Source organism: Cryptomeria japonica, chromosome 11 (genome assembly GCF_030272615.1).
Source record: "Cryptomeria japonica chromosome 11, Sugi_1.0, whole genome shotgun sequence".
Taxonomy (NCBI): Eukaryota; Viridiplantae; Streptophyta; class Pinopsida; order Cupressales; family Cupressaceae; genus Cryptomeria; species Cryptomeria japonica.
In genome coordinates this window covers 384,408,142-384,696,499 of record NC_081415.1, presented here as the reverse complement: position 1 = coordinate 384,696,499, position 288,358 = coordinate 384,408,142, and the positions used below count along the sequence as shown (strand labels likewise).

Sequence of the window (288,358 nt, the reverse complement as noted above, 5' to 3'; positions counted from 1 at the left end):
CTAGATATAATTGTTGATGAGCCCAATAGTAATATTAAGGTTTCAAATCCTCATATGTTGATATAGCAAGAACCAAGAAGGCAGTGAGTTTGTAGAGAAAATGCAAAAGAGATGTTGATCCATGAACAAAGTCTTTGGATTGTCAATGTTTGAAAGAGAAGATACCATAATAGTATGTCTCAATCATAAAGACTTTTCATTCATGGTGGAAAGTAGCAGTTTTTGTGGCCCGTAGAGCAACATCTACAACAAAAGAACATTAGCAGTCCATGACATAATAGTAAAAAGTCAAGTTCATTTAGGCCAAACATCAATGAAAGACTGTGACAATTTTTAGAAGGCATAATAAAGAGATAAAGTAACAAAATTTAAATGCCAAAGGATCCAAAGTCACAAATCAGTCATCAAAGTGCAAATGACAAAAAAGTACAAAGACCAGTGATAATGCAGCCAGTTAAGCAAGATCTCCGAGGTTTTTGATACAGCTAAAAGCATTGTAATGAAGATGTATGGGTTGGGTGAAGGAATTGATTTCTATTTTCAAAGGACTATCTATGGGTTATGACAATCAAAGATAGAATCCTATTCAAATGTACTATTCAATTCACAAAGAGGAAAAAACCTATCAAAAGAACAGTGACCTCTAAGTATCATGTCTAATTTTATGGCAGTCTCAAGACCTACAAAGACAACAGGGTACAGTCATCTTCACAATACTCAAAGCACAATTACCTGCATTCCTTCATCAACAATCACTTTTAGAAGTTTATAATCTACAAAATGAAGTTGATAATAGAGACAGTCCTTAAAATTTGGATAGTTCTATAATATGATGAATGCAGATATAAGATACCTAGATATCACAATATCCTTGATAATAATTGATTTTCATATCTTCATGACTAGATGCAATGCAATAATCAGATATAATATACCATGTGACACTTTGTGATATCCAAGATTTAGTTAAAATGCAAGGAGGATTTTGAGAAAACAATGCTATAGTCAGAGGCCTGAAAAGAGGGACTTTTGACATTCTTGAGCAGTTATGTCCAATTTTGAGACCCCACATGGGTCACATATGAGTCAAGCTAGATTTTCAAGTAGCTTACTCTTAGTTTCAAGAAACTTAAACTCTTTATTTCAAGGATTTTCCTTTAAATTTGACCAAGGGGAAATCAATCGTGCAAATTTGAAGAAAGAAGTGAGGTGGAAACAATCAGTTCAAGCCAAATTCTAAGAAGAAGAAGCAATTCATCATAAGTTTGATCCTTCAGTTGCTTTTAGGGCTTCTTTTCTATAAGTCTCCTCTTCTTCTTCTATTTTCTCTAGTTCTTTTTTCTCTCTGCCTTTTGCTATCAGTAGCAAGGCATGAAGATATTGTAGCTCATGTTGAAGCATTTTCAGATTAGTAACAGCAATTCCTTCTATATTTCAATAAAAACAATAGTTTTCCTTCTTAATACTTCATGAGTTAAAATGAATGAATGATTTGATGAATTTTCTATGATTCATGCTTTGAATCCTTTGATTTTGTCTCTTTCAAGTAGTTTTCATTCAAGAAGATGCTAGATTAATGTAGGTCAAAGATTATGTAAGTTAATTTTGATAGTTTGAAGTTGAGAAGACAACTTGTTTTCCTTCATATAAGCTTTGAGATTAGTCCCTTTTTATGAAAAATTGATGTATTACTTTCTTAGTTGAGTTGTGATGAATGGGTTTTCTTTGTTGAGATGTATTGTGAGTTAGTGCAACTGATTATATTTCTCAGATATTTGGTGTATCACCTCCTTATAGGATATGTTTTTCAATTCAAGCATAATTCCTATCCCTTTTCCCATCAGAAAGTCATTTGCAGGAGATTCATCAAATAGAACCAACCCTTCATTTGGAGATTGATCCTCAAGATAGGCAACCCATAGGCTTGAGGATCATTCCATGTTTCACAAGATTATTGAGCTTTCAGCTTAAGCATCACGGGTGCAATCTGTTGGCATTATTGTAATTGATGTCAACAAAGGCTGCAGGGATGCCAAGATGATACAAAGAAACAAGTCTTACAGTAAGCATAACACACAAGTTATACTGTAGAAAAATAGATCGGGATAACTCAGATTAACTATGTTGATGCCATGTTGTGTGCAGGAAATTGCTATCGGCATAAGTCAAGCCGATGTCGGGTCATGTGCAAAATATCGAGATAGCAATACCGATCATGGAGTTTGTGCTTCACATCCAAATAACTGACAAAGCTGGCATAACGAGTTTGTGTTATGCCAACAGAGAAAACTACTCCGACATCATTGTGTTGGAATGGCTATGCCAACTAGGAGATCAAGGGTGTGTTTCAAAATAGCTACACTGATGGTTTCTCAGGTTGATTCAATGAAATATGGTTGTATTGATGGGATAGAGTTCAAATGTTAATCTGATAGTGTTAACTATTCTGATGGGTATGCGCTTTGGGATACCTTATGCCAATGTTTGTCACCACGAACTTGAGCTTCTGGGATAGCTATGTTGATAAAGGGAGTTTGATTGTGTCTCATCGATATAACTTATTCGATCGATATAGCATATTTTCCCTATGTCGATAGAGGAAAAAGAAGAGTTGAACCTTTGGTAAGATCATTGGTATAAACTATGTCGATGGGGTTTGTCATTGTGGAGTTGTGAGTTCAGAATACCTATGCTGATACTGAGAAGATAACAGTATGTCTTTGGTATAACTTGTTATGTCGATTTAGCATGTTCTCCCTATGCCAATAGTGTTGACTATTTCGATGATGGTCGTTTTGCACGATGATTTGTGATCGGGGTATCTTATGTCGATAAGGTGTGTCAACATGGAGATTATATTTCAGGATAGCTTATGGTGATAACTAAATTCAAAGGTGAAGGAGTTCATTGAGATAGGTTGTGAAGGCGGAGTAAGTGATAGTTGTCTGTCCGATAGATATTGTTATGCCAGAAGGGACAAGGTAATTGATCAATATAGTCAACCTAGTACTTCAACATAACATGAAGGTTAGCAACATCATGGAGATCAGTCAATTTGGGGGGCTCGACAGCCCACGTGGATGTTTGACCAAGTGACCTAGATGCAGATTGAGGATAATTTGAGGATACATTGCATGCTGACAAACATAGGGATGATGTGGCACATGGAACCGCCACGATGGTGATTATGATCAAGTCAATCTTGTTAAGTCTTACAAATCAATGACTTAGATTCAAAGTGGCTCATGAACACAGGTTGGCGCATCTGGAAACTTGAACTATTTACTATCCAAATACAAACTGACTATGTGTACGATTTGCAAGCTGCATTGGAAATTGTACATATCGTGGTGCATGATAATGAGGAAGAAAAACAGTTGTCTTGTGTGTGATGAGTTATGGTCCAGCCGACTTTTTAGAGGTGATGAGTGCTTTATGAACTCAGCAATCGACATAGTGGTTGCAGTTGTTAAAAAAAAGCAGAGAGAAAAATCAGAGGAGAAAACTTACAAAAGAGAGAAACGGGAATTGAGTAGAAACATAAGGCTATTTTGAAAAGACAAGAAGGTTCAAACAAAGAGACAAAGATTAAGTATCATTACAGTACATCTTTTAGAGCAACAAATAGGTGTTACAAAACTCATTTGTAACAAGGTTTTAGTAATTGTAATAAACTGTTCATTGAATTACTGTGTATCTCTAAATGGGTACTCAAAGAAGGGGTAGGTGCTCCTTGAGTTGGTGCTCAAAATTGTAGGGGTTGGTGCTCCTTGGTTTGGTTCTCTAAATCATATTGTAATTGTGATTTACTTGTGAGGCGGGATTGGAGTAGTAGACTCCAGCAACTATTCTCACCGAGTTTTTTCCCACATTGGGTTTTCCTCGTAATTATTGGTGCTATGTGGTGTGTCCTTATGTGTGTATGATTCTGGTTTTGTTTTACTTACACACACACTAGATTGAAGTTTTATATTATCACGGATTCATCCCCCCTCTCAGTGTTAAATTGTGTTCATCACAATCTTGGTGACAACACTTTCAATATCATATTTATGTGCACTTTGAAGAGGATTCCTAAGGGTTTAAGATCGAATGATTCTCAAGATCTATGTATCTATTTGGGTTCTTTCAATATTTATATGAGTTACACAATAAGAATGGAGGATCTAGTGAACTTGCATCAAGCACTAGAGACTACCATGAACATAGATAAATTTGTAAGGTTTGGGATGAGTAGAAGCTTCAAACCTAAAGTTGTCAGGTGTTCAAGTGGTTACGAGCTTGTTGATCTAGTTAAAACCTTTGATTGTGTACTTGAAATTAATATTCTAAATGGTTGTATATCTATTATCCCATTACAAGAATTGCTCTATATAAAAGATCAAAGTGCATCTCAATCATCTTATCAACAAGGTATTCCTAATTGGGTATGCATAGTTGAAGATGTTGAAGTTCAACATGGTCATAATAGTTACATAAACTCTAGTAAAGTTAATAAGGACCTTGCCAGTATGGAACACATCCAAGATTGTTCATCTCATAAAGCCAGTAAGGATAATGATCATTCTGAGTTTATAAATGATGATACTAGTTCTAAATTTTATTTTCTTAGTGAGGATGACATTGAGATTAATATTGTAAATGATTTTAGTGAGACCTCTAATGCATTGTTTAATGATGAAATGGATATAGAATAGGTGGTGCTTTGCCATAATGCATTTCAAGATGGATTCAATGAATTAGTTAATCCATTATATGAAGAAGTAACTAAACTTTCTAAAGTTACATTCACTACATCAATTTGTACAGTGAATGATCATGATGAGCAAGATGTTATATCTGATTCAGTGTCACTCTATGAAGATTAATTTTCTTGTGAGATTGATTGTGATGATGTTGTTGAGTATGGATCATGTATTGTTGAGCATGATTTGCATAATGAAGGATTCCTTGATGTTGATCAAGAGGATTTGCATGAAGCATGTACAATTGTCACTAAGGCTGATCATGTGATAAGGTTGAGTGGTGGTCTAAGAAATGAGCCAGCTATGAAGTCAGAGGTACTTATGCATAACAGACCCCCTCAATTTTTACATGGTGTGCACAAGTATGAATATGATAATTTTCTCCTTAACATACAAACATATGTTAAATTAAAGTTAGATGACCTCAGCTATATGGTTGAACTTGAGTGTATTAGGTTTTTAGATCAGTTGGTTGTATTTTGTGTTGACTGTGGTAATTTTGTTGATAATGAAGGATGTCACATTATGTGCAAGTACCCACTATGTTGTTAATGTGAGAAATATATTTTTGATTATGATGTGTTTTAGTGTATTCATAATTACATGGTACCATTGAATGTCAAGTGGGTGGATGAGATTAAGAATGGAAAAATGTTGAATGATGTCAGCTATGGTGTGTATGATCAAGTATTGTTCAGTGATGTTTTTAGAATGATCATGCTACTCTTTGATGAGAATCAGACTTTTGATAGAGGTAAATTCTAGTTCTACATTTTTTGTGGCATGTACAGATGTCAAAATCATGGTTGTCATTTTAGAGGGAAAATTTGTCTTTTACACATTTCTAGATGTAGAAATAGAAGAAAGGACCAGCTTGCACAAATCGATGTAATATTTGAAATGAACTCAAATGTGTAAACCTGACAATTAGCTATCACCACTACACAATTTGAAGAATATTACTGATCAAATATTTCTTCCCAACAAAGACGTGATATTAAAAATGAGTTGTATTACAGAGTTGTGAGAGATATATCCATAGCAATAGACATTTTTTGTTGCAAGGAGTTATTTCCTTATTAGCAGAGGGCTAAAATATGAAGTGCATAAAAGGTGTGGCTGATGTAGAGGATCAAACAACACAACACACTAGGGATATCTTTCTCCCAACTCACCTACTCAAATAGGTGAGTACTCCTCACAAACTCTCAAGAACCCTCACAAGGTTAATAGGTGCTCACAAGGCTTCAACACCCCAAAAGTGATTTCATGTCTCCCAAACCTCATCCAATAATTGAAACTCATTATTCTAGGACCATTTAACTTGATCAAGGCCAAATTGAGTCTCTCCAACAACTAGACCACACAAAACCCTCAAACGCCTACTCTCACAAGCTTGTCTCCAACTAGGACTCCAAATTGTCCATAGTCACAATACATAATGCCAAGTAGATATGAACCAACCTAAGGTACTTCAAGAAACCCTTGAAGAGACTCTTAAACATGGAAAAATAACCATCCATCACCCTCCCATCCACCCTAAATACCATAAAGAAAACTTCTTGTTATATCACTGGTTCACTGTGGCAGCCACAACTTTGTTCAGGACAGTCATAATAATTTGAGTCAAATCCTCTCACCAATGATTCCTTTACCTTAAAAGGTTACTAAGGACCCACACAAACCTTTACCAAGTTTTATCCACTCACCAAACCCTTTCTTTTCATCATATTCACAAAATCTCAAGTTGCTAGTTCATTAGGACAACAACATACCCAGTTTTAGGACAGTAATAAAAATAGTGAGTATTTTGACGAATCAAGGGCCAAAAACACTTGATAAGGGTCTTAAATAACCCCTCACACCTCTCATGTACTTCACCCAACCTTTGGGAGCCAAATCCTTCACTTATATCAACCCGCACGTCACCAACTTGCTGGCATTTTTAGTCTAAGACACAAAAATCAGATTTTTTGTCACACTTAGCACGTGCCAACTTGTGCATTGAACCCTACATCAAAAGGAAAGAAAAAATACACATTTGAAAGGGGAATCCCATCCATTGGCATGGTTTTTTTATTATGGGATGACCAAAAATTACATTATTCAAGTCACTGGTTACCCTAGCAAGGGTTTGTGATAGTTTTCACCAAAACTTTAATAACTTGCTCAAAACAAAGTGAAAATGAATGAAACCAAATCCCAAAATTCAAGGATTAATTTATATTTCATTCCTAATAGGTTTCCTAAGAAAATGAATAATATTACACATTGAAAAGTGCAGCAGATCAGACTGTTACATCTAAGAAAATTGTGAAAGTGCAGGGAAAACTTTAACTTTTTATTGATTATGCTTCAATACATTGTCCAACCAGAACTTGGTCGTGGAAATGAAGATATTTAAAGGATTTTACAGCCCTAAAACATTAATAACCACCCTTTGAACACAAACTACCAACAAACCACTTCCTAATGCACTTTTTTACAACAAATTTTGCATTGACAACATTGTAAATTTTGACAATTTTTGTGCAACTTGACTATAAACCCAAAATGAGACCTATATGATTTCAAAGAATAATGAATACATCCAATTAGGCCCAAATATCCTTCATACATGATAAAATACCTCATTTGATTCCTTGGACACACTTCAACCCTATAAGGACAATTTTGACAATATTTCCCAATATGACTTTTTAAAGACTTAAAACACCACCTAATGACCTCAAGGGCCTTGATTACATAAATAATGGTCAATTTTTTATCTTATTACATATTTAAATTCAAATTGACTCAATCATGGCCAAAAAGGAACATATGGCTAACTAGGTGCCCCTTCACCATACACCCCCCCTAAGGGAAAAATTGTGTCCCATGAGTACCATCCAACTTCATGTTGTTGTTGAACTCCTTGGAAACCTGCAGAAAATGGATATAAACCAAAATACATAGAAATATAAGATATTATAGGGTTAAAAATCATTTCCATCCTTGGTTCACACCTAGAGGTGTCAATTGGTGCTTGCACTTGCACTCTTTCCATTGCATCTTCAGTCTTTTCCCTATAAGCCAGACCTGCTACACCTGCAATCTTTGTTTCTTGATTGATTTTGTCCTCCACAACTAGATACATGACTGTCCCAATCAACATTCCATCAAACAACCCAAATGTCTCAGTGTTTTCAAGCCTTAAAATGGCTTCAACCTCCCCATACCTTACAGGTTCCTTCTTGCCAAACATCGCAATTTTTGTTTTACCTTTCACCTTCTCATCTTCCTGCAAATAAGTTACTCTAAATGCTTTTCCATCCTTCTTGATTAGGTAGGTATTGTGTCTGCCATCATACATTGACTGCCTATCAAATTTTCAAGGTCTTCCCAATAACAAATGACAACAATCCATATGTAAGACATCACACAAAACCCTATCCTTGTACTCACCAAACTGAAACTCTACATAAGCTTGTTCATTTACTAACAATTACTGACTATCATTTACCCAAGAGACTTGATAAGGTGCTCCATGTGGTATTCTATCTAGGTTCAACTTATCTACCATCTCCCTAGATACCATGTTATCTTGTGAACTAGAATCAATAACAACTTTGCATACCTTACCTCTGCACTTACATGTAGTTCTTATTCACAGAATCTCAAGTTACCAGTTTATTAGGACAACAACATACCCAGTTTTAGGACAATCATAAAAATAGTGAGTATTTTGACCAATCAAGGGTCACAAACACTTGATTAGGGTCTTCACTAACCCCTCACACCTCTCCAAACCTTCACCCAACCTCTAGGAGCCCAATCTTGCACTTATATCAACCCACATGTCACCAACTTGCTGTCATTTTCAGTCTAAGACACAAAAATCAGATTTTGTGTCACACTTACCATATGCCAACTTATGCATTGAACCCTACATCAAAAGGAAAGCAAAAATATACAATTACAAGTGTCATCCCATCCATTGGCATGGGTTTTTTTTAATTATGGGATGACCAAAAATTACATTATTCAAGTCACCGGTTACCCTAGCAAGGGTTTGTTGGCAATTTGGAGGAATTGCTTATGTGTTGCATTGATGTTTGTCATTGATGTCAACACTAGTTGTTTTGTTATCTACCGGCTTCCGATAGAGTGGTTGGTCTTTGATGTTGATCTAGATATCCTTTCCGATATGTTTCGGCTATTGGAATTGGTTTGGATTGGTTATTCATGTTTTCCCGATGCGTATCATATTCAATTGGTTTGGGATTTGATGATCAGGATGCTATCATATATTCTAGTAAGCCTTTTGGTTACCGGTAATGGTTTTACCGGCAGTGCTTTGTTAAAGATCTTTTGGTGAATCCGATAAGTAGTGTTGGTGCGGCTTCTAGAAGGTTATCAGGATGTTGATGGTTATCTTGTTTATGTTCCAGTTGTTCATGGTGTTTCATTTGGCTTATGGCAACCTATTTTGGGTGAGGTGTTATTATGCTAGGTTATGGATGGATTTATGTAGCGTGTTGGTTGATGCTCCTAATGCGTCACCGATTGGATTTATTGTTTGGGTTATGTTGTTTTGGTCTTAGGCCAACTTGGTTTATCATTGGTTTGTGGGATTATGTAACAGAACTATTGTATTATCTTTTAGGTGGCTGACCTAATTGTTTAGGTCTCAAGTTGGTATAAATATAATGTAAGATCTCTTTGTAGATCATGGAATGGGATTAAGGTTATGGAATTATCTGTGTGTGAATAAAGTTGTAATCATATGCAGAGGTTTCGGTCGATCATAGGTGATCGAATTGGGTTTACGAAAGAGGTTTAAGACCTTCGGTATTGAGCTTAATTGGAACTGTACTCAAGCATAGGAGATGTTATTCTAGCTGCTCATTCATCTTTCCAGATTGTAGTCTGGATTTATTTTGTAGTCAATAAGGCTCCTTTTGTGATGAGCAATGCGCTCTAGGTTGTTGTTCTTCCTGCATGTGTAGGTCCCTCTTATTGTAATCACATACTTGTTGCAGAAGTATTATCTAACTGTGGGTAGGCTTCCCACTGTGGTTTTTCCCTTTACCAGATTTTCCACGTACAAATCTCGGTGTTATGTGTTATGGATGGTTGGTAATTGTTTTGTGATTTATGTTTGTGCTTAATTGTTATATCTACTATTCCGGTATTTGGTTTATGCATTCCAGTAAAAGGTTTTTTGTCCTTAAAGTTTTATAATATGTTGACAACTAATTCACCCTCCCTCTCAGTTTTCCACCGGTTATCCTAAATACCAATTGTTAGGATAACCAGTGGAAAATTGAGAGGGGGGGAAAGTTCGTTGTCAATAGATTATAAAACTTTAAGCATACAAAACCTTTTACCAGAATGCATAAACCAAATACCAGAATAGCAGATATAATAATTAAGCACAAACATAAATCACAGAACAATTACCAACCATCCATAACACATAACACCATGATTTGTACGTGGAAAACCTGGTAAAGGGAAAAACCATGGTGGGAAGCCTACCCACAATAAGATAATACTTCTGTAGCAAGTATGCCATAATAATAAGAGGGGCCTACACATGTAGGAAGGCCAATAGCCTAGAGCGCACTACTCATTACAAAAGGAGCCTCACTGACTACAAAATAAATCCAGACTACAATCCGGAAAGATGAATGAACTGCAAGAATAGCATCTCCTATGCCTGAGTACAGTTTCAATTAAGCTCAATACCATAGGTCTTAAACCTCTGAAACAAAACCAATTTGATCACCTATGATCGACCAAAATCTTTGCATATGATTACAACTTTATTCGCACACATATAATCCCATAACCCATACCATATCATGATCTACAAAGAGATCTTACATCATATTTATACCAACCCGAGACCTAAACAATTAGGTCAGCCACCTAAAAGATAATACAATAGATATGTTACATAATCCCACAAACCAGTGATAAACTAAGTCGGCCTAAGACCGAAACAACATAAACCAAATAATAAATCCAACTGATGACACATCGAGAGCATCAACTAACACGTTACATATATCGGTCCATAACCTAGCAGAATAACACCAAACCCAAAATAAATTGCCATAAGCCAAATGAAACACCATGAACAACTAGAACATGAACATGATAACCATCAGCATCCTGATAACCTTCTACAAGATGCACCAATACCTTTATCGGATTCACCAAGAGATTTTCAACAAAGCACTACCGATAAAACCCTTACCGGTAACCAAAAGGCTTACTAGAACATATGATAGCATCTGGATCATCAAATCTCGAACCACCTGAATATGATAGGCATTAGGAACACATGAATAACCAATCCAAACCAATTCCAATAGTCAGAACATACCAAAAAGGATCTCCAGATCAACATCAAAGACCAAGCACTCTACCAGAAGTTGGTAGACAACAAAACAGCTAGTGTTGACATCAATGCAACACATAATCAATTCCTCCAAATTGTCAACAATCTCTCCCTTTGGCATTGATGACAACACTAGATGTGAAAAACATCCAAGTGCCAAGAAATGCCAAACAAATCTCCCCCAAAGGAAGACATCCAACAATCTCCCCAAAATGATATGACAATGAAGTTCTGAACCAACAGACCAAACTCCCCCTGTGAATGATATCCTTGCTAAGATCAGTTTTTCACATAAATATATCTCCCCCTTTGACATCAATGCCAGAAATATGATATAAACATCAAAGAAAAGTCATAAAACCTCTTAACCACGCAGTTGACTACTCACCCTGAGTAGTAGCACCAACACATCAATCTGGAATGAATGATAGTTTTGATAATGCCTGTTGGACTGATGCCAATCAGCATCACTCAAGTCTCTACCAGAGGGGAAAAAACTCCCAATCTGTCTCTTAAGTACTCAAATGATTCCTTAGGCAAAGGTTTAGTGAAGATATCTACAATATTCTCTTTAGTGATCACATAAAGCAGTCTGACTTCATTTGCTTCCACCTTCTCCTTCTGAAAATTATACTTGATAGAAATGTGCTTAGTCTTAGAATGAAATACCGGATTCTTTGATATGTCAATAGTAGCGGAGTTATCATGGTGAATAACTACCATTTCATTACAATCTACCCTTATATCCTTCAACATTTTCTTAATCCATAGAACTTTTGTACAGTTAGTAGCAGCAACAACATACTCAACTTCAGCAGTAGATAAAGAAGTACATGACTATTTCTTGTTGATCCATGAAACAAGTTTCTTTCAAAGAAAGAAATCTCCACCAGATGTGCTCTTCCAGTCATCAACATCTCCAGCCCAGTTCACATTTGTATACATGCATAGTGTAAAGTCATCATTTTTAGGATACCACAAACCATACTCACTTGTTCCTTGCAAATACCTGAAAATCCTTTTCACCGCACTCTCATGATTCTCACAATAACTGTTAAATTCACCAGATGTGAATTCACCACCCTGATCTGACCTTAAGCATTTAATCTTCAGCCCTGTAATTTTTTGTCTCAAGCTTAGGGGTTTCTCTCCGGAAAACAAAATATGATATGCCTAAAGGGGGAGATTGTTGGCAATTTGGAGAAATTGATTATGTGTTGTATTGATGTTTGTCATTGATGTCAACACTAGCTATTTTTCTATCTATCAGCTTCCGGTAGAGTGGTTTGTCTTTGATGTTGATCTGGAGATCCTTTTTGGTATGTTTCGGCTATTGGAATTGGTTTGGATTAGTTATTCATGTGTTCCTGATGTGTATCATATTTAGTTTGTTTGAGATTTGATGATCTGGATGCTATCATATGTTCTAGTAAGCCTTTTGGTTACCGGTAAGGGTTTTACCGGCAACGCTTTGTTGAAGATCTCTTGGTGAATCTGATAATTGGTGTTGGTGCGGCTTCTAGAAGGTTATTAGGATGTTGATGGTTATCATGTTTGTGTTCCAGATGTTTGTAGTGTTTAAGGTCGGATCGGGGTGGTGAATTCACATCCGGTGAATTTAACAGTTATTGTGAAAAGTATGGGATAAGGAGACAATTGTCTGCACCCCGAACACCTCAGCAGAATGGTGCGGTGAAAAGGATTTTCAGGTATTTACAAGGAACAAGTGAGTATGGTTTGTGGTATCCTAAAAATGATGACTTTACACTATGTGCATATACAGATGCAGACTAGGCTAGAGATGTTGATGACCGGAATAGCACATCCGGTGGAGCTTTCTTTCTTGGAAAGAAACTTGTTTCATGGATCAGCAAGAAATAGTTATGTACTTCTTTATCTACTGTTGAAGTTGAGTATGTTGTTGTTGCTACTAACTATACACAAGTTCTATGGATGAATAAAATGTTGAAGGATATAAGGGTAGATTGAACTGAGTCGGTAGTTATTCACTGTGATAACTCTGCTGCTATTGACATATCAAAGAATCTGGTATTTCATTCTAAGACAAAGCACATTTCTATCAAGTATAATTTTTTGAAGGAGAAGGTGGAAGAAAATGAAGTCAGACTAGTTTATGCAAACACTAAAGAGCAGATTACAGATATCTTCACTAAACCTTTCCCTAAGGAATCATTTGAGTACTTCAAAGATAGATTGGGAGTTTCTACTCCTCTGGTAGAAACTTGAGTGATGTTGATTGGCATCAGTCTCAAATGCATTATCAAAACTATCACTCACTCTGGATTGATGTGTTGGTGCTACTACTCAGAGGGAGTAGTCGGTTGTGTGGTTCAGAGGTTTTATGAATTTTTTTTATGTTTATGTCAGATTTATGGCATTGATGTCAAAGGGGAAGAGATATTTATGTGAAAAACAGAGCTTAACAGGGATATGAATCATATGGGGAGTTTGGTCTGTTGGTTCAGAACTTCATTGCTATATCGTCTTGGAGAGTTTCTTGGATGTCTTCCATTGGGGAAGACTTGTTTGGCACTTCTTGGCACTTGGATGTTTTTCACATCTAGTGTTGTCATTAATGCCAAAGGGGGAGATTGTTGGCAATTTGGAGGAATTGATTATGTGTTGCATTCGTGTTTGTTATTGATGTCAACACTAGTTGTTTTGTTGTCTACCAGCTTCTAGTAGAGTGGTTGGTATTTGATGTTGATCTGGAGATCCTTTCTGGTATGTTCCGACTGTTGAAATTGGTTTGGATTGGTTATTCATGTGTTTCTGATGCATATCATATTTAGTTGGTTCAGGATTTGATGATTCAGATGCTATCATATGTTCTAGTAAGCCTTTTGGTTATCGATAAGGGTTTTACTGGCAACGCTTTGTTGAAGATCTTTTAATGAATCCAATTAGTGGTGTTGGTGCGGCTTCTAGAAGATTATCAAGATGTTGATTGTTATCTTGTTTGTGTTCCAGTTGTTCTTGGTGTTTCATTTGGCTTATGGAGACCTATTTTGGGTCCGGTGTTATTCTACTAGGTTATGGACTGGTTTATCTAATGTGTTGGTTGATGCTCCCAATGCGTCACCTGTTGGATTTAGTGTTCGGATTCTATTGTTTTGGTCTTAGGATGAATTGCTTTATCATTGGTTTGTGGGATTATGTAACGGATCTATTGTATTATATTTTAGGTGGCCGACCTAATTGTTTAGGTCCTTTGTTGGTATAAATATGATGTAAGATCTCTTTGTAGATTGTGGAATGGGATTAAGGTTATGGGATTATCTGTGTGTGAATAAAGTTGTAATCATATGCAGAGGTTTTGTCCAATCATAGGTGATCTAATTAGGTTTGTGAAAGAGGTTTAAGAACTCCAGTATTGAGCTTAACTGGAACTGTACTCAAGCATAGGAGATCTTATTCTTGCAATTCATTCATCTTTCCAGATTGTAGTCTGGATTTGTTTTGTAGTCACTGAGGCTCATTTTATGATGAGCAGTGCGCTCTAGGATATTGGACTTCCTGCATGTGTAGGCCCCTCTTATTGTAATCACATACTTGTTGTAGAAGTATTATCTGACTGTGGGTAGGCTTCCCACCGTGGGTTTTCCCTTTAGCGGGTTTTCCATGTACAAATCTCGGTGTTGTGTTATGGATGGTTGGTAATTGTTTTGTGATTTATGTTTGTGCTTAGTTATCATATTTTCTATTCTGGTAAAAGGTTTTGTGTGCTAAATTTTTATAATATGTTGACAACTAATTCAACCCCCTCCCTTCTTAGTTGTCCACCAGTTATCCTAACAGGATTTGTGACAGTTTTCACCAAAACTTTAATAACTTGCTTAGAACAAAGTGACAATGAATGAAACCAAAACCCAAAATTAAAGGATGAATTTCTCTTTCATCCCCAATAGGTTTCTAGAGAAAATGGATAAGATTACACGTTGAAAAGTGCAGCAAATCAAACTATTACGTCTGAGAAAACTGTGAAAGTGAAGGGAAAACTTTAAGTTTTTATTGGTTATGCTTCAATACATTGTCCATCCAACACTTGGACGTGGAAATGAATATATTTAAAGGCTTTTACAATACTCCAACATTCATAACCACCCTTTGAACACCAACTACCAACAAACCACTTCCTAATGCACTTTTTTACAACAAATTTTGCATTGACAACATTGACGATTTTAACAATTTTTGTGCAACTTGACTATAAACCCAAAATGAGACCTATATGACTTCACAGCATCGTGAATACATCCATTTAGGCCCAAATATCCTTCATACATGATAAGATACCTCATTTGATGCCTTGGACACACTTCAACCCTATAAGGACAATTTTAACAATATTTGCCAACATGACTTTTTAAAGACTCAAAACACCACCTAATGACCCCAAGGGCCTTGATTACATAAATAATATTCACTTTTTTACCTTATTACATATTGAAATTAAAAATGACTCAATCATGAACAAAAAGGAACATATGACCAACTAGGTGCTCCTACACCATAAGCTAAGTTCTAGCATAAGGAAATATGGCTTTCTTTTGCAGAAGTCTTGAAGAAAAGCATATTGATGCCTTACCTTGTAGCCATAGGGGTATTGAAATTTACAAGGGTAATGAGAGGGATATTGAAAGGCATGAGTGCAACTATAGGCTTTATTTGTGTCTTGCAATTAATTCCAATCTCTCTGGTTACTAATAAATCTCCTTCCAATAAGTGGAATGAGAAAGTTGGGTGAAGACACAAAAGATATGGGTTTGGAGTCACACATTCCTACTTGATCAAAATTCTCAAAGCTCTCCCCTACCAAGAAATACAATGAGAACCTTTTGTCCTGGTTTTCTCTGCATCAATAACCACAAATGTGTGGTAGTGGCAAGGCTCATAAGGTGCTTAGTTTCCATGGAAGCACTATAACCTTGGCACCAAAGCTTTCATGTATCTCTTCAAACTAACCTGTAGTTTCACTACAAGACAATACTGGCGCAACCAGTTTATTTGGGATTTTATTTCCTTGAAAATGGGCTAATAGTGGGTAAAATTGGAAACATGTAAATAACGGATAGCTTGTCAAATTACTTATAGTTATAAAATGAATACCAAATTTGTAAACAAAGGCTCTAAAAAATTTATCTCTGAGGGGGCAAGTAGAAATAGGGCATTTTTAGTCCTTGGTATGGGGTATTTTGTGAAGAAAGAATGTATAATCTTTTTGTATATTTCAATTAGTTCATGAATTAAATGATATTTTGTTGTGAAAATTATCTCCATGTATCTTTTCAAATTGTACATAAATCATAATATCAAGTGTATTTTGATTTGTCTTGACAATTTCCTTGTCAATGTGTGACTGTGCATATGGGTTTCCTTCAAAGAAGGAATTAAAGTCTATTTGTAGGTTACAGTAGGTTTGGAATTATGTTATGGATCTATAAGAATAAATTTGATCAAAAGAACAAGGAGTTGGGTTAACATAATGCGTTAATGCATAAAAGGCACACTAAGTAGAGATAAATTGTCGTATGGGTTTGCATTCTTGATCTTAGATTTGACTTTGTGTCCTAGATGTATGCATTGGTCTTTTGAAAGTTGTTTAGGACTTGTTTCAGAAATGTATCAACCGATTAAAACCTCATCTCTTTCTCTATTATTTTCTTTATTAATTTATTTTAAAGGGATGCACCTCTAAGGATATTAAAATGGGTCTTTGAAGATAAGGTTGAAAACATATTTTCATCTTTATTCCATATATTTATGAGATACATATTTCATTTATTCTTAGTTGAATGCAAAAAGATAATTTGATTAAGACCAAGTGTGAGACAATTTGTAATGTCCCTACATGCCTGAGAATTATCTGTCATTTATGAAGTTGTACCTTCTGGATTGTCATAAAATTGGCAAGCATGCTTTTAAGAAATAGGAATACCCTCATGAGTTCGCTAAAGGTCAAAGTGAAGAGCGCTTGTATAAGCCTTGTTGTGTTATGTTTTCTTGTCCTCAACCTATAGATAGGTTTTATAAATTAACCTAAGTATCATGTCCTAGGGTTTAGGTTTCGTGATTTTCCTTAAGGGTGACAATAGCAAAAAAAATCTCTAACACTATCTTCCACTGCTCAATTTCTTCATTTCCATCATCCCACGTAGCCATGCATCATGTAGGGTCCACCCCTGACTTGACTTGTTTGACTAGAGTTGACCTTTAATTCATGCGTGATAGACACTATTGGGCATAGGCTATTTCAAATGATTTATAGGATGCTGATACTATCATTAATGATCATGTGATTTATTAGACACTATATGCTTATTATGTGATTGACTATCGAAAGATTATATTGATCATGTGATTTGATGAGCATAATTGTTGATGGATTTTACATGCCTTACTATAATTGTGAATTATACTAATCATGCTCTTGATGATGTTTTTATGTACTAACCATATTTAATGATTATCTATGATGAGTTGATCTTATGGTGTGTTTGATTGTTGTATGACTGTCTTCGGGATAGAGACAATTCCACATCACTCATTGCAAGCGGGATGTGTCGTTGCAATTCTCTAACCCTTTTCTGTTATAATATATATATATATATATATATATATATATATATATATATATATATATATATGTCGTATCGTTGCTTTGTGGATGCAGGATTTGCAGGTACCACACATCAACTCCACCTGGCTCCACAGGTCTGAGCGTGTCTTTAAATCCCAATGGTATGTGGTTCGGAGTTGGCACAATGTCCCCTCACATACTCTAGGTCTAAGTTGTTCACTGTGAGTCGTCAGTGTCTTGGCACAAATCGTCATGATAGTTAGTAAGCTAGGTTTCTTCTGTGTTGTGAGTATGCTAGTATTGGCCGATTATTCCTTTTATGTTGAGATTGACTATTTGATTATTGATGCGAGATTAAATAATTAATGATGTTTATTTTAATTATTTGGATTAATAACGATTTGATTATTTGGTTATCTAATGTTTAATTTAATTTATTGGATTCTTGCCTTTTTGGTTATTTGATTATTTGATATTTAAATGTTTATTTATTTTAATGACGATTTAATATTTATTTAATTTTTATTGTTTAGCTTATGATGTGTTTTATATTTATTTGTGATTTGACCTTTATTGGAATTTATTTATTTATTTAATCGCCTATGGTTTAATATTTATTTAGCTTTTTAATGTTTATCTGGTTCATTAATTCATTTATGAGCCTTTGGCTTATTTAATTTAATTTTCCCATTTGATTTATTTAATTGTGGCTCATGTTTTATTTATTAGTTTGACTTTTATATTAAGTGGGTTGTATAAATAATAAAATGATAAAACATTCCCACCAAATTGTAAAAGCATGATTTATATTTACCTTACCTACCCTCTTCTCTTATTGGTTGAATTTTAAAAAGGGAGGTAAAATTATATTATATGGTGGGGTTGATAAAATATATTTTAGATTGGAATGTTTTGATTGGCTGAGATTGAGGCTAGGGTTTTTAGTTAATGTTTATCTTTTTATTTTCTTTTCCATGAAGTTTTCGGGGGTTGGTTCCTTTCTGGAAAATTTTCTCCAGCAAGTTTTCTTCTTGGTTTTGGTTTTTCTTCTCTCTTGGATTTTGGAATCTCTTCTTCAGCTTCTTCCATAACACGGGTTGCAAGTTGGAGATGTATTCTACCTTTTTATATTTTATTTTACAGTTTTCCTGTATGCTCCGTGTCTGTAGATTGAATGTGTGAGCTTGGGGAAATGAATCTAAAATTTGTATAGTGAGGAAAGAAATATATGAAGGCATAAATTTGTTGTAAGGTTTTATTCTATAGTTTGTGGGAAATATTTGTATTTTTGGGTTTGTTGAAAGCCTTCTGTGTCTTTCTGAGTCTGTGTCGTGCATGGAGTTTTGATTTAATATTGACTTTCAAGTGTTTGTTATTTATTTAATGTTGAAGTGAATTTTATTTATTGGGTAATATTATTTTACCCATTAAGTAATTAAAAGGGGGGTAATTTGTATTCTTTTATTTAAAAGTTATTTTCACCCCCAGGTCAATGGTTTAATTTTATTTTACCTACCCTTGGATTTGATTGGCTGGAAGTTTATGGTAGGTAGAAAATATATTTTATTTTCTTGAACTTTGGGAAGGTAGGTATGGAATATAATATTTTTGAAATATTTTAATTGGAGCATGGTTTTGTTTGGTTTTGTTTTTGTTTTGTTTTATTTTGATAAATAGGCCATCCTATGCATTCACGGGGGTTGGCATCTTTGGTGAATGAATTTCTGAAATTAATTTGGAGATTTCTGGTGGTTGGATTTAAATTGGTTTAAAGGCTTGGACTGGTGTTTTTTTGGATTTTCAAAAATCAGATTTGGAAGGGATTATTTTATTCTTCTTGTTTTTGAGAAATCAAGTTAGAATGTGAGAAATGGTTTCCTGTGGTTTTTCCCTGTAATTTTTCCTGTAGTTTTTCCTGCAATTTTTCCTGTAGTTTTTCCTGTAGGTTAACTTGCTATTTGTTTGCTTGTGTGGTACTTTCCGGATTAATTTTTGTACCATAGGCTTTATTTGAGGGCTGTTATATTTTCCATATTTGGCTTTTATCAGTTTCGATGTATTTGGATGGTCTCATGTATATTTGCTCCTCTACACCATTGTGGACATTATAGACTCTCTTCCATGTGAATAGGCCATGAATGATTGAGATGAATATATATGCTATTCTGGACCAGCAAGTGAGTAGGCCTTGTTGTGATGTTATCTTCTATTTGATGGCAGCATTTGATGGCTTGATATGCCTTTGTTTATTACTAGCCAAGAGGCTCATTTTGTTATATTGATGTTGATGTAGCCTTGCATATGTTGTGAGAGTATGTGTGGAAGTTATTGGCTGCATTGAGTATTATTTTAATGTATTTATGTTGGTAGAGCCTCTTGTGATATGTTGTTGGGCCATGTTAGGAGGAGTGGGCTTCCTTGTGATGACCGGGGTCACGAGAGATAGGCTTGCATGAGGTTCCTTGTAAGGATGCATGAAGTCTAGACCACCAGGGCACATTGGAGTTTTCCATGATTTGTAAACAAGTGATAACATTGATAATGAATTTATTGGGATGGGAAAATTATAACTCATTTAAATAAGATAATGAATAGTTTTGAGCCTCGTGACTTATGTCCTAGGGAGGATGTTTTAGGATAAGCATGAGAAGGTCATGAAGACGGTAAGCTAATCTCCCTTGGTCATAGGTTGAGATGGCTCCACATGTCCATCAGGCTAGTGCCTTGTGTTATTATGTTATGAGGATGGCATGTGATGACACTCCACTCCTGCATGTGTTCCCCCTTTATGATTTATGATTATGCTTATTGGATGCATTTATGTCCTGATGAGTTTTATGCCTCTGGGAGTTTATTCTTGTGGCTCTGAATGAGTTCTTGCTTGAGAGTCATTGTTGGTTAGTCTCTTTGGTTTTGAGTGTCAGCCTAGATGTAGAGTGTGTGTTGGGACCTTGTGTCATCTCCTAGCATGGGGGGTGGTTCCTTTGGTTCCACATGGTCAGGTGGTTGGTGCTTTAAAACCATTGGGATGTTCTTGTCTTTGGATTCTTCTTGCGTGGATGAGGATGCTTCTTAGATTATTCATGGATAATAATTACAGAAAGAATGTAAATGATGATGTGACCTATGTAATGAAATTCTTATGTAATGGTTGTAAAAGAGATCATGTTTATGAGGAATGACTATGTTGTTCTAGATATAGTGATAGATTTTAATTATGATGTATGATTGTAATGATGAACCTTGATTTGTGTTGTAAAACATTTATATTAAATGAAATGGATGCATGAGATGTGGATAAGTATGGTGGTTTAGAATTTAATGATGCATTTCGTGTTCTTGATAAGCCATGTTAAAAGAAAATGGTGTAAATGTTATGACAATGGTATTAGATCTGAAATGACGTCTTTAACTAATGATTTAAGTAGAAGAAATGTTATGTCTTGATAGGATGTATGAGTTTGAGTAATGTTGGAAGATATTTTAGGACATGTTTATGAGTTGTGATTAAATAATTTGAAATTATATTATCATACTTCGTAGACAGTGATATAATGATTGAATCGAAATCCTATAATGCTTGGGATGTAATTGAAGGTTCCTTATGAAATATTGTATGGATGATCTTAGTGAATGAATTGCTAATCTTATTAATGGAAATTACTAGTAAGTGTATGGGAAGATGATTAAATGAGTTCTTGTCTTTTAGGAAAGGATTAGAATGTATCATGTGTTATAGTTTAAGAATTATATCTCCATTTGGTGGATGCTATTAGTGGTTATGGAATTAGGATATTGTATCATAGTTTGTGTTGAGATGAATTCATGTAGTTACCTAATTTGTAATGAGATGATTGTTGGTTAATTGATATAGTGTAAGATATTTTATGAGTATTAAACGAGCTATGGGTCAAATGATTAAGGATACTTTGTGAGTATTGCATTATGTGCTTCTGGAATCATGATGAAGTAATAAGTATGCTAGGAGCATAGAATTATAAGTGACTATGTAGGAGTTAATTGTAAATTGAAATTATGTTAATGCAATGAAAGGGTTAAACTTGATATATGGATGGTGATGTCCATAGTCGAAGGTTGGCTAAAGGTAATAGGAACATTTGGACTTGGCACATAAAATGAATCTAAGTGAAAAGGGAAATAGATGTGCATTGAAAGATAGAATCTCATGTTAAATGAAAGATTAAGTAGATTGCATATCATGAGTGTTAGGTATTGCTATGATGCACCTATGTGTGTATAATGACTAAGATTATGAGGTATTGATCTGGATGAAAGTAAATGTTTATTGCTTATGTAGGTAGATTAAGTAATGGCATTCAGATACCCTAGGGAGTTGGTAGTAATGATTTATTGTATTCCGCTTGTGTAATTGTTTGAATAGCTTGAGTGAATTATTCTATGTTCATAACACTTAAATGTTGTTGTGTGCTCACTGCATTGCTTAAGTGATGTTATGTGTTGTATTGTTTTAAAAAAAAATTAAATTAGCATGTTTTTAGCTATATTTCTCTAGGGTATTTTGGCAGGCATTACACATCATCTCACTAAGTATAATAACACACCAAAAAAAAAATCATGCATCATATCTAGTATCACGACATAATTAGTCCTACATATTATCATTATCTTATAATCATGCATATGCATCCCGCATACATTAGGTTAGTACATAATAATCATAAACACATTCGTGCATCACATAATATCAACATAGCATCATCGTATGGTACATACATCATAATCATACTAGGGGTATACAAAAATCACGTCACATTAAATATCACATAAATTGTTGGGAAAATGGTGTCTCAACCTTGCATTTACATGACGTTACTATTTATAGAAAGTTTTCATTTCAGCACGAAAATGGTGCGAAAATCTCCCCAAAGCTTCTAGTAGGCTAGATAAGCATTCCGAAAAAGTTTTGTCACAAGATCACAGCTAGTTTTGAAGATATTAAAGTTTTCATTTTGGAGGGGTCCAATGAAAGGTTTAAACTTAATTTTGAGGACTTTAGAGGACCTCAAATGCCTTGAAAAGTAGGTTCAAATGGCATAGTGGTTTACGAGGTGATAGAGCACTTTGCGATTTTTTTTGCACTTCAAACGATTCATCAATCGAACACAGGGTTCGCAAGTTATGGCCTCTGGAAGATTGTACTCCTGAAATAGGAAATATAATTTGTATTGAACACATAAATGAGTTGTAAAAGGGAGGGGCACATGTTGATGTGTGTTTTAACATGTCATAGGGCATCTAGATTAATGATAAGGTCGGCTATAATTTATTGGGTGGTTTCAGCCCATCGTTTTGTAATATTGTTTGACGGTTTCTTGTATTGTATCTCCTATATATGAGGTGCATGAGATAGAGGTTGTGTAAGAGTCTTATGGCTATTGACTTACCTTTGAATCTCTGATTAGTGGTACTCCTGCAAAATGATTTCTCTGCAAGTATATTATAATTATTTTTTGATTGTTGAATAATATATTGGGTGACTTTTGGAGTGTGGGGTTTTTCTCCTGAAAGGATTTTCCCCACATAAATCACTGTGTTGTGCTATGGATGTTATTTATGAGTATTTATGTTAAGTTTATGTAACTGTTTTGATGATCTATAAAAGTTTTTTCATTACCCTCCTCTCAAGGATAGTGTAGGAAGTTGTTCCGCTACTTAACTTCCTCAAATAAGTGCATCATAAGCATTCCATCATTGCATTGCATAAACATCACTATCTAGAGTCACACATAAGTCATGTTGTATCATGCATCCATCATAAGTATGCATACATCATATAGATCAACATGTATAACTACATCATAAAAACCATCTCATCATAACAAGTACATAATTGCATCATGGCATCACATAGACTAACTGCATTATCATGATAGAACATCATAAACATCACATGCATATAGAATCATAATGTGAATTAAAAAATCATACATAATTGTACATCATCATATAAACATGTACAGAATAGGCACCATGAATAGGTGTCATCTCATATATATCAAAAAATAATACGTTTCATGATATAATGATGTCAAAATCTCAAAAATGCCTATAAAATCACCTGTAGGTGTCTACATCATCATACAAAATTGAATACTGATACAAAAATGGATTTGAAAGGAGCTAAAAGGAACTCTCACCCTCTGACCCTAATGGTCTAGGCAGACACTAATCTCTTGAAAAGTCCAACCCATCTTATACCTATGGAAATCCCTACTCTCGGTGGCCCCATAACCCCTGTGCTATTAGATCTATGTCATTGCCCTCAACTCCTAGCCTCTGGCATCATAGAAAAATAATTGTCTCTCTGGCTAGCTGGTACTATAGACTCATATAGGCTCCACCAACAATCTATCTCTTGTGTTTCCTTAAACATATAGTTCATCCTTGAGGCCACATCTCCCTAGCCTATAGTCCTAGCACTCTCTATAGGTGCCACCACTCCGTAATACTGCTCTATTATTGCATCCTTCTTAGATGTAACCATTTGCACCTTCTCTCACAAAAAACTAATTTGACTAGCCTATAGCTGCACTTGGTCCTCTAAAATCCTAATCCGGGATTTCAAGGCCCCAAAATCAGGTTTCTCCTCCCATCCCCATCCATCTTCTCCTCTAGATTTCTTGAATCTACCCTCCTAGTCCCATCCCTATCCACCAACATCCCTAGCTTGTCCTCCCTCCCCCTCAGCCTAGGGAGGTGCACCATGTACTTGTAGCTATGGTATCTACACCTGTTTTGGTATGTCATATCCCTATACCTATGCATTGGGTACTTATACATGTACTTGCCTTTGTCCTTGACCCTCTCTCCCTCGTAGTGGCCCCAGTAGTCATCCACCTCTCCCTCATTGTCACCCTCTAATATGTTCCCCATCCCTTTTCTCCTCCATTGCTTGGCTAGTCCCTCCCCATCGGTATCATCCTCTGACTAGGGCATGGACTCTCCAACTCCTATCAATTGCGAGAAGGGATGTGCTCTAAAATAGGCCTCATAATTAGGCATCACTCCCAAATCTGCAACATACAATCTCAAGTCCCAGGGTACTAGTGTTAGTGCTTAAAACTTTGCTACATCAACCTCATAGGACAATCATGGGCCCTAACGAGGTATCTCCCGCTATGTACTCACAAGCTTAGCAAATTCCAGTGATTGTGCCTACACCCTCTCAAACTATCTTGACACACTATCTAGTAGGTGTCTCTCAATGTTGTATGTAATCTGGCCAATCAAGCACCTAGTCTAATAGCAGTAAGGTAGATCCCACTCATCATCCTCCTAAGACTTGCAATCTAAGTAGGGCCTCTAAATGATTGTGTCAGGGTCATCAATAACTCTCTTCTAGTAGTCCATCTTTTCAAGCTGAGGTTGGGTGACTATCATGCTATACATATGGACATATGGTTGTCCTACTACACAATTTTGTAACAAACTGGCTTGGTCATCATAATATTCTCAAAGGCCCATATATGAAGCAGTGTAATACCTGTTGATATCCCACAACCTATGAGGTACACACTAATGGAGATCATGGTATAGGTGAGCTAACATGTGAGGCCCCTAAAAAAACCGTATACCCTATGTGAGCATCATCTTCATGGCCCTACCCCATTTAATGGACATGCCATGAGTCATGTGATCTAGACATATATAACCACTAATGACTCCACCTAGAATAGCAATGAGTTGATCTCACTAAGCCAACCTCGTACATCCCATCCCAATTGATGTGGTTGTCGCAAGCCTCCAACTCCTCACAATAAAAAACATGGTGTAGAGAATCTATATCCCCCCTCCTAGTATACAACCATCTCTCCAAAGATGAGAATGCATATAATTTTACAGACATCCTCCAACGTGACACACATCTTCCCTGTCGGTAAGTGGAATGTGCAATTCTCCCTATACCACTGCTCAACTAATATAGACAATAAATTGAGATTCATCTAAATCTCAAGCATGAATGTGGCATGGCATAATCCTAGCATAGACAATGTCAAGTTATCATCCTTAACAAATTATGGTCTCAACCACTACGTTCTCAAAAATCTCTCACATGAATCTATATAGGCTAAATCAGCTTGGAATCAAAAATACAATCACATCAGCATCAAAATCTTGTTAGCTTCAACTGAGCTTTATCAACTCTATCTCATGACTTCATCAACTTTATCAGCTTCATCAGTTGCTCTGCAACCTATCTTGATGGGACAATCACAATATTTCATCAATCCAATTGTCTATCCCACCGGTCATTTTTGTTTATCATAGTGACAACTTGTTTTGCCCCTATTTTGACCCTATATGTGTCATTGTTTGACAGATACACATCAAGAATCCAAAAAAACACTTATATGTGCCATATATGTATAAAGACCAAAAATATGCCAACATTCAATGCATATGCGGTAGGATTTACTTTATACAGGTTTTTACCATAGACATACTTTGATGGACCACATACACAATTTTATAGACCCTAAATGCATTTTTAACATAAACATGTTGCAAATGACCCCAAATGTGCTAAGAACTGACATATACGCGTTTTAAGTATTTTTACTAGTGCCACATTTTTTTGGTAACCTACATTCTAACCCTATCAATAACGCAATAAATGCATGAAATCAAAACAAAGACATGGTACATACTGATGAATAATGATGAACAATAGATACCCCAACCGGTACTGAGAGGGGGAGGGGGGGTGAATCAGTACAGGCAAAAACTTTCTCTACAACTTATCTGGTTAAAGCAATACCAACTGGTTGTCACCATCAATGAACTTAACCACGACAATACCGGTTAAACACAGTAAGACATCAGACACCATAAACTGATAAGTCTGAACACTTCAAATACGATCAATACTTGATATCAACTTCACCCATAAACATATGCATGTGGTATACCAGTAATACCATAACCTATTAATTTTTTATGTATAATTATTCAACCAAATAATACATAATCATCACATGAAAAATGCATAACACATAACACAAATTTTTCACATGGAAACCCAAATGGGAAAAACCACGGTGGGAATGAATACCCACAAGCTTGTTTTTCAACTCTTTTGAAGCTCGCTCTATTAGGAGCCTAGTCCAGTTAAAGACTATACAATAAGGTTTTGTTAATAATCGATCCTGTTAGAGATCACCCCGGTTAAGAGATGGCTATATACCCTCTTAAAGGTTGAAACCCTGTTAAAGGTTACCTCGCTAGAGGATTTGAAGAACTCAATGATCTTGAGTCACCTTGTTAAAGGTTTTACAATAAGCCTGTTAAAGCTACCCGGTAAAGGGATTTTCCAACTATTGAAATTATTAGAAGACAACAGGTAAAACTTCTGATCTGATAACAACACTACATGCCAAGGCAGATCCTTTTCATTTCCTCTACTCTGCAATCACACTCTATAGTTTTCCTCTTACTGGTCTGGCAAGTATCTCATCACTCGGATACACACACAACATTTTCCAGAAACTTTACAATAACAAACATCATCAACCTTATAGACATTAGTTAGGTCGGTAGCATAAACCCCAAACCCTAAGCATCTTAGGTTTACAATATAGGCGGTCCAATCCTGACTATCCAAACACATTGCATATAGTATTACGATTTCAAACATATCACAAGACAATCTACATCATTCATTCTTCACCACACATGGGAATCAGTAACCCATCACGCTATCTTCTCATACCGCCAAGAAGAATGATCATTCCCGAGGTAGACATCAAACGCAGTCGATATTCTCATGCAAGATCCTCAAGGAAATCCTTCACGCACACAAAGCTGACGTGGCACCTCGATCTCATTCATATCTCTTAGCTAACTCATCACAGAGTATCACCGGTTGCATCGTACAGGCTGTATCGCCAAACCAATAACCCTAGAGCTGAGACTGCCAACCGGTAGTCACACTTAGTGAAACCCTGACACCGGTTCACTGCATCTCCTCATACCTCTTCATACCGGTTCACTTGAACCTATTGACATCAATGACAACATATATTATCATCATATCAACATGTTGGTTCATCATATGCCAATAATATCCAACACATACTGGCTCTTTGTACTCCTTAGGCTACTCGTGTTGTCAGACATGCTAAAATCGATGGAATCATTCTGCCATAGCTTTGCTAGTCTACTCTTAAGCTCTCCTTTGTTATGTGTTGTGAACAATGAAAGCGATGGATGCAAATGAGATGGTCCCTATCCATAACTCCTATTTATAGGAGTGGTAACCCTAGATGCTTGTGGTGACCCCCCATGGTCGTCGAGATCCCCCGAGACCCCGTTTTCGCCTATCCTCAACCTTTTTCACTTGCTTTTTCTTTTAGCTTAGCCTTTTTATTTTTCAAGAGATTGTTCAACTTTTTCAAAAAAAATTCACCCAATATCTCGAGGGTGTATGTCGCCTTCCTTACCAGGGGTAACTTATCATATCAGTGTTTTAGTTTTCTTTGAAACAACGCGACAAGCTATATTGTCTTGAAGAGGGGCAAAATGTAGACACCTAAAATTGTCCTAGCCTAATTAAATAATTATATTATTTATTTAATTATTATGTCCTAAGACTTCTATTAATTAAATAGATTTTTATTTATTTAATTAATTCATTAATCCTCTTCTATCCTTTTCCCATTTAAATAAATATTTTTATTTATTTAAATTATTCTTTCCATTAATTAAATAAATATTTTATTTATTTAATTGGCCCCACCTCTTTTATTAATTAAATAAATATTTATTTATTTAATTAATTCATTAGTTTTTTCCCTCCATGACACTTGTCATTCATCTCTTAATCCACTTTTAACCACCTCCCTAATATTTTTGTATTTCCTATACCTACCCTCTAATCTCGACTGATTATTTATCCTTCCACCTCTTAATCTTAGCCCACCATTTCTAGGGTGTTCTCTATAAAAGAGACCTCTTCCCTATCCTTTCATATAGAATTCAAGAATAAGCAACTACACTCTATCGAATTGCAACTGCAACTCATTCTCCATTGAACTCTAGTGCACATACAAATTTGAGAGCAACCATAATCAACAAGCAAGATCATAGGAAATAGGAAAATAATGGAGATCAAACCCTGAGAACATGTGAAGGTATAATCTTTCTATTTTGTTGTTTGCATGGTTTTAGGTTCTTCATTGGTGTATGTTGGATTCATTGTAGAACTATCTTTTTAGGTGGTTGAATCAATTATGTTTTACAATATTATATTTCCAATTCCAACATATACAGTACTTTTTGGTCATTTTCTGGTAGGTGCTAGGAAGGTCAAAATTGTGTGCAGCATAAGCATGCATTTTTCACGCATTTTTGTTTCTTTTAATGCATTTGTAAGGAGAAACTTATATTTGTTATTGTAATGTGTGAAAAATTAGGGTTTCACCCATTAATATAGTAAAACCACTATTTTTTGCTTAGTGACCATTACATTAGGGATAGATGGAATTTTATACATCTAAGTCTAAAAGACCAAGATTTTTTATCAGATTCCAGGGGTTTTATATATGCCTCTTCTTTATCTTTAAATTGAATTGATTTAATTAATGATGTTGAAATTAGAATAAATGTGTGTAAATTGAAGCAATTTGATCCATAAATAGTGAGCTACAGTTGTCAAACGGAGCCACAAACATGGATCTGAGTAATATGTGAATGTTTGGATATGTTCCCAGAAGGTCGACCTAAATTGTCAGGATCAGGGTGTCGGTCGCCTTGGTCCTCTGAACTTTTCACCATCCAAAAGGGAACCTATTCATCTCTATGAATAATGCCGATCCTAAAAATTACAATTTTGTACCAATTCTTGCACACAATAGAGAAGGGAAAATGTTTGGGAATAGGGGTTTTCCTCAGGTCAAACCCTGATTTTGGAATTAACCATGAAATAGAATTGAAATGTAAATGAAGTATTGTAATAGAAATTCTTTCCTTTTGAGGGAAAGGCTAAAAATGTTTGAAACACTAATGTTATACCTCTTTATGAAGTTTTATTTATCTTCACAAGGAATTAGGGTTTCATGTAGGTAGTCTTCATTAAACATAAAACATGAATGGCATCTCCAATGCTTGAGTGAAGATTGATTTCTTGCTCACTTGAATTCAAATTATGAATGTTTATTTGATTGATATATTTCTTGATTCCAAAATGAGAGGGATAGACCTCCTTTTATACATGCTAGTCAAAAAACAAATTAATTTTTTGACATGAACCAATACGGGATCTAGGTTCCCGCTCAAATCATGTTACCATTATGAGGCCCCAAAATGGGCCCTTTTGAAGAGGGCCAAGGTGTTGTGTGCCCTGGTCCTTGAGGATCATGGCGCCCAATGCCCTGGTCATAGACATCAGGGTCCCAAGATCTTGGGGAAGGAAATGCAGAATATGAAAATTTGAGCTTGATACATGGTGTCAACAGAATCAAGGAATCAATCAAGCCATAGGGGATGAATGTCGAGGTGAGGTCCCAAGTGAGGAAAAAATTGTAAGGGAGTGCAATTTAGGATGCTACATTTAGCCCTCTCTTTAGTGGGAATATTAAACTAAGCATACTCTCAATAAAGTACAAAGGTTTGCATTAAAAAATTTTATCAAGATATCAAAGAGACAAGACACACTAATCCCCCAAGGGACTTTTGGATCTCACTACTTCAACATCAAGATAAAAGGGGCATCATAAGAAAGAGGAAAGAGAGGTATAATCATGATTGCTAGCCTAGTAGGGTTCACTTACTATGAGTCGTGAAAATAAAAAATACCAAATTACAAAGAAAAAACCTCAATTAATTTGTAAAGTAACTTGAGTATCGATACATGTGATAGTGTGTGTTGGTATTTTGAGGATGATTAGTTGTGATTGTCGTTGATGGACACACACTTATTTGATGTATGAGTTATTCTCAACCGGTAGTTGTTCCAACCAGTATTGTATGTCATTAAATGTATAGTCTTTGTTTGTTGAAGACTATCGGTGTTTTGCAGAAGATGCTTACCGGTCAAAGCATGACCAAAGACCCCAAGTGGTATGAAGATATCAAAGCAGAACGAAGACCCCGAGCGGCAGTTAATCTTTTGATCGGAACACTATGTTCCAATTTTCCAGTCTTCACTTGTCAACCGATAATCGGTATACTTTGTTAACCAGTATAATTGTAATGTGTGATGAATTATCATCTACCAATACTTTGGCGATATTTCTGTGTCGTGTTACCAAATGTGTCTAGATGCACTGTACCTAGGAAATTGTAGTCTAATCTTATTGGACCGACATGAAATCAGGTTCCTATATGAGGACATCATGTCTAGGGTTTTAAGGTAGTTGTTGTGTGCGAACGAAGATAAGGTTTGTGCGAGAAAAGGTCTCTCACAACAAAGATAGAGAGTGAAATATAGAAGGCTAAAGTAATATTGGAATGCATTAACAAGGAGCTGCCAAGGATCTAATCAAGAATTATGTGCTACTGTCTAGATCATTCACTTGTTGATTACTAATATCTTCGACAAGTCTGAAACCCTTAACCGGGTAGGCCCAGCCAAGCCTATTGAAAATCCTCTAACAAGGTGGTTCACAATTGTTGATCTAAAATCCTCTAACAAGGTAGTCTTTAGCAGGACTTATCTCCTAACAAAGATCTGGATTCCTAACAGGATCTGTTTTGGTGAAGAACGGTGTAAGGCTTTAACCGGTCTGGTTACTATTCTGCAAATAGTTGACGTGTGAGTTTTACTCACCGTGGTTTTTCCCATTTGGGTTTCCACGTCAAAACATCTTGTGTTATGGTGATTGTGTTTCTATGGGTGAATGCTTTATTTTCTATTTGGCTTGTTTATGTTTTAACCTATTTATTGTTTAATCTGCTACACCGGTCTGCAGTTAAACTGCTTAAGAGTTTGTATAAGTGTTTGGGTATACTAATTCATCCCCCCTCTTAGTATTCATCAGTGTGTTCATAAAGTGAAACATTAAACAGAGTGTATGCCCCCACATTAAAGTGATTGCATGTGCCTTATCGGAAGCAATTTCTTTAAGGTAGTATGCATCCAAAAGATATGCATGTTACAACAATGATATGCCCCCAAAAAGGGCAAATCAAAGGATAATGATCACAAAACATAAAACACATAAAGGATCCATTAACTCTAGGGTCAATATGCTCTTATGATAAATAATGTATATCATGAAATATTTATATTGAATTGACCTCATCCCCCAAAGGTAGTGGAACCACAAACACAATGAAAGAAGAGCACGTGTCTTTTGAGTCAACATGGAAGAGACCAAAATATATCTTAATGCTTTGCATCATCCTAGAGTAGACAACACAAGGGACAACAAATAGAAGAATTGAGAAAGAAATAGAAGAATGTCACAATAGATTCGGCCTCTTTATTACCTTGCACCAATAGAGTGTCAAGGGTAATCCAAAGAGTACCTAACATAAAAGAAAAAAATATTACGAGGGAAACACATTATGAACAAACAAGAGAGGAGAGAGAATATATGGCATGAATGAAGCTAATCAAGCAAATAATCCACCTCCAAATCTTGTTTAACATTGTTTTGTGAAGGTGGACAAGATACAAGAGGAGAAACTTCGAGCATGGTAGATGGAGCTACCACAAGTTCCAAACAAGGACCATGCTCTAATGATGAGTCACTTTATCTGTCACTAGGAGCTAGGATTAATGCTTTTGAGAATTGTTCACATAAATCATTGTTAACGTCAACAAGTTCATACATATCATTAGAATCATTAGAATCAGCATTGCTATCATGAACACCATTACCATTCATTTCCTCATCAAGATTAATAACAATAGGTTCGCTAGTACGAATAGAACATGAACCATCATATTTCTTAAGAATTTTGAATCTAGTTGGTTGAACTTCTTCCCTAGGGTTAGGCAAAGGCTAGACAAATGGGACTAAGTCAACATTTAGTGTCTCTGAGGAGGAACTGGGTTGAGAAGAAAGTTCATGAGCCTTGGCGTGACATCTCCATTCGCATTCTCTCGCACAAATTTTTATTTTAGTTTTAGCCAAGGGTTGTGAAGGTTTAGGATCAATGGACATAGGATTCTTCTCTTCCTTTAAAGGAGGAGGAATGGGAGAAGGTCTACTAGGTTGAAAAATAAGAGATGTTGAGTGCTTCCCTTTGTAAGATGTAGGAGGTTGAATTATAGCATATATGGGAGGAATAGGTGGTGTATGAAGAATACCACGTCCATCATGAAGAGGGGGGAATAGCTATAGGATCTCCAGGCTTACTCAAAGATAAGATCATCTCATTCTTCCATTTTTTATAAGATTAAAAGAGAATATCACTTTGAGGCTTAAGAGGCTCAAATTGTTTAGGCCAAAAGTAATCAAGGGTTATATCTCCATGCCTCGTCGTGGGTTGGTACATGCTATGATTGATTGTTATTATTTTATCATTATGAGGAAATTCAAGACATTTATGAATAGTAGAAAGGATCGCTTTCATGGAAGAGATCCAAGGATATCACAACTTCCCACAAAATTGATTCGATGTAGGAATGATAGAAAAAATGACATCTAAGAACTTAGTACCAACCTCAATAGAAAGATTAATAGAACCAATAGTAGGACAAGAAAAAGCAATATACACCTTGACCACTGCATCATATTTATCATAAGTTACTTGGTGCCATTGTAAAGTATAAAGATATTCTTAAATGATCACATTCACCATACATGTTGGATCAATGAGCACCCCATTGGTGTTTCCAACTAATATCTCCAAATATCCTCTATGAGAAGCCAACCTCAATGTTCAGGGATTTGGATTTGTGGCCAAATAACAATATAATAACTAGGAGGAGCTAGTTATATCCACTAGACTTCAGGCTCTATTACAGCTAGGTGGGTATCCCTTTGACAGTACTTTAATAATACGAATTCTCTTTTTCTAGTATTACACCATATATACTCTCAATATACTAAGTGAATTAGAGAGATTCTTAACTTTACTGGTTATGGCTTTTATCCTTAACTTATGTATTTAGTCAGTGTGAGAGTCAATTCATACTATTACTTAAAACTTAAACTCAAAAGAAAACAAAAACTAAATGTAAATATTGATGGATTTTCTTGATTTCAAGTGTCAAGGTTAGCAATACAGTCTTATGAACAGTGCCTATCCATTGGGCTAGATGAGCATTATTACAATATAAAATATGCATGTACTGCAACATCTTGTGCCTTATACAACTAACACCTGGTATTAATCATAACATAAAATGAAAATTATAGTTACATCTCGACCAAATATGATCTCTACAAAATCCTCTTGAATGAACAAAGCAATTTAATCTCCTACTTTAGAAAAAGCTCATATTCATACAAATTCAACAACACAGTGCAAAAGTAAAATAAAAAACCCTTGATTTATTGATTAAAAAAGATTTTGGAGGACAAGTGATGAGAACAACTTGGAAACCATTGAATTTGATTTTAAGATGTTTTTGTAAGTACAAAGTACTTCACATATCCATTGCAAAAATACTACAAATAGGACATGAATTTGGAAATAGTACTATATTGCAGAACCTATGGACTTTCTATGTACAGATTCACTCTTAGTGAAAAAGCTTTTACAATGCTTGAATAATATTTCTAATCTGAACCTAGAGACTCAGCAAAAGGCCTTGAATATCCTTTTATGGAAAATAAGGATACAACAAGCTTCGAGCCTTTTACAATTTCAAAAAGTATTAGGTGACAACCTGATAGAATAGGACAAACAACTTTTTAGATCTTTTGACAAGGAAAGACATTCTCCTTCCTTGCTTTGCAGGTGATAGTTGTTGTAGATAATCTGGAATTATTCTTTCTTCACACAAGCTCTCTTATCAAACTATAGGATTAGATAACCCTACAAACCTATTAAATACACATGAACAAAGAGCAGCTTACCATATATTTACAAAAGATATTCATTAAATAGAGATGTAATTTAAAATTCTCTGAAAATATCATAGACAAGACACCTAATTACAATTAATATGCTTTTTCATATATACAAGTCGATAGAACAAGGAAAGACAAAAATTGAAAAAAGGCGGGAAATACTATATTCAAAAATTCAAAATTGGAGAAACTGAGAGAGAAGAGAATCAGAAAGCTCCCAATCCATATTGCTTGTATTGTTGAAATCTTCCAATGTGCTACTAGTAATCTTCACTATCTATTGTAGTCCTAGCTACTTCAACTTTAGTCATTCCCCTTCCAAGCCTTGATAATATATCAAAGTGTATGCTCAACTTCCTTAATATCTATGTTTCATCAGCAAAAATATCAATCAACATGGGATGCAAAGTAGTCTTGATCTCTGCTTTCTATTTTGATTTTGATCTCAAGAACTCTTCTCCCTTCAAGATTACTTATTTCCCTATCAAATAGAATAGGCATATAACTAGTGACAAGACACTAGTAACCTGATAATTCGGACTTGATCTTCTAAGTGTACATCCTGTGAGTGATGAAAACTCATTTCATCACATCAAACCCTGATATGAAATCCATCATGATGTCATGTAGATGAGAAGGGAGAGGTCTAACCAAAGCAATTTCCAACATTGTGATAATCTTGCTCAAATGAGATAGAGAGAAATAAATCTTTGCCCCCTCAAATGCTCCTAGTAAAACCCTAGGAGCTCCCTGTAATCATCCCATGCTACATTTGCATGATCAAGAATTGCATTAAACTTTACTTCCAGCAAGGGTTGTGTCAACTTTGTGACAGCCTTCTTCTCCATTCTTGAGGCATCCACATTTAACAAGTCAATTTCATTATTCATCCTTGTAATATCCAACCTAGCCGAAGTTAAATCTCTTCTCAATCCAACACCTTCTTCAGAAGGATATTCTTGGAGAGAAGGAGGCTTGTATGTTGGCCTTGAATATAATTGTTCAATTTGTTTGATCTATATCTTAAATGTGAACCTCCTCATCAGCCTTCATTGCTACTTTGTGGGTAAATCTTGCCATATGCATAGTCATATCTGTGGAAAAAGTATTTCTCTCACTCTTGACAATCAAACTTCCAAAAAGTTGATCCATCTCTTTATTTAATGTTGGTCTTCATGTAACTAGATGTAAGCACCAAATAACCAGTTGATCTAAGTGATCATCAAAAACAATACCAGAGAGCAACTTATGCCTCTGAATTTCCAACACTGTGATTGTCTTTCTCAAATGAGATAGAGAGAAAGAAAGAAATCTCTACCACCTCAAGTGCTCCTAGTAAAACCCTAAGAGCTCCCTATGTTCATCCCATGTTGCATTTGCATGACCAAGAATTGCATTAAACTTTTCTTGTAGAAAGGCTTGTGCCATATTTGTGACTACCTTATTCTCCATTCTTGAGGCATCCAACTTTAGTAAGTCAATTTCATTATTCATCCTTGAAATATCCAACCTAGCCTGATCTAAATATCTTCTCAATCCAATATCTTCTTCAGAAGGATATTCTTGCAAAGCGGGAGGATTATATGTTGGCCTTGAATACAATTGTTCTTCAAGTTGTTTTTGACTCTATCTCTTAGGATGTGAACCTCCTCATCGGTCTTCATTGCTACTTTGTGGGTAAATCTTTCCATATGCATAGTTATGTCTGTGGCCTCTGTGGCAAAAGTATCTGTCACCCTCTTGAGAATCAAACTTCCAAAAAATTGATCAATCTCATGATTTAATGTTGGTCTTCGTGTAACTAGATGTAAGCACCAAATAACCAATTAATCCAATTGATCATCAAATATAGTACCAAATAGCAACTTATGCCTCAATTATGGATCCATAGTCTCTAGGTCAATATGACGATATTGTGGATAGCAACTTATTGATTCAAGTTATATCTTTTCAACATAGCATCCAAAATATCATAAGTTTTTCTATTTGTAAAGTGATACATTCTACGAATAGAAAACCTTATGATATTTTGGATGCTATTCTACGCTAAACAAATACAACCTTTGATAGCAACTTATGCCTTTGTTCTAAATCCTTAATTGGGGCAGCTCATAAGAAGGGTTCACTCCTCCCATCTCAAGTTATTGTGGGAATCTATCACTTTACAAATAGTAAATCTTATGATATTTTGGATGCTATGCTCATATTTTGGATAGAAACTTATTGATTCAAGTGATCCTTGTTAGGAATTGTATGCCTAAAATATCAATTATATGTAAATAAATATTAAACATAGGAATAAAAAACACATAAATAATAACAACGAAGAGACAATATTTAACGTGGTTCACCCAATCTCGTGCTACGTCCACCAAACAGAGAGTCCAATATTATTATCCTCTAAATCAAAACTGATTACAACCAGCAATCCCCTTGCAACTCAATACCGCTGCAAAAATGCTACAAAATTCTCTACGGAAAACCCTAACCCTTAGTCTTTTTATCAAGATTTATGTCGGTTACAAAATTAGGGTTACAGCATGTCAGCTAATAGAAAAATAACACCTGACACCTTTATAAAATAAAAACTTTTTGGCCTCACGGAGCGTTGCCCCTCGACCCCGCTCTGTATTGCGGCAGGGAGCACTCAAGGGGTGCTACCCCTGGACCTCGCAAAGGGTGTTGCCCCCAAACCCTCGTCGAAAAATATGGGGGGAAACCACGCCAATATAAGTAGGGAAAATTTAAACTTTGAGTTTGATTAGGCTCCATATAACAACAATCCTAGGACAAATAAGAAATTAAAATTAGTGTCTATCCATGGGTAACAAAGTTGAATTGCATAATTCTTGCATCATATCATGGTGTACATTCACATATAACTCTCTAATTCAACATTTTATGCTTTACATATAATATTGCTAAAACAAACAGTCAAACTCTTCTTGAAAATCACAATGCAAGTGCATTACTATGAATAAGATGCAGAATTTAGCCCTTTCATTAAAAGAGACCCACAACTCAATCTAAGCATTCTCTATTAGAGAATACAAAACCAATATATCATTGATACGATGATTCATACAATGCAAACACAAAGCTAGAGAAAATCTAAACTGTTTCTTTTCATTGATTCAAAATAATGTGTACACTTAATCAAAATGAAAACAATATGACTACAAAACTTCTCTCTATCACTAGATATCTACAACCTATGCATTATACTTTCTCTTAAATTTCTAGAATCCTTTACTACTGGCCCTGATTTCCCTTTAATAACAGAAGGGATTAAAAAGCAAGCTTCAAACCAGTAGTACAACTGCCAAAAATAGATTTCATTACAACAGAAGATGCCTAAAGGCATCTTTACAAGCACAAGACAAAAATCACTTCAAAGAGAAGAGAAGGAAACTAAGATAACAATTTCTTGGGATTGGAGCCACAGGTTGGTGTGTATGGTGTTGAAGTGTCTACATTTTCAAGCATATGTCCCTTTCTGGAGCTCAAAATTTAGGTGTTGAAGTTGGTGTTGTCCTATGTTGGCAATTGACACTCAATTGTTTGGTTTCACTATGTTGTCATTGATGGCAACATGGAAATTTATTATGGCTTCATATTTTGGGTTAGTTGTGTACCGGTAGAAACTTCACCGGCACCGGTAGGTTGGAAGGAATTCTCAGGTTACTAACAATGCAAACCGACATGGTTTGGAATAAGGTTATCGGTATTGGAAGCCGAAATATTTTGGATCCAGCATCGGCAATTATTTTTTATATTCATGTATTTATGTTATCTAGCCGACGTGTGTTCATAATGTAATTATCTATTATAAGCCAACATAAGGCATGATGATTTGTAAAGGGTATATAGGTCAATTGGTTAGATCATTTTGATATATGATAAGATCATGCTTTAGGAAGGAAATAATGAAAGAGATGCGAAATATATCAAAGAGATCATGTATGTGAGGATATTTATGTAAGGGTTATTCCGGTAAAGAGTTTAGGGTTTCAGACCGGAACAGACAGAGCTTAACCGGAATTGTATTCAGGCATAGAAGATGTTATCTTTGCAATTCAATCATTTCTCCAGATTGTAGTCTAGATTTGTATGTAGTCAATGATGCTCCTTTTGTGATTGAGCAGTGTGCTCTAGGCTGTAAACCTTCCTACAAGTGCAGGCCCCTATATTTTGTAATATCTCTTCATATGGCTAGTGAATTGATATTGTGGGTCACAAATCTCACCGTGGTTTTTCCTCTTTGAGGTTTTCCACGTATAATTATGTGTGTTATGGTATACATTTATGTGATTGGCTTATTGGTTGTTTTACTTCTTTTAATTCTATATGTATCGGTATACCGGTTGGTGTATGCATGTTTTAATGGTTATAAATTTAATGGTAGATGTTTTGTTTGTAATAAATTTGGTCACAAAACTAGGCAATGTAGAAACAGAGAAAATCAGAACCCTGATTTTGCTCACGGTCAATGTTCTAAATGTAATAAGTATGGTCATAAGATAGAAGATTGCAGAATGAATGTTAAGTGTTATGCATGTGGAAAATTTGGACATATGGCTAATCAGTGCAAGTCAAGCAATTATATCGGTTTTAGCAAAGCAATTCAAAAGAACAATGTTACATGTTATGCATGTAATGAGGTTGGACATATTGCTAAATTCTGTAGAAGTAGAAATCCACCGGTTGGTAATGGAGGATCAAATGAGAAAGGGAAAGAAAATGTTAATGAAATATGGCAAGGTCATACCCAGAGATGGGTTAGGAAGACTAGAGAACAATCAGCAGATGGTAATGCACCGGTTACTTATCTAGCAGAGGAGGTTGTTCCTGCACTGGCAGGAAGCTCAACTAGTAACTAAGGCAAATGCCTTAGAGGTAGGAAAAATTCATGAAGATGCTACATATGCCCCGAGAAGAGGTTTTGGAAGATGTTCCAGACATTGGAGATGCTTATCCGGCATGGACATGTTTGTTCAAGATCAGGTATCTTCCACCGGTAGTCATTGATGTCAATGAAAGATTAGGGTTTTTCTTCATGGATAAAAGATCGAATTCACTTCATTTTTTATCACATTGCATTCAGAGAGATTAAGGGTGATTCAGTGCAATTAGATATCTTCTTGAGCGATTTCGGATTAGAAGAGGTCTTTAGGGTTTTTCACCTGCAGCGATTCACGGGTATTTATCTTCAATCATGGAAGCGGGATCTATTGGCAATTGACACTCTATTGGTTGGTTTCTCTATGTTGTCATTTATGGCAACATGATTTTGTGTTCTGGCTTCACGTTTTGATTCTATGGTGTACCGGTAGACACTTCACGGATTCTACACCGGCATCGACACCGGTAGGACAGATGATTTCTTTGGTCACCAACAATGCAGGCTGACATGGTATAGTAAAGGTTATCGGTATTGGAGGCCAACATATCTTGGATCCAACATCGACAATTTGTTTTAATGTTTATACATTTATGTTATCTGGACGATATGTATTCTGATATTGTATATATCTTTGTAAGCCGACATAAGGCATAAAATTTGTATAAGGTATATAGGTCAGTTAAGATTAGATCATTTTGATATAGACATATAGAGATGAGATAGGAGATGATAGATATGTGAATGTAATATAATGCGAAATTATTCACAGAGATTATGTATGTGAGGAATTAGTAAGGGTTATTCCAGTAAAGGGGTTTAAAGTTTCTAACCGGAATAGACAGAGCTTAAACCGAAACTGTATTCTAGCATAGAAGATTATATCTTAGCAGTTCACACTTCTCTAGATTGTAGTCTGGAATTTTATGTAGTTAGTGAGGCTCCTATTGTGATTGAGCGGTGTGCTCTAGGCTGTAAGCCTTCCTGCAAGTGCAGGCCCCTCATATTTTGTAATATCTCTTCATATGGCCAATGGATTGAAATTGTGGGTCACAAATCCCACCGTGGTTTTTCCTCTTTGAGGTTTTCCACATATAAATCTGTGTTATGATTCTCATTTATGTGTTTGACTTATTGGTTGTTTTACTTCTTTACAATCTGTATGTACCAGTATACCGGTTGGTGTATGCATGTTTTAGTAAGGCTAAAATCTACTATTTCGGTATAAAACTGATTCACCCCCCCCTCTCCGTGTTATTGGTTTCCAACAATTGGTATCAGAGCCTTGTGCCTCAGAGGAAGTTTAACAACTTGAGGAAGATCTTGAAACCGAAATCCATGAACATGGCTTTAGAGAAGTAGCTTGAGATGGCACTTGAAGATTATGATGTTGAAAGGATGAAAAACTTAAAGTAACAAGATGAGTTGAATTCTGCTTAGGAATTCATCCTTGTCCTACAAGAGAGGCTATGATTTGTTCAAGCTAGAAGGAAGGAACTTTTGCAAAATCAGGATGATGAAAAGAAAGATGCACTTAAGGAACAATGTTAGAAATTGAGTCAGGAGAACATGGTTATGAAGAATGAAATGCAAGTTATAACTATGAGGATGTCTAAGGAGATTGAGGACAGAAACAAAAAGGAAGAAAATCTTGTTGCATCCCTGAAGAACAAACTTGAAGAATGTGGTAGGTTGGTTCATGAAAATGATATGTTGAGAACTGATTTGGTACAATCCCAAAGTAATGAGCAAGAGCTTGAGAGACAAATGGTAATACTAAGAGAAGATTTAACTACTGCAAGTGAGTACAAAGAAAAATTTAAGATCAGCTCAGCACAGCTTGATGAGTTATTGAAGAGACAGAGACAGATTGGAGATTCTAGTGGACTTGGATTTGAGCAAGGACAAAGTTCTGGTACTGTTAATGAAGATCAAAACCATAAGGCACCGATAAGACAATTCAATGCTTATAAATTCAATGGCAGATGTTTTGTTTGCAATAGATTTGGTCACATGGCTAGGCAATGTAGAAACGGAGAAAATCAGAACCCTGAATCTGCTCCTGGTAAATGTTCTAAATGCAATAAGGTTGGTCATAAAACAAAAGATTGCAGAATGAATGTTAAATGTTATGCTTGTGGAAAATTTGGACATATGGCTAATCAGCGCAGGTCAAGCAATTTCACCGGTTTTAGCAAAGCAATTCAAAAGAACAATGTTACATGTTATGCATGCAATGAAGTTGGACATGTTGCTAAGTTCTGTAGAAGCAGAAATGCACCGGTTACTAATGGAGGATCAAATGAAAAAAGAAAAGAGAAGGTTAGTGAAATCCGACAAGATCATACACAGAGATGGGTTAGAAAGACTGAAGAACAATCATCAGATGCAAATGTCCCGGTTACTTATCCGGCATAAGAGGTTGCTCCTGCATCGACACGGAGCTCATCCAGTAACTAAGGTAGATGCCTTAGGGGTAGGCAAAATTCATGAAGATGATGCATATGCCCCAGAAAGAGGTTCTGGAAGATGTTCCAGATATTGGAGAGGATTATCCAGCATGGATATGTTCTGAGCGAGATTCGATATCTTTCACCTACAGTCATTTATGTCAATGGAAGATTAGGGTTTTTTCTCGAAGGATAAAAGGTCGAATACACTTCATTGTTAATCACCCTGCATTCAGAGCGATTTCAAAGCGATTCAGAGCAACTAAGTGTGATCAGAGGCAATTCAAGGCAATCTGATTTCTTCTTGAGCGATTTCACTGGCGTTTGGAAGAATTTGTTGAAGGTTTTCATCGAGAACAATCAATCAGTATTTTTCTTTAAACATCGAAGCGGGATCATCTTTTGTTCCTGTTTTTGTTGCAAACCCAACTATCGTAGAGGTCAAGGACTGCCCTAGGCCAATTTTCAAGCGATATCCACATGTGGCTACCCTAGAAGACTTGGTTGGAGCGTTTTCTCACATTCTGGAGGGAGTTGTGTATGTAGAGGATTTTAGGGCATACAATCACTGTCATATCGAGGACTTAGGAACATCAGAGATTAAGGGCATGTATATGAGTGAGCTAATGGGAGAATCTAGAAAGATCAAACCAACATATCAACATATTGAAAAACTAGGGTTTACAGACATTTTGGATATTCCAGAGTTTGAGGATGAGATAATCAAATATGTACTGAGCAGAGTACATGGGGAATTCATATGGTTGAAGAGACCTTACAAAATCCCAAGGAAGCCATCCGAGCAATCACCGGTTTGCCATCAGTAGGGCAACATCCAAACAAGAAAGTTTCAAACGACTTCGTGAGGAAGATCACCGGCGCTACATTTGACAAAAGATCCATGAAAGTGAGCACTATCACCGACCTAGACATCAAATTTGGTAGCATGATTATCGGATATAAGGTAACTCAGTCAAACCAACTGAATTTTGTTTCCAGTTCATGCATTTTGGTTGCATACAAAATGATGAGAAATAATGTAAAGTTAGATCTATGCGGTTGGATACTTGATGAGTTGTTAATCAACTTAGGAAAGATTAAGGGTGAGAAGAAGGGCACTTTCCGGTATGGGAACTTGATAGTTTGCCTAATGTTATATTTTATGAATAATACACCCGGTTCTAGTAAGAGGCAATGGGATTTTGATATTCTAGTAGGAAGACAACTGAAACAGTCAATTGCTGCATTAGGAAGCCAAAGAGATGATAAGATATGGGGGTATTTTAAGGCATTTCAAAAATATATGAGGTCTAAGGTAAGGGTACCTGAAAATATTATAGAAAAATATTCTACCGACATATGCTTCATGGTAAAGAAGGATGAGATTCTCATGGAAGCAGTTAAGCCTTGAAGGATCTGGATTGGAGAAATGGGCTATGAGGTAGATGCACAGATTCTTGATGCTTACGCAAAAAAGATAATTGATGCACCAATAGATGAGGCAGAGAAGCCTTGTGGTACTACACAACAAAAGACTCAGGAGGTTGAAACGGAGTTCAACCAGAAGAAAAGGGAGAAACAAGAAGGAAAAGAAAGTAAGTTTGTGCAGAAGGTCTCAAAGGACATCAAGGCACTAATTGATGTTGTCCCAGAGAAAGGCGGAAAGATGAAGGATCTGTAAGTTCATATTGAGCTCGTTATTGCAGAATCTGAATCAGAGGATGACACATCGTTAGCATTTAAGAGGGTTGTTAGGAAGAAACCAGAGGAAACAAAGGCAAAAGCAAAGAAGAAACCAATTAGGAAAGTCAATATCAAGCTACCGGTACAGAAGCAAGCACCTAAAGCTACACCTGCAACTACATCTGGTACTTCCAAGAGGAAGAAGAAGAGTGACATTGACTTAGCAAATGAAACTGGTAATGTAACTATCATACCACCTAAAACTTGTGCAGAATTGGTAGATCAAATCACTAAAGATGGCATGTTGAAGAATGTTAAATTTTGTTATGAAAACTTAGAGGATGATGAACAGAAAGAGGTAGAAGAAGCATTCCTATTATACTTGGATATTTATAAGAAAGCCTTAATAGAGATAGAAAATCAAATACCGGATGAGTTATATAACATGTTAGATGCTAGAAGATTATCTGCTATGCAAGAAGATAAACACATTAAAATTCAAGAACTATTATCTATATGTATTACTATAGCTCCAGATGAAATGGAAAAGACACTTGAGGCGACAGACAAAAAAGTTTTCAATAGCAAACATAGGATAACTAATCTGATGCTAGGGAGAGTGAATGAAGTAATAAACAAAACTAAAAAAGCATGGATTAAATTTTTGGGAGAAAACAGAGGATTCTTTACTTCACCGAAAACCAAGACAAACACTGTAGATACTCGGTTGAAGGAAAAGGAAAGGGGATTATGGGCACTTCACCATCAGTTTTGAAAAATATTAAGATAGTGGAAATTGATCCACCGGTAAATACAGATGTACAGACAAACACAGAGATACCGGTTAATATTGAGAATGGACAAGCTAACATTGTACAAGATACTAATATTGAGGACAACTGTCCTTCGGATACAAATGTATAGGTTGAGGATACTGTTCCTATAGAGGAACCGACAGTTACATAGACTGCACCAAGTGGCGAAGCCATCGGTGCAAGTGAAGTTATAAAGGATAAAACATCAAAGGAGAAAATAGGGGAATCCACCAGGGAACCAGTTGTTGGTCCATCATTATTATCAATTGACACTTCTCAGGTAGAAAAGAAAACCATCACAGAGATGAGTCCCACTGAAGTGATGATGATGGCTGGTCAAAAACTGATGAAGGAGGGATCCACATACAAGGGGATTATAGATCAATCAATCAATGTTCTACACAGATTGGTCCTGAAGTGTAAGATTGAAAATGAAGCGAGCCCTTTCGGCAAGCTTAAGGTAATCACTGAGCACATATCAAAAGACTTTCAATCCTTATAGCAAATATCAAACCAGCAAGCACTAGAAAGATTTACTCAGGTTAAGAGAGATACTTTTGATTAGGTAATTGAAGCAGAGAAGAAAAAGATTGACGAGAAGTTAATCCTAATACAAAATTCTTTGAAACAATGTACAAATATATATAGGGTATGTTGTAACACTGAAATACTTACAGCAAATGTAGATAAAAAGATAAAGGAGATTCAGGAGAAAATTGCAAGTATTGCTAAATCTTTTGACGGACTGATTTCATTGACTACAACAATTGATGGTCAAATTTTGAATTTGGAGAACCAAATTTCTGCTCTTGAGAAGGAAAGGGACAAAATAATTCGAAGACCTAGAAGTCTGAGAGGCCTGGTGAGTCCACAATTGGATTCACTTTGTGTACATAAGAAAGAATGCATGGATATGGTGGGAAAGCCCACACCGGCAGAGGTAAATAAGAAAGAGTCTTTTGCACATTTATTGAGTGGACTTGTATCTATTTCCAGCACATTCAAAAATGGTTGGGATACTTATGTGGAGTTACTAGAGAAGGCTTATCCAGAAATTTTGAAGTTGGTCAAGCATTGAGCACATATCATTGGAGAAGGGTTATCCGATATAGATGTGAAAAATGGCAAGCTTTAGGTAATCACTGAGCACATATTATTGGAGAAGGCTTATCCGGTAAAGAGTTTAGGGTTTCAGACCGGAACAGACAAAGCTTAACGGGAATTGTATTTAGGCATAGAAGATGTTATCTTTGCAATTTAATCATTTCTCCAGATTGTAGTCTAGATTTGTATGTAGTCAATGATTCTCCTTTTGTCATTGAGCAGTGTGCTCTAGGCTATAAACCTTCCTGCAAGTGTAGGCCCCTCATATATTGTAATACCTCTTCATATGGCCAGTGGATTGATATTGTGGGTCACAAATCCCACCGTGGTTTTTCCTCTTTGATGTTTTCCACGTATAAATTTGTGTGCTATGATTCTCATTTATGTGTTTGGCTTATTGGTTGCTTTACTTCTTTCTATTTCGTATGTACCGGTATACCAGTTAGTGTATGCATGTTTTAATAAGGCTAAAATCTACTATTTCGGTATAACACTGATTCACCCCCCCCCCCCTCTCATTGTTATTGGTTTCCAACAGGATCATCATATGTACCTATCTTTGTTGCAAATCCGACTGTAGTTGACGTCAAGGACCGTCCCAAGCAAATTTTCAAGCGATATCTGCATGTTGCTACCTTGGACGATTCAATTGGCGCTTTTTCCCATGTCCCGGAAGGAGTTGTGTATGTCAAAGATGTAAGAGCCTACATCCACTGTCATATTGAGGATTTGGGAACAGCTGATATCAAGAGCATGTACATGAAAGAGTTAATGGGAGATTCTGGAAAGATTAAACCTAAATACCAACATATTGTTCATTTAGGGTTTACCGACATTCTAGATATTCCGGAATTCGAAGATAAAATTGTTAGGTATGTTTTGAGCAGAGTGCATGGAGAATTTATCTGGTTGGATAGACCATATAAGATTACAAAGGAGGCCATCAGGGCAATCACCAGTTTACCACAGATTGGACAACGTCTGGAAAAGAAAATTTCAAATGATCAAGTTAACAAGATTATCGGCGCAACATCAGATAGGCAGTCAATGAGAATCAGTACTATCATCGATACAGACATCAAATTCAGAAGCATGGTCATCGGTTACAAGGTAACAATCAAACCGACTGAATTCTTTTTCTAGCTCCGACATTTATGCAGCTTATAAAATGATGAGGGAGAATGAGAAGATAGATCTATGTGGTTGGATGTAACGATGAACTGTTGATAAACCTAGGAAAGATCAAAGGAGAAAAGAAAGGGACCTTCTGGTATGGTAACCTAATTGTCTGTTTAATGTTATTTTTCATCAATGAGACTCTCGGTTTTGGGAAGAGACAATGGGCATTTGATATCCTGGTAGGGAGGCAACTAAAACAGTCTATTACTACATTGGGCAGTCAAAGAGATGACAAAGTATGGGGATATTTTTAAGCATTTCAAAAGGCTATGAATTCTAGGATGAGGGTTCCTAAGCGCATTGTTGAGAAATACTCAACTGACATATGCTTCATGGTTAAGAAAGATGAAACTCATGGAAGCGGTCAAACCCCGGAAGATCTCGATTGAGGAGATGGGTTATGAAGTTGATGCACGGATTCTTGATGCTTATGCACAGATGCTAATTGATGCACCAGTAGATGAAACTGTCAAAACTTTTGGCACTGTTAAGTAGAAGACACAAGAGGTTGAAACTGAGTTCAACAAGAAGAAGAGAGAGAAGCAGGAAGGAAAGGCAAGTTTGTTGAAAAGGTTTCTCAGGACACAAAAGCATTGATTGATGTTGTCTCGCAGAAAGGGAGGAAGAGAAAAGAACCAGAAGTATTCATTCAACCTATTGTTGTTGAATGTGAATCTGTAGATGACACACCCTTGGCATTCAAAAGGGTAATAAGGAAGAAAATTGAAGAAACCAAGGTAGAGGCTAAGAAGCAACCGGTTAGGAAAGTAACTATCAGGGTATCGACACAGAAGAAAGCACCAAAGGAGACGCCTTCAGCCCCATCCGGTACCGAAAGAAGGAAGGAGGAGGATGACATTGATCTGGCAATTGAATCTGGTAATGTAACTATCATTCCACCAACGACTTCTCAAAGTTAGTTGATGATATTACTAAAGATGGTATGTTAAAGAATGTACAGTTTTATTATCAACATTTAGAGAATGATGATCAAAGAGAAGTAGAGGAAGCAGTTTTGCTATATTTGGATATTTATAAGAAAGCCTTGATAGAAATTGAAAACGAAATACCAACATAGTTGTATGATATGTTAGATGCTAGAAGACTATCAGCAATGCAAGAAGACAAGCATACAAAGATACAAGAGTTGTTATATGTTTGTGTTTCTATTGCTCCAGAGGAGATGGATAAGACACTTGAGGTGGCAGATAGGAAAATCTTTAACAGCAAACATAGAATAATCAATCTTATGTTAGGAAGGATAAATGAGATAATCAAGGAGACCCACAAGGCATGGGTTAAGTTTTTTGAAGAGAATCGTGGATTTTATACTTCACCAGAATCTAAGACAGATACTGTAAACATCCCGATTGAAGGAAAAGGAAAGGGTATTATGAGTACTTCACCCTCAATTTAAAAAAATATTAAGATAGTAGAAATTAAGCCCCCGGTAGATACAAATGTACAGAAAAATGTTGAGATACCGGCAAACATAGAGAGTGTAAAGGTTGATAATGTATAGGATACTAATGTTGAGGACAACAGTCCTCTGGATACAGATATACAGGATGAGGTTACAGTTCTTAGGGAGGAACCGACAGTTACTAAGATTGCACCAAGTGGCGAAGCCACCGGTGCAAGTGAGGAAGCTATAAAGGATAAATCATCAGAGGAGAAGAAAGAGGAATCTGATAGGGAACCAGTAGTGAGTCCATCATTGTTGTCAATTGACACCTTGCAGGTTGAAAAGAAAAGCATAACTGAGATGATTCCTACTGAACTCATGATGATGGTTGCACAGAAAATGTTGAAGGAAGGATCTATGGATAAAGGTATTATTGATCAGTCTATCACTGTTTTGCATAGACTAGTCCCGGAGTGCAAGTTTGGCAATGAAGCAAGCCCATCTAGCAAGCTTAAGATAATCACTGAACATATTTTAAAGGATTTTCAGTCCTTAAAACAGATTTCAAACCGACAAGCACTGGAGAAGTTCACACAGGCAAAGAGAGATACATTTGATCAAATGATTGAGTCTGAAAGGAAGGAAATTAATGATAAGTTGAAACTGATAGATAATTCTTTAAACCAGCGTACAAATATTTACAGAGTATGTTGTAACACAAATTTTCTTACAGTTAATTTGGATAAGAGGATTAAGGAATCTCAGGAGAAAATTGCAGGTATAGCCAATTCTTTTGATGGATTGAATTCATTGACTACATCCATTGATGGTCAGATTTTGGTTTTGGAAGCCCAAGTTTATGCTCTTGAGAAAGAAAAAGACAAAATCATAAGAAGAGCCAGAAGTCTTAGAGGTTTGGTGAGTCTCCGATTGGATTCATTTAGTGTACATAAAAAGGAGTGTATAGATATGGTTGGTAAGCCCACACCGGTAGAGTTAAATGAAAAAGAGTCATTTGCCCATATGCTAAATGGACTTGTATCTATTTCCGACACTTTCAAATCTAGTTGGGATACTTATCTAGAGCTTTTCGATAAGTCCAATCCGGATATTTTCAAATATATTAAGCTCTGGTAAGGTATTTTTGGGATATTCATTCTACAATCTTTCATTCTTCGTCCCAGTTTTGGATTTTTGGTATTCTTTTTGGAAATTTTGATGGCATTGATGTCAAAGGGGGAGTGATATAGATGTGAAAAAGTGAAAAAGAAAAAAGGGAGTTGTATACATTGGGGGAGCTATGGAGATATGGAATATTTTTTATTATGATCATAGATGAATATTCAGCTCAGGGGGAGCAAGTTCAACATGAAACCAACAGATGGAAACCACATGACTATTTTTCACACGAGTGTTGCCATCAATGCCAAAAGGAGAGATTGTTGGCAATTGACACTCAATTGGTTGGTTTCACTATGTTGTCATTGATGGCAACATGGCAATTTATTTTGGTTTCATATTTTGGGTTAGTTGTGTACTGACAGACACTTCACTAGCACCGGCACCTGCAGGTTGGAAGGAATTCTCAAGTTATCGGCAATGTAGGATGACATGGTTTGGAATAAGGTTATCGGTATTGGAGGCCCACATCTTTTGGATCTGACATCGATAATTATTTTTGATATTCATGTATTTATGTTATCTAGCCGGCATGTATGTTCATAATGTAATTATCTATTGTAAGCCAACATAAGGCATGATGATTTGTAAAGGGTATATAGGTCAGTTAGTTAGGTCATTTTGATATATGATAAGATAGCACTTTAGGAAGGAAATAATGAAAGAGATGCGAAATATATCAGAGAGATCATCTATGTGAGGATATTTATTTAAGGGTTATTCTGGTAAAAGGTTTAGGGTTTCAGACTGGAACTGTATTCAGGCATAGAAAATGGTATCTTTGCAGTTCAATCATTTCTCTGTATTGTAGTTTGGATTTATATGTAGTCAGTGAGGCTCCTTTTGTGATTGAGTAGTGTACTCTAGGCTGTAAGCCTTCCTGCAAGTGCAGGCCCCTATATTTTGTAATATCTCTTCATATGGCCAGTGAATTGATATTGTGAGTCACAAATCCCACCATGGTTTTTCCTCTTTGAGATTTTCCACGTATAATTATGTGTGTTATGGTATCCATTTATGTGACTTATTGGTTGTTTTACTTCTTTCAATTCTATAAGTACCGGTATATCGATTGGTGTATGCATGTTTTAATAAAGTTAAAATTGATCATTCTGGTAGAACACTAATTCACCACCCCCCTCTCAGTGTTCTTGGATTCCAACATCCTCAAAAGGTACATGCTAAATGTGAAGCAAAAGTTTTGGCCTACAAAAAGGAACCTACAAAAAAGGATTATGGCAAACAAAAATGATAGAGATAATTACTCATCCTTTGGTTGCTCTTCCTCAAGCGTGCAGTGCTCTTTATGTCAGCTTTCAACTTGTGCAATGGTAGGCCAACTGAAGACTCTAGGCTCTTGCAATTTATTTATTACCTCCCTAATTTTGGTATTCATTTTATTTTTGACTTCAACAATAAACTTTTGATCTCCCCATACAAGATGATATATTTGTGTAGGATGAAAATGGAATCAAATAAACTAAGACCTAATCCCACTCTCATTCACACATTGGAATACGAAAGTTCTTAAGGAGATGATTCACTTTAACTTCCTGTTATGAAAGAGAGTCAAGGTGTTCGATTGGTTGAAGGACTAGAATACTAAGATGGGGGTAAATCAGTATTCCCATAGATCTTAAAACTTTTACCAAACTTAAACCTTATGTTGATAAAATCAAATTCATCAATTATGCAATACACACATGAAATAGAAAATGCAAAGTAAACATGAAAACATAGCCACACAAGGAACACCAGATTTATACATGGAAAACCCATATGGGAAAAACCACATAGAGGGTTAACTCTCAGGAGAATATAACTAGTTATATAGTGTTTTACAAGTCAGGTAGCTCACTGCCTAAATAAAAAAACAACTCACTCCTAGAATACTCACTGCAAAGATACAAAAATCGCTTACTACCAAAATGCTCACGGCAATAGGAAAGATTGAACTGAAAAGGATTGCATCTCCAAATGCATGAGATCAGTTCCAAGGTTAAGCTCAGATCACAATTTACAAACCTTACAACAGATCTGACAAAAGATCTTTGTACAACTATCCTTAAGTACTTGCAACAAATCCAGTAAAGGACTACTGCAACATTGTAATACTATCTGCACTCTGATTTTGTACCAACTATCTTCCCTGTCTGCAACTCACACTTCACACTTTGCTTATCTATTATCTTTGGTGATACTCACTCACTCGCACACACACATACATCTTCTCATATATTCACCTATACATCAGACACACATATATATACCAGAGGACATATACACCAGGATAATGTGTCGGCCTAGCTCAACACGTTATCCAATAAAGCTCTAAGCATAAACAACCATGGCAGCCTCTGCAAGACCTTTACATGCTTCCTTTTTCACAATTTATTTTTCGATGCATATACTGAGATTACCGGAATGGGACAGGGTCATCCGAGCCCATAGAAACTGACCCATTATCACAAAACTCAAGCACAACATCTCCAAACTCCAAAGATACAGATTTCATGCATACCAAGAATACCACAACACAAAACTTGAAGAGATACAACTAATATGACCAAAATAGTTGATACCGGAACATGTAACTGATACCAGGACCAATGTGAACACAACTTGGAATTTTGAAACACATAACTGACAAAGAACTTCCATAAATCACTCCATTAGATCAACTATACCTCGCTACATCACATCCAATGGCTATACAAGAACACGAATCACCTGCTTATATCAAAAATTGCACATACTGATTGCATACAACATCTGGACCAAACCGAGTAACAATGAACTACATATGTTGTCCAGTCCAAACCGAATAACCAGTTTGACATCAATGACAACAATATTCACACAAGTCTAACAATCTCCCCCTTTGTCATTGATGGCAAAACATGTCCAAAACATATTTGTATATAACTCAACTACCCCTAACTCATACATCCCCAAAAAACTTCAATTATTTCTCCACGTTTGACGTCAAGGACAAAGGATACCTTTGATGAAAAAGAAATGAAAGAAAACATAGCATATACACAACTGAATAAACAAATGTCAAAAATTGAATACCAAACCAGATAGAACCTTCAGCTGCTCTTCTTCGGAAACATAAGCTTGTATTGCTCCTTCAATTCTGGTAGAACTTCCCAAGACTTTATGGCCAATTTAATGCTTACTAAAAGGCTTTTGCATTCCTCTAACAAATCAACAATATGATAGATATTGTTCGGAGCAAATGGACTCTACTCATACTCAACTACATTGCCAAGTAATGATGAAAATTGCTTCAATTTTGCTCCAACGATCTCTTTCACTTTCCAAAACATACTTATAAAGTCTTCTCTTTGCCTTTGCAAGAATAAGAGTTCATCTTGAAGAGTTTATTCTTTTCCTCTGCTCACCATTCTTGTCATCTAGAAAATCAAAAAGATTTACTTAAAGTATTTAGTTCATCTTCAATACCATCAAATTTGGCTTTGTGCTTCACTATTGTTATCGGCAAAGAGATACAGTACCTATAGACTCTGTTGGCACTGTAGATACAATCTCTCAATTCCTTAAGAACCTCCAGAACTAGAAACAGGGGATACCGGGCCAAAACTCCACATGTCCAGAAAATATTTGAAATAAGCATCACAAGCTTTCTCTTTACTATTCAAAATGTTCAAATATCTGAATATCTGCCTTGCAACTGGGACACCAAATTCCCATATAACATCTTTTCGCAGAAGGGATCCCATACAATAAATGACTAAACACACTAGCAATGAACCAAACCGGAACAAAAAATTCTACTCTTTTGACATTTTAACATTTTCAAGAAATAATTCTCTCAACAATTCACACAAGTTGAATGATTTGTTTTTCATTACAAACATATGTGTCATATATACTGCAGTTGTCGAAGTGACACCTTCCATATTCCTGAAGTAGATCTTATAAGAAATGTCGTAGGCAACATACCTCACCATAGGGTTGATAATTGTGTCGCAGGGCTCGCTAATCATCCTTTACGCTGATTAGGACTTCCACTTCTCTGTTTTTAATTGACTTTTTAGCCGGAACAACTCCACTATCACACAAACCGGTGACCACTGAGATAGCCTCCTTCATGATTGGATAGGGTTTATCCAACACGATGTTGTCATCCCGCATACGACTAAGGATCACTCTGATAACCTCTGCATTATCAAACCAAGGGAATTTTGTCCATGGATTCAAACCTTTACTCTCCAATTCCTTAACTCTTTGCAACACTTATTAGCAAATAGAGCAATTTCCTCCAAAGTGTGATGAAATAAATTATGAGCTCATTATCATCCTATTTTATACTTTCACCATCTTATTTATATCAAATGTTGTGACAAACTCACCCACGTGCTGCCAAAAAGAATGAAGGGATGTTTAGGAAGATAGTAGTACCAATCCAAAGCTATCCCTTGTTGGAAACTTGAGTTATTGTGTTATGTTATCATTGATGCCAACATGTCTAATATTGTCATTGATGTCACTACATAGTGCAGAGGGCCCGGGAATGTATGTTTGATGTTATTGTGTGGTCTATTGGTGATATTGAGTAAGGTTGAGGTATTTTCAAAATGTTGGTGTAGTGGAAGTTTCAATATGCTGGAGACAATATTTATGCAAAAAAGAGTTTTTAACGTCTCAGTGGAAGAATGTTTTGCATTCCTCCGGTTTGTGAAATTATGGAGTATGGTTCTAGATATGATAGTCATGATCTGTGTATATTGTACTATCAATTTTACAAGTCCTTTGTTGCTCAAATGGTGGAGTTAGTTGTTGTTATTTCTAACAATGGTTGTTTGTCAAAATTGGTCAAGAGAATGCTTGGCGGTTCTCTAATTTGTGGATTCAAGTGTTCTGGCTATGAGGACATGTTTATTTGGTTTGTGCAATGTTCCAGTTCAATTTTATGGTGATTATTTAACTAGCAAGTAAAGTTATGGTGTTCTGAGTTTTGTGTTGTTAGTTGGTTTGGTTCTGGTTCACTGCAATGAAGTGTCATATCTGGATCATGCCTTTTCAATCTGGATATGCTTTGGTGCTTGTGAATGAATGTTGATATGGGTCTCACTATGACGTGTGTAGATCCGCTTAAGTTTTGTGTATGGGAAGATTGTTTTTGGCTGACTGGTTGGCACACTACATTGTTTTTCTACATGCTACATTTGGTGTCAACCTTGGAGGATGTGTTAGCGTATGTGGTTCATTAGAATTGTGTGGGAAGGATGTGTTGTGATGTGTTTGGGTACCCTTTATCTCTTGCAATGGAGCCGAATGGATGTTATAGATCTGGGTGATCGACTTTATGTAATTTTGTATATTGTGTCTGTGACCGACCTAGTTTAAGGTTTCAATGAATTATCTTGTATATATATAGGAGTGTGCATGTATGAGTTGAGCATAGGATGTATGTGAATTGATGTGAAGCGGATTTGAATAATGCACAAGTACATTTGGTATAACAAAAAAGTGAAAAACAATTGTGAAGAGCATTGAGATAGAGTTTTGAAGTCAAATATGTTCGCCATGACATTGGTTGCTTAACACAATGGTTCAAGGACAATTTCATGATTAGATCTTAAATCATTTCAATTCATTTGATCCTCTGCACCTACTAGAAGGTGTGTTCCTTCTGGCAACTTGTGCACATTTGTATCTTGCCCTAAGACAATGAGTCTCAGTATTACAAGTCCTTTGCATCTTGCCATGAGACAATGAGTCCCAGTATTACAAGTCCTTTGCATCTTGCCCTAAGGTTGTGTCTTAGTATTGCAAGTCCTTTCAGGTGCATTGAGTTGCTTTGCCTCATGCCTAAACTTTGTAATCAAGTACTCATATCGTGAGTTTGATTCTCATTGTGGTTTTTCTCTGTTTAGAGTTTTCCACGTAAATCTAGTGTTCACGTGTATGTTGTGCTTTGTGCTTTCATGTTTCATAATTACAGTAACTAGTTGAGTGTGGTTTGAAGTTTAATTAATCAGAAGCAAGTGTTTATGAGGTCTAGACTATTCAACCCCACCCTCCCTTTAGTTATGTGACATTTTCAACATCCCTTCCACAATCTTCACAAAATATTATGGCCACCACTCCATCCTAAGAGAAAAATCCATTACTATTGTTGTGTACACTTTCATGTACAAGTTGGACTCTTCATTCCCTTTAAAATTACACAAATCTCAGAGGGGATGTAGCAATAAGACATTGTCGTAGTTTATTGAAGATAAGTCCACATAAAGGCACATTGCATGATAAGTGCTACTCTTATGAACATAAGCTTTAGAATAAGGACTTTCTAACTTTTGGGGGCCTAAACCTGAACATTGATTTGAAACCCAAGTATGAAGATTATTGTTGAGATCTTGGCATTGCCTAAAGTTACATAAAATAGAGTAAAATAGGATAAGGTCAAACATAGCTAGGAATGTTTCAAAGTCAAGGTCACCTCATAAAAAACACTCTCATAGATAGTATAGACTAATTAAACATTATTCATGAAGCAAGAAATGCAAATCATAAACTACTACAATAAGACACACCAAAAGGAGCAGATGAAGTGATGTTACTAGTAGATAAATCCTTTATTAGGTTTAGGCACTCACTAATTAAACTTTACTAGTCGACTTAGCAGCATGAGCTAGGTTTTATATTGAAGAAAAGTGTGGATATATGTAATTAGAACCAATGTGTTTGATTTAGAGGTTGAAATACAAATGCCAAACTAGGAATTGAAGGTAAAAGGAACACGTAAGTATATCAATTCTACAAGTATAGACAATACCTTGGTTGCATAAAGGTCTATCATGTTATAAATCCATCTACCATACACAAGAATTTATTTTATGTTTTGATTATTTTATGTTGTCCAGTGACCTAGGTTCCTAATAAAATATATATAATGATAATATAGGGAAATACTAAGATACTATAGAACATACAAAAACATATAAAAGGAATAAAATGAAAGAGAAAATAATATAAATAAGAAACTAAGAGTCAGTAATTTGATCGAAAATGACAAAACCATATAAAAACTTAAAATCTAGATCAAAAAAATGGTTAAGGCTACATAAGAGCCTAGCAATATGGTTAGGCCACTATATATCATTATGGATTCAACAAGTACTCGATAAAATTATGTTTGTACTAAGTATTATTCAATCTAAGGCAAAAAGCTAAACTTAACTATATGTAATGACAATAATTATATAAATAAAGTCTACAAAAATATCATTTTTTTATTGTGTATATAAGAAAATAAGGAGCTATATTATCTTCATGTACCAGGCAAGTGATATAGAACAATGGTGATAAAATGAATGGAAATGATCTTATTTCACTTGTAAATAGATAAAGAACTATTCTAATATCCAAATAAAAACTACAAATATTAGCATCACTAGAAATATCTAGCAAATAACCAAAATGAATAAAGGGCAAGCTACTAAAATCATCCTAAGGGAAAATATTTCTAAAATAAATCCAATAAGAGGGAAAAAATTGTTGTAGCTTTAAGACTGCAACTCAAGTACTAAAAGAATGTTCTAAGAGACCTTGCAAAATACCCAAAGATACAGAACAATCTCTAATTGAAGGTTCACATAAGATGCCAAAAATCTTAGTGTGTTAAGTGTTGTTGAAAAATATCAAAGTTGTGCAATAGCATGTGTAGAGTATTTTTAGAATAGTAAAGAATGTAGAAGAATATGGAATATGTATCTCACAACGTAAAATCTCAAAAGTTGGATACGCTTACATGGTTGTTTTGACCATTCACCAACTAAAACAATTTTGTCTTAGCCATTTGAAGCTAACTATGTGGCTTTGGTATATTCAAGATGTTGTCATACCCAAATGGACACCTACATATCCACTATATAGTCCAAACACAACTAACAAAAATATTAGATGCTAATAAGAATGCAACATATGATTAAGTAAAAGCACATAAATAAATATAAACTTGGCACTTGAATCAAGAAAAGTGGCTAAGGTTATGGATAAACCAACTCCTAAATATAGTACAAGGATGAACTATAAAACAAGTGTAATTTAAAGAGTTGAAATTACAATTTCTAACTCTACAACTGGATCTTAGATTCACTATAATATAATTCACAAAAATAGATTAAGCACTTGATAATAGACGAACCACAAATTAAAGAAAGTTGTGACAAAATTTCTTGATTGTTTGAGACCAAATAAGTTTATCTTGATGGTTTAATATTGTGGCGTCTATGATACAAAGATGACTTATTTATTGAAAGATAAGAACCCAATAAGGGAATTTTATCAACTAGTAAGCACCATTTAGGTTAATGAAAAGGATTCCAATAAAATTCAAGATAGGTGATAAAGAATTCAACAGTCAAGCAATCAAGCCTCCAACTACATATGGTAAAATAAACAAGATAACAAGTTGTCTAAAATAACTTAACTACAAAATGGTGATAAATAAAAATGATCTTCCACCAAACAATATCAAACCTACTAGACAAAAAAGATAGTTGAAATTTTTCGTAAACTTCATAATATTAACTAGAAGAATGCAAACCTATTTACACTGGAAGTAATTCTGATTAAAGAGACTATCCATAAACCCCATAATAAAGAAATACCTAATCCCTTAAGTGGAGTGATGCTTGCTAGTGTGAAGCATGTTAAATGCCTCATACACCTATGTTTTGTTCCATTTCCCTTGTGATAAGTGAAAATTAAAAGGACTATAAAGAATGTGAGGATGATGAATAATTTAAGGGATATGAAGAAGAGTATGATGATGAACATAGAGTTAGTAAGACATGTGCATTAAAATATATATGTATCAAAGCAGACTTGTTTGATGAGGTATTGATGAACATCTTGAACATGAATAATTGTCATAAGGTTAGTGATATATGTTAAATACATTGTCACCCATTATAGGTCCCTTAAATGAGAGTGACTCATGCAAATTTATCTAAATAGGTTCCTAAGGGTAGAATTATTTGCATTCTTTCAACTAGTACTGAAATTATAAGATGGAATGACCATCATAGAAGTAAAGAAGCAAACATTCTAAATGAACATCTACATAGAGGAACCCTATTGTTTCCATTCTAAAACAAAATAGTCAAGAGACCTCCAAATGAATTATCTAAGATATTCTATATGCTAGCATTGTCACACTTGACCCTTCTACTCCATTGTACAAGTATCACATTTTTGGCATAGCTTAAATGTTCAACAAGATTAAGTTTTATATACCTACAATTAAATTAATCAAATTTCTAAACATAGAAATATGATTACAAGTTGGTTTGTTTAGGGACGACCCTAATCAAGAATGAAACTCATGTAGACCTCTTTTATGTGTGCTTATTCATAAATGGATATCTAACTCATAATTATATACTAGATTTAGGGACCTTTACAAGCATAAGGCCATAAGAAGTTATGAATATATTGGATTTGTAAATATCAAAGTACTTTGGGAAATGTTTTCCAACAAATTCTAGAGAAGTTCCTATCATAAGGTTTGTGAATGGTGTACAATTATGGTTGGCTACATAGCATGATAAGTCTTATCGCATGGATATCATAATGGTGAGAATTATATATATGGAATTTTCAAAAGAAACTATTGCCCTTTATCAAAGAGTTGTAAAAATGCTAAGAGAAAGAAAGATGCTTCATTATGTAAAGAATGCAATATAGGCATCAACTAAAGTAATAAATATTCATGGGATAACTGAAGAATTACTTGTTCTATCAGTTCTTTCATGTCATCCCTTTCCTCCTGAGTTCTGGATGGAGTGGTTGTGTTCTGCAGATAGACCGGGTGTGATGGTGGGGCCTATGACATTGGAGCCGCTGGGTGCGCCACTAACTGATTCGCTGGTGTGGGAACTGGGTTAATGGCAGGGAGATAATTTGTTCCGCCAACTTGTGGATTATAAGGCATTGTTCCTGCTGCAGTCACCGGTGATCGTAGGCTAATCTTGAAAGCTTCATCATAGGCCGTCTTCAAATCAGCGGGGTTAGTTTGCTGGACAAACATAGAGGTGAAATAGTCCAATGCCGCATAGTATATATTTTGGGTGGCTTCATCATTCACATTGTAAGGGAAGCGAAGCCTGGAGTAGGCTCTTTGGAATCTGTTATTAAAGGCGCCAATTGGCTCCCACTCTTGTCTCCTTTCTTCGATAAATTGTCGATACACTTCTGCTGGGGAGACAGGCAATCCGAATTTGGCCAAGAATGTGTCTTTCATTTGTTGCCAATTTCCAATAGAGTCCACCGGCAAGTTGATGTACCAATAGAACGCCTCTTTGCCCAAAGAATATGGAAATAGCCCACAAGCGACATCCTCATGCCAGATATCTCGATTCTGGAGAGTGTCTTCAAATACTTTAATATGTTCTTCAGCAGTGCGATTGACATCATTAATGTAGAACTTGGTGCAGAAGTGTTTCGAATTCTTTGGCATGTCGTGATATGATGCGAAAGAAGCGAGTGGTAAGCCATTCACAAGGGCGCCAATTCAGCCCTGGGGCTTGCTGTTGTTGCTGGTGTGGCTGTTGATGTTGTTGTTGTTGGTGTGCCATTGCAACTATCGACTGCTGCTGAACAATTGGTTGCATTGGTGCTTGAGTGAACCTCTGTTGAATACCTGTAGTAGCTACTCTTGTTATTGAACGTTGTGATGATGGAGTCTGGAACAAATGGGTAAGATCTTCGACACTTGGTGAACCTTCACTTGAGGATGTGATTTCCTTCTTCCCACGTCTTGGCTGGAATGTAAGCTCTTGGAATTTCTTTGCTCCTGGGGTAGATCGCAGAATACTTTGATGTCTTTTTGGTGAGAATGAATTAATACACTCCAGCTTCTTGGATCACCGACGGCGGGGAGCACGTGGAGCAAGTGGAAACCTTTGGTTGAGCAAATCTCTTTCAATCTCAACAGCGATCTCAATAGCCTTCTCTCATTCTCCTTGCAACACCAGCCGAATTTCGTTGTACTGTTCTTCGCTTCTACTTATCTTCTGAGCAAAATTAGCTAAGTCAGCAATGATATCCTCCTGATGATCGTGAAATCCCAAACTAGGTTGTAGAACAGGAGGTGAACTTCTAGTGCCAGGTAGCACCATCCTGAGTCATAATTTCCTCTTTGAACAATCCAAATTTCTTCTTCAGATGAAAACAGCCCTCCTTCTAGCGCCAATTCTGTTGACGTGTTTTTTATGACGGCGTCCAACACAGAATAAAGTTGCCCAATGGTCACTTCACTCTCTCTTGATCAAAGTACGATTGCATGCTGATATAATAGGAGAATTAGACAACCGACTCCAAGGTTCCTTTTATGCTGTGGATGTGACTTAGTTGGCTGATGTGATTGCTGGTAATCCAAGGGGGCCTTACGTATGTCGAAGAAATTTGTTCAAGCTTAAGAATTTATTGATGCGGATGATTTGCAATGAAGCTCTAAGTTTTAGATTTTTTGGACTTTGAAATATGCAAAAAGTAAATAGGAGCAGGGTAGAGGGGAACTAAACTAAAGGTAATCTAATCCTAGGAACAAGGAGACGGGACAAACTTGTGCAAAATCCAACCACGCTTCGCTTCGCCAGCAAAGCACAACTTACACGAAGGCGGTGCAATCTTCAGGGGGAGTGCTAAAGATTTTCAAATCGTCAAAAGAAACCATCAGATTGAACAATAACAATCGAAGTTGAACATACACTTATAGCGAGGCTCAGACTAACTTTGCACGGTGTGCAACAATCAGCTGCACACCAAAAGTATGAGCACGAATTTGGCAACAAGCGATCCTATCAAATCCAGTTCATTTAATTGCATGAAAACAAATCTAATCTATGAAGAGAACGAGACCATGCGAGTTCCAAAACAACACAAAAACACACCAACAATTGAACAATATATTAAGTGTTTGCTTCAAAACTCTTAGCAACAATCTCTGACGATAGTCTCTCCTCCTTACAAATGAGGGGGTCACCCCCTTATATAGGCCTCAAGCCCAGATTACATGCAAAACTCTAATTAGGGTTTGCCCAAAAGATTCTCCACACATGATGCAACAAGGTGGGAATTTGCATTAAATAACCCACTATGCCCACTTACAATAAATTTAAAAGGGCCTAAAATAGCGCCCATAATGATGATCATGCCCGGAATATAACCGACGTCATCATAAATACCCATCACTCTTCAAGCGATGGTGACATGCAAAAAGAATCCATCATAAAACCATTATGAGGGGACAACATGCAAGAATATTCCCTTATCCTGTGGTGGCATGCGTTGACCGGTCCCGCGCCTAGTCAAAGTTCTCTTCAGCCATAAATAGGCCATCATGGTTCAGTCAAAAGACTTTCGCCAAAACCGGACTACCATTATCTCGCTCATTAATGGTGTAATTAATGAACCTATCGACGACGGCTTCCAATTCTCCGATGGAGACACTTGGCACATTCTTGATGTTGAATTCCATCAAGGCAATCTCCTCTTCGCTTCTGGAAAAGAAACTTTCCCAATCCGCCATGGCTTCCTGTGTTTTCTTCATCATATCGGAGAATGAAGAAACATTTGCAAAATGTTCCTTGGGAAACGAACCGACGAAGAAGAAATCATGCAACTGGGATTTCAAAGAATTCACTGTTATTCCCCCATCGCTGAGTTTCCTTGAAAATAAAGCTTCCATGGCACTGAGGATTTCTTCCTGTATCCCTCTGATAGATTCCTTCAAGGTGACAGAATCAATGTTGAATTTATCAAGGGTGTTCTTCCCTAAACAGATGGCGTAGAACCATCGAGGAAAATCATAGGCTTCATTCTCCTAGATTACTTTCCCGCCTACCAGTGTTTGCCTTGGGGTCCTCATCAGAGCCCTGAGTCGAGAAATGGTTAGGTCTTGGTAGACATCAACATCTTCCCATAGTCCTTCTGCCGTTTCCAACCTACTTAGGAGGGCCACGAATCTTGAATGGAGTTGAGCTAGATCTTCTACAAATTTCCCTACCTCAGCATAAACATCTTCTACCCATTCTCGAGAATTTTGTGCCATTGCCTTTGTAAGTTCTGCATCATCAATTACTTCCTTGGGAAGGAAGGGAGGGGGAGTGGATGAAGGACCTGCTTCCCTGAGGGGTTTCTTGAAACTCCTGACATACTCGCATAGAAGTCCGTTTTCCTCCTTCAGCCACTTACATTTTGCTTTTGACTTCAGCAATTTCTCCTTCATGGCAAAGGAAGAATCGTCGAAATCTCCCATTACTTGACCGGTGGAAGCATGGCCAAGATCCACCTGTCTAATGACGTAATCTTCTTGCCTAATCTCACTCCTATCCTTGTCCACAGCAGGTTCAGCAATGTGCAAGGTCCGGGCTCCGAATTCTTCTCTGACTACTTTGGAAAACTTTCGGGGGGCTTTTCTTTCCGGTGGCTGATCCATCCTTTTCAATAATTCTTCTAATTCCTGAGCAGGATTGGGCTCCCCTCCTGCTTCATTTCCCAATCTGCCTATCAACCAATCCGGCACAGGGATGGAATGGTTGTAATCCTTTGCATGCTCTTGTTCTTGAGATTCCTCTTCCATTTCGCCAAGGATAGTCTCTATGAAATTATCCTGGAGAACTTCTTCCAAGTGCGGGGAAACCTCTTGCCTCTGACTTCTTGGCTGATGACGGCCCTGTGAAACATTGATGCTGAGTATATCAGGTGTTGGAACGTTTCCTGGAAGTGGGCCTGCGGGATGTGGGAACATTACTACTTATTGTACGCTCGCAGAGCTGACTGGTGAATGTTCCCTTCCCGTCCTCGTTTTCTTTTATGGAGGCTCCTCCTGTTGGGCTTCCTGTTGAACCTCGCGCGGGATTTCCTATTGGGCATCCTTCGTCGTTGTTATCCTTGGCCTCTTTGGGGCACTTTTTCCTTTGTCTATCTGGGCCTCTCTTCTTGCCTGACCCTGTGAAGAGTCTTCAGTTGCCTCACTGTGAGAATCCAAATTTCCCATCAACTGGTATGTCAGAGGGACATGGTTTTTAACCAACTTTCTTGTCTGCATGTCAATCCAGTGCTTAGTGAATTTTAGCACTGGCCTAGCCAAAATGTTCAAATCATCTACTCCAAGCTCCAACCAATCTGGCAACAGGATAGGTTGATCTTTTATCCTTTTGAATTCAGGTTGCATCAAATCTAAGTCTTCCTTCACCTGGTCTGGCACCTGATGGACCTCACTTATTCTGATGGTGTCAAGGGGTAGTCTGGAGTGCATTCTTCTCCGGACCTCAAAGTCATCCTCGACACCGGCCCAGTAATCCTCCAAGTGAAATCTATGTATGAATTTGACACCGGCAACCTTCCTGATATGGCTGTAAGGATCATATTGGGCCCTGGAAGTGTAAAATGGTAGTCGGTAGAATGCCAACTCGCTTGTTGCACTTTCAGCGGCTTCCAATCCTGGGCATATCTCCATGAAATCCCCCAAGACAACTGGAAATTCAATAGATTGCTTCTTCTTCTTCTGCAGCTGATCGTAGGCAGTCAATTGCCTCGTGAGCTCGAGCAATATAAGCTTAGCTGACGGATATCTAGGCAATTTGTAAGATTGGAAGGAGAAACCCTGTGTCCTGATGTAGGTGAACTTGGGAAACTGTAGGAACGCAGCGCCATACTTCTGGACCAAGGCACTTGCTTGCGGAGACAACCTCATGTGCAACTTATTTTGCATAAGTTGTGTCAGGTACATGGTGAAGGTGTCATTCGCCAACTTGTAAGAATTCACGTTGTGGAGATGTAGCTGAGGATAGCATTCATGCACCTTTAGCTGAGCTAGCCCGCAGCCCATGATTCCTCTTGTTGGCAGCCCATCGAATCCACCCCTTCGTGCCAGCATATAGAATAGGTAGGAACTCATGAAAAAGGATTGAGACTTTTTCTCCTACAGGTTCTTCAATTGTTCGTGCAAGTAGTGGCTAATCAATCTAGCCCAGTCAATCAATGTATTAGAATTCATGATCTCGCCAATGTAGAAGAACATCCAAGGCTCGAAGTTTACCGTGTGCGAGCATCCCATTACTCTGCTCAGCATTTTTATCATGTCCACATATTCCTGCTTGAACTCGAAGATTGTGAGAGTTTTGGGCATCTTGGACACGTGTACTCTAGGTTTCAGCAACCATTGCTTGTTGATCAAATCAGCACACCTAGTGGGGCCTGCTTCATAGACTGCTTGGGCTCTGCTGCTGGTCATGTATGTCATGGAGTAATGTGAAGGGATTCCGAAGGCTTCACCGATCACCTTTGGAGTTAATGTTGCCAGTAACTTGCCGTCTGGCGTTGAGATCGTCTTTCACTCCAGATTGTAAAGTGTTGCACATTCCAAGACTAGATATGGGCATTGAATGGCGGGAGGAAAACCAACTGCTGCAACTATTCCACTTCTCACAATCTTGACAGTTGTCGGAGATGGATTATGTCCTGCAGTTCCGAACATTCTTATCTTGAATGCAGCCCAGTTGAACGTGTCGAAGGTGGTATCACTGATCTCTTCCCATCTTGAATTCAACCGAGAATGGGGAAGAAAACCCTTCGTCTCTGCTTTGATCATTGCCTGCCTGAAGATAGTAGTTGTCTTGCTAGGTTCCGCCATCTTGGGAATACTTCAAAATGATGAAATAGAGACTAAGTATAAAAAACTTTTCACTTCTTCACTCTTTCTTTCCTGAATCTCGCACGTGAAAAATGAAATGTTTTTTCCAACTTATATACAATTCCCGAGAGGTATCAAATCAGTAATTGCATTTAGAACCTTCCTTAAATGCTCCCAATCATGCATCATGCTTTGGAAGATTCCTCCTGCCAACTCGTTGATTCCATACTTTCCAATTTTGGAGGGAGATTGCAGGATCTTTCTCGGGATTTGCTCAATTCCACTCTGACTTGTCATCTTGTGTCGTCGAAGGAACTTTCCCGACTTTTCTCCATATCCCTATTTTTTAGGTATCTTCCTAAATTTTAGGAGTCAGGTTCATTGGATGGGGAATCTCATCTCGATTCAAAATCCATAAAAATTTCCATATTTGACTGGGATTTGATGCCTAAAAATAGCATAACTGAAAATTCGTACAAGGGGAATTTCTGCTTTTTACTCTTTCCTGACTCCTTGGATTTCGTGCCTTAGGCAAAATTTCAAGTTTTTCTTCTTGGGTGAAATTTTACCATGCCAGAGATTCATGAACTCTCCACTTGTGAATGCCTTCATGATTTCAGCGCCCCAGACCAGACCTGGGTGCATTTTTGCTCTGTCCATGGAGAGGCGGAAAATTGTACTTATGAATGCTTTCTTGATTTCAATGCCCCGGGCCTGACCTGGGCACATTTTTGCCATGTCCATGGAGAGGCAGAAAATTGTGCTTGTGAATGACTTCTTGATTTCAGCGCCCCACGCCTGACCTGGGCGCATTTTTGCCATGTCCATGGAGAGGCAGCAAATCGTAGTTGTGAATGCTTTCTTGGTTTTAGCGCCCCAAGCTCGACCTGGGCGCATTTTCACCCTGTCCATGGAGAGGCAGAATATTGTGCTTGTGAATGACTTCTTGATTTCAGGTCAGGGCGCATTTTCACCCTGTCCATGGAGAGGCGGAATATTGTGCTTGTGAATGACTTCTTGATTTCAGCGCCCTAGGCCTAACCTGGGCGCATTTTCACCCTGTCCATGGAGAGGCGGAATTTCCCGCTTGTGAATGACTTCCAAAGTTAGAATATTTTGACCTTCCACTTCAGGGATGATTCTTCAGATTTAGCCATTTTTAGACCCCTGCCTTTCTACTTTCAACTTTCCAGATTTAGAAGTGATTGTGCATGTTGACTCTCCGTTGTCTGCTAGCCTGATCCTGCCACAAATAGACTTTCCCGAAATAGAAACTTTCGAAAATGTCAGAGTTAGAGCCCAAGACAGGGTGCAAGATGACTTACTAAAAATAAAAATTTACTAGAAATAGAAATTACTAAAAATAGTAAGTTTGATTTTTGGCAAAATGGCAAGATTCTGGGACTCGAAAAAATCCCTAAAAAATAGGGACTTTCTAAAAATAGAAAGTTACTCCGTTTGGGCTCAAATTTTGCTGGGAGGTCCCCTGAAGGGTCCCGACTCCAGCCATATGCTTAGTTTTTTCAAAACCCTAACAGGAACCCCTAAAACCTAGGACAGAAGGCAAAACCCTAGAAAAAGGACAAAACAGGCCCTAGACTTCACAGAATTTGCTTGACAGAGAAGCAGATTAACCCCAACTGACTCCCAAACACCCGTAACGCGGAGAGATTGAAGAGATTGCCACTAACACACAAAAACGAAAGCCAAACGACCAAAAGGGCCTAAAAGCAAAGGGGGGGTCCCTATCTGGGATGGGGTGATGTGTGATTAGGTCACAACAAGATGTACCATAAAGAATCCAATAAGGAATAACCTTCAGAAATTCCATGTGTTATGTAAAGCCTAAATCCTATTGCTGGGCAAAACATATCGAGAACAATCACTGACAACAAATTAAAGAGAAGAGCAATCAAAATGTGACGGTGATATTAGAAATTATTTTGTTCTTAATCTCTGCAATCGAAGCATTGATGAGAATGACAAACAATTAAACGTGGCATTTGGTTCTCAACTGTGCTATTAAACATTAATTTTGAAATAAAAAAATCATAGGTGCTCGTAAGTTATGCATAAAAATCCTAAATTATATTCCAAAACCTCCCGAGCTGGCATCTTGATGGCTAAAACTGTTGTCCACTATTGTCTTGCCTACAAGACTACCATACGACCACAATATTGCCATTTGAAACAAGTAGAAATGCCATCACACATATCCTGCACCTTAGAGAAGGAATCAGAATAAGTACCCATGTTAGAACTGTCACTGCATAGAATACTTCCACGTCTTGCAAAAATACCTGGCATTCTAATTAATCATATTACCTGTTCCGTCAGATGCTCTTGAGCACTCTTATTACAATTTTGTATATCAGTTTGATCCTCACTCAACTCTTTACATCAGACGTGCCAACAGGGACTTGTAAACAATCTACACTGTTTTAACTTCTACACATTTGCCAAGTTGTTTCAGAAAACCTTAGACAATAAAGGCAGTTGAGTTCTACAAACCAAATGCAATTCGTTGTAAGTAATCAGCACGTCTCTTGCTAGGCATTCGCACAAGTCCCACAAATTGAAGCTCTGTGATTGCTTTTGAAAACCTTGCCCTAAAAGCATATGTTAAGGAGTGTCTGGGAAATTTACAGGATAATGATACTGAGGAGGAGACATAGATAACAAGTCTCAAAAGGAATGTTAGAAGAGAAAATCTAAGAAAGTAGACACAGATAAATATTAACTATTATGTGACAAATTTAAGAAGGTACGAAGTGTCATAGCCTCAAAAGATTCAGACATATGGGAAATGAAAAGAGAAAAGTAAATTATACGCAATTACCATAAATGATAACCTTGTCAACTCAAATGCAGTGCCTATTGCATTCCATGCAAAACAGATATTCAAAAGTAGTAAGTAAATCCTTTTCAATGGTATGCATAACACAATACAATGACAAGGGTTGAATCTAACCACCTAAAATAAGGATACTGAATGGAAGCTTTATCTGCCTGTGGAAGCCCATTCATAGCCCTCTGCCTTTTCTGAGAAGAGGCTTCGCTTCCCCTATAACCATTGCTTTGGTCTGGAATGAAAGCTATGGCTCCAAATGACTGATACCAATCATGTACATTTATCACATCGCCATGTTCTTGAGCCAAATGATATCTGCGGGATATTGAAAAAATAAGAGATTAACACAAGCATATTAAATAGCTAAACGACATCATCATATAAGATTTAATGGCTTGAGGTAGCTCACTCAAAACATTGCATTATAAACAATTAATGCAGTTAGCCAGAAGTACTGAGCTAAAAACATTATTATGTAAATTTACAGTGTTTAAACTTATTACGCAAGAGATGTCTCATTCATTGATGGAGACAATACAGCCACTCCTGTACAGCAGCTGCACTGGAGAGACAGTTGAGAATTAAGAAGATCATTCTGAACTGTTCTTCGAGTGTCTACCATGAGGGCCTGCAAATAGAAACCATGACAACAATGAAAAAAATTAAATTAAGAAAAATGCAAATTCTCTTCTTAACCTCTATGCTCATAACATCATTCCAATAACTTTGGTGGATTTGAATAAAGTCGTAACTTTCAGAGAAGTGAGTATGATGATTAAAATAACAAAATGAAATTACAAAGCTTTTTGCCATATTTTCACAGCTGGAAGAATGGAAAGTGTAAAGACTGCAATTATTTAGAGGAAAATTAAAGAAAAAGAAATCACAAAAATTTAAAAAGTTGGACATTCAAACAAGACTTTCTTCCACAAATTGTTACAAAACAAGCAACGCTAAATGATGAATGCAAACTAAAACATCTGGATGGACATGTTCTCAAAAGAACTCACGACCTATGTGACCAAATATTCTAGTAAGCAGTTAGGAAATGCAATGGTTGAACCAAGCTCGGGAAAAGCTCCTAAAATACATTTCAAAAGTCAAAGAAGCGAAGGATAATGATTCCATTCCAAAAAAATTCAACAAGGATAAATCATCACGCCCAGATAGATTCTCCTAATTATTCTGCCAGATTTTTTGGAATTTCATCAAGGAAGAATTATAAGAGATAGTAAAAGAATCTTGAAGAAACAATAGAATGCACACTCAGACAAATGCCACAAAACTGCTACTGATATCAAAAACTGAAAAAGAGGCATCTTTATATCAGTGTTCTATAATAGTAATCTGTAATATGGTCTATAAAACTTTGCCATGATGATAGTTAGTAGACAGAAAAGCTTTCTTACACAAATAATTCAAGGAAACCATACAGCATTTGTCCCAGGAAGACGGATCACTGACAATGTAATTGCTGTCGATGAGCTGATACACAGCAAATACTCCAAAAAGGCCAGGTGTAATTATGAAACTGGTTATTTCTAAAGCCTTTAACAGGGACAGCTTGTCACTAATATATAAAATGCTGAAAACGTATAACTTCAGTTACAAAGTCATTGAATGGATATGTACTTGTATCTCAGCTCCCACATTCATCATCTCAATAAATGTATATCAAAGAAAAACTCTTCTCAAAATCTCAGACAAGGTGACCCACTAAATCCTAATCTCTTCATTAAAATTAGCAAAAAACCTTCTACAAATTCTTTGAGGAAAAAAGTGTTAGAAAATATACATGGGCTGTCAGCTGTTGGAGAAAAAGGTATGCAAGCTGTGAATTACCCAATGAAGAAGATTAAAACAGATACAACACATCATTGGATTCAAAAAAGAAGAGTCGCCTATAACCTGTCCTGGCTTCCCTGTTTATCCTAAATACAGAATGTATCTATCAGAGAACATCAGTGCTGCTGTGAGCATCTATAAGGTGCTCTAGTGTATCACAGACCACTGAAATACCTGAATACTCTAACACCCCTTACTCTTTTCTCTACACAAGCAAACACAACGGTAGTAGAGAGACATCAGGTTTTAAGTTTAACCATTTCTTCCCTACCATCATGGTAGTAAAATAAGAGTACTGACACACCTACAGAAATCAAGAAAACAGAAAACTAGGACACTAACGCAATGGTGTGGACTCCAGCAAAATTGTCAGGTCTCCAACAAAATTAATACGAGACTAGCATAAAAGTCCATTTACTCACAAAATATATGGAATCTTACCAAATTGAAATTTTAGCACCATTGACAACTCTATGGTGCAAAAGAACCACTGAAAGCATAAAAAAGACAGAGAGATGCACAATCAACTCCAAGAGAAGGATTTAATGGAAAGAACGTCAACAAAACTGAATTTTGAGTATATCTATATTGATAAGAAATGAATTGGAAACTTCACTATAGGCCATTCAATCATAAATTCGTCCAATCACAAGCACAAAGTTTCAGATATTGAGGACAAGCATTTTGAATATGATATTACATAATCATTCATACAAATGTCCGTAACATTATGATTTACCATTTCCTTTTAAGTAAAATAGATAAAGGAGGATTACAAGCTTATTCTTCTACATTTAAGAACATAAATGAAATGAATTTTACAAATGGTTATCAAATGCTAACATGGAGGATCTTCAAAACACCAAAAATGAACTCCAATGCAAGAACCCATCAAAAGGCCAACAGAAGAGAGCTACCTCCTAACTTACATCATCAAGAACCAAGAATACTCTAGTCAACCACCAAGCTTAAGGAGAAAAATCATGCATCCACAAAACACACATGTTTACAACTCAAGAATCACGAGACATGATGTATCACACAAAGATCTCTCCCCCATTTGATTCTCATTTGATAGACCTCATTTTGAATATGTTCTTGACGTGTTTCAATATGCCATTTTACTAGCTTTTGTTCTCATCATCAGCAACAATGCTAATTCAGCCCTCATAAGCTATGACAGGTATTAGACAGTAAGCGAACTAGAAAATATCGTTCCTAGGATGACATTATGTTAATGGTAGTTGATTCACTGTGTTGAATGAGCTCATTTGATTCTCATGAAATCATTCTATTGGGTGATAAAGTTGTAGTAGTCATATTATTCAGTCAGTGCATACTCGCTTGGTGTAATTGTTAATAAGGCAGAGTGGGCTTCTCAAGTTGCTCTTAACAATTCAAGACCTCATTCACATGTAAATGGTGAGAAATTATACTATTGAATCGATGATCTATAGAGTTACCCGGGGACGCGTCCCCGACCTGAAAACCCCCGTCCCCGTCTCGGGGACGTTTCGGGGACTTGGGGACGGCCAGGGGACGTTTCCCCCCGTCCCCAAATTGCCCTATATTTTTAGGGGACGTCCCCGAAACGGGGGGACGCCTGCCCTAGCCTTGGGGGACGTCCGTACGTCCCGGGGACGGCTGGGGACGGCTGGGACGTCCCCAATCCGTCCCGGGGACGGCTAGACGTCCCCCTTATCTAAGGCCATTAATAAATATTAAAAAACTAAAAAAAGTTGTATTTTCAAATTTTTTTAAAATTTTTCTAATATAGGCCCCTTATTAATTCAAATTGTTAGTAAAAATAAAAAAATTAAAAGATAACATTAATTTAATTTATAATTTTGACAATGAAACTATATGGCAGCAGTGTAGCCTTTGGGCATTTTGACACAGAGATTAGAAAATCGCCCAAAAATCGCCAAACTCGGCGAGTTAATAGAAAAATAACACCCAACACCTTTATGAAAGAATAAGTTTTTTTGGCCTCGCGGGGCGCTGCCCCTCGACCCCCGCCCTGTATCGCGACAGGGAGCGCGCAAGGGGCGCTGCCCCTTGACCCCGCAAGGGGCGATACCCCTTGACCCCACCTTGGGGGCGCTGCCCCCAAACCCCCGTTGAAAAATATGGGGGGAAACCGCGTCGATAGAAGTAGGGAAAATTTAACCTCTTTGTTTTGACATTTTGTATGTTATTTCTTTAATATCTATTATGATATGCATATTGACAATGTGAATGAATTGAAATTCTGATTTATGAATGCATAATTGCATATTGTCTATTGAGTATTAACAATGTTGTATGTTCAGAATTTACATTCTAAAATGTCTTCAACTTTTCATAGTATCATACACATGCCATTTCCATGTTTTATTGTTTTCATATGAATATAATGTATGTATGCATGCTTTATCCATGTTTTCATATGAACATTTAGAATTTTGAAATTTTCCTATATATTTTAAATATTTCCTATATTTTAATAGCCGTCCCCTTTGCCGTCCCCCGCTGTCCCCAAATTTGGCAAAAAAATTTGCTGTCCCGGAAACGCGTCCCGCCGTCCCCTGCCGTCCCCGTCCCGGAAACTCGGGGTAACTTTGATGATCTAAATTGATAGCAAATTAGTGTTTCATAATTAAGAACAAGACCTAGATTGTTGAATAACCACAACATTTTTTATTAATTGCTTCAAATCAAAGCTATATGGAACCTTTTTGGGTAAGAGATGCACAAAAATGTAGATACAACAAGATGCTAAGAGCGGACTTTCAGTCGACCTCCATAGACCTAAAATGTTTGAAAACGCTTCACAAAAGGAAGAAATAACTAAACACCGTGATATTTGCAAAGGAAGTGAGAGCACACATATACAATCAAAAGGGACGGCAAGCAATGTGCCAATTGCACTAATCTAGGTTGCACAAGTATAGTGAAAATGCACATCAGCCTTCGTACTATGGTCACCTAATAATTTGTGAAGATGGATGATTGAACATTGATGTTCCAGTTCCTAAAGCAGCCTAACAAATTTAAAATATGAATCATAAACTTTTAAAATGTAATGATTTAGAATGGCCACATGGCACCATGGCACATTCTTCATTTGGAATTTTGGATTGAACAATAAGTGACAAGCTAATTTACAATGCACTGAAGGTGGATATCTGAAGTTTATTCATGACACTCAAAACAACACTTTGGGGTTTGATAAAAAAACAATTTGGGGTTGCGTTCATTTTGGGTTCGTCGTTACAAAAACATATAAAAATTATACATACATACATGTTAACACCCCTCTTGTCGTCACTCTATCATCATCACTCGGAACTATCACTTCTATCTTGCATCATTTACGAACACGACTAAAACTAAAGGCTGCTGAGGACTTTTGTCGAGAAGGATACAAGATAAAAACATTAAGATAGGGGATGCTGATTCCTTGGCCCTTTGAAATGATTAATGGAGGGAAGCAGCCACACCCCATAATACAGTCACAAATTTTGAATTTAATGGATTAAGATTGATGGAACCTACTATAGAATGAAAAAAAAAATGTAAAAATTTGCCACAAGTTTGTTCGAGACGAACCCACAAGTCAAATAGCGAGACTCGGCCACACCCACAAAGGATAGAATCCAAACCTCAAACACAGGTCGGACTGGACTGGAAGCTGAGTCTTCTAGGGGGTAGAGAGGTAACTTAACATTTAAAGACCTAAGAACCATATGGAGTAAAAGCATTGGTAGAGAGAGTCTAATTCACAAGGTTGAAACTCAAGTTCAAGTTAGACAATAATAAGTTTGGTAAGGGTAAAATATTTGAAAAAAACAAATTGGCATTTAATTCACCTTATATTTTAAAATACAAGTGATATATCCAATAAATTATCAAAATACTTTAACATTACTAAATAGATTTGAGATCATTATAAAAGATGACACATTTATCAAATGTAAACCATAAGAAACAAGTGAAATCATAATTGTGGAGATGTTTTTTTCGTCAAAAAGGTTCAATCAAAAGTCGAGACTTTAGAACTTCAAAAAACCTCCAAGTCATAAAGATCACTTGGCTAAGACAGTGAGCATCATCATCAATATCACTACCCAATTCATCATCAAAAAAGTCAATCTTATCTGCAATTGGCATTGGTATGCCTTCTAAAATTTGTTGTTGTGAAGATGTGGAGTCATTTGGTCATGAACAATTTTAAATTGCAGCCAATGTAGACAAGATCTCCCAACTTTCTAGACATCAAATTGTTCCTCTTTTTGGAATGGATGTGGTCAAAGCAACTCGAATTCTTCTCACAAATTGATGAATTTTCTCTTTGACTCTTCGAATGGCAACGCGTTGTAGTTCAAGAGTTTGAACTCCATAGTTCATCCACCATCTATAGCCAAATACCTTAGCTCATGACATATCATATTTGCTTGTTGCCATCCCAAACAACCCTTCCACTCAATTGTATTTCCAACAGTGGTCTTTGATTAGAGCTATAGTTGTTGGATCTAGTTGAAACATGCTAATAGCTTCAAAAATCCCTATCGTAATTTCACAATCACCTTGTCTATCAATATGAAATAGCTTAGGCTCCAAATAGCAAGTTGTTGCATGTAAAAATGTGTGCATCATTTTCCACCTAGAATCAACTATCTCCAAGGGTACAGGGGGATGTGTACCTAGGGATTTTAGCCCTTTTCCTCGCTTCGTGGATGGAGGATGCCTTGGGGACATTTCCAAGTCATCCCCCAAAAAACATTTGCAAGCAAAATGTCCCTGATCGGTAGGGATGTCTAGAAAATGCAATGGGTCGGCTAGTCATCCCTGGGACACATTGGGGGCGTCTTGGGGATGACCAACCATCCCCATTTTCCAGTGCTCAAAAAACATTAAACTCAACTTCAAAAAAAAAACATTTTTGAATGATATTTGTGGCCCCCATGCCCCTCTAACCCTAACATGACTACACATAAAACGCATTCCTACGTCCCAAAAACTTGGTGGAACATAGACGATCTCCCATATCTCCATGTATTGTACTTCTACATTATTTAGTGCTATATGAATAGATTCTTTACAAGGGTCCATGCTTTCATAAAGCATGTCGAGGCAACGAGTGTCACCATCAACCATTAGAAGCACATCAACAGTTGGCTCACATATATTCAAAACCTTTGCTCCACACTGTTTAAATGAATTGTGCTATGTTCTTCCGCCTAGCACTTTTAGAAGGCACTGATTTTTCCCACTCATTGGAACAAATAACAAATCTCAAAGCTGCTTTCTCTTCAACCACTCTTTTCAAAGTGATATAAAACGATGCGAACCTCGTGTCACAAGGCCTCAACAACTCCCTAGATGCATGTTGATTTCTTATGAAAGTTGCAACTTCTCTCCCTCTATGAATTGCTACATATATCCATATGAATTTAGCCAAGTCATGAAGCAACAAATCCAAACAATGGACTGAACATGGGCTCCAATATATTCGTGGATACTTCTCTACAATCAACTTCCCAAGTCCCACACAATTTGTTACACTGTCAATTACCACTTGAACCACATTTTCCTCCCCTACTTCAAGAATGGCTTCCTCTAATATATGAAAAATATATATTGGGGTCCTCTTTTGGTTCATGGTGTCGGTCACTTTCAAGAACACAACACCTCCAGGGCAAGCCATCAAAACATTATCAATGGCATCTAACATATACTTGAACATCCATCACTCAATATAGTGCAACTTGTTGTCTTCCAAGAGGCTTTGACCTCGGCCATTTTTTATCACTTTCTTTGACATCTACACAAGAGTTGTCCTAAAATCCTATAAAGATGGAAGTGTGTACCCTTTGCCAAAATCTACAACTTTCTAAATTGCATTATGAAAAGATTTCTTGCTACATTGAAAGGAATAGCACTTGAATAAAACAAATCAGCTAATGCATCATCCACTTGTTCTTTCTCTGCTGGTTTCCGAAAGCTATTCAATGTTCCACTTTCTTTTGATACACATATCGCCTTGGGCAACCTAGAAGAAGAGGACATAATAGATGTTGTAAATCTAGACACATTCTCTTCAATTCTTTGTTTTTTTCTATTATTCATCTTTCCTACTGTTGACGTGTATTTTGTACACTATTAAACATAGAATAAAATACCTAAAGGTACCTTATCCTCTCTTGAATAAAGCCTCTGATTGCTGAAGATGTCGCGAAAAAGGATCAATCAGGATGACTCCAAGGTTCTTTGATGTAGGGTCTCTACATGTGGATAAGCTCTTTGTGGTATGATGTGATTTGCTGGAATCACAAGGGGACTTACACTTGATGCCTGAACTTCTGATCTGCTTTGAATATTGCTGGAACACAGGATCTTACTAGCTTTGACTTGAAAAAAGGAAAAAAGATGAGGGCGAGGAAAAGATCTAATCTTAACACTAAGAATGTAAGAGCAATGAATGATCTTTGATGAAATTCTAACTAAGTCTTGTTTTGACATCGCAGGACCATCTCCACAAGGTTAGTGCGATCTTCGAAGGAAAGCTTTATGATGTTCAAATCATCACTGCAGGCATAGACACCATCAAGTTGATGCATATCAATGAAGAAGCGATAATTGAAGTTAGGCTTAAGCTGAACGATTCCAGTTGACTACGCAAGGCAAGTCTGCAATCAACAAACTGCTAGTAGTATGGATATACGAATTTCACCATCAATCAAGCACATTTCTTCCACTCACCTAATAACATGAAATCAAATATGAAAAGTATAAAGACCATGCAAATTGTCGAATCGACCCATAAATTTCACCATTTCTTCAATGAAGTTACAAGTCTTTTACAACAACATCTTGGCAACAATCTTTGCCTTCTCTCTCTACTCTACTCTAATTGCTATTCTATCAACTAGCTAATCACCTTCTAACTACTCTCTATCTATCTTCTAATTGCTTCCAGCTATATTCTAACTGCTCTTTACAAAATGAAATGCCAGGGCTTATATAGTGCCCTCAATACAATTCGATGGTTTAGATCAATTCGAGATCAATGGCCAAGATTCAATAATGAAAACCCTAATTAGGGTTTGTTACAACCATTACATAACATTTAATGCTTGACCAATGATAAAATTGTATTGCTTGGACACATGTCCTCTCTAGAAAATTCCACCAATGGATAGTTGGGGTAGGTACATCGGAGTTTGTGCCACCTTCCATGAGTTAGGTACATTGAATCTGGACATGCTGAGGTGGACCATACTGACTGGAGAAGTGATGACTAGGATGCCACCTCGTCTGACACTTGTTACTTGGTAGATATTCAATTTGATGTTGTTGAGCAGCTAGCTTTAATTAATTCATCTCGAACTATCTGCTTCTTCAACGAACCCTTTGTTCTGACTTCTTGTGTCCTTGATTTGCAGGATGATTGATGTACCTCGCCTTGGAATACTGGATTGGAAAAGTCGCCCTCGATGACGTTAGTCCAAAGAAGGCCGTCCTTGTCGATGCTAGGCTGGAGGAGGTCGCCCTTGTCCTTGCTTGATCATCCTTGGAGGAGAGTCTTCCGACTTGTAGATCTTTCGAGCTTGGGAGTCGCCATCTTGATACCTACACAACATTTCAAAATTAGTAATATATCTTGAAATCTAAAAATTAAACTTTAAAAGGAAGACTCAAGATTTTAATTAGGAAACTTTATGATAAATCTTGAGTTATCATTTCCTAATTAACCATGTAATACTTAGATTTTTCCAAAAAATGTCTAAAAAAAATCAAACCTTGAATAAGGGTGTCAAGATGATTTTGCCATACCTCCTCTTGAGAATTAACTCAAAGAAATGATGTAAAAATAGATAAATTTTGCTAGGCAAAGTGTAGATCAAAGCTCTCCCTTGGATAAAATGCACCTCCTTTAGCTTGCAAAAGAACTCCACCTTCCTCTTCAAAAATCTGGAAATTCGCCTTCAAATACCTTCAAAACATCTGGAATTTATCCTCCAATCTAGCAAGAAATACGCCTCTCCAATAGCCTTCAAGATGAATTTCGCCTTCCTTAGTCTCCACACTTGGTAGAAATTCGCTCCACACAAGCTAGATTTCGCACCTCCTTCCTTGCTTCTCCAAATCACACTTGAAACAATGAGTGAATGATTTGAATAATGAAAAACACACCCCAAATATATAGAGCGCTCACCATTTCACCTCCTTCTAGGCCGACTTGATGAAAATAGGCCAAAAAATAAATAAAACTAAAAAAGGAAGAGGCCGACTTAATTAGGCAATAAAAAATGATACCTCAAGCGCTCTTCTTTTAAATTTTAAATTAATAATAATTAATTTCGAAATGCCTCAATTTATTAAAAAAAACGATTTTCCAAGGCTCAAAATTAATTATTAAATGCTATGCGCTTTTCATTAAATGCCAATTTAATTAGAATTTTTAAAAATATTTCGAAGTTTTTAGCGAACTTGGCATCTAATGCGATTTGGAGGATATTAACGCCCAAGCATGGTAAAAAATAACGAATGTCAATAACCTCGCTTTGGTCCCTTGGAGAGGGACAGGAGCGCCTTCTCATTTTTGTCCTCAATCCTTCATTTTTTTTACGTTCAAAACTTCATCCTTGACGTCCAAAATGGCATTTTATCTGGAACTTTAAGTTCAATTCATGTGATCTTTGGAAGGAGCTTGCCTTAAAGCATTTTCGCCCTGGTCCCTTGGTGAGGGATAGGAGCGATTTTGCAAATCCAAGCTTATCTGTCCTTTGTCAGCCTTCCAAATTATATTCAATGGATAAATCATGTTTTCCTTGGTCTCTTCAAATCATAAAATTGTCTTGATCCTACAAGAACAGTGCAAATTTGAAATTCAAGCTCCGGTCCTTCAGTGAGGGACAGGAGCGAATTTTGTCTTCTAGGCCAAAATGCTTCACTTTTCACCATGAAATGTCTTGGCTAGGGAAGATTTCATCTTGTTACACGCCATGAATAAGAGTTCAAGTCTAAGAAAGGTCTAAAAATGTGTATATAAAGAAAATCGCTCTGGTCCCTCAGTGAGGGACAGGAGCGAATTTGACCTTCTAGGCAAAAACTTCATCATTTCATTGTTTTTAATCAAATCTGGATGCTCTATCACGTTCATTTCGTCCTCCACCATGCCTTTGATGTTCCAATTTGACCAAACAAGGTCAGGAATGACTCAAATAAGCCTTTTCGCTCTGGACCCTTGGTGAGGGACAGGAGCGCTTCGTCTTGGTCCGTTGGAGAGGGACAGGAGCGAAATTCGCTCTGGATCCTCAGTGAAGGACGGGAGCGAAATTTGACTTTTTGAACTCTCTATCAGGATAATTTTTATGGAATATAACATTTAAGTATAAGTGAATATACTTTAAGTTATATTCCATATATACTTTCAGGGTGTTTGAGAGTGGTTTCAGACCTCCAGGAGTTATATTGCAAAATCTAGTTTTTTGAGGTTTTTCAGTTTCCAGACTTAGCCAAATTTCAGGATCAGGACTTTCAGACTTAGCCAAATTTCAGGATCAGGACTTTCAGACTTAGCCAAACTTGCTATCCTATTGATCTCCCCGACAGCACTCAAAATGCAAAGGCTAACTAACAAAACCCTAAAAGACCTAAAAAAAACAAACCCTAAAAAGCAAAAAAAAGGGGTCCCCATTTGCAATGGGGCGATGTGTGAAAACGTCACAACACCTACAATGGAAGAGGATTGTTATTTCTTTAAAGCAACTCTCAAATCTGGAGTCACACCTAGACATGCACTAAGACTTGCTAGACACCCAACAACATCAAATAAGTGGTCCATTGCCCTTAATAAACTTCCAATAAAAGGTTTTGCACACTAGTTAAATTTGAGATTAGCGCCATTGTAGGTCACATATTTCCAGGACTCTACAGTTTCTTTTTTTTTTAAGCCATTACAATCTACATGTTTCAAAAGAAAAAGGATATTTCAAATTTAAAACATTAAAACAAATGCCATCTTACTAAATAAATAAAAAACATTAAAACAAAATATACATAATTTTTATTTTTAACTCTAAAAAATAAATAATAAATTCTATTTTAATAAACATGAAAACAAAATTTAATATGTTTTTATTTTTAATTTTTAAAAACAAAAATAAAACCCACTAAACTTTATTTTTAAAAATAAAATTAAAAAATACTTAGTTGTATTTTAAAAATCATTATTAATACTAGATTTTATTTAGATAGTACTTTTTTATTCTCGCCATTAAAATAATTATATTAAAAAAGCTACTAAATTTTAATTTTAAAAAAATATTAAAAAATATATATATATATATATTTTTTTAACTCTAAAAAATAAATTAAAAATACTATTTCTATTTTTCAAAAATTAACTTTAAAACAAATTAAAAACACTAAACTTTATTTTTTTAAACTAAAATAAAAATATATTAATTTTTTATTTTAACTTTAAAAAATATATATATTAAATTTTATTTTATTTGATACATTAATAAGTAAATTAAAATAATAATTAATTCAAATATATTTAATATTAATAAATACATTGAAAAAATTAATATGAAAAACTTAAAACCCACAAAAAACCTGCAACAACAAAAATATATAACCTAAAGCAAGTGGCGTGGGTTTCTAATGGTGCTGAATGTCTCTTTCCTTTGTTGTCGCGACTCAGATCTTCTCCCCATGAAATGCCTCTCTGGTTGACAAGTTTTTCAATCACGAAATGACTCTTTCCTTTGTTGTCACAACTCAGATCTGTGCGAAATACTTTTAGACTTTTGCGAATTCAGTGTCCCTAACCGTCAACAACAAAAAATGTGTCTTCAACAAACTGATACTCTTTCAACGAAGTTGTGGCATCATTTATTTTAAAACTATCAAAAAAACTCTTGAAAATGCTTTATTAAAAGTATTTTTAGAAAGTGTATACCCTTTTAGCCGTATGAATTTTAACAAATTTTATTAATTTTTTACAAGTTTGACAAAATTTGAACACGAAGCCAAAATATTCGCCAAACCTTGTGACAGATAGGAGTTATGGCATGTATTTTGTAAAATATCTTCAGCCATTCGATCATGCTGTTTTTGAAAGGAAACATGGAACAATTTTCTACTTAATCCTATGATAGAGTCGCATGTTATCTGATCTATAAAATTCCAGCAACATTCTGACATTGTAACTTACACTAAAGAAAAAGAATAGAATATATATAGATAGATAGATAGATAGATAGATAGAGAGAGAGAGAGAGAGAGAGAGAGAGAGAGAGAGAGAGAGAGAGAGAGAGAGAGAGAGAGAGAGAGAGAGAGAGAGAGAGAGAGAGAACATTTTGGAAAAAACACAACCTCCAAAGCACCAAAACCATTGTATTATCAGCAACAAATTTATTTATATGCAATATCATTAGTTAGGAAACCATGCAAAATATGGCCTTCTTCAATAAAAGTCAGTAACCATCATCGCATTCCTCATGAGATCAATCCAAGATCCCACTTCATGCTACTCGTGATCTCTCAACAAACAATTCAAGCCTCCCAAGTGCATACAATGAGCATGCAAAAGATTATGATCAGTCAAAAATTGATGTTTAAACTCCATCACAAGCCTTCTATTTATAGGCAAGACAGCGACAAGAGTGAAAAAACTTACTAAATTTGTTCACACCCCCCCCCCCCCCCCAGCCCACTCAAGCACCAATAATCAATCCACCCAAGTACATCTTAGACATGGGCATCCAAGTTTGACTCTAGGACCAAGAGTCATTACAACCTCCAAGACTGTAATGACCACCCCTTCTTTTTTGTCTTTTTAAAATTTGTCCCAAGGTAAGTCACAACTGAAAAAAGCAATGAATATGCAAAATAGAGACTTTTCTGCTATAACAGATTCTGATATAATTTACAATATGTTTATTTCTGCTGTTACAAGTCTGATATCATAAAATCAACATTCAACTTTCTTCTTACACGAAATTAATGTTGGATAAGCATTTAAATATGTGATTACATGAAACAGAGGGTCATACAACACTCCATATGAGGAATATCTTTCATATGATGATGAAGTTATATGACACAGGTCTGAAACAGAAAATAGAAATTGTAGCATATCTGTAGCTCACTTCTCACAGGTCTAGGCAGCCCCCAAACCACCCCATTTATGTCACCCAACATGTGAAATACCTCAAAAAAGACCCAGAACGGCAAAGCAAATACCTACCAGCCTTAAAACAACTCACCCCAAAATTGTAACAGATGTGAAAATAGAAATTGTCTTCAATCACCCGATGTGTCACTCCTATGACCTTCAACAACTCAGGAAAGTATGAGTATCAGTTTGAAAAGGAAATCTGAAAGGTGACTGGGGCTGTAACACCCCTGTTGCAGAGCATACCAGCAATTAAAGACACCTTCCGAACCCTCCAAACTTACCAAAGTCTACCACAAAGGGCTATTTTGACTAAACACAATAGTTCCATGGAGTTTCCTGACAAAAGAACGGGGGGTCAGGTTTCCCAGACGGGGGACCAAGGCCTAAGTTTGGGGATGCCAAAGCAGGGGCCGCGAGAGGGTGGTGCAAAAACATATGGTACTAGAAAAAATAATTATAAAAAGATGTATAATGAATAAGTATAGGAATAGCGAATGAAACTGTCATATTTGTAAAGATTAAACTAATTAAAATTAAAAAGACGACAATGATTGCATTGAACATTAACAATTTTAGGCAGACTTTTGGGAACTTTAGGAGCAAATCAAGAGAATGAATAAGGAATTGCAAATGAAACTTTGGCATTCTAAGTGAAGTTTAAACTAATAAACACAAAAAACAGGGCAATGATTGCACTAACAATAACAAGGGTGAGTGGAAGTTTAGGGTCAAAGAGCAATGCCCCTTGCGGGGGTTTGGTTCAGAGCCTCCAACAGGATCAAGGGCAGAAAAACCTCACAAACTTTCATGACAAATGTCAATTTCACAATTTTATCACTGTTCTTTGTTTTCACTTGGAGTTTCTGACTAGGGACTGCAAGACACACCTGGATGTCCCTAGGACGGTCATGGGACTCCTGAAAGTCCCCCGGACGTCCCAACATCTCCAACGTCCCCAAGGTCCCAAAGGAAATGGCGGTATAGCAGAGGAACTTTTCCCCCACATCCTAATTCCCAAGGATTTTAGGGTGAAGGAGGGGTGCGGTCGCTTCCCCATGGTTCACCACTAAACATCAATTTCCAAGCTTAGATAAGCCTCCAAAGGCCAACTGACCTATATACATCACACCAAGTTTGGAAATCATACTACACCAGGTTAATGAAGACCACACAGCCCTTGTTTCTCTTCCAATCTCAAACGTTCCACCATCAACAAGTTCTCAATGGGCTTTAGATGGCAAAGGCAAACCCTTTTAGCCAAAGAAAAACCTCTGAAGAGCAACACTAGGGAATTGGGTTCTCGTGCATCAGCACTTTAATTATATTTTATGATTTGAAGGTTATTGTCAGAAGTTTATTTACTGATGCAAAATATAATAAAAGAAAGCAATTTTTGAGAAGAAAAGGATAGATAAAAATGAATGAACAAATAACTAGCACAAATTATAGATGTTGTACTTTATTAAAAAAATGGAGCACGTTCATAGGAGCAACCCAAGTTCAACCCCAATACATAACATAAATATAGTAAATGGCCTGAGTTTACTCAAAAGACTTCATAATTGAGACTATATTGATTATTGAGTGTGCAATTCTTGGAAATGAAAGAAAAAACCCTGAAATAAAATAGATCAAAAACAATAATAATTAAAAAGTATCTAAAACGAAAGAAGAAATGAAAACCAGAAAACAAGTATATTTGAATACTAAAATTTACAAATCAGAGTGAGATTATGCCAAGCCTAAAAAGAGGAAATTTTTTGAGAAAAATGGATATAGCAAAAATTCAAATAGAACCAAATATGAACACGTATTTGTATGGGTCAAATAGAACTTTGTACAAACTTAAACAAAGAATAGCTTGTTAATAATTATTTTTGAGCAAATATTTTGTTCACTGTTTCCATAAAACTAAACAAGGACAAGTTGTTAATGATAATTTTATTTCAGTGTTTATACGAAAGAAATTAGTAATATGGTTTATAAATTCAATAGTATGCATGTTTTTAAAGCATATTTGTTAAAACTAGTGTAGTTTTTAATGTTCGATAAATTTGCCAAGATATTCCCTGATTTTTTTTCAAATTTTGGGTCTGCCAAGTAATTGCCAAATCTGAGTTTTTAAACTTCGGATATAATATGTATATATATCTACATATGTAAAAAATAAAAAATGAATGTGTTTACCACTTAGAAAAATCAACATTTCTTCATATTCAAGTAACAACTTTATAATATTACAAGAAGACCTCAAGGTTTCGCAATGCACCTATACTTTAAAACTGTGTTACCAATTCGTCCCTAGGCAACCCCAAGTCCCAATCCAGTCTGAACCGGCTTTGTGGTCCGGCTCCAATCCCTTGTGGGTTCAGCCAGGGTCCTGCCCATAGCCTATGGGTTAGACCTGGACAAACCCAAGCAAAATTTCACCTCTAGACGTGTCAATCCAGTGAAGTTGGGTGTCCTTTGGACTTCTTTTACTCCAAAAAGTGTCATTCGTGCCGCTAACCCTGAAATGTGACATACAAAACATCCAAAAGGCAAATGCAAACTCCTTTTTCATATTATGAATGAAAAGCAAAAACATTTTCCTCCATTGACAAATTTATTTTCTTGCTTGCCATTGCACATATAGAGTTCAAGATTGATTGTTGAACACTCAAAGCTGATTTTTTTGCTTTTTCTACACATTTGCAAGTGTTTCTTTGTTGTCAAGGAGATTGTGTAGCAAAATTTCTTCAGAAGAGTTACATTTTTTTAAGTTTTTGGTTCTTTTTTCCTACATTTTTTTTAACAAATGAACTCTCTTGTTTTTCAAACGTTATTTGTTTCAATTCTCCGAATGTGTTGTTTATTGGACTTGTTGTCTTAGAAATACCACTGGCAACTATTTCTAGCTTTGGGAGCTAATCCCACTTCAAAAGAAACCCAAACTCTCCCCCTCGGAAATATGTTGAAATGATACAACTTCCAGGTGGTTGAGATTATGTTTGGATTTGTGGTCATTGTCTAGTTAGATAATTGAGCTCATACAATCAAGTGAGGCCATTCATACATGATCCCTCAACTAGGCATCAGATTTTGTCTAGATGCAGATGGTAATGGAATTCCTAAAATACAAGTCTTGGCATTTATTGCAGTGTGAGAAAAAGCAAACCAAGAATTAGGACATAAATAAAATCATCCTTTCATAAGGAAAGGATCTTGAGGGATGAAGCCCCCTCCACCGCCTTCTCATTTTCAACCTACAAAGAGCCAACCATTCTTGTCCATACCTGAAGAACAACATGCGATCTCTACACATAAGAGATCAAGAGACCATTGGAAATAGAATTTCAGATCGAGTTTAGAGAGATTGTCGATTAAGACATACCAAGATGTGTCTATGCAAATGGATTGGCATCCGTTGTTCATTCACTATATTGAGAAAAAATGGTGAAATCAATTAATGACGCTCCGAAAGGGCACAAGGGCCCGAATTTTGAGAAGGTGCATTATACCTTAATGGATAAAGAGGTGAAACTTGTAGAGAAGAGAACTTGAATTCAATAAAAGAATCGTGGGTGGAAACAAGGTTGTCCACTTCTGATGGAAAGAAAGAGGCAAAAAATTGCCCATTGACCAATTTTGTTGCACTGTCCACTAAATGGGCAATGTTTTTGATATTAGTGGATTGTACAGGAGAGATGAAGGATGGTGCATTTATCGCTAACATCCTTTGTCAAGCCATTGACAAAGTGGGCCCTCTAAATGGTGTGCAAGTTATAACAACCAATGCCAAAAATTTAGGTATGTTGTGTTATTGGTTGAGAAGCATCATTCACACATTTTTTGGACACCTTGTGTTGCCCACTCCCTCAACCTAATGCTACAAAAAAATGGCACCAAAATTGATTGGATCAAACATTTGCGTTGAGGTCAAAGAGATCCAAATGTTTGTCACCAACCACCATATGTCACAAGGCATATTTAGAACATTATCAAAATTGAAGTTTTTCAAGGCAAGTTCAATAATAAATATGTTTCAATTTAGTAGACTTTTTAATTTTCATTTTTGTAAACTCAATTTTAGATTATTTTATTTTTAAACAAGTTTTTAAAATCTGTTTTGCCTCTAACACAATTGTTTAATGTCCATGAGTCACTTTCTAACATGGTCATAAGCCCAAAGTTATCCATATGGAGGCAATCTAGCACTACAACGGCAACAAAGTTTAAGCAAATGATCCTAGATGACATTTAACGTGATGAATGCATATTATGGCAACCCTCAAGGCCTCTTTTAGACAAAAAGGGGTATTAGACAAGGAGATCTGATTTCCCCCTACCTCTCCATTATTATGAAAGAGGCATTAGGGAGAAGTGTCACTAGTGAATGTGTCAAAGGAAATTGAAAAGGAATTAAGGTAGCTACTGTTTTGTAGGCGATCACACATCAGCAATTTATTGATGATATGATGTTGTTTGGAGTGGCTAATAGGAGGGAAGCGGGAATAATGTAGAAAATGCTAGATAACTATTTTAAGGGTTTCAAACAAAGAACTAATTGGCACAAGTCACACATTTTTCTTGTTTAACATAGATTTAAGAATGCAAAGAGAGATAGCAAGGATCCCAGATATTATAATTGGTAAGTTGCCTAGCAAATGTTTGGGTCTTCCAATGTATACTAGGGCAAACAAAATTACTTTGTGTGAGAGTAATATTACTAAATGCAACAATAAATTGGAATCTTAGAAAGGGAAATGGCTCACCTCTGTAGGCACAATTATGATGTTAAAAAATGTGATTTCAGCTATTTCAATTAACTCGATGTCGTGCATGGAGATCCAACAGAAAGTCTATCGCCTTGTAGAACAGAAAATGGGGAAGTTTTTTTGGAATGGTAGCATAGAGCAGAATAATTTACCTTTAATTGCTTGGGGCAAAATTTGCTACTCAAAAGAGGTTCGGGGAGTGAGTCTCAGGAAATGGTCAATATTGAATGAGGCATTAGGTGCGAAGCTAGTGTGGAGTATGTATAGTAAGGCCCATCAAAAATGGGTAAGAATACTACAAAATAAATATTTAGATACGTCTAATAGGGCCAGAGTTTTCTACAATCGAAAATCCTCCACATGGATCAGCAATCTGGAATTTTATCATGAAGTGTAGAACAACCGTTAGAGAACATGTTACATGGGACATTAGAAATTGCCAACATGCTTCCTTCTAGAATGATTCTTGGGACATTCACAAGGTGATGGCAAACAATAGAGACTTGGATCAAATCAACGACACTCTAGTGAGGAATTGGGGAGATAAGGTAGTAAATTCCGTGGAGAAGAAAGTCGAGAATGGAATGGAGGTATGGCTATGGAGGTCTCTTCATGAGATGTGGTTAAATTATGCATGGCGTAAAGCAGTAGTGGAAATGTTTGAAAAGGGGATATTGATAATTTTTGAAGGAGAAGATGAAGTAAAATGGTGCAGATCAAAACTTGGGAGTTACTCTATTAAACTAGGGTACAAACTGTTAGAGCAAGCTATTGCGCGGGAAGGTTGGCCAGTGCAATTATATTGGAATAAGGATTGTCTTCCCAAGGTTAGAGGATTCACATGGGCTGCTATTCAAAAAAGGATCCTAATAGGGGATGAGTTGAAGAAGCTAGGATTTCAAGGTCCCTTTCATGGCCCTTTATGTAGAAAGGAAGAAGAAACTAGAGTATATTATAGAGGTGGGTGAATGGGATCCACTAGTCTAATCATGTAAACTAGGAATCATACACATTTACACCTCAATACATTAAGGAGATTCAATTTCAATAGGCCCTACTTCAAACCTACTGAAAAGGAGTTGGGCCCTATCGATTCTCCTTGTTTGAATTGAATTGATTATGAAAATGATGTGAACTAGGGGTAATGATGCAAAATTCAGAGTAATCAACATAAACAGAAAGTTTCAAAACAGATATGTAGGCTTTGAGTACATATCTGGAAATGGAAGTCAAAGAGGAAACTGTCTAAAATTTCAACTCGGAAATGCCAAAACTATGGGGCTACGCAACCTAGCCCTGAAGGTGTCAGATTCGGCTATTGAAAATAGTTTTGGGATCAAAATGTTGCTCAAAATATCCTCTTGAAATTTTCTCAAAAAAGTGTCAGACAGTGTTCACCGATTGCCACTATCCACGTTTTTTTGGTTCTTCAAAATCTGGTTCAATTTGTCTCAGTCTATACTTTCTGGATCTGTATTCCTTCTCTTGAATTTGTCACCAGCACACACAAAAAGGAAAAACCGGTGTTGGGTTCATAGGGTTTTGCCTCAATCAACCCCCAGGATGGAAATAACCCTTTAATGAAAATAGATGAAAGGAAAGCTCTGAACTAAAATGTTGGATCCACAATATTATACCTCAAGCTTGATATTGTTGATGATGAAGATAATGCAATGCTATGTTCTTTGGATGGGACTCACAAATGTTAATGGAATAACATGACAAGGCATAAAAGATTCAATCTTAAAAAAGCCACTTGCCTGAAGATTGTTGTAACTTGCTGCTCCATAATACTCAGATCTGAAGAAATTTGCTCATAATACTTGCTCTAGGAAATACTTAAATGTGGATGGATACTTGTGGGATGCTTAGGATGAAAATGAATCAGGAAAGATGCTCTTATATAGGTTTCCCAAGGTATTTCATAAATTAGGGTGACCTCCAATGATCATATTAAAATATTGGGATTGGGAATCAACTAGTAGGAATCGATACATCGACATATTTAAAAATGGGCCCAAACTGGAAGGACTATGGCACCTAGTGCGCTAGTCCACCCAAAAAGCGATGAAACAAAGGTAGCACAAGTGTAGTCAGATTCAAAATAGGGATTCAGATCACCATATCATCATATGACATCAATTTTGTAGTGCAAAGCCAAAAATAGGCTTGGAAAAGAGCTAGGCGGAGACACACTAAGACAAGGGCACAAGGAGTGTGAAACTGTAAGGGGTTACAATTTACGACACTACACATGTTGTTGCATTGTGATTATTCATACTTTTGTTGGAAATATATTATGAATAAATTGAACTAGAAGGCACATGTACCATTTTTACTAGAGATGTTCCACGGATGGTCGTGGAAGCAGAAGAAGTTTTCTTTCTCTAGCTTGTGGACGATCTGCCACTCCAAGATAATTTGGGAAGTTTGGAAAGAAAGAAACTAGAGGATCTTCCAAAATAAGGAAATGAGTGTGAAAAGCCTAGCAAATAAAATTGAGATAGTCATTCCAATTGTAAGTAATGTGGCAAGAAATCAAACTTGAAGAATAATGTGTTCACATCCCAAGATGAAAGGATAAGGAGCAATTGGAGGTGTTAGATTTAATTGAAACAAAGGGATAATGATGTTGGAGGACTATAATTTACACTAAGAAGCTGAATAAAATGCAAAGGAATGATGACATTGGCAGCTTACACATGCCAATCTTTAATGTGCACCTATCATGGGGAGCTTTATGCATTAAAAGGTGATATTAGTGCATTAAGTTGGTGTGGAGAGGAAGCTAGGCAGCAATAAAAGCAACTTTTGTTGTCCAGGTGAAAGCTCGATGAGTCAGTTCTACAGCAAGATCTCAAATGGTATGCTGCTAAATAGCTTCCAATGTCAATCATCCATGGAATTGCAGGCTCTAAAGATGTTATTGTGCAATAAATACCTAGGATTTGATGGGAAGTATAGAACAAATGCGGAAGTAGTGTCTCTCTTTATGGCATGGGTGGTTACTTTCAAGGAGAAGGAAACAACGAAGAAAATTTGGTTAAAGTGTGTCAAAACCAAGTGGAGGGTGGACATGGAGCAATATATGGCAATGGCAGTGAACCAGGGTGGTTTCAGAACTCATTGACTCTACTGGTCGAGAATTAACCAGAGGTATACTTTTGATGAGGTCCACCGAAATGCATAGGCAGAGGCAAGCTTAGGTTTCCTAAAGGATGAGAAGGGCCTTGAAGCGATAGAGGACAAGTAGTAGCTTCTTTTGATAGACGAGTAGTATGGGTACTCAAGTCATGAGTAAGAGGGACTTGTCATAGATAGTCCGCAACGTTTTGGGTAATTGTGTCTTAATAGTAGTAGGAAGATTTGTTGAGGAGGATATTTCTGTATTTTTGTAACTGCTAATTTTCATGATATGGGCACATTTAATGTATCTAGAGTGACACCGTTTCCCACATTTACATATCAAATATCTATAATAATATAGTCAATATATAATTTAATAATATATAGAGTATTAACAATATATTACTATGTCTTCAAGGGGTTGAGATTAACTGGTTAAAACACTGGGTTCTCACTGTGGAGACCCAAGTTCAACTCTCAATAGGGACATCTGAAGTGGAATTCTAAGTTGTGACTCTTGGCCTTCCATAGGATGGGGAAGGTCTTGGGGTCAATCTAATCAAACATAATAATAATAATAATTCAAAGATATGTAATGGGGATGGGGGCCCCTACTGTGTCCCCACTGGTTCATAGCTCCAGTCAAAAGCTATTCAAGCTTTGGCCAATTACCGATCAAAAAAATAAAATAATAATAATATATTACTATGTTATTATTATATTATATTATATTATATTATATTATATAAACATATTATAATACAATATATTAATAAATAATAATTACTATATAGTAATATTTTATATGGACATGGGGTCACTCCCATATATAAAAAAGTCAAAAGTCACACTCTGCATCAACCCTCAAACAGGGGTGCTCGAAAATTATAAGCAAAAAGCACTAAAATGTCTCAACCCATAGATGGGTTAGTAACATATTTCCACATTCCTTTTGATTTTTGTTGTTTACTTGCTGATCTTAAGATCATTTGGTGCTTAGATTTTGACATTGACGGTTTCTTTCTCTTTACTTTTGTCCATGTATGTTCTAAAACCGCAAGGGAATCGTGATTAAACTTAGGATAGGCCTCAGTATGTGAAGACATCGAAGAAACCAAAGGAGATGAGGAAGATTTGGAATTTGTAGAATTTGTGATTGCAGTGGCAGCAAAGTCTCCCGCAAATGAATCAACTGCAAGAACACTCATGTAAGTAGACATTTGAGAGCCATTAAGAGGGGCCTCTTTTGACAATACGTTATCTTTTGGAAATAAAGGGAAACGAACTTTTTCATCTTGTGTGTTCTTTGAAGTGACTGGAGATGGAATTTTTTTCACTCTGAGAGCTAGGTGGAATAACATAGTGTTGGGACTCCACCCCAATCCACTAGGTTGGAGTACTGCTCAAAACCAGATTATTGTGCTTATGGGAATGCAATTTTTGGCATTCAGATGTGTAATTAATAAATTATCTATTGAAAAGCATTTTCTACATCTAAAAGCTATTTTTTCATAATCCACTGGCTGCTTCCGATGGCATTCACCAATCTTCAATGAAATCTCTACAAGAATGCCTTTGGAGAGCTCCATCTCCACACAAATTTGCATTCACGTGGAGCATTGATAATTGATTGTTTCCAAAGTTACCCCAAGTTTCCGGGACGGGGACGGCGGGGGACGGCGGGACGCGTTTCCGGGACGGCAAATTTTTTTGCCAAATTTGGGGACGGCGGGGGACAGCAAAGGGGACGGCTATATAAAATATAGGAAAAATTTAAAATATATAAGAAAATTTCAAAATTCTAAATGTTCATATGAAAACATGGATAAAGCATGCATACATACATTATATTCATATGAAAACAATAAAACATGGATATAGCATGTGTATGATACTATGAAAAGTTGAAAACATTTTAGAATGTAAATTCTGAACATACAACATTGTTAATACTCAATAGACAATATGCAATTATGCATTCATAAATCAGAATTTCAATTCATTCACATTGTCAATATGCATATCAATAGACTCGGAGGTTAAATTTTCCCTACTTCTATCAACGCAATTTCCCCCCATATTTTTCAACGGGGGTTTGGGGGCAGCGCCCCCAAGGTGGGGTCAAGGGGCAGCGCCCCTTGTGCGCTCCCTATCGCGATACAGGGTGGGGTCCAAGGGCAGCGCCCCGCGAGGCCAAAAAAACTTATTCTTTAATAAAGGTGTTGGGTGTTATTTTTCTATTGACTCGCCGAGTTTGGAGATTTTCTAATCTCCGTGTCAAAATGCCCAAAGGCTACATTGCTGCCATATAGTTTCATTGTCAAAATTATGAATTAAATTAATAAATTTAAAATTTAATTAATGTTATCTTTAAATTTTTTTTATTTTTAATAACAATTTGAATTAATAAGGGGCCTCTATTAGAAAATTTAAATAAAAAATTAAAAATACAACTTTTTAAATTTTTTTAATATTTTTTAAGGGCCTTAGAATGGGGGACGTCTGGCCGTCCCCGGGACGGATTGGGGACGTCCCAGCCGTCCCCAGCCGTCCCTGGGACGTACGGACGTCCCCCAGAGCTAGGGCAGGCGTCCCCCCCGTTTCGGGGACGTCCCCTCAAAAAACAGGGCAATTTGGGTACGGGGGAAAACGTCCCCTGGCCGTCCCCAAGTCCCCGAAACGTCCCCGAGACGGGGATGGGGGTTTTCAAGTCGGGGACACATCCCCGGGTAACTCTGGTTGTTTCATCTGAGGTGCAATGATACTTTTCCCAAGCCAATGCCTATGGCCCACAAGCAATCCAATTCTCAAAACTGGAAAGGAAGATTGTTGGTGTTGGAAATAAGCCACACCCAAACCGACAATGGACTGGTCCAAGAGGGGCCAGTAGCTCAGTGGTAGAGCACTCCAGCAGCGTATGGAAGGTCCTAGGTTTGAGTCCTAGCTGGTCCATGTCTCAAAATGGTATCAGAGCCAAGTCCAGGCTGAAGCCCCAAGCACACAAGAAGTGTGGCTTAAGGGGGGGTGTTGGTGTTGGAAATAAGCCACACCCGGACCGACGATGGACTAGTCCAAGAGTGGCCAGTAGCTTAGTGGTAGAGCACTCCAGCAACGTATGGAAGGTCCTAGGTTCGAGTCCTAGCTGGTCCATGTCTCAACAAAGATAGGGTAAACACACCCAAAGAAACTCTAATGAGAACATTTTGATTCGTGGATCGAATGAGGGGTACTAGGGTTCCATACACAAGAAGTCCACTTGGAGAACCTAGGGACCATTTCCCAACACCCATTTCTTATCAACAAGGGCTTCAAATACCAAAATGAAAAACCCTCTATTACAGATGAATATGCAAATTTCTTCCTTCAGAGATTTCTTCCAATTTTCAAAAATCCAGGCATGCAAGTAACTCAACTTCAGCCACAGCTTTGTGAAACTGCAGATCAGGGCATGATTCCACAGGAAATCCTCCCCATCACAAAGCAAACCATCCAAATAAACTTTTGGAACAGATAGAGATTGACAAATTCGGACAGCAAAGCCATGGGGAGTAGATTCGCTAGACCCAGCAGGGGTATTTGACAGAAAAGTTGGGGGAGACAGACCCAACATGCCAAAACACTTATCATCATAGTCCTGAGAGAGCCTGGAGTGCCAAGGGCAAGGAGAATGATGTAAAACAAGGGGCGCAGGAGAAATCACCAGGTCTACCACTGGTGCGCAGCGCATTGAAGAAGTAAAACCTGCTGCCAAAGACAAGCAGCATGTTGAGAAATTGTTATTGATGTCATGGAGATTTGATGTCAGAAATATATCTTAAAGATAAACTCTAAATGCAGACCGAGTATTTTACATTCTAGTTGAAGAAAAATAATTGAAGATAAATAAATCTGCAAGACCAAGAAAATTGTTTATAATGCTGTGACTTCATAAGTAATCATGCTGAAGGAATAATGCTGGCCAACCAGGCATCAAATAAGAAAAAGCCGACCTGATGATTCGTATGAAATTACTTGATGCGTCAACTCCACAAGAGAAGCACCACATTTTCTTATAAAGGCCAAGTCTAATAATAGAGTGTGATTTGGTGATAAAGAATAAAGAACAACAATTTATATTATGCAGAAAAGACAATTCACTTTGTCTTATTCAAAGTCAAAGCATCGATTTACATAAGGAAAGACCGAAGGGTGCGAGTTGTAAGAAGTGTGTTTTGTTGTTTAAACTAATGCGAGAGGTGTGATTTCAGTTTCGATAAATATTAAAATTAATTTAATTTGTTTATGAAGAATTATGTCTTATGATAAGATGTGTCTTATTCAAGGGAGGTCTTAGTTCAAAGAAATGCATCCCCTCATGAAGAAGTATATAAAAGATATATATAGAGATTAAATTTGAAGAAGAGGAGTGTGTTGTGGAAAGAAAGAGAAGAAAATACATCAGATGCACCAGCACTTGAAGAGCAAAATTTGAGGAGATAATCTACTGACTTATGAAGAGTAAGTTGTGAAGATTATTGGGAGATTATGGAAAAAAATTGTGAGAAGGTCTATGACAACTTTGTAATCAGAATTTTGCCTAGGATTGAAATCAGTTTTTGTGGCAGATTTAAGGACAAATTATGACAGATTTGAAAAAGAATTTATTCTAGATCAAGAAGAGGATTATAACTCTTGTATCTACATTTTTGAATGAGGAGTTGGTGCCTCTAAGTGAATGAGGGGTCGGTGCCTCTAGTGGGAAAGTTCTCACAAACTGAGTGAGGGGCTGGTGCCTCTAGTGATAAGTGTTCACAAATCGAATGAGGGGTTGGTGCCTCTAAATTTGTAAAGGAATAATTATATAATGCAACTAATTTCCCATGGTTTTCTCCCATAAGGGTTTCCGCATAAATATTGTGTTATTGTGTTCTTTGCATGTGTATGATTGTTGTAATTGTGGTTAATAAAGTTTAAACTGTTGAAAGTGACTATTATACTAATTCACTCCCCCACCCCCCCCACCCCTCTCAGTCCATGTGCTCAACACAGTGAACCATTGCAGAAAGAGGCACGATCACTAGACAACCCCGCATGCAAAAAACCATTGCAACAATCCAAGAGACAATGGCCCAAGTGAGACACGGTGAGTGAAGAAACAAAAGCGGAGCAGAACATTGCAAAGCAGAGGAAGCTCTCTACTATATAATAATATATAGTATTAATATAATAGCAGATATTTTATTATATTTAAATATATTATTATATGAATATATTATGATATATTAATATACTCATATAATAACATATTTAAATATAATATAATATATACAATAATATATTATTATATTACATTATAGTTAGAATATAAATTAAAAGAAAAGAATGAAAACAAAACCTAAAAAAAAGATATAATAATATATTCATATAATAACATATTTAAATATAATAAAATATATACAATAATATATTATTATATTACATTATAGTTAGAATATAAATTAAAAGAATAGAATGAAAACAAAACCTAAAAAGAAAAGTGACAGTGTCAATGCCCTGTCATACATGCCTAGGTGAGGGCTCAGCTCCATGGACGACAGATGTCCCAAAACAAAATTTTGGTAATCATCATTGTCGGGTTTCTAAACCCTAGTCCAACAAAATTTCTTAAAACCGACAAGTTTTTTTTGCCTGATTTTTTCCAAGTTTTAATCCGCTTACACGCCAAAACCTCTTTGAAAATCATGGATCAGCAATTTTATTAAAAAATGTGATTTCATGAGAAAAAATTGTTTGGCCTCGTGATTTCAGATTTTTAGGATTAATTTTGATTTTTTCATGATTTCCCCACTCATGGTAAATGTGTTTCCAACGTTACAACCACCAGCTAGGGAAAATAATGCACCCCAAAATGTGGCACTCCATTTTGAGATGGACTATAACTTTACAAAATATTCAATATCCCTATGTGCAAGGTATACAACACATTGCCAACGATTTTGGAAGAGGATCCATGATGGATGTTATTTGGCAAAGCTTTTAGACCTCGGGGTCTCTTAAATTTATGCAAAGGATCAAATATATCTCATTTTTCCTTTCCATTGAAAGACAGGCCCAACAGTAACCTTCATAATTGATGATGTGCTATTCTTTCCTAGAGGATCTCTTATTCCACATTGCTGGATTTGGTGTCAATCAAAGGTGGCCAGGACATGGGAGTGGTGTTAGAGCCTTTCTTTCTTGGGAACACTAGGAGAGTGACATGATGGCAGAGTCTTTGTATAAGGCATAGCTACCTTACAAATATTGTAGACCATTGGATTGAAGATCTACAATGAGAATTTTTATGGGGCCTCCAAATCAAACTCAACCACGAAAAAGTCTGCAGACTAAATTTTAAAGCTGAGCCTTAAGATTTTACTGTTAAAGGCTGCAACTTACAATTAGTGTTCGGACATTACACTAATATATTACACATGTCATCAAAAAGAGCAAAACTACTATCAGGAAACAGTAAATCAATATATTTAGCTTATTTATGTTCATTCTCTATTTGCCCCTTTCCAATATATTTTCTCACAAAGCAGTTATTTACAAATATGTATGACTGATTGTTTGTCATTCTTTGCTAGAGAAGAGATCCATATAAGCCAACCAAAATTCATTTCACAGAATCAAATGAACAAAATTAATAGAGAAAAAACGATGTGGGGTGCGTGATGTAAGATAAAATTTGAGTACACACCAATTTATAAGAAAAAAGAACATGTGAGAGAAAACCTTATTAAACTCGAATGTGCTAAATAGAACAACATGGAAGCGGAAAAATAAAAAGCATGTGTGTGCATGGAACCCTTACCGACTGTAATGCATCAATATGTTTGTAGCATAATATTTCATGGAAAGGCATGGCCTCTATCGGCTTCAAGTAATCTCTGCAATATTGGCACAGATATATAGGTAAATATATAGTTGATAAATTCTTCTTAACAAGGTCTAAGCTTAAGATCACAAGTAAAAATGCAAAATGTTACTAAATTCTTCTTAACAAGATCTAAGCTTAAACATCCTAATCTCATACATATAGCCATGGATCAAAGTAGCAAAACATTGAAATGTACAACAAGAATTTTATTCTTACTTTTCAGGTTAGTCTTTAGAACATAAGCCTTTAAATTATTATACAGATGCCTACTTATTCTGTGAGTGTCTTTTCTTGTCACTAGTTACAATGTATGCATGAAATGTCCACAAAAATATCACAATGCATAAGAATCAAACCCTTTCAGTAGTGTGCAAGAATATCTTAAAGTTCCTTGCAACAATTAACTGTTCCAAAATTCCCTGAAAACAAATTTAAAAAATTGCACCCTTACTCATCTCACTGTCGATCATCAGTCTCATTGTGTTTTAAGAAAACAATCAACATATCATCCCATGCATCCTAAAATATAAAACTATTATATTCCAACCATTTATTAGTAGCTACTATATCACTGCCATGATTGAGAAAAATGTGTCAACCATCCCCTATTATCATAAGAAAATTGGATGTAACTTAATGTTAGGGTTGATTTAGCTTCACTTAGTCTTTATTTTTGTTTGTTAGTCATATGCATTGAATTTAAATTCTTTTTTTAAATTTTTATTGATACATAACAAAAAGAATTTTTCTTTATCGAGATGCTTAAAGTTTAATGGTTCACGAAGGGAAAGTAACTAAAAAAGTAGCTTTAAGCTACTAACATAAACAAAGTAAATATTTCACAAGGGGAAAACTCATCAAAAATTAAGAGCTCTATATTGTAGTAGTTACGCCTTTTGGAAGGAGACTCTTGTTGCACAGGTTCATTTGGCCAATGCAGTGTCAATTTAATACTGTATTTGACCCAAGTTGACATCCAGACATCTTGAGAAATTAACATTCTCAGATTCTCTAGTACATAAAATGTTCAATTCATTTTCCAACAAACATAATGTTCTGTTTCTTAGTAATTTTTGAAATCTGAAGATTAAAGTGTTCTATAGTTCAGCAGATCGATTTTTTCTCGGTTTTTTTTTGCAACATCTTCAGAATTCCAATTTATACAATTAACATTTTTTCCGCAAATTCATCGTAGAATTTTAATTTTGACTATTTATTCATAAACATAATATTTTTTTGGTATATTATATATCCTGACATTCTGTGATTTACTCCAATATGAACTTAAATTCATACAATATGGAGAATAGTGACATGCCATATTCTACACAATTTTTGTCCCATTAGGGAGATTGCTTGTTGTGAGGAATACTGGAGTCACAGATGATATGTCAATTGATGAGTTGAGACATTAGCATCTTTTTATTCCCAGAACTCATAATTTTTTCTCATATTTTGATTTATATGATGGGATGGTGATGATGTATTAAAAGTTGACTATATGGATTTCAGATGTTAAGCTGAACCTATTAAATCATGTTTTGTCTTTGCCAGTTGTTCCTGCAGCCATGTGATTCATTCCTGTTGCCATGCAGATTGTCTTAAGCAATATCATGTGTGAAATTAATAGATGTTTTGATTAATTAAAATAGATGTGTATGTGCTTGCATGTTCTTTCTTTTGATTTGCAGGAATAATTATGATGCTGCGGTGAAAGCTCTCCTATCACGCCAATTGCAGTAAGAGATATTCAAGGAGGTGACTGAAAGACCAAATCAGCAGAGAAGATGATGAGTGTAAGGAACGACAGAGGAGAAGTAGGAGCGCAATACTCATTGATGTCTGACTCAAGTGGGCATTAGTATTGTAAATACCGCCACGCTATGTTATGGCTGTGGTTTGGTTTAGATCCACATTATCAATGGCTTAACTCTGACTGTTTCCCTTCATGAATATTATCCGCCTCTTCTCATCGGCATGATCTGTGTTGTAGGATGTAGTTGTTTTCTTTTAAATAAGAATCTTTGTCTCTTTTCAGAGGTTAGAGAGAAAAGAGAAGAAAACGAGCAGAAAAATTAAAAATAAAGTGACAGAACGTTTTGAGTTTCTTTTGATTCTGAATAATGTATTGATTTTTTAGGAACAATGAATAAAGAATAGTTATTCTGAGCACTTAGATTTATTTTTGGAAGCCTGGAAGCACTCATCCAAGGGGGCCCACTTGGTGAGTGTTCCTGTGCCTTTGTTAAAATTAGTTTTCTTCTTTAGCTGCAGTAGACGTTCTTGTATTGACTGTTCCTGCAGCCACTAGAAACAGATCCATTGACTGTTCCTGCAGCCAAAGCAAACAAAGTAATTCCTGTTTGTCGGCTTTGGACTTACTTAGTATTTCTTGAATGAAATTTATGTCAATGCAAAGTTTTTCCTGTAGCCATTCAGTTGTTTCAATTCTTGCTTACCTTTCCCGCATAGATGTTAGTTGCTGCAATAATGCAGGGTAGCTATCGCAGGAACTTAGTGCATATATAGTGCAGACCCATTTCAACTATTATGTCCCTAGGTTGACAATCAAATGAACACCAGCTATGGAAATAGTAACTTCACAGAGTGAATGTCTAAACTTCGGGTTGAGACTTTAACTATAGTTATTATTCTTATTGTTGGGCTGAACATCAATCATTTGTCACTTTGCACACACTTTTCTATCAAAGGTTAACTAAGGCTATGTTTGGAGTTAATTTGTAAATTCTTTTGCATTCTCCAATCTAATTTAAGTGTCCATCCATCTCTTCCTCTTAAGGCTTGCAGATCTTCCCTTTACAGTATCCTTCTATGGCTTCTACATATTTTAATATTTTACCTCTTTATCTTATTCTCTCCTAGAGAAGTCTGATGCATACTGTGAGAGATTTGTACTTGTGTTGCCAGTTTTAGCAGCATCTGGGACTGTCTTCAATTGCATCAATTTTCATTTTACAAATTTTCTGTCTAAACATTTCCATGCCCTGCTCTTTATGAAAACTTATGAATTTATTGCTTATTGATTGTATAACTAAAGTGACCTCCCAAGAAGCCCTGATAATTCACCATTGTGAGCATCATCTAGACACAATGAGTGCTAAGTGAGAAAAGGGTACTTGTGAAACACTGGCAATGAAATAGGGTTCAATAAAGATTGACTAGGGAACCATGTAGCTTAATCCTGCTAAAACATCATATAATTTGATACCATATGAAACACCTCCTAAAACATATACAAATTTAGCAGTTATCCTGGAAAAATATCTACCATAGTATCACAATACTGCAACAAAAATTAGAGTCTGTAGATCCCTCGGAAGAGAAACTATCGATTACTATTATCAGGGCCTGTTTTTCAACAACACTTTCCAGAATTCAAAATTTTCCAATGTACTCACAGAATATTTAAGATTTAAAATAAAATTTTACTTATTTTTCATCATTCCACTCTAACGTGTTTTTCTATTTATATTAAAGAACTCATAGGCTTCTATATTCTTGCATTAGAGCTTTTGACATACTTTTAGCTTTTTATATTTTTTTAAGAGTAATCAGATTATTAGTAAAAATTTGTGAGAGGAATCACATTTCAAATCCCATCCAAAGCATATTTTTTAAAGCTCTTTATCTGTCATTACTGTTACTGTTAGCACATTCTTTAACAGTATCCATATAATCTTAATGTCACATATCTTAGAACTCTTAAGTGGCCATTGGTGTTGAATTGTGTCATTGATGTGAATACTTTGGACAGATGATCGACTCCTTCTGGACTTCTTTAGTTCCATTTGTGACATATGTTTTTGTTTGTCACTCTTGTGATCAGGCTAACTGCTATTCAGTTTAGCTCTTGCATCTCAGCAAGTAATGGCCATGTGGCTCAATCTGAGCCAGGTTCGATTTCTCTGATTTTCTTCAGACAATCTCATCTAAGTTGGACTGAATTAAAAATGATCTTTCTGGAAGCTTCTGAAATTCTGTGCATTTTTTTTGGGTGTCTGGTATCGAACCTCAGGGTTGGTGTTCGATACAGCAATTTTCAATTGCCTTCTTCAGTTATTTGGTTTTCTCTCCGTGCTGTGTACATTTGGCGGTGAAGTTTGTTGGGCTGGCCAGATTGGCTGTTTCAGCCTGTATCGTTGATTCAATCAGAGATAAAAGTTTATGAGATGCCATAAATACCAAGCGTTATAAAACTATTCCATTGAAGAATTTTGTTCTTTTTGAACTCCTTTGGAATATCTTCAGTTATGTTGGAAGCGGTTTTCATCATGTCTCTTCAAACTTTGTATTCAAAAGTTTCAGTTTGCAGTATACGTAAGTCCTCTGTGCCACTATTATGTCTTTGGCAGAGATGCTTGTATTCTGATTTTCGAATATGTTATCACATTTCTCTGATGTTATCACATTTTATTGGGGATCCAACATTCTGCAGCAATTTCACAACCTCAGCCCCCACAGCTCATAATAGGACAATTTCCTTAATTTTCTGTCCTTTATAATAGTTCTTCTGTGCAGTTACATTTTCAAGGCTTCTTCAGCATTTTCTCTTATTCTTTGAATTCTTTGCCTGAGCCAAATCTTCTTTGGCACTGATTTTTGGGCCCTCCTTATCACTGCCCAATACTTTCTCATATCAGAGTTGACAATGGAAAATTTGTAATATGGGCTTCCAAATGTGCATGTTTTTACCTTTAAAATCAGCCTTATTTCATCATAATAAGTTACTAGAAATTTCATGTTTATGCATTACTTCAATCAAATTAAGTTTTATTTTATGCAATGAATTTGAATATTTAACCCATTTTATGATAAAATATGGGCTTCAAATGGAAGATTGAATCAACTTTGGTTAGAGTTATATTATTCACTCTTGCAGGTCTCCAACAACCAGTAAAAAATTTTCCATGCCAAAAAGAAATAGATAGGGCATTTTAGTCTTTTTAAATGTATGTTTTCGTATTTTGGAATTTTGGAAAGTTGTTTCTAATTCCCAGTTGCTCTAATGTTATGGAGGCATAAACAGATTAACTTGTAAAGTATTAATCCACTTGTTTACTTAAATTAAATGTCTTCAAGCAATTTCAATTGCTGGAGTATCTTTTAATTTGACTAAGTTAAATTTTAAAAGCAGTTCATTTAATTTGTAAAGTTTTTCAATTCACCTTAATATGTGGCTACTGAAAATTGTAAGCAACAATATATATCCAATGATGATGAAATAACTCCTCTTAAATGTTAACTTGAACATAAAACAAATATTGTACTCTACGCAGTTGTCAGTCCTTGCAGAGATGTCTAACAGTTGCAGCCTAAGCGAACATCTATCTTGCTCTTACCAGTCCTAGATGGTGGCTGTGACCTGTACAGATGTCTGCTTATGATCTGAAAAGCAACTCAGGTTTTCTATGATGTTTGCAATGTTTCCTCTCAGCTCCAATAATTCAGACCAATTTTATAATGTTGGCATTTACTTGAGATTTTCTGTAAGGCTCTGATGCCAATTGTTATGATAAGGAAATAGAAGATATAGGCAAACAAGGAATGTGTGTGCAAGCTTATTTGTTGGGAGGTAATTACATTTGCTGTAATTTATATTATTAAGCATAATTAATCTACAATGTATGATAAAAGATTGATAGCAGCTTATACATACAGTCTATGTCACAGTGTTCGGCGAATTTGATCTATAAAATTTGAAATCTGTCGAATTTTTAGAAAACCCAAAAAATTCGTTTCAGTTCGCCCTAAAATTCGTTCAGTATAATGGGTTAGACTCTAGAGTTTTTTTAATCAAAAATATATTTTGAAAAGACATTTTCCACAGAGATTGTGATGAACCCTTGCTGGTTCAATTCTTCAACCTGCTGTAATTTATTATTATTTTTGTGTTTTTTGATTATTAGAGATGGTCTTTCAGAAATAGACAGAAGTTGCAAAAAGGGTTTCTTTAATTTTCAACACATATTGACAGAATACATGAAATTAATCAGCTGAAACAATAAATTGGAGAATTTAGAAGCATACCCGTAGGTCCTTAGCCAATTTATTGAATTAAAAAGATTCAATCAGCAACTTACAAAGTTCTGATTTTTTTTATTCTGGAAACAATTCAGAATTGCTCTTATTAAGAAACTAGACACCCAAACAGCATGAAAGATGGCACCAAAATGAGCAAATTGTGAGTCTTGGAAAAGAGACACCCAACAAAGAAACAGCAACAACAAAGAATTAAATTGCTATCACCGATCTGCCTGAAGAAGTCAGATCTGCCTGCAATAATCACCAATTTGACTTCTGAATGAAGCAAACCACAGCTGCAACAATTCAACTGATCTTTCACAGTCTCACCATTACCATGCATGTCATGTCCCCTAATAAGTGATTATGAATATATGGAATATTAATTATCTTATATAAAGTTCCATTCACTTATATAAATAATTAATATTTATAAAACATACGTTGCAATAATATTAATATTTATAAGACATGTTGCGAATAGTTTAGTTGTAATTAATCTTAACCATTACGGGAATTCAACCAACTCTTGTCAAATAAAGAATGGGCTCACGATAGGAGGAGGGGCGGATTTTATAAAATCGAAAAGCGTGGAAGAAATATTTGAATCTGCATGTGTGACACTTAGAACCTAAGTCACAGAGTTCGCCGAACTTCTGGCTTGGAGTTCGAAATTCGGCGAACCCATAAACGCTGCCAAAAAATCGTAAAAATACACCTAAAGTTCGTCCCGGTTTTCGAAGCATTTTTTTGTGGGTGCTTTTTAGGGTTTACGTCATTTTTTTTTAATAAATATGATCGCGCAGCGCGGAATAGGGTTTTTTGTTTGTTTTTCCGCTCGTGTCGTGCTTGTGCGTCGCGTGTTCGTGCCTGTGCGTGCCGTGTTCGTGCCTGACCGTGCCTGACCCTGCGTGTTTGTGCCTGTGTGTGCCGTGTTCGCGCCTATTGTTGGCGCCTGTGTGTTCGCAGTTCGCACCCTGCGTGATCTCCATTTGGGCGCCTGTGTGTTCGCGTCGTGATCTCCATTCGAGCGCCTGTGTGTTCGCACCTGCTGTTCGCACCGTGATCTCCATCACCCTGCATGATCTCCATTCGGGCCTACGTGTTCAAGTAGGCCATTATTTCTTCCCACCTTTTTTTTTAATATTTTATAATAATTTTTTAGATATTATTAATATTTTATATTTATATAGATTATTATTTATTAATATTTAAATGTTTTTATATTTTATATTTATATTAAGATATTAAGATGTTTTATATTTATATTAAGATATTTTATATTTATATTTAAATGTTTTTATATTTTATATTTATTAGATATTAAGATATTCTCCAATCTTTTATATAAATGTTTTTATATTTTTATGTTTTATTAAATATTAAGATAAATTTTATATTTTATAATAATATTTGTATTTTAGATAAATTTTATGTTTTCTAATTTATATTTTAAATAGATGTTTCTATATTTTATATGTTTTATATTTTATGTTTTATGTTTTACATAAAAAGATAAAACATGTTTTAGAAGATATATTCAGATTTTATAATAAGAATTGATATATTTTTGTTTTATGCTTATTGAAATATAATTTAATATTACTTTTCCTTTTCAGAGTCAAAAGTAAAAATTTCATATATTTAGTTTTGATGTTTTTTAAATAGAATGTAAATAATTTAAATACTAAATATTGTTTTTCTTTTGAAACATTACAGATTGTAACAAAATGCCTCCTAAAAAATCAGATTCTCTAGTATGGAAATATGTGACACGTGATGGTAATGAGCTCTTTTGTAAGGAATGTAAGAAACCTTTCAAAGGAAGTTTAACAAGGGCAAGAGACCACTTACTTGGAATCAGTGGGGGTAAAGGAGGAGGTGTCAGTGTATGTCCAAAAGTGACTGCAGAAATGAGAGCTGGTTTAGAAAGAGAACAATCCTCTTCGATTGTAGGAATGCTCAAGACAACACAAAAAAAACAAAGAATTCAAGAGGATGTGTCCAGGTTCACATCGATCTCTTCCTCTTCCAATTTACCCAATGCCTCTTCCAGTTTACCCAAGGCCACAGGTGCATCAAGAGAAAGTGGAACATTGAAAAGCTTTTGGAAACCGGTAGAGAAACAACAAGTGGATGATGCATTGGCTGATTTGTTTTATACAAGTGCCATTCCATTCAACGTGGCAAGAAATCCTCATTTCCGTAATGCAATTCAAAAAGTTGCAGAGTTTGGCAGAGGGTACACACCTCCAACTTCAAAGGCTTTCAGAACAACTCTTTTAGAGAGGTCAAAAGATAGAGTGACAGAAAAGTTAGCTGAGATCAAAGCTTCTTGGAAAGTAACAGGTTGCACCATATTGAGTGATGGATGGTCAGATATATGTCAAAGGCCATTGATTAATGTTTTAGTAGCTTGCCCTGAAGGTGTTGTCTTCTTGAAAGTGATTGACACCATGAACCAGAAGAAAACTTCAAAATATATTTTTCAGATACTAGATGAAGCCATTCTTGAAGTAGGGGTGGAAAATGTGGTTCAGGTGGTTACTGGTAGTGCAGCGAATTGTGTGGGTGCTGGGAAGCTGATTGTAGAGAAGTACCCACAGATATATTGGAGCCCATGTGCAGCCCATTGTCTAGATTTGCTACTTCATGACTTGGCAAAATTCCCATGAATACATGAAGCAATCCATAGAGGAAGAGCAGTGGCAAATTTCATTAGAAACCACCGTCTCACATTGAGTCTATACAAGCAACATGCATCTAGGGAGTTGTTGAAGCCTTGTGACACAAGGTTTGCTTCATTTTATATCACTTTGAAAAGAGTGATTGAAGAGAAAGCAGCTTTGAGATTGGTTGTTTGTTCCAATGAGTGGGAAAGTTCAGCACTTTCTAAAAGTGCTAAGGGGAAGAACATAGAGCAAATCATTTTGAGCAGCAACTTTTGGGAGAGTCGAGCAAAAGTTTTGAATATATGTGGACCAATTGTTGATGTTCTTCGTATGGTGGATGGTGACACTCCTTGCCTTGGCATGCTTTATGAAAGCATGGACCGTTGTAAGGAATCTATTCAGCGAGCACTAAATAATGTAGAAGCAGAGTACATGGAGATTTGGGAGACAGTTGATTCCAGATGGAAGATGATGCACACACCTTTGCATGCAGCAGCATGCTATTTGGAGCCTAAGTTATTTCATATTGATAGACAAGCTGATCCTGAAATCATGCCAGGGTTTTATGAAGCCATTAGCAGGTTTGAACAAGATAGAACAATTGCAGGTCTAATTAGAGACCAAAGTTGGAAATACAGGAGAGCAAAAGGGTTGTTTGGAATAGAAGCAGCCCGAGATGATATGACACGAGATGAGGTACCTGGCTATAGACGGTGGATGAGCTATGGAGCACAAAATCCTGAACTACAACGCTTTGCCATTTGAATATTGAGTCAAGGAGCCAGTTCATCAGCTTGTGAGAGGAATTGGAGTTGCTTTGACCACATCCATTCCAAAAAGAGGAACAAGTTGCTGTCCGGAAAGTTGGGAGATGTTGTTTACATTCGGAGCAATTTAAAATTGTTCATGAATAGATCAGCAAATGACTCCACATCTTCTTCACAACAACGAATTTCAGAAGGCATGGTAACTGGAGTTGCAGATGAGCCTGAGGATGACTTTGTGGATGATGAATTGGGCAGTGATACTGATGATGATGATGCTACAGCAGCAACTCAGTCATGTGCTCTTGACGACCTGGAGCTTTTTTGAAGCTCTATAGTCTTGAATTTTGATTATACCTTTTTGACTAAAAACATCTTCGCAGTCTTGATGACTTGTAGGCTTGTAGCTTTTTTGAAGTTCTAAAGTCTCGACGTTTGATTGTATCTTTTTGATAAAAAAAAACTTGACAATCATGATATCACATGTTTCCTATGGTTTATATTAAGAATGTTGCATCTTTCTATAATGATTTTGAATCTATTCTGCAATCTTAAGTATATTGATAATTTGTTGCATATATTACTAATTTAAAAAAAAATTATATAAGGTGAATTTGATGCCGAATTTTTTTTCCGAACTTTTTGCCCTTGCTGAACTTCATCTGAACTCCATAGCTGCCGAACTCGAACTCGAACTCGAACCTTGTGACTTAGCTCAGAACCATATTGCCTTTCGTCAGTTTTCAACTAGCTTATTGGTTTCACGATTCTGGAAGAGAATCGATTTGCTAGAATGAAGTGAACCTTGCCGGGGGTTCCAGGTTGCCACGGGAGTGTATGTTATAGAGCAGAGTCATCGGAAGAATAACCCAGCGCCACACGGGAAGACCAATATTGCACGGCATGTGTGTGCAGCGGAATCGCAGGGGAAGGAAACCCAACTCTATCCTTTTTGCAGTCGGCGGTGACTCCAAGTTGCCACGACATGTGTTGAATAGCGGAAATCATAGATAAAGCAATACACTCGCACTGCAGAAACCGAAGTCTTGACCTCTGTAAAAGACGACACAACAGTATAGTAGCAACTTCGGGTTGTAACGTGGAAGGAATTGATCATCACGGAAGAGGCATCGTGGTGTATATACGGACTGCAAAGTACCAGACCCATCAATTTATAGACATTGGAAATTCTGATGAATCGATGCGAAGTTAACCAACAGAAGCCCATCCAGGTGCATTATGATACAAAACTTATCTCTGTTACTTGAAAGAATTAATTGATTCTATGTTTACAGTGTCTGCTCTAGTTGTATATTTAGTGGTGATTACTTAAATAAAATTCGAATCAATGCAAAAAAGGAAGACACCTAACTAAGAGTTATTGTATGAGAGGTTATTTCCACCATTAGTTATATTGCACAAACAATCCTCTGCAATGTTTTGGTTATAAAACTGATTGGTATCAAATCCAGAGCTTTTGCTTCCTGCCAACCTGTAGGGTATTGAAATTTCATGAAAATTTAAGGCAAAATCAAGTATGCACCAGGGAAATTATAATTTCCGAAGTACTAGGGGCCGTCAAAACAGATTTCCAAACTCTCCTTTAGCACAAAATAGTTCATCTATTCCATTTGAAATTGAGGATAGCCACACAGAAACAGACGAGGAATTTATTTTTGAAACCAACATGGGAGACCCGAATAACAATAGAGATCTATTGGCTGCACTGATCAGAAGTCAGCAAGATATGCAGGATAATGTTAACAGAATGACCAACTTGATGACCCAGTTTATGGCTAATAATATTAATCAGCACCAAAATAATGGAAGAAAGAATAATCAACATCAAAATAATGGGGGAAACAATGGCGGTAGAGATGAACAGTCAGTTAATAATCAGCCAAAAAGAACAGGAACAACAAGACCATTTATGCCTACATTTACTGCTAGAAACCAGCCACCTGAAAATGAACCTACAATAAGAGAAATTCGGGAAGAAATACATCAAGACTGGTTAGGTTCCGGTGAAGAATTCAGATCATCAATGACATTTAGAGAATATTTAGATGTCTGAATGAAGCATAGGCCAAGAGGACAGCGAGGAAATAACAGTGAATTACAAAGAAAAATTGGAAAGATGTGCATTCCTTATTTTGATGGTTCAAGTAAGACAACTGCTCGGGCTTGGGTGCAAAAACTAGATACATATTTCCAATTAAACCCTATGATCGAAGAAGAAGCAATTAAATATGTTGCATTACATCTTGACGGTGTAGCACATGAATGGTGGCATCATGGACAAATAACCTTTGGTCATAATTTGATAGGTACTTATGTTGAGTTCACTGAGAAACTTATTGATAGGATTGATTCTAAAGATCCTGAATTACATCTTAAAGAATTGACTCAGCTTAAGCAAACTGGAACTGCTGAACAATATATTTCCGAATTTGAAAAATTGGCTATATTAGTGACTGAAATTTCAAAAAGACACAAGATTGTGATATTTATAGATGGATTGTCTGATTCCCTCAAAGGGTGGGTTAAGTCCTTAAACCCCCTTACTTTACAAACAGCTGTCAAAAGAGCAAGAGAATTGGAACCATCTTCAAAAGGAAAATATTTTAACAAAGGACCACCTTCTAAACCAGAAAAAGACAAACAACCTTTCAACAAAGATGATTTCCCTAAAAACAGGCTAGATAAAGAGGAAAGAGAAGAACTCAGAAGGAAAAAACTATGTTTCAATTGCAGAGAGCATGGCAGCCTGGACACAGATGTTTAGGGAAGGGAAAAATTCATTATATTGAGGTTATGTCTGACAGTGAGGATGACGAGAATGTTGACCCTAACATAGAACGAGCACCATAGAACACTGAATCAGAAACAACTACCAAACAAAGAGAAGGAGTAATAGCATCCATGACAGGAACCCCACATTATAATATTTTCAGAGTTAGAGGAGTTTTGAATGGACAGCGTGTAATAGTTATGCTTGATAGTGGTTCTACACATAATTTTATAGACGCAGCACTTGTGGAAAAACGTGGTTTCCACACTGAAAAACATGAAGGATTTGATGTTAGAGTAGCTGGTGGAACTAATTTGTCTAGCACTCATAAAGTTCCTAAATTGAATATTACTCTTGGCAATTACACTGTTACTGATGATTTCTACGTGATTGATTTGGCTGACACTAATCTTGTCTTGGGCTTACAATGGATGGAAACATTAGATGAATATACACAGAGCTTTAAAAGAATGGAATTCTCTTTTAAAATTGATGATAAGAAGGTAGTCCTTCATGGTATGTCTAACAGTGGCCCCAGGATCATCAGTGCAAAAAGAATGGAAGCTATTTTCAGACATGGAGATGTAGCATGGTCAGCACAATGTTTAGTCTCCAACAAGGTATCAGGTTTTGAATCTAAATCTTATCAAGCTGATTTGTTAACAGTATTAGATTCACATTATTTGGTTTTTAATGATATTCCTCCTCTAGGAGTCCCACTTGATAGAGGTTTTGAGCACACTATTGAATTAGAAGGAGGTGTTAAACCAGTGATTACTACTCCTTATAGACACCCTAAAACATTCAGGGATGAAATAGAAAAGGCAATTAAGGAGTTATTGGATATGGGACATATCAGACCTAGTTCTAGTCCATTTGCTTCATCTATAGTATTGGTCAAAAAGGACGGAACTCTTCGAATGTGTATTGATTACAGAGCTCTTAACAAGAAAACAATCAAAAACAGGCATTCAATTCCTCGAATTGATGAATTGTTAGATGAGTTGCATGGTGCTATTTACTTTTCTAAAATTGATTTGAGATCAAGGTATCATCAGATTAAATTAAGAGAACAAGATATTCATAAAACTGCTTTCTGTTGTCATTATGGTCATTATGAATTCTTGGTTATGCCGTTTGGTCTAACAAATGCTCCAGCAACATTTCAGTCCTATATGAATCATATTTTTAACAAACAGTTAAGGAAATTTTTGCTTGTATTCTTTGATGATATATTGATTTATAGCAAAACTTGGGAAGAGCATTTGAAACATATTGACATAATTCTTGGTATTATGGAATCACAATCATTGTATGCAAAGGCATCTAAATGTGAATTTGGAATGACTGAAATTTTGTATTTAGGGCATATGATCAGTGCCACAGGGGTACAGGTTCATCAAGAGAAGATAAGAGCCATTTTGGAGTGGCCACCACCACGAAATCTTACAGAGTTAAGGCGATTCTTTGGTTTATGCAGTTATTACAGGAGGTTTGTCAAAGGTTTTTCACAACTTGGGGCACCCTTGACAGATCTTACCAAAAAGGGGGCTTTCAGATGGACTGAGGAAGCTCAACAGGTATTTGAGAAACTTAAAAAGGTAATGAGTTCTTGTCTAGTACTTGCTCTTCCAGATTTTACTCAGCCTTTTGTGTTGGAATGTGATGCTTCTGGCGATGGAATAGGGGCAGTTTTAATGCAAAGCAAACATCCTATAGTTTATGAAAGCAGGAAATTTAATAAACTTGAGAAACTATATTCCATCTATGATAAAGAAATGTTGGCCATCATGCATGCATTGACAAAATTTAGACAGTATTTGGTTGGTAGCAGATTTGTGGTAAAAACTGACCATAATAGTCTAAGATATTTCTTGGGTCAAAAAGAATTAAATGACAGGCAACAAAAGTGGATCAGTAAAATTCAAGCTTATGACTTTGAGATTGAATATGTAAAAGGTAAAAATAATGTTGTTGTCGATGCTTTATTTAGAAGGCCTGAAATCAACGCATTATTTGTCGTAACAGCTGATTGGAAATCTTTATTGTTGGTCGAGTATTCAAAGGATTCTTTTGCATGTGATTTGCTAGATGGAAATATACAGGATGATAAATATAAAATTGTTAATAATGTTATCTATTACAGGGACAAAATTTATTTAACTCTAGAATCAAAGTTAAAAGAAAAAATTCTTCCATCTATGCATGATATTCCTCTAGCAAGGCATCCTGAATACTTCAAAACTTATCGTCAAGTAAGAGAAAGGTTCACTTGGAAAGGCTTAAAAAATGATGTCCTACGCTATGTCAAGGAATGTACCACCTGCAAGCAAAATAAAGCAAAACAAACGTATCCTACTGGTTTACTACAACCACTACCTATACCAGATCAGAAATGGGAAAGTATATCCATGGATTTCATCACAGGTTTACCGAAATCCCAAGGTAAAGATTGTATATTTGTTGTGGTTGATAGAATAACTAAATTTGCACACTTCTTTTCTATCACTACAAAATTTACAGCAGTTCAGATTGCAGAGTTATTCTTCAGAGAGGTTTTTAGATTACATGGTTTACCTAAGACTATAATCAGTGATAGAGATAGCAGATTTTTGAGCATATTTTGGGGGGAGCTTTTCAGATTAACAGGTACAGAGTTGAATCATAGCACCAGTTATCATCCGCAAACTGATGGGCAGACGGAAATAGCGAACAAGTGGATTGAAGGTTATCTTCGTAACTGTGTAGCCGGTCATCAGAAGGCTTGGGTTCGTTGGTTATATTTGGATGAATATTGTTATAATACTACCTTTCATATGTCAATTGGAATGTCTCCTTTCAAAGCATTATATGGCTATGATGTACTTTCTTTTCTTGACCTTGCTTTTGAGCAGAGCAATGTACCTAGAACTCGTGATTGGCTTCAAGAAAGTCAAGACATTCTGTCAACTCTTAAGGAGAATTTGCAAGGTGCTCAGAATCAACAAAAAATCTATGCAGATAAAAAGCGAATTGAACGCCATTTTGAAGTGGGAGATTTGGTATTTCTCAGGCTGCAACCTTATCAGCAATCTTCTCTCAAACGTAGTGGATCCGAAAAACTTAAGCCTCGGTTTTATGGTCCCTATCAGGTGGTACGGAAGGTTGGCTTAGTTGCGTATGAACTTGATTTACCAGTAGATAGCAAAATACATAATGTATTTCATGTATCTTGTCTCAAGAAAGCTCTGGGGCAGCAGGTGTCAGTATCCGAGCACTTACCTCCCTTGACTAACGAAGGGAAACTTGAAATGATACCAGAAGTAATTTTGGAGACACCGGACAGGATACTGCGGAACAGGACCATCAGGGAATATCTCATCAAATAGAAAAATCTGCCTCAGGATGACGCCACTTGGGAAAATGAAAGAGTTCTAGAGTTGCTTGAGGGCAAGCAACAACAGGCAAGGGAGACTGTCATGTCCCCTAATAAGTGATTATGAATATCTGGAATATTAATTATCTTATATAAAGTTCCATTCACTTATATAAATAATTAATATTTATAAAACATACGTTGCAATTATATTAATATTTATAAGACATATGTTGCAAATAGTTTAGCCATAATTAATCTTAACAATTACGGGAATTCAACCAACTCTTGTCAAATAAAGAATGGGCTCACGATAGGAGGAGGGGCGGATTTTATAAAATCGAAAAGCATGGAAGAAATATTTGAATCTGCGTGTGTGACACTCAGAAACATATTGCCTTTCGTCAGTTTTCAACTGGCCTATTGGTTTCACGATTTTGGAAGAGAATCGATTTGCTAGAATGAAGTGAACCTTGTCGAGGGTTCCAAGTTGCCATGAGAGTGTATATTATAGAGCAGAGTCACCGGAAGAATAACCCGGCGCCACATGGGAAGACCAATATTGCACGGCATGTGTGCAGCAGAATCGCAGGGGAAGGAAACCCAACTCTATCCTTTTTGCAGTCGGCGGTGACTCCAAGTTGCCACGACATGTGTTGAATAGCGGAAATCATAGATAAAGCAATACACTCGCACTGCAGAAACCGAAGTCTTGACCTCTGTAAAAGACGACACAGCAGTATAGTAGCAACTTCGGGTTGTAACGTGGAAGGAATTGATCATCACGAAAGAGGCATCGTGGTGTATATACGGACTGCAGAGTACCAGACCCATCAATTTATAGACATTGGAAATTCTGATGAATCGATGCGAAGTTAACCAACAGAAGCCCATCCAAGTGCATTATGATACAAAACTTATCTCTGTTACTTGAAAGAATTAATTGATTCCATGTTTACAGTGTCTGCTCTAGTTGTATATTTAGTGGTGATTACTTAAATAAAATTCGAATCAATGCAAAAAAGGAAGACACCTAACTAAGAGTTATTGTATAAGAGGTTATTTCCACCATTAGTTATATTGCACAAACAATCCTCTGCAATGTTTTGGTTATAAAACTGATTGGTATCAAATCCTAGTTAGGGAATTTTACAATGCACTGAAGAATGGACATTCTCCAATGAAGAATCTAGTCTGAAACCCTCAAGCTCCAAAACCCAGAAAGAAATGAGATATCAAGTATTCAACAATAATGAAATTAATTCCTCAAAAGGGGCAGCTTTATGCAAAAATACACGATTTGCAATTAGGGTTGCTTTTAGGGTTATAAAAAATTTAAAAAGTGTTAAAACACTTTTCAATATGGGTGCCCAACTATAGAGAAAATAAATAAGCCACTTAAATAAATTTAAGTGAAATATTTTATTAAAAAGTCAATGCGACTTTATAATAAACGTCATTAATTATATATAACTTGTAGTTCACTGAAAAATTATTATCTCTCTCAATATGACTTCAAAAGATGAACCGTCAGAAGCTGGAGATAAAGCTCACAAAACCCATGTGACCAAGGGCCTGTCTAAAAATAGCCAACTTCCCATCTATAAATAGCCAAAATGCTATAAATAGAAAATCCCTCAAACGGAGTCAGAAACTGCTCAAACGAAGCCTGAACTGAACCCAACACTAAATTGAAGAACATCATCCTCCATCCATTGTCTCCATGACCCTCTGTCCATACCCTGTTAGCCTACGAGGGTCCAAGAAATAAGCTAACTCATCAACTCTAAAGCCCGGACTAGGATGGGGACATCACAGAGATTATGTTGTATTTGGTCATTGATGTCAATATTGGTTGTGTCAAATTAAATTGCGTGCATTGTCATATGTTTTGCTAAGCTGGTTACATGTAGCTGATATTACATCCAGCTTTATGGTTGATCTCCTGTATGGCAGAGTTGTTTTCTGCTTGCCAAGTGGAGTAATATTAGGTTCGCTGTCTGTAAGATCTGTGAGTTGATCCTCTGCTTTCCAAATTTGTCAGCATCAGTTTGCAAGCTTTGGGCATACATCTGTCTGTAACTGCAATTTCTGCACATATGCGTGTTATGCAGATTATTCCTTGTAACTGAAATTTCTGGGCATATGCGTGTTATGCAGATTATTCCTTGTAACTGAAATTTCTGAACATATGCATGTTATGCAGATTATTCTTTGTAACTGAAATTTCTGGAGAATCTACAGTGCACGTTGATGTGAAGCTACAGGCAGGAATTTGCATTGGGTGAATTTGTTTTTGAGGAGGTCGCATTTTGTATTTTCGGTGCTGTTTACTCAATGGGTTTAGATGATGATTCTCATTTCAAAAAGAAAGTCGTTTTTTTTTTCTGCTGAGTCGGTATATGGTGGACGTGGCAGCTGTGGTGAGTGTCTTTTAAAAGAAGTAAGGTCATTTTTATGCTGAGTGGTGTTCGTATTAAATCTGATGGGGCCGATTTTACTTTACCATCAGAAATATACTACTGGACAGGCGATTTGTTAAAAACAAAGGTTATTTTTATCAAGCTATGTAATGAATGTTTGTAATGCAGCTAGGAAATCTCTTTTATAGAACCATGATAGGTGTTTTGTCAGGTTTTTATCATTTCTAAAAAAATGGGATTCTGTTTCGGATTAATAAGATATATTCGAAAATTTCAGAAGAGGTGGTGTGTTGAAATAACAGTGTGACGAGTGGCTGTAGACCATCCGTCAGAAAGAAAAAAAAGGGACGTGTTCTATAAAATGTTGAATATTCAGTTCGTGGAAATTGAAGTCTGGTGAAGCATTCTCCTTTTTGGGAGTTATGCATTTTCTGAGAGATTTTTTTTCAGTTCATAAAAAATCGTATTAAGGACATGAATGAGTGCGTAAGCTACTGTGGAATGATAAAGAGGATCATATACTGCTGAAGCAGTGTTCTCTGACAGTGAAGACCATCTCAGTTTTAATGTGAAGTTTTTTTTAAAGAAAAAATATTTGAAGATCATTTTGAAAGCCTGGTTATTCTGTGTGCAATAAACCACTTTGATTTGGAGTTTCCTCAGTCAACCCAATCAGAGAACTTTTGCCGAACTTGAAAGATGCTGAATCATAATATTCTTTAAGTAACTTTACATTGGTTATTAGGGGTTTACTCATTTCTGAGTAATATACAGAGCTTACTGGTTCTTTAAAATTTCTTATCCTGTACCTTGTGTGCCTGGGAATGTGCCTTTTAAGGTTGGAGCCTTTGTAATGAGTTGGTGCTCATCAAGGAGTTGGTGCTCCTATTTGTAACTGGGTCGGTGCCCACTTTGGTTATAATAATCTTTGTAATACGTGGTTTTTTACCCCAAAGGGTTTTCCACAGGAAATTATGTGTTCTTGTGCATTTGCTGTCTTTTGAATCTTTATTAATCAGTGAAAAATTCAATTTTTTCCGTCAATACTGATTCACCCTCTCCCCCTCTCAGTATTGACTGCATGTTTTCAGATTATTCACAGGAAAAAATGCGACCTTCATTTCTATGAATCTTTCCTATAGAACAACGTTGACCGACTCTTTTCTGTGGGTTTTCCATCGCCAACGGATTTTTCTGTTCGTCTTTCCTGCAGATAACTGTTCACCAACGGATTAAGGAACTCCTTGACGATGCATGGGATGGGATGGGATGCACAGGAGGGTTTCCATTTTTTTTTTCATTTGTTTCATTATTTTTAACTTCCTTCTTTCTCATTTGTTTTAGTTTTTATGATTGTAATATAATATAATTTTCTACAGCTACTTGAAATTAATAATAATCTTTATTAAGTTGTAATTATTGTGTTAATTATTTACTATACTTTAATATTTTAAAGTATTTAATTTGGATGATTAATTATAAATATATTAAATTGAATATATTTAGTATTTATAATATTTCAATTTAACATATTTATATTTAATATTTTTTTATTTATATAACACAAATTTAATCACATCTAGTGTTTTGAATTTTTTCTCTTGCTGAACTTCATCCGAATTTTATTGTTGCTGAACATGAATTCAAACTCGAACTTTGTGACATAGCATCTAATAGAAAATTGTCAAAAAAATACAACAGAAATAATTATTAGAAGTTCCACCATCCACCATAGCTTGTTAGTATGGAAACCTGGAAACATGGAACAGTTGGCTAAAGTAGCACCAAAAATTTGCAATCACCTTCTTAACCTATTCATGGGCATTCTTCCTCCATCCTATCCTCCCCAAAGTGAGAATAAAGAATTACTATACTACAAGGTGAGAATAAAGAATTAATGTTTCCTCTACTCGAGCTTGAAGCATGTGTTGTAGGTGTTCACTTAGACTCATCGAAAAACTCTTGTGCACTAGCTACCTCATGCAAAAGATTGCACTTAGCCTGTATGGAATTAGAAGCCACTTTTTGTCCCCATTCTTGCCTTTTTTGTCTTGCCACCAAAAATTTTCTACAGAGCTCATTTTGCTTGATATGTGACATCTACAAGGTAGGCCAGGCAAGCAATGGTGACATATCCTACCTCCTTAGCCAAATGCCATTTGAAGTGATAAATGCCACCACTGGCATCATTCAAACACTAATTGTATTAACCTTGGTTGTACTCAAGACTTACATTCAATGTGTAAAATCTCTCAAACCTAGCATTATGATCAAATCTGCAAAAGCATTTGAAATCGGTCTTTCAACATACCAAATCTACAAAATATATTTTTCAACTAATTATATATGAGCCGGACCACCTTGCAAACATTACAATGAAATCAAGTTGAGCTGCACAAGTTCCAAAGACAAAAATTTGATGGGAAAAAATTACTTTTCTTTTCAAAATCAATGTTGAAAATTGATTCAATGTTATTGGGGTTGTAGAGTGCAATGATGAAATGACACATCCATGGCTTCTGATAAGTCGAGTTTCTTAAGGAATGTTAAATATCCAAGTTATATTAGTAATCTTTAACACAAAATCTAGAGACTGCAAAGTATGGTGATTATTTACTAGAGATCATGGTGATTATTTACATATACAAAATTTTGCATGGATCAACATGCTGTTGGTTTTCATGTTTGTTCAATGTGTATGCAGCCCAGTTCAAAGCTCAATTACAAAGAATTTCTTCAGCAGTGGATAAATACTAGTTGACTGATCAAGATGCACAAAGATCCCAATGACCCAAGGTATTGCACATAGTTGTAGGAGGAATAACCCCAACCATGCAACATATAAAAACTCAAGGCCACCCTTTTTTATGCTCATAAAGGTTCACCAACACCCTGGTTGGGCCTTGGTTAAAGTTCTCGTCTCAAATCTACATCCCTAGGAAGGCTTTACTGCATTCCTTCTTTTATTAAGGATGTAATTATCTCAAATAAAGAAAGAACATTTAATCACATTCATCTTTTAACCTTCATGAAAGTGATTAAATATTCTAGTTTTTGATTGAGACAATTACATTACAGCAACAAAAAACTAAGTGCAAACTATAAAGATTGCTTTGATTAAAAATCCACATTCCATATCTAACCATAATTTGTTTCCATCAACACTAGATCCTCGAGAGGACGAATTACTAAATTTGCATACATTATAATCATTATACATCATCATAGAGAGAAGCTTGCAATCATAGCAGAAAGCTAAGATACCGGATTCTTTGCTGGACCCCCAGAATCGGAGCTGGCAACAAGCCTGTTCCGGGTTCGAGCCTGGTCCGCCCCTGGGGTCTCCCCGTGTGACCTAGGCGGCTGGGTCCTCTATGGGTCCAGATCATAGAGGACCCAGCCGCCTGGGTCGCATCAAGGTAGAACCCAAGGCGAACCCAGGAGAACCCAGGCCTGTGGATTCCCAAAAAACGGGGCCCACAAGTCTCTTTTTTCATTTAAAAACAGTTTTTTAATTTTTATTTTATTGCTTCCAACCCTAATTTCCCCCTTATTGTGCATTTTTTCCCTTTATACACTCATTCTTCTCATTTTATTTGCATCTTTCAATTTTTTTCTCTCCAAGCAGGTTTTGAAGCTGATTGCATTTTTCTTCGACAGTGAAGGCTACAGAGGTGTGAGACACACATCAAAGGCGTAGGAATCATTGGAGAAGGAAGATTTGGTCATCAAAGGTGAGTGAATCTGAATTTTTTTTAAGTTTTCAAGAATTTTTTCAACATTTTTTCAAGTTTATTTTAAAAAAATTAAAGTTTTATAAAAAAAATTAGAGAAGTATTGTATATTTTTTACACTTTATATGCATAATATGGGGTTATAATGCCGAATTTTTTTCAATTTTTTCCAATAATGTTGAGTTTTCCATTTTTATTTTAGGTGCACTATTCCTATAATCATACATAATGGCTCATAGACTGGAAGTGCACATGCAAGCTCTAGTTCAATTGCCCAAGCCCGAACTCAACACAATCCCTTTAAAATTGATGTCGATTCACCACTTTGGCATTATAAAACAATGATCAAGCAAATGTATGGTGGTAGAGTTTTCTTTGGTGACGTAACCATTGAGGCATTGAGTACACCAGCTCATATTATCGAGTGAAAGGTCACCTTTGCTTCATCCTTGGACATGGAATAAATTTTGTAAGGGGTCAAATGGCAATGGGCTGCCAAAAGCTCTAGTTATGGAATATATTAGAGAACAATAGGAAACTGATAGGAGAAGCAACAAACCAAAGATTGATCATCCTCTTGCCAAGGCAAGCTCGAAGAGGCCTTCTAGTAGTAGTGGCTCCACAAGACCGGCTAACCCACATTCTTTCTTGCCAATAACACCACCTTCTGCACCAGAGAATGTTGCGGTTACACGGAAAAGAGGCCCATTGGATAGTGCCTTCAAAAATGAAATGAGCGAGGTTGCAAATCAGAGTATTCGTCGTTGCATTTATGGCAATGGGCTTCCTTTCAACATGTTTAGATCACTTTACTTTTGGGACATGGTGCATACCCTTTGCAACACACGTCCTAATTATATTTGTCCAAGGTATGACAAGGTGCGAACCACCTTATTGGCAAAAGACAAAGCTTCCGTAGAGACACAATTGAAAGCCATCAAAGATACATGGCCGAAAACAGGTGTGTCCATCATTTCCGATGGATGGAAAGAATGTAAAATTAGACCATTGATCAATGTTAAAGCAGTGTGCCTCAAAGGGGCAATGTTTTTGAAAGTGGTGGATCGTGAGGGCCAACTGAAAGATGCAAGTTTCATTGCCAATATCCTCACAGAATCCATTGACATGGTGGCGCCTAAAAATGTTGTCCAAGTCATAATGGACAATGCTAAAAATTGTAGGGCAGTTGGGTCTATAGTGGAGGCTACATATGGTCACATCTTTTGGACACCATGTGCAGTCAACTCACTCAATTTAATCATGCAAAAGATAGGCACACAAATTGAATGGGTGAAACAAATGTACATGGAGGGCGAGTAGATTCAAATGTTTGTGACTAATCATCATGTCACAAGCCATCTTCAGGAGCAACTCCAAGTTGGAGTTGTTCAAGGTAATTACTAATTTAAATTTTATTTTTTATAGTTGGTATATGTCGTGTATTTTTTTATATCATGTTAGGTTGCTGAAACACGATTTGCATGTCACATGCTCATCTTGACACGACTTGTGAAGGTGTGAGAGGCCTTGAGTTCTATTGTCATCAACAGATTCAACACCTTGTGGAGTGTATGGAAGCAATCCAACACAGAAAGAGCGTATAAAGTAAGAGCATTGATCCTTGATGAGAAATGGTGGGAGAAGTTGGAATATGAATTGAATTTCACCGAGTCCATCATGATCAGATTAGGTATGCTGATACTGATCGCCCATTTTTGGGTGAAATTTATGATGTCATGGATTGCATGGTGAAGAAAATGAGAGAAGTAATACGAAAAAAGGAAAATGATCCAACGGAAACATTTTTCAAAGTTGTGCAACAAATTGTTGTTGACCGTTGGAACAAGATGACCACCCCCTTATATCTCTTAGCATTTGCTTTGATGCCAAAATTTTATAGTGTGGAGATGCTTGCAACACCAAGGAGGGTGCCACCATATAGAGATGTTAAGGTTGCTATTGGCCATAGGGCTGCCTTTAAAAAGATATATAAAGATGAAGAGACAAGAAATATTGTCTTGAGGGAGTTTGACTAACTAGTATCTACAAAATATCATGATGTTGTAGTTCTTCAAGCCAGATATGGGATGGATGTTGATGAGTGGTGTTATGTACATGGCTGAGGTTCCATTTTCTTGCAGCCTCTTGCAATTAAAATTCTCTCCCTAGTATCATCTTTTTATTTTTTATTTTTATAGTTTTCCAATTCTATTCGATGCTATCACATTAAAATATTTTTATTTTATAATTTCTAATTATGTTTTAACCAAAGAAACGGAACTCGGACTCAGCTCAGACTCGGCAAGGCCGACTCGGACTCGTACTCGGGTCTCGGACTCGGACTCAGCTTCAAACTCAACTGGACTCGATAAAGTGAAAAACTCGAGAAATTTAGAGATTTTTAAAGATTTAAAACTTATTTCATGCACCCTTCATTGAATACACCTTAAAGACACAATAAGATCATCAAACTCGACTCATTTGATTATATACACAAGTATACATCAATCACATAAGCATAAACGCAAATTGTAGCTGAAGGAAATAACAAACATAGATATATAAATATTGTAAAATGTATGCAATATTACAAAACTCATGGAATTAAAAATCCATGTCATCATATGATCATCACGTTCCACACAAATACCAAAGGTAAATACAACTAAAAGCCTATGGCTCAGAGGAGCGTGCACCCTCTGGCCCCGGCCCCCTGCGAAGGCGTCTAAGGTATGTCCTGGATGATTCAACAGCCATAGCCTCTCCCTATGACACCATGCCATGCTCACCAACATCAGGAACATCTGTGTCACTATCAGTATCTGCCTCTGAATCTCCTATCTATGCTTGTGCTCTTCGCTCCTCCTCTGCCATGGCTACAGCCTCAGCCTCTATATCTACCTAGTCGATCCAATCAGTATCATCATCACTAAAGACAGCCGCAGGATCTATCTCAGTGGCCCACTCTGCATCAGGATCAACCTCATCTAGAATGATACGAGAGATGTCAGCTAATGCATTCTTTCTCATTCTCAGGCGGAGGTTGTAGTGAACAAAGACGAGATCATTCATCTTCTCCATAGATAATCTATTGTGCCTCTTGGAGTGTATGTGCTCAAACATACTCCAATTGCGCTCACAACCAGATGTGCTGCATGGTTGGCTCAAGATGCGAATGGCCAACTTCTGAATATTTGGTGTCATTGGACCAAAAAAGATCCACCAATTATCTGAGTTTGAAATGAGAAAAATAAATAAAATCATAAACTCATTTAACAATATACAATAAAACTAAAATTAAGCCTTACAATTTATTTTTACTTGGCATCATAGTTGTCCTACCGTCTTTGGCGATAGGACGAGAGAAGGTCTCCCCTTGTGCATTTGAGAACAACTGTAGCTCTCGAATAAGCTTTGTCTAAGTAGTACCAACAAGTGCCATCTTCTCCATGATCGAGTATAACCCATCAAGGACCTCCACATCAGCCTTGAAAGAAGGGATAAAATGGAATGTCGGATTCAGATAATAGGCTGCTGCATGGATGAGCCTATGAAGTTGATGATGCCATCTTCTATCAATGATCTCCCAAATGGGACCATACTTGCTCTCATCTCCTTCATAGACAGATTTGATGCACTCCTTCGCCCTATCCATGCCATCATATATGTAGCCCATTGAAGGCTTTTCTCCATCCGCAACGCGCAACAAAACCACCAAGGGCTTAACAAACTGCAAAATTGAAAATATTGTGTAATTTAGAAAAATGAGCAAATAAAAGAATATGATGAATAAGTTATAAAACAAAAAGTTAAATTGTAGAATTTATAAAAAATTTACCTTCACTATCTCATCACAAGGGACCCAAAAGTCTCGCTCATCAAAAATGCAGTCTACCATATCTTTCCCTGCAAGGGTGGTAGCATAGGATGAGGAAGACCACTCCTCACCAACAATCATACGTCTCAAGGCCGACTTACAAAGAAGCATGGACTGCAATGTGATGAAATTTGTGGCAAATCTTGTGATTCCTGGACGAGCTAACTCCTTATGCTCTGTGTATTGTCTCATAAGAGCCAACACCCATGAATGATTATATACAAATTTGCACACACTTCTCGCCCTTTCTACACATCTCTTGACCCATGGGAGTTTTCCAATATCCTCCAACATGAGGTCAATGCAATGGGCAGCACATGGAGTCCAAACTATAGATGGGTGCCTCTCCATTAATAGTGTACCTGCAGCAACATAATTTGTTGCATTATAATTAATGAAGTTACAAAATAGTAATTAATTTGCAAACAAAATTAGTTTGTAATCAAAAGTTTACCTGCAGCAACATAATTTGTTGCATTGTCGGTCACCACCTGTACGACGTTCTCCTCACCCACCTCATCAATCACCTCCTCTATCAGCTCACATAGGTAGGTGGCATTCTTGCAATGGGCGGAGGCATCAATGGACTTGATGAAAATGGTGCCCCTTGAAATAAAAAAATAAAGCAAGATGAATGATCATTCAATAAATCATTAAATAAAAAATTAAAAATTAAAGACTAAATCAAACTAAAATTAATCAATCACCTGCGGAAGAAACAAGAAAATTAATTAGAGTTCTATTTCTCCTATCCGCCCAACCATCAGTCATGATGGTGCAACCTTTCGTGCTCCATATCTAGCGTTGTTCACCTAATTCCTTCTTCACATCATTCACCAATTGAGTCAAAATGGGTCCCCTCAAATCAAACTCAGAAGGGGCTTTGAACCCCGCCCCGCATATGGTAAGGGCATCAACCATTTCTTGCCAATAAGGAAACCTGTCACAAATAAATTCAATGAGATAAGTATGTACTATGTAGTATGTACGAGAAAAAATAAAACAAAGAATCAAAGTATAAAAATTAAAACAATCAAACATAAAACATTCACCTAGTTGTAAAGAATGGAACGCTGTCGTAGACCCAAAACCTGCCAACTCCCATTTTAGCGGCATCATGGACCTCCTTGTTCCAACCCATTCTCTCAAGCGACTATTGGGACCAAGAGTAGTGTGAGGCACAAAGAAGGTATCCAACCTAGATTTACGAATCCTAGGTCCAATGCTAACACTCCCACTACAACTACTAGTGCTAGGAACATGAGAAGTGGCAGTGGCACTACCACTTACAGAAGTAGAAGCGAAAGCACCAACACCAACGTAGCAAACTAAGTGGGACGATATGGAGGTAAGGAAGAAGGGCCTCCAACACAACCTAACTGTGTCCCTCTTCCTAAAGTTGCCTCTCTCAAAATGGTTGCTCGATCCTCCTTTTGCTTCTTTTTCCTTTCAATTTCCTCAACCATTACATAACAATCACATACGGCCTCATGGAGTTCCTTTAGGCATGGTTCGGCATCATGTCCACGCACACCAAAAATATGGTATTTCGGTCTATATATACTTCCATGGAATATTGTTTTGTAAAATGTACATTTTGTTTGCCCCTTTCCTTGCCTTGGAAAATCCTCATGATATTTCCAAGCAGGGTCCTTTCTAATGGGGGGTTTAGAAGCTGAAGTAGACATTGTAGGATAGTTTTGTAAAACTTGAAGTTGAGCCAAATAAGAAAGTGAAGTTTGCTGCAATAAAACATTACAAATACAAAATGAAATTAATACATACATTCAAAAAAACTAAGGTAGGGTTTGTAAATTTTTTTTTTTAAATTGTAGGGTTTGTCAAACCCTACTCTTGAAAAAAATAAATTTACAAACCCTACATACAACCCTACATAGTACAACTACATACTACATACTACATACAAACATACAAAAGATTTTGGAAGAAAATGTAAAACTTTCAAAATAAATGAATAGAAAATAGAATTTTGCATACAAGAAACAAAAAAATCTTCCAAAAAACAATCTTACCTCTTACAACAAGCTTGAAATGAGCTGCAAACTCTTCCTATCAACCTCTTGATGCACTAAATCCAAACACAATGCAGCCCCAATGTGATAAATTGAAGAAAACTTGAGCTTCCTCCTTGCTAGTTTTTCTTCTATGCATCCTTGTTTTCTTCCCAACTCACTTTACTCGTATTTTTGCAAGCGAATGAAATGAAGTTCACTTTTAGGGGTAGGAGATAATTAACCAAAAAAAACGGACTTGAAAAATCTTTTAAAAATGTTTTTTTTTGGGTCTTTTCTGAAGCTAGACGCCGGTCGAGTTTGAGGCTCGGGACTCACCGAGTTTGGCGAGTTTATGCCAAACTCGCCAACTCGGCAAGTCTGGCGAGTTTGCTCACCAGACTCAGCCGAGCCCGAGTCCAAGCTCTAGAGACTCGGCGAGCATGTCTCGGGCTCGGACTCGCTGAGTTTGGCGAGTCTATGGCGATTTTCTAATCTCTAGTTTTAACTTTTAACAAGTTGCAAGTTCTTCTTCAGCTGAGCGGAATTGGAGTACATACTCCTTCACCCTCTCAATCAAAAGTAATCGTTTGGGTGCAAAGAAAGCAAAAGATTTGATCTACATACACTCCAACCTTCATCTATTGTCACATAAGAAACCTGAATATAATGCAAGTGCAACAAAGAATTGGGATCTAGCCCCTGAGTGTGCTGGTTCAGATGCTACAGTTGCACAACTTGCCCAAGTCTCTATAGATGAGGCAGCTATGGAACTTGAGGGAGACATAGCTACTAGGAGTGGCATTCCAATGGATTGTGGTTCAAATGATGCTGAATTTGAACCAACTGATGACCTTGGGCTTGGACTTGGGCTTGGGTTTGATGCTTTAGATGAAGATGAATATGGAGATTAAATTCAATAGGCCATATGGCTTGTAATTTGAATTTTCATTGTTGCGTGACATATTGAGACTTGAAAGTTAAATATTATCATTTTTACAAATTATGAATATGATATTACATTTACCATATATGAATATTTAATGGCAATTATGGATTTATCATTTATGTATGGGAAAGTTACATTGTATAAATTGAATCATTGTAATAATGGTACTGATAGTTTATGTTTTATAAATTTGATGTTTGAACATATATAATATATGTATATATATAAAATTAATATATATGTGTGTGTGTGGACGTACCTGTACCCGTACCCAAGAAAAAAAAAATTGTTGATTCCTCGATTCCATATCTGTACCTGTACATGAATCGATAACTTGGGTGGAAACGGACCATTATTAAATAAAAAGGGGAAGTATTGTGACCTAATTCACACATTGCCCCATCACAAATGGGGACCCCTTGTTTTTGCTTTTTTTTAGGTTTTGTCCTAGCTCTGCATTTTCATAAATCTTCATTTTTCAGAGAGTTAGAGTTAGAATTTTGAGGTCATTCTGGGCCACATTTAGAATTTATGCTCAGAATTGAATTTGAGTATTGTCAAAGTGTTCAGAAGGTTCGAAGGAAGAGGATCGCAATTGCTTTGAGTCATTTCTGATAACCTGCTATTTTTAGAATTTTTTGCTTTTCTGCTTTTTTGATAGTGACGTCTGGGTTTTGTTCTTTAAGCTATTTTATTACTACCCATTTTGTCGAAATTTGAAAATCTCGCCTCTAGGTATAAAAAGGAGGGCTTCAAAAATTTTGTTTTCTTTAGAGATTAGGGTTTTGTTCTTTAGGTTATTTTGATCCTGCCCATGTCTTCAGATTCAAAAAAATTTGCTTCTTAAGTGTAAAAAGCAAGGGTTTGAAAATTTTTGCTTTTTTCCGAGATTAGGGTTTCAATCCTCATGCCAAATTATTCCTACCCATGTTAGTTTTAACACTTTCATATTAATATAAACTCAGAAAATCAGAATTTGTTTCTAACTAAATTGATTAGATTAGAGATTTATAGTTTTCCAGATTTAGGCATAGCAAAGAAAGAGAATAAATAAGAACAAGACGCAATTACCCTGGGAAAACCCCTAGGAGGAAAAACCCAGCCAAAAAAGATCCTCAGATCTGATTATGGATTAGATTCATATGATGATTACACACTTATCAAGAGTACAGATGTTGTTGTCATAAAAAGGATGGCAGATTTGAGGTTGCAGTCTACAAGATTAGCTCACTGTCACAGAGGTGATGATTGCTGCCACTTGGATGATTTTCGCTGCACCTTTAAACTAGTTCGCAGTCCTTCAAGAGGGTTTGTTGAGCCTTCAAGGGAATTCGTTGTGCATCTACAAGGGTTTGCTGACTTCTAATGATGATTTGTTGCCTTCTAAGTATAATTCGCTAAATAGATATGCTTGTTGTAGGATACCGATATATAACTGTAATCGCTACTTCAACCTTCACATTGAGCAGATATATATTTCGCATGGAGAGATATGGTGAGTGAATAATGAATGTGAAGTTGACATTCATTTATATGTGGAGCAAGGTTGTTTATTTAGGTCGGCCTTGCTTTTATAATTAACCTTTTATTATTAATTTCCCTTTTATCAAAATGACTTAATAGGATAGGGTAGGCCCTATTTTGTGGGTGCACTTTAGAATGTGGCGTGAGGTTTAGTATGTGACGTGATAGAGGGCCCAGCCCTACATGCTAAAGAAGGGACCAAACCTTTAGGCGGATTCCAATGTTGCCTAAGTGTTGACGTGTATTTTGTACACAATCATACACAGAATAAAATACCTAAAGGCATCTTATCCTCTCTTGAGAAAATAGTCTCTAACTGCTGAAGATTCGCGTAAAGGATCAGTTAGGTAGACTCCAAGGTTCTTTTAGTGGGGTCTCCACGTGTGGACAAGCTCCAGTGGTATGATGTGATTTGCTGGAATCACAAGGGGACTTACATTGAACTTCCGATCTGCTTTGCTGGACACAGGCTCTTACTAACTTAGATTAAAAAAATGGAAAAAGGATAAGGGCGAAGAGAGGATCTAATCCTAATACTAAGAATGTAGGAGCAATGATTTGATTTTTGATGAAACTCTAACTAGGTCTTGTTTTGACATCAATGGAACATCTACACAAGACTAGTGCGATCTTCTATGGGAAGCTTTATGATGTTCAAGTCATCACCGCAGGCATAGATACCATCCAAGTTGATGCATATCAATGAAGAAGCGACAAATTGAAATTGAGCTTAGGCTGAACGATTCCAGTTGACTACACAAGGCAAGTCTGCAATCAACAAACTGCTAGTAGTATGGATGTACGAATTCCACCATTAATCAATCACATTTCCTCCATTCATCTAATCATCTACCATCTAAGATTGAAGACTCAACAAGAAACCATGCAAATTGCAAGAAAACGACATATTTCACCATTACTTCAATGAAAATGGAGTTTGTTTACAATCAATGGCAACAATTTCTTGCCTTGTCCTCCTATTCTACTCTAATTGCTATTCTATCAATTATTTACAACTCTCTCTAATTCTATCTAAAAATCTCTCTCACAAAATGAAATGCCTGGGCTTATATAGTGCCCACAATACAATTTGATGGCTTAGATCAATTCAAGATCAATGGCCAAGATTTTACAATGAAAACCCTAATTAGGGTTTGTTACAACCATTACATAACATTTAATGCTTGACCAATGATAAAATTGTATTGCTTGGACACATGTCCCTTTTAGAAAAATCGACCAATGGATAGCCGGGGTAGGTACATCGGAGTTTGTGCCACCTTCCATGAGTTAAGTACATTGAATCTGGACATGCTGAGATGGACTTCACTGATTGGAGAAATGATGACTAGGACACCACCTCATTTGACACTTGGAACTCGGTGGATATTCATCTTGATATTGTTGAGAAACTTGCTTTAATTAATTCCTCTGGATCTATTTTGCTTCTTGATGTGCAGGATGACGATGTACCTCGCCTTGGAACGCTGGATTGAAAGAGGTCGCCCATGTCTTGGCTTGATCGTCCTGGCGAAGACCGTCCTTGATCCGGCTTGATTTTCCTTGAAGAGACCTCCATTTGATGCCTACACAACATTTCAAAATTAGTACCATGATTTTGCAATACATAACATAAATTAGAGAGCAATTTTTTAGGAAACTTAATGATAAGTCCTTTATTAATCATTTCCTAAAAAAGACTGAGCTAAGGAAAAACAAAATAACAAAATTAAGGCAATGACAATCAAAATTTGAAATTAAAACAAGAGATCTTGCCATACCTTACTTGAGAGCTTAACTCTAAAATGCAAAATGAATAAAATTGCCTAGGCGAAATTTGAAATAAGATGGTCTTGATGTGATCTTCAAAAGAACGTTCCTCTTATCAACTTCGCCACCCTTCAAGTCTTGGACGTGATTTCCTCTTCAAGTTAGCAATTTCGCCATCTTTGATATGTCTTTGACGTCCTAGGCAACTTCGCTCAAATGGAAACTTCAAGTTCGCCTCTCCTTTGGATAGTAGTTTCGCACCACCTTTGATTGAATTCGCTCCTCTTCTTGAATGATAATTTCGCCCTTCCTTTGTATGAAATTCGCTCCTCTTTTGCCTTCTCCAAGTTGCATATGAGAGATGATAAATGATGATGTGAAAATGAAATAAACACCTTCCTTTATAGGCGCTCACCTTCATATTGACCTTAGGCCGACTTTTTGCAAAATATAGCAATTAAAACGATTTTTAAATAAATAATAAAGGCCGACCTTGACAAAATAAACCCAAGCGCTCCCTTTTGATTTTTATTAAATTAATAATTAATTATTAAATGCCTTTATTTTTAATTAATAAATTTCGATTTTTTACAAAGGCAAAAAATAATTAATAAATACATACCATGCGCTATTTAAATGCTTTTAATTAAATATCGATTTTTTTCTAGCATTTAAATAAATTTAAAAAATGTTTGTTTAGCGCCCAAAAATGAAAAAGTGGGAAGATACGTACCTCATCGCCCTGGTCCCTGACTGAGGGACAGGAGCGATTTTGCTCTTGTGGGCCTCATTTCACTTCATCACCTTCGAAAATTATATTCAACGGATTCGCAATGCCTCCTTTCATTCATTCATGCCTTGAGATCGGTTGAAATTTGGCGAGAAAATCATCTACAACAAAAATCGCTCTGGTCCCTTCCTGAGGGACAGGAGCGAACTTAAGCATTTTGGTCCTTTGTTGACGTTTGATAATCTTCAATTTGTCTTCAACGGGTTCGATTGACCTCCTTTCTTGCCTTCGAACATAAAATTTGCTTGATCTTTGCCCAGATCGTACCTTATGAAGAACTTCGCTCTGGTCCTTCAGTGAGGGACAGGAGCGAATTTGACCCTCTAGGCAAAACTTCATCATTTCATTGTTTTTTGATCAAGTCTGGATGTTCTATCATGCTCATTTCGTCCTTCACCATGCCTTTGATGTCTCGATTCGTCCAAACAAGGTCAGGAATGGCTCAACTAAGCATTTTCGCTCTGGTCCCTTGGTGAGGGACACGAGCGATTCGCCTTGGTCCCTTGGAGAGGGACAGGAGCGCTTTTCGCTCTGGACCCTTGGAGAAGGACACGAGCGAAATTTGACTTTTCGCACTCTTTATCAGGATAATTTTAATGGAATATAACATTTAAGTATAAGTGACATTTCCTTCTATGTTTCTTCTTTCTTATACTTTAAGTTATATTCCATATATACTTTCAGGATGTTTGAGAGTGGTTTCAGACCTCCAGGAGTTATATTGCAAAATCTAGTTTTTGGAGGTTTTTCAGTTTCCAGACTTAGTCAAATTTCAGGATCAGGACATTCCAGACTTAGCCAAATTTCAGGATCAGGACCTCACTCAAGCCGGACTTGCTACCCTGTTGATCTCCCCGACAGCACTTCAAGTTATATTCATTTGATAAAATGTACCTCTTTGGACCTTCTCACATCGTCAAGACGTTAAAATCTTGCAAGGACAAAGCAAAATTGGATTTGTAGCTCCGGTCCTTCACTGAGGGACAGGAGCGATTTAGGCAATTAGCACTGTTATGGACGTCCCAAAAATCTTCAATTTATATTCAACGCATTTATCTCATGTTTTTCCTTGTTTTTGAACGTAAACTTGCCTTGACCTTTGTCTGGATTTTGCATAATGAAGGAAATCGCTCTGGTCCCTGGGAGGGGGACGAGAGCTACAAGGTACCTCGCCCTGGTCCCTTGGAGAGGGACAGGAGCGATTTGGTCAATATAGGTCATTCTCCTTCGTTTTTGCATATCAAATTATATTCATTTGGCAAAGTATCTTCCTTCGGACGTCCTCAAATCATTAAACTTTCAAAATCTTGCAAGGACAAGACGAAATTTGAATTGTAGCTCCGGTCCTTCACTGAGGGACAGGAGCGATTTTCCTCCTGGAGGCATTTCTGTGCTCATGAAAATCTTCAATTTATATTCAATGGAAAGATCTCGCCGTTCTCCATCACTTCAAACGTAAAATTTGTCTGGACTCTGCAAGAATGATGAGATATTTGAGATTGAGCTCCTGTCCTTCACTGAGGGACAGGAGCGATTTTGCTCCTACAGGCCAAAATAACAAGATTTTTCACATTTTATCACTTCACAAGGCGAAAACAAATCATTTGAAATGCCTAGGATCAAAATTCAAAAAAGTCAAAATTTGGTCAAAAATATTCAATTGGACAAAAATTCACATTTCATCTTCAACACTTAGACAAATTTAAGCTCTGCATCAACATTCCAATTGAAGATTAGACCATTCTGGCAAATTCATTGCATTCAAAATTTGCATTCTAGAAAAGGAAACTCAAAAGCCCCAAAACTGACTGGATTTTGGTCCGAAAAGACGGTAATTAGAACCCTAAGGCTTGACCCTAAATCCAGACAACTAACAAACTAACAAAACCCTAGAAAAAGCAAAGCGAAAACGAACAAAATGAGCAAAAAAACATGGGTCCCCATTTGCAATGGGGCGATGTGTGAAAACGTCACAACATCTAGCGCCACCTTGAATAAATGTTGAAAAACATTTCAGAGATGAAGACTCAATCGACACCTAGAACCTCCGGAAAATTCATCCTAGCTCATCAAGAGATTAGAGAATGCACTCAAAGTAGGAGGAGAATCTTTAACCAAATCTAGACACTTAGTCTTTGATTACCCAAGTGTGTGCAAGTGTATTTATTCCTCTCGACAAGACAACTATGACTTTCAGGTTCCCCTGTGATTAGCTACGTAGTTTATCTGAACTTCAAAAGCATCCTGGATAGAGCCTCGCTGCCAGTCAGACGTCCATAGTCCCGACGAGGTTATCGCCGCAAGCTCACGAATATTGCTCCATTGCCAGTCAGGCGTCTATAGCCCCGATGGAGTTACTCGCATATTCCCTTTAGCCAATTTTGATATTTCATTTCATTTCATTTTTCTCCTCATTTTTCTTTTTCGTTTTCTCTTTTTTCTCATTTTTTCCTTTTGATATTGCTTTTTCTCTTCGTCAATTCCTTTGGCTCGTAAGCAGTGAAGCTTACTAGGGTTTGAGAATTGCGGTGGCGCTGAAGCCAGATTTTAGATTTTTCACCAATCACAGCTTTGCCTGAAAACCATAATGACTCGGAGTCTATTAATGTGTGAAGATATAGTAATCAACAGATGTCGGCATCAAGACACAGAAAATGATTCCCTTCCAAGTCAAATACAGGTCCTGATCAGATGATAAAGCTAAAGAGGAACAACCTCGGATTCCGAGCACTTCATGAATAGATATCTAAGAAATGAGTCTAACATAAGATCCAGGATATTGCCAGCGTGCGGGCAACAACACAAACGCCTTTCTCACAAAATGGAGGCTCCCACTCAAGACACCTAAACTAAAGCAAACCGACCGACAGACCGACCCAAAGCAAACTAAACTAAAACGCACACCAAAAGCAAACTAAAGAAAGCAAACAACTAAACTACCTGAGCCACACTAGATCATGAGTCAAATGACTCAAGGCAAATCAAGAACAAGGCTCAAAAGACCTCTAATCTAAAAACACAAAAAGAAAACCTACTCTAAACCTATATACAAGATTCCTAGACTCGACACGACTCAAAGAAGCAAAATATACACATAACTTTACATGATTTCTCAGGTTGTGCAACAGGAGTATGGCAAACGTGATGGTTCTCAATCGGGCAAATTCATCCTTAAATACAGAAAGGCAAACTCTCACCATGCATCTCTCATACTCAAGCAAATTTTCACTCAAAATGATCAACTGGGGTAATTCATTAGGACCATGATCAATCCAGATGCAAGTTGATTTCCCAAAATCCCCATAATCAAAATCATAATAACTTTCAAGGCTAGGATTAAGGAAAGAGACGACCTGACATATTTCAGGCTCAGACGACACTGTATTGTCGGAAGCGAGGTCACCAGCTTCTTCAGGAGGTCGCCATTGGTGATGAACCATTCCACGAGCATCCACAACATGTTGATCTAGATTAGGAAGTTCTTCTTGAAATAAACTCAGCGCCCCCTCGAATAGCTCAAGATTCTTTGTTTTCACTGAGATATCTTGCATAAACCAGGCATCTTCATGAAATATTGTTAGCATATCTTCAAAAATGAGAGTCTCCTTGATGGATTGAGCTTCAAACATCTCCTCTAGTGGATCAAAGATAATCTCAGGTGACCTTTCTTCTTCAAGTATAGTCTCGGGAGGTCGGAGCTGATGGTGGATCATATCACTCCCAGTAACTTGCTTATCTAGAAAAAATTTTGGCAGTGATTCCATTTGTGTTTCCTCTACAAGATCCTTCAATGCTTCCTCAAATAGTATAATGGTGATGAAATCTTCAAGCGCCCCTTTGAATTGTTCTTCATACCTGGGCTCACTTGTGATGATCTGCATCTCTTTGTTTAACATCTCAACTTGATTGTCGTCTTCGATGAGACCATTTGAAACCTCCTGCAATTCAATCTCAAGGATCTCCTTTTGTAGCATAAGTGAGAATTCTTCAAGGAATGAGTCATCTTCTCCTTTGATTGCTTGTTCAACTCCTGGATCTTCCTTTATCATTGTTTGAGTATTTTCAATTGCTTCTTTAACTTTTGTTTCATGGTATTCTTTTTCAGGTGCAAGGCATGGCGGGCTATCCATTGTAATACATTGATCATCAGGTGCATTTGTATTGTTAACGTACACTTGATCCTTCTCACATTTAGATGCGGGAACGATGTCCTGTTCATAGGTTCTCCTGAATTCGGCTGCGAGATGTGCACCCCAAGATCGATTCATGATGCGTTCTTCCTTGGACAAAGTTGGCATTCCAAACTGGTTTCTGACTTGATTGATAGCCATTTCACATACTGAGCAAGTAAATTCAGAGTGAGGTGAGTTGTGAATTCTACACCACAATGGTAGCAATATGTTTTCTAAATGCATTTCACCATCCAAAATGAGTTGACTCTCGATCATCCACATGAAGCTTAGAAGAGGATCTTTAGTTTCTGGGACACTGAAATTGCCTTCTTCCGTTTCTGGCCTAGGGACATCCCAAAAGAAGATTTTTCCCTGTGCTGCCGATTCCATCCTTGATAAGTACTTCAAGCAATGCATCTCATCATGTTCCTCTGTCTCGTGAACTCGACACTGCCCTGGTCTTGCAAACTCGGACAATCTACGTGGATAAAGTTGTGTATCTAATCTCCACCAAAGTTCAGGAAAATCAACTTGTTGCTCCTCGTGAAACTGTTGTTGCTCCATTGAGAAATCTTTCTTTTTTGATTTTTTGATTTTTTGATTTTTTTTTTTGGATTTTCTATTTTTCACTTTTTTTTTTGGATTTTCTATTTTTCGCTTTTTTTTGGATTTTTTGGAATAAGAGAGATCTTGAATATCTCGGATTTAACTTGAACGTTCAACTGGTTCCAGCTTGATTCCTTCTCGCGTAAGTCCAACTGACGACCCAACGGTCACCTTCCTTCGAGTGTTTGAGAAAAAGCTTTCCACTGATCTTCCTTGGATTCAAGAGTTCGTGTTCACTGTCAAGCGCTTCTCAGGATCTGACGTTCAAATGCTCTGCCCTCCTTCTAGCGCCAATTCTGTTGACGTGGGAGGAGGGACAAAAGCTCTTGAGATAACCTCCGTAAATTTGAAGTGATAGAATCTGGAGTTCACGTACAAGCCCTCCTTCTAGCGCCAATTCTGTTGACGTGGGAGGAGGGACAAAAGGTTCTTGACAAGATCGGACTTTCAAATGCTCAGCCCTCCTTCTAGCGCCAATTCTGTTGTGCGCGGGAGGAGGGACAAAAGCTCTTGAGATAACCTCCGTAAATTTGAAGTGATAGAATTTGGAGTTCACGTACAAGCCCTCCTTCTAGCGCCAATTCTGTTGACGTGGGAGGAGGGACAAAAGGTTCTTGACAAGATCGGACTTTCAAATGCTCAGCCCTCCTTCTAGCGCCAATTCTGTTGACGTGTATTTTGTACACAATCATACACAGAATAAAATACCTAAAGGCATCTTATCCTCTCTTGAGAAAATAGTCTCTAACTGCTGAAGATTCGCGTAAAGGATCAGTTAGGTAGACTCCAAGGTTCTTTTAGTGGGGTCTCCACGTGTGGACAAGCTCCAGTGGTATGATGTGATTTGCTGGAATCACAAGGGGACTTACATTGAACTTCCGATCTGCTTTGCTGGACACAGGCTCTTACTAACTTAGATTAAAAAAATGGAAAAAGGATAAGGGCGAAGAGAGGATCTAATCCTAATACTAAGAATGTAGGAGCAATGATTTGATTTTTGATGAAACTCTAACTAGGTCTTGTTTTGACATCAATGGAACATCTACACAAGACTAGTGCGATCTTCTATGGGAAGCTTTATGATGTTCAAGTCATCACCGCAGGCATAGATACCATCCAAGTTGATGCATATCAATGAAGAAGCGACAAATTGAAATTGAGCTTAGGCTGAACGATTCCAGTTGACTACACAAGGCAAGTCTGCAATCAACAAACTGCTAGTAGTATGGATGTACGAATTCCACCATTAATCAATCACATTTCCTCCATTCATCTAATCATCTACCATCTAAGATTGAAGACTCAACAAGAAACCATGCAAATTGCAAGAAAACGACATATTTCACCATTACTTCAATGAAAATGGAGTTTGTTTACAATCAATGGCAACAATTTCTTGCCTTGTCCTCCTATTCTACTCTAATTGCTATTCTATCAATTATTTACAACTCTCTCTAATTCTATCTAAAAATCTCTCTCACAAAATGAAATGCCTGGGCTTATATAGTGCCCACAATACAATTTGATGGCTTAGATCAATTCAAGATCAATGGCCAAGATTTTACAATGAAAACCCTAATTAGGGTTTGTTACAACCATTACATAACATTTAATGCTTGACCAATGATAAAATTGTATTGCTTGGACACATGTCCCTTTTAGAAAAATCGACCAATGGATAGCCGGGGTAGGTACATCGGAGTTTGTGCCACCTTCCATGAGTTAAGTACATTGAATCTGGACATGCTGAGATGGACTTCACTGATTGGAGAAATGATGACTAGGACACCACCTCATTTGACACTTGGAACTCGGTGGATATTCATCTTGATATTGTTGAGAAACTTGCTTTAATTAATTCCTCTGGATCTATTTTGCTTCTTGATGTGCAGGATGACGATGTACCTCGCCTTGGAACGCTGGATTGAAAGAGGTCGCCCATGTCTTGGCTTGATCGTCCTGGCGAAGACCGTCCTTGATCCGGCTTGATTTTCCTTGAAGAGACCTCCATTTGATGCCTACACAACATTTCAAAATTAGTACCATGATTTTGCAATACATAACATAAATTAGAGAGCAATTTTTTAGGAAACTTAATGATAAGTCCTTTATTAATCATTTCCTAAAAAAGACTGAGCTAAGGAAAAACAAAATAACAAAATTAAGGCAATGACAATCAAAATTTGAAATTAAAACAAGAGATCTTGCCATACCTTACTTGAGAGCTTAACTCTAAAATGCAAAATGAATAAAATTGCCTAGGCGAAATTTGAAATAAGATGGTCTTGATGTGATCTTCAAAAGAACGTTCCTCTTATCAACTTCGCCACCCTTCAAGTCTTGGACGTGATTTCCTCTTCAAGTTAGCAATTTCGCCATCTTTGATATGTCTTTGACGTCCTAGGCAACTTCGCTCAAATGGAAACTTCAAGTTCGCCTCTCCTTTGGATAGTAGTTTCGCACCACCTTTGATTGAATTCGCTCCTCTTCTTGAATGATAATTTCGCCCTTCCTTTGTATGAAATTCGCTCCTCTTTTGCCTTCTCCAAGTTGCATATGAGAGATGATAAATGATGATGTGAAAATGAAATAAACACCTTCCTTTATAGGCGCTCACCTTCATATTGACCTTAGGCCGACTTTTTGCAAAATATAGCAATTAAAACGATTTTTAAATAAATAATAAAGGCCGACCTTGACAAAATAAACCCAAGCGCTCCCTTTTGATTTTTATTAAATTAATAATTAATTATTAAATGCCTTTATTTTTAATTAATAAATTTCGATTTTTTACAAAGGCAAAAAATAATTAATAAATACATACCATGCGCTATTTAAATGCTTTTAATTAAATATCGATTTTTTTCTAGCATTTAAATAAATTTAAAAAATGTTTGTTTAGCGCCCAAAAATGAAAAAGTGGGAAGATACGTACCTCATCGCCCTGGTCCCTGACTGAGGGACAGGAGCGATTTTGCTCTTGTGGGCCTCATTTCACTTCATCACCTTCGAAAATTATATTCAACGGATTCGCAATGCCTCCTTTCATTCATTCATGCCTTGAGATCGGTTGAAATTTGGCGAGAAAATCATCTACAACAAAAATCGCTCTGGTCCCTTCCTGAGGGACAGGAGCGAACTTAAGCATTTTGGTCCTTTGTTGACGTTTGATAATCTTCAATTTGTCTTCAACGGGTTCGATTGACCTCCTTTCTTGCCTTCGAACATAAAATTTGCTTGATCTTTGCCCAGATCGTACCTTATGAAGAACTTCGCTCTGGTCCTTCAGTGAGGGACAGGAGCGAATTTGACCCTCTAGGCAAAACTTCATCATTTCATTGTTTTTTGATCAAGTCTGGATGTTCTATCATGCTCATTTCGTCCTTCACCATGCCTTTGATGTCTCGATTCGTCCAAACAAGGTCAGGAATGGCTCAACTAAGCATTTTCGCTCTGGTCCCTTGGTGAGGGACACGAGCGATTCGCCTTGGTCCCTTGGAGAGGGACAGGAGCGCTTTTCGCTCTGGACCCTTGGAGAAGGACACGAGCGAAATTTGACTTTTCGCACTCTTTATCAGGATAATTTTAATGGAATATAACATTTAAGTATAAGTGACATTTCCTTCTATGTTTCTTCTTTCTTATACTTTAAGTTATATTCCATATATACTTTCAGGATGTTTGAGAGTGGTTTCAGACCTCCAGGAGTTATATTGCAAAATCTAGTTTTTGGAGGTTTTTCAGTTTCCAGACTTAGTCAAATTTCAGGATCAGGACATTCCAGACTTAGCCAAATTTCAGGATCAGGACCTCACTCAAGCCGGACTTGCTACCCTGTTGATCTCCCCGACAGCACTTCAAGTTATATTCATTTGATAAAATGTACCTCTTTGGACCTTCTCACATCGTCAAGACGTTAAAATCTTGCAAGGACAAAGCAAAATTGGATTTGTAGCTCCGGTCCTTCACTGAGGGACAGGAGCGATTTAGGCAATTAGCACTGTTATGGACGTCCCAAAAATCTTCAATTTATATTCAACGCATTTATCTCATGTTTTTCCTTGTTTTTGAACGTAAACTTGCCTTGACCTTTGTCTGGATTTTGCATAATGAAGGAAATCGCTCTGGTCCCTGGGAGGGGGACGAGAGCTACAAGGTACCTCGCCCTGGTCCCTTGGAGAGGGACAGGAGCGATTTGGTCAATATAGGTCATTCTCCTTCGTTTTTGCATATCAAATTATATTCATTTGGCAAAGTATCTTCCTTCGGACGTCCTCAAATCATTAAACTTTCAAAATCTTGCAAGGACAAGACGAAATTTGAATTGTAGCTCCGGTCCTTCACTGAGGGACAGGAGCGATTTTCCTCCTGGAGGCATTTCTGTGCTCATGAAAATCTTCAATTTATATTCAATGGAAAGATCTCGCCGTTCTCCATCACTTCAAACGTAAAATTTGTCTGGACTCTGCAAGAATGATGAGATATTTGAGATTGAGCTCCTGTCCTTCACTGAGGGACAGGAGCGATTTTGCTCCTACAGGCCAAAATAACAAGATTTTTCACATTTTATCACTTCACAAGGCGAAAACAAATCATTTGAAATGCCTAGGATCAAAATTCAAAAAAGTCAAAATTTGGTCAAAAATATTCAATTGGACAAAAATTCACATTTCATCTTCAACACTTAGACAAATTTAAGCTCTGCATCAACATTCCAATTGAAGATTAGACCATTCTGGCAAATTCATTGCATTCAAAATTTGCATTCTAGAAAAGGAAACTCAAAAGCCCCAAAACTGACTGGATTTTGGTCCGAAAAGACGGTAATTAGAACCCTAAGGCTTGACCCTAAATCCAGACAACTAACAAACTAACAAAACCCTAGAAAAAGCAAAGCGAAAACGAACAAAATGAGCAAAAAAACATGGGTCCCCATTTGCAATGGGGCGATGTGTGAAAACGTCACAACACTAAGGCAATTGGAATCCGCCATCCTTAATTACAATTAACACTCCCTCTTAATTAGGGAGGAGAATCATAACCATAATCTTCCATCTTGCACACAAGCAAAGAATGGATTACATAATCAGAACATTGTAGTCTTCCATCTTGCACACAAGCATATAATGGAACTAAATAATATAATCTTCCAGCTCGCACACAAGCATAGACTGGATCCACCTTACATTGCCCGCAGAGGGTGGAGCGGATCTTTTCTACCATCTTACATTGCCCGCAGAGGATGGTTAACAATTACACTTCTCCCTGAGAAGATTACAATACCACCTTACATTGCCCACAGAGGGTGGTTTGATGCAACACAATGTATCACAGAGGTTGAGACTCCCTCTCAATCAGGGTTTCATTTTCCAAAACACTGGATTGATAGACATTTTGGTACAACTCTGATTATCACAATGAATAACTGTAGGATCCCAAGGTTGACCAAACAACCCAGCAAGAAGCTTACGAAGCCATACAGCTTCTCTAGAAGCTACACTTGTTGCAATATACTCAGCTTCAGCAGTAGTTAGTGCCACTGAGGATTGTTTTCTGCAAGCCCAAGAGATCACTGTAGATCCTAAGCTGAAACAAATCCCGGAAGTGTTTTTCCTGTCTTTGACGCTTCCAGCCCAATCTGCATCTGAATAACCTTCCAAGGTTATTGAAGTGGTAAGTGGATACTTCAGCCCATAACCAAATGTGCCTCGCAAATATCTTACGATATGCTTGGCTGCAACAAGATGAACATGTTTGGGCATGCTCATGAACTGGCTGAGAGCATTCACTGCAAAGCATATGTCTGGTCTAGTGTTAACTAGATACATCAGTGATCCAATCAACTGCCTGTACTCCGATGGATCTGCAAAATCAGAGTTAGCTGCAGAAACACTTAACTTCTTTAAGTTAGATTCCATAGGAGTAGACATAGGTTTACAATCCATCATTCTAAATCTTTTCAAAATATCAATGGTATACTTCCCTTGACTTAGAAAATTTTCATTAGATATTTGTCATACTTCTAAACCTAGAAAATAATGCATTAGACCTAAGTCTTTCATTTCAAATTTTGAAGCTAGTTCTTTCTTACATCTAATGATAAGTTCATCTTTACCAGTAAGAAATAAATCATCCACATATAGAACTAGAATTAGCATTTCATCATTGGATAACTTAAAATAAATGTTAGAGTTAGCATCATTTTTACAAAAGCCTAAACTCAACAAGTATTTATCAATTATTTCATACCAAGCACGGGGAGCTTGTTTGAGGCCATACAGGGCCTTCTTCAATCTGCACACATGAATCATTATATCATGAATCTCATAACCCTCAGGTTGTTTAATATAGACTTCTTTCTCAATGACACCATTAAGGAAGGCAGTCTTAACATCCATCTGATGCAGCTTCCAACCTCTAGCAGCAGCAATAGCTATTATAGTTCTAATAGAAGTATATCTAGCAACAGGAGCAAATGTTTCTTCATAGTCTATGCCTTCCTTTTGAGAAAAACCACGAGCTACAAATTTAGCCTTATATTTTTCAATACTACCATCAGCATTATGTTTAATTTTAAATAACCATTTAGAGGAAACAACAGATTTACCTTTAGGTCTGGGCACAATATCCCAAACATCATTCTTGATGATTGACTGATACTCTTCATCCATAGCAAGCTTCCAGGCATGATGGTTCAAGGCTTCTTCAACATTGCAAGGTTCAAATTCAATGAGATTGCACATCAATGCAACGTAGTTGGAGAATAGTTGAGGTCTCTTGGTTTCACGGAAGGTGCCACTAGGAGCAGCAAATCTTTCGGCTTCTTGAATGGTGTTTCTTACCCAAAGTGGCATTTTTTTGGTAACAACAATGTCACTAGGAATGTGAGTGGGATTCATGGGCTCTGGTGGATCATTATGTTCTTCTTGAGGTAGAGGTTCAACAGGCTCCCTCTGAATCTCAGGGTTAGTATCAACATTCATATCTTGATTGTCATTAGCTTCATCAATAACTGAAGAACCTTTTGATTTCTTAAAAGCAATTTCTTCAAAAGTAACATACATACTTACCTCAACATACCTTTAACTAGGAATATAGATCCTGAAGGCCTTGGAGGATTCACTGTATACAACTAGCATGCCTTTCTTCCCGGAGGGTTCCAACTTGGTTCCCTTTTCCTTGGGCACATGAACATAAACAGGACTTCCAAAAATTCTGAGGTGACTGATGTCCGGTTTGGATCCTGTGAAGGCTTCTTCAGGGGTCATGTTCTTTAGAACACGGTGAGGACATCTATTCTGAATATATACGGTTGTTCTAAAAGCCTCAGCCCATAGAAAGGACTGCAAATCTTGATCATGAATCATAGCCTTTGCAGCCTCAACAATAGTTCAATTCTTCCTTTCAGCAACTCCGTTTTGTTTAGGATTGTAAGGAACACAAAACTCCCTCTTAATTCCTAACTCAACACAAAAATCATAAAAGCTACCGGAGGTGTACTCACCTCCATTGTCAGATCTTAAACATTTAATTCTTTTACCAAAAGAGTTTTCAGTTAATGCCTTAAACTCTTCAAATTTACTTAAGACTTCATCAGATTTTTTAGATTTTGAGAAGTAGATCCAAGTTTTCCTAGAAAAATCATCTATGAAGATTACGTAATAAAGAAATCCACTAAGAGATGCTATAGACATAGGACCACATAAATCAGAGTGAACAAGTTCTAGTTTGTCTTTAGCTCTATTTTCACTTTTACGAAAAGGACTTTTAACATTTTTACCTATAGCACAACCTTTGCAAGTATTATCATGAATTTGACTGAGTTTAGGCATACATTTGACTAACTTTTCAAGAGAGGGAAGTGCTTGATAGTGTAAGTGTCCAAGTCTTCTATGCCATAGCTCACAGAATTAAGGAGCCTCATTAATGAGGGCTTGAACAGGGTTAGTAGAGAGCTTATAAAGACTATCATATCTATTACCAATTACACAAACAGATTTAAAACTACATTTCTTAGGCCAAGCAAGTACTTTTCCTTCTGAAAATGCAATTTGATAACCTTTATCTTCTAGAGCAAAAATGGAAATTAAGTTTCTTTTTATTCCAGGAACAAACAAGATGTCACTAAGGTGAAGTGAAATACCAGAGTCTAAATTTAAAGTAGTGTCAGAACCTCTTACTGAATATCGAGCATCATCACCAATTACCACGTGTAAGCTGGTATCCTTTTCTACTAAGTCTGAAAGATGATCACGGTAGCCTGTGATGTGTCTAGAAGCACCACTGTCAATCAGCCACGTATTACTGTCTGTAGGTATGGTTCTTGACAGAGCAGAGATGAATAAAAAGTCATCATTTTGTTTTGAGACTTCATTTAGGTTGGCTTCTCTTTGAGTAGGATCATTCTGACATTCTTTAGCATAGTGACCAAATTTGTCACATCTGAAACATCGAACACGAGAGATATCTCTTGGTTTCTTCCAAGAGTGTTGAGAACTCGATGGTCTGAATTCTCTATTTCTCTTTGGATAATGTTTCTTCCAATTTATGTGTTGATCATCTACATGAGGACTTTTGGTTTGCCCTCTTGTGATAAGGTGAGACTCTTCTTGAATGCAATCATTCTTAAGACAATCAAGGGTAGGTAACTCAGTTCTACCACTTATGGTTTGAATGAAAGACTCCCATGAGTGAGGTAAACTATTTAGGGCAATCATGACAAGATCCTTGTCCTCCATGTTATGTCCAATTGAACCTAGCTGATTCTTTAATTCTGAAATTCTCATAAAATAATCTTTTTTTGACATTTTGATATTAAGTAGTTGTTGTCTTAAAGTACTTGTCCTACTGAGATTGTTAATTTCATAGATACCTTGTAGATGGTTGAACATTTCCCTTGTAGTAGTGAATGAGGTAATGGAGGTGACTAGGTGGTTTTTAACTGAATCAATGAGAAGCTTACGGGCCTTGACAGCATCTTTTTTGAATTGTTTTAGCTCAGTTGCATCCGTAGGTTCAGTTAGCTCTTTCGCTTCTATGAACTGAAGAAGATCTTCTTCCTCTAAGGCCAACATGATTCGAACTTTCCATGCAGCAAAATTAAGATTTCCATCAAGCCTGTCTTCAACTTTCAGCCCCATTGACCTGTCCTGTGAATGAGACAACAATCTGGAAATAAAGAAGTACTAAATTCTGAAATCTGAAAGTAGATCTCGCCTACAGCTCTGATACCATGTCAGTTTTAACACTTTTAGATTAATATAAAATCAGAAAATCAGAATTTGTTTCTAACTAAATTGATTAGATTAGAGATTTATAGTTTTCCAAATTTAGGCATAGCAAAGAAAGAGAATAAATAAGAACAAGACGCAGTTACCCTAGGAAAACCTCCTAGGAGGAAAAACCCAGCCAGAAAAGATCCTCAAATCTGATTATGGATTAGATTCATATGATGATTACACACTTATCTGGAGTACAGATGTTGCTGTCACAAGAAGGATGGCAGATTGGAGGTTGCAGTCTACAAGATTAGCTCACTGTCACAGAGATGATGATTGCTTCCACTTGGATGATTTTCGCTACACCTTTAAACTAGTTCGCAATCCTTCAAGAGGGTTTGCTGAGCCTTCAAGGGAATTCGTTGTGCATCTACAAGGGTTCGCTGACTTCTAATGATGATTTGTTGCCTTCTAAGTATAATTCGCTAAACAGATATGCTTGTTGTAGGATACCGATATATAATTGTAATGGCTACTTCAACCTTCACATTGAGCAGATATATATTTCGCATGGAGAGATATGGTGAGTGAATAATGAATGTGAAGTTGGCATTCATTTATATGTGGAGCAAGGTTGTTTAGTTAGCTCGGCCTTGCTTTTATAATTAACCTTTTATTATTAATTTCCCTTTTATCGAAATGCCTTAATAGGATAGGGTAGGCCCTATTTTGTGGGTGCACTTTAGAATGTGGCGTGAGGTTTAGTATGTGATGTGAGAGAGGGCCCAGCCCTACACGCTAAAGAAGGGACCAGACCTTTAGGTGGATTCCAATGTTGCCTAAGGCAATTGGAATCCACCATCCCTAATTACAATCAACAACCCATGTTCTCAGATTTTGAAAATTATGTCTTTGAGGATAAAAAGCAAAATGCAAACCTTAATTTGGGTTTTGTTCCAGAAGATTTAGCCATTTTATCGGTACCCATATTCTCAGATTTCGAAAACAAGGTCTCCAAGTACAAAAAGCAAAATGGAAATCCAAATTAGGGTTTTTGTTAAGATGAACCAGCAAGGTATGAGCATGGCATGAACACTATTGACCAAGTCAAAAGGAAGGCAAATGGAATGGCACATTGAAGATTCCGCCTAAGTTGAAGAAGTAAAAATGGCAGACAAATTCGACAAGGCTCAAGGTTAAACAAGAGGAATGGCAGATGATCAATCAAAAAAATCTAAGGATGTCAAGCATGGAAGATGTTTTAGCAAAAATCAATGTCTACAAAGGCATAGGAGAATTGTCCAAATAAAATTGTCCGACAAATGTTAAACTCCTACCAAGGGTTGACTACTCCATGGCAAAAGTTACTCAAACTCCTACCTAGGGTTAAGCTTTTTCGTACACAAAATTGTCTGACAAATTCTCCAAGTGTACCTCATAGTCAAGCTAAAATTGTCCAACAGATGGCAAACTCCTACCGAGGGTTAACTAACTCATGGCCAAAGTTAACAAACCCTTGCTCAAGGTTAAGCAAATAAGAAGCCAAGGCGTAAACATGGTTAAGTATATGCAATTATGTCCAATACTTTCAAAGTCCATTATGGCATGAAATAAAGATGGCAAAGATTCATCCAAGGCACAAACAAACATGTCAAGAAATTTTCAAAGTCTGCGTTGTCCATCATACCTTCAAAATACGCCTAGGCAAGGTTGACCATGGCACAAGGAATTTGGACAAAATTCGCCAAAGCTTGAGAAAGAATGGCAATGAAAGGCCCACTCAAATGAAGTTGAAGATGGCATGGCAGTAAAAGATGACATGGCATTCCAAAAGGATTGAAGATGATGACTTGGCAAATAAGGCAATAAAGCAATGTGACATATCTTCCTAAAATTCAAACTTCTAAAAGGAGATTTAAAGCAAATAAAACTTTCTAAAATATAATAGAAGCCTCCATGTCAAGTTCGAACTTCTTAGAGGAAGGGATAAAGCATTAAAACTTTCTAAATCTGCAAAGTCCCTTCTAGAAGAAACCATGAAGAGTTTGAACTTCTTAAAGGGACACAAAAAGCAATAAAACATTCCTAAAATTACTTCCTTGTGTGACAAGCAAAAGGTTAAGATAAAGCTTCTAGAAGTCTCCAAGAAAACTATAAGACAAGGTTTTATTTCATTAAAGACATCATTATTTGCCTAGCAAGGAGAAGTTTGAACTTCTAGAAGAGAGGATAAAGCTTCTAGAAACCATCAAAGAAGCTATAAAAGAAGGTTTCATCCCATTAACAATTCTTTCTTCAAAGCAAGATCAAATTCTTCCTCAAATTCGCCAAAGGGAGCAGCTCCAAAGATTGATTAAGTTATCAAATTTGCAGCAGGGTTAGCAAAATTCAACTTTGGATAACAGTTTGAAGGTATAGATTCAAGGGTTTGAATGAAATAAGTTTGATATCCTCTTCAAATTCGCCATTGATAGCAGTTTGAAGGTGTAAATTCTGCTTTGATCATCTCTAGAAGGAAGAATAAAGCAGGTTCAAGGGTTTGAAAGGGACATTCAAAAGGTTCAAGTTCGCCATCACCAAGGTTTGTTGATTAAATTTTGAGTTCACCATTAATCATCCTTGAGTCTACCTTGGGAGAAAGAATCCAAATCTGCACATAGACTCCTCAGAAATCTTTCAAATTGGAGGAAGATGCATATCAAAAACTCATCCAAGATCATTCAAGACAGCAAATTGAAAGTGGATTTGCCTACCCGTCTTGGAAGAGAAAGATTGTTCACATTTGATATACATGTGATAACCTTCCAAGTTTGAAATAAAGCATGAATTAAAATCTGTCCAAAGATGTGGAAAGTCTGCCCTTCATATCCAAGGAAGAAAGCCTTCCAAAAATTCGCTGAAGATTTTGTCCAAAGAAACTAAGCACAAATCTGTCGAATAAATTGAGAACTTCGCCTTGTCAAGAGGAAGACATTCAAGCACGAAAAACTTTTCATAGAAATTTGACATATTCTCACACGAAAATGATGACAGAGATGAAGACAAATTGTCTAATCCATCTTGAAATTCACCATGGACAGCAAGCACAACTCCTCCCAAAATTCACTAAGTATAAGAAAAATAGTTCATGACAAAAGAGACGCGTGATTGTCCAAGCTCACCAAGGCATGATGGATGAAGATTCACCTAAAGATGACTGTCCAAAAGTTCTTCCAAGAATCGATCTAAGATAAGAAGACATGTAATTGTCCGAACTTTCAAAACCTAAGGCATGAACAAATTGTCCAAACTCCAAGCCCTTGCAAGTTTGTCAAACACAAGTTCAAATCCATTCCAATTGTCCATGCATAAATGGAATACATGAAGATGCCTAATCAGGGACTTGAAATTGAAAACAAAATTGCCATGCCAAAAGGATACAATTCTTATCACAACTCACATGAAATCAGACCAGCAAGTTGGAAAACAATTTTTATTTTCCAAAATTTTCAGAAATTACTCAACACTTAAAAAAAAAATTTAAAAATTCTAGAAATAAATTTAAAAAATTCAAAATTTCTAGAAAGTTCTAGAAGATTCTTGGATAAAATCATTTTTTTGAGAGAGGAAATAAAACTTTCCATTTTGGAAAGATTAAAACAAAATTAAAAAAACAATGAAACAAATCAAAAACTTCTAAATTTAAGAACCCTAAACTCTATATATTTTCAACCCATTCACTTTCACAATTCATTATTCAGGTTGAAAATTTTGGAGAGCATTTGAAAGAAGTTTTCTCGCAAATTTTGGATTTTGAAGAAGAATTCTTGGATAAAATCAAATTTTTGAGAGAGGAAATAAAACTTTCCATTTTGGAAAGATTAAAACAAAATAAAAAAAAACAATGAAACAAATCAAAAAAATCTAAATTTAAGAACCCTAAACTCTATATATTTTCAACCCATTCACTTTCACAATTCATTATTCAGGTTGAAAATTTTGGAGAGCATTTGAAAGAAGTTTTCTCTCAAATTTTGGATTTTGAAGAAGAATTGTCTATATATTTTCAACCCATTCACTTTCACAATTCATTATTCAGGTTGAAAATTTTGGAGAGCATTTGAAAGAAGTTTTCTCTCAAATTTTGGATTTTGAAGAAGAATTGTCCAAAAGAACATTCTTCTAAGTGTCCAGGGTCTAGAAATTAAGCACTTTTCTCTGATTTTAAGGCAGATTTTCAGAATCAGAGGTAAATTTCAGTCATAAAGAGGATTTAAAAACTCAACTTGACTGAATTTCCTCATCTTTTTGTCTTATTTTTCATTAATTTCTTGACCAAATCCTCAAAAGACTTTATCTTTAACAGGCTGAAAGTAAAATTTTCAGAAAAGAATTTAAAATCAGAGTTAGAATCAGAAAATAACATGGGGTTTCTATGTGTTTTTACAGGTGATAATGAAGTTCGTCAGCAAGGAAGCACAGTTGAAGTCCAAACTCAAGTCCAAGTGGAAGAATATCACTGACACAGATCTTGGACATGTTGATATGCAGGAATTCAAGAAAAGAATGTATGGAAGTGAAAGAAACATTCCTACACCTATTGCCCGCAAAATGATGCACAATGGAATTGTTCAATGGCATTGTTCAATGGAATTGTTCAAGCAGCTGGATTCCCACCAGCCAAAGAATGTGTGGAGTTGATAGTTGAATGTGCTTTACACTATAAAGCACAATCGAGAGAAATCATAGCACCAGATGGGAGAGTCCTAGGAAATCTTTCAGAAATGTCCATTCAAGAGACATTTGGTATACAAAAGCACAGTAAAACCACCTATAAGACTAAAGAGCAGGCCCGGAGGGTTAATGATAGTCAATCTGAACTTTGTGCTGCAAATGTAAACAAATCTTGGCTTGAGAAGAAAAGACCTCACGGAAAGGTGTCGAAGTATTTGTTGTGTCCATTCTTCAAGGAAGAATATGGTGATTTCATCCTACTATTGAATAGAATAATGGGCAGCTCTAAGGGTGGATTTCAGGCATGGATGTACTATTTCATGGATGAAATCACCTCAGGAACCAAGATATTCAATTGGTCCCGCATAATCAGTGATAACCTTCATGAGCAGTTGATGAACTTGGAAAAGACAAAGACATTCCATATGAGTTCCTACATAATTTATTTGCTGCCAACCACTTACAAATATTCAGAACTGATTTGTAGAGGCACAGTAGGAGGTGGTGAGAATGAATTCATGTTATATGATTGTCATCCTCAATTGCAGCTCAAGGAGAAAAAAATTTGAGGCCATGACACATTCCTGATGTACATAACAAGAACACTGCAAGGTGGCACTCATAACCGACTTTCCCATGAATCTAAATGTTTGATCAGCCGATATGGATCCTGGTTTATCCAGTTTCCGAAGTTCACCTATATCAAAATTCAAGGTTTCACTGGCTGCCCTTACCGATTGCCAATCTACCCAACCAAGAGGATGGTCCTGCTAGAAGTTCTCAAACAATTGGAGACATATCAGAGTTTCAAAAGAATAAGGCAGAAGGCAGCCATATCTTTTCCATTCTTCATTGGAAACGTGGATGAATCTTGTTCAACTGCGCAAGCAATTGAGGGTGCCAAACTTGAAATGCAGTGGTATCCTTTTACCTTCTACCAATTATGATCCTCACAATAACATCAGATTAGTAAAGGAAGAAAGATTAAGGCATAAAGTAGATATAGAAGATTTCTAGGCAAATGTTGTTGATGAGTATGAAATCAAGAAAAGGTTACATTCCAAGCTATCTATGAATTTCCTTAGAGAAACTCAATCTTTTCTCATAACAAATCAGTTAGAAGATAATGGAGAGCACACTCAACCTGGTTTTGATGAGCATGCACCTCTTCCTCCTATCAAGCGGTCACAGCCAGATCATGCAGACTTAGCCACCCTAATGTGGCTAGTCATGACATATACTAGATGGTGGATTAATCAACAATGTCACAGGCTGAAGCAGAAGAATATAACTTTGACATATAATCTGATGGGAGTAGCAAGAGGATATTCTTCAAATGAAGAAGCAACACAAAATGCCAGACCAAACGAGAATGCTAAAAGGAAGGGGAAGGCAATTGAGAATGAAGAACCTGTTCAAAAAAGGCAGAGGATAAAACCATCTCATTCTGCCACATCAAGGAATGGAAAATACATATTGAATATTGATGAACCTTTGGTTGGAATAGAAATTCCTTCTTCAGTTTATGAAGAAAATGTAGAATTAGTACATCAAGAAGATGAACGGCCACCATCACCTACTAGCACAGAAATCCTAGAATCAGAGCATGACACAGATATTGAAGAGGAAGAGTTCCAAGAAGGGATGATTTCTGCTCTCAGGGGGATTGCACCTGACATAGAAACAAAGAATGACCAAGAGGTAGAAGGCATTGAGCAGCCCACTATTCCTGAATGGTTGAAGGAGAGATTAAAGATGAATACACCAGTAGTAGAAAAACAAGAAGAAGATGACATGGCAGACTTATTGGCCAAGTTAGAGCAGACTGTTGTGAAGAAGCCAGCCAGAAGATATTCTACCATCCAGAGAGATCAGACAAGCAACCGCACAATGCTAATAGTTGTGCGTAAGGTGGACAAAGCAAAGGGAAACATCACTCCTCATGAATTTGAGATCACCACTTTTGACGTAGGCCCAATCACAAAAACCCAAGTCAAAGATGACTTAGATAATTCAGTCGCTTACATAAAGGCAAAACTGGATGAGGAGACAAAAAAGAAGAATGAACATAAGAGAGAAGTAGAGCGCCCGAAAGAGTATATTCGACAATAGACCACTATGCCACTTGATCAAGCCAATCCAGAAGCTCTCTTACTTTTGGATTCACAGCAGGTAGTCAACAATTCTGAAGAAGATACAATGACAGCCAGAGAAACCAGGGATTCGATGGAAAGTACAAAAGAAGAGGCAGCCAAGTTCATAGAAGAAATATCATCAGCATATGAGCAAACTTCTTCTTTGCTTTCCAAGATTGAGAACATGGCAGAATTGTGGGCAGGCTTTCAAGATGTCCAGGAAAGAATCATTTCGTGCCTTCGAGAACTCAAAGGAATCTCATTCCAAGAGTTGGTTAATCATAATATAGTTGAAGCAGGAGCAGCTTATTATTTCCACAATTGGCTCTGGACATTGGTTGCACGAAATGAAGTCTTGGAAAAGGTGCAGATTGATGTTGATTAAATAGAGGAGCAAATAAGGACCATTCGAGATAAGACTTTCCTTATAGTTGCAGAAATACTTGAGAAAGAAACAATCCGAGAAAGGGATATGCAGTTGGAGAATCTGAAGATTAAAATACAAGACACTTTCTTTGCCATCTGGACTAGTCTTGAAGAACCATCTGGCAAAAATATCGAACCTCCTTTCCATCAAGGATGCCTTTCGGAAGCAGCAACTAGACTGGGAATTCACCCTTGCTCTTTGTGCAGTCTGACTTAGAAGGATTGGAATTCAAGGTCAACCTATTGCCACTTGTCACAATGGAGGAAGTGGACCGAATTGTGTCCAAGTTCAATGAATATCAAAAGAACGAGATACAATCCTAAAAAATAGCATCTGTGACACTTGTCTCCTTTGTAATTGATCTTTGATATTATTTTGGGAAACTCTATCTAGGGTTGGGTTGTTTAGATCTCAGCCATTGATCTTCGACCAATCTTGGCCATTCATTTTTCTTTCAAAACTCTATATAAACCCCCATTCTCTTATTTCATTGTGTTGTGGAGAGTTTTATGAAATTGTTGCACAAAACTATTTGAGTAATAAAATATTCATTATCAGTATAGTTTTGAAATCTTTTTATTGCTCAATGGTTGCATTGTTACATACTCCCTTCAACAATTAGATTAGATTTGCTTAAGCAATTAGTTTTCAAGTTGTTCAATGAATGATAGATTTGATAGTCTTGATTGGTGAAATCTTGCTCATACTTTTGTTGGATGGATGATTTCCTTTCAATGTGCAAAGTTAGTCTGAGTTGTTTTAAATATGGATGTTTAACTTCTACCTGGAATGATATTGTTCAATTGTTGGTATCCTTCCTAAGTGTGAAAACCTTAAGCATAACCTTAGAAGATTGCACCCGCTTTGCGTAGTTGTCCGAGTGTGGCGATATAGAGTGTCGTTTCCGGTTTCACCGAGTCATTACCATCTCTTGAATTCATAGGAATAGCTTAGGAGTAGTATAGAATCTCTAAACCTTCATCATTTTTATCTTTTTGAAGTCTTAAATCAAAAAACCTAAAAACATAGAGCATAAATTGTCAAATCTCCCTAAGTACAGTTTGTGAATAATTTGAGTTCGCACGTAAGTCCCCCTTGAGATTTTCAGCACACACTACCCAAGCAGCTATCCCACTAAAGTCGATCGTTCGCACATATAGACCTTGGAGTCGCCTTGTGGTCTTCTCGCAATCTTGGCACAAGTAGTGATTTTGTGAGGATAGGATATCGTTGTGGTAATTTATTCTAAGTGTTCGGTAGATGATAAAACGTCCACCAACATAAATTGGCACTAGAAGGAGGGCTCAATTATTGTTTCACACGCAAATTGGTAATTGTTATTCACAGATTGAAATAGTAGGCATGAAGCAATATGGTGTTGCCACATGAGTTTCCTTTTGACATACCTTTTGAGCAACCAGAACCTAGACTATACCAGACAAACATCACTGATCAATTGCGTTCGCTTGCTTGGAAGTTAGCAACAAACCACATTCAATTCAGACAAGCAAGTCGAGTTATTGTTGAAGAAGAAGAGAAAGGCCGGAAAATTGAAGCAAAAATCGAGAAAGATTTGAAGGAACAAATATTTTTGGCCCTTCAACAACAAATTCACAGAGATATACAACGATTTTCCTTGAAATCAGCTGCTCAGTTAGAGAAATGATGAAAAATGGGACTTCCAATCGTTCCTCCTTCACCTGATAGAGATCTCGATACTGTTGTACAACCGAACCTGACTCTCAACGACGAGCAAGAAAACGTAATTACAAAATTGTATACTTCAGCGTAGTAAACAAAATGAGGCTACGTTGATTACCGTCGAATGTGCTTTATTCTTGAGGAAGAACAAGAAATTGCTGATCGTATTGACACCAAAATACAAAGAGAACGACGTCAATTACCGCCACAAGCCGTCGAGCCAACCCCTCAACCTGATCCTGCACCACCTCGACAAGATTAAGTAAAGTCACACTGGATCGTGCAAGTTCCCCTTCGCCAGACAAGTTCCAAAGAGTCATGAGGTCAGCTCCGAGTTCATCTAAGAAGTTTCTAGAGTTAGAATCCTCCACTAGAATCAAGCAAAGAAAAAGAGCAGTTGTGACAAGTGAAGAAGGTTCGTCAAGAGAAGAAATACCTGTTGAAGAAGATATTTCCAATTTGTTCCATATTTCTAGTTTGTTTCAAACTCCTACCGCAGAGGTTTCAATTCCAAGAGATACCCAAGAAGTCCCAGTGTTAGAAATCCCACTTCCGAAAGTTAACACATCTCCAATGCAAGTCAAACCAATTCAAGAAGTACCCCACCAGCATCCCCACCTCCAGTTGTTCAGCAAATTCAAGCAGGAGTACATCAGATAAACGTTACAATGGTGTGGCGTATGGCAAATGCATCACCTATGTCCTTTACAGTTTATCATAATATGCCAAAGAACCCGGAACAGTTTTGTTACAAATTCCCCAATAATGACCCAAGCCGATCTACAGAGGAACATATTAACATTTTTTAAGATATCCTCCATAACAGAGATATCCAAGAAGAGGATGCCACCTGTAGATTGTTCCCTTACACTTTTGATGAAGAAGCCTCTCATTGGTATATCCATCTGTCGGCTGAATCTATCCGCAACTGGCAAGAAATGAAGGATGCTTTCCTAGAGAAATTCAGGGCACCAATTTCACCGACAGATCTATATAGACAATTTGTGGAAGTGAAGAGACAACCACATGAACCGATCAGCACGTTTCGGTTCAACAGTAGATTCCACAAGGCTTACACAAGGTTGCGAGATCCTTAAAACCTAGATAATGTTGCAGCATTGAAAGTATACTACGCAGCTTTAGACCGTCTTACTGCTATGTTTATAAAATCAAAGACTGCAACTCCAGCAAATTTAAAGGAAGCATATGCTGCAGCAGTTACAATTAGCAACAAATTGGGAGTAGGTACTACCTTAGGACCACTCAATTATTTGGGAATTCCTGCTGCCCAAGATCAAATTCAAGAAATCAATCGAGCATTGGCTCAGCATACTCCTGTGATGAATCTAGTTCCTACTCTGAATAATCAATTAGTTCTCCATCCAAGAGGACCTATTTCTCAGGGACCACCCCAACAACCAGTATATCTTCAAAAAGCCACAACTTCAATCCGAACTCAAGAAGAGAAAGAAGAAATGAAAGAATTGATCGACCAGGTCAAGAAATTATCAACTGAGATCACATATTTAAGGAATCAAAACAATCAAATACAAAACATGCAAAGAAATTATCAGTCAACTCAGGGGAATTATCAAGGTCAAAGTTCTTCTAGATACCAAAGGGATCATCAAAATTTCCAAAGAGACAATCAGAATTATCAAGGGAATAACCAAGGATTCTGGAACAACAATCAAGGATTCCAAAAGAAAACATGGAATACTAGACCCGACAATGGTATTGTACCATCGCCCTTAGATAATCAACCTGCCACCGATAATCGTCCTACAGACAAAGTATTCTTGGACGAAGCAGCATTATCAGGATGGTGTAGACTACACAACACCGATCAGCATTCTGAATTGAATTGTCACGAGTTCCAAGTAGCAGCGGAAATCTTTAGGAATGAGAAAAGACATACAAAAGATCCTCCCGTGACAGGATATGAGTTGGTCCCCGCACCAAGGTACGACCAAGCCCTTGTTTTTTTAAATGTCAAAGAATATGCTCCATATCAGCCTGATACAAGATTCCCACCTGCATCTACGAATGGCCCAGTGGAGACGCCACAATACCAAGCTAGGTTGGAAACACAAGTTTCACCAGACCAACCAGCTGTGATTAACGGTTATAGTTTTCCCACATTAAACAATAGCGTACTAGTGGAAGGTACTAGAAAAGTTCAAGCATTACAACAGACGTCAGGAAACTCTCTCAAGGTGTACCAGAGGAATGTTCGCCAAAGTGATCCTTTAACCACATCCATTCTTCCGAATAATTTCTAGACTCCACCAAATCCAAATGCTACAAATGTGCCATCTCTTCCAAGAGATTCACCTAAATATCGTCAACAAAATATCCAAGCAAATGGGACGAAACAAGTTATGGCACCACTAGTTGAACAAAGACAACAAACAGCCCCTCAGGATGGGCAGTCACAAACTCAAGCACAAGACTGTCCCAGGGAAGAGTTGAAGAGATTAGGTACATATGTACTACAAGAATTCAAGAAAATGAAGGTCAGCTTGCCCTTGATTGAGCTGATGAAAATTCCAGAGATTCAAGAAACACTCTTGAATAGTTTAACCGAAGTTGTCGCTCCAAGGAGCACTTCACCGAATATGCCAAATAGGAATATACATAATGCTCCAGCAAATACAAATGTTATCCAGGATACACAAGAAATGTCAATTGATGCTCTGCAACAACAACCTCCTAATTTTGTGGGAATGGTCCAAACATCGTCAAGAAGCTCAAAACAAGAAGAAATCATACCAGTAGTTCTTGGGGACACGGATATATTTCAAGAAGAAATTTTGACAAATGAGCTACCGCTGGCTTCACAGAAGAAAGGAAAAGGTCAAAGTAAAAACAATCAAATAAAACATCCAATGATCCTTTACCAAGGGAAAGATGAGCCTCCTCTGTTCTTACTATCAATCAAAATATTTAGGAAACTTGTACATAATTGTTTGGTAGACTCTGGTGCTTCCAGCAACGTGATGCCTCTAGTTATGTGCGAAAAACTAGGAGTAATACCTACATGGACCAACAAAAAGGTCACTAAGTTGGACAAAACCGAAGTTCCTATGATCGGAGAATTGAATAATATTCATATGCAACTAGCGGCAGATCCTAGAGTACAGAGTTGTATCGAAATTTCTATCTTCGATATCCCAAATGGTTATGGAATGCTGCTGAGTAGGGATTGGTCAAGAAAATTGAAAGGATATATTTCCACCGACTTCTCTCATATGTGGTTGTCGTGGAAAGGAGTTCCAAATCAGATAAAGATTGACTGTACACCAAAACTCAACTTAATGATCATTGAATATGGGGAAAACAATGAAATGTTGTTTCTCGAGACAGACCTAGGTTCTTATAAACCTAAGGTGGGAGAAATTTTGACATTACACGAATCATCCAAGAAGAAGAAAGCTAAAAAGGGATCAAAACCGGAACCAGCAGTGGTCGCACCTAATGACCAAAACAAAGATGAAAGGTTATTTGAAAGCTTTAAGGACTTCATTTGGACAAATGTAGGCCAAAAAGTAATTGAAGAATAGGATTCACGAGCTATTGATGACCAATTGGTGTCGCATCCATGACACGTCCCGTTCAAAATTCACCTGCAAAATGTGCCAAAAGGCTATAAAAGAAGCTCATCAGAAGCTTCAACAAATTGAAGATCCTGAAGAAAGTGAAGAAAATAAAATTGAGAATAAAGAAGAAGATTCTCAAGAAGAATCCAAAGAACCAGAGATCGAAGATAATGAAATAGATCGACTACAAGATCGTCGTAATCGCTCTTTTGAAATACAAGCTTCAACATCTTATCAATTAATAGAACAGGAAGTTGAATATATCGAAGTAAACCAATTACAAAGTGGATATGAATACGACACTATTGATGCACTAGCTCAATCACCTCCTGAATCAATAGAACAAATTTGGACACTAAGGTTCAATGGATCTAGATCAAAGAAAGGAGCTGGAGCTGGTTTCGAATTGATCAGTCCACAAGGAGAAATATACCTTGGACTCACAAGCTAGAGTTTCCATGCATAAACAATGTTGCAAAATATGAATCATTAGCTCACGGATTACTCTTAGCCCTAAAAAAAGGAGCCAAAATTTTACGAGCTTTTGGACATTCATAAGTAGTTATAAAGCAAGTGAGAAAACAATATGTTTCCCATGATAAGAGATTAACTCGTTACCGCAACAGAGTGCGGGATCTTGTTGAAAGTTTTGATGCTTTCAATATTCAGCATATAAATAGGTCAGACAATAAAATGACCAATTCTTTAGCACAAGCAGCCAGTTCTTTGGAGCCACTTGCCATGAATAGCATAAGCCACTTATCAATAGAGTTATCCCCGATACCATCAGTTCTAGATAATGTTACAAATTTCCAAGTGTTCTATGTTGACAACCATATCCGCGAGTTTTAAACAAGCTCTGATGTCTTTGCAACAGAGATCATTGATGGAGACGAAGGAACAGAAGAGACTGAATTTGACGACGATGGTGTGTTGAATTTAAAGACAAATATCATTCCCAGAGGGATGATACAATTGGAAAGAATATTTGACCAAGATCAGATCAATGGAGAAAAGAGACAAAAGATAGAAGGGGACCAATATGAAAAAATAAATTTGGGAACCGAAGAGGAAGTCAAGAATGTATGCATAGGCAAAGCTTGTACACCAGAAGAAAGAACCGGTATAATCCAGAACATGAGACAGTTTGCCAGTGTCATAGCTTGGAGTTATGAAGATCTGAAGACCTATGATACTTCCATCATTACGCATACAATTCCTCTCAAGACAAGAAGTAAACCATTCAAACAACGCCAGAGGCCAGTTAACCCAATACTGGAACCCCTTATCCAACAAGAAGTAAAAAAATTACTATCAGCAAAAATTATTTTTCTAGTGCGCCACTCGACGTGGGTCGCCAACCTTGTTCCTGTCAAAAAGAAAAACAAAGATATCAGATTATGTGTTGATTTCCGAAATCTGAACCGAGCTTCAGATAAGGATAACTATCCTTTACCATCACTTGATGAGGTCTTGCAAATCATCAATGGATCCCAGATGATGTCCTTTTTGGATGGGTATTCCAGATACAACCAAGTGTTGGTGGAGTATGAAGATAGGCTAAAAACAGCATTTACTACAAAATGGGGAACCTTTGCTTATAAAAGAATGCCCTTTGGGCAGATCAATGCATGGGCCACATTTCAAAGAGCCATGGACATCGCTTTCAGAGACTTGATTGGAAAGTGCATAATCATCTACATGGGTGATTTAACAGTATTTTCAAAGAAAAGAGAAGATCATATAGAAAACTTGAGAAAGGTATTTCAGAGGTGCCAAAGATATGGGATTTCCTTAAATCCGAAAGAGTATATTAGGGGTCATCGAAGGCAAGTTGTTGGGACACCTGATCGCAGAGAAAGGAATCCTGATTGATCCTGAGCATGTAGAAGCTATCTCAAGGATTAGTTTGCCAACCAGTCAGAAAGAGTTGAGATCTTTCTTCGGGAAGATCAATTTTGTTAGAAAATTTATCACAGGCTTCGCTGAAATAGTAAAACCATTAAATGAGATGCTAAAGAAAAATACTAAGATGGAATGGAGGCCACCGGCAAGGAAAGCCTATGAAGAAATCAAGCAAGCTATAGTTGATGCTCCTGTCTTGGTTAGCCCAAACTATACGGAGCTCTTTTACCTGTATTCTTTTGCATTAGAACATTCATGTGCTGCAATGCTCACTCAGCGAACGGAAGAAAAAGATGAACATCCAATAGCTTTCATGAGTTCACCCATAAAAGATGCACAACTGAGGTATCTAGTATTGAAAAAACAAGCCTATGCCTTGGTCAAAGCTATCAAAAATTTAGACATTATATTCTGAGAAGTAAATTTTATGCCATCGATCACGATGCCTCTGTCAAAACGCTCCTAATGCAAAATGAGCTTGGAGAAAGAAGAGGAAAGTGGGTCGCCACTATCCAAGAATATGATATTGAATTACAGCCAATTAAGCTAGTCCGCGGACAAGCTTTAACTCAAACTATGGCTATTGAAGGACCTAGCCTTGTGCAAGTAACGTATGTTCTCACCGACACATCCCCAGAAGAGTGGTATCAAGACATCATCTCTTACTTGTCAAATCACACCTATCCTAAACAAATGAACCCTGCACAAAAGCGAGCTTTCAGACTTAAATGCCAGCACTACATGCTTCAGGGATCAATACTCTATAGAAGGAATCATGAAGGAATTTATCTAAGGTGTGTAGGAAATGATGAAGCTAGAAGAATCATAGAACATTTCCACTCTAAATTTGGCACAGGCCATTAAGGAAGTCAGGCGACAGCATACCAAATCTTGAGGGCAGGATACTATTGGCCCTTTGTTTTCAACGATGCATATGAGCATGTCAAAACTTGTCATACCTGCCAGATTACTGCAACTCAGGAAAAGAATCCTGCAATGCCACTACAACCTATCTCTAAGAAAAACCATTCGCAATGTGGGGCCTAGACTTTATTGGCAATATAAATCCACCCTCATCAGCGCAACATAAGTATATTTTGACTGCGAATGACTATTGTACAAGATGGTCTGAAGCCCAAGCGCTAAAGAATTGCATGACAGATGCAGTTATCAAATTTTTAGAAGAACATATTATCACAAGATTTGGATGCCCCAATGCTCTAGTGTGCGACAATGGTTCCGCATTCACTTCCTTGAAGTTTTCTAACTAGGCGTTTGACTATGGGATCACCCTAAAGTTTTCATCGAATTATTACCCCCAAGGTAATGGGTTGGCAGAGTCCACAAACAAAAATTTGCTCAGTGTCATCAAAAAGTTACAAGAAAAAAACCCACGAGATTGGCATACCCAGCTCAGGTTTGCTCTATGGGCAGACAGAACTAGAGCAAAGAAGTCTTTGGGAACTTCTTATCACCTAGTTTATGGACAAGATCCTGTTTTCCCAATCCAGTTGAGGATTCCAACACTGAAACTTATGCAAGAATACCTAGACCCAGAAGAGAGAGTTCAAATTCGCGTATCGCAGCTCTTGTTACTAGAAGAATTGAGGGATCAAGCTCTTGAGAACTTTGCAAAACACCAAGGGGTTGTCAAACGATGGTTCGATAGGCGGGCCACAATAAAAGCTTTCAGAATTTCCGATTTGGTCCTTTATTGGGATAAAGCTCGCGAGAAAAAAGGAGATCATGACAAATTTGACAACTTGTGGATAGGGACCTTACCAAATTTCTGAGATACTTGGGAAAAATGCATTCAAATTGAGAACCCTAACTAGAGAAGACATCTTGTTGCCCGTCAACGGGCAACATCTGAAACATTACTTCAAACCTTGAGTTCCCTGATAGGACTCATTTGTACATAGTTAGAATAGTTTCTTTTGAGTTTTAGTTTAGTTGTTTTTGCTTTGTTAGTTTAGTTTGTTTTCGCTTTCTTAGATTAATTTTCTTGGTTGTTTTGCTTTCGTTTGCTTAGTTCAGTTTTCAATAAGTGGGATTCTCATTTGTGAGAAAGGTGATGTTGCATACGAACACACTTTTGACGTACACTACTACATTACGTCGTAGTATTCCTTTGATAAACATTTATGGAGAATCTTAAGAATCATAGATTAATGGTTTCTAAAGTATCTTAAAGTTAAGATTAGTACTTGACTAGGAAGGGAATCATCTATTGTATCTCGACACTGAGTCTTCCAATTATTATATCTTTTACACAAAAACAAATTCTCCGAGTCAATTTGGTCTCCCAAGTGAAGTCATGGCAAATAAAAAAAGAAAAAACACCAAAAATCTTACTTCAGCGCAATTATAATACTCAAGCCCATGCGAGCTTCATTGCATGCGAGCCTAAGTGTGGAAATATATGAAAAAAAAAGAAGATCAAAAAGAGAAATGAAAAAGGAAAAATGAAAAATTAAAACACTTGGCTTTGGGTGTGTGGGAATCTCTACGAGTGTACCCTTAATAACAAAGAAAGAAATTAAATCGCCTCAATAGCCTCCCCCGGGACTTGAAACTGAAAAATCAGAATCTTTGTCATGTCCTATACAATCAACTGCCTTAAGAAGGTATGTGCCCTCCGCACATGTAACAATGATATTGATCAGTGGACGATGGCTAATGTTTATCCACCCATTCATGACTATGTTGCATCTAATCTACACCCAACATTACTTCATCTTCTCCATCAAAACATTCATCTTCAAATAGTTCTTATCCAAGATTGTGGACCTCAATTTGGTCTCACCTAGTGGCACATATGATGGTCCTCCCCTTGCCACAATCAATATCATCTCCTTATAATAAAAAGATCAAGCTACACGAAATGGCATGCCATTTGCAAAGAAGAACTTGCCAATGGCATCAAATATCTCACCCTCTAGCTGCACATTGAACAATTCAGCTATGGGGCTACTTTGTATCTTGTGATTCCCCTTACCCTCTCCTGCATGGGGCATGGCACTGCAATTGGAAGGTCCTAACCCCACTCCTACTCTCATCCGCAAAGTATGACTAGAAGTTTGTGGCTAGCTCTGCTGAACATGTGTCCTATGAGACAAAGTAGTAGGAATTGGAACTGTAGTATCATCAGGAACACCACAAAGCTTGTTGATCGCTTGTTGATCTAAACTCTATACGTAATTTATGTAATTCTCATGCTCTTTTATTCTCCTTCTTTAATAAGATTTTTTCGTTGTTTATTAATTTATGTAATTTTCAACTTGATTTATTTTCCTTTTTATCCTTGTGTTCTTTTGGATCTATTAATTGTTTTTTGTGTTCTATTGTTTGCTTCACTTGGTAATTCCTTTTGTTTTGTTTTTATTTTCTCTCTCTTCTAAACTTTTTGGTTCTTAATTTATTTCCTTGCTTTTTTGTCTTAGTTTATTTTTAGTTTTCTCTTTGTTATTCATTCCCCTTCTTTTTGTTATCTTGTCTCATTTTTTAGTAAGCTTATTAATTAATTTATATAATCAATTTAATATGCTGCATGAATTTTATTTTTTGTTCCATTATCTTGTTTCTATTTATTTTACTATTATTGCTTTCCCTTTCTCTTAAGATACTTGATATATCCAGTTTCTCTTTTCTTAATTCTCTTGTTCTTCTCTTTTGTTTTTATGGACTAATTATTTTATAATTTTTCTTGGAGTCATCCATGTTTGCTTTTGTTGTGATTGGTTTCCCAACTCTTCTCCTCCTTCCTCCCTTTCTTCCTACCTATTTATTTTCTCCTTAGCTCTGCAACAATTCAATTTTTTCTACTCCTGAGCTCTCTTACATCCTAACGATGGATCAAAGAATGTGATCCGAAACATTGATGCAAATACAAACGCAGCAGCATTATGGATTGTGGAAAACTGATATCACAAATAATAAAAATATTATTAATAAATTATACTTAAAACTAACATTTTTAAACAAGTTTTTATTTAAATTATCAATAATAAATCTATGCTACCCGGGGACGCATCGCTGGGCCTAAATCCCTCATCCCCGTCCCGAGGACGTTTCAGGGATGCAGGGACGGCCAAGGGACATCCCCCCGCCATCCCCAAAATTGCAAAAATTCAGGGAAATGGCCCGAATACTTGGGGACAGCAGTGATTCTCAAAGGGGACGTCCCCCTGCCCTCAATATGGTTGGGGACGTCTGTGACATCCCCAAACTGTCCCAGGGATGGCCAGTCGTCACCCTTTTCCCTGCACATCGAAAAAAAAGACTCAAATGCTCTAAAAAATATTTTTTTATTTTATTATAGGTCTGTAAAACTGGATTTTCACTAATGTGACGGGTAAACATGTCTGAATCACTTCCGAAAGCACTTAGAAATAATGAGCAGCAGCCTGGTAATATATTTCACAAACACTCAAAACTCGATAGTGCGTAAAAAAGCGGTTGTAGGCCTGCAATATTGGACTTTTCACTGATATGAAAGGTAAACAGGTCTGAATCATAGCCAAAAGAACTCAGAAATGTAAATAACAGCTTAGCAATGAGTTTCACAAAAACCCAAAACTTAGTAGTGCATAAAGAAGAGATTGTAGGTCATAATACTACTGGAATACTATCAAAATATCCCCCAACCAGAAAGAAACAATGAACTACATGCAAACAAGTGCTGGCATATTCACAATGAATTTTCAATTATGAATGCATATTGAGTATTGACAATGAATTCTGAATTATGAATGCATATTGAATATTGACAATGAATTCTGAACACAAATGTGGTATGCTACAGTTCTATAATGTACATAAATATGCTTTATTCATGTTTTCGTATGAATATAATGTATATATACATGCTTTATCTATTTTTCATATGAACATTTAAAATTTCCTTATATAGGTTAAATTTTCCCTATATTTTTTATAGCTGTCCCCCCGCCGTCCCTAAAATTGGCAAAAAGATTTGTCGTCCCAAAAACTTAGGGTAACATAGTAATAAATTATTAATTAATATTTAAAATTAAAATCTGTACACAAATTAACACTTAACAATCCAACATTTTTTACTTCAACAACGTACCTGTGACTTGGCCATAAATTGATCATTTCAAAATTTGACAAACAATTTGACACAACAAATGATGATTTGATAATGACATTTCAATGATTTCATGCATCACAATCTAGTTAACGATCCGGTACAACAAGGTATTCTTGCAGCCATCATGCATTGTGCAACAATCATACGCAAGCACACAAATGAATCATAGTTGAAAACATCGAACTTGGCAAAAAAATTTCAAAAACTCACTGATTAAAAACATAATTAATTTTTTAATATTCAAAAACGAATAAATTTGTAAAAATATTCTTCGAGAACATGCATACTATTTAATTTAGAGAACATATCACTAATTGCCTTCATTTATAGATAAAAAATTAGTGTTCAATACACATCAACTTCATGTTTCAATATAAATAAATTGCAGATTAGAAAACACATTTAAAAAATGATGTAAAATGAAATTTTTATGTATACCAAAGATTTATGCAGACCAGTCCAGTTTTTCTTCTGATTTTGTAAGATTTTGGCATGTGTTTGTGTGTCTGTGTCTGTCTGTCTGTCTGTCTATCTGTTTGTGTTTGTCTGTATGTCAGTGTGTGCACGTGTGGGTTGAAGGACATGTGAATTGAAACTAGCATATGATGTGATTACCTCTAAAACATTGTAACAAAATTTGCTCTAGAAAGTAGCCAAAATAGTAATTAACTAATCTAATAGAGCCTACCTTCAAACACAAGAAACTTTATCCATTATCAGTATTGGACTAAAACTTTGCACTCTACAGAACAAATATATCCAAATTCAGAATGAAAATACATCTTTCAAGTCAACCAATGTCCAATTATTGATCTCAAGTTATCAGTTTATCGTAAATCCAGCACAGTGCCTGGACATTTTTCAAAATATATTCACTCGTTTCATATTTTTAGAGTATCTTTGTCATCATATCAAATGTCTAAAACTCCTGTTATTGTAAAGAAGAGCATTGTCTTCATGTATGCCAAAAACAATCTTAGGTAGAAAGAAAGTAACTGAATGTCAACAAATGTGCAAAAATAGGTCAATGGGACTCAAGAATACACCAATTGACAGTAGAAAGACCTAGAATTTGAGAAAATCAACTAGAGTACTATTTCACATTTCCAGCCAGTTGTAAGTTTTACATAGAAGACTCACCTAATTATGCGCTCAAGAAAATCCACTGCCATTTCATTTGCAGATTTACAATCACCTCTCCATCTTGTTGAACAAAGATTAATATTAGACCTGACATAAAACAATAATTTTGTTTCCATAAATGCTTATTTGTCCAATTTCACCCCTAAAAAAGCCACACATGCTATTTTGGAACCCATATTAGCTAGCAACAAAAAAAAACAGGTGCATGTCAGTTCAAACTCATCATTTTTAGTTGATGTACAAGAAATTGGTACACTTCTATGATTTGCTTAAAATGATTGAAACAAAAGAACATTGTGTAGAGAGAAATAGCTTAGAATGTGCAGTAAAACATTAGCAGTAAAACATTAGATAGAAAATTGAATATTTATACAGGAAGCTGGCAAATCTTATTTTGGAAGAAGGAAACATCAAATTGCCTGCTTCTCTATGCCTGCTGTATCTGAATTTGTGGGTGCTAATCCAGAATTAGCATCTCAGACGTTTGCATTGAAAAATCAGTTCCTCACTCCCGAAAGGTCTAATTTGAAATCCACGAGATGATTAACAAGAAACAAAATTTTGGGAATTTGTCATGACAGACCTACCACAAGGGAAGGAGTCAAATATAAGGAAAATTAGTGATTCACCATTGAAAAACTTGTACACAAAATGATCAGATATATGTCTGATGATTGACTCTTGCCCTTCCTTATTGATTTCGTAATACCTGACATTGTACTTGAAATCCAATTCAACTACTTCTGGCATTTGTATGCATTCATATAACGTGTCTTTCTTTCTACAACAAGGAGATTGGCTGTATTTTGCATGTTCTAGGTGCTTAAATACTAAATTCTTGTAAAAGTCAAAGGTGCCAAAACTGACAATTATAAAATGAATAGATTTTCCAGCCTTCAGCAAATAGCATGATGAGAAAAGGCATAATGCAAGTTTTGCATCAAACCAATGAGTTGGGAGATGAACAGTTTGAAATAAGCCATCCAACAAAGCTGGAATGTCTAAGAAGAGCTACAAAACTAATTTTGAAGTTCCTTTGATTATGTTTCATCCCACGGGCCATTACCACAGTTCCAATAACCTGTCAAGTCAATAAATGTTAGACCTTTTGACAATGAATTACTTTATATTAGTGTTTTGGTATCCATCAAATGCATTTTTTAAGGGAATGGAAATGGCCTCCTTATTTCTTGTTACAATTCCTTAGTTCTTGTTATAATTTCGAATATGTTATGCATTTTAACTGGAGCATTATGTCAATTCTTTACAAGTGGTAAATGACTCTTAATCTTCTGCTTACTGAATGCTTGTTGAACTTAAGACTTGTGACTATCAAAAGAACTAATACTATTAGAATTTACTAATCTTCTGAGGTTTAGAAACAATAGCGGGGAAAACAAGATTTTACTTTGTTGTTTTGCATAAAACACAATGATGAAATGGTATAATGCAACATTTGAATCAAACTAAGTACTTGGGAGATGAAAAGTCTGATATGTTGTCCTACAATAAAGATCCCATGTTGTAATGTCCCCATTCTTAACCCAGTCATACTAAAGCAGTTAAGTATTTTTGTGATCAAGGAGTGGCAGTCCTTGAACACTAATAGCTAATAAAAGTTAGAAGGAATAGTTAGAAGTAGCTAGGCTTATATGTTAGCAGAAGAATATGATACTAGCAAACCGCGAAGTCTTATAAATAAGACAGTTTCCTAGGAGATATAAGGGTTAATCCCAGTTGATGATTCCCTTCAAGAAGAATGATGAACAATATACATCTTCATCAGTCAACCATTGATAAGTACAGTCAGCATTGTTAATGCATGGTAGCTTATGCAAGATAAGATCTTCCTAAACCTTCCTTGTTCTGTTATTTACATGCTTCATGTCAGATTTATATTGCATATGATTATCGGATTGTACAAACATCACTTATCATTATGCTATCGGGCTAACAACCCGATAGCATATTAATGTCAATTATTAATTGGCATTAATATACTATCGGGGTATTAACCCGATAGCATATTAAATGCTATAAGTCATCGGGTTATTAGCCGATACATACTTGCTATCGGGTGCATAACCATTGGCACCGGTTCACATCTGTTATCAGGCGTAATTATATCGGGCATATTTGTTATCGGGTTTAATGAATACACCGCTTCATTTGGAATTAACATTAGTTAACAACTGCACCGGTTGGATTACATACATCGTGCACTTTGAATCATCGGTGTTTACATGAACCGATTCATTACATTGATCAGTCATTATATTATGATATTACAATATGCTATCGGGTGTTTTGAACCGATAATCAGCATTGTGTTAATGGTATAATTACAAAGGCACCGATCAATGGGTGCATTGATCGGTCATGCCTAAAAGGCATGACCGGTCAATACACCAATTGACCGGTTGCCTAAATGATATATATGCCAATTGAATTCATTTGGAGTAGACATAGAAAATATTAAATGTGCTCTCTCCTTCAGACCTGCAGATAAAATCAGAATTATCAGACATTGACATAATTCCTCATATCCATTTATAGCATACATAGTTCATAACTTGTTCTTTAATTGAAATTGAAATAACTTTACATGGTATCAGAGCCAAGGTAATCGAACCTAAGGCTATTCAATTTTGATAAAATTCAAGGACTAAGTTACAAACTACATCACATTTCCATAATGGCCAACGCTATCAGATTCGAAGATAGACTCGGAGGTAGCGAAGATTTTTCAGCTTGGAAGTTTAGAATCAAAATGATTTTAAGAGAAAACAAAGTTGATTCATATGTCCAAACTGAAAGTGCACAACCAGAAGATGAAACCGAGAAATCCACATGGATCGAGGGAAATGATAAGGCCATTAAAATAATAGTGGATGGGGTAAGAAATAATATAATGCCCACCATTAGAAAGCAGGAGACGGCTTATAAAATGTTCAAGGCACTTGAAAAGACATTTGAGATATCAAATGCAAGTCGTACTCTAGCACTAAAACGAGAAATAAATCATATCACCATGAACAAAGGGGAGACAATCAACGCCTACTTCATGCGGATATCGGTTCTAAAAGATGAACTTGCAACTCTGGACTACGAGATCCGAGGCAAAGAACTAACACTCATTGCTTTAGATGGGTTGCCTAGTGGATGGAGCACATTCGTCCAAGGCATCAGTGCAAGGTCTAAATATCCTAAGTTTGAGAGACTAAGAGATGACTGTCTACAAGAAGAATCCCGATTGAACAAGGTAGGAATAAAACAGAAGAATATAGATGAAGACTTGCAAGTCCTAAATACAAACATCAATAAAAAATACAAAAAGAAGCAATTCAGGAAAAGAAAAGCTAAACAAGGCAAGAACACTTCTAAGAAAGACCTATCACATGTTCAATGTTATAGGTGTGACAAATTCGGACACTATGTTGCAAACTGTCCGGAGAAAGGGAAGCAAGCCACATTTGCAAAAAGTGAAGAAATCTAGAAAAGAAAATGACTCCGAGAACTATGTCCTCTACTCAGCACTTACAAGCCATACTTCAAACAAATCTAACTCATGGGTGATCGACAGTGGTTCATCCAGACACATCACCGGCTTTAGAGAAATACTAGACTCCATGATAGAGAAAGATGATGAGGAAGTAACCATCGGAGACGATTCTTCACATCCAGTCAGAGGAATTGGAACCTGCACCATCAAACTGAAGTCAGGCATGTCACTACAACTTGAAGAAGTACTATATGTTCCAGGCATCAAAAGAAATCTAATCTCCATATCAGCACTAGAAGATCAAGGATACAGAGTGACCTTCATGGAAAACAAGGTGTTGGCTTGGCCAAAGAGATCCTCCATCAAAGACGCTAAGATCATTGGTCGAAGACAAGGTTATTTGTATGAGCTATGTATAGAGCCCAATCTAGCATTGATCCATGAAGCAACTAATGCAAATGAAGTATGGCACAGGAGATTAGGTCATCTGAATTATAGAGCTTTGTCAACCATGGGAAACCTTGTCACAGGTCTACCTAAGTTGAAGCAATATCATTCAGAGGCATGCAAAGGGTGTGCCTTAGGTAAAAATACCAAAAATACATTTCAGAATAGTACTAGGAAAACTAGCAAAGTTTTGGAGTTAATTCATTCTGATGTATGTGGACCTATGTCCGTACCCTCGCTAGGGGGATTTTTGTACTATGTAATTTTTGTTGATGACTACTCTAGGAAGACATGGATCTACTTTCTGAAATATAAAGAATCAGAAGAGATCCTAAGTAGATTCAAAGAGTTTAAAACATTAACAGAAAATCTCTCTGAAAACAAAATTAAATCCTTAAGAACTGACAATGGGGGGGAATACACATCAGAACTATTTAAAGACTTTTGTAAAAATTCTGGGATTAAGAGGGAGTTGACAATACCTTATAATCCACAACAAAATGGAGTAGCTGAAAGGAAAAATAGGACCATAGTAGAAGCTGCCAAAGCCATGATACTAGATCAAAATCTAAATTTGAACCTTTGGGCAGAAGCAACTAACACTGTTGTGTACATACAAAATAGATGTCCTCATTCACACCTTGAAGATAAAACTCCTGAGGAAGTCTTTACCAAGACAAAACCAGATATCAGCCATCTTAGGATATTTGGGTGTCCGGTCTATATTCATGTACCTAAAGAGAAAAGACTAAAACTAGAACCCTCTGGAAAAAGGGGAATACTTGTAGGATACAGTGAAACTTCTAAAGCCTACAGAATCTATGTACAAGGACAGAGAAATATTGAACTCAGTAGGGATGTAATCTTCGAAGAAGATTTAGCCTTCAAAAGGGCCCAAAATACAATAGAACCTGAAATTCATAATCCTACTCCTAACCTAGAAGAAGAACCTACTCCTGAGCTTCAGAGGGAGTATCTTGAGGAAACTAGAAGTGAAACACAAGACCCACCTATAGATAATCGCAAGAAAAGACCACTATGGGCCACCAAAACTATAGTAGAAGCTCAGAAGTTCGCTGCTCCTTCAGGAACCTTCAGGGAAAGCAAGAGGCCTAATAAATTCATCAACTATGTTGCACTTATGAATGATCTATCTAAAGCTGAACCTAACAATGTTTCAGATGCACTCAAACATCAAGTATGGATAGATGCCATGACTGAAGAATATCAGTCCATTATGAAGAATGATGTTTGGGATATTGTTCCTAGGCCAACCAAGAAGTCTGTCGTGTCTTCTAAATGGTTGTTTAAAATCAAGCATGCTGCAGATGGCAGTATTGAAAAACACAAGGCCAGATTTGTAACTAGAGGGTTCTCACAGAAGGAAGGAATAGATTACGAAGAAACATTTGCACCTGTTGCCAGGTACACATCAGTAAGAGCTGTCCTAGCCATTGCAGCAGCAAAGGGGTGGAAGGTACATCAGATGGATGTTAAGACAGCATTCCTAAATGGCGAGATCGTGGAAGAAGTCTACTTAGAGCAACCTGAAGGGTTTGAAATTCATGATGCAAAGTCTCATGTGTGTAGACTCAAGAAAGCTCTTTATGGGCTCAAACAGGCTCCCAGAGTTTGGTATGAAAGAATTGACACCTATCTCTCAAAGCTGGGTTTCTCTAAGAATGATGCAGATCCTAATCTCTATCTCAAAAGAAATAAAGGTGATATGTTAATATTAATTTTATATGTTGATGACTTATTAATTACAGGAGATAATCACCTAATAGATCAATGCAAGAAAGATCTATCCACAGAATTTGATATGAAAGACTTGGGGCTTCTTCATTACTTCCTAGGATTGGAAGTATGGCAGAATTATGATAATATTGTACTGAACCAAGGGAAGTACACCTTGGACATATTGACAAGATTTAGAATGCTAAACTGCAGACCCATGACCTCTCCTATGGAAACCAACTTCCATAAACTTAAAGAAGCAGCAACAGAATCAAGACCTACTGACCCCACTCAATACAGGCAGATGATTGGGTCCCTGATGTATCTAGTAAATACAAGGCCAGATATCTGCTATGCTGTTAATGCCTTAAGTCAGTTCATGTGTGAACCTAAGGAGATACACCTGGTTGCAGTAAAGCATATAATGAGATATCTACAAGGTACCCTAAAGCTTGGTCTTAAATATGAAAAGGTTGACATAGATCTACATGGATTTACAGATTCAGATTGGGCTGGCAGTGTGACTGACAGAAAGAGCACTTCAGGGTGCTACTTCAGTTTAGGGTCAGCCATGATATCCTGGATCAGCAGAAAACAATCTTCAGTAGCTCAGAGTTCCACAGAGGCTGAATATATTGCAGCTTCAATGGCTGCCCGAGAAGCAGTATGGCTAAGGAAATTGCTCGTGGGATTATTTGGAGAACCTATGAAACCTACAGTCATTCAGTGTGATAATCAAAGCTATATAAAACTTTCTATAAATCCAGTATTTCATGACAGGTCCAAACATATTGAGATCCCATATCACTATGTACGAGATATGGTTGACAGGAATGTGATAAAGTTAGAATATGTGTGTACAGGAGATCAGACTGCAGATATTCTAACTAAACCACTTTCCAGAGTGAAGGTTGATCACTTCAGAAAGGGTTTAGGTATGATAGAAAGGTAATCTGCTTTGTAATCTATACTTACATATATTTAAGATGTTTAATGTGTAAACTTCTTTGTCATGTCTGGACTATCTCTTGGCTTCTTGCCACCTGTGTTCATATCTAAGAGGTGACGATCTCTTAGACACTGAACACTTGTATATAGACATCATAAGGTGACGATCCTATGATAGTCAAACCAGTAATCATGTTGGATCACTGGTAAGTCATGGATGTGTCATGACTATGTTGTGATACAACATTTGTACAAATGTTATTGCATTATCACAATTTGGATATAATGAGAACTTAAACACTTCTCATATGGTTATCCTTGTATTGCGTGTTAAGCAATACTGATATCACGTGTAGGTGATATCTCAACCATTGATCATGATTGGATCTCTGGTAAGTCATGGATTTGCCATGACTATGTCGTGATAAACATTTATAAATGTTATTGCACTTATCACAACTTGGATATGATGAGAAACTAACCTTTCTCATAGACTTATCCTTAAGTATTGCGTGTTAGGCAATACTAATGTCACGTGTTAGGTGATATCTTGATGAATCTTACAGATCACATGTTTTGATGATTTCTCACATGATCAGGTGATGATTCTCTTACTTTTATCACATGTTAAAATAATACTTTATGTCACATGCTCAGGTGATGTTCTTCTATTTTGTATCATATGTCTTGATGGTACTTCTCATGTATAAATGATTTTTTGCTGACTGACATTATCTTAGTTATGAAAAGGAAATGTGATGCAGGTTGCCTTATCTATCTTCCAAAGCTAAGAGGGAGTGTTAATGCATGGTAGCTTATGCAAGATAAGATCTTCCTAAACCTTCCTTGTTCTGTTATTTACATGCTTCATGTCAGATTTATATTGCATATGATTATCGGATTGTACAAACATCACTTATCATTATGCTATCGGGCTAACAACCCGATAGCATATTAATGTCAATTATTAATTGGCATTAATATGCTATCGGGGTATTAACCCGATAGCATATTAAATGCTATAAGTCATCGGGTTATTAGCCGATACATACTTGCTATCGGGTTCATAACCATTGGCACCGGTTCACATCTGTTATCAGACGTAATTATATCGGGCATATTTGTTATCGGGTTTAATGAATACACCGCTTCATTTGGAATTAACATTAGTTAACAACTGCACCGGTTGGATTACATACATCGTGCACTTTGAATCATCGGTGTTTATATGAATCGATTCATTACATTGATCAGTCATTATATTATGATATTACAATATGCTATCGGGTGTTTTGAACCGATAATCAGCATTGTGTTAATGGTATAATTACAAAGGCACCGATCAATGGGTGCATTGATCGGTCATGCCTAAAAGGCATGACCGGTCAATACACCAATTGACCGGTTGCCTAAATGATATATATGCCAATTGAATTCATTTGGAGTAGACATAGAAAATATTAAATGATCTCTCTCCTTCAGACCTGCAGATAAAATCAGAATTATCAGACATTGACATAATTCCTCATATCCATTTATAGCATACATAGTTCATAACTTGTTCTTTAATTGAAATTGAAATAACTTTACAAGCATGACATCCTCAAGTTAGCCATCAAGCAAAGCAATAAACGTATAAAGATAAATGGCAAAGGATCTTCAAGCACAAAAACTATCATCCATGTACAATGACCATATCTACGATGCAATTACAACACAGTATCATTAATCAGGTCCAAGAAGCTATCAATAATACCAAGTAGTATGTGTATTTTAGGTGATGAATAAGGTAATCGATATTGCCATACAAGGACTACTCACTGAAAACTCAACGACTTTTCAAAAACTTGTGTGTTTTTGGCTAAGGCGAGTAATTTCGCCATTGACTCGTCACAAAAACTCGCAGAGTTTTTGGCGATTTTTTCACAAAAACTCGGTGTGTCCCTGGCAAAAACTCGGCTGCATAAAAAAAAAGAGGCCCAAACACATCAAAAAATTTCTCTTCATCAAAATTAATACAGGAAATATAACATTTAAGTATACTTTAAGTTATATTTCATGTATATATTGGCAGGATGTTTGAGAGTGGTTTTAGATCTCTAGGAGTTATAATGCAAATTCTAGGTTTTAGTAGATCTTCTATATTTTCAGACTTAGTCAAATTTTGGCAATCAGTAGGCTCCTATCAACATTCTCTTGCTCTCTCTATCTCACTTTCTCTACCCCGAATTCTAGACCTATCTATCTCCCTATCACTTTTCCTCTATCTCCTCTCTCTACCACTCTATCTCACTCTCTCCTCTCTCCCCCAAGATCTAGGCCTATATCTCTACCCCTCTCTCTCTTGAAATGCTGGACCTCAGCAAGGTACTTCAAATGCTGGACTGGAAGAGGTTGTCCTTGATGATGCTAGAGCAAAAATTTCACCAAGGGCATGTACCTTCCAAAGGTCACAGAGCGATGGAAGAGGTCGTCCTTGAAATGTTGGACTGGAAGAGGTCGTCCTTGATGATGTTGGATCGGAGAAAGTCGTTCTTGCCCTGGCCTGGTCTTCTTTCATCTGCAAAACAAACCAAAAGATGATTAAGGACATATAACGAATTCATTTCAACATAGCATTTTCTACCTTAAATCATCAACAAGAAGACATCAAAATAAAGTTTGCTCAAAATTCTTCCCAAGGACAGGCCCTATAAGAATTTCGCCCTGGACCCTCTGGAAGGGTCAGGAGCGGAATTTGCATTCCTGGCCAATTTAGACCTCTTTTCAACATTACCTCACAACCAGCACTTTGCCTTGCCCAAACAAGGTGAAAAATAGTAGTTTCAAAGGATCTCGCCCTGGACACTCTGGAAGGGTCAAGAGCGAATTTTACATTTTTGGACAAATTCCATCATGTCTCTACTCCAAAATGCCTTCCAAGGCAAGCATACGCTATCCTTCTCACCAAAGGCTAGGAATCCACAACTTGACCTTCCTCATGGGCAAACTAGGTGATTTTGGGAATTTCGCTCTGGACCCTTTGGAAGGGTCAGGAGCGAAATCCACTCTTTAGCTCAAAATCCTTACCTCTTGGACTCAAAACCTATTGAAACACATGCCTACGGCCATCTTTAGGTCCAATCTGCCTTGATCATCATCTTGGCTTAGCTCAAACTTGAAGGAAAAAGGATATTTTGTGAATTTCGCCCTCGACCCTTTGGAAGGGTCAGGAGCGATTTTAATCATTTGGCTCAATTCCTTCAAACTTGATAATTATTGGCAATTTGAAGTCATTCCTAAGGCCTCCTTTGATCTTAATCCACACTAGATTTGGCATAAAATTGAGGGAAAAGATAGGTTTTGCACAATTTTCCCCTGGACCCTTTGGAAGGGTCAGGAGCGAATTTCTTCCTCTAGCCCAAAATCATCATTTTTGGAGACAACAAACAATTCAAGGGCAATCTCAAGGGCATCCCTCACCTTAGTCTAGGCATGGCTTGGCACAAATTTTGGAAAAAATGATGGGTTTTAGGATTTTCGCTATGTACCCTTTGGAAGGGTCAGGAGCGAAAATCTTGTTTAGGCTTATTCCTCCATCATTTCAGCTTGAATCCACCTTAAAACGCAAGAAAACACTTCTCCTCACCCATCCAAGCTACAAAAACCCAAGTTTAACTTGACTTTGCTAGGAAAATAAGGGATTTTAGGAATTTCGCTCTAGACCCTTTGGAAGGGTCAGGAGCGAATTTCCTATTTTGAGCTTGTTTTGACTACTCCATTACCTCAATCCAATATTCAAAGCCAAGAACACATCAAAGTCTTTCTAACCATGCCATAAAACTCAAGAATTTGACCATCTCCAAGAAGAAAATATGAGTTTCCAAGAATTTCGCTCTGGACCCTTTGGAAGGGTCAAGAGCGAAATTCACCCTCTTGACTAAAATCCTTCATTTTTCAACGCTTTCAAACAGTTCCAAAGGCCAAACATGTCCACTCTTCCTTTCAAGATACCTTGCAAGTCAAAATTTGGTCAAACAAGGAAGGGAATGAGGTCTAAGAAGATTTTCGCTCTGGACCCTTTGGAAGGGTCAGGAGCGAAAATGATGATTTGGGCTTGTTTGTTCAATTTTCAAACTTTCAATCTCATTTGGGAGAAACATAGATCATTCTTCATCTAAGGAGCAAGGTTTCAAGCTAAAACAAGGGAGCAAATGAAGTATATAATGAATTTCGCTCTGGATCCTTTGGAAGGGTCAGGAGCGAAATTCATCTCCTAGGCAAAAACTTGATTTTCTAAAGCATCCCACTCCCTCTCAGGGCAAGAACATACTAATTCCTCCTTCATCATGCCAACGCCTAGCCAAAACAAGGAAGAAAACAAGAGATATAAGGATTTTCGCTCTGGACCCTTTGGAAGGGTCAGGAGCGAAAATCATGTTTTGACCTTGACTCTTGATTTTTCAAACTCTAATCTTCCTTGGGAGGCAAACATAGACTACTTTCCTTTCATTTCCACCTTGGTCCTGACTTTGGCTAAAGGAAAAATGAGTGTTTTCAAGAATTTCGCTCTGGACCTTAATTTCGCTCTGGACCCTTTGGAAGGGTCAGGAGCGAAATTCACCCTTTAGGCTAGAATCCTTCATTCTTTTCACCTTTACTCATCTCCTAAGGCTAGAACATGTCAAAACACCTCTATACATGCCTAAGGAACTATGAATTTGGTCTTGACAAGTGAGAAATTTAGGTGTATAAGGATTTTCGCTCTGGACCCTCTGGAAGGGTCAGGAGCGAAATTCCTAATCTTGGCCAAAATCCTTCACATTTTCACATCCCATCACCTCAAAACTAGAACGTTGGTCTAAACAAGGGAGAAAATGAGATTTTCAAGAATTTTGCTCTGGACCCTTTGGAAGGGTCAGGAGCGAAATTCCTACTTTAGGCTAATTTCCATCATTTTGTCACCTCAAATCTCCTCTCAAAGACAAATGTGCATCAAAACCTTCCCATCACGCCCCAGAAGTCAACAAACTTGGTCATGTCAAAGAGCAAAGTGGAGAAAAATGAATTTCGCTCTGGACCCTTTGGAAGGGTCAGGAGCGAAAATCATTCTTGGGCTCAAATCATAACTTCATTTTCACATTTCCTCATTCAAACAAGCGTTTTTACCTTCATTCAAGCCTAGGAATGCGTTAGTTCTAGGTTTTGGTCAAAGTAGAATGTCTTATGGAGAAATTCGCTTTGGACCCTTTGGGAGGGTCAGGAGCGAAATTTGACATTTTGGTCTCTCCGTCAGGATCATTTTATGGAATATAACATTTAAGTATAAGAAAGAGGAATCGTCACTTATACTTTAAGTTATATTCCATATATACTATCAAGATGTTTGAGAGTGGTTTCGGACCTCCAGGAGTTATATTGCAAAATCTAGTTTTTGGAGGATTCTTCAGTTTTCCAGACTTAGTGAAATTTCAGGATCAGGACATTCCAGACAGCGCCAAATTTTAGGGCATTTGAAGATCAAGATGACATTCCAAACTCCATCACTCACCAACTTGACCTAGCTCGGACATTCAAGAATGATACTCATTCACCAAGCAAGACACAATTAGCAACAAGAGCAAAACCAGGCCCTAAGGAAGACTTTCAAAGAAACCCTAACCTAGAGCATCTACTGACTCAACCTAGCTCAAGCAGAGCCTGCTATCCAATGATCCCCTTGACAGCACTCATCATGCAAAGGCTAACAGACAAAACCCTAAAAGACCCAGAAAACAAACCCTAGAATGAAAAAAGCAAGGGTCCCCATTTGCAATGGGGCGATGTGTGAATACATCACAACAGGTCCCCATCTTGATGGGGCGATGTGTGATGTGGTCACAACACTAATCAACCTCATTATGGAAAGGTACGATTAACAAAGGATATGAGGGACAAGACAGATCTCATTCATTGCAACTCTTCATTCATGAAAGACGATATAAGAAGACAATCCAAAATCATTAAAGGCAATCGTGAGTTTATATCTTATTTCTTTTCCAATTTGAATCACTCTTTAGAGCAAATGTCGTGGGCACATTGTCAAGAGTATAAGCAAATCGATTTCACATCTAAGACAGCCCGACTCCGGTGGCATGTATATAAGTTACCAACAGAAAAGGCAACATATCACCCATTGTTGAACTACCCACCAAAACCAAAAACTCACCAAGGCCCGAAAAAAAACCTAGAGAAAAACTCTGCAAAAAACTCGATAACTTTAAAAATTGCTTAAATTTAATTAGAAATGCATTTTGTTTGCAAATTTCAATGAGAAGATGCATCCAATGAGTCAATAAATGGGAGCACAAAAGAAACAAGTTGAGTCTAGATATATTTAATTGGTTTAAATGCAAAGTGGGTACAGAATCGCATCCTCATGAGGAATGTTGATGGCTGGAAGCAAAATAGTAAATAGTTTTTGTAAAACTAAAAGTAAATACATCAATACAATTACATCTTCCTCTTCCCAGCTCTAGAAAAAACTAGGAGAGCGGTACAACTAGAGGGTCTAGTCCTAGAAGTCTGTTGTGAGAGTGATTGTGCCTCCTCGCTCGGTATGACTAGCTCAAGTTGTGGCTCGTCCTCCATCTTGGATGTAGCTCTGCCTCTAGCTAATCTTGGCACTGGCAATGACTCCTCATCCTCCTCAATGTCCTCTAGTGTGAAACCAAATCAACCCCCTCCTCCTCCATGGCCTGCCTCCCCAAATCATTGATGTCATCCTTTGCAAACAATGGAGGTTGCTCCTACGATGTCCAATCACTGTAAGGATCTATATCATCCGAATCAATTGGACCAGTTGGTGCTTCCTCTACCTTCCTTATTTCCACCCCAACTTTGCCACCAAGCATCTGCAAAATTAAATATTGACAAGTTAGAAAGCAAAGTGAAAAGTGAAAACATTTTTTATCAATTACTTTAGACCCCAAAATCCAAATGGCAAATAATATACCTGGGGTTTGAGTGGTTCTTCCTCTCTTGGTTGATCCTAAGAAGATCAAGGCTATTGTTGAGTGGCCCACTCCTATGAATCTCACTTAGCTTAAGGGATTCTTTGGTATGTGAAGTTTCTAAAGGAGGCTTGTTAAGGGTGAAGAGCACACAAACTATTACTTTTTAAAACTTGAATAGAAACAATAGCAGTACTTCACAAAGTTTAATCAGCCACACATGCAAGATCTAGCAAGTAAGAACACAAGATTTACGTGGAAAACCTAATAGGAGAAAACCACAACAAATTAATGCCTTTATAAATTCTTATCTTACAATTTTGTAGGCATCAAACTACTAGAGGCATCAACCCCTACTATCAGAGGCACCAACCTAACCAATTTGAAGCACCAACTTCACCAATATGAGGTACCAACTTCACCAATAGATTCTGACATATTGATGATCATAAAACTGCCACAAAACTGATTACATTATCCTCTTTAGAATCTGCTACAAACTGCTCATAATCTTCTCCCCAATTCTGAAATAACATTCTCACGTATAGTCCTCTCTAAATCTGGTGTGTGTGTATATATATACTTAATTGTTTTCACACAACACTCACATTTCAATCAACTCTTGCCTTATGATTATATATCGTTCACATACCCCTTCACAAGAGGTACAAAATACTTTCATAAATAGTCACCACCTTACAAGAGATTACACCTCTTCATAACCAATATTATTTATGCATTAGAATCGCACCCTCCAATTGCTGTTTGCTTGATATTAATTACTTAACAAACACTTATGAGCACCACTTTAATATGAATCGCTGCCATCACATCTTTTATTTCAGATATAAATCAAATTCATTAGTTGTATCTTATAATAATTAATCCCAACTTTTAAGAATAAACTATTAATCAAATCACTCATTTATTTGCGATCCCTTGTCTTTATTTCTGACAGCTGCTTTTTCTTTTGTCTTATTCATCTTTTTGTCATTTTTGTGCTATTTTGTCCTTTCCTGGTTTTTTTTCTTTCATTGTTTGCTGTAGGATATTTGTTTTGCTGATTCACCTTTTTATTTTTAACAAAACAAATTTTCCGACTTGGGATTTCAAAAAAAAAAGGATAAAAAGGATATGTGTTTAGGAATTCTCACTCCCGCTAAGCTATTCCTATGAACTCAAGAGACGGTAAAGACTGGGTGAAACTAATAACGACACTTTCTTTCGCCACACTTGGACAACTATGCAAAGCGGGTGCAATCTTCTTGGATTGTGCTTAAGATTTTCACACTTATGAATAATACCAACAATTGAACAATATTATTCAAAGTAGAAGTTAAGCATCCACATCAAAAGCTAAGACTAACTTTACACATTGAATGAAAATCATCCATCCAACAAAAGTATGAGCAAAATTTCACCAAATCTAAACTATCAATCCTTCATTCAACTAACAACTTGAAAGTAAATTACTTAAAGAAAATCTATTCAAAGTGTTGAAGAAAATATGCAACCATGCAACCACTTGATAACAATAAGACTTCAAAACAATACTGATAATGAACTTTTTATTATCCAAGTAGTTCTATGCAACAATTTCATAAATCTCTCCACACTAAATGAAATGAGAGAATGAGCTTATATAGAGTTTCTGAAAACAAATGAATGATCGAGATCAATCTAAGATCACCGATCGAGATTAAAATAACCTAACCCTAATTAGGTTTCCCAAAATTAAATGAATATCTAATGCATGCAAGACAAATGGCACAAGGTGCTATTTTTTAGGATTGCACCCCCTTCTCCTGTTGAGAGGCAGAAAGTTCAATGAACTTGCACACAATCTGATCAACCTCTTCCATCGTGACATGTGGCAGCACACTGACTCTGAATTCTAATCCTTCCAAATCATTTGCACATACAGCAAAAGTGATTTCCCAATCTAATTCCTGTTTTTAGAAAGCATCTCTGATGGACAGGAGGCTCGATGCCTTAGCCAGATTCTGCTTCAGGACTGGTCCAATGGAGAAGATTTCCTGTGTCTTGGTCTTTAGATTTTCCAACTGCATATCCTTCTCTCAAATAGTTTCCTTCTCAAGTACCTCTGCAACTACAAGGTAAACCTTGTCTTGAATTTCTTTTATCTACTCCTCAGCTCTGTCAGCATTTACATTTACTTTCTCCAAGACTTCACTGCGTGCAACAAATGTCCAGTGCCAAGTGTTGAAGTCATATGCAGTTCCTGCTTCTATTACACTCCCATCAATTAGTTCTTGCTCCGAAACTCCTTTCAATTCTCTAAGGCATGGAATAATTCTTTCTTGGATGTCCTAAATGTCGTCCCATGCTTCTACCATATTTGCAATCTTGGAGAGTAAACAAGAGGTTTGTCCATATGTTAGTGCTAACCTTTCCACAAATGTGGCTGCCTCTTTACTTGTGATTTCCATCCATGCCTTGGTCTCTCTGGTTGTTATTGCTTCTTCCACAAAACTTCTGACTGTTTCTTGTGGATTCAAGAGTGGAGGAGCTTCTAGATTGGCTTGGTTAAGTGGCTTAGTCAAGTGCTAAATGTATTTCCTCAGGCGCTCAACTTCTTTCTTATACTCCTTATTTTCTACTTCCTTGTCCACTCTTGCCTTCATGAAAGCAACTGAATTATCCAGGTCTTCAACTTCCTGTTTCTTGGAAGTTGGTCCTAAACTAATGGCAGTGACTTCATATTCATGGAGACCAATATCTCCCTCCGCATTGTCCACTTTTGGCACAGCAATTTGCACTATCCTACAGTCGGTGTCATCTCTCTGGATGGTGGAAAACCTTCTGGCTGGCTTCTTTGTGGCAACCTGTTCTAATCTGGCCAAGAAATCTGCCATATCATCCTCTTCTTGAACTTCTATTTCTTGTGTTTCCACTTTCAATCTTTCCTTCAACCAATCAGGAACAGTTCCCGATTGCTTTTTTCACAAATGATATCCCAAAGAGCGGAAATCATTCTTATCGAAATTCACCTTCCTCAACATCCACTTCATTGTCTGATTCCAATACTTTTGTGCCAGTAGGAGACGGAGGCTATTCATCTTCTTGATGGATTGACTCTATGTTCTCTCCATGAATTCGGTAAGGAATTTCCTGTTCTGGAACTGACTTATCAATGGCCAATATGTCATTTATGTTTGTTGATGCGGCAGAACGAGATGGTTCTAGCCTTTGCTTCTTTTGAGCAAGTCGTTCATTCACAACTGCCTTCCGTTTCTTTTTAGCACTCTCAATTGGCTTCGCACTTTGAGATGCCTCTGCATTTGAAGAACATTCTTCTACTTCACCCATCAGGTCATAAGTCAAGGTTAAATTTCTCCGTCTTAATCATGACTCTACTGATCGATCTAACACCTGGAATATTTCATAAACTAGCCGCATCAAGGTGGTCAAGTATACTATCACATCCCCTCCTATATACTCTTATTTTGATACTTAGTTGTGTTGGTGCCTTAGATGGATACTTTAATGTTATTATAAAAAATATATATATTCTAAGAAGTCTTTTTTAATCTCTCTTGGACCTTATTACGTTCTTTTAAAATCCAATTTTATTAAATATTAGTGCCTTCTCGATTAAATGTTTTATCTTCTTACCCTTTTTGAGATATATTTATATTTTTGAATAGATTATTATAGGGTGCTATGAGGCTTTTTAAAAATTTAATTTTCTCATCAGACGTGATTCCGCCTCCCAGAGCCACGACGAAGGATGGCGAAATCATAGTGAACTTCGCCGTAAAATATTAGGGTGGCGGAGCATACAAAGAGTGGAACGATTCTGGTCTTGGTTATTATTCTCTTCTTCTTCGGCAGCTCTTGTTTTCATTTTCTTTGATGGACGAGAGAACCAACGAATGGAGTGAAGGCACCATGTTTCCTAATTCTTCTGCAGTGTAAGGAAGTGCAGCCAGCCACCGTAGTTGCCAGGACTTCTCTGTTAGCCACGTTGTTCGATACTCTTGCTGTTTCAATCCTTTTCACATTCCAGGCACGTGGACTCTCTGATATCTTTCTTTTTTTTTCAGTAGAGAGCATATATATTGTTGCAAATGAAGCATTAGCTTAAGACTACAGAGAGGTCTTTAGTTAAAAGTGTTGTATCCTCCTAAGAAATCTAGCTAGATAATTTTCCTTAGTAACTCAACAAAAGCTTCTTCATTTGTTCTTTCCTTTCTATTTCTGCGTTGTTGTTCCTAAAGGAGTCTTCTGTAAATACAAGTATTGGCTTTCTTTATATATTCATTTACTGTTCAGTAGGAACCTCTGCCTCAGCAAGAAATTAATGAGAATTTAATTAATGAATGGTAAATTTAAAATAAGGGTTTACACCCAGTCGGAAGAAGATTAACCTGTAAGTGTGAGTTAAAAGTATTAACCTCACAAGTACAATAAGAAAAATTCTGGTGAAATCCCTGTTTCTTATTTTTGCTAATAAATTAGAAGTGCAAGTTGGATAGGGTGGAACTGAGCCTCATAAAAACATGTAGACAAATCCTTGGCCAAGGTGCACTAGCTACATGTAGTGCTTGTCAGTTCTAAGAATCCAGATACAGTCCTAGTTAGGAAATTATACCAGTTAGCAAGCAGCTATAGGGTGTAATTGATTAAGATTGTAGGGTCTTACACCAGTTCCAGCATGACTTGACGTAACCATTCTCCTTACCCTTGCGGAGGGTCGGGCCACTTCAGTTAGAAGTGAGCAAGGGGGATCGGAAAAGATCTAAGGATGGGTGGATAAACACCCTAGTGGTATCTTTTTCCCCTCCAAGATTCCAAAACAATTTAAAGATGAGCAAGTCTGCGAGAAAATGATTGAAAAGTACAATCTAAACCCTTCATCTATTTCTCTATATAGAATTTAGTTGCAAGAGTATTTTTTGTTCATGTTTCCAAAGAACTAGTGTTTAATTTGTTCAATGAAGAATATTTTTCTTCCTACACTGTAAAAAAAGAAAATTGTTGTAAACGATGCATATGATAATGCCATCAACTTTTCATGTTCATTATTTTCTTTAAGAAAAAGAGAAAAAAAAGTTAAACTAGCCGTTACTTTCTTCTTGTTATTTAATGTTCATAAACTAGCCATTTAAATGTTTGCGTTTTTATGTATGTTACATATGGTCGGAGAGCTACCAGGTTCAGCACTGGACCCGGGCTCATCAACACTTGAACAAAAACAAAACTGATCAAGGCATTTTGGTTCTTGTCAGGATGTCAATGATGATCCACACTAAAACGATTATTCTCAATGTGCACCCTTGGGCAATCATGAAACCCTTGCAATAGCTTGGGAGAGGATCAAACAGCAAAGGCGCAAATGGACGCTCGAGATAAGGGCTGAAGTTAAAGCAGCCCTCCTAGCAGAACACAGACACCTAACTAAAACAAATACAGAACAGCAAAACCCCAAAAACATAAAAGAAACTGTTCAGACTTCAAGTAAAACAGAAGAACCAATCTTGCTTACCACCACAGTAGCTGAGCCAGTTCATGTTCCTGTTGTAACTAAACCAGATCCACCAGTTGTTCAACGAGAGCCCACTCCAGGCTACAGACTTCTACCCTATATTGAACTTCCTGATCAGGAGGAGCCCATTACGGGCAGTGGGTGCAGTGAAGACAATGAGAACAACTCTTAGATAGGATGTTATATATCAATGTAAATACAACTTTGGTTTGAACTTGTTAAATCCAATGTAAAATTTATTATCGGTCAAAGAAAGCAAACACGCAGCCCAAGGCACTTCTGCCAGAATGAACATAATTTTGGAATGAATAAAAAAAAAAATTGTTGTGTAATCTTTTTGGCAATTTCTGAATGTTTGTACTGTAAATTATCGATATTTTACCTTATGTTGCTAATACTTTAAAAAATAAATATATAATTAAATCAAAACTTTCCAATAGGTACTAAAATTTATCAAAATGGAAGACAGAAGGAATGGTGACCCAGTTGTAATACCTAGATCTCCAACAGAAAAGTTAGACAGACTCTTGTCGATGATGCAAGAAACCTAGAACCGAATATGGAATTTGGAACAAAGGGTCCAGTTTTTGGATGAAACTGAGGGTAGGGAAACTGAAAATCATCTAGGGAGAGAGATAGCAGGCATGAATACTTTAGTGAGCACAGGGAGGAATATTCTCATATCAGAACTCGAAGTTCAAAAAAGATTTATGGAATTGGCATCATATCAGAGGATATGAAGAAGGTCAAACCTCCTCAATTTAAAGGAACTGTGACCGTGGATGCCGCTGAAGCATGGCTAACCGGTATGGAAAAATATTATGACATTAGGGACTACACTGAAACCCAAAAGGCCGTATGGGGTTCCTATCAGCTAACGGCGGAAGTTGTCGAATGGTGGGAGAGTAAGAAAGCTTAACTAAAACTAAAACCATCTAGTTTGACTTGGACCAAATTTGTGGAGTTGTTCAAGCAAAGGTGGCTGCCACAGCTCTTCTATGAACAAAAACTATCAAATTTCCAAGATCTCTAACAAGGAGAATTATCAGTTAATGAGTACACAGAGAAATTTAATCGGTTACTCAAATATGTTCCGCAGTTGCAATCAGATGAAACATTTCACCTGAAGAAGTATATTATGGGACTTAATAACAGAATTGGAGGACCGGTAGATGTCCTAGCTCCCTCGACTACTGTTGAAGCCTATGAAAAGGCTGTCTGTCAAGAATTGACACTCAAGAAGGATGACTCCATTAGAGATAAAAGTCGAAAAAGAGGAAAAGGGTTTCAGTCTTTTCAGTCCTTCAGGAAGAGAACTGACAAAGAGGAAACTATCGTCAAGGGGGGAAAGAAGTTCAAAGGTCATTGTCAGGATTCTCATGGAAACAAAAAGCCCGCTTCTAATAATAACAGAGACAATGATCCACGTAGTAAGACAACTGAAAAAAAAAGGGCCCCCACGAGGATATTTTACATGTGGAGGAGAACACTATGCAAACCAGTGTCCCACTAGGACACAAGGGGGACAAGCTCAGAGGAACCCTCTCCCTAACCAGCAAACAGCCTTCCAGCAAAGAATCCATGCAGCAGTAGATAACATGCAAGCAGACTCTCAAATCACTCCCATCGAGATGACAGGTATGCTCTATGGTAATCCAGTATCCATTTTAATAGACACGGGAGCCACAGAGAATTTTATTTCACCTAGGATACTTAGTAGATTTCCAAAAAGGACTGGGTATATGGCTAATGCATGGACAATTGAATATGCGAATTAGTCTAGAGCCCGGGTAGAGAAATGTTTGTTTGAGGCCAAGGTTGAACTACCAAGCTTCACAACAGGGGTTAGCCTGTTTGTAGCACCCTTAGGATCGTATGACATCATCTTAGGAATGAAGTGGTTGTGGCAACATCATGCAAGGGTGGATTGTTTCTATAAAATTGTGGAATGTTTGGATGAATTAGGCAATGCAGTATCTTTACAGGGTATCAAGAAGGAAGTTAAGTTGAGACAACTCTCTGCATCTCAGCTGAGGCGCAGTAAAAAAAAGAGATGTCAACTGTTTGTCGTCAAGATGGAAGAAATGGATGGTAACGGAGAACGGAAGGAGTCCTTTGAAGATAAATACCCTTATCTTTGTGACTTTCGTGATGTGTTTCTTGAGGAGTTGCCAGGATTACCCCCAAAAAGAGTCTTTGACTTTTCTATAGATCTCGTACCTAGTGCCGCTCCCATATCTAAAGCACCCTATAGAATGACGACAATAGAGCTGGCGGAATTGAAAGTGCAGTTACAAGAGTTGCTTGATAAAGGTCTAATTCGACCTAGCGTGTCTCCATTGGGGAGCACCAGTCATTTTTGTCAAAAAGAAAGATGGAACTCTCTGATTATGTATAAATTATAGGATGCTCAATAAAATAACAATCAGAAATAACTACCCCTTACCCCGTATCGATGATCTATTTGACCAAATGCACGGGGCACCGTATTTTCTAAAATCGACTTGCGGTCTGGGTATCATAAGTTGAGACTCAAGGAAGAAGACATACCTAAAACGACCTTCCGAACTCGTTATGGGCACTACGAGTTCATGGTCCTACCATTTGGACTAACTAACGCACCAGCTGCATTTATGAACCTTATGAACAACGTGTTCCATGAATGTTTGGATTGATTCGTTCTAGTTTTTCTGGACGATATCCTTACATATTCCAAGAATGAAAAAAAAAAACATTTGAAACATCTTCGCTTAGTATTGCAGCGATTACGAGAACATCAATTGTATGGAAATTTGTCCAAATGCACCTTCTTTCAGAAGGAAGTACAGTATCTTGGGCACATCATTTCTGCAAAAGGTATTGCAGTAGATCTAGCTAAAATCAAAACCATTTCCGAGTGGCCGGTTCCTAGAAATGTTCAAGAAGTCAGAAGTTTTATGGGCCTAGCAGGGTACAACAGGAAGTTCGTCCTGGGATTTTCTCGAATCGCTCATCCCATCACTTCCCTCCAAAGAAAAGGAAAACGATTTCAATGGACAAAAAAGTGTCAACAAGCCTTTGAACTCCTTAAGGACAAGCTAACCTCAGCACCGATCTTGAAAGGGCCAGACCCCAAAGGACAATTTTTAGTAGTAACCGATGCTTCAGAAGAAGGCTTAGGGGGAGTGTTAATGCAAGACGGGCAAGTAGTTGCATATGAGTCTCGGAAACTCAAGAATTATTAAATGAACTACGCACCCCATGATCTGGAACTAGCTGCTATAGTTCATGCTTTACAAAGATGGCGTCATTACCTAGTGGGAAACCCTTTTGAGTTACGATCAGACAATCAAGGATTAAAGTATATATTTACGCAATCTAATTTGAATGCCCGCCAAAGAAGATGGCTGGAATTAATTTCCGACTTCGACTTTGAAATCAATTTCATCAAAGGAAAGGAAAACCGTGTGGCGGATGCCCTGAGTCATAGACGACATATATCGGCTATAACTTCAATCCAAACGAGCTTTAGACAGTAGGCCCTTCAAAGTTCAGGAAATGACAAATTCTATCTCCAAGTAAAAGAAGCTCTCCAAAATAACCCACAGGATCATAGGTACGACGGATTTAAATTTGAACCCGACGGGTTGTTACGATTTGAGGGCAGAATGTATATTCCAGAATCTTCGGAACTAAGGAAATTACTGTGGAAGGAAATGCATACTGCTCCGTATTCAGGTCATCCCAAAGTTACCAAGCTTTTAGCAAATGTTAGACCTTTGTATTTTTGGAAAGATGTGAAAAGGGATGCAGCCAAATTTGTAGCCAGCTATCTCGAATGACAAAAAGTCAAGGCAGAGCACCTGCACCCAGCAGGATTACTCCATCAACATGCCATACCAGAATGGAAGTGGCAAGTAATCAGTATGGACTTTGTTCAAGGTTTACCCATGTCACGGAATAAGCACAATACCATTCTTGTGGTAGTAGATAAACTTACAAAAGTGGCCCACTTTATACCGGGAAACCTCACAGACGGAGCACCCACATTAGCCCGCAAGTTTGTGCAGGAAATTTTTAGACTTCACGGAGTTCCAAAGAAGATTATATCAGATAGAGATGCAAGAATAACGTCCAAATTTTGGCAGACACTTTTTGCAGCATTGGGCACTCAATTAAATATTAGCTCAACCTACCATCCGGAAACTGATGGTCAAACAGAGCGAGTCAATCAAATATTGGAAGACCTACTTCGAATGTACTGTATGGACCAGCAATACAAGTGGGAGGACTATTTACCTTTAGTAGAATTTGCCTATAACAACACTTATCAATCATCTATCAAAATGGCTACATTAGAAGCTTTGTATGGAAGGAGGAGCAAAACTCCTATCAGCTGGGATAAGTTGGAAGATAGGATAGTCCTCGGTCCAGAGATGCTTTCAGAAATGGAAGGGAAAGTTAAACTGATCCGACAGAGGTTAGTAGAATCTAACAATCGGCAAAAAATTTATGCAGATGCAAAATGAATGCTCAGACATTTTGAGGTGGGAGAGAAACTGCTCCTCTGAGTCAAACTTCGAAAAAGTGCCATCACCTTTGGAAAATCCTCCATACTAGCTCCCAGATATGTAGGACCTTTTGAGGTTCTGGAAGTCATCAACCCAATCGCTTACAGGATTGCTCCACCTTCGGCTCTTGCTCGGATGCATAATGTTTTTCATGTATCATATCTTCAGAAATATGTAACGGATTTTGACCATATAATTCATTGGAATTCCTTGTAGGTGTAGGACCTAGGAGTGGTCGTGATCGAGCCCGTTGGGGTGCTCGAGACACGTAAGCTCCGCCTACAAAACAAAGAGGTTAGACAATGCAAGGTCCAGTGAGACCAATACTCTGAAGACAATGCTACTTGGGAAGACTATGATGAGATACATCACAAATTTCCTTACTTGTTTAATGCTTATAATCAGTTAATTTAGCCTACCAATATTTTGTTGTGGTAAATATTGTAAATAAGTTGGAAACTTCAATCATCGAGGACGATGATTCACAAGGGGGAGGATATGTCACATCCCCTCCTAGATACTCTTATTTTGATACTTAGTTGTGTTGGTGCCTTAGATGGATACTGGTTACTGAAACAATGATTGTGATGCCCTACAAGATTTTGGTTTTGCTAACAGTGGTATTCGGTTTAACAATGATGCCCTAAATGGTATTGAATGCTAGAAACAGTGGTTTAGCCTAAATGATGCCCTAGTTGAAATTGCTTTATATCTTATTTTTGAATATTATAAATATATGAAATGTTGTGATGTTTCATTTGCGTAAAGTAATGTTATAACTCATCTGTTGATTTAACGAATATAAACATTAAGGTTGAATTGTCAAGATGTCGGACTAACTACTCTAGTTTGGACAAGTGGATGCAGGAATGACTTGGCCTCCAAGAAGAAGGGGAAAAAGATATCACCGTGAAAGAGGCAAGCTAAATGGTTATCGTCAATGATTGTACGGAATATAACCTAGTATGTACCACCTAACGTCAGCTAGTGCGACCTTGTCAACCTAGTTTCCCTATTAGGACCATGGAAATTATGTCTGTTAATATCTTCGACTTGCTCTGCCTTGTTTGTTGAACCATTGTTCTTGCGTTGCGAAATCATTATTATGTATCTTCTTATATCGTCTTCATTAATACCTTTATTAAACATGTTTTTGACTTGAGGAAGTTGACTCCGTATATATTTACGTTAAAAAAATATATACTTTGATCAATTGTAAAATAATTCTAAGAAAGGTATATTGTTATTAAATTTTAATTGTTTTAACAGATAGAGAAATATTTATTAACTTTATTAGTTAATTTAACGTTATTATAAAAAAATATATATTCTAAGACTTAGTCTTTTTTAATCTCTCTTGGACCTTATTACGTTCTTTTAAAATCCAATTTTATTAAATATTAGTGCCTTCTAGATTAAATGTTTTATCTTCTTACCCTTATTGAGATATATTTATATTTTTGAATAGATTATTATAGGGTGCTATGAGGCTTTTTAAAAATTTAATTTTCTCATCAGACGTGATTCCGCCTCCCAGAGCCACGACGGAGGATGGCGAAATCATAGTGAACTTCCCCGTAAAATATTAGGGTGGCGGAGCATACAAGGAGTTGAACGATTCTGGTCTTGGTTATTTTTCTCTTCTTCTTCGGCAGCTCTTGTTTTCATGTTTCCTAATTTTTCTGCAGTGTAAGGAAGTGCAGCCAACCACCGTAGTTGCCAAGACTTCTCTATTAGCCACGTTGTTCGATACTCTTGTTGTTTCAATCCTTTTCACATTCCAGGCACGTGGACTCTCTGATATCTTTCTTTTTTTTTCTGTAGAGAGCATATATACTGTTGCAAATGAAGCATTAGCTTAAGACTACGAAGAGGTCTTTAGTAAAAAGTGTTGTATCCTCCTGAGAAATCTAGCTACATAATTTTCCTTAGTAGCTCAGCATAAGCTTCTTTATTTGTTCTTTCCTTCCTATTTCTGCGTTGTTGTTCCTGAAGGAGTCTTTTGTAAATACAAGTCTTGGCTTTCTTTATATATTCATTTACTGTTCAGTAGGAACCTCTGCCTCAGCAAGAAATTAATGAGAATTTAATTAATGAATGGTAAATTTAAAATAAGCGTTTACACCCAGTCAATAGAAGATTAACCTGTAGGTGTGAGTTAAAATTATTAACCTCACAAGTACAATAAGAAAAATTCTAGTGAAATCCATGTTTCTTATTTTTGCTAATAAATTAGAAGTGCAAGTTGGATAGGGTGGAACTGAGCCTCATAAAAACATGTAGACAAATCCTTGGCCAAGGTGCACTAGCTGCATGTAGTGCTTGTTAGTTCTAAGAAACCAAATACAGTCCTAGTCAGGAAATTATACCAGTTAGCAGGCAGCTATAGGGTGTAATTGATTACGACTGTAAGGACTTACTCCAGTTCTAGCATGACTTGACGTAACCATTCTCCTTACCCTTGCGGAGGGTCGGGTCACTTCAGTTAGAAGTGAGCAAGGGGGATCGGAAACGATCTAAAGATGGGTGGAAAAACGCCCTGGTTATATCTTTTTCCCCTCCAAGATTTCGAAAGAATTTAAAGATGAGCAAGTCTACCAGAAAATTATTGAAAAGTACATTCTAAACCCTTCATCTATTTCTTTATATAGGATTTAGTTGCGAACGTATTTTTTGTTCATGTTTCCAAAGAACTAGTGTTTAATTTGTTCAATGAAGAATATTTTTCTTCCTGCACTGTAAAAAAAAAATTGTTGTAAAAGATGCATATGATAAACTAGCTGTTACTTTCTTTTTGTTATTTAATTTTCATAAACTAGTTGTTTAAATGTTTGAGATTTTATGTATGTTACATATGGTATGAGAGCTACCAGGTTCAGCACTGGACCCGGGCTCATTCTAATCAAACTTACTGGCAATCTGGACCATACTCTTTTCGTGATGTCAAATTCATCTGCAACATTTGCCCAATAATCCTCTATGTCCACTCTATGTTTGAACCTTTCTCCATTTATTGATCCAATATTGTTGTAAGGATCCTAATTAGCTCAGGATTGGTAGAATGTAAAGGGATACCACTACATTTCTAGCCTGGCACTTTCAGCTACTTGTGTCGTCGGACAAGACACTTGAATATTTCCAATAAAGAATGGAAAGGTAATTGTTGCCTTTTGTCTTATTCTTTTGAAGCTCTGATATGTTTCCAATTGTCTGAGAACTTCAAGTAGAATCATCCTGTTGGTTGGAAGTCGGTAAGGATAACCGTCAAAACCTTGAACTCTTATGTATGTAAATTTTGGAAACCGGATAAACCAGGATCCATACTTGCTGATTAAACTTTTGGCTTCAAGAGATAAGCTTTGGTGAGTTCCTCCTTGTAATGTCCTTGTGATATACATCAAGAATGCATCATCGACTCGCTTGAAATGGCTCTTCTCCTTGAGTTGTAGCTGCGAGTAACAGTCATAAGACTTGAATTCATTTTCTCCATTACCAACTACGCCTTTGCAAATCAGTTCGGAATATCTAAAATTTCTGGCCAATGAGTAGATAATGTAGAAGCTCATGTAAAATTATTGTCTTCTCCAAATTTATCAACTGTTCATGAAGATTGTTTCCGATTATGAGGGACCAATTGAACATCTTGATTCCCGAGGTAATTTCATCTATTAAGTAGTACATCCACGTCTCAAATGGCACAACCTGAGAGCTTCCCATTACTCCATTCAGTAGCAGGATGATATCGCCATATTCGTCTTTGAAGTATGGGTGCAATAGAATCTTTGGTACTTTCCCTTGGGGTATTTTCTTTTCCAACCATGACTTGTTAATATTTGCTGCACAAAATTCAGATTGGTTATCATAGATCCTCTTGGTATCTTCTTTGGTTTTGTAGGAGGTTTTATTGTAGTTTGGAATTCCAAACGTCTATTGAATGGCTAACTCTAAAAGATTAGCTAAAACTCTTCCATCAAGTGCAACGATCTCTCTTGATTGTGCATTGTAGTGAATAGCACACTCAACCATCAGCTCAGCACATTGTTTAATCGGAGGAAATCCAGTCGCTTGGATGATGCCATTCCTCATCATCCAGCAAGCAATGGGTGTCGGTAGGTGTCCATCATGCCCGTACATTCTCTTTTTGAATTCTTCAATGTCCACATGTCCAAAGTCAATGTTTGTGACATTTTTCCATTTTGATTTAATCTTGAATTCTGGTTGTACTCCTTTACTGGCAAACTTCATTGGTGATTTTCTGGAAGGTGCTCCTTTGGTGGTCATTAACCTGTGAAACGCGTGAAAATTCAATATTATTTCTAAGGTTTTAATTCCGATTTTTTATCCTTTTTATTGGAATTTTCACTTTCAGCCTGTTAAAGGGTAAATTTCTGCGAAAAAGCAGACTGAAACTGTAGAATTTAGTCAAGAATTTCATAAAATTTGAGAGAAATAAGACAGGATAATAGAAAAAATTAGTCAATTTCAGATTTTTTGTCTTAGAAATTGATCTTTGTGACTGAAACTCACCTTCAATTCTGAAAATTGTCTGAAAATCAGAAAAAAGCACTTAATTTCTTGACTTCCAACACTACGAAGAATTATAATTCTTCAAAATTTCTCTTCAAGAAATTAATTTTCACAAAATTTGAGAGAAAACTTCTTCTCAATTGCTCTCCAGATTCTCAACCTGAATAATGATTTTGAAAGTGACTGGTTGAAAATATATAGAGTTTAAGGTTTTTAAACTTAGAAGCTTCTTCTTTGTGTTTTTTTTGTTTTGTTTTTTTAATTTTTTATTATTATTTTTTGTGTTTTTATGTTTTAAATCTTTCCAAAATGGAAAGTTTTATTTCTCTCTCAAAATTCCATCCTTAGCTAAGGAATCTTCTAGAACTTTCTTTCAAATTGAATTTTCTTGAATTTTTGGAAATATTTCAAGTGTTGAAATTATTTTTCTTTTGAAAACAATTTTTAGTGTTGGAAAATATTAAAAATATTTGTGTCAAAAATTTATTTTCCAACATGTTCGTTTAATGACCCTTGATTTCATGTGCAATTTTTCTCAAATTTGTATTTCCTTTAACCATTTTTCTCTCTTCGTTATGGCAAGTTGATTGTCTTTGTGTCCAAATCATGGCCGAATTTTTTCATGCCTTGTTCAAGTATCTTCACATATTCCATTTATGCCTAGGCAAATTTAGAATGTCAAGTCTTGCCAATTTGTGTGTTTGAGTGAACTTCCAACGCGTTTGGGCAGTTTATTTTGGCAAAATTTTATTTTTTCTTCCCTTTTAATTTCGCCTTGTTATCTTAATCCCATCATGGGCGGACTTTGGAGGTGTCTAGCCAAGGGCGGATTTGAATGTTTCCTAGAAATGTGAGAAGAGGGCGGACTTCAAGTGCGCTTGGACATACTTACTTTCACCTTGCTTCCTTATCAAAATTGTTATTCCTCTTATCCATTTTTCTCTCCTTCATAGCGAACTTGAGCATATATATCTTATACTCCACCTTGGCGGACTTGGAGAGTCTTTAGACATGGCGGACTTTAACTTTCTTGTGCCATCCTTGGGTGGGGCGGAGTTTGAAGATGCTTTGCCATCTTGTTTTGATCATACTTTATTTTTCTTTTATCCTTCTCTTAGAGGGCGGACTTGAGGAGCTTCATGCCAAGTCTTGCTTTGTCATGTGTTTCCAAGGGCAGAATTGGAATGTGCTTTGCCATCCATCCTACGTGCTAGGCTCACTTCTTACTTGTCTTGCCATGTTTCTATGGCTTGGGCGGACTTCTTATCTTGTTTGCCAGCTTTCTTTGTGGAGGGCGGACTTCATGAATCTCTAGCCAACTTCAAAATTTGGTTAACTTTTCCTTGCGCTTGCTTTATGCTAATTGTGTTTGCTTTTCTAGATGGAGGACTTCATAGCTTACAAGCCAAGGCAGACTTGGCTCCCCTTATGCCATCTTCCTTTTGGTGGACTTGGACAAATCTCTTTCCAACTTTTGCCTTGCTCTTCCCTAGGTGGACTTGAAAGACCTTGTGCCATGCTTTATTTCGTTTCTTGTCTTTCTCCTAGAGGGGGGACTTTGAGACCTCTTTGCCAACTTAATCTCATCATGTGTATAGGGCAGTCTTTGGAGGTGTCTAGCCATTTTATGTTTCTTTAATCTGCCTCCTAGAGGGCGGACTTTGGAGGTGTCTAGCCATTTTATGTTTCTTTAATCTTCCTCCTAGAGGGTGGACTTTGACAATCCCTTTCCACACTAGCAAGGGCGGACTTTGTACTTCCTTAGACAATCCAAGGGCAAACTTTATCTTCCTTGTGCCATGTTTTGTCCAAGGCGGACTTTAGCTTGTACTTGCCTTAAACAAGCGCGGACTTGGATCATCTCATGCCATTCATCCAAGGCGGACTTTAGCTTGTGCTTGCCTTAGACAAGGGTTGACTTGGATCATTTCATGCTATTCATCCAAGGCGGACTTTATCAACCCCTTGCCACTTTATCATGGGCGGACTTGAGAGTGCATTAGCCAAGGGCGAACTTTAGAGTTTGGTTGCCATCTTTGTTTCTTGACCTTAACCAAAGGTAGGAGTTTGATTAACCTCTGCCATGAGTTGGCTAACTAAAGGTAGGAGTTTGCCATGGGCATGCCAACTTTGCTTCTTGCCTTAGGCAGACTTGACAAGAGGTTGGACATCCAAATTGGTGTGCCATCTTCCATGCTTCTAGACAAGGCAGACTTCAACCTTTGTCTACCATTCCTCTCCTTGGGCGAGTTTGTCCTTTATACCATGAATTTTGATCTTACATGCTGCTGTTATAACCTGCCATGTTTTACCTGGACTATCTGGAACAAAACCCTAATTACGGTTTTAATTTGCTTTTTGCACTTAAAGACGTAATTTTTCAATTCTAAGGACATGGGTACTGGTCATATGGTCTAAGCCTTAAGGAGTGATCTTTTGGAACAAAACCCTAATTAGGGCTTCTAGTAGCTTTTTACATCTAGATACCAAATTTTTTAGTTCTAACAACATAGGCAGTAATGGTATGGCTTGAGGATCAAAACGCTAATCTCGTAAAAAAACACAGAAAAACCATAACCCTGCTTTTTATACGAGGCAAAAAAAATTCAATCTGAAGACATGGGCACTGACCAAATGACCTAAGGAACAAAACCCAGGTTCTACTTTCTAAAAAGCAGAAAAAAGCAAAAAGCGAAAAAAAAGCAATAAGCAAGCCAAAAAAGATGCTTCCCGAAATATGCCCAAAGTGCCAAAAACAAAACTTTATATTTTTAGAAAAAAAAAGCAAAAAGGCAGAAATTCCTAAAAATAGAAAGATGTCAGAACTGACCCAAAGCAACTGCGATCCTCGTCCTTCAGACCTTCTAAGCACTTTGACAATGTCCAAACATGATTTTAAGCATGATTTCTCTATTTGGCTCGAGATGACTTCAAAACTCTCAAAGAAAATGGATTTATGAAACTGCAAAGCTAGGACAGAACCCTAAAAAGCAAAAACAGGGGGGTCCCCATCTGCGATGGGGTGATGTGTGAAAAAGGTCACAACAGGTCCCAGAGCTAAGATTTACCCAAAAGATCAGTAAGAGCATAAACATTAGTAAACAAACAGACTTCTCATGAAACCAAACTATAGATCTCTAAAATTGTCCTTTCATGATTAAATAAATATTTTTAGTTATTTAATTATTTTATCCTAAGCCTTCTATTAATTAAATAGATTTTTATTTATTTAATTAATTCATTTATCCTCTTCTAGCCTTTTCCCTATTTAAATAAATATTTTTATTTATTTAAATTATTCTTTTCCCTAATTATTTAATTTATTGGTCCCTCTTCCTCTATTAATTAAATAGTTCTTTATTTATTTATTTATTTATTATTTATTTAATCAATGGGTTTCACTAAACCAGAATCAACCAATGTATCCCCAATAATTTTCACCTTCTCTTGGTCGGTCTTCCTTCCACTCCTTGAAGGTTTCTTCGAAGGCCCCTTTTTGAAGGGCTTTTGTTGTAGTCCTAAAGTTGAAGAAGTCTTATTGCTCTTTCCTGATTCCAAGGTCTCCTTAACTGTAGAGGGAGTGGAAACTGTCAAAGCTGCATCATCTTTCAAAGCCACAGTCCCAATAGATTCAGATGCATCTGGAATCCTAGGAGGTAAATCTGTATCCATCTACCCATCCTGCTGCTCCACTATAAATAGGTTTTGATTCTCATTCCCTTTATCCTCTTCCAATGTCACTCACGAAAGTTTAGCTCCCAAGGATAATTCAATTGGAATTCCCTCTTCCAAAACCAAGTCATCTAAAACCTCAAACCGATTAAAATTCCCATCATTCTATCTATCCATCAGAGTTCTCTTTTGGCCCCTTCCCTTATTGCAGGGTTTAACAGGAATGAAGACCTCCTTATTAGAAGCCCCATCAAATAAACGACCCTTCCCCTTATCCACTTCAGGGTCATAATTGGAAGGGACATTAGAAGTTGAAGAGGATGGCTTATATCTAGGGCATCTCGTTTGAAAATGTCCATACTCATGACAAATTCTGCATCTGAAAGGCAATGTCTCATAATCCAATTGTTGAATCCAAGAGGAAGATCCAAGACATATTTCTACAGAATCTGGTAACTTGTTATATAAATCAACTTCAACATAGATGTGAGCATAAGAAATTACCATTTTGTCTTGAGTTTGAGTAGCAGAGCCAACGGGTTTTCCAAGTAGAAGACCAATGGAGTGGAGAATGTCGCCTCTCTAGAACTCAAGGGGGAGCCTTGGAAGACAAACCCAAACAAACACTCTCGAGGGAAGCTCATCTGCAGAATTGAAACCCACATGCCAAGGTTTGACGAAGAGCCCAACCTGATTATAGAAATATGGGCCTCCTTCAAAAGCTTTATTTTGTCCACCATGCATGACAAAAACACAAGAAAAAAAATTGTTGGCCACCAACATTATTTCCATGTACCCTTCAAGGCTCCAAACCCGCCCCACCCAAGAAACGAGGACGGGCAGAGAAATTCAAAGCCCCATGAACTTCCAGATGAAAAGCATGACTGCTCCAATATGAGATGTCCTCCGAAACTGTTTTTTATTGAATCACCAGGATAGGACGCTCCTAGCATCTCTCCAAACACCCATTCACCTTTTATATTTTAGGAACTCCTTTTGAAGAAGTAGCACCTTCACCAAAAATTTTGCCCCTGTGATCCTATAAACTTGCATGCAAATGAGGAGGATCTAAAACATCCATTGCTTCAAAGACCACTAGAATCAAGGAAGCTCCATGTTGAGCCATGCAAACCCCACAGAGACAAGAATCCAACTCCCACCTTTCCAGCACACAAACCCCAAACAAAACAGAGCAACACCAAAAAGCGAAAAACAACAAAGCCTCAAAGAGGAACGAGACCCCAAAACCCCCTACAAAATACACAATGTTGTAGAGGAACCCACACAAAACGAAGCAAAAACTTCCACTGGCAAAATCAATTCACAGGCACAAAGGAGGGAAACTCGTGCCTATCCACATTGCCCAACACACCAAAAAAGATCCCCACCCCACGCAACACTAGCACAGGAACAACAACTAAGGCACGGAAGCCCTAGCCACTGCGGCATCTGATGTAGACCATCATCGCAGCACCCCGTCCTTGTAAATTAAATTTTAAACATTTACTAATATTTCAAAAAAAATCTTTTTTTAAAAAAATTAATTTTTTTTATGATACATAGATTTTAATAATTTAACAAATTCAAATATTTAAATTAAAATTGAATAAAGGGGTAAAAACTTTATTGAAAATCAGACACGAATTACAAAGAGAACCAGAGCCCCGAGGCCCCAAAGAGAACCACAAAACCAGCCCCAGATCAGCCGACTTCATATCTATCCATGTCCTCAACAAAAATCTTTTGCAGGTCCTTACAATAATCCAGGGAGAGATGCTCCCAACTTTCAACTTTCCAATCACTACCATGTTTCGAGGCCCACTTAGCTAGGCAATCAGCTACTCTATTCCATTCACGAGAAATGTGGATGAAAGACACCTACTCCATTAAAGAACTAATTTGAAGAATCTGTTGAACAATCCCTGCCAACTGCCACTGAATCCCACACACCTTCTGCTCAGTCAACAAGTTAACAACAATTTGAGAATCCGATTCGCAAATAACCTTCCTTTGACCCGGCTCCCAAGCACGCTCAAGGGCATAGAGAATCGCAAATCCCTCCATAGAATTATTAGACTGCCATCCTTTATGCACCGAAAAGAGGAAAACCACCTCCCCCAAACTATTCCTACCAACCCCACCAACTCCAGCAGGGCCTAGGTTACCCCTAGAGGAGCCATCAGTGTTAATCTTGATAAACTCATCCTGAGGAGGTAACCACCTTCCCACCCTTGAACCTTCTTCATAGCACATCTACCTCTTCTGACACAAGCTGAGGCGGGAGACAACTCCTGCAAACCCAACCTACTCAAAATCTTCGCCTCCTCTCTACCCAGAGGAAAGTTCACCTCACATTTAGCTTCCACCGTCTCCCAAATCATAACAATGATTCTATTCCACACTTGCTGAACAACCAATCTAACCTCACGAAAGATCCTCCTGTTCCTCTCGAGCCAGATCTACCACAGAATGAAAATGGGCCAAATATACCAAACAATCTGGAGGAAGGAGGACAAGATAGGAGGTCTGCCCAAACTGCTCCAGAATTCCACCAGAGAATCCGCGTGAACACAAGGGTGCTTCCACACCCCCCACCAATAGTGCCAAATAAGCATAGAGAAGGGACATCTAAAGAACAGGTGTGAGGAATCTTCTTCCCCATTACCACACAAAACACAAATAGAGGACCCCAAGAATCCCCACTTGCGGATGTTGTCCCACGTTAAGCATCTATTCAAAGCCAAAGTCCAAGCAAAGCAGTTACACTTCGGCCAAGAAAAATTATTCCACACCTGTTTCCACCAGTGCACCTCTCTTCCCTCCAATCTTCGGTTCAACAGTTCCCAGTAACCACTAGCCACAGTAAAGACGCCCTTAAGATTTGGATACCAAGCAAGTCCATCCCTACCCTTGAGGGAACTATAGTGTCTACTCGCCAGAATGCCATGTAACTCTGCACACTCTTCCTCCATCCCAGCAACCGTCCACTCATTAGGAGCCTTCCACCGCTCCAAATCCAGCTGCCCGCACCTATAAACAACCTTGAAGTCACTCACCCTTGACCACCCTTGACCACCCTACCTCCAGAAACCTCTTGCACAGATTCCCAAGGTTAGGAAACTGGTCAAGGATGGGAGGGTATCCATCCCAAGAATCGTTCCAAAAAAGGACCTCTTCCCCCCTCCTGCAAATCCAAAAGAGACCTGCCTTAATGAGAGAAGCCCCCCTCTTGAGAGTATACCAAATCGTTGAACCTTTTCCCTCAAGCAGATATCTAGGGATTTCCTCCATTGGGATCCTCTGCATATATTTGATGGCCAAAATCCTAGCCCAGCTTCAATCCTGCTCAACACATCACCTCCAGTATAGTTTAGCCGCCAGAGCTTCCCCAAATAAAATAGACTGCCTTAAGCCAAGCCCCCCCGACTGCTTCGGGCTACACACCAAGTCCCAATTGACAAGACTCCATTTCGAAGAGGACAGATTGCCTACCCATAAGAATTGTCTGGCCAAGGAGTCCAACCCCTTCAAGAACCACTTTGGAGCCACCTGAAGCATACAACGATAAATTGGAAGAGCCCGAACCACCGACTGAATCAGTTGAACACTCCCAGCAAAGGATAACCACCTGTGAGTCCAGTGTGTAACCTTCATGCGAATTTTATCCAAGATACCCTCCCATGACTCCCTAGGAGGGTTCCCAGAAGAAATAGGGATACCCAAGTAGGTCAAGGGCAGAAAGCCAACTTGGAATCTTAAGATAAGAGCAATCCTCCTTTGAATAGTTCCAGGAGTGTTGAAAAAGAGGATAGAAGATTTATCCTCATTGATCATCTGGCTTGAAGCCGCAAGATAAACATCCAAGATCTTACGCAGATTAGTAGCTTCTCTAACCCGAGCAAGTCCCATAAGGATCGTGTCATCAACAAACTGCAAATGAGACTGCGGCTGAAAATCACTATCCCAACTCCAGCCCTGAATAATACCCAGACCCACATTATACTTGATCAGCCTCCCCAAACCCTTAGCCAGAAGAATAAATAAATAAGAGGAGAGGGGGTCCCCCTGGCAAAGACCCCTAGAAGCACCAAATCAATAAACATCCAAGATCTTACGCAGATTAGTAGCTTCTCTAACCCGAGCAAGTCCCATAAGGATCGTGTCATCAACAAACTGCAAATGAGACTGCGGCTGAAAATCACTATCCCAACTCCAGCCCTGAATAATACCCAGACCCACATTATACTTGATCAGCCTCCCCAAACCCTTAGCCAGAAGAATAAATAAATAAGGGGAGAGGGGGTTCCCCTGGCGAAGACCCCTAGAAGCACCAAACAACTCAGTATGATCTCCATTAATTAGCACAGAAAAGGAAGTAGACGTAACACAACTCATAACCCATTGGATCCATTCATCAGCAAAGCCAAAAGCCCTGAGGATCTTCTGGAGGAAGGACCATCGAACTCTATCGTAAGCCTTAGCCATATCCAGCTTGATAAACATAACTTTTTCCTTGGATGTTGCCATAAAATGAATGGTCTCCGTAGCAATGACCACACCATCCAAAATTTGGCGTCCTTCCACAAACCCACTCTGCTCCTCAAAAATGACATCCCCCAGACACTTCTTCAACCTATCTGCTATCAGCTTAGAGATGATCTTATAAATCACATTGCAAAGAGAGATAGGGCAGAACTGGCCTAACCTGTCGGCCCCATCACACTTGGGGATTAGAGCAATGAAGGTCGCATTCAAAGCTCGAAGCATCTGCTTATTCTTTTGAGACTCCTGGACTACTTCCAGTAAGTCCTGTTTGATGATATCCCAAAACTCTTGAAAGAATTCAATCGGGAACCCATCCGATCCGAGGGCTTTTCCTTTCCTCGTGAAAAACAATCCTCTCAAGCTCTTCGAGCAAAATAGGACCCAAAAGTTGCTCATTCATCTCCCTGGTGACAAGAGAAGGAATGCAAGCAATAACCTAATTCTCCTCCACCGATTCCCCTTGAGAGTCTTCACTGAAGAGGGACCGGAAATACTGTAATGACTCCCTAGAGATCTCATGCAAGAATAAACACCGTTCACCTCTATCATTGACCAGAACAGGGATGGAATTTCCATGTCTTCTTGCTTTCACTGAGTTGAAGAAGAAAGCAGTGTTCTTATCCCCCGCCTGAAGCCAATCAATACGAGCTCTTTGTTTCCAGTATATTTCTTCCCTAAGCTCCCACTCCTCTACAACCTTGACAGCCCTGTCTTCCTCCCTAAGCAAGGCCTCAGACAAACCATGCTCTCTAATTTCACTGGTGATGCCATTCAACACAATTTGAGCAGCTTTCTTGGCCTCAAAAATGTTCCTGAAACCCTGACGGTTCCACCGCTTAAGCTGAAACTTAACAAATTGCAGTTGCTTGGCAAAAGTGTACATAGCAATGCCAAAGGCCGGCCTCCCTTTCCTCGACCACTCCGCTACAAGAGCCTGCAAAGCAGGATCCCATAGCCACATAAGTTGGAATTTGAATGAAGGAGAGCGAGCGACCCGAGCCAAGGAGGAAATCAGCTTGATGGGCCAGTGGTCTAACCCTCTCCATTCAAGAATCTCAGAACTTGTGGTCCACCCCCCTCCAATCCAAAAACTAGAAACCAGAAAACGGTCCAGCCTCTCCGCAATCCAATACTCCCCACCCTCCTATTGTTCCAAGTGAACAAACCATTACCAGGCTTGATCTCAACAGGATGCAACGAAGATATACTATCCTGAAAAAGGATAGAAGAAGGTTCCAAACGCATAACACCCCCCTTCTTCTTGCTCAACTCAAGGATGGCATTGAAATCTCCTGCCATAATCCAAGGATGAAAAGGGACCAGCCTTCGCATACAAGAAATATGAGACCATAAGTTCTACTTACCCTGAAGATCAATAGGGGCATAGATGTTAGAAAACAAGATGAATTCTCCAGTCTCAAGACTAAAGACAATCCCAGATAACGAGGATCTGGAAGCAACCCACCAGACATGGCAAAACCTTAAAGGGTTCCAAGGACAGGCCACCCCACCAGAGGAACCTGCTGCCCCAATACACTGACACTCGCCTCGTCCCCATAGCTTCGGCACCAGACCCATCATACTCTCCACCGAGAGTTTAGTTTCTTGCAAGAATAGGACATCGGGTGAATGATTCCTAATCAAATCCCGAACAGCTTTTTGTCTAGGGCCACTGTTCAGGCCCCTCACATTCCATGAAAGCACAATCATTTTGGAGGATTGGAAAAGTGAGAATCCAGAGTCTTTACTGACCCTGACTCAACCAAATTCTCTCCCATCAGTTTGATCTTCTCCAAATCCTTCTTTCTGTCAACCTTTGAGATCTTCTTCGAAGCACTTTTCCTAATATCTTTCTGATGAAGACCCAGGTGAGCGGAGGGCTTATTACTTTTACCCCAAGCCGGATCCAATTTCAGAGCTATTGAAGAACCCTCCCCCCAACCAAATTCACCTCCAAACCAGAAGTGACTCCCAACTGAACCCCTACTAGCTGATCCATCTCCATATGCTGGCTTCCAACCACTTGCAGAGCCAGGGAAGGGTCCTCAATCACTCCTTCTGGAGCCCCTCTTGTAGCTTCTTGGTCCAAAGGGGTAAATCCCGTGTTCACCTCCTCCTGGCTAAGGTCATCCAAGGCCTCGAATCTATTAAAGGGATCCTCCTCCTGTCTCTCCTGTAAGGGCCTCTTTTGTCCTTGATTCATGTTCTTTGTCTTAACTGAGACAAAACCATCAGCACCCGCACCCTCGACCGTCATAGCAGCTTTTCCTTTATCAGCCCCATCTAGGCTGTGGGCCGGCCTCTGAGGTTGGCACTCCACCGGTTTATATCTAGGACACTTGCGCTGTAAATGCCCATACTCATGACACAAACGACACCGAAATGGTAAAGTCTCATAATCTAACTGTTGAACCCATGAATAAGACCCCACACACATATCTATAGCATCTGGTATAGGTTTACTAAGATCAATTTCAACACAGATACGCGCGAAGGTCATTACCTTTCTCCCCAAGGTTTGTGTTGAAGATCCCACTGGCTTCCCAAGCAGAGCAGCAAGCATCCGGAGCACATCCTCCCGGCAACATTCCACTAGAAAGCGTGGTAAACGAACCCATACTGGAACCCTATTTGGGAGCTCCTCCGAAGGGTTAAACCCCCCATGCCAAGGTTTGATGAACAACCCCACCTGGTTGTAAAAATACAGGCCTCCTTCAAAAACCCTATTGCGATCCTCCATGCAGTTGAAAGTAACCATAAAGTAGTTGTTTGCCAACAGCATAATCTCAATTTCCCCTTCCGGAGCCCAAGTCCTTTACACCCAGTTTTCCAAAAACTACAAGGAAACCCTCATTCCCAAAAACTTGCAATATAGCGAGTGTTTTGAAAAGTACTCAACATCTTCGGCTATCATCTCTGGAGGAATAACCAGCCTCGGCCTCTCACTGCATCTCTCCAAGCAACCATTAACTTTCAAAATGCGAGAGCTACCGGCACTACCAGACCCCGAATCTGAGGAGAAAAGGTTATTGTTAAAAGTCTTCATGCTCTGGGATGGGGATTTTGAGCCCACCGCAGCACAAAAATCCATGGCGAGCGGTACCTTCGAGGCCTCACCGCCAATACTCGTCATTAGATCTCAAGAAGGGGGGAACCCACACCCCAAAGGGGCCCGCTGGAATGAACGACACCCAAAACTCCACCCCTCCCAAGTACCCCCGGGATGGAGATCCAACCGAGGCCCCAGCCCCACTAGAAACCCTCAACCTGCTTGAAAAATCTCCCAAGCCGCGCAGCCTGCACACTCTCGCAGCCCACCGCACGACTCCCCTGCTCCCTCGGCTACTCCCCGCTCTGCGCAGACCTCCACTGCGCACCCCCGTCACCCTGCACGCACGCTCGATCACAAGCTAGGGCATCAGTGCCCTAGCTCGGCCCACTGCACCTCCCGCCCGCGTGACTTTATCCCCAACTGTTCATTAAATATTTAAATTAAATTTAGGAAATATGGTATTCTTTTATTTTATTAACAAATTTAACTATTTAAATTATTTTTTGAACTTTTTAAATATTTTAGAGTTTTATGATTTTTAAATGATCTAATTGTTTACCGAATATTTCCTGATTTTTTCAAAAAATCTTGTACATTTGTTTTGCCAATATTTTCCCCAAAAGATTTTTGCTGCTATTTCTCAACCAACAACGCAGCAACTCTATAATTCTTTACATTATTTGTTATGACTTGAACAACGTTATGAGGTCCCACTTCCTCAATGGCTACAAAGAGAATATCAGCAATAACTTGGCTATCTTTCACCTAACTCTCACAATCCATGGCTCTCGAAAACATTGGCCCTTTAGGAAACACCAATATGAAAATGATCAAAGGTTGATTCTTTAATCTTTCCACCCATCGAAAATAATGGACACACATATCTCAACCCATGAATCCCTTATGCGATTTAATGAATCTTCTATGAGCTTGACCTTTTTTTCCAACAAGGTGCCATTCACCTTCTCATAACCCAAGCCCTTACCCTTTTGGAGCATCATTAATTTTTTCCACCATCTCTTGCCAATATTGTAAGCGGACAACATTGAAAGCCAATCTGCTTTCATAAATAAATCTTGCTATGTTTAGATCAGCAATTTCTCAACTCTCATTTTGAAACACAATTTCCAAAGATCCTTTACATCTTTTCCTTGTGTGGGTTCTTCACTCTCAAAGAGTAATCAAAAATGGGTGGCTTTCTACCACAACATTGGGATTAGATGGGGCATTGTGGGCTTTATTCCCTTTCATCTTTTTCTATTAAGGGATGATTTGATTTCTTGCCTACTAGTTCATCTTCTTTTTATTTCTCCGTGATATATCATATCACTTTCTCCATTGGCACAAGTACACCACCATTTCCAAAACAAGTTTTGATGTCTTGCCCAAATATTCCACACAAATGGTCTTTCACTTCACCATATGAACAAGAATATCTAACATTACATCCCTAACAAATCCAAATGTAACCCCCACCACCTCAAACCAGTTGTATCATATCCACATACTTCAATACTCGAGAACTTAGATCTGTTTTGAATTTAGATCAAGCTATGGAGCTAGAACCAGATGCCATTGCGACTCCTAAGGCAAAAAAATTTATAAACACATTCAAAACAAACCTAAAAATTAATAACACAAAATAGAGATATAAAACCTAGCTCTCTTCTTATAAAAATGAAAAGAACTTAGAAAACAAAGCAAAGAGTTTGTTTCACATTTGTAAAACAAAAATGGAAGAAAAAATTTGAAAAAAAACTTACCTTGTTGCGAAAATATCCTTGAATGGTTGATGTTTTGCAACCTAGGGAGAGTATTTTGTGAAAACCCTAATTTTGCAAAAACTTTTTAAAAAATTGTCCAAATGACCTCAAATCTAGACTATAGCTTCTTGAATGTGTCCTTGCTCAATGCAAGATTGAAAAAATATGTCCTCCAGAACTGATCTCCTAAATCAAAACAAAAATCATCTTTTCCTACCTTATGGATGCAAAGATCATGTTGTAATATAGAATATATACATGCATAGAAGATACCCTTTGGGTAGGGTATCACCATACAATACTCCTTAAGGAAGAAGCTACTCCATCCCATATGATGTCCCTTGATCTATATAACTCTTGAAATACTCTAGTTGTTTGAGTGTTACATTGATAACTTCTTTACAAGACCCCACCATGATGACACTAAAAATTGTTTTCACAATAACTTCCTCAAAACAAATCAAAATAACTTGAAATTTTTACTATAACTTTCTTGAGTATAGACCTCAGCTCAATGAAAAAAACACCAAAAAATTCATTGTTTTGCAGCCTTGAGAGCAAATTTTGTGAAAACCTTAATTTCGCAATGACTCTTTAAAAATGGCACAAATGAACTCAAATTTGGCATTGTAGCTTCATAAGGGTGTCCTTCAATGGCCCTCCAAACTTGGAAAATAAAATTGCAATAGTGAGACGCATGCTTTGCAAACAAACCTCCCAAATGAAGGAAAAAAAAAGGAACATTATTCTTGCCTTTTGATGCCAAGATCAGATGAGCAGTTACAGCAATCATTGGCATCATACAAGTAATGACTGTTAAAGGAATAAAAAGAGGGCCTAAGGCAAAGAGTGAAATTAGATGCATGCAATGAAATGTGGATCGAAAATGGCATCTAGGTGCCATCAAGATTGAACTACTGTGCATATCATTTATGGATGGTTGGATGATAGGCCATGGCATCATGTTTGCAATCTATGGCAGCAGTCTTATTATTTCCCCATGCTTCTGAGACGAAACATGTCAAGGAGTGATGGTGTTTTATGTATCTAGTGATATGAAATTATAATGTATTTAGATTGATGGATATGCTGACATGTTGTGTGTATCCCTTAAGTTAGTTATATTGCTTAATAATTATATTAGTAATGAGCACGCCTACATGAAGTTAGCTTTACCCCTCAATTATGTTATTAAGAGAAGGTCTATATAAAGAACAAGAATATTGTTGAAGGATATGTCAAAATTATGGTATTGTTTAGGATCTCTTGGAGATATTGTGTAGTGTTGCCCTAGCTCAAAGGTTTATTCTATTTCTATATATATTAGACAATAGGGCACCTGGGCCCAAAAACATGGGTGAATCTTACCATATTCAATAAAACAATCATTTTAGTTACCTACATTTAATTGCAAAATCTTTAGTATGGCATTAGAAAAGGCAACATGATTTGGTAGTTATCTAGGGGCAAATTCAAAGATACTCTTGTGAATCATAGTTTATCAAATAATTTAAATTGTTAGCTATTGTATACATGTGCAATATTTAGAGTACCCGGCAACTTACAAAGCTTTTTGATTCAAAGGGAGGGAATTTCCCACAAAGACTGAAAATGTTGGAAAAACGATGTATCAGAACCACCATACCAGCCTCGTGCATAGATCAATGGGTTAGTAGCAACAAAAAATCAGAAAATAATCCAATCTTGGAAAAGGTGTCCAAAGTTGTCAAAAGTTTATCATTTTAAGGAGGATGTATAAAATGAATTGATGTCAACTGAAAAAGTCATTCCAAGGACATATGGGAATCCTAACATCTACAAGCAGGGTGTTCATTTAAGAGCAATTATTAGACACATTCAATCCTATAAACAACAAAATTGTGGTTTCCTTCACAAAGAATCTCAAACATTTTGTGTACAAATCTCTTTTTATTTTTGAATCTTCTCCTTCTATCAATTTTATTGAGTGACTGTTTAGAGCATTGTTTTGGTCAAGTTGAATGTTGTATCCCTTTTCACCATATTCAATATTAAGGATGCGATTATGACAGTCAGAAAGCACAGTGATGACAAAGAAGCTTGTTTAATATAACTTTTCTTCAGATTCGCTTTGTTCAATGATCAAACAAAAGGCATGGCAATGGCATTCACTTTTCACAAGGAGCAACCAAACTCTTCATAGAGCATTTTATAGAGTTTGTCCTCAACTCCATGCCATAGTTAGGATTGTTGAAGAGATACAAGGATGGCATAGATATGAAATGGCCACATGACAAGAAGTTAATGACAGCATTAAATTCTTAAATGTACTCACTAAAAAAAGCCATTGGCACCTTAATGATCCTTTCCATCCAGTTAACTTATTAAATGCATTCATACAGCCAAGGACATGATAGAAATACAGTGACGCCATATTACACAAAATTAATATCTGATTGTTATTTGGTAAGCCTTTCAGTAATGACAACATGAAGAAACAGAAGCTTACATTCGTAACTGGTCTATGGAGCATTTTGCAGTCTGTGGTGACCCTGTTGTAACTCCATCAGAAACATTATCAAGACGCTCCTCTATATTAAGGAATTTTCCTTTTAGTTTGCAATTCCCTTCAACACCAGTTGATTTACATTCACCCATGTCCCCATGTAATTCAGGTTCAACTATTGATTGCAAGATTTTCACCTCATTATTCATCTGCAAACAATGCATTGTTGTTGACAAGATACGATCAATGAAACAAATCCTTAAGCTTATCAGCCATTCCATATAAAACGCTTTTCTGATATATAAAAAGCAATAAATAATATTATTTCAACAACCTGGAATCACCTATCTTTCATGTAAAATTATATAATCAGCAGGCTCATTGAAAAAATACCAGCAAAGAATTCTTGCTTATTATAACTATTTGTTACGAAAGACAATTTGTTTACGCATTCTATTTCTGTCAGATTTATAGGCTTGTAGATATTATTATACTAAGTTACCAGTCTTGGCACAGGTGCAGCTGCAGGTACGGGTTCTGTGGATTCACGGTTCATATTTGGTCTTGGATTGATCTCATTAGGAGTGCAACTAGATATTTCACTCCTACAAAAGATGTCCTGCATGGAGAGCTCTATGAATGTACAGTAATCCTATAGTTGAGATGATACATTGAGTTGTGCAGTGCTTTGAATGTTGAATTTTTTCCAAACAATTTTCCCAAGGTATATCTAGTGTCATCTTGTATATGTGTTTTCCATTATTTTTCATGATTAAATTTTTGCATTCTATTTAGTGTAGTTTCTCTCATAAACAATATGCAGGAATTTGCATTTGTTTATCAACATTACTTGAATTTCCTATGAATCAGGTCCACCAATATAGGAGGGTATAAACCTTTTGCAATTGGCAAGAATTTCATCTTTGATTGCTTCAAAACATAGTTGCATGTTTTGGCATCCACTGCCTCAATCAATGTAAACATGTACCAAAAGCAAATCACATACAACACAAATATGGTATGAGTTCTGTCCCCTCCTATATTAAAAAATGCCTGACATTTTTTTCCACGCCTGATTATAAAAATAAAAATAAGATAAGATAAGATAAGAAGTGACTGCAAAACCACAAAACATCAAAACCCTATAAGTCTACCGTAATAAATATGCAGCACAGCTGCTTACAAAATCACAGAAAAAGACATTGAAGTTTACAAGCAGAAAAAGTTGTTTGTTAGTAGCAGGAATCATTGGTGATTAGCAGCAGGACTTTTTCAGAGCAGCAGTCATTGGTGACCAAAATCAGGGGTTTATGCGCAGCAGCACTCATTGGTGATCCAAATCAGGAGTTAATGAGCAGCAGCGCTTGTCAGTGATCAGCAGCAAGAGTATACAATCAACAGCAACAGTTTGTGATTAGCAATAGGTGTTTCTGATGGATCAGCAATGAGATTTTATGAGCAGCAACCAAGGATTTTTTTATCCAAAATATAAATTTGTAATCACCAATTGCAGTTTATAATCAATAGCAGGAGTTTGTAATGGATCAGCAAGAGAATTTTATGAGTAGAGACAATTAATTGTGTTTGATCTGTGGTAGGTATTTGTGAACAACAGAAATTGTTGCTGATCAGCAGCAGGAGTTTGTGACGAATAGCAATCATCGGTTGTAAGTGATGAGAAAATGTTAGTGATCTGTTGGAATTTGTGATGAGCGACAATTATTTGTGCTTGATCTGTAGTAGGCATTATGAGCAACAGAAATTGTTGCTGATCAGCAGGAGGAGTTTGTTATCAATAGCAATCATTGGAGATCAGCAGCAGTAATGTGTGAGCAGCAGATTTCAGAAGCATCTGAAGCTTGGTGTTTTCCCCTGCTTCTTTTTCCTCTTACCTGCTTCCAAACTTATATTTGATTAAAAAATCTACATTGCTTGACAATGAATAATACTCTGATGTATTGTGATTTTAATAAATTTATTACACAAATAATAAAGCAGCAGAAATTTATAAAAAGGAAAACCTAAAGACATCTCCATTTAGCTTTAAAAAAGATTAAATAATTATAATTTATTTTAATCTACACAGCAGTTTGGGGACGGGGACAGCAGTCCAAGGGGGCAATCTTTGGGGTTGGCAAGGGCTAGCATTACATACACACACAGTCAAAAAAGTTAAAAAAGAAAAAAATGGAGTTGGACTCATCCAAACAAATACATATAAATATTACAAAATCATCGCTATATACATATCAGCAGCCTCATAAATAAAATATGAGACATGATATACAAATTATTAAACACTTTTGATGTACAGAAATATTTCTGAACCTTATAAAATATTAATGAAATTAACATATAATATAATAATACAAATAAAGTTCATATTAATATATTACTAATTTTATAAATTAATTAAGATTATGTATTAGGATATCACTCTCGTGGGATTAAACTGCCATGTGACTGAAATCATAACAGTGTCCAAGATTATATTATCAAGGGTGTTACATATGAATCATAGTTTTCCATGTTGCTCACAAACATTATGCAAGATCTAAATCTTTATATTAATTTCTTCCATGACAATTATGCTTTATACTACAGGATTACATTCTAGACATTTTTTTCCAGGAAAACAGTCAGATTATATTCATTATATTTTATGCTTATTACATCCCCACATAGCATATTTTTGCCTCTCCCAGCAACAAAGCTTGCATGAGTTTTCCTGTGCCATCAATAACAGCTTGCAACAGATTTTAAAACAATAAAAATGTTTCCTAAAAAGGAATCTGCAAGGTCCTGCCATATTTGCCATGGGTTTGTACTGGACACACTTGCAGCCTTCTGACCACACCTTGGCCGAATCTCATCACATACCAGACCCGGTTCCAAACCAAGTACAAACTGTACCCAGATCTGGGCATGCCCCTTGATAAGTTGGTAACATACACGACATTCATATATGGAAACTCAAATTTTAATAGTTTTGATATTCATATAATGTATTCAGTTCAATATCAATGATGCATGGTATACCATCAATAAAAAATAGAAATTTCTGATTTCATTGTGCAATGTTTTCATTATGATAAAAGGCTTGTAGGATACAAAATCATAAATGAATGCACAATGGCCATCACACTTCTGCTTATTGTACACCTGTATGATCTCATTTTATATATGTCTGTGTGATGTCCCATCTTTCCTAGACGATCACTCAAATATTGAGATTTGCCTATCATCCATCTTCGTAGGAGATGTTATTCCTAGCATGGGAGGACTTCAAACGCTAGAGATTGGCTTTTGGATGCTTATTTAATGAGCAAATAATGTTATTTTATTATAAAGTAACTTTTTCTAAAAATAGAAAATTTCATCAAAGCAGCTTTTCCAGGTATTTTTCAGAGGATGAAAACACATGGAGAATCGTGAATTGGCCGAAAACCCAGTTCACCATTGAGGGAAATCTACACAAGGTTTCCATTTGTTCTTCATTGGATGAACTTTCAGGCAGGTTTTTACAGGTTTCTTTCAGCAATAAGGCATCAAGGGTTTGGTGCATCCAGATCAGTCATATTCATTAACAATAAATGCTTCCAAGAGACCAATTTGCTCATTGTTTGGTAAAAATTTCTGCAAGGGACTCATTGGAAATCGATTGCAGCATTTAAAGGTTAATTGGTGAGCATATTTGGAGAATTCGGATCCTCTTTTTACCAGTCGTACTTCTCCCAGGCTAGCTGTACCACTTCCAAGCCAGATGTACCATCTCTTTGCTGGCCGTACCATTCAAGAGGGGTGTTGGGATTTGTGCAGGCTTCTTGATCAGCAATTATCAGCAGCAAATATGGAAATCATTCAGGCATCAGGAGTATTCTTGGATCAGTTTGTTTAGGCACATTGACGATTTCCAATTTAATTCAATAAATTTGCCTACAGGCCAAGCGTAGGGCTTAGCAAATCCATTGTTACTTTCAATATTTGTTTTCGGTAATTATAATTGATGCAAATAAAACTAGTTGGTGCCACTGTAGCAAGTTGGACACATTTATACTGTGATCTTCTTGGATTCTTCACTAAAATTCCTCTTCTGGTTGGCCGCTGGACTCCAGGTATGCTATTCCTCATTTATGGTGTCTCAATCTTTTACTGTTGAGTATATGTATTGCTGTTCTAAATAAATCAGATTCATAAATTTTATATCAGTCCTTCATATTCCTTCATTTGGATTCAAAAGTATTATCTTTTTACATATGTTTCATGGTAAAACCCAATAATGTCATTGGCATTGAAACTCAAACCAAAACCTTGCAAGCAAACCTTAAAAAATTCAATCAGCAAACCAAAACAAATCAGGAAAAATTGGATCAGATTTGGGTGGGAATCTTTCAGTCTCCTCTCCTACAACTACAACTATATGCAGCCATAGAACTGCCCTTTGATGAAAACAGTAAAAACAGTACGCTGCCATTCTACAGGAGTAAGATTGCATTCTATAGTTGTTGTATGCAGTCATTTAAAACTTTAATTTCCAATCCATAGTTTCATGCAGTCGCACAATTTCCCATGATGAAAAGATAAGAATATTTGTTGTCATTACACTTTGATTTTACAGTCGTATGCAGTCATTCAACAGTTTTACATGCTGTTCCATTGGGATGTGTCCCCAAAAAAAACCTGCGCCCTCTGTATGGGGGCGTTTCTGAGACTTGGGGGAAACGTTCCCCCACGGCACCACCACCTCCACCAACTCCGTTGGGTCGCGTGCTATATGGCACATGCCATCACATACTTATTGCAACCTTTAACTTTGTGAAAACTTGTTTGCCTTTCATGGGGCATTCATAGAGATGTTAAATTACAAATTTTGCCTTGAAGAATTTAATTCACCTCAATTTGTATATGATGAAAAGACAAGAATATTTGTTGTCATTACACTTTGATTTTACAGTTGTATGCAGTCATTCAACAGTTGTACACGTTTTATTGGGATGTGTCCCCAAAAATAAATTGTGCCCTCTGTATGGGGATGTTTCTGAGACTTGGGGGAAATGTCCCCCGACAGCACCACCACCTCTGCCAACTCTGTTTGCCTTTCATGGGGCATTCATAGATATGTTAAATTACAAATTTTGCCTTGAAGATTTTAATTCACCTCAATTTGTATAGTTGTACACATTTTATTGGGATGCGTCCGCAAAAAAAAATTGCACCCTCTGTATGGGGATGTTTCTAAGACTTGGGGGAAACGTCCCCCCCACAGCACCACCACCTCCACCAACTCCATAGGGTCACTTGCTATGCACATGCCATTACATACTTATTGCAACCTTTAACTTTGCAAAAACTTGTTTGCCTTTCATGGGGCATTCATAGATATGTTAAATTACAAATTTTGCCTTGAAGATTTTAATTCACCTCAATTTGTATATAAGCCCCACCCCCCCCTCTGCTGCTTTGTTGTCCTCCCCTTGCCATCCCCATATTTAGGCCCTTTGTTTCCCGTCCCCAAAACCTATGCCCACGTCTCCACGTCCCCACACATGGAAACTTTTTGGAACTATGGTTGTACACTTCCATTCTATAGCCGTATGAAATCATTCCAAAGCTCTCCACTTACATTTAACAATTGTATGCAATCCTACATTTGCTTTTTGTATGGTATTTTTGTTTTGTTAAAAGAAATTCAGACCACTGAGGCACATCCAACCATCCCCAATACCAATGTGGGATATCCCAAGGACACCAACTCAAGGATAAAACCTCAATTTACCCAGTAATACAGAATTGTCAGGACAAATCCCCTGCCATCCCACTCTATCAGGGATACCCGAGGGTATCATGCACACAGGTTGGGAGGGGGAGAAGTGTCCTGTAAAATAGGTTTTAATATGCTATAAAAATATTTTATTATTTCCTTCCAAATTTTTAATGATTATTTTTTTTAAACAATAATAATTTAAAAATGCTTAATTATTATAAATTATAATAGTTGTTATTGAGCATTACAACGTTAGAATAATATAATATTAAATGTTGAAAAAATCTAATATAACAGTATTTTTTTAACGATGTTAAATTTAATTTTTTGTTTCAATTTTCAAAGTTATATTTACAACAAGTATTAATATCTTGATCTTTTAGAATCTAGATTAATATTTTAAATTTGATATAGTTATTTTTATAACTTTAACGTTTTGAAATTATATATGTAATTTAAAGGATTGTAACATAATTCATGTTTTTTAACAATAAACATTAATTATATTTGTAATTAATATTTAAAAATTATTTGCTTCAAATTTTATAATACCTTTTAATTAAAATTTGATATTGTTTAGAATTTAAATTTCCAAAATTTATTATTTGGATTATTAATAAAATAATAATTATAAAAATTTATATTCATAAATATATCTAATATATATTTAGCAATTCTTATACTTAGGTAATATAATGACACTTACATATGTCAATAAATTGTAATATCTCTGTGTGTATGTGTGTGTGTTGGGGCTGGGTGGGGGGCGGGGGCGGCGGTGTGTGTGTGTGGGTGTGCGTGGGGCCTTGAGAAACAGCCATACCCATATTCGTGTCCGTGCAACTCTCCTTCAAAACATGAGTGCAAACTAAAAACTTCTTTAAAGAAAGAAACAAAGCTAGTGCCATTAATTATTAGGTAGCCAAACAAGCCACTAAAATGTGTGTGTACGTGCGTGCATATGCGCACGTGTGTGTCCATGCAACTCTCCTTCAAAACATGGGTGCAAACTAAAAACTTCTTTAAAGAAAGAAACAAAGCTAGTGCCATTAATTATTGGCAAATAGACACCTCTCAGCCAGCAATAAGATAGGCCACAAACAAGCCACTAAAAATAATCACTAGTTAGATGTTGCCTTGGGCTGTAGAACCAGGCCCTGATTTCACTTTAAATATAAAAATATGTATTTATAGTGAAATACACAAGTATTCATAAATTGAACAAAAAGTAAACCTTATATCCAAGAGATAAGAATCGAAAAGAATATATAATTAGTTAGAAAGGATTCTATAGATAGGAACTTAGGAAGGTATCCCTTAATGTGACAATTTATAGCCAATCATTTTTGGTCGGGTTTATTGCATTAATGCATAACCCACATCATGTTTTATATCAATTCTGGTTAAGGATGATGCCAAAGTCATAATCATACCTCTGTCATTCCTTCAGTCAGCTTCTCCCACTCCTGAAGAACACTAGCTAAGGATGGCAATGACAAATCCCTGGCTCATTAAGGATAAATCAATTTCATTAGTTACAGCAACAATTAATAATTATGGAGGAGCTTTTAGACGCAAACTAACAAGTATGCATATCACAATTCATCAGTTTCCATATTATAGCATTTTAACAAACAAGAAGCATAGCAAAGAGAACAATAATTAAAGGCATTGCCAAGCAAAAGTATTGAATGTCAAAATGCATGCATTTGTATTATACAGTAATTGTATATCCAAGGCAATTTTTATGCGAAGGAAAAAGCTGATCAATTTTTATGAGAAGACCTTAGGCCATAATGCTATGCCTAGATATATAAATGATGAATCATCTTGTTTCATCTCTACAAATCATCTCTTGAGATCACATTTGTTAAGCAAACAAGATAAATCTTCAAGTTCAAATCAAATCAAAATGACTGGTTTTTATACATCAACCAAAAAACCTGCCTTAGCTTTCTGATCACAAGACCAATGAACTTTCCCTTTGTCATATCTGAATACTTGCTATTGGGAATATCAGCATTGCTGTATCTACAAGTACTAGAATCTTTTCCATCCTCCTCTTTGCCTGTTTTAGGTGAAAATGATGAAGGCGGTGAATATAGTGCCTCGGAAAATATGTCCATGAGGCAAATTTTGGCATACTTCCCCACTTCATACAGACACTGCAGATAAATAAATAGGTTTGAATCATAACATGTTCAACAGGTGCGACAATCTAAAAATTAAAATACAAACTCATGGTGAGGTCTAAAATCTAAATACTGTTTTACAATATGATGAAAAAGGTTCATAAAACAACAACAGCTCTCAAAAACCATAATATGTATTAAAAAAAAAGGAAAAATGTCATCGTTGTATGATTAATCATGGAAGCCATCTTGAGATGATCAAAAAAAGTACAGGTCAAATCCCATTAAAAAATAAAACAAATTAAATAACTGTATTGTCAGTTGAGGCTAGCTATTTTCATTGTTAAAATATTGTCATGTCTATATGTAAGCATTTTAGAGCCTTACATCAAGAAAATTTTCAAATATCTCTCTTGTAAAGCTATGTTTAGAATGAATAGAAAATATAATTTTTCTACTTTTTCAAGAAAAATACATAAGGATTACAAAATCACATTTACTATTAAAAATCAGTACACTTACTTTCTGTACCTTGTTCTTCTTATATTTGTCCTACAAGTTAGAATAAGTGCGAAGATTCAACTTGCTTCTGGTAATCAGAGATGCATAAAAGCAACCCTGTATATATGTTTTGGCGAATTTCTGGGACGGGGCTACGGCACGATGCATTTCAAGGGCAGGATTTTTAAGGCCATTTTTGGGGACGGCAAAGGAAACAGCTATGTGTGTGTGTGTGTGGTGGGGGGGGGAGTACATACATGTATATATAGATGTATGTGTATATATATAGGGACATTTCAGATATTCATATGATAACGTTGATAAAGTTGAAATGTAATGATATTGACATATACATTATAGCCTCAAAGATTCAAAAGTACCTAGTAAAAAACAACAAATAAGTTTCACATGACTGATGAGAGTAAAACAAATTAATAGTACTACTTAATTGCTTCCATAATTTATGTCAAACAGTTAATGTGCATATGATAGAATTAAAAAAAATACTGCATATACCGAAATGCCCAAAGCCTACAAGTTTGCACTATAAATGTCAAAATGACAGTCACAAATGTCCAAAAAATAGTAATAGAAAGTATGATGGTAGCCTCTAATCAGCATCTGCCAACATGGCATCAAAATCAGAGTCCAAGCCACTGCCATTAGGAATAGGAGAGTCTGACTCATCTAATGGAACTTCAACCAATCCCTCCTGTGTCTCCTCCTCATCAATCTGGGCGGTGTCCTCTGGATCAACATCCCACTGTAAAGCTGGGGTCTGTCGATACCCCAAAGTCTGGTGATCCTAGACTTACAAAGTACTATACACGGCCAATAATTTCTATGCACATCTAGCGGTCAGCCTATATGTCTTGACAGAGTAAACTAAGTTGTATGTAGACCAATTACTCTCTACAGAACAGGAACTAGCAACCTGTGAAAAGAGGAAAATAAATAAATTAGTAATCAAGACATTCAATTTAATAAAATTTTATAATTATCAGATCACTTATAAGTTCAAAACTAGTCAAATTTATAAATTATGTTAATGCATAACCTGCGATAGGAGGCAAATAGCAAGCTTCGTCAACTCCGATGCATAATTCCCATGTCATGTCCACTATCCAATAGGATCCTTTTGAGCTAGTGTAGCTCTATCAACCCTAGCCTCTGGTTTGCTGAATGATGGACCGTGAATATTATAAAAGTCAGTCCATTGTGTACAAAGTATGCTCGTCTCCTCAACTAAATACATTTTTGCAAGGGCCTTCATAAACCCTTGTCTCAGCTCTTTGTCATCACAACGAGGTATCCTTCCAGATCTTGGTGCATACCATTTGGGATTGAGAACAAAGGCTGCCGTATGAAGCGGGGTGTTCGTAGTGTTCCACCGCCATATGACAATGGGCTTAATTTCTTGCTCGTATATCCTCAAATTAGGGTCCCTATCAGAAATTGTTTGCTTCATTTTTCCAAGCATGTTATCAAATGTCTCATAAACCTCTCCAAGACTTGGAGTCTATATCAGCATATCTAATGACGTCCACAACTAGTGAAATAAAAGAGCAAGTATATCTGCAAACAAAAATTTGAAAAAAGACAAGATAGAACTTAGTTAAAATCAGAAAAAAAATTTAATAAAATAAGCAATCAGCAGGTTATTAAAAAATATTAAAAACAGTTTCTTTACATCACATTGGACCACCAATTATCATCAAGATTTTTTTGTTTGATGCTTCTCCCTTCTGCAATGCTTGCCATAGACCATCAATTCCACTTTGAATTAACCATCATCAACTGTAGAGCTTCCTGCACCTCAAGCATCGTCTCTAACAAAATAAAATAGCTGGCATACCTTGTCTCTGCAGGTTTGCGGAATTCCTTCCCCGAAAAAATGTCATGAAGAAAGCAAATGAGGTGTGATGGTTGCAAATAAACATTTGAACATTTCTAGCCTCTACAACCACTTGCTACACCCAATATGTTTTCCCTATGTCTTTCAATGCGTTGTTTGACACATGAACAGAAGTGGTCCAAAAGATGTGCTTGTAAGCACTCTCAACCATCAAGCCAGCAAATTTGCACACATGCGCTGAATAAATGACCCCCTACACAACATTGGCTACCCCAAACTCCTCTATGGCATCTCTCAAAATATGAAACTGGAATTTTGCATCCTTGCACTTCCCAAAATCAATGGCTTTAAGGAAATATTAGTCTATTGAACATGTGACAATGATATTGATAAGTGGTTGATGTCTAATGTCGGTCAACCCATCCATGATAATAGAGCAACCTATCCTAATTCAACAAGTTCTCATATCCTCCATCACCAACTCACCTTGGAATATTCTTTGTCCAGGAGTGTAGAGCAAACATCTCGTGCTTGCACATTGAATAAACTAGCAGTTGTATTTGGTTTCTCACCAGAAGTACTAGCAATCTTCCTCCTCCCTCTTGTGGAGATAGAATATCACTACTAGTACCAGCGCTAGGACTACCATACATAGAGGTCATATATGCATAGATGAATGTGCGGATTATGTTTGCAATTGCATTGTCTACCTTGTAGATTGTCCCTCTGCCTCCATGTGCAATCTATAACATTCTAACCTCTCATTGTCTTTTATTTCTCTACAAACCTTGACCCCATGGCTCTTGTGCAGCTCGCATTAAATATTTCATTGCAAATGTGACATAACCACAATCTACCACCCCCTATGTTTCTCCTTTGTCTTTGTCTAGCCATGTTGCCAATTGTGTAAGAGGCTTTCTAAAATTGAAGGGGCCTTTTGCATATTATTTTTAAGTTTTGGAAGGAAATTCAAATTTATTTTTTTGAGGCTTTCACTTTGGCAAATTATTTATTTTATTGATTGGCTTTCACTTTGTTCTTCCCTCCCGACGTGCTCACTACTTCAACTATTGCTTTTCATTTTTGTTTTGTTTTGGATTTTGAAACTGAAAAAAAAAACACATTAAATCACTTTTTAAAAATTGGAAGAAATGAAAGAAAAATGGAAGAATCACTTACCTCTTTCACTTCTAATTCGAATGCTGCTTTTTGTTCTCCAGCAGCAACTTCAAACCCTCTTCTTTATTTCCTCACTTTCCTCTTTAATGCAATTTTTTTTGGAATGTAAAAATGAGCTCACATGGCTTTGAAAGCAAAAAAAAAAGTAAAAAATAAAAATTTTGGTCTGTTTTTTAATTGCAAAAGTGATCTGGAAATTAGGGGACGGTCGACCATCCCCTGAGCATCTCACAAGCATTTCCTTCAATCGGGAACGTCCCCGAAGAAAACATACATTTTGGGGACACCTAGGAAATGTCCCCAAGGCATTACCCATTTGTGGAACATCCCTGATACAATGACTTGGCCTAAAAACATAGGGGGACGCACTAATCATGGAGGTCATCTTGAGATGACCAAAAAAAGTAAAGGTCAATCCCATTGAAAAATAAAAAACTTAAATAACAATATTGATCGTTGAGGATAGCTATTTTCATTGTTAAAATTAAAAATATTGTAATGTCTATATGTAAGAATTTTAGAGCCTTGCATCAAGACAATTTTCGAATCTCTCTTATAAAGGTATTACATAATACAATTTCTCTACTTGTTCAAGAAGAATACATGGGGTTCACCCCGCAATGCAACGGTTGTTGCAACTCCGTGTTTGAACAGAAATCTATGGTTCGAATCTTCGGACCAGTTGGTGCAAAGGATGGAGGCTCGTGAAGTTGCTGACCAATTGCCTAGGAAGGTGAGCATGCCATTAGAGACCTAAGGGGGGTTTTAATGCCCTCACCACTGTGGCGGCAGATGGAGGATGGTAGCCAGGTCATGCGAATGACAGGAGGCAGGAGTATGGAGACATAAGAAGCATGGAGAGAAAATGTTAGAATGGAGTGATAAGGAGTGAAGAATGGAGAAATAAGGTGAGAATGAAGCTATAAGGAGAACGAAGTGATAAGGAGAGACGATTGTGATATTCAGTTAGGAGGTGTTAATACCTCATCATAATGTACTCGTGGACGGGGTCCCCCTCTGTGGCCCCACAAGTTCAAGCTCCAGTCAAAAGCAGTCACCGATCAAAAAAAAGAAGAATACATAAGAATTAGATAATCACATTTACTATTAATAATATGTACACTCAATTTTTGTACCTTGTTCTTCTTATACTTTTCCACAAGTTAGCATAAGCACAAAGATTCAACTTGCTTCTGATATTCCAATACAAAAAAGTTACAATATATGTGTGTGTTGGAATCTCCGCTTGCCATTTTCAATGAGAGATTGGGGATCCTACATAGCTGATGGACTTGGATTTCTCAGGGACTAGTGGATTTCTTCTCAAAGGAAGATTGTATAAATCATCCTCCGGGGTCTTTTCCATTGGGCAAACATGATAGATACTAAAATCTTTAGGTTACTTACGCTTGCGAAAACAAATTGAGGGAGGCTCATATGAGGCATCTTTTCAAGTTTAATTTAGGCACCACCCTCAAGGCACTAGTGAAGATTGTTAGTGTTGAGGTGTAGGTGTAGATAGGAGTGTGTGAGCTCTTCTTTTCCAACATCGTGCTGATTATGGGCCAATATTCTGTCGGACACAATGCTAAGGACCATTTTGGAAGAGATCGAAGAGATGGAGGTTCATCCCTCGATTGGCACTATTGCAGGCATCTTCGACCCTGCTGCTGCTAAGATGAATACTGCCTCTGCTCAAGAACTTCAACTTTACTATGAAGGCTTAGAGAGTAAATAATTAGGCAACTTGGGGAGTTTTATCAGCCAACATAGGGATCTCTTTTTCCGTGTACAAATTGTGAGGATTTTTAAGTTCACGAAAGGCATGATGTACTTTATGCAGTTGAGGGACCGATAGTCATGGGCCCTGTTGTGCCTTACACACACTCGCCATCGTCGACAGGGTCCCCCCTCTTTCGTTGTTTTGCCTCGTCGAGGTCTTGAGTATGAGTTTTGTGAGTTTGTAGAGATGAGTTGCAACAGCGAGGAATTTGAGCTAGAAAAGATCATTTGACCTGAAAATAGACCTAGTCTGAGTCCTAAGTCCTAAAGATTTCGCACCTCGAAAATAGGGATTTGACGAGCAGCCTGGATGCATTGAAATGTTGGCTGCAATTCCTTTTGGAAGGAAAATTGAACAAAGAAGAACCTAAGGGCAAAAAAGCAAATGTTGACACAAAAAGAAAACAAGTCAAAATCTCGCAAAAATGCCAAAATGAGCGAAGTTTGTCAAAATCTCGCAAAAATGCCAAAATGGACTAAGTTTGTCAAAATCTCGCAAAAATGCCAAAATGGGCAAAGTTTGTCAAAATCTCACAAAAATGCCAAAATGGGCGAACTCTGTCAAAATCTCGCAAAAATGCCAAAATGGGTGAAGTTTGTCAAAATCTCGCAAAAATGCCAAAATAAGTGAAGTTTGTCAAAATCTCGCAAAAATGCCAAAATGGGAGAAGTTTGGCAAAATCTCGCAAAAATGCCAAAATGGGCGAAGTTTGTCAAAATCTCCCAAAAGATGTAAAATGGGCAAAATTTCATCTTAAGAGGCATTTTAAAGTGTCAAATCCAAAATTGCACATTTTCGTGAAAAAGCCCGAAAAAGTGAAAAGGGGACTTTCTTGCATTTTTTGCTCTCAAAGCCTAACTTTTCCCTTTAAGTGGCACAATTTTAAATCAAAAAGTGAAATGAAGTAAAGGGGATTCAAATTGTTTTAAAAAGTAAATATCTTTCATTTTCCCCTCTTATTCGCCAAAACGGAGCCCAACGTTGCCTTGACGACATTTAATATTTGTTAAAATTACTTTAATTTTCCAAGGTGACTGATTCAGGTTGAAATTGGTTGTTTGCAGATCGATGTCGCTGAAAAAGCTAAGGTGGCAACCTGAAACACAAATTGGGGACATGATCGCGATTGAGGCTGGGAAACAAAATGCAGCGTGCGGTATCGAAACGACAATCCTAGAGCGTTGTCATAAAGAGCATGTTGCAGAAAACTAAAGACAAAGGATCACACAGAGGGCTACAAAATATGCATATTCAAAAATACACAGCTGGAATTAATTCCAGAAAATCAGTTTAAAAACTGAAATGCTTTATTGTAAAAGGACTACCTGTGGGCCCCGTCTAATGTATTTAAAATGAGGGGACACAAGTCAGTTATTTAACATAGCAAAATACATTGATTTTCAAAACAAAACAAAAAAGCTTTAAATACATGTATATTATTGAACTTAAGAACCATATTACTAATTTCTTTACATATAGATGAAATTAAAGTTCAATCCACTTCATAGACCAAAAATCATGAACTATCCACATAACCAAAAAATGTAGATATTAGTAAAACAATGTAGGAAACCTAGTTTGCAGTCACACTTCACTTCTGCACAATCACGACTAAAAATAATAAGTAAAAATAAAAAATTGAAACCCTCTTTATTAAGAGAAGCCTCTTAGGGGGGGCGTAGCAGACTGCTACCCTCAATAAATTTCAAAATTGTGCACTCTCCGCATTCCAAGGGGTCCATACCCTAACGCGTTTATTGACAAGTACCCCTATTTTTGAAGAAGAATTTGGGCCACTATATTTATCTAGGGCAGCTCTTTGTTCGAGATGTATATTGTAAAATCCAAAGAAAATTCTTTCTAGGCTTTGGTATGATTTCTTTATGCAATTGGTGGGCAGATTCAGAAATATCTAATCACAAAGTTGCCTAATTATGAACAAAATAAAATACAAAGTTCTCTAGAATGCAAAAAGGGTAAATGCAGATCTGAGATGAGAATCATGTATAAATCTTGAATCTAGATCGCCATATAACTCCATCACAGCACATACTAACAGATTGTGAGAGAGGATCGTGTTCGTAACCACTTGGCAAGATCAAAGGGCAAGAGAACTAGCTCAATAATTAAGATCCTAGGTGAGTAACTTGCATCTTCTACCCTTTCATCATTTTTTATCACAGGCATGACTTTTGTAAGGTTTACACAATTTATTGTTTCTTTTATTAGAAAAAAAAAACATTTAAAAAAAAAGAATCATGAGTTTTACCCACAATTACTCACACCTTGCAATCTTTTGCAAGTACACACCAACCTTTAGAACTATGATTACAATTACAAAGGATACCCCCAATCCACATCACTAAAATCAACAACAAACAAAACTCGTAGCAAAAGCACCTAAAAGAAGCAAAATGTCACATAATATTCAAGTTAGATTAGAATGTCAACAAATATCATCAACTACTTATTTGTTATCTACAATCAAGGTTAAGAGATTAGCCTTCCACAAAACATTGTGGAGAGGCAAGATCTTGCTATGTTAAGATCTCGGGCCCTAGAAAAGGGGTGAATGCACCACACAGACCACTATAACAATGTCTAACATAGGGCACAAAAGTGGCTAAATTATTGGGAAAATTTGAGACCTTGCAAGTCTATAGAAAAAAGAAGCCCAAAACCCCACGACACAGGGAAACAAAATGTGGACACAAGATGTGGAAAAAGTGTCAACTTCCCATCATTTTCTCAGTATTTCTACCTCCTAATTTCAAGGACAACAAAAAGAGAGTGAGGAAAGTGGAATTTTGACAAGCCTCACACTCTCACTCACTTGAAAAGACCACAAAGTCAAAGCAAAAAGCTCTAAGAGAATAGCGAGGCAATGTGACAAGTGTCACAATCACATACTATGGAACAAAAAGCAACCAGATTGCACCACATAGTATCATCTCACAAACTAACAATATATAATAAAGTGGATAAGGAAAGGACAAATATATGGATGACTTAAAAGAGGGGCAAAAGGCTCTACAATAGCCTCGACGCCTTATGCTTATCATCCAACACCAAAAAGCCCTTTTTGAATGAAAACAGAATAAAACCCTTGCATGTGGAGGACCACCAACACTAGAGATGACTATAAGCCTAGAGATAGAAAAACGAAACTTAGGCCACAAAAGGTGCAAAATTAATCAAGGCACCAATTTTAGGAAAACGAGCATGTTGATCACAACAAACACTTCTACTTTACATTGTTTTGCAATGTACTGCCAATCTTCTTTCGTATGCTCAATATTGTTACCTTATTCATGCAACCCTATACAATCATTAATTATCCTTTATAATTTTGCTTCTATATTTGGACATGGTAAAAATAAAGGCATCCCAAGCATTCTGGTTCTTGGTAGCTAATAGCTCATTGAAAGAATTCAATTACATAGTTCAATGAAGAGATTGCTCACATTATTAAGGTAAGGACAAATTAAAATAAAATGGTGTTCATCCTCAACTTCATTTCATGTTACATATTTAACAAATTAACTCAAATTTTAATAGAAATAATATAAAAGTTTTTTTTCTTTCAATTTATAACTAAAGAAAGAGTAAGTTACAATATGATTTCACAAGGCCCAACTATGGGAAACAAAACAAAAAGACAAGATCATCCAATCAACTAAAGAAGATTAAAAAGTTATATCCCAACATACAAAACCAAAGGAAGAGTCAACATCAAACACATCATGTGTCTGTAATTGATCAAAAAAGGCCTCATCTTGAGTTTGGGCAACAACATTCAGTTGTTATTGTGATAGCTTTCACCATAGCTACCAATTTGAAAGGCCACCAAGAGTGATGAGACAATAGAATTATTGTCATTCTTCCTAACCATCTCCAAGTCGGCACCATCAAAGAGTATCATTCTTTTTGAGACCCATATCTTCTATGAGATTCTCAAACTTATAGTTTTTGTTACACTTCTACTTAAACTACGCATATTGTTTGAAGAACTTGTCCTCAGGTTGTTTGGCATCACAAGGCCAAAACATAGTAAATTTTATTTCTAATCTCTTAATACAAGCTTTTCCTTTTATCCATGAGCGCCATGAACTTGTCTTTACATATCTCAATAATCATAGTAACCTACATCACAACATGATAAGGCACAAGTCTTCTAGAAAACTCCATAAGGTGTCTCCTCTTGCCTTGAAATACATCCCTATTTCTCAATTTCCACAAGAACAAAAGAACCTTAGTGGTTAAAGAAAGCCAAAAGGAATTGCATTAACCGCTTCAACATACCCAAAAAAATTTGCCCAGTCACAATCAAAAAAGATATGGTCACCAAATTCAGGGACATTACAAAACACTTCAATTCCTCTTAATAGGGCCAAACTTAAAATAAGTTCATACCTAAGCCAACCTCCTCAATAAAAGAAGCCAATTAAAACAAGCTTTTTTTGTTTCAAGATGTCTAGACCAACCACCACTAATTTTAACCCATTGACTATGACTAAGCTCAAGATTCCAACTCCTATTCACATTTTGTACATGCTTTTATTGTTGGTCTTTGTTGACTGAAAAACCTTGGTCAGTGTGATGAAATTAAAAGGGAGAACTTAAAAATGCTATAACCATAAACCAATTTATAATAAATTAAATAAACATATTTCCACCATATATATGCACACACAAAATCTAATATTAATGCACTTTGAAGGATTATACATGTCTTATGATCAATTCCTCATACTTTTTACTCCCACTTATCATATTCCTTATTCTCACATATATTTAATCCATATGATTCCACGTGTTTCCACTCTTTCACACTCTTTCCCACTTTTCCCTTCTTTATATAGCCTCTTAATGCCTTTTCAAAATATCGTTCCATCATATCCATTCATGATAACACTTAATTATCTTATTCTCACGAATTTATATTTTTTACTATGATATTTTATACTTTTATATCTTACTTAGGCATATTAGAGGTGATTTAAGACTATTCAAGTGATATATAATGGATATATGGGTTTATAAATGACCCAGTGACATATGTAGTGCCTCACAGCCCTCTATATCTTGCAACAATCTTGAAATAGGCAAATCCGTCCATCCACAAAATATTTCCATATATTTCAAAATCAATGTAGATATCAATGGGGAAGTATATCAAGGGGTTGGTGCCTTTCCACTACTTAAATTTGGGACCACATTTAAACATTGCTTTTAATAAGCATTTTCCAAGGTTCATTTCCACTAAAGCCATTAATTATCCATTTTGTTGCAAGAGCAACACCTTGGATCTTCAAATCCATTATGCCAAGACCAACTTGCTTTTTATCCATACAAAACATTGCCAATTGATTGTGATTTTCTTCTTATTACCTTTTCCATCAAACCAGAGAAATTTCCTAATGTCTTTTTGGATATCACTAATCCAATAACCACTGAAGAGGTAGATAAATGCATAGTAAATATTATAGGAAGATAAAGTTTTCTAACAAACCCGAATTCTACCCACCATTGATAGGTAGTGTTTGTTCCATTTGGAGAATTTTTTATCCATTTCATCATATATCTAGTTCTGTAGGTCCTTAAGGGAAGGACTAATGGAAAAAGGTATACCAAGATATCTCACATGCTAATTCAAACTGGTATACCAAGATATCTAACATGCTAATTAAACCGCTCCAAAGAGTGCCATGCCAACTTGGCAAAGTAGATTTAATCTCAAAAATCTATGCACCAAAAGACAAATAGAAGAGATTAAGCCTCCTCATCATATTATTAACATTGTTTTCTTTCATCTCCAGAAAAAGTGCAATATCATCTGCAAATAGCATATTCAATAAATTTCATTATTTGGAAGAATACATATGTTCACTTTTTCTTCAACTCTACTAGTTCTCAATAAATGGTATAGGGCATCAAAAGAAATCACAAACAACTCAATTATTCTCCCATCCAAAGCAAATTAAGCAGCTTCTCCAACTATTTAATTAATCTTCCACTTCTCAATATGCAAGGAGTTATTGAGAAGAAACTTATCGACCTCTCGCTGCTGTTTGTAATGTTCTATATTCCGCAGCCTGTCTTGTTTTGGATACTTTTTATAAAGCTTTGATTCTAAATCTTTTAGAATCCTTTTTGTAAAGGGTTTCAGGGCCCCTTCAAAACCTGTTTTTGCCTTAATCCAAAACAATTTCATCATTACAATCTTGAATATTAAGCAACTTAGTGTTGAGCTTCAGCAAATTGTAGTTCCTCTGATAACATTCAAACTTTTGTCCTCAATTAAAATTTTAGCCTCAATAGGATGACGATCCAATATGGTGCAAGTATGGACTTTAACTCTATTGACACTATACATTGATTGAAACCTAAAATAGTTTTGGTTGCAGAGAATCCATCAAGCCTGAAATAAATTCCTTCGCCATCTTTTTGGCTATTACACCACGTATACCAAATATCATTGATACTGTTCTTACCTTTCTCAAGGGGGTCAAAGAGATCTAGGAATAACTTCTTGTTTTATTCCACAAGAATTGCTCATTAGCTTTCCTGGCCATCTCTATATACCTCCACTCTTGTCCTCCTTACACTATCGTATTGAAGTCTCCACCAATAATCCACAAGATCTTAGGGAGAGTAATCATCCATTTACAAGTGTCAATTTGTCTTCATAGTCATTGGTTGCATAAAGTAACCGCAAACCAGATTCAAAGTGTTTTTTCCAAAATAACCCAATCTCCTCTATTACATTGTGAACACTAAGAGTGCTTAATAAAGTTAACACACTTGTCATGATTGGTACATATTTGATTAGAATATTTCTAGATAAATCTCAAATTGGTTTCTTATTGAAACCCTACTGCCTTCAATTCTTGCAAGAAAGGGAAATCAAGAAGGTTCCTCTTATTGCAAAAATTTTTGATAATGCACCTTTTGTTGGGGGATTCAAGACCCCTAACATTCTAGCTAATGCAATTTAGGGTCATCATGATTAGCTAAAGACTTGGAAAAATCTTTATTCTTGTATAATTTGTGAAAAAACAAATTGAATCTTCTCTTCTTTTCTTTTTTTTATGTTCTTTTGCCCACTATCTTCTCTACTTATCTAGTTTCTTTTTCTCTTATAATCTCTTACATCCTCGTATTTATCAATATCCATCTCTTTTTCTACTTCATTGAGAAATAAGGGATTGCTCCAATTTAAAATCATGTTGTCACTATCCTCCTGCATTGAATACTTCTTGGATAAGTCACTTGTCCATCCCTCTGCAACTATTGAGAGGAAATCTATTAGCTACAAACTAGTAAGTTCATTTACTTATTTTTGTGCTGAACATCCTTATCAACAAATCTTATTTTTGGCTTCCCATTCAATTCACTAACACATTATGAACGACTCTTCTTTAATGGCAAGGCTATCCCCATTTATAGATTCCTCCTTGTTAACATAATCTTCCTTCTCATTATGTTCATTAGGATCATTTCCATTCTTAGCCAAGTCCTTAGATTTTACCTTGAATTCTAATTTGATGTTCTTATTATAATAATTCCTAATTTTATGGTAGTCTCGTTTTTGTTGTCTTCCTTTCTTGCACAAAAAACAATCATTCAGTCCTCTCAATAGTTCAATGTTCTAGGACACAATATATCTACCCATATTGATTTCCAATTTATCGAGGACATTAACTCCAATAATGAATAACACCAAAACCTTGGCATCCAAATACGGCAAGGTGATTCTAACTTCTTGTATTTTGAGGATTTTGCCCATAAGCTACAGCATATTGGGAATAAAAGCCAAAAATTGAGGGGAAAAATGTTTTACCGTAACCCATCTAGAAACAATACATGCCAAAACTTCTTCATTCAAAACCTCTAAAGACCAAAACACGGCCGTGAAAATGGACTTACCAACATTCCAGTGCTCCTTACTTATAGCTCTTTTTTGCATACTAAGATTTTTAAAGGAAATCATAAACAAACCTTTTTGCACCATTCTACACAATGAAGCATACAAACCTAATTTCTTGCCCCCAACATTCAAAAGCTAATCATCAAAAAACTTACAAGAGGGGAGACTTTCTCTATCCATGGCAACAAAGAAAACAACCACATTTTTTACCTATTTTCCTCTTTATTCACAACATTATACATGACTAAATTAGGTTTCATTAGGAGAATATCTACTAGGGGAGAAACCTTACCATCTTATCCTACTTGTTCACCATCTATGAAATTTATCTTGTGAGATGTTTCATAAAGATCATTCAAGAGTTCCCAGATCTCTTTAGATGTTTTACCTTAAGGCACCTGAGGGAGTTAATCATCTGTGATTGATAACTTGATAAGCATGACAACCTCTCGAGTGTGTTCATCAAATTTATCCCGATCTGCACTTGATGTTGTAAAACGAGTACCCTTGCCCAAAACAATCTGATCAAGACAACGATACTCAAAAATGGTAAGCATGTGTTGTTTCTAGGTGTTGTAGTTGCGGCCATTGAACCTCTGACTGTGTTCCAACATGATGTCGCTCAAAGATGCCATCACGGAAACCGAGGTTGAATGAGGTCAACCTTGTGAAGGCATAAAAAACGAGAGAAGAATCTGATTAAAACATCAAAATAAAAAGTTGCACAAATAATCTGAAACCCTAGAACGGAATTCGAGGCACGAATCCCAATGCACGAATTTCAAGGTTTGCTGAAAAACCCCAAAAATTAAAATTTCCAGCACATTAAATACTTGTATTTTTTCTGAAAAAAACCAGAAAAATAATATGCAGAAAATAATATTGCTTTTTTATTTTTAAAAAACCAGTAAAAAATATATATATAGGGCTTAACCCTAGGTCGTCGGCAGTGTCAAAACCCTAGCCACGACTTTGTTGTGCATGCGGAATATGAAATCGCGCGGAAGATCCCAAAAGAGGTCACATGGGTAAACAAAAACCCAGAAAAACACGAAAACAAAGATCATGTCGACACTAAAAATCGCAAAAAAAATCGTCATTTGAGCTCTGTCATGTTGTGCATTTTGCACACCCATCCCTGTCCAGGACAAGGACCCCCCCCCGTTTTTGGTCTAAGTCTACCCACGTAGTAGGAGAATGAGGACCTTCCAGGCACCTTGCAAAATGCTAAACAATAATGAAAATCATTGACAATGTTCAAATCGGCTTCCTGAGCAAGAATGGGAGCCAAAAAGCCAAATTCGGCCTCTACGGCCAAAATGCAAATTGAAGGCTCTCAAATCGGCTAAATAGGCCGAAAACTTTCAAAAGTTCTGAAATTCGCCTAACAAGCCGAAAATGAACACCAAGTTTAAATCGCGCATTCCTTCAATCTGGCCTGAGTTTTGCATTAGGATGAAAGGGCGTAAAACCGAAAATCGCGAAAAAGTGTCTTTTAGGCCAAAGGGAGAGAAAGGCCAAAGTTGCTTAGTAGAGAAGGCATTCGAAGCCCTAGTCTGCATTTTAACCCAAAACCCCGAAGTTGAGGCTTAAGGCAAGAGAGACGTCAAAACAAATTGCGCCAAATAACTCCATTTGCCCGAAATTTCACTAAAGAATCAATATCGTACAGATAGCCTCTTTTGGCCGAAATAAAGTGAAAAGCTTCAAAATCTCGCAAATTGGTTTAGAAGAATCCTCTCACAGGCTGAAAAACTCTAAGTCGCGCAATATATTCCCTAAGTCGAAAAACTTAAAGTTTGCTAGATCGCGCGAAATCTCCCTGGAGGCCGAAAACGAAATTGCCATAAAAGGGCATTTGAACCAAGCTCTCAAATCGGGCATGAAGAAGAAAGTATAAAACTGCGATATGGGTAAAGGGGGAAAAGTCACACATTTCATGAAGAATGCCGGAGTTTTTTCAAATCGCTCAAAACATCCCAAAATCCCCAAATTTCATCTGCATGGTCAAACATAAAAAATCACGCATTGAGGCTCATTCAGGCCGAAAAGGGTAAAACGTTTGAAAACTCGCAAAATCGTGAAGGCTTCAAATTCGCGAATAACCTCATTTAGCCGAAAATGGCATTAAACCTTCAAATCGCGATATAAACATTTTGGCCAAAAAGATAAAGAAGACAAGTTCGCACATTTCGAGCTCTATAGCGGAAATTCCATAAGGCAAAGTTGGTATAAGCATAAAATCGCCCCCTTAATCAATAGGCCCAAATTTTTATCTCACATAAGGGGGCGTTTTAGAATTTTGGTGATTTTATTAAAATTACAAAACAAAATCCCTAATTTCATCTAAAGGACCAAAACCACACAAAAGGTCAAATCGGCCTAAATTCGTATTTTACAAATTAAACCTTCGAATTTGCTAAATGAAAATCTTGCGTTTTAGCCAAATACGGTGAAATTCACAAGGGGGGCATTGCGATTTAAAACGAATCATTCACCTACCAGACGAAATCACGCAGAGAGGTTAGATTTGCCAAAATTGAAAGGGTGGTGTTAAAATGGAAAGCATTTGAAATTAAACTTAAAATCTCGCAGTTCACCTCTCAGGCCTAAATTTCGTCTAAGTTGGAGAGTGAATCAAGACGAAGGATCAGATTTCATGTTCGAAGAGGGACATTTAAAAGATACATCTCACAAAGAGCTTCTCAATCCCGAACTCCATTAAGACGAAGCCCGACGTCGTTTAAAATTTAACATTTGTCAAGTTAATTTATTTAATTTTTCAAATTGATTGATTAGAGATGAAATTGATTGTTCGCAGGAAAACAACGTTGAGGAAGAGCTAAAGCGTCAACCTGAAGCTCAAATTGAAGCCCTGATCGTGATCAACGCCGAAAAAAGGAAATGTAGGATCGCACCACAGAGCGCCAAAACAAAGCATTGGGAAGCGTGTCGCTGAACCACCTGGACAACGAGTTGAAGACCATCAACCAGACTGAAGACCAAAGAACATTCAGAATGCAACGAGTATGCATTCTCGAGAAATACACAGTTGGATTAATTCTAGAAATTCAGTTTTATAAACTGAAATTGTTTTAATGTAAAACTACCTGTGGGCCCCAATCAACATATTTTGAAACAAAGGGGACACTGGTCAGTTATGTCTATCTGCCAAATTGACCGAATTAAAGCCAAACAGTTGTTCGCAGTTGAGATAGTGGTTGGGTAGATAGCTGAGAATTGATTGGGCATGGGTTAAAGCTGCTAGCTTCTGGAAAGCAAATCAAGGCCCCTGGATGCAGTCGATTATGGCCACCGGTTCAAATTGTAAATTCTATAAAAGGTAGAGCCCTTTCTTTTGTAAAGGGTTACAGATTTTTGTTAGACTCTAGTTAGACTATTAGAATAAAATTAGAATTTTAGGCAGTTAGAATAGGCTAGATTGTAGAAGGTTAAAATTTAGCAGTAGCATAGAGATGTTGTAGAAATTGTTGTAATTGTCTTTGTTTTCTTCTGTTTGCATGGTTTCTTTAAGTATTTTAGATAGATCTTTTTGTTTTGGGTGTGCAAGTATTTGATGGATTCAAGCTCATACCATTGAGGATATACTGATTGTATGTTCTTATGTATGGTTAGTGTGAGCCTTTAATTGTGTTTAGTTCAATTGCAAGTGTCCGTCTGAGCTGCGCCAGAATTGGGTGCTTAGCCATGCATTTGCAATATAAAAATCTTTCAAGTCCCCTAGAAGATTGCACCGTTACTGCAAGGTTGTGAGTTATTCTGGCCAAGCAAGGATTGGTTATGTTGAATCCGTCTACCCGCATACCAGTCTTGTTAATTTTAGGTTTCCTGAACCCTTCTCTCTTTTTTTTATTTTGCAGTGTAAGAATCGCAGCAGACCAGCTTGTTGCAAATCGTAAGACCCCTTGTGCTCCCAGCAAATCACATCAATCATTGAGTTATCCTGCAGTCAAGGCCTGACAATCGAAACCTTGAGGTTGTCCCCTTTGATCGATTAAAAGCAGCATTAGGGCTTCCTTATACAAGAGAGGATAGGATACTCGGCAAGATCATTCTATTTTGTGTTGGCCGGATAGAGTTGCAGCGATGCGACTTTAGCCACGTCAACACGTCGGATTCAGAAAATCGCAAAAAATTGCAAAAATAGGTGTTGTCGTCACAAAAAAATCGAGTTCAGAATCACGGAAAACCGACCTTCACACAAAATCACTAGTTGCAAAAAAATCGCGGGAAAAAACTGCAAAAATAAACGCAAACAGAGCCAAGAATCCATGGTCACGACCCTCGAAAAATCGCGAAATAAACCTTTGCGCAGAGATAAATCCGTTGAAAATCTCAGTACCAAACCCGCGAAAAAATCGTGATCATAGAGGCCGCATGTAGAAAAATCCACGTCGCAAAAACCCTAGCCAAATTTCAGACCTACAAATAAAAAATCCGTGAACAATGAACAGCGACCAAAAACCTTCCAAAAAATCCACAGAGTACAAAACCCTCCTGAAAATATAATCCACCCAGGAACGGAAGCTTTTTTAAAAAACTGCTATTTTCCTTTCAAAAAAAAAACAGATTTTAAAAAAAAATCTTTTCAAAAGAAAAAACTTTTAAAAAATTTCACTAGAAAAATCTTCCAAAATTTTTAATTTACATGCTCTGATAGCATGAAAAATAATTGAATAACTAATTACGAATATACAACCATATATAAAGGAATTACAAGACAGTGTTCTAAAATGAACAAACCGTTAATCTAAAGCTTCAACATGAAGCTAAAATGCTTAAAGCGCTAAATAAAGCTAAAAAGCTAATATCTAGAAAGCAAACTATGCATTCAAGAACCAATAGTTTCACTTGACGAACTAAAAAGCTAAAAAGCTAAATGACCATTAATAAAAGAACTAAATATAAGTGACTAAATTATAATTAAATATTCTAATAGAAATAGCACCCTTGTTTTCAATCTTCACTTCTTCCAACACTTCTACCAGTTCCTCACTACTAAGAGCCTCCTTGTATGATTTCTTAGTTTTTGGGGGATTGCCAATAGTTTTTTCATGATTTTTCATTTCTTTCACACTTCCTTACTACATTATTTTGCGCGTAATGTTAACTACCCCGAGAAATACCATCAAGTAGGAGGAATAAATGAAGGTCAACTTACCAATTCAAAGAAAAAGCAAGAATTAAAGACTAACTAACCCAACCCAGCCCAAACCTAACAAAGCAAACAAAAACACCCCAAACCTAACAAAGCAAACAAAAACACCAAAATGACCACACCTAACACTTGCAAAAAAAAAATTTAAAAGGATATAAACATCAAATGCAATGAAGAACACTAATTAGAGTCAATTCTAGAAGATAGAGGAGCTCAAGATCGAAAATGAAGAATGATTGTTCATCTTCTCCCTCAACCTCAAAGCTCTTGCATCTCCAAATCTTCTGAGGTTAATTTTTTTTATCTTAATATTTTGTGTTATTCATTGTCTTAAATCGATGATGTAAATAATTTAATTGAATAAATAGTAATAAACACCCTGCACGTAGAGGATCGAACATCTTGACTAGGAAGCTGACCCTGAAATAGTGAACCAAGCTTATTCATATGCTCAGGCTTTTAGAGTTAGTTGGGATAATGTACCCACCCCTGCTCAAGATCGATCTTGAACATGCTCTTAGAATAGTATGGGCCCACCCTGCTTCCCAATCAAAAACGGAGAAATTGCAAGTATTAATGGTCACTAATTATTCAAGAAAACTTTTGTTTGTTGCTTATGAATAGAGTTTATACACCATTTGTGAATAGAAACCATCACATTTGTTCGCTTGCATGCTACTATTTTCTTGAGTATCCATTCATGTTTTAATGATGTAGGTTACGAGTAATGCTTCTTACAAAGTATAAAAAGGCCACCAAGCCCAATATTTTTCTAGAACATGCTTTTGAAGATCAATTTGTGAAAGTTGCTGGTGAGGAACTTTTAGTATGGAGTCAAATTCAGCATGCATATTTCTCTAGGAGACACTTAGACCTATGTTGGTTATTCTAATGAAGGTCTCTGCTTATGCACTATAATAAGTTATGGCTTTGAATTTTTTCAGCTCTTTACAACTTTCCCTTTATTCCCTACAATAAAACCAGGTTTAAAATTTTCTATAAGGTTTCAACTTTCACTTGTATCTGCAGTTTTAGAGTTCTACTTATAACAGCAGATTATCTACTTATTTGTAAGTAATAATTTCAGCTGTAGACTTTTCCAGATAAGAGTTTATCACCCAAAGAAAGCCATAATTCAGCAGATGGTAAGCAATTAAAATAGTTTTTTGAATTTCTGCCCAAGCAAATGATCCAACCTTCAGGAGACAATATTTGTGCAAAAAGATGAGATTCAGCCATTCTTTCTTTCCACCATGTTTATCGATCATGAAATAGCCAATTTAAATGAGTATTCCCGAGATTTAATGCAGTTTCATTTTATTCTGTCTTCCCCTCTAAAATAACTAGTTTCCTTTACTGCATTATAAATAAATGAACCCATTGCTGCCTTTCTGTGATACCAAGATCCTTGGGGTCCTTCCACTGCAATTATATGATACCTTCATTTTTGTTTTGGATGAGAAAATCCACTACCTTATCACCCCACTTCTCATTTGTTATATTGAATCAAACACAGTTCCAATTCTGATCAGAAGGAGGCCCATTCCAGGAGTCTACCCAAAATTTTGCAGAGTTCCCATTTCTAACCTCCCAAATCAAGTTTCCTGCCATCTATTGAAACCTAGTGGAAAGTGGCCCCAAAAGAAGAAAGGGTAGGAGCAGAAGTATCCTTGCTGCACGAAAATAAATTTAATCCATCATATGGATAAGGAAGCATACCTTGAAGAAAAAAGACTTATGATAGAGCATGCAGAGCTACAGGAGAAAGAAAAAATACTTATGATAGAGCATGCAGAGCTACCACAGAAAGAAAAAATACTTATGATAGAGCATGCAGAGCTACTGGAGAGAGAAAAAAAACTTATGATAGAGCACGCAGAGCTACTGGAGAAAGAAGATATTTTTAGGAGGCAGGTGACAAACCTTGATTCAGGAGGGAGATAGGAACACCAAATTCCTCCACAACTTTAAAAGTTAGAAGATCGTACATTAGAGTCAATAGCATTAAAAATATGGATGGCACCTGTAGACACATAAAAAAATTCAATCCAATGTCCTCATACATTATCATAACTCTTCTATTTAATTAAATGGATATTCACATCTCTTTAATAAATTCATTAATTATTTCCTCTATTAAATCATTTTATTTATCCAATTTACCTAAACTCCTACATAAATTGATTCTCATGAATCCCTAACTTCCATATCACAAACTATCTTCTATTTATCATTCCATCCCCCACCAATTGCATTCACTTGGAGAATGTGGGACAAATTCTCATACCTCCAACCACCTCCTTTATCCCATATTCTCCCTACAACTTGTTTTCCCTATGAAGACACCTATAAACGTCATTTTCCCCTCACATTGATCTCTCCTTGACATCTTGATGATGGTCATTTTGATTGTCTCCTTATGAGATTATTTTTGCATTGATTGATTTTCTCCATTCACCATAGCTTTCTTGTGCATTCGTGCTTCTAAATCTGAGAGCAAAATATCAAATGCAAGAATCTTGGTTAATAGGAGGGCAATAGAGTGAAAAGTTCTTGATTGCAAGTGTTTTTACTTCGTATTTGATTTTATGTTTGCATTCGAGAATGTATACTTTATTGCAATGATGTTGGATTGCAGGTTTATAGATTAGTTTTACAATTTCAGCATCATAACAAGTTCCTCTAATGATTTAAAAATTCTAGATCTTATGCCATCATGCACTCCAATTCCAATCATACCTGCTCCCAAGAGTCTCATCCAAAATGCTTCACCATCGTGCCAAAACATGAACACCTTCCAAGAATCCCCCATGCATATCCAAAATCCTACTATTTCCTTAGAAGTGGCTCCATGTCGAGAGGACAATCCAAAGAATGAAGAAACAAGTCCTATCATAAATCAAGATCAAGAAACCAAAACTCTCCAATCCCATCCAATGGTTGACCAAGATCTTTTCTCCCTAGAATCCCATGATGAACCTCTTATACCTTTCCATTTCTTCCAAGATGATCCCCTTCCATCTCAAGAGCTAAGCATCCTTCCAGATACTATTCCTAATCCACTTTCTAAGCAAGATCTTGATGCCTCTTCCACCTTTTCAAATGATCTTATTCAAAATGAAGAGCCAAACACCCTTTCCACTCTATCCAAGGATCCTCTTCCATGTCAAGATCAAAGTATCCCTTAATCTCCTTGTCACAATCATTCATGTTTATATCAAGAAGCTATCATTCTGCCTAATCTCACTCATGATCCTGATCCCCCTGAAGATCTCATCGTCCAAGGGCTTCCCTCAAATCCACTATCTTAAACACCTCATCACCTCCTTCATCCATTTGTATCTTGAACTCCACGTCCTTTTCCTCATCAAAATCACAAACTCTAAAATCTATTTTTCCTCCATCATTCCACCATCCTTCAAAGTGTGTGCCAATGTTGATCTTACCAGCATTTCCATCGACTCATGCGCAAGTCTTCCAACATCCAATCCGTTATCCAATGCATATTTTCCATCCTTCTTTCCCTCTTATCCAACAATCCTTTGCATAAATACTTACCCTAGTTCGATCCAATCATCCATCTCATTCATTACCCTACCAACGTCTTTGAGCATACTTCCAATGGCCATGGTCTATTCTAGCATATTTTCAAAGGGTACCATCCAATCAATAGGATGCTTGAGTCCTTACTTCATCTCCTATCTTCCAAAAGAGTCAAATATATATATATATATATATCGCCTGATGAAAACCTAGCAAACAGGCCTTTTGTGTGAAAAAAAAAAGAAAAAAAAGAAAGAAATAAAAAGTAAAGAGAAATCATTCGTCCACTGGTGAAAACCTAGCAAACAAGCACCTTAGGCAAGTACCATGATGAAAACCTGGCAAACAAGCGTCATACGTAATCCATGATCTTCTTGTGTTCCATACTTGGGGGCAAGTTTCATCCATGTTATCTTATCATATCATACTCCTGTCATATTCCCCAAATTCCTTTGTCCCTCATATCCATTATCTTTATCTACATCCATATCCCCTTTGTCATCTTTGATCTTGACAAGGTTAAGGATCTTTGCGGGCATCAAGTGTCCTATGTATTGCACCTAATCCATACTCTTTAGCTCCCATCCATTATTTATCCATTTCTTGCTTCCATCCTTCATTACCACCTTTTGATCTTGCTTATCCTATTTTCTTCCTATGCAAATCTATCCTTTGATCTTGATCAAAACTAAGGACATAAAATGCAAAACATGTTTTCAAAAACCTCTTACCATGTCCATTCCTTTGGACCACATGCCATTCATTACACCATATCATCACCTTATATTACTATATCTAGTCCCTTTGTTTGGATTAACATATTATCCCATTGTGAGATAGTCCTTGAAATCGCATAAGCCTCCTCCATCATTCACTTGTCCATTTCTATCCCATTAGTTCATTCATCCGCTCAAAATCCCTATTGCCTTGCTAGACACTAGGGGCAAACATCAAAATATTTTTAAAATCATAAAAAGTCCTAAAAAAACCCTAAAAATCATAAAAAGTTAAAAAAAAATCTTAAATATCCTGAAAAATCCAAACAAAAATTTAAACATTTTCAAAAATCTTAAAAAATAATTAAAATAATTAAAAGAAAAAAAACATTTCAACAAATATCTAAAAAACATTTCATAAACATTACGAAGACAAAATCATGACATGATCAAAACATTGAGCAGACGTAACAACATCCTATCAATCTTTCAAATCGAACACACCAATTGTGACAATGATCATTCTTGCATGAAGCATAATGTTTGTTTGTTTGGTAGGTTTTTTATTGTTTCTGGTTTTATCTTTGGTGACATGTCTTTTAGCTTTTTTGGAATGTCTCTGACTAGAGATTTTATCTCTAGCATGTTTTTGACTAGAAAGGAGAGGATGGGGCATGTTCACTTGTTTGTTGCTTGTGGATTGTTCCTTAGTAATATGAAGACTTGTCTTTGGACATGATTGTCTAGGATCATCGAGGACGTATGGGTCTCATGTGAACAATGGTATTCCTTGACTGTCTAATGTGTTTTCTACATGCAATTGGTACGTTGATTCATTTGGGTCTAATCCATATCCAAATGAATTTATACCTTTGAATAAGCTCAATGATGATATAAGCATAAGAATTTTCATCCCTTTATCTTTCATCATCCATTTATTCCATCATTTTCATCATCTTTTTCTCATCATCCATTTCCTCCATCTCTTTCATGACCTTCATTTCTTCCATCGCTTTCAACTCTTTTTCATCACTTTCATATCCTTTTCTTCATCCATCATTTCTTTCATCATCTTCCCATCATCATCATTCTTCATCCTTCTTATCTCAAAGATCAATCAATCGCATTATCCAACTCATACATGTCTCTTAATCCAATATCAAATCAATCAACTTGATTCTCAGCATGGGATCTCGCCGCTCCTTGATCAATCAATCAATCATTGTACCAACTTATCTTGCACTAGCATCAATCTCAATCAGCTTAATCAGCCTATCAACCTAGCTATACTGATCATTTCCATCAATTGTTCAGTTAAGCTTCTCCATTGTGCATTTTCATCAAATATACATCTCAACTTAATCGCTTGTGCAATATCAATCATCAATCTCTTCCCCGTGATCTATCGAGAGATCAATCGTATCACCGTTTGTTTGATCAATCTCTCGAGGGCGCATATCATATTTATCATCATCCTTATCAAGATATCCCTAGGACATATATCATTTGATCATTTTTTCTTTGAAACAACGCGGCAGGCTGCATTGCCTCAAAGAGGGGCAAAATGTAGACACATAAAAAATTTCAATCCAATGTCTTCATACATGATCATAACTCTTCTATTTAATTAAATGAATAATTATATCTCTTTAATAAATTCATTAATTATTTCCTCTATTAAATCATTTCATTTATCCAGTTCACCTAAACTCCTTCTACATAAATTCATTCTCATGAATCCCTAATTTCCATATCACAAACTATCTTCTATTTATCATTCCATCCTCCACCAATTGCATTCACTTCGAGAATGTTGGACAAATTCTCATACCTCCAACCACCTCCTTTATCCCACATTCTCCCTACAGCTTGTTTTCCCTATGAAAATGTGATGTCCCCTTATGTTAGTTCTAAGAATTTGGGATAATTAACTCAGAAATCAATGGCAAGAGACTTCTTCTTGACAAAGACACGAAGACCTTACGAATGCTGATAACAAATATTTATGGAAGGGCAATATATCAATTCTGTAAAATATGCTCAGTATATGATAATACAAATATTATATAGACTGTAAATAATAACTGGACTGATTGAATGTTGTATATCTGCTGTCTCAGATATAACCTTAGAAATTATGTAATGGTAAGGCGATCAATCTGCAATATAGAGGGAACTCTGCTCCTTCTGCCGTATTGATGTGATATAGGCTATGAGACTCTTTCTGATTCGATGATGGTCAAGGATACTATGTGGCTGTGTCTGCTCATCAATGAGGAAAACCTCTAGCCTTTCTAACATTCCAATTGCATCCCCTTGAGAGTGGGATCGATTTCATTATATATCTTATGGACCGAATGGTTGCATCTCTCCTTGGGAATGGATACCACTTTATTCTTTCCTAATCGCACCTTTCTAGATGATCATTTGTTTGTTTTATACTTATAAAATTCTTAATCGTTGTTCATTAATTCCACCCTTTAACTAATTACTTACTGATCGATTTTTGCTTAATGATTATTATAACCCTCAATCTGCTGATCCCTCTTCCATTGTGGTGCTGATATGTTGCTTCTATATCATCAGGTATGATGAAATAAATGATCAGTGCATATAAGAATTCTCCATGCTTAGAGGAATCATGAATATCTGCTATGAGATGTATACATCTGCATATAAGTGCTATCTCCTTTGCAATTTCGTCTCTTCTTAGAGACTTCACGAAATTGATAAATCGTGTCAAATCAGTAGTATGATGACAAGGGTGGGAACATCACAGTCTCCCCCTCTTGAATTTGCTTGTCCTCAAGCAATTCTTGTCTTCCCTGCCTTCGTTCTCAGATAAACATGCACAAATATATCAATAGTACCAAACATATAATCATATAAATCAAGTAGTAAATAAGGTTAGAAGAATTACTGTTTGTTGCATCTACTGCAATGGGAAGGGACTGGCTTCCTTGAGCCATCCTATTCTATTTGTTTGAGAGGGACTGGCTTCCTTGAGCCATTTCTGTCCAACTGGCTTCCTTGAGCCCTTGTCCATACTTGAGAAGGACTGGCTTTCTTTGAGCCATTTTTGTCAACTGGCTTCCTTGAGCCCTTGTGCATACCTGAGAAGGATTGGCTTTCTTTGAGCCATCTTTGTCCAAGTAGCTTCCTTGGGCCCTTGTGCATACTTGAGAAGGACTGGCTTTCTTTGAGCCATCTTATTCATTTAGGAAAGGTATTGGCTTCCTTGAGCCATGTCACCCAATTTTGAGAGGAACTAACTTCTATGTGCCATAATTCCCTTTCTTGGAAAGGTGGAGAGCCTATTTGAGCCATTTCTACAACAAGCTTAATAGTGGTTGTTTTTCCACAACCATTTACCCCACTTGGTGGCTCATGTTGGCTGTCCACATTCTATTCCCTCTTTAGGGTTGTTGCCCTCATAAATGCTTAATATAAAGCTCTTAAATTTCTAGATATGCATTACATTTTTTATTCATAAGTAAATTAATTTCTGATATATGCACTATTGCATTGTTGTCATTTATGATTTTATTTACAATACTATAATTTTGTATAAAACATTATATGTCCTTATGCAAGCTAATGTTACTCTCCTTTCAGAATGCTTCAATATCTTCTTTCTTTTCCCATTTGGCATCTTCTTTTGGTAAACCTCTCCATTGGATTAAGAATTCCGTGATAGTTCTATTCCTTAATCTCCTTTCTCTAGTGTCTAGGATGATCTCTAGTTCCAATATGAGCTTCCCTTCATCATTGAGCGGGGGCAATTCTGTACATGGGACAACTTGCTGCCCTAGGACCTTTTTCAATCGAGATACATGAAAGATGTTATGGATCTTGCTGCTTTCAAGGAGCTCCAATTCATAAGCTACTCCACCTACTTTCCTCACGACCTTGTAGGGGCCATAGAACTGGGGTTTGAGTTTTTTTGCCCCACTTGATTTGATTGATGATTGCTTGTAAGGTTGTAAGTGTAACCGTAAGAACATCAGGTCCCCTTCCTCGAATGATCTCTGCACACGATTCCTATCGGCGTATAGTTTTTTCTGATTTTGGGCCTGATGGAGGTTCTCTTTAAGGGCATTCATTACGTCAACATTCTGTTGGGCAAAATCTTTAGCTCCAGGTACTTTTCTGTCTTGGGTAAGGTCCCCAAATGATCTGGCTTTGTACCCGTACAATGCCTTGAATGGACTCATCCCTATAGACATGTGATGAGTGGTGTTATAACAATATTCCCCAAGGTGTAGCCATCTAAGCCATGCTTTTTGCTGCCCTGCAACGTACTTCCTTAGATATCCTTCTATCCATTTATTAACAATCTCGGTTTGTCCATCAGTCTAAGGATGGTAGCTAGTGCTAGGAGTAAGTTTTGTACTTGCCAATCGGAAAAGTTCTCTCCAAAATTGGCTAAGGAAGCGGTTGTCCCTTTCACTGACTATGATTTTGGGTAACCCATGTAAGTCTATCTACTATCACATAAATGCAGGCCTGTTGACGTGTATTTTGTATACAATCATACACAGAATAAAATACCCAAGGGTACCTTATCCTCTCTTGAATAAAGTCTCTGATTGCTGAAGATGTCGCAAAAAGGATCAATCAGGGTGACTCCAATGTTCTTTTATGTAGGGTCTCTACGTGTGGATAAGCTCTTTGTGGTATGATGTGGTTTGCTGGAATCACAAGGGGACTTACATTTGATGCCTGAACTTCTGATTTGCTTTGAATATTGCTGGAACAAAGGATTTTCACTAGCTTAGATTTGAAAAAAGGAAAAAAGATGAGGGCAAGGAAAGGATCTAATCCTAACACTAAGAATGTAGGAGCAATGATTGATCTTTGATGAAACTCTAACTAGGTCTTGTTTTGACATCGCAGGACCATCTCCACAAGGCTAGTGCGATCTTCGAAGGGAAGCTTTATGATGTTCAAATCATCACTGCAGGCATAGACACCATCAGGCTGATGCATATCAATGAAGAAGCGACAATTGAAGTTAAGTTTAAGCTGAACGATTCCAGTTGACTACACAAGGCAAGTCTGCAATCAACAAACTGCTAGTAGTATGGATATGCGAATTTCACCATCAATCAAGCATATTTCTTCCACTCATCTAATAACATGAAATCAAATATGAGAAGTATAAAGACCATGCAAATTGTCGAATCGACCCATAAATTTCACCATTTCTTCAATGAAGTTACAAGTCTTTTACAACAACCTCTTGGCAACAATCTTTGCCTTCTCTCTCTACTCTACTCTAATTGCTAGTCTAATCACTTTCTAACTACTTTCTATCTTCTAACTGCTAATTATTGCTAATTACCTTTACAAAATGAAATGCCAGGGCTTATATAGTGCCCTCAATACAATTCGATGGCTTAGATCAATTCGAGATCAATGGCCAAGATTTTACAATGAAAACCCTAATTAGGGTTTGTTACAACCATTACATAACATTTAATGCTTGACCAATGATAAAATTGTATTGCTTGGACACATGTCCTCTCTAGAAAATTCGACCAATGAATAGCCGGGGTAGGTACATAGAAGTTTGTGCCACCTTCCATGAGTTAGGTACATTGAATCTGGAAATGCTGAGGTGGACCACACTGACTGGATGAGCGATGACTGGGATGCCACCTTGTCTGACACTTGTAACTTGGTAGATATTCAACTTAATGTTGTTGAGAAGCTAGCTTTAATTAATTCATCTGGAACTATTTACTTCCTCAACGAACCCTTGTTCTAACTTCTTGTGTCCTTGATCTGCAGGATGATGATGTACCTCGCCTTGGAATGCTGGATTGGAAGAGGTCGCCCTTGATGACGTTAGTCCAAAGAAGGCCGTCCTTGTCGATGCTAGGCTGGATCGAAGAAGGTCGTCCTTGTCCTCGCTTGATCGTCCTTGTCCTTGCTTGATCGTCCTTGAGGAGAGTCTTCCGACTTGTAGATCTTTCGAGCTTGGAGTCGCCATCTTGATACCTACACAACATTTCAAAATTAGTAATATATCTTGAAATCTAAAAATTAAACTTTAAAAGGAAGATTCAAGATTTTAATTAGGAAACTTCATGATAAATCTTGAGTTATCATTTCCTAATTTAGGATTTTCAAAGAAAAATTTAAATCTTCAAAAATGGTGCCAAGGTGATTACGCCATACCTCCACTTGGGAATTAATTCTAAAAAATGATGCAAAAATAGGAGAATTCGCTAGGCAAAATGTAGATCAAAACTCCCTTTAGCAAAATGCGCCCCCTTTAGCTTGGAAAAGAACTCCATCTTCCACTAGCTTCTTCAAGATCTGGAAATTCGCCTTCAAATACCTTCAAAACATCTGGAATTTATCCTCCAATCTAGCAAGAAATACGCCTCTCCAATAGCCTTCAAGATGAATTTCGCCCTTCTTAGTCCCCACTCCTGGTAGAAATTCGGTCCTCAAATTGCTCTTCCAAATCGCACTTGAAATGATGAGTGAATGATTTGAATAATGAAAAACATGCCTCAAATATATAGAGCGCTCACCATTTTATTTCCATGGGCCGACTTGGAAAAATAGGCCAAAAGATAAATAAAAATTAATAAAAGAAGAGGCCGACTTGATAAAAACATTAAATAATACCCCAAGCGCTCCAATTTTATTTTTATTTTTTTAAATAATAATAATTAATTTTAAATGCCTTTATAATTAAAAAATTCGATTTTTTAGGCCCAAAATTAATTATTAAATACCATGCGCTTTTATTAAATGCCAAAAATATTTCAAGGTTTTATCGAATCTGTAATGTAATTTGAAGGATATTTGGCGCCCAATCATGAAAAATAATGGCTATTAACAAGATCGCTCTGGTCCCTTGGTGAGGGACAGGAGCGATCTCATTCTAGACCTCACACTTCTTGTTTTTTACGTCCAAGACCTCATTTTTGACGTCCAAGATGGCATTTTTACTTAGAATTTCGAGTTCAATTTATTCGATCTTTGAAATGAGTGCACTTTAAAGCATTTTCGCCCTAGTCCCTTGGTGAGGGACAGGAGCTATTTTGCAAATCCAAGCTTATCCGTCCTTTGTTAGCCTTCCAAATTATATTCAATGGATAAATCATGTTTTCCTTGGTCTCTTCAAATCATAAAATTGTCTTGATCCTGCAAGAACAGTGCAAATTTGAAATTCAAGCTCCGATCCTTCAGTGAGGGACGGGAGCACTTTTGCAATTACAAGCCAATTCGTCCTTTGCTAGCTTTGAAAATTATCTTCAACGGATCGATTGCGTCTTCCTTCACCCACCTCAAACGTAAAACTTGTTTTTCTCTTGCCCGAATCTTGTCTTGAGGGAAAATCGCTCTGGTCCCTTGGAGAGGGACAGGAGCGCCCTAGCCCGTCACCTTGGTCCCTTGGAGAGGGACAGGGGCGAACTTGTTACTTAGGCCGATTTTCTTCATTGTGGCGTACTTAAGTTATATTCAACGGGCAAAACATACTTCCCTTGACCTCCTCAAATCGCGAAACCACTTAAATCTTGCAAGGATAATGCGAAATTGGAATTCAAGCTCCGGTCCTTCAGTGAGGGACAGGAGCGATTTTTGCTCTCAGGGCCAAATCTTTTTACTTTTCACTTCAAATTTCCTTCGCTGAGGAAAATATCATCTCTTTACACGCCATGAATAAAAGTTCGAGTCCAAACAAGGTCTAAAAATGTGTATATGAATAAAATCGCTCTGGTCCCTTGGTGAGGGACAGGAGCGAATTTACCTTTCTAGACAAATACTCCATCGTTTCATCGTCCTTAATCAAGTCTGGATGCTCTATCACGTTCATTTTGTCCTCCATCATGCCTTTGATGTCTCAATTTGTCCAAATGAGGTCAGGAATGACTCCACTAAGCTTTTTCGCTCTGGACCCTTGGTGAGGGACATGAGCGATTCGCCTTGGACCCTTGGAGAGGGACAGGAGCGAAATTCGCTCTGGATCCTCAGTGAAGGACAGGAGCGAAATTTGACTTTTCGAACTCTCTATCAGGATAATTTTCATGGAATATAACATTTAAGTATAAGTGACATTTCCTTCTATGTTTCTTCTTTCTTATACTTTAAGTTATATTTCATATATACTTTCAGGATGTTTGAGAGTGGTTTTAGACCTCCAGGAGTTATATTGCAAAATCTAGTTTTTTGAGGTTTTTCAGTTTCCAGACTTAGTCAAATTTCAGGATCAGGACATTCCAGACTTAGCCAAATTTCAGGATCAGGACACCACTCAAGCCGGACTTGCTATCCTATTGATCTCCCCGACAGCACTCAAAATGCAAAGGCTAACTAACAAAACCCTAAAAGACCTAGAAAACAAACCCTAAAAAGCAAAAAAACATGGGTCCCCATTTGCAATGGGGCGATGTGTGAAAACGTCACAACAAGGCCTTACCATGCACCTTGGGTAGACCTCTTATAAAATGCATGGAAATACTTTCCCACTTCTGGTTTGGAATAGGTAGTGGGTGTAATAGACCTGCTAGGTGGCCTTGGTCTGTCTTGTTTTGTTGGCATGTTATACATTCTTGCACGTGCTTAAGGACGTCCTTCAATCCTTTCCACGAATATCTTTCCTAGATTTGTTTGTATGTTTTGTAGTACCCTTGATGCCCGGCTAGGGAATTGTCATGGTATTCCCTCAAAATTTTATCTTTCATCCTTGATTGTGAGGAGAGATATATTGTCTTTGTATAGGATAATGTCTTCACATACCTTGGATTCATCATTTGGCATCTTCCCTTCTAGAATTTCACTGGCATGGGGTCCTTGGCATATTCCGCTATGGTGTCATTTTCCACCCTTTTGTGATGCTTGTGATGGTGTTTAGGCAAGGTCGCCTTGATAGTGCATTTGCTACCAAGTTATTGGATCTTTTGACATATTCAATGTCAAAGTCATAAGCTTGAATCTTACTTACCCACTTATGTTGGCGATCATTCAAATCCCTTTAATTCACAAAATAGCGTACGCTATTGTGGTTCGTCTTGACATGGAATTTCCCGCATACTAGATATCATCGAAACTTTGCTAGGGCATGTATGATAGCTAGCATCTCTTTGTCATAAATCGAATATAGTGTCTTTCCACTTCCGTCAGTTTCCTATTTCAAATGCTATAGGATGTTTCTTTTGCATGAGGACCACTTCGACACCTTCCCCTGAAGCATCACATTGTAATTCAAATGGTAAGGTGAAATATGGAATAGCTAGGACTGGGCATGAGCTCATAGTTTCTTTCAATTGTTCAAATGCTTGTTGTGCTTTCTCATCTCATACGAAAGCTCCTTTCTTGGTTAGATCTGTGAGAGGGGCTGCCATTTTGGAGAAACCTTTAACCAGGTGCCTGTAATAGCTGCATAACCCCACAAACCCCCTAAGTTGGGTCAAGGTTTTGGGTATGGACGACTCCTTGATAGCTTTAATTTTGTCCTCATCAACGCTCACACCCTCTTCACTAATCTTATGGCCCAAGTAGAGTATTTCCTTCATACCAAATTCACATTTTGACTCCTTAGCATATAAGGATTTTGTTTCTAGTATGCTTAGGAGTTAGGACCTCTTCAACATGTTGGAGATGCTCTTCCCAAGTTTGCTTGTGAATGAGTATGTCCTAAAAAAATACAAGTAAGAATTTCCTCAATTGTTGGCAGAAAATATGGTTCATACATGATTGAAAAGTGGTCGGTGCATTTGTAAGGCCAAAGGACATAACCAAAAACTCGAAGTGCCCGTAATGACATCGAGAGGTTGTGTTGGGTACATCTTCCTCCCTCATTCTTATTTGATGGTAGCTTTTTCGTAGATCAATCTTGGAGAAATACCTTGCCCCATGAAGCTTATCAATCAACTCATCTATCCCTGGTATAGGGTAGTTGTTCTTGACTGTTTTCCTGTTGAGGGCTCAGTAGTCTATGCACATTCTCATGGTGCCATCCTTCTTTTTTACTAGAACAACGGAAGACGCAAAGGGGCTGCAACTTGGTTAAATGTGCCCCATTTCTTGTAGCTCTTTGATAGTTTTCTCAATCTCCTCCATGAACCTTCGAGGGTGTCTATAAGGAGTGCTAATCACTAACCCGGCTTCTTCTTCAAGCTCTATGGAGTGTTCAAAGTCAAACCCTCTTCTTGGTGGAATCTCGGGTGGGATATCTTCAAAGACCTTCTTATGCTTCCTCAATATGGGTTGGATGTCTATGTGGATCATAGGTTTGTTCGAGCCTGATTGAATGCAAGAATCTTGGTTAATAGGAGGGCAATAGAGTGAAAAAAATTTGATTGCAAGTGTTTTTACTTCGTATTTGATTTTATGTTTGCATTCAAGATGTATACTTTATTGCTATGATGTTGGATTACAGGTTTATAGATTAGTTTTCCAATTTCAGAATCATAACAACACCTATTTTTGCAACCCCACAGAAATTGATAATTAAGTAGTCAATTTCTTTCGAAACTTGATCAACAATTAGGAGTGTTCCGATATAAATATGCAGAAAATTTTATTGAGTTGTATTCCAAAATTCCTTAGGGATGAACAAAATAATACACTAAAGTAGCCTTTCGCTAGGGAGGAAATCAAATGAACCCTATGGCAAATGTTGCCAAATAAAGACCCTGGACTTGATGGTTTTCCGACATGTTTATTCCGAAAGTGTTGGCATATTGTTGGGAATGAGGTTTGAGAAGCAACAAAGTAATCAAGCTATAAATTCTACATGTTGAGAGAATATCAACAACACCTTCATTGCCCTCATTCCTAAGAACAGTTGAGCGAAATCTTTTGATGACTTTAGACCCATTTCACTTGGGAGCACCTTATACAAAATAATCTACAAAGCTAGGGCGAACAAACTAAAACTTATTCCACCAGAGATCATTTCAAAAGAGTAAAGAACAAAGAGGATTTGTCCCAAGAAGATCTATCATGGATGATAATCGTGGCACATGAAGCTATACACTCAATCTCTCAAACAAAAACATGTTGTATGCTAATTAAATTAGATATCAAGAAGGCATATATATGACAGGGTTGATTGGAGGTTCCTCCTCAAGATAATGGAAAGATTCGATGTTTGCCAAAAATCATGTATCTGCAGTTTAGTTGCATATCTAGCCCCCATTTCTCTATTCTCGTGAACGGTTCTCCTCAAGGCTTCTTCAGCACCTCTTGAGGTGCTAAGACAAGGCAACCATTAGTAATAACCAGCCTCTAAATTTTTATTTTTTATTTGTTGTCAAATAAATCATAACATAAACTATTAGAACACATTGTTGTTATACAATCTGGTACAAGAAATCATTATACATACATCTTATATTACAAATAATTGGATGGGTAATCATTCAAAAAAATGCCAATACATGATATAGATATGCATATGAAACACCCATATGAAAATACCTTCTATTGGTTGAAAATTTTGTACACCTCAACAACTGTACAAAATTGTGGATTTCAGCCACAGTGTGTGAGTAAATACTCTCCTAATTCTAAGGGAAGGCTCCCCCTATCTAAATTAATAAAAACAGATGCGACAACAGTTTTCCTTCTTTCAAGAAAAACTATATTCTTTCCTCTTCACAGGAAAGAATAGCAATTAAAAGCAAATATCAATAATAACTTGTACCATGAAATAAGAAAGAGGAAATGAAGCTTCCTGAAAATCCAAAGATTTTCATCACTTCCTCTGGGACAGGAAAACAATATCAAGCTCAAAGTCTTGAATATCTGCGATCCTATCAACCCTTTGTAATGATAATTTTCAGAACCAAATGCAATATATAGCAGCACAAAGTCTGCAAATAGAATGCACTTCTAAAGCTAATCTATTTGAGAATCTATCACAAACACAAAGTCTTGAGATCCTTCTCAATTCTAATTGTAAATTCTAAACTAATTCCACTTCCAATAGCTGCAACACAAAGTCTGCAATTAAATGAAGTGAAGCTCTTTCTAACAGCCTTCCACAATCTTCAAAATAAACACAAAAATATATTCCAAGATGACATAAGAACACAAAGGGAGAAAGCAAGACTTCAACACACAGTCTGAAATCTCTCACTTCTCTTGTATTACCCAAAGATAGCAAATTTACAACTATAAAGCTCAAAGTCTTTATGAGTAGAAAATCCTACAGAGTTTTCTTGCTTTTCAAAAGATAAAAAGATACAACAGACCCCCTCAAGTATTTATAGGAGAGAGGTCTTGAGAAATTCTCTCAACCACCATGACTTATTCCAACTACTAACTAAGACTTATTCAAGATTACAAGTCCTATTCTAAATTGACTTATAATTAGCTTACTTGTATTTACAAAAGTGCAAGTAATCAACTTGCAATTACAAAAGTGTTTCTACAAGTAAACTTGTCAAAAGAAAAACTACAATTCTGAAATTACAATGCTGAAATATCAACTAAGTGTTGAAAACACTTATACAGTAGTATGTTTGGCCATGTATTCTTCGAACTTCTGGATAATTCCTTGTAGCTCATCAAGATTCGGCTCATGGGTATTCTTAGCAACAATCACTGTTTTGACAATAACATCGCTGCGACCAAGAATTGTAGAGTTGTGCTTCTCAAGAATGGGCTGGATTTCCTGCAAGAAGATTTGGTATTTCACCAAAAGCTTGAATCGATGCAACTCAAAATTGTTCATTCCTCCATTCTTGATGAATCTTCCTTTTCAAGTCTGTGAGGACCTCCTCTTCTGGCAGCAACTCTCCATTCTGATTCATAATATTACAAGAACCCTTCTCGCAATGAGAAACATCTTGCAATACTTTGGCATGCAATCCTAAGGCCTCGCCAATTTATTCAATGAGTGCCTTTAGAACAAGGGCTTTATTCTCTAGAAGTTCTCCAAATTGTAGATACATGATTCTAGAAGAAATGATACCATTCTCTTGAAGAACACTAAACTTTTCTTGTGGCATCTTGTGCCAAACTTTCAAGTTGCTCTTGATCCTTTCCAGATTCTGTTTGAAGGCTTCAAAAGTTTGGTTCAAATTTTCTTTAATGGTCTCCAACTTGACCATTACTTGAAACACCTCCTTCAACACTTGAGCACATAGATCAAAAATCTGATCTACCCAAGAACCCAATGCTTGTACTTTTTGAACAGCTCTTTCAACTTCTTGGACTGATTCTTTCACTTTGAAAGAAGTTGAAGGATTATTCTCCCCTTGGGAAGACTTGGTAATTCTCTGAATAACTGTGACAAGCTGCAAATTTTCCTCCACCAGCTTATTTTTCTTTGCCAGAAGTTCCTCATAACACTGCACCAATGAAGACACTGAATGTTGAGCGGCATGCATGACAACTGCATGTGTTTGTATACCAAGCTCCACCCTGGTTATTTTGTAGTCAGAAGCTTGCATCTCTTCATGTGCCTTATCTACCATTGGTTCAACGATTTCTGCATATTTCATCCTGTTGCTGTCAACTGTCACTCTAGAAACTGTCTTAGCTCTTTTAGCAACTTTGGGTTTAGTTTGCTTGAGCTGCTGAAAATCTAAGATGTCAGGAGAAATCTCCTGCTTCTTTCTCTTAGGAATGAAAGAGAAGCCATAAAATTTGCCTCAGAAGTAGTTTCTGTTTGAACTATAGTTGTCATTTTGGGAGAGGTTTTTGTCTGGACAGCAACCATAGCCCGTTCAGTCACTGGAGGATGTGATGCTTGCAAAATGAATTTGTCAAAACCGGAAGTAGAAGTATCAATCTCCAATAATGTCAAGCCAGACATAGAGACATGGGTAGGCTTATCCTCAAAGATATTCAGTAGATCCTCATCTATGTGATCAAGAGATGTTCTGCTGCTGAAACGGGAATGACCCAATCTGCATTCATACTTAATGGAACAAGATCGATATGAATGGTGGAAAAAGAATCCATATCTGTGTCGAAAGGAGACATAGGCAAATCCAAAGGGAGTTGAGGAGGAACTTCGTGAAGAGACTCCGAAGTTGCGGACCTAGGAGCATCATCTTCTTGTTGCTCTTCTTCTGGATCTTCAGGATCAATGACATGAATATGAAGTTATGGTTTCTCCTTCCCTTTCACTATCACCTCTTCAGAAGGAATCATCATTGCTCTGCTGACTCTCAACTTGATCCTTGTAGTAGAAGAGGAAGCACCTTCTTTGTTATCAACTCTAACTTCAAACTTGCGTCCAACAGGTCCTATAGAATCATCTTCTTTTCCAATCTTGATCTTGATGAATCTAACACCATTACTTTTGAGCCAAGTGTTGGTGTTAGCTAGGATAGGCTGAAATCTATCAAGAATGGAAGTGCATTCCTTTTGTGACCATTGAATCGATGGAAGTGGGGCTTCACCAACTCTTTTCTCAACATACTCGGAATCAAGTACATTCCCAACATCAACCATTCCTTCAAGAATACTAGCAAGATTCAAATCAACAATCTGCTCAAGTGTGAGCCTACAATAGTCCATCCTACGGATCTCCTCTTCTGTGCAAAGATCTCCAGATGTCCTCTATGCGATGCACATGGATGAAGGATCTTTTAATCCTTTCCTTCATGCCCCTGTAATCAAAATCTGCTCTCGGTTTGAACCTTTTGAGTTTGATCTCCTGCATCTCGGTCTCCATTGCTCTAGCCTTCGTGGATGTCATGAGAGAATATCGACCAATCTGCAATGGGTTGTTAGAAGATATTCCCATTCCAGCCTTATGTCGAACTGATTGTTGTGCATGAACAGCCATGAGCTGTCTTCCCAATTCCATAGGAATGATTTTGTCAGTTGGATATCTTGGAAGCATGTATGGCTGCCCACTGAAGCATCCAACTCTCAAATAAGTAAATGTTGGGAATTGAAGAAAAAGACACCCGTACTCATTTACATTCTCCCATGCAGCATCTAACACTCTTTTGTTCTTCAATGTTCTATCAAATAAGCACATGTAGTGGCCATAGAAAGCATCCTGGACTCTCTTGTAATGCAATCTGCTAGGTCTCAAAGGCAACTGATCATAGTAATCTGCTAGGTGTCTGAGTGATGTTGCTATATACACCAAATATGAGTTCATGTAGAACGTCAAAGTGGTGGGAACTCGGGCAAGTTGTTCACACAAAGTGTCGCTAATGATTTCACCCCAGAAGATGTGTTGAGATTGTCTGATAAGTACAATGAATTGGTACATCCATAGTTCGAAGACATTTGAATGATCTAAACCCATGATTCTGCTCAAAAGGGTAATTGTATCACCAATTTCCTCTTTGAAATCACAACGAAACAACTTAGCCCACCAAGTAAGACATGTCCTAGGTTCTTGAATCCACTTGTTGATATGACACTTACATTTCTTCTCCCTCTTCATGTAGTATTTTGTTGCACTTTCCTTCGAAATCTCTACATAAACAAGAGCTACGAGTATTTTGAAAATCTTTTCAATAGTTTCAGCATCAAGACGGATAACTACCTCACCCTCATTATCTCTAATAGTTCTGGTTTCTTGATCAAAGTGGGGGACACAAGCAAGAACGAATTTTGGCTCTAGGGCAGCCACTAGAAAGGAGGATGCAAGATGAAGAAGACTATCCAACAAGCACTACATGATATGATCCACGGGATTTTTAACTCTCTTGAGAAAGTCTGACATATCCACGTGCCCAATCTCTGTATCTTTTATCTCATCCAATGAAGAAGAGACTTGAGAGGGAGAGATCTCATTCTGATACTTGTCGTATTTATACTTCATCTTCTTTTGGGACGACGATGTCGGCAAATCAGTCATTGAACACGAACTTGGAACACTGCGATGAAAATCCAAAAGTGTTAATGCAACATCACGATTCGTTGAAAGAGACATATGATCTTCTTGGAAGGGGAAAAACTCAACTCTAACCCTATGGCTTTTGAAAATGTAAGGATGGATAGACAAGAGGCTTTAAAGACTGAGCTTTTGACTAATTTTTGATCTTGGGAGACATATTAGAAGTATGCAAATGGGAAAAGACGTACTTGCAGTCGGGTTTTTAAATCCCAATTGCAAGTAAACTTGTAATGGGAAAAGTGAATGAATGTATGATAAATGGTAAAAATGGGATTTTGGCATAAGGGAAATGAAGCTTATGACAAAGACAACAAGTGCGGATGGTTATGAATGGATTTAGAAGAACTTTTTCATTTTGACCACATGAAAAATGCGAAAAACTTTCACTTGTAATCAGGTTTTTAAAACCCAAAATTGAATGGATAGGCTTCATAACAACTTTGAACTTTGAAATTTTGGCAAAAGAGGATTAAGTCTTTTCAACCAAATGGAAAAACTAACATTTCCATCTTAATTGCAATTGGATTTTTAAAACCCAAATGTAAGTAGATTGAAATAATACAAAATGGAAAAACAATGCAATCTCCAAATTGCTTTCAAGATTTGGGTAAAATTGGAAAAACTCTCTGAAACCCGAATTGAAACAAGAACAAAACACATACCTATCATGATCAATCAAGGAATTTCAAAACAACAAAATAAAATAAAGACAAAACTGAAAATAAATCATACCTTGCTTGATCAAGATGCCCTTCAAAGAGATGAAATAACTTTGAAAGAAACAATCAGCTCCTTAAATAGAAGGCAAAATCAATACGTTGGAACCCTTGTGTGAACAAAGCAAACTCGGATTGAAACTTCATGCACAAAAAACGGCATGAAAGGAGGAACAAAAACACCTTGGAATGATTTTGCAAACCCACGCTTGGAAAGAAGAAGACAAAATGCCTTGCAATGGAGATCAAATTGCCCCAACACGTGCTGCAAAAACAGCCATGAAGGGGAAAAAACATGGCTCCAAAACAGTAAAAATGCCTCCCAAATAGGAAGAAACGTGGCCCATAAACCAGCCTTAAGAGTAAAAATTTTGATTTTTAAACAACAATTTAAAAGGGGTTGTCTATTTTTGTGAATACAAAAAATACGGACAACACCTTGAATATAGTGTTGAAACAGAGTATTGCAGATCGAAATATGAATGAATGACACAATATTACACTCAGGATAGCAAGGAAATTTGCCCAGCAAGCTTCTATGTCACTTTCAACACACCCAAAAGAACACCAATTGGAGCAATATCAAGAAGTATGACTTCAATGCACCCCAAACTCACCAGAAATATAAACTATCAGGCTGGAAACGCATATCAGACATGGTGAGAGCCTGAAAACCCCCAAATCAGCAGGAACAATGAGTTGTACGGCCTCACAATGGCCCCTAATGGCATCCAAAACCACTCCCAACTCCAGTAAGCACCTTCCTAACCACCTAGCACCACCAAACAGCTAAGGAAAATCAATGAAAGGTACACAAATCACACCCACCAATGCACAAAAGCTCTTAACATGGTATAAACTGTATAGTACAATTGTACAGCCCTCACAAAAATCACATGAAAATGCCAAAAACCATTGCCAAATCCCAAGGGACAGTCTTTGTAGGTCCAGGCCCCCAACTAACAAGGTGAAAATCATGTCATAAAGGCAGCAAATTGCTTCCTAGTTCCCACGCCATAGTTCCAAGAACCTTGTGTTTCATTCGGTTTGCTTAGAAAAGTATGCCAACAGCAATAACCTAAGTCACAAGGTTCGAATTCAAGTTTGAGTTTGACAACTATGAAATTTGGATGAAGTTCGCCAAGGGCGAAAAATTCGGAAAAAAATTCAGCATTAAATTCGCCTTATATAATTTATTTTTTTAAATATAAGTAATATACCCAATAAATTATCAAAATACCAAACAAAAATAATTAATTATCAAAATAATTTAACAATACAAAATAGATTTAAAATCATTATAAAAGGTGTTACATTTATTAAATATTTTATAAGAAACAATTAAGAAATAAATTTGAATTATAAAAAATTTAAATATTTTACATATAAATTTAAACATTTTAGATTTAAAATTAGTATAAAAGATTAATAGATTTAAATATATTACATATTAATGTTTTAATAAAACTAAAACCTAAAAACTAAAACCATGGCAAATAAATTAAATTATCAAATAATAATAAATTTAAATATATAGTATATTAATGTTTTAATAAAAAGTAAAACCTACAAACTAAAACCACGGTAGATGCAGTCGACCTCCAGACAACAGATGCGGCGCTCCAGTCTTCAGCAGGCGTTGCTCCAATCTTCAGCTGCGTTCAATAGAGTGAAACCTTCTATTAGATCTTCCATAAACGACTCTTCAGCAGGCATTGCTCCAATCTTCAGCTGCATTCAATAGAGTCTCAAGCAGAACCGTGAAATGTCCTCCATCAAATCTTCCATAAACGACTCCAAGCTTTTGTGAAATGTCGTAGCCTTTAGCAAGAAGCCTTCAACAAAGTGATGCCCTCTTTTGGTGACATTGGGGTGTCATTTTCTCACCATACGAACTTGAGGAAAAAACTTCAACGATTTTTTTAAGTTCGCCGAATTACAAATCTAAACCCAAAAATTCGGCGAATGCAGTGACTTAAGCAATAACCATCAAGAAACTTCTCAAAAGGGGTCACTCTATTATAGGAAATATAAATCCAACCCAAATGTTTATCAAAACCTTTCACAGCTTGCCTAGAAAATATGAAGGGTACCCCGCCTTTACTAGAGAATGGTATAGCTAGCTGAAACCCTAGCTGGAAACACTTTCCATTAAATCAAAAATCTTAGTAATAATAGAAAAATCAATCTTCAAAACTTCAACATATATCAACAAAACCTCAACATCTCTGCAAAAAACTACAAAACTTCTTTGAAGCTTCAATGTGATTTTTGAAGAGAAAACACAATAAATCAGCTAGGGAAGATTTTTCACCACTGAAACCAGTAAACTCAACAAGGTTTCATCCTCAAAGGTTTTTGAGAAGAACACAAGTTCTCTCCAAAATGCAGAAGCAAAATCAAATTCACCAACCACCCAAACAATGAGCCCTCAGCCTCCATTTTATAACCTTTTGAAGTAATAAAATATTACCATTTTTCTTATTTGCAAATAAACAATTAACTTTATGGATCTCTTTTCACCTTTTTGAGTAATAATAATGTTTTCTCATGAATAAAGTTCCTTTTCCAAGGTCTCCATTAGAAATAACTTTTCAATGCCTTCAAAATGAACTATTACACTTAGTTGTCTTTTTTGATATTTCCAACATTAGATAACTTAATTGAAATATTAATTAAATAACTCGAATAATATATCCAAGTTGCGGAAAGCATAGCAGAAAAAATCGTTTGGCATAAAAAATCGGCGAACCAAAAGTCTAAGATTTTTTTTTTAAAATCAGGAAAAAGTTTTTAAAAAATCGGATTTAAAACAATGTTAAAAAATCATAGAAAATGAGACAAAAACTACTTTTCAAAAAAAATTTAGGGCCCATAGGCAAATAAAATAGAGAATTTAACCCATGAATTGTAGAAAATAGACTTTTGTTGTTTATATTCAAATTTCATATCATTGATGTTCTGAACTTTATCTTCTACAAAAAGACCAAACATAGGCAAATGTTCACTTGACTTTTTAAGAGGATTGTCACCAAATAGTTGTCTAAGCCTGAGATCAATTATTAGCTAAGTCTATGAAGTAACTGAAAACAAAATTTATCAGACAGCAATCCAACCACTGTTAGGAAATTAGTCCTTAACACTTTGGCTTCTCAGGAGAATCCACTAAACAAGTTCTAAAATAAAATTGGCATCCATATTTTTCTTCCTATAAGTTGTTTTTCTAGGCCTGATTTTAGGGGAAGAAAATAAAATGCACCAAAATGGAGGCAAGGGTGGAGACTCTTTGTATAGCGGAGCCATCTTAAATAGATCAATCAAGAAAACATTTTCCACTCCTAGTATGAAAAAGTTAAAATGATTATGGGGCAGCACGACATTGGAAAAATGATTATGTAGCCTTATTGGAACCTAATGTGAATTTACAAATTCTTTCAAGTAATATAAAATGCATTTCTTTCTAAAAAATTAGAACAGCAGCAATTCAACTAAATACATGGACAGTAATGCCCAATAGAGTAGATTTTATGAGTTATTGCAAAGCTTGAAGAACCTACTTGCCAAGGATGCTACTTGGGAGGTTTCATCTTTGCAGCTCCATGCTTTCTTGAGGAGTCCTTCCCTCACAAGACTATTTTACATTGTTCTTGTGGTTTGGGATTTAACTATTCCAGCCCATTGTTTGATTTCATATTTATTTATGCTGAATCCTTAGTTACTGTTTTGTAATTTAGAGCCCTTTACCATTGTACTTCTGTTGAAACTAAGTCTACTCTTTGAACCCCATGGACATGATATTGGCTGCTCAATTATGAGCACCAAAAGGCAGAAATGTACATGCAAGAAAACAAGTTTTCAAATTAAAATTAAGAATTATTATAGCCCTGGCAAAGATATATTCCCTTTAAAAAGTAGTAATGAAGACCATTTTTACTCTGTATATTGTTTTCACTGACAGAAATTATCTTATCCACTTTGGTTCTATATAGTGTCATCAAATGCTTCCATTATACCTTTCTGTAGGTGGTTTGCTAGTAGAGCGATTGTGAGGTAAGTTGCTGAAAGAGTAGCTATTATTAAATAAAGAAAGAGAGGAAAATAAAGGAAAGAATTAACTTCAAGAAAGAAAGGCAGTGGTTCATCTCTTTGATCCAAACATTTCCCTTTTGGATCAAAAGTAAATATGAAACTGGGTCTAAGAAGATAGGAAAGCCTGAAGCAAGGAGTTTAAGTAGATTTTATAGGCCCTACAAAGTGTAACAAATGTTTTCTTGTTACCCTTTCTTACTCTTTCTTTGTAATGATGTGTCTTGTTGATCTATTTCTAGTGAAGCTCCAATCTGAAACCTGCCAATATAATGAGAGTGAAAAGCTAACATATGATTTCTTGAAACTTGAAATCTTTGATTTTTTTTAAATAGAGCTCTGTGATCTTGTAAACAGAAAAGGCCAGCTAAATAGACTTTTAAATCTGGAATTAATATGTAGATGCAAATTAGGAGAGCAGAAAATGCTATAGTCAACATCTAACTCTGATATAATCTAGCAAATTTGAAACTGGCAATTAATAAAAATTGATGTTTCTCTGAACTTTAAAGTAGACCTTTCTAAATCGAAGACCTAAAAACATCAAATGGCACAACTCTAGGTATTCAAACAGATCAATACAAAACTTTAATTGACATCACTATAGCATTTGCAAATAGTGTATGGTGTCACAATTAAATCCTAGTTATCGTTTTTCAACATGCTTGGTTGCTAGGCCTTCGATAACTTCTACTGTTGTATCTGCAATCCATCACAATTTTGCTGCTGGAAGACATCCAACCAAATCCATTGCAATTTCACTGCTGGAAGACATTGTACAACCATCTTTTATCATTTTTTTGGTGTGTTTCAAGGTTTCATGGGTCGTAGGAAAGGGACACAATTTTTTGCCAGATTAATTGTGATTTTCAATGAGATTTTTTGCAGATTAATTACAATTTAAATTGTTATAAATTGTTGACCAGAAGTCAATTTTTACTATAAATCCGGGAAAAATCGTTGAGATGTCTAATTTTTTGGAAAATCACAAGTAATCGGGACTTTTTTCCAGATTTTTGCTTCTATGGCAGAAAGCACCCAATGATATAATTTTGCAATTTTGATCATACCAAAGTGATTGAAGAGTAGAGAAGACATTTTGAGGCAACCAGGTGATATCGAAAAAATAGTCTACTCCTCCAAAAAGTTTAGAGAGTGCCCAAAAGGTTGGAAATCAATTCCAAATGCATCAAAGGGCTCTATCTAACTAACTGAACTCAAATCTAGGAACAATTGATCTGCAAAACTGATCAAATGCTTCTCCAAGAACGTTAGGGTTCCCCCTAACTAACTAGTTAGCCTCTAAAAGACTTGGAAACTAGCTAAATGTGAACAAATTGGCTAAGTGCCAAAAGGGGACATTACTACATTTTTCCCCCTTCCTATTCATAATTATGATAGAGGTGCTGGGCAGATAAATTAAGGCAGCTGGTGATTTTGGAACTTGGAAAGGAAGTTATTAACAATGTCAATCACATCACTCACCTCCAATTTGTACAAAACTGTTTGAGAAACCTTTAGTTCAAGAAGAAACATAATAGAAAAAAACATTGAGAAACTATACCATTGCATCGGGTCAGCAGGTAAACACAGACAAATCAGAAATTTACTTTTCCAATACTAGCCTACAAAACAGGTGGAAGTTGGTAACAAGATGGATTAAAGTATTGGAACTCCCCCTAGCTGGTACTTGGCAATCCCAACCTTCAAAGGCCATGAAAGATCCCCGATTTGCAATCCATTGTTCGAAACATGCACAAACAACATGGCTGTCTGGAAAAGCAAAATGGTCGTCATACAGCCAGAATGTTAATGCTGAAAACTTTTATATCTGCAATAATTATAAATTAATCTTTGGATATAATAAAGTTCAACAAGTTCTTCTAAATATTTTTAAAAAATCAAAAAATTTAATAAAGTTTTTTCTTTTTTTTAATACTATGAGTAAGGCTATCAAGGTAATGTCATACTTTATGACCTTTCATAGATGATTTGGCTAGTAAGTAGATTCTCCACAGAGACAATAGAAGAAACAAGTCAGGATTGTGAGATTAGGCAACGCTGTCAAACAACAGTGGCAGTGGAGAAAGCTTCAGTTGAACACCAGCAAATCACGCCCAGACACTCTGGGGGTGACACTCATTAATTTTTTCAACAAAAAATGAAGTCCTAAAACTCTTTATGAAATTTTTTATGATTTTGAACCTTTTTTTTGTTTTTTGAAGTTTCCTACATTTTAAATTTATTGGAAAAGCAGTGCCAAACCCTGTGTCTTATAGCAGTATTTTCTTCATACAAAAGCAGATTTATTGCTACTTGTCTACTATTTTGCACAACTGCATTCAGAACAGTGCTAACAGTATTTTAACACAACGCAGCTATCTATTATGTTTATCAGATCATATCTCCTATAATTTCAGCTCTAGACTGGCTCTTACATGAGCAGATTAGTAGACTCTGTTCTTAACAAAGACAATACTGAGAATGTTTCTGCTGGATTTGTTTATTCCATGCACATGGATATTCATACCACAATGGATGGATATAGAGATGAGTCTTAATTTCATTGTTGCTAATATCAGTTGAAAATTTTTAAATCACATTGCTAGCAGTACTCTTAATTTTAGCTCCCCTTTTACAACAATGCAGTTGATGGTGAAAATTTAAATGAATAACGTGGAAATGAATGAGTTAAAACTTTAACTTTCACTACTGCAAGCTACTTACCATAAGTACTCTGCTCCAGTTCTGTTTTCTTTTCTTGATATCTAGCAATGCAGCAGCCAAATTCAGACTAATGTCTTCATCTTTGCACTTAAGCTGTCTGTTCACAACCATCACAATTTATCTAAAACAGATTGAATCTAAATTGACCAATAGTTTAAAAAACTCTGTAGTAGTAGTAACCATTCATGAATAGCTGTAAATAACCAGAAAACTATTCTTCATAAAAGCCTCAAAACATAAAAGCAAACAAGATTAAAGAATAAGGCATCCAACTCTTACGCATCAACTGAGGGAAGATCTGCAGCATACTTCAGCATAACCTTCGGTATTGCTTTGCATATATCATCCCAAGCTTCCTAAAATCACTGCTTAAATTTCAGAATTGCAATATTACAAACCTCAAACATTAAATCTTTTTGGATACTGATGCATAGACCATAATAATTAATACCAAATACATTGTTATTTCAACTTGACCTCTTCATAAACAACACCTAAGTGCTTAACACCATAAAAACAAAGCTTTACCTACAGTATAAACATTTCTGGCCCACCTAAATTTATATGCTTCCATCAACTGCAGACTGAGAATAAAAATTATTAATATAAAACCATTAACAATTAATGACAAGTTGCACAAACCTGGCTCATATTCTTAGTTAGTTCATTGCATAAGAAGCTCAAGGGTTCATGATAAAAATGTTCCATGCATGCCATCTGCAGAATTCATGAAATAGACAAGTACAAATCCTATGTGACTCAAGACCACTCATATTTATATGATCCAAAAGGATGTATACATCAATATATAAAAACTATTAAACTTTGGAACTGACCTTCAGAGCCCTCAGAAAGAAGGTTGCAGTACCATCCTGCCTCAAGAAGTTGGTGTACAGAAACCTTGCAACCTTGAACCCGATATCAAATCCACAAAAGGATTCAATCAATATGGCAATGATAAAAGCCTCGAGGCGCTCGAGAGGATACTTTAAGTTAAACCGTTGAGGATTTAGATGTTGTATTGCACTTGAGGGCAGTAGTTTCCTTAAAGCATCAACAGTTGTTGCCATTCCCATTACAAGAACAACTGGTATCTGGACAACCCATTCACTGACAAAAGAACATTAAACACTTTAAAAACTACAAAAGGCAAATAGACATTTCTAGTAATAACCAACAAAGAAATCCATTGCAATTATAGTGCACATGAAGGTACTATCTAAACCAATATTTATCAACCATCACTATGCATATGAACACTAGTATTATTCTCAATGCATTTATTTATCCAAATAATATTCAAAAAAATCTCCAAAAAGATGCATAAGAGAAACCGCAATGCCTGCTTAAAATGCTTAAAAGGGGTTATTAAACCAATTGCATTCTTCTTGGACAAATGATTCTTTTACAAAAAGAACAGATCTAATCCCTAAAGTCATTTTCATACAGAGTCCAGACAAAGTCATTTATACCTCAGAAATTTGCCTAAAGCACTAAGCAATGTTTCCAAGTTTCATGGCTTTTCGCCCAGTCTGAAAGCATTGCACCAAGAGTTAATCAAGATATGCAGCATTTGCTTAAGGAACAGATTGACTAGTTTCCCTGAATGCAAGGTTTCTTCATTATCTGTTGTGAGACAAAAGCAGACAAGAATGTGATCTTCAATTCAGGGCCAAGAATTTGGGATAAACATTTTTTGCGTTTAAATCCTTTATACCATTCTTTTGACCCCAGCAGAGACTCTTTCACCACAGTTCCCATTTGGGTCTGCCTTCCATACCTACCACTACAATTTCGGTATCATTCCAGGCTATAGACAATTTACTATCCATTAGGAAAACTTCCGCATACATCAAATGAAACTAAACACCAATTCCACATTACTTATGCCAAAATCTACATCGAAATGGACTCAGACAAAGGTCTTCCAGTTCCAATTCCATTAAGAAGAATAAATGATACAAGTCTCGTCCAAGGGATTGAGCTTAACTAGTTAAAACACTGGGTTCTCACTGTGGAGACCCAAGTTCAATTCCCAATAGGGACATCTGAAGTGGAATTCCAAGCTGTGACTCTTGGCCTTCCATAGGATGGGGAAGGTCTTGGGGTCAATCTAATCAAACATAATAATAATAATAATTCAAAGATATGTAATGGGGATGGGGCCCCCTACTGTGTCCCCACTGGTTCATAGCTCTAGTCAAAAGCTATTCAGGCTTCGGCCAATTACCGACCAAAAAAAAAATGATACAAGTCTCAATTTTTCAACTATGTGAATATCCCTTTTAGGTGTCGCAGGTGTTTTGAATATGCGCATTTTGCAGCACACTATTCAATGTTGTAAATTTTCTCTTCAAATGCCATCTAGTGGTAAAGAATCAAATCTCACCATATTAATTCATCAACCCATATGAATAATTCAAACATCATTTCATCACGCCATCAATTCATCCAATCAGCAGATAAATTCCAACATCAATAATCCAAGAAACAAAATCAATTCAGAAAATTCAATTCAAGCAAACAAACCATAAAGCAGCAAAAGATCAATCCATTCATCAATCAATTCAATCATTCAGATATCGATCACTTAAATATCAACAATTCAAACATAAATTGTTCAAACATTCATCATTTTAATATCAATCATTCAAACATCAACTGTTCAGCAATAAATAAAAATCAGAAATTCATTTCTTTTAGGTATTGTTGACGTGTATTTTGTACACTATCAAACACAGAATAAAATACCCAAGGGTACCTTATCCTCTCTTGAGTAAAGTCTCTGATTGCTGAAGATATCGTGGAAAAGGATCAATCAGGATGACTTCAAGGTTCTTCGTTGTAGGATCTCTACGTGTGGATAAGCTCTCTGTGGTATGATGTGATTTGCTGGAATCACAAGGGGACTTACACTTGATGACTGAACTTCTGATTTGCTTTGAATATTCGCTGGAACACGGGCTCTTACTAGCTTTGATTGGAAAAAAAAAAAAAAAAAGGAAACAAAGATGAGGGCGAGGAAAGAATCTAATCCTAATACTAAGGAATGTAGGAGCAATGATTGATCTTTGATGAAATTCTAACTAAGTCTTGTTTTGACATCCCAGGACCATCTCCACAAGGTTAGTGCGATCTTCGAAGGAAAGCTTTATGATGTTCAAATCATCACTGCAGGCATAGACACCATCAGGTTGATGCATATCAATGAAGAAGCGACAATTGAAGTTAAGCTTAAGCTGAATGATTCCAGTTGACTACACAAGGCAAGTCTACAATCAACAAACTGCTAGTAGTATGGATATACGAATTCCACCATCAATCAAGCACATTTCTTCCACTCATCTAATAACACGAAATCAAATATGAGAAGTATAAAGACCATGCAAATTGTCGAATCGACCCATAAATTTCACCATTTCTTCAATGAAGTTACAAGTCTTTTACAACAACATCTTGGCAACAATCTTTGCCTTCTCTCTCTACTCTACTCTAATTGCTATTCTATCAACTAGCTAATCACCTTCTAACTACTCTCTATCTGTCTTCTAACTGCTTCCAACTATTTCCTTTACAAAATGAAGAGTCGGGGCTTATATAGTGCCCACAATACAATTCGATGGCTAAGATCAATTTGAGATCAATGGCCAAGATTCAATAATGAAAACCCTAATTAGGGTTTGTTACAAGTTACAACCATTACATAACATTTAATGCTTGACCAATGAAATAATTGTATTGCTTGGACACATGTCCTCTCTCGAAAATTCAACCAATGGATAGCTGGGGTAGGTACATTGAAGTTTGTGCTACCTTCTATGAGTTAGGTACATTGAATCTGGACATTGTTGAGGTGGACCAATCCAACTAGAGGAGTGATGACTAGGATGCCAACTCGTCTGACACTTGTAGCTTGGTAGATATTCAATTTGATGTTGTTGAGAAGCTAGCTATAATTAACTCATCTAGAACTATCTGCTTCTTCAACGAACCCTTGCTCTGACTTCTTGTGTCCTTGATGTGCAGGATGATGATGTACCTCGCCTTGTAATGCTGGATTGGAAAAGGTCGCCCTTATCCTGATGATGCTGGATCGAAGAAGGTCGTCCTTGTCGATGCTGGATCGAAGAAGGTCGTCCTTGTCGATGCTAGACTGGAGGAGGTCGCCCTTGTCCTTGCTTGATCTTCTTGGAGGAGACCGTCCTTGATCTGGCTTGATTTTACAACTCCGGGATCTCCATTTGATGCCTACACAAAATATTAAAGTTAGTCTTTTGAGCATCAAACCTCAAAGCATGAAATTTAAGACCTTTCAACGGTAAAACTTAAGATTTTAATTTGAAAAAAGTCATGATAAATCAAGAACTACACATTTTCAAATTAATCATGAATGGAATTTGGATCTTCAAGACTTAGACTTTACAAAATTGCAATGGGATCACAATAAGTCTTGAATAAGAACTTCAAAAATGATTCTTCATACCTCCTCTTTTGAGTTTTAAACTCTAAGAAATGATGCAAAAATAGATGAATTTCGCTAGGCAAAGTGTAGATCATAGCCTCCCTTGGATAAAATGCACCTCCTTTAGCTTGGAAAAGAATAAACTCCACTAGCCTCTTCAAAAATCTGGAAATTCGCCTTCAAATGTCTTCAAAAAATCTGGAAATTATCCTCTAAACTAGCAAGAAATACGCCTCTCCAATAGCCTTCAAGATGAATTTCGCCCTCCTCAAATTGCTCTTCAAGTTCGCATGAGAGATAATGCGAGAATGATTTGAATTGTGAAAAAACACCTCCAATATATAGAGCGCTCACCCCTTTGCCTCCAAGGCCAACTTGCCAACAAAAGGCTAAGAAAATAAATAAAATTGCAAAAAGGAGAGGCCGACTTGATAAAATAATAAGAATAAGCCCTCAAGCACTCCATTTTTAATTTTAATTTCACAAAAATTAATTTAAAATGCCTTTATAATACAAAATTCGATTTTTTAAGGCTCAAAATTAATTTATTAAATGCCAATTTAATTAATTTTTTCAAATATTCCAAAGTTAGCAATTTGGCATCTAATGCGATTTGGAGGATATTAACGCCCAAATATGGTAAAAAATAATGAATGCCATTAACTTCGCTCTGGTCCCTTGGAGAGGGACAGGAGCACTTTTTCATTTTTAGGCTAGGATTCTCAATTTTTTGAAGTCAAACCTTTGTTCACCATGCTTTAGAAGATCTTTCCCATCTCACACAACTTTGCCTTAGCATAATCTCGGAGGGAATTTGTTGTTTCATAAAAAGCGCTCTGGTCCTTCGGTGAGGGACGAGAGCACTTTTGAGTCCATTGCATGAATTCTTGATCACATTAATCTTCAATTTACCCTCAAGGCGTAGAATATCACATTTCACTCCATCTTGAGCCTTGGTAATAAAAATATCCTTTCAAAATGCAAGGTAAATGGTCATATTTGGAAATTGCGCCCTGGTCCCTTGGTGAGGGACGGGAGCACTTTTGCCAGTTGTCGTCAAAATTTGCAACTCTCGCATCTCAATTCCACTTCAAGGCATTTAAAACACTTTTTCAAACTTGCGCCTTGGCCTCAATTTGTCCAAAATTGGCGAGAAAGGCGAGATAACATGTTAAGTGCTCTGGTCCTTCAGTGAGGGACAGGAGCACTTTTTCAACTTCAAGCTTATCCGTCCTTTGCTAGCTTCCCAAATTATCTTCAATGGGCTAATCATGTCCTCTTTCATTCATTTCAATCACAAACTTGCCTTGGCCTTGTAGGAAATTCACACTTTTTTGGAAAATCGCTCTAGTCCCTTGGAGAGGGACGAGAGCACTTTTTGCATCTTGGCATACTTCTTTGTTCTTTAAACCTCTTAATTGCGTCCAAGGCATAAAACATCATTCGTCCTTCCTATCCAAGTCAAGTTTTGCCATAAAATATCAAACAAAGAAGAGAAACTTGAAAAAGTGGCATGGTCCTTCAGTGAGGGACGAGAGCACTTTTTGTCATTTGGGTTGATTTACTCCTTTGTGAACCGCTTAAATTATATTCAATGGACAAAACATGCCTCCCTTAACCTCTTCAAATCATAAAATCACCTTAACCTTGCAAAGATAGTGCGAATTTGAAATTCAGTGCTCCGGTCCTTCAGTGAGGTACGGGAGCACTTTTTGCCCTCTAAGCCAAATTATCTCACTTTTTGCCTCGAAATTCCTTTGCTAGGGAAGATTTCATCTTACTTCATGCTATGAATAGAAGTTAATGTCCAATAAAGGTCTAAAATTGTGCATATAAAGAAAAGTGCTCTGGTCCTTCAATGAGGGACAGGAGCACTTTTGACCTTCTAGGCAAAAACTTCATCATTTTATTGTTTTCAATCAAGTCTGGATGCTTTATCATGTTCATTTAGTCCTCCACTATGCCTTTGATGTTTCGATTTGACCAAACAAGGCCAGGAATGGCTCAAATAAGTCTTTTCGCTCTGGTCCTTCAGTGAGGGATGGGAGCACTTTGCCTTGGTCCCTTGGTGAGGGACAGGAGCACTTTTTCCTTTAACCTTCAAAATTCACCATTTTTGTGCCTTCAAAATCTTCAAAATTATTAAGTCATGTCCAACTATCATTCTGGAAGACCCTACACAAAACAAAATAGAAAAGTCAGTGACAAATATGCATAAAATAATATTTGTGCTCTGGTCCGTTGGAGAGGGACGGGAGCACTTTTGTCCTTTCTGGCTAAAATATTCAAAATTTAAGTCTCCAAACATTTCACAAGGCAGAGTTAGGTCATCATCAAGGTCAGGAATCAGTTAGCAAGCCCTCGCAAAATAAGAAATTGCACTTAGAATGAAATTCGCCCTGGTCCCTTGGAGAGGGACAGGAGCACTTTTGCTGTTTCAGGTATCATCTTGCCTCCGAAAAATGATCAAAATTTACCTAGGCAAGAATACACAATTTCATCTTCAAAATGCTAACACTTAGACAAAATTTGAATTTTCCCTCAAAAACCCTGACTACACCTAACCTGGGACCTATCTGACCTCCTGACAGACTCACCTTACTTCAATAATCAATCCTCGGAAGGATACTTAATAACTTTCAAAATTTGACTGGACTCAGCTTGAAAACATCCAAAAGAAACCCCTAAGGTTTAGCCCTAGCCCAGACAGACAACTCACTCATTCAAAACCCTAAAAGCAGAGAGAAGAACAGGCAAAACAAAAGCGAAAAGAGGGGGTCCCCATTTAAATGGGGCGATGTGTGAAAACGTCACAACAGGTATCAAACTCAAAAATTCATATTTCAAGTATCATTTCATTCAGCAATAAATATAAAGGAGAAATTCTTTAAAGCATAATCCATTGAAGCATCAAATCAGCAATAGTCTAGCAAATACGCAAAAACATCAAGTTATCAGTTTTGAATTCTAGGTAGTATATTACAAATCAGAAGAATGAAATCCCTTCCGGGTCCACGAGAATTGAAAGGACAAAAACTCTTTCATGCTCTTACCAAGTTTGGACGAAAACCCTCCAAGGTGGACTAAGAGTTGGAAGCACAAAAACCCTTTTATGCTCTTTTGCAAGCTAATGACGAAAACCCTTGGTATTGTCACTGTTGAGTCAAGGATGAAAACCTCTAATTCAGCAGATTTGCAAGTATTTCTGGAAAATTCAAGATATGATTGACTTTGAGTACTGTGCTATGATTTATTGATCTGAATATTATAATAAATTCATATTAGTTGACAAAGCCATTATCATCAGAGTTTGAATGAGATTAATTCCAGAAAACCAAGATAAAATTATTCATAAAATTACAAACTGAGTATAATAAATTTTCATCGTCTTTGATAAATTGTATTTATAAATATAAAGCAATTCTCATTTTATGTTGGAATAATATTTTAGGGCAAAAATCTGGAATATCCCAAAAATGGACATCACAGACCACCAGATTTGAGCCTCTAAAATTATATTTGCTGATGCGGGGTGAGTTTCTGAAAACTAAAATACACTTCCCATTTGCAAGATCCATTGGTCCAACATCTCTACACTAATTTCACCATCATAGGTGTACATGTCTATTTTTGCTTTAGCCTTGAAGAAACTTTGCATGATTCACCTTGTTCAGGTTTGATCCTTTGTGGCCCCTATTCCTCTTCGTGAGACTACTTCTTGCACATCCCCTCCATCAAAGCAAGCAATATAGATTGTAGCCTAGCAATTTTACCCACTAAACTAGTTATTCTCACTACATTATCTTCAAGCTTCTTGAAACTTGTCTCAACTCTTATTTGCCTTGTCCACTATCTAGAGCCAATTTCTCAATGTTAATTTACAAGATTATCACTTCCAGTTGAGCTAGTGTATGGCATACCACATCTGCAATCCTTTTTTCACTCATCTTACTTGTTCTAATACAATCTACTCTGTAAAAGGTTGAAATTATACCTCGAGCTCTCACCAACAATGGATCTAAAAGATCTTTCCAGTACAAACATTCACTCATCAAAACAACTTTCACCAAAATTTGTTAGGTTTTGTAGAATTTGACATAGACAATAAAATTTGCACCACCAATCTCTAGAGCCAATTTCTGCATATTAAGGTACAAGATTATCACTTCCATTTGACCTAGTGCATGGCATACTACATCCACGATCCTCAATTCACTCATCTTACATGTTCTAATACAATCTAATCTGTAAAAGATTAAAACTATACCTCAAACGCTCACAAACAATGGATCTAAAAGCTCTTTTCAATACAAACATGCACTCATCAAAACATCTTTCACCAAAATATGTTAGGTTTTGTAGAATTCAACATAGATTAGAAAAGCTGCACCACCAATGGACCATGACCATCCAACTCCACTCCTCATAAGCCTTATGAATTGACTTTTAGTCTTTTACTCAATCTTAGACCTTCTTAGGATCTCTCCCACTTGTAGGAATGTTCTCCTAGACACCATAGGTTTAGACCATTTGACACAAACTACTTCGACCTCTCACGTTAACAATGTTACACTTAACCTTCACCCACCCAAATTTGCTCCTAAAGACGCTACTTTCACATTCAATTTTAAACAATTAACTCCAAACAATGACATTATTAGGCAAAGCGACCTTGCTCATTAAATGCAGGTCCATGTTTATGAAAACTACATTAAGTGTGCCATGGTTGACGATGGGGTGGAGGGGTTGTGATTAATTTAATCTCTCTTTCCCTACTCCAAAGGATGAGATGTGACAAATCCCACATTACTCACACCAACAATGCCCTCAAAACTGTGACGAAATTAGCCCCCTTACCATTGGAAAGTTAATCTTCCTGTCAATGTTGGTCCTAAAACTGTATCTATAGAGTTCTTATCATAAACAAGGTAACCTAGCTAAAACGTGATTTTTGGACAACCTTAGATTCATAGGAAGAAGATCATCCCCTCTATCCTATTTTAGGAGGTCCACTTTTTACACCTTGCTTAAACCCACATCATCAAGGGAGATCTTGATCGCTTTAGCATTTATAGAGTTGAGCCAGCTGAGACGAATGCTAAGCAAACCCAAAGCCATGGTTAAAATCAATGAGAATAAGAACCCTCAAATAGGTTCTGACACAGTTGCTATGGTTTCCACTGAGATCACCACTATAGAAATTAAAGAGCTGCTAGAGGAGGATCAGTCTATTGTCTCTGTTTTTGTTCCAAATATGATAGGCATCTATGCACCTACAAGCTTTGCTTCTATCTGAAACCAAAATACTATAGATACTTGTATGGTTAGGACTTTATCTTTCAGGGATCCTCTACATCACAAGGCTGGCCATCTTGTTCCTACGATCCTTGTCTTAAACCAGGAAGAAAAAGACATTAATGAAATGGCATTCCCTACTTGGTGTTGATTTTAGGTAATCAGATGTTAATCTAGTTACTTAAATTATAAACAGACTAAGAATAAGCAGAAATAATAATAAATCAGGTTAATAATAAATCAAAGATTCAGATCAGTTCCTTAATTATAAGCAGATTACATGAATCAGATTACTTATCTGATTGAGTACCAATCTAGGACAGACTGAACCTAGTATGTGCAGCAGTAGTGTGTCTTCAGAGAGAGCAGAATATCGACACCACTTGAAGAGGGAGATCACTGAAGTACAGCGCACCACCTTGCCCAGCAAGTTGTCCAATGGATTCGCTCAAGGATGAAGAAATGGATCGCTTTCTACCATGCCAGATTCGCTGACTGTTCTTGCATAAGGCTGACGGCACTTGATAAGGATGATTGTTGTGCAGAATGAATCTTGTTTATATACAAGATTCATGTTCAAGTCTTCTAAGTTGGCCTTAACCAATTCCCTTTATTTTACATATTTCACTTTGCACTTTGGCGCCCAATTTGGGGCCTACATAACTTGCAACTTGTGACACGTTTCCTGTTTGGGGCCCAGCCCTATGAAATGCTTAACCACACGTTACATTTGGGCCCAGCCCTTATAAACATAAATTGCTTAATCCACACGTTACATTTAGGCCCAGCCCTATTAGGCATAAATCGCTTAACCTTATTACAATAAGATAATATTTTAATTGCCACAAGGCAACATTAAAATATGATCCGAACTAGCTAACCATTTCAACACTTGGGAGCTTTTGATGCAAGGTGGCCTAACCCCAAGCCTATTTGGTTAGACCTGCATGATTTTATTTGAGCAGACCTAGATCATGTGAGCTAACAATACAATAAGGAGGCGTCTTAATGATTCATTAACGTTAGAGACCTTGTGCTTAGAGTTGACAGTCTAATTAATAAAAGGGGCAACAAAGGCTGAAAATTTCAAACAGATTGAAAAGGCCCTTATATTGGCAAGGAAGACATTGGCAACAGTGCTTTCTTCTTGTGTACTATGTTAGGCATGGAATTTGGTGAAACTGTCAACACCCTCCAACTCGATAATTGTTCTATTTAAAAATTCAAAAAGCTACCTTTCCAAAGACACCTTGTTCTGGCACTATAGAGTCATTTGACTTCAATTTCAAAATGCCCGTTGGGTGTTAGATCTGAACCTCACACTACCTTTTGATTACCGCAAATGGTGCCCCAAATTCCTTAGGGTGGAACAAATCTAGACAGTAGCTTTAGTGGCACATACTTATCCATGATGAATTATTAACTACAAACTGTTCAGTCAAGAAATGATTGTTTGAATATGTACCATAACTGTAACTGTGACTAGATCTGGGATTTAATCATACCAACCATTTTGATATTAGCAATGCACCTATCATCCACTTTCCTATATGCACGTATTTGGTGTGCACAATCAGAGTTCTCTGTCCAAAAGCCTACTAAGTATTGTATGTGGATCAAGGACGTTATACATCCTGATCATAAATAATTAAGGCAATTCTATTTCCAACCAGCCAAAGTAAGCTTTCACATTTGAATTACAAATGAATTACCGTGGTACCTTAACATTATGATAAATTCTGCTAGTAAAGAGGAATTGCAGCGTTCCACATCCTCAATAATAATGACAACAGGATGATTCCTATTACTTGGCTCCTGATACCAAGAGGCCAATATGTCCATATCTGGTGTCTGGTGCAAAAAGATTAAAATTTGTCAAAAACTCATAGGAGGAACATAATTGAAATTTTCAGGGACATAACATTGAAGGAACCATAATACATATAATAAATGTCAATAAAAAAAAATGATTTTACAGGATATATTATATAAACATAAATAGGAAACAACAGAGTTACAAGGGCTGATCATAACTGTCTAAAAACCCAGACTATGTTGGATTTCAGAGGATTCAAACATGAATAGGAAATAACAGACTTACATCAGGGCTGATCATGACCATCTGTCTCAGTAGGCTTTGAACACAACCTCCAACACCAATCTTGGATGAAAATTGTTGTGGTCTCAAGTTAGCAACATGGCAATTATTTGATTTCAAATAGGAACCAAGCTCTTTAAAAGTGCTTTGGTCATCTACAAACTCCACATTTCCTGCACACACATCCACAAATTATGCAGATGTCAGGTCCCTAAAAGTTTCAGACTGTGCTTTAGAATAGTAAATTGAATATAACTATTTTCTACTTGAGATTAATGATCTATTGTAGAATTAAGTATATACAAAGTATGTAGATAGTTATGCCAGAATAAAATATTGATAGTGTTTCATAAATCAGCTTACTAATGAAAACTAATGCAGTGGGCAGCTTCTTGACAACTAAATTACTCCGAGTGCAATTCATGTTTTTATCTTCAGCAGATAGATTCAACTTAGACTGCAGATCAGAAGAGAATGAGTTGTAGATCCACCGCTGGATTTCTTCAAATATATGCATATTTTGCTCCACCACAACATCCTAAACAGAAGAACCAGAAATGTGTTAATTGTGTTAAAAGTAAAACAGCCAACAACCCTCCAGTTAAAGGGCTAAAAGTGCAAAACGAGTAAACCAGAAAGAATTGATGGGTGCCCCCAAAATATTTCCAAACCAAATCTTGATAAATCCTCAAGAGGCAAGCCAAACAATATACGAACATGATGTTTGTTAAGGGATAACAAAGGTTCTTGGTTCAGAGCATTTTCAATTCTAACTCCAGGAGACACTGATCATGAGGTGGAGGTCACTGCTCTTGAGTAAGGCCTCGAGATAGTTTTATCTCCTGGTAAGAAAGAAGTCGTTACACAGGAAAATTGTTGGTTTCTTATTAAGACTACCACAGCCAAGAAATTTCTAACTCATAATTTTGAAAATAACAAAATTTTACCAAAATTTGAAATATGTTTCTTCAGATCCTACATTTAAAAATCTGTCTTTATGGCAGAATAAAGATGCTGAAACTCTAATCTAATTATAACCAAAAATAGGAGCAGAGTATGACCACATCAAAAAAGTGTATGTCGTCAGAGGTGAACCACTCCCAATTTTTAAGACCACCAACTTAATAAAGTGCAAAATCGCATAATTTTGTTCCAAATCGATATGTCTTGCCATATATATATGCCAGAAATCCTTCTCTAAAAATTATTAGCATTTACTTCACCACAAAGCAACTTCAAAACAATTGTTTTCTGTTTCATCACAAATATATCTAAACATAAGGCGTTTGGCACTTCAATGTGATCTTAGCTTATAATCTACTGCTCCAACTCACTTAAATTTAATGAAAGGACCATCATTGTTCACCTGTACTACATAAATTGCATGGAGTGGTATCTTTCTCTTGCTTTCGCCTGCCTGCACATGAACTAGTTTCTAATTTTTGCCTCCAATTAATTATCCAACAACATTTTGACAGCAACCATTTGCAGTGAGTTGTGACAATAGCAATCTACAGTGACTAATGCTTTGAAAGCCATTATTCTTTTTTCCTTGGGCGAGATTTGAGATCCCATTAATTACGAATCCTTTAGGGAATTCTTATCCTTTCAAATGGATTAGATCAGCACATTCCTCAGTTTTTTCCAACCGTAGAACAGGCAATTCTGAGTATGCAAAGTTGATCAAAAAAGCTAGGGTTTAAGGGTGAAAACATAAGCAAAATTAGGTATTTTTGATGAATTCACCCATAACAAGACCCAAGGTTTAAAAGACTTGTTCGCATACATGTTTCAGTAGGTGCTTCCTCTGGTTTATGATAAGCTCTCACAGGTTACATAAGAGGGTTACAGCTTAGTCCTTCATTGTAACAGATTGTCATTGAATTCTAAGGATTTTAGGCATTGCATCCTTGTTTGATATTCATTTTCAGCTGGTCAAAACTGCAATCATAGATTTTTTCCTTTGTAGCGGGCTTTAATGGGGTGACAATCATCACAAGAGCAGTAAAGATTTATCATTTCCTTTAAGACCTGTAATGTCCCTTCTTCGAACCTAAACCCTAACTACACAGACACATACCAAGCTGCTATGTAAAATTCCTCACTAGGAACTGACTGCAAATAATTTTATATGTCCAGTTTATACAGAGATGTAGTATTTACTTAGCCGGTTGATCATTGAAATACCTATGAATTTCATTTAATAGTATAACCCATGCAGACCCAAATTAACTTTCATGTTTATTGATAAACATACATTTACTGAACAGTCATTTACAACATTCAATATCGTAAAATATTTCATGATGCACCTGTTTAAGTTGCAGTGGCTGTTGATGCCAATCACGTGGCTGTCAGCTATCGGAGAGTCTTCATGAATGCACCATGAAGCGTAATAGAAGGTCCTCCATAAACGAATGTGGTCTGCACTTAGTTCCACGGAACATCGGTTCACGTGATGAATCTGGATCACGCCTCCTTCACGGCATCTGCTACGCAAAGCTATGTTTCTTCGTGATTGCAGGGGCAAATCAAGGATAGACTCGATATCGGGTTTTCTGGATCACGAGGAGCGGTAACGAATTTGCGTGTCAAATGCTACACCCAATATCGGGTTTCTGAAACACGAGGAGAGGAATGGAGTTTGCGTGCCTCCCCGCCAAGCTTCCGATAGGTTTCTCCTGTCTTGCATGTATGACCCACGTATTTGTAATATCAACCAATACTCACACCAATAGATTCCCCTTTGGCTTCGTCACCTTACAGTTCCAATAGGCCAGTTAATGGCTAGCGAAAGGAATTATTCATCAAGTTTTGATATCACGCAGATAATCAATCTTCTCTTCCCGGTATATTTTTCATCTCCTGACGCCATCCTTTTATTTGCCCAAAGTTGGTTTTGTTTCCCGTAATAGTTAAGGACTAATTACGGTGCTTTATTAAAATACTTTCACCAAAGATCATGTAATATTAATTATTTATATTAATAAATGGAAAGTTAATATAAAATAATTAATATTTTGTAACTTTTGACAATCATTTATTAGGGACATTACAGTCGCCCCTTTCCAAATGTTGCTTGCCCACAAGCAACTGTAACTCTGGATGTTGAAGAACCTGCTCATTTTCCCAAGTAACATCATCTAATGGTAAATTATGCCATTTAATGAGATATTCCCTGATCGTCCTATTCTGCAAATGCTTGTCGCGGATCTCCAAAATCACTTCAGGTATCATTGCTAATTTTCCTTCCTCATCTAGTGGTGGTAGATTTTCTGAAACTTTCACTTGTTGACCCAAAGCTCTTTTGAGACAAGATACGTGGAACACATTATGTATTATGCTTTCAGCCGGTAACTCTAATTCATATGCCACTGCACCAACCTTTCGAATTACCTGGTATGGCCCATAAAACCGAGGCTTCAATTTCTCAACCCCACTACGCTTGAGAGATGACTGCCTATAGGGTTGTAGCCTGAGATACACCAAATCTCCTATGTCAAAGTGACGCTCAACACGCTTTTTATCAGCATACATTTTCTGTTGATTTTGTGCACATTGCAAATTTTCCTTAAGTGCTTTCATTATATCTTGGCATTCCTGGAATATATCACAAGATTTGGGTACATTACTCTGATCAAAAGCAAGGTCAATAAAAGATGGTGCGCATACCCATATAATGCTTTGAAAGGAATCATACCGATAGATATATGATATGTAATATTATAGCAGTATTCACCCAAATATAGCCAACGGACCCATGCTTTCTGATGACCAGACACATAATTACGAAGGTATCCCTCAATCCACTTGTTTACTATTTATGTTTGTCCATCGGTTTGTGGATGATAACTTGTGTTGTGATTTAACTCGATACTTGTCAATCTGAAAAGTTCCCCCCAAAATATACTCAAAAATCTGCTATCTCCATCACTGATGATATTTTTTGGTAAACAATGTAAACGGAACACCTCTCAAAAGAATAGTTCTGCGAGCTGAACAACTGTGAATTTTGTAGTGATAGATAAGAAATGTGCAAATTTAGTTAATCTATCAACCACAACAAAAATGCAATCTTTACCTTGAGATCGTGGTAGGCCTGTAATGAAATCCATAGATATACTTTCCCATTTCTGTTCCTGTATAGGCAAAGGCTGCAATAGACCCACAGAATAAGTATGCTCTGCTTTATTTTGCTGACAAGTGATGCATTCTTTGACATAACGAAGGACATCATTTTTTAGTCCTTTCCAAGTAAATCTTTCTCTTATCTACCGGTAAGTTTTGAAGTAGCCGGGATGCCCTGCTTAAGGAACATCATGCACTGATTGGAGGATTTTCTCTTTCAACTTCGATCCTGGAATCAAATAAATTATGTCTTTGTAATAGATAACATCATTTACAACCTTATATTTATCATCTTGTGTATTACCATCTAGCAAATCACAGGCAAAAGAATCCTTAGAATATTCCACCAGCAATAAAGATTTCCAATCAGCTGTTATTACAGATAATGCATTTATTTCAGGCCTTCTAGATAGTGCATCTGCAACAACATTGTTTTTACCTTTCACATATTCAATTTCGAAATCATAAGCTTGGATCTTACTGATCCATTTTTGCTGCCTGTCATTCAAGTCTTTTTGTCCCAAAAAATATCTCAAACTGTTATGGTCAATTCTGACTAAAATTTGCCACCAACCAAATACTGTCTAAATTTTGCCAATGCGTGCATGATTGCCAACATTTCTTTGTCATAGATAGAATACAATCTCTCTAGATTATTAAGTTTCCTACTTTCATATGCTATAGGATGTTTATTTTGCATTAAAACTGCTCCTATTCCTTCACCAGATGCATCACATTCCAAGACAAAAAGTTGATTAAAATCTGGAAGTGCAAGTACTGGGCAAGAACTCATTACCTCTTTCAGTTTCTCAAAAGCTTGTTGTGCCTCCTCCATCCAATGGAATGCCCCCTTTTTGGTAAGATCTGTCAATGGTGCCCCTAGCTGTGAAAAACCTCTGACAAACCTTCTGTAATAACTGCATAATCCGAAGAATCCTCGTAAATCTGTGAGATTTCATGGCGGTGGCCAATCCAGAATGGCTCTTATTTTTTCCTGATGAACTTGTACACCTGTAGCACTGATCATATGTCCTAAATACAAAATTTCTGTCATTCCAAATTCACATTTAGAGGCCTTTGCATAAAGTGATTGAGATTCCATAATACCAAGAACGATATCAATATGTTTCAAATGATCTTCCCAAGTTTTGCTATAAATTAATATATCATCAAAGAAAACTAGCAGATATTTCCTCAACTGTTTGTTAAAAGTATGATTCATGCAAGACTGGAATGTTGCCGAAGCATTTGTTAACCCAAACGGCATAACCAAGAATTCATAATGACCATAATGACAACGGAAAGCAGTTTTTTGGACATCCTGATCTCTTAACTTAATATGATGATATCTTGACCTCAAATCAATTTTAGAAAAATAAATAGCACCATGTAATTCATCTAACAACTCATCAATTCGAGGAATTGGATACTTGTTTTGGATTGTCTTTTTGTTAAGAGCACAGTAATCTATACACATGCAAAGAGTCCCATCCTTCTTTTTGACCAGTACTACTGATGATGCAAAAGGACTAGAACTGGGCCTGATATGCCCCATATCCAGCAATTCCTTAATTGCCTTTTCTATTTCATCTCTGAATGTTTTAGGATGTCTGTAAGGCGTTGTGATAACGGGTTTGGCATCTTCTTCTAACTCAATGGTATGTTCAAATCCTCTGCCAGGTGGAACTCCTGGAGGTATATCACTGAAAACCAGATTATGTGAATCTAATACTTTCAACAAATCATCTTGATAATGTCTAGATTCAAATCCTGTTACCTTGTTGGAAATTAAACATTGTGACGACCATGCCACATCTCCATGCCAGAAAATAGCCTCCATTCTTTTAGCAGTGATGATCCTGGGACCACCATTAGACATACCCTGGAGCACTACTTTCTTATCATCAATCTTAAAAGAAAATTCCAATCTTTTAAAACTCTGAGTGTATTCATCTAATGTTTCCATCCATTGAATGCCCAAAACAACATTAGTATCGGCCAAATCAATCACATAAAAATCATCAGTAACAGTATAATTGCCAAGAGTAATACTTAATTTAGGAACTTTATGAGTACTGGACAAATTAGTTCCCCCTGCTACTCTAACATCAAAACCTTCATGTTTTTCAGTTTGCAATCCACATTTTTCCACAAGAGCTGCATCTATAAAATTATGAGTAGAACCACTATCAAGCATGACAACCACACGCTGCCCATTCAAGACCCCTCTAACTCTGAAAATATTATAATGATGTGTTCCTGTCATAGATGCTATTACTCCTTCTCCATGTTTAGTTCCTGTCCCTGATTCTGTGTTCTGTGGTATAGTTTCTATATTAGGATCAACATTTTCCTCATCGTCACTATCTGACATAACCTCAATGTAATGAATTTTCCCCTTCCCCAAACAGCTATGTCCAAGCTGCCATGACTCTTTACAGCTGAAACATAGTTTTTTCCTTCTGAGTTCTTCTCTCTCTTCTTTATCTAATTTGTTTTTAGGGAAATTATCTTTATGGAGAGGTTGTTTGTCATTTTCAGCTTTAGTTGGTGGGGCTTTTAAAACTTTCCCTTTTGAAGATGGCTCCAATTCTCTTGCTCTTTTAATAGCTGTTTGTAAAGTAGGAGGGTTCAAGGACTTAACCCAACCTTTGAGTGAATCGGATAGTCCATCTATAAATATCACAATTTTATGCCTTTCTGAAATTTCAGTTACTAAAACTGCCAATTTTTCAAATTCAGAAATGTATTGTTCAACAGTCCCAGATTGATTAAGCTGAGTTAAATCTTTAAGATGAAGTTCGGGATCTTTGGAGTCAAATCTGTCAATAAGTTTCTCAGTGAATTCAACATAAGTATTAATCTGATTATGACCCAAAGTTACTTGCCCATGGTGCCACCATTCGTGTGCTACACCATCAAGATGTAATGCTGCATATTTAATTGCTTCATCTTCCAACATAGGATTTAATTGGAAATAGGTGTCAAGTTTCTGCACCCAAGCTCTAGCAGCTGTTTTCCCTGACCCATCAAAGTAAGGGATAGACATCTTACCTATTTTCCTCTGCAATTCACTGTTATTCCCTCGCTGTCCTCTTGGCCTATGTTTCATTCTGGCATCCAAGTACTCTCTAAATGTCATTGTTGACCTAAAATCATCTCCTGATAATAACCAATCATGGTGTATCTCATCCTGTAATTCTCTAATTGTCGGTTCGTTTTTTGGTTGCACATTCCTAACAGTGAAAGTTGGCATAAAAGGTCTGGCTGTTGCTATTCGTTCCGGCTGATTATTATTGACAGAATGCTCATCTCTACCCCCATTGTTTGCCCCAACATTTTGGTGTTGATTATTTCCATTATTTTGATGTTGGTTATAAAATTGGGTCATTAAATTAGTCATTCTGTTGACATTGTCCTGCATATCTTGCTGACTTATGATTAAAGTTGTTATGAGATCCCTATTGTTTTCTGGTTCCCCCATACTGTTTGTTTCAAAAATGATCTCTTCGTCAGTTTCAGTATGGCTGTCCTCAATCTCAAATTGAATAGAAGAGTTGTTGTGTGCTAAGGGAGAGTTCTGACTTCTGTTTTGTCGGACCCTAGTATTCCGGAAATTATAATTTCCCTAGTGCATACTCAGTTGTGCATAAATTTTACCTTAAGTTTCAACACCCTACAGGCTGGCAAGATTTCTATGCTCTGATACCACTATAAAATTCCTCACTAGGAACTGACTACAAATAATTATATATGTCCAGTTTATACAGAGATGTAGTATTTACTTAGCCGGTTGATCATTAAAATACCTATGAATTTCATTTAATAGTATAACCCATGCAGACCCAAATTAACTTTCATGTTTATTGATAAACATACATTTACTGAACAGCCATTTATAACATTCAATATCGTAAAATATTTCATGATGCACCTGTTTAAGTTGCAGTGGCTGTTGATGCCAATCACGTGGCTGTCAGCTATCGGAGAGTCTTCATGAATGCACCGTGAAGCGTAATAGAAGGTCCTCCATAAACAGATGCGTTATGCACTTAGTTCCACGGAACATCGGTTCACGTGATGAATCTAGATCATGCCTCCTTCACGGCATCTGCTACGCAAAGCTATGTTTCTTCGTGATTGCAGGGGTAAATCAAGGATAGACCCGATATCGGGTTTTCTGGATCACGAGGAGCGGTAACGAATTTGCGTGTCAAATGCTACACCCCATATTAAGTTTCTAAAACACGAGGAGAGGAATGGAGTTTGCGTGCCTCCCCGCCAAGCTTCCGATAGGTTTTTCTTGTCTTGCGTGTATAACCCACGTATTTGTAATATCAACCAATACTCACGCCAATAGATTCCCCTTTGGCTTCGTCACCTTACAGTTCCAATAGGCCAGTTAATGGCTGGCGAAAGGAATTATTCATCAAGTTTTGATATCACGTAGATAATCAATCTTCTCTTCCCGGTATATTTTTCATCTCCTGACGCCATCCTTTTATTTCCCGTAATAATTAAGGACTAATTACGGTGATTTATTAAAATGTTTATAAAATGCTTTATTAAAATACTTTCACCAAAAATCATGTAATATTAATTATTTATATTAATAAATGGAAAGTTAATATAAAATAATTAATATTGTTTAACTTTTGACAATCATTTATTAGGGACATTACATGCTAATTATAAAGCCTACCTCTTAAATCTAATATAATTGACCAACTTCATCATAAACTTCACTACAAATATATTATTCTCATTTGACAACAAAATCAACCAAAAAAAAGTGCTTTGAAGATATGACAGTTGCTGAAGCCACCACCACTAAGGGTTTAAAAGTTCGCCAAAGAGTGAACCAAAGAATCAAAGAAGAATTTAACGAAGAAGCAGATCAAGCGATACTAATCTTTGAGAAAAGCTAGTCCAATAACAGAACAGCCTCAAAGAGGGAGTGTTGAAAGTAAAACACAACCTATTGAAACTCTATGAACTTGTCTCTCAACAAGAGTATGAGAACCAAATTGGTAGGTACAAGAAAAACTAATGCAATCAAAAAATGTATTCCTAAGAAGTAAATTTGGTATTGATGAGTACAATGGTTCATGCGTCATAACCAACTTTTGTCAACAAGGCTTTGCAATCAAAAGAATGGACTCAAACAATGCATATGGAATATGATGCTCTCATCAATCAAACTTGGGAGTCTTTTGGTCTATGAATAGTTTCAAACAAAATACATGAGAAATGGCACCATTCACAAACACATTCTACTGTACATTTAATTTACACTCTTTATTGTAATTAATAAGATGAGACATTAGCAAACCCCTATGACTGAGTCAATTGGAGATTCTTGATGAAAATTCTAGAAAATTGGCTTATGTCTAAAATGGTGAGAATAGATTTTCAACTGCATATTGGGTCCCCATTTGTCCATCCTCCTCAATGGCAATCACTTCAGTTTCTTTGAAGCTACTAGAAGACCTTCAGCAAGGAAACGCTCACAACTTTCCTTTCATCCTATCTTGGTAGTTCTAGTCTGGATTCTGCTTCATCGATCTGGTAATTATTTTTTCTACGTTGGGCTCATTTTCGGCTTGTCCATACCAAAAACATATAAAAATCCTAAATAACTAAACATTTTAACCTGAAAATAGGGATGACCCACATAACAAATTTAATGAAACAAAACAACTCGAAAATTTTCATAGGTTCGTGTGAGCTAATATTTATAAAAATTCATGTGGCTAATATTTAATAAACAAAAATATTAAAATTTCGTAAATTTATACTATTAATTTTTGGGAAACAAAACAATAAATTTAAAACTGTGATAACATATAAGTGAAGAAAACTTACCCTAACATCTATTTTCATATCAAAAGCAAATATATGTGCAAATGGGAGGAAACATAACACATTTGTCTCCTCCTTTTTTAATCTTTTTCCCTTATGCTTTGTCTGCAAGTCATGGAGGATGGTGGCTAATGAAATGATGGAGTTTGAGTTTACGAGAAAGATTAAGAATGGGTTTAAAGATTGCAATGGAGCATTGAAATTAAAATGATAAAACCTCCAAAACTCCCTCATTTTTACACACATACTCATCAACCATCAATGGATAGTTTCGTTGATTCTCATTTCACGAACATCCACACAAGATTTTTACTTTTTTAATTTTCCACATTAAGATTGACCCAACCTACACATCTCTTGGGTGACATTAAACTTACAATCCAAGCTGGAAACAAATTGGATTTTCCCACAAAAAAAAACATAAAAAGGTTTTTATTTGTGTAAATTGTCAAAACTTCTGAAATTTGGTCTAGGTGTGTTTGAGTTCATCCAAGACAAACCCATAGCAATTATCCTAACCCCTAAATGATACCACAACCAAATCAATACAGATCATGAACCTATTCAAACTAAACCCATACTCAAGGCTCTAATCTATAAACTTAGTAACATAGCTCTCATCTTGGTGGTAGAAGCTCTTGGCAGAACAATTAGTGTTAATTTTGTGGATCAGAATTAAAATTTATCTTCTTCTATGTATTATCTATCACTGAATTGTTGTTTAAATCTGATTGTCTTCTTTTATGTTGCAGGAGAGGAGGAGCATTTTTATTTCAATGTCCATTCTCACACATTTCATTTGGTATATGTAGGGGGCTGGGTACGATCAAGCGATGCCTTGACCGGCCATGTCTTTTGGACATGGCCGATCAAGACATCACTTGATCATGCCCCCTCACGATAATAAATGTTTGAATGAGAGACTTCATTTATCTCTCATTCAATCATTTATCTTACCGAGGCTAACATGCATTAACACTCCCTCTTAGCTAGGTAAGATAAATGTAAAAGGTATTGGGAGCAATATTCATAAATCGTATGATGCTTATCTTGGGACCATAGTTTCAAGATGTGAATTGCCTCAGTCGGCAATTCTATTCACAAGCTCGTGTGGATTGCCTCAATCGGCAATTCTATCCACAAGCTTGTGTGGATTGCCTCAGTCGGCGATTCTATCCATGAGCTCTCACGTGGATTGCCTTAGTCGGCGATTCTACCCATGAGCTCTTACGTGGATTGCCTCAGTCGGTGATTCTATCCATGAGCTCTTGTGTGGATTGCCTCAGTCGGCGATTCTATCCACAAGCTCTTGTGTGGATTGCCTCAATCGGCGATTCTATCCATGAGCTCTTACGTGGATTGCCTCAGTCAGCGATTCTATCCATGAGCTCTTGTGTGGATTTTGCCTCTGTCGGCGATTCTATCCACAAGCTTTTACGTGGATTGCCTCAGTAGGCGATTCTATCCACAATCTTGAGTTATTGTAAGATCGTCACCTTCCAATAACCTCAAAAATACAAGTGGAAATCATTTGGAAGTCGCCACTTCCTTATGATTTACACAGGGCCCATAAAATAATTATTAGTATTAATAATAATAATCAATATTTACAATTTTTACCTTAGAAGTGCTCAATCTTGATTAGTAAGCTCCCTCTCAATCACAAGGTATCTTGAGTTTCAAGGAGATATCAATCTGATCTTAATCGGATCTTCCTTCAGGCGGTTAGGCTTTATAGAAGAAAACTTGGCTCTGATTCCATGTTAATTTTGTGGATCAGAATTAAAGTTTATCTTCTTCTATGTATTATCTATCACTAAATTGTTGTATAAATCTGATTGTCTTCTTTTATGTTGCAGGAGAGGAGGAGCATTTTTATTTCAATGTCCATTCTCACACATTTCATTTGGTATATGTATTGGGCTGGGTACAGTCAAGCGATGCCTTGACCGGCCATGTCTTTTGGACATGGCCGATCAAGACATCACTTGATCGTACCCCCTCACGATAATAAATGTTTGAATGAAAGATTTCATTTATCTCTCATTCAATCATTTATCTTACCCAGGCTATCATGCATTAACAATTAGCACAACCTAAATTCAAAGGAAGTTACCACACATTGATGACATGGACAAAATGGATTTCTTGACTCACTAGCAACTCATGAATGATACTCCCCTCTTTAGAGAAGCCAACATGCAGGAAGCCTCAACCTTGATGCAAACCCCAAACACCTATATAACAAATTCTAGACAAATAATTAATGAGAGTAAGTCTCAAATGTTTTATCTTAACACTTGTGTCCACTTGTAGAGAAGAAATGCAAATACGCAAAGGTTCAAGATTGTAGCTCTCCCAAGAAAATGTGTGGGGGTTCTTTTCTTCAAGGCCTGAAAGACCTTTGCAGATGGTCTAGAGTCCTATTATGCAACAGTGATCTGAACACATTGAGCTTCATTGCCACTTCATTGTTAAAAAGTACAAAATAATGAAATACAAATGCAATCTGTTCCCACTCAAAGAGCAACTGGGGAATTGACTTACAAAGTTATTGTCTCCTATCAAATTAACTCTATATAACCAACAATCTAAACAAATTAGACAGTTGAAGCGAGTGTTAAAAATATTAGAACATCTAATTAGTCATAATTAGGAGTCAGTTGAAGAGTGGGTTGCCAATTTATCCAGCCCTACCTAACTTGTGACAGTAATAAATAATTCTCTTTGCGGAATTCTATGGTGAGTGTATTTTCACTTTCTACTTCTAATATTGTAGCTTCTTCATCTTGCTTCGCCGTAGGCGAAATTACCAATTAAATAAAGGCAGCACGTGACCCCATCCAAGATATGCCAGAGAAAAATATTCAGCATAACAAACAAGCATAGAGAAGTTAAACACTCCTCTAAACCCCAGCTTTTGCAGAGGTGGAGCTTCAAAATAAGAAGATTCAACAATCAGGACAAGAATCAAATTTGCCCGAGATTATGTTGATGAACCTGAAGTAGGGCCTGTGTGTTTGTCAAATTTTAATCAAAACTGGGAGCCATATAAGGAAAAGAGAAAACTGCGTCCGGCTGTGGTCTAGCAGTTGAGACTATTAACATTTAAACCCAATAGAGTGTAGAGCCTGTGTGTTTGATAGTATATTTCAATTTGCGAGTTTAAACCGAGGAATCTATAAAAGAAAAGGAAATCGAGGCATAAAAGCTCTCAACCAATATAATATATATTTAAAAAACTAAAAAGCCTTTGTGCAGCGTTCAAAATAAAATATAAGTAAATAAAAACTGTACCTTGATAATGGCCTCAATTCGCGACCAGACGCAAGTAAAGGCCTCCTTGCGCCATAGACCGTACAAAGAATGTTCCTCTTCTGAATAGGGCGGGAGGCAATATAATGTTTTACCTGACTTGTTTCTTTCACATTCTGCTTTCCTCTTAGATTTTGAAGACTTGGCAGATGATGCTGTGTCGCACGAAGGTTTGGAAGACGAAGCGCAGCGCCTCAGTACAAAGCATGCCTGTGTTGAAAAAGAAGATGAAGAATGTAAAAGCTTTTCTTCTTCTACGAGTGATTAATGCAAAATCAAATATGATACCTGCAAATGCTTGTCGTCGCCTTGGTCGCGGGAGGAGTGACTGGAATCGGAGGCACTACAACTCTCCATTGTTCTTCCCGCCTATTTGCGCGGCCTACTAAACAAATCGATTCGTTTAATGTCTACCCTTTTCCCTGTTCCAACAATAAAGCTGATATGTTTATAGATGAAGAATGAATGAGTGAATGAGTTTTAATAAAGCTGATATGTTTATAGATGAAGAATGAATGAGTGAATGAGTTTTAATGACGTTTACGAGATCATTAGTCTATGGGATCGAGAGTAGCATCATTAACAATTTTCAAGTTCTTTTCTTTGTCAACCTTTTTGTTGTGGATCTTGATTAATAAGTTAGCAGTCTTGTGAAGTTTTGCTTCTTCAAATATCTCTTTCAGACTGGGCCCCTTCAAAATTTTCTCATACTGTATACGAATATCCTCATAGGCCGCAAACTCAAAGATGAAGTGTCATTCAGTTTCGACTGCCCCTTTATTGCAAAAAAAGACAAATTCTTTCCTCCCAATCCTCCTTTGGAACCGTCCATCTCGCATCTTAGATGGTGGGACCTAGGACCCAATTCTAATCTGAGCAACAAGCAACTAGCCTTTCCTTTAATTGGCACCCTTAGATAGTCGTTATCCCCATGTTCACCCAACTAGTTAAACTCTTTGATATAATGAACTTTTTTCCGGCCAACCTACTTTGTCCACACGGCAATTCTAAATTTTTCAAACACAAACTTTTTAATCTCCTCATTGTTATTTGGACAATCTTTCAAATTGATGTTCCACTTGCTAGTCCATTTAATATTTTGGTTCATCCAGTTTTTCCTCCTCCATTTTAACTCCTCTTCAACCACCATTTTGGGTCAACGATGCTCATCCATGTTTTTAACTTTTTTTAAATAACTTATCAAGCGGACTATAGTTGAGGCCTCTAAGGGAAACATTCTCGCTTCAACAAGAAGAATCTCATAGAGAACTGTTGACTTGACCTTGAGATTGTTGATGATTAAGTGTTTTTAGATTC

General features: G+C 36.9%; 1 protein-coding gene across 2 annotated transcripts; it reads right to left on the bottom strand.

Moving 5' to 3' along the window:
• Positions 1-67,133: 67,133 nt before the first annotated feature.
• Positions 67,134-287,510, bottom strand: LOC131071625 (origin of replication complex subunit 3). 2 transcript variants are annotated; one of them, XM_058007552.2, is made up of 17 exons: positions 287,330-287,510; positions 287,024-287,251; positions 274,100-274,274; positions 273,740-273,909; positions 273,359-273,489; positions 262,718-262,991; positions 262,524-262,598; positions 262,161-262,237; positions 261,882-261,978; positions 215,641-215,858; positions 215,127-215,196; positions 207,933-208,138; positions 164,219-164,308; positions 96,721-96,796; positions 68,486-68,610; positions 68,121-68,297; positions 67,134-67,740 (listed from the first exon to the last, which is right to left on the bottom strand). In XM_058007552.2, exons 1-17 carry the CDS (start codon positions 287,396-287,398, stop codon positions 67,635-67,637), a joined length of 2,364 nt encoding a protein of 787 aa, XP_057863535.1. In that variant the 5' UTR covers positions 287,399-287,510; the 3' UTR covers positions 67,134-67,634. The 2 variants fall into 2 exon arrangements, with proteins under 2 accessions (XP_057863535.1, XP_057863536.1); XM_058007553.2 differs by lacking the exon at positions 287,330-287,510 and adding an exon at positions 274,454-274,578 and having other exon boundaries at positions 287,024-287,138.
• Positions 287,511-288,358: the final 848 nt, after the last annotated feature.

Coding starts and splice junctions, on each gene's coding strand:
- LOC131071625 (XM_058007552.2), bottom strand. CDS start 287,398: ATGGAGAGTTGTAGTGCCTCCGATTCCAGTCACTCCTCCCGCGACCAA. Junction 261,979..262,160: donor GATCTTCCCTCAGTTGATGC/GTAAGAGTTGGA, acceptor GGTTGTGAACAG/ACAGCTTAAGTGCAAAGATG. Junction 215,197..215,640: donor CTTGTGATCAGAAAGCTAAG/GCAGGTTTTTTG, acceptor TTAATGAGCCAG/GGATTTGTCATTGCCATCCT.